Below are 288358 nucleotides of genomic sequence, written 5' to 3'. Positions count from 1 at the left end.
TAACATCCCCACACCCTAAATTAAGATACTACACCACCTGTGCAGGACATAGCAAGGGACCATTAAATTGGATTGTCAGGCATTAGCCCATCTCACATCTCTGGGCTACAGAAATGAGACTAGGGTTTGAGGGGAGTGGAGTATTTTGTAATGGGTATTTGTTGAGAGGTTGTGCTCCCCCAAACCCCACCACGGGGGGGGGGGGGGTGCTCGGAAGAGGTCTTAGGCTACTTGAAAAATGCCTCCTGAAGTCTGGTGAACTTAGCGTGGTGTTGGAAGCTCAATAGAAGTCCAGCAGGACAAAAGGCCGTGTGTGTCTGGAGTTTTCTATGCTTGGGAGCTGAGCAAAGAGAGGACTTCACTGGGAGCAAGCTGCCTCTCCACGGATGAAGGGAAGGGTGGTCACAGAAATGAGCATTCTGGATGCTAATATGGTTCCTACAGCCACCGGCTGGCATCATCTTAGAGGGTATCCTGCCCAAGAGAGTCACCTGGAGATGTGAAGAGACCAAAACATGCCTAGGGAGCTGGGAGCAGAAAGAGCTCTGTAGTCAGAGACCCAAGTGGGAGGCTCTTCTGGGAACCCACAAAAGTGCCGCATGGGAGAGAGCCAGCGGAGAGCAATGTCAGGTGGCTACTGTGCCTGTTGCACACCAGCTTCCCCACCGCTGCCTCCCACCCTCCTTCTCCACCCGAGGGGTCAGAAACGGCAGCCTGCAGTGAAGAAGGAAGTAGGTTGTGGAACGCTGAAAACTCTGCCCATGCTCCCTCCTCCAGCTTTCCTCCTTCTAACAGAAGAGGAGGGGAAAATTTAAATCAGACAACAGACTGGGCTTTGTAGTCACTGCAATGAGCCTGTCTTTGTAACTGAGTGGTTCCCAAGAGCTGTGGGACCTGTCAGAGATTTCTTCCAAGAGCAGGAAACAACAATCCATAGACATTGGACTTCTTTCTGCTTTGTGCCCCATCAGGAAAAGCCCATCCAATGATTACACCCACCATGTGTACTTTGCAAAACTAAAAGGACATAAAGCCTTCTTCATGGAGATTGTTATATAATCCTCAATTTATTATTATAGGTTTCTATTTCTCTCAGACCTGGACTCTGAAAAAGAAGGGATTGGGTGCTTCCTGGAGAAAGAGAGATGACACTGAAAGGATAACTCAGAGTCTGGAAAGGTGACAAAGACAGTGACATGGTTCTAGAATTGCACCCAACTCCCTGCATAAAAACAGAGAATAACTAGGGGAGTGTGGTGGATGGTACTGGATGCTATTGGTGCCCCGACTCCCTTAGCTGAGCTGATATGCACACCCCCACACATGAATACCAATGGCTCACAGCTGCCCCTTCTCTGGAGAATTGCTCTCAGTTTAATGGGATCCCCTCGCTGATGACATGACATCTCTCAGGAAGCAACCCATAACCAATGACTGACGGACGTGGGATGAAAAGGCCACACACACCTCCTTACCTAAAGTGGGACAGTTCTGTGGTGCAGCTCACATCCAGAGCTCTCATGTGGTCAAGCTGATACTCTTCCCATCTGAGAACACATCTTTGCTCAGCTCCTTCCTCTGCTCTCTCCTGCTTCCTTCCCCACTTTTCTACAGAGAGCACTCCCTGAGTTAATCACATGTGTAAGAGTCCCCATCTCAGGCTCTGATTCTAGCGAAACTGACCCAAAACAGATAACAAGACCAGAAATCCACAGACATCTATTACAAAACTAGGTGACAAGGTGTCCCCACAAATCCCAAACTATGAATGGGTGGGGCAAACCATCTACAGCTACTAGACCCTAGTCTGAAAGAAAATGAGCCAAAACATCTGGTACCATTCAGACTTTATTAAAGGAGGAAAACCCTGCCGGGCTGTGTTCAAAATGGCAGGGCAGGCAGCTAGGAGGAGTACGTACGCTTATATGGGTTGATGGGCACAAAAAATGCAGGCAGGGAGGGGGAGGGAGTGCTGGTGTGGGGGATCAGGTCGACTATTGGTGTGGGTGTGGTGGGTAGGGGTGACGTAGTCAAGATCGAGGTACCTCCAGGTGGGAGTGGAAGGGCTCTTTGTCTGGGAAACCATGAGGTAGAGGGTTCCTTTGTTTGAAGAAACCATGAGGTAGGGTAAAAGACTGGTGGCCATTTTGTACTCAGTATGGTGCCAGTCATGTCCATGATGACGTCAGTCACGTTCAAGATGGTGCCGGTCACATCCATGATGACGTCAGTGACACAACTGTGTCCAAGATGGCGCCGGCCACGTCCAAGATCTATCATTCCTGCCATTTAAGTATAAGAAAAGGGGAAAAGGTGCAAAGGTCTCATTCTTCTGAAGCTACTTCCTGCTGAGTGGGTGAGGAGGAGAAATCTGGCCACATAAAACTGCCATCATCTTGTCATAGAGTGAGATTTTCTAAAGGGAGAGGTTGATATTTATGTTCCATGAATAGTTCATTTACCTTTTGGTTGGCAAAAGCCTGCATATGGTTCTGCAAAAATTTGGAAAAACACCAGAAAAGACAGGGGCCAAACAGCAGGAGAAGTCCCAGCATGGTAAGGGGTCCCAGTAGGGGCATTAGTCAAGGGGTCCATTTCCATAGCTCACTCCACCCTTCCCAAGAATCAGTGGCAATCTGTCTCCTTTTTGCCATTTGGTCACAGAGTTGTTGGGCCATATTTCTAATGATGCCAGATTTATTGGTATAAAAGCAGCATTCTTCTCCTAAGAATAGACAGAGACCTCCCTTCTCTGCTGTTAACAGGTCTACTCCTCACCTGTTCTGTAAGACCACTCTGCTAGGGAATCTAATTATTCTTGGAGAGCTATCATAGTTTGGGCTACCTGTTCAATTCCATCAGCTAGCTCTTGGGTTACTTTACGACAATAAGCTGTTGAGGTAGCTATGCCTCCCACTCCTGTTCCCACTCTTGCCACTATGCCAAGCCCGAGGAGCAGGGGAATAACCTGAGTATCTCGTTTCACCCAAGTATGAGCCACTAGAGGGATTTCTAAAATTTGGTTGCCAGGGACAATGTTAATTTGGGGGGTTAAAATTGCTACAGCACAAGTTCCCATCCAGTCCTGTGGAAGGCATTGGTATGAAAATGGCCCACAAAGTAGACCCCCTTCCAGGAGCTACAGGTGATGTTTGTGTTGTCCCTCGAAATGGTTTGGTTGCAATCTTTTACTATGAGATTGCCCACTTCTGTATTGCCCGTAAGATTTGTTAGACAATACCCTGCTGGCTGAGTTAAAGTGATGTCAGTGGCCACCTCCCCCGAGAGGACTGAGGTATGATTGTCTGCAGGCCAATTAGACAGATTGAAGTAAGACAGGGGTGTAGCCTGGTATTGGAGAAGGGTTGATCGCAGGCAGAGCCAGCACCCCCCGGCTAATGAGGGAGACATATAATTAAGCAAATGGTGGGTGGCACTGAGGATCTGTATAACTTTGGGGTTTATTTGGGATGGATGTCGGGGTCGAGGGAGTTGGAGAGGACGTCGGCTTGGCTGGGTGGGAGTAAGATTTCTAATGACTTAATTTGTTTTTTGACGTGTTTCATCCTGGAGCCCTCCCCCACCGCTACAACCTAGGTGTGTGATTTTAGTGAGGCACACATATTTGCCTCTTGGAGGGCACTGGGCTCCAGCAGAATCCCCCTTGGAAAGAACCATCCAGTCGTTTATTTTCTCATGGGAACATGATGTGGCTGTGGACCTATCATAGCAGGGGGCCGGAAGATGTGTAATAGCCGTGAGACTAGTTTTGACAGCCCCATGCCCAAGTGTAGCCAGTGCCTGTGCGCTGATCGTCCATCCTGACCTGAAGATCCTGACCTGGGAAACGCACTGTGCGCGTGGTGAAGCAGATACCTGTGTTAATGGTGAGAGCCGCATAAACAGAAGGAGGAAAAATGTGAGGGGGGGGGCTGAGAGAAAACATAATAGAAAAAAAGAGTATAGGGCAAATTCGTAGGGGGTGTAATCACAGAGGACGCCCTGCCAGGCTAGCTCAGTTACCCACTCAAGGATGTTATCCACGTCAAAGGAGGCAGGCTGGGATCTGTCTCGGATTAGATCCTGAATAAACGATGTGAAGCGGGCCTGTAACAGTGAAAGGATAACTGCCGGGGGAAATATCATCTCTTTTGGGATTGGAGCGGAAAGAGTTCATCTAAAAGGTACGTTCACTCAGCGAGATTTGTTAAGAAACATCCTACTGACAGGAGGTATAGGAGTGCCAGGAGAATTTTTTCTATGGTGCTGTAATCTCTTGGCGTGGCAGATGCCAATCCTATAGCCAGTGTCAGGACAAATAGCACAATAAAGGTTAGAGACACAGGGTGGCATATGCTTATCATGTCCCATGATGGCAAACTCACGATAGCAGCTTGGGATCAATCTTGGAGTGGCTCTTGTATGAGTGAGGTAGAGCGGGCCTGTAAAAGCAAGGGGATGATTGCCAGGAGGGGAGATTATTTCTCCTCTCAAATTGGGGGAAAAGTGGAGGTCCTGGAAATTTTTAATTTTGTAGGTCCTAAGATAGACAAAGTATATGGAAATGTTGGGTTAGGGGTTGAGCAGAGGGACCCCTCTGGATTGGTGTGCATAGACTCATTGGGTGGAGCCTCAGGTGTTAAATTTACTACAGATAGGTGGTACCCAGAGGTCTTTCCTAGTACCTTTACTGCCATGGGGGTGGTGAGAAGTACTGTATAAGGCCCCTCCCAGCATGGTGAGAGGGGCTTTGGGGTCCGGATTTTAATGTATACTTGTTTTCCTGGGCTTAGTTTTAAATTTGAGGGAGTAGTGTGGAAAGGATGAGGTAGTAAAAGGTTGGCTTGCTCATGAAGAAAGTCTCTAATAAGCGAAAGAGTAGGGAGATACTGGCCTAAAGGTGATGGGCTAGGAGGTAGTGGCATAAAGGTGAAGGGCCTGCCATACATGAGTTCAAATGGGCTGAAGACAGTGGGTTTACAGGGGGCAGCCCATAAGTGAGCTAGTGCCAAAGGGAGGAGCTGTGTCCAGGGAAGATGAAACTCCATGCACAATTTGGTGAGGTATGTTTTAATAAGACGATTAGCCTTTTCTACTTTGCTAGACGACTGAGGCCGATATGGTATGTGAAGGTTCCACTTGATGTTTAGGGCTTGGGCTGTGAGTTATGTGACTTGGGAAATGAATGCCGGGCCATTGTCTGACTGCAGGCTGGTGGGTAGGCCAAAATGGGGGATGATTTCTGAGGTGAGAGCTCATGTCATTGTGGCCGCATCCTCTGAAATGGAAGAGAAAGCTTCTACCCATCCTGTGAAGGTATCTACTAAGGTTAAGAGGTAGCACATTTTCTTGTTGGGAGGCATGTGGATAAAATCCATTTGCCAGTCTTGGCCAGGAGTACAGCCTCTAGCCTGATGGGTGGGAAAGGATTGGATCTGAAGGCCACCCTGTTGGAGCAATGAAAACAAATGGGGCAGTTTTCGGTGGTTTGTTTAAGTAATTTGGTCATGTGGGGATAATAGTATAAAGGCTGGAGGAAGTGTGAAGGGGGTCGTGGCCTATGTGGATAGTATTATGGAAATCTAAGAGGATTTGTTTTGCTTGTGTCTCAGGGAGAACATAACAACCAGAAATAACATACCAGCCATCTTTCTTTTCTGCCCCCAGTTCTAGGAGGTGGTTTACCTCTTGAGGGGTGTACTGGGGTGAAGGCGTAGGGGTCATAAGAAGAACCTGGGTGAAGAAAGTGTGGGGGTCTGATGATTGAGCAGCCTGTTTTTCAGTAAGTTCTGCTTGTTTGTTACCCTGAGCTATGCAGCTATTGGAGGTCTGGTGTCCCCTGCAGTGTATAACTCTGACCTCCTTTGGAAGCTGGGCAGCCTCAAGAAGCGTGCTGATGAGGTGTCCATGTTTTATGGGCCCTCCTTGGGTAGTCATGAATCCTCTCTCCTTCCATATAGCTGTGCAAGAATGTAAAATGTGGCAGGCATATTTAGAATCCATGTATATATTGACTCATTTATCATTGGCCAGGGTGAGAGCACAGGTGAGGGCAAGAAGCTCTGCCTGTTGGGAGATGGTGTTAGGAGGAAGGGGAGCAGCCTCGATGGTTTGTGTCAAGCTTACTATGGCATATCCCACCCAGGGGGCTGGTGCAGAGGTGGCGCTCCCATCTATGAACCATGTGTGTTGGGGCTCTGTAATGGGGTGTAGTGAGATGTGTGGAAAGAGATTGAGGAAAAAATCTACGGCCTCCATTCAGTTGTGTTTGATAGGTTGAGAGTGCCTTGGGATGAGAGTGGCTGGGTTCAAGGGAGGACAAGGTTTACAGGAAAACTGAGAATTTGCAATGAAAGTAAGGTGGATGAGTTGTAGACAGGAGGGACAGAGAATTGACATTGCCTTATGACTGACAAAGTCTTGAAGATGGTGGGGGAACAAATAACTGTTTGTTTTCTAAAGGTTAATGTACAGCTTTCTTGTGCTAGAAGGGCAGCTACCACTTTGGCCTGTAAACAGGGGCCCATCCCTGGGCTGTGGTGTCTAGTTGTTTTGAGAGGTATGCAACCGAAGAGAAAATATCTCCTGCCTCTTGTCCCAAAACCCCAACTGCCATTCCTTGGGTCTTGGTGACATATAGAATAAAAGTACGAAACAGGTTTGGGAGAGATAGAACTGGGGCTGTGAGGAGAGCAGACTTTAGTCACTGGAAGGGAGAATGAATGGGCTTTATGGGATCTAAGGGAATGGCAAGATCCCCTTTGGCTGCCTCATAAGTCCATTATAAACCCATTTATGGCTAGCACGCCAAAATTGGGAATCCATAGGTAAAGGTACCCTGCAAGTTCCAGGAAGGAAAGGATTTCACCCTTTGTGGTGGGGGTAAGGAGTTCAGAAATGAGACTCTTGTGATCTACCATTATCTCTCTGGTGCTGGGAGTAAGGTGGACTGCCAAATAGGTGACTGAAGGGGAGGAAATTTGGGCCTTGCCAGGGAACACTTGATATCCCCTGGAGGCCAGGAAATTGAGGAGAGCAATAGTGTGGGCCTGTGAGTCCTCATATGAGGGGCTACATAGGAGAATGTCATCTACATATTGTAGTGTAGTGCTAGAGGTGGGTGGAAGTTCAGGTAAGTCTTGAGCTAAGGCTTGGCCAAGGAAGTGGGGGCTATCCCAAAACCCTTGAGGCAGGACTGTCCAGATGAGTTGTTGGGATCAATGTGTGTCGAGATTGGTCCACATGAAGGTGAACAAGTCTTGGAAGGAGGGGTGAAAGGGAATAGAAAAGAAAGCATCTTTGAGGTCAAGGACTGAAAAGAAACAGGTCACAGTAGGAATGGTGGATAAGAGGGTGTAGGGATTGGGAACAACAGGGGTTATGGGTAAAACAGCTGCATTAATGGCTCGGAGGTCCTGAACCAAGCAGTATGAGCCATCGGACTTCTTCACTGGGAGGATGGGTGTGTTGTATGGTGAATGAGTGGGTTGCAAAAGGTTGGAGGAAAGGAGTTTATGTATGATGGGCTTTAACCCTATGAGATGATTGAGAGCAATGGGGTATTGAGGTATGTTAGGAAAAAGAGAAAAGTCTATTAAAAGAACACAGATGGGGGAGTGATGAGTGGCGATGGAGGGGGAAGAAGTATCCCATACAATCAAGTTGACCAGGTTAGAGGAAAAGGAAAAGGTGGAGTCCATAGAGTCCAGGTCTGGGGTGGCTTGGGTCAACAACTGCAAGGAAGATGTCCGATCATATAAGGGTAAAGTTGCCCTGAACCTCAAGAGAATGTCATGCCCCAATAAAGGGGCAGGGTATTGGGGCATAATCAGGAATTTATGTGAAAAGTGGGTGTGGTGAAGTGTACAGGAGAGGGGTGGTGTCACTCAAGGGCAGTATTTGGATCCTGTTAACACCCACCACAGAGATAGAGGATGAAGTGGTGGGCCCCAAATATTTGGGAAGAGTGGAATAAGTGGCCCCTGTGTTGATAATAAAAGAGATCAGCTTACCTGCTATGAGGAGAGTTATCCTGGGCTCATGTGTGGTGATCTCCATGGGGGCCTCGAATCCTGGGCCACGTCAGTCCTCCTCCTGGGCAAAGCCAAGAAGTTCAGGCAAGGACGGTCTTACCAGTGGGGCAGGGATTGGCCCACTCCTTCTCGGGCAAGCGGGGCAGTCGACCCCCCAGTAGCCCTCCTGCTTGCAATGTGGGCAAGGCCTGGGAGGGGGCCTAGGGTTAGGACAGGCTTGAGCCCAGTGGCCCGGTTGGCCACACTTGAAACAGTTGCCAGGTGGCACAACGAGGTTTTGATATGTGAGCCCTTTGGGTAGCGGGTCCCTGGATGGCATTGGCCAGAAGCTGGTATTTGGCCTGATCTCTCTTGTATCGCTCCTGCTTTTCCTCCTCCTACTGTTAAAAACCTTGAAAGCCAGATTGAGGAGGTCTCTCTGGCTGGAATTGGGGCCATCTTCGAGTTTCTTTAGTTTTTTCCGAATGTCTGGGGCAGACTGAGTGATAAAACGGGAATGGAGGCAAGCTGTCCCAGCCGGGGAAGAGGGATCTGTGCGGGTCTATTTTTGTAGTGCCTCCGAGAGACGGGTTAGGAACTCACTGGGGTTCTGAGTAGATCGTTGGGTAATTTCTCTCAATTTATCATAGTTAACCAACTTGTGGGTAAGTTTTTGTAAAGCAGAATGTATATGGGTCACCATTTGATCTCGGAGGTCCCGGTCCCCATGTCCACTCTGATAATTCCAACTGGGGTCAACACGGGGCACGGCTTCAACACCTGTGGGCAATCTATTGTTTTGTGCATGTGACTGGTCTGCGTGTTGTTGGGCCACAACCCAGACCTGTTCTCGAACCTCAGGTGAAAGGGTAGTTGTAAGGATCATGAAAATATCATCCCAAGTAAGGTCATAGGATTGTGAGAGGTGTTCAAATTTCTCTACATAAGTATTGGGGTCTGTTTGGAAAGATCTGAGACGCTTTTCAATCTGGGAAAAGTCAGAAAGAGAAAAGGGAATGTGGACACAAACAATGTCATCGGTACTGGCAACCTCGCAAAGGGGATACAAGGGGGCTGGTGGGTCAGGAGGGGCCAGATGGGTGGAGGAGGCATCCCGGCTGTGGGGTGGCAAAGGGGGAGGGGTTGGTGCAGGCAAAGGGGCTGGGGAGGGGCTGGAGACATATGGCGGGGGCCGGGGTGCAGAGTGGTCTGAGGGGTCGAAGGGAGGTCAGCATCCAATGGGGTAGGCCGAGCGTGGGCAAGGAGGATTTGGGATGTAGTACAGGTTTGACAGAGGGAGGAACAAGACCAAAGGTAGAAGAAAGCCTGAACATAGGGAATCTCTCCTGCCTTGCCACTTCTGTGACAGAAATTATCAAGATGTTAGGGTGGCCAGATCGAAGCTACCATTTTCTGGCCATTGCGATCCATTATCAAGTTTATATCTAGGCCAGACTTGATTACAATAAAAAAGGAGCTGTTTGGGTTTTGTATCTCCTTGTAGGCCGAGGAGTCGTAGATTTGCCAAGAGGCACCCCACAGGAGTAGATCGGGAGGGTTTGGTCTGAGAGGATCCCATGCTGAGGGTGAGGAAGAGGAGCAGTCCCAGTAGAAAGAGGGCAGGAACAACAAGAGGTGTCCCTGTTGCTCTGCCCCTCCACGGAGGGCAGCCACCGGTATGCGGGCGTCCCCTGTAACCGGGCAGGAGAGGGGTTTTCTCAGCCAGGCGCCTGGTCTTTCGAGTGAGACCGTAGTTGTAGACAGAGGATCAAGAAAACCTATAGGAGTAGATGGGAAGCACTCCCCTAACTCACCTCAAATGAGGCCGGTGGTGGATGTGGGGCAGTGGCAAGGTGAAGACCAGAGTCCCAGGGCACCCGGTCCGGCAGGTCCAGGAAGGGCGGGCAGGAGCCAATCAACCCAAGAGAGGGGATTGGCTGACGGTCTGGCCAAGACCCTTCCGGGTTTCGGCACCAAAATGAAAGAAAATGAGCCAAACACCGGGTACCGTTCAGGCTTTATTAAAGGAGGAAAACCCTGCCAGGCTGCTCTCAAAATGGCGGGGCAGGCAGCTAGGAGGAGTATATAGGCTTATATGGGTTGGTGGGCGCAAAAAACGCAGGCAGGGAGGGGGAGGGAGTGCTGGTGTGTGGGATCAGGTCAACTATTGGTGTGGGTGTGGTGGGTGGGGGTGACATAGTCAAGATGGGAGGTACCTCCAGGCAGGAGTGGAAGGACTCTTTGTCTGGGAAACCATGAGGTAGAGGGTTCCTTTGTTTGAAGAAACCACAAGGTGGGGTAAAAGACCCGTGGCCATTTTGTACTCAATATGGCACCAGTCGTGTCCATGATGACATCAGTTGCATCTAAGATGGCACCAGTCACATCCATGATGACGTCAGTGATGCAACCGTGTCCAAGACGGCCCCAGCCATGTGCAAGATCTATCAGTGTCAGCATCTTTGCAAGATAAAACAGAGGGAAGGAAAAGGGGTCCTCCTGAGACCCCCAGACCACCAACTGATGCTCACAGGAGAAAGCAAGGCAGGCCAATCTGAGAGCATCAGGTGAAACCAGGAGGGGGGTCTGCAGATTGCAGCTCGCAGGTGTGTGCAAGAAACCACTCTGAGATAAGGTCTGAGTGCTGGAGAGGTCTTAGCCCCTTAAATGATCCAGGCTAGCAAATCAAAGCTCTCTTCTAGGGCAAAGGCTTGCATTGAGCAGAAACTGTGAGAGTAGAACCCAGATAGGACAAGGACAATAGAGGCAGAGGAAAGAGAAGGCCCAGATGTAAGCACAAAAGGGGAGCAGAGAAAGGACACATGCGGAAGTGTGAGGCCATATTTTTGATCACTTAGTGAAAACAGCTGAAGATGGACAGAGCTCTAGAAAAAGGAAGCTTGAAAAGTTATCCTAGCCCGATTTCTCCACATGAAAGCGTAGGAAAACTCATGTCACTTCAAACAAGTAAAAAAGTATCACTGTCAAATCCCATTCAAAACTCTAAGAAAAAAGAGATTTACAGACAATCAAAGCATACCAGAAATACATGCCCATGAAAAAGGGAAGAAAAGAAAAAGAAAACTATCACCTAACATTTCAAAACTGGCTAAAAGAAATAAAGGAAATAATAGCTATAGAATATTTATATTATACAAGTCTCTAAAAAAGAAATCCAAAACAATAAAATAGAACAAATACTAAGGACTATAATTCAAGAAAATCAACCTCAAAATGGCTAACACTGAAACGTATTCTTAAAAAATGATTGGACTTCAAATAATTATACTTTGAGCACCAGTCCAAAAAGACCAAGTCACTTATAAACTAAATAAAATCAAATTGTCATTAGACTTTTTAACAGCAGCACTTTATGCTAGAAGGTAATGAAATATCCTATTTAGGATCCTCAAAGAAAGAAAATGTGAGCCAAGAATCTCTATCCTAAACAGATCTTCAAACAAAATTAAATTTTAAAAGTAATCCCTAAATTTTCAAAGTAAAATAAGAATCTAAAGGTGTGTTCGGTTAGTATCATAACCATACAGACAGGAATTTTTCAATTATCTTTAAAATATAACATTTAACTTTATACCTTTTATAGACCAAGAATAAAAAATAACTAAACAACTCCTAAGAACTGAAAACGGGTGTTCAAACAAAATTTGTACATGAATGTTTATAGCAGCATTATTCATAATAGCCAGAAAGTGGAAACAACCCAGATATCCACCAACTAACTGATGAATGGATCAACAAGTCATGGTCTATCCATACAGTGGCCTGAGATTCAGCCACACAAAGGAATGAAGCACTGATTCGTGCTACAACGTAGATGAACTTGAAAACATGCAAAGTGAAAGCCAAACACAAAATGCCATATATTATATGATTCCATTTATATGCAATGTCCAGAATGGGCAAATCCATAGAGACAGAAAGTAGACTCCTGGTTGCGGGGGGGCTACGTGAGGGGAGAACAGAGCGTCACTGCTTAATGGATACAGGGTTTCCTTTTGAGGTGATGAAAATGTGCTGGAACTAGACAGTGGTGACGGTTGCTCAACATTGTGAATGTACTTAAATCTACTGAAATACCACTTTCAAATGGCCAAAAAGGTGAATTTCGTTACATGATTTTACCTCAATAAACAAAAAACTTTAAACTATTTTCATTATCATATTGATGGTATAAATGATGGTATTGTTATTTCTAGACCATTGCGTGCATGATTGTGGGATACTAAGAAATGAAGCAAAAGAACAATTATGTTTATATCTTTGGGAACCAAGAGTCTCAGCACTGGAGAAAGAAGATACATATGTAGGAGTGTTGAGGTTAAATAAAAACCCTACAGCCATGATTTAATTGGAAGTATTAATATGAATTTATCATGTGTTTTGTTTCTTTAAGTAACTGCTTACTAGCTTTGTCTATTGAAAATCCCTAGGAACAATCTCTGACCCAATGTCCTGGCAATGTGACCAGCACAATACTGGCACTCAGGAAATATTTGGGGAAGAAAGGGAGGGAGGGAGGAAGATAGGGAAGGAGGGACAGATAAAAAGAGGGAGAGAGGGAGGTGGGATAAGAATTCTACAAACCTATGTGTATGTATGGCTGTATGCTTAATGTGTGTGTACGTAGAAAAAGTCCCGAAAGAATATATTAAGATTGCTCACAGTAATTACATTTTGAGGGAGGAGCTATGATCTTTCACTATTTACTGAATACCTTTTTGTAACTTTGGAATATTTTAGAGAGTATATAAGAACTTTATTACAAAACACATGTTAAAAGTCCTCAAGCAAATTGGCGATATGCATTATAAATTTAAAACTATGCTTGAGGCAGATTAATAGGGTTGTGTTTGTGCATATGCATGTTTGTCTCAATATTATTTATAATATGGGAAATTTCCAAACATTCAGTGCATCCAATAATAGGGCATTGGTTAAGTTAATTACACTATATGCATATACTGGAACACTATGAAGTCATTAAAACTCATACTTTACAAGACTATTTAATGAATAGGAAAATTTCTATGATATATTAAGTGGAAAAAAAACAAATTCTAAAGAGTACTATACGTAAGACCCAAAAATTTGTGTGTATGCATGTGTATTATATACAACCAATATATTCACATACATAGAAAAAAGTCAGGATGGCTATAAACCAAAATGGTAAAGGGATGTATCGGTCTATTTCTGTTGCTTATAACAAAATTCCTGGAACTGTGTAATTTATAAGAAAAGGAAATTTATTCCGAAACTTCCCAGTTTCGGAAGCTGGGAAGTCCAAAGTCCAGGGGACACAGCTGGTGAAGGCCTTGTTGATGGTGACAGTGATGAAGAGGTCTCACATGGCAGAATGGCGGAGCAGAGAGAGAAATAGTTCCTCATGCACTCTCCTTTTAAAACCCTCAGAACATGCCCCTGACCATCATTAAATCATCAATTTATTATTCCATTTATTAGGGCATGGACTTCACAGTCTATCCCCTGTTCAAGGCCTTGTCTTTCTATTACCATAGTAGGATTTCCCACCCTCAATTGTTACAGTAGAGACTGAGCTTCTATGACTTTGGGGGACCATTCAATCTACTGCAAGGGATTACCTCTAAGTTATAAAATTATTGGTAATTCTAATATTTATTCCTCCAGTAACCCCATAATTATTGTGCACCTACCAAGTATTTTCTGTATTTTTCTTTTTATGAACATGTTTTCTTTTTATAATTAAAAAAGAGCAATAAATGTTCATTTTAAAAGGAATAAAAAAGGATCTCTGAGAATGAAATGGAATACCAGTTTCTCTTCATTTCTCCTAAGTCTGAACTGTCGTTTGTACCTGACCTGAGCACATGGACATGAGAACTGGCTACTACAGGAGACTTAAAGGAAAGAGGGAGCAAATGGAGAGCTTCTGCCCAGACCAGAAGCACCATCACCCCAAATGGCCACTCACCATCACCCAACGTGGCCATCCTCCAAATGTACAAAACCCACCCACTTCTCTCCTCTCCAACCTAGTCTTCTTTCCTGCACAGTCTTTAAATTTTCCACACTAATGCTCAGGCTTATGTCCCTAGGTAGGACCAAGGTGTTAAACGTCTATAGTTTTTGCCAACTTGCATCCATTCACTCTTCTGACAAAGTATCCTGAATTATCTCTGGGGAATACCATCTATCCACTCTCAGCCAGTGTGCCACCGGTGGTGCTCCATCCCCAGCCCAGGGTCAGAACATGTGACCCAGGCTCAAGCCAATCAGCACATTCGATTTCTCTACTCAAAATGATTAGTTCAGGGATAATCATGTGACCCAAACAGAGCCCATGCAATGCAATGAGACTGAGAATATTCTGGAAATACTGGGACAAAGATTATTTTACTTTTCTTATTGGATATGATACAGGAGGTGCTCAGTTTCCCTGGGCTCGAATTTCAGGACATGCCTCTGGGTTTCCAGCCACTCCCTGAGGTCTCAGGCCCTCCTCTGAACTCTTCCCTGGAGGAAAGTTACTGTTGCCATATAGACCTATTTTTAGCCCCAACATAGGGAAAATGAGACCACAAGGAACTGGCTTTTGCAAATCCAGTGGCTGGGCATGCTCAATAGAGAGCACAGAACATTCTTGAATATGCCTGGTGTGTGTGATAAAGTCTGACTAATGAACATGCTCCAGGAAGGGACCAACTGAGCATGTGCAAGACTAAATGCTACCTAACTGGGAGCCACCCCCTTAGTGGAATATTCATTACATGGAGAAACTATAAAGACTGAATCCCGGCCAAAGGCAGGGTTGTTGCTCACTTTCCTGAAGGCAGACTGCATTTCCACTTTGCTGGTTGAGATGCGCATATTTTACTTTGTATCTAACTTACTTTCAGCAAGCAGCTGCTCGTTCTCTTGAACCAGCCTGCACTTTGTGCTGAACTTTAAGTGTTTTTCTTGCTTTTGTGTTTGACTTGATGTCTGTACTGAACTTACTTTTTTGTTAAACTTGGTGTGGGCCCTGCTCAATCTCTGGAGCATGCTGCACTGTCTCTGCGGAACCTGTTTCTTATCTATTGTATTAAACTTGTTCTGTCTACTATGACTCTGCACTTGAATTCTTTCCTGTGGCTGAGTCAAGAACCTGGTAAGAGGACTGGGTGGGTTGAAGCTGATTATCAGGCCCCACTGGACGCTACCTCCAACATCAGATGCAGACTTAGAAGGACGTATTCCTGGGAACCTCTGGAAGTCATTATAAGACCATAAGGAGAGAATTTGTCTATGAATGAAGTCAACTCAAAAGAGGTAAAACAAAAAGATGGAGATGGACGGACAATGCATCTTGATGATATCATTTACACCCGTGGATTCAGCCTTGTCTGGAGCCTATCCCACCTTTGGACTTCTCAGTTACTGGAGCCAATAATGTCCCTTTTCAGTTGTGTTTTTTTCTGACTTCCAACCAAACACTACTGTAGGGAAAATATAAAAAAATGGTCAGGGCCCCTTAGATGTTCAGAATCTTGCCAAGCATTTGCAGTAAAAATCCATGTGCACCCACATGTTTTTTGGTTACTGTCTAATGTAATTGCGTATGGGTACCCAGGTGTCCTAGCTTAGGGACCTAAGTATAAAGGATTAACAGCTCTGATCCACACAGCACCCCGCCCCCAGATGCCCCCAGGGGGCCACGGGGAGGTCGCTACTGCTGCTGGAGGCTTATTGCTGCCGGCTGTTGCTGCCAGGGTCCCCGGGACCCTCCAAGAGGCCACCCCACTGCTGCTTGAGGCTGCTGTGGGCTGCTGCTGCTGCTGACTGAGCCTGTGCTGTCTGCCAGCGGCTCCCAGGATCTTTCCCAATTATCTAGCATGGACCTGCGTGTGAGGCGTCTGGTGACCCAGCCTGGCATGTGAGAGGTCTGGTGACCCAGCCTGGCATGTGAGAGGTCTGGTGACCAAGTCTGTGCAATGGGTTTGAAGGGTCTGAGCCCTAGCCCTGACAATACAAATGGAAACTTAGTATAACTAAAATAATGAAACGTTTTGGCTTTAGTTATGAATGCCTAGCCACACAATCGTAGCTACTGCCTCAACTGGACAACAGGCATAGTTGTGCAGCTTTACAACTACCATTTGAAATACCAGGTTTCTTCTGATTGTCTAAGAAAAGAACATGTTCCAGTCACATGTATCAGGAGATGGCTTAGGTACAACAAATGGAAACCTAGAATCAGAAAACCTGGGTTTGGGGCCAAGCCCGTGGCGCACTCCGGAGGGTGCAGCGCTGGGAGCGCGGCAACGCTCCGCCGTGGGTTCGGATCCTATATAGGACTGGCCGGTGCGCTCACTGGCTGAGTGCCGGTCACGAAAAAGACAAAAAATAAAAATAAAAAAATAAAAATAAAAGAAAACCTGGGTTTGAATTCTTCCTGTACTACTTATTGGCTGTGTGACCTTGAACCAGTCACTTACCCTTTCTGAGCTTCAGTTTCCTCATTTGTAAGATAAAAATATCAATATCTCCCTCACAGCCTTGTTGTTTGAATTAAATGTTAACATTTTTTATTTTTATCTTAAGAACAATGGGAAGCCCTTGATAGGCATGAATGCAGAGAGTTCTTGAACTAATGTTTTGAAAAGATCACTTTGGGCTGCTGTGTGAAGAATGGGTTGGAGAAAGGCAAGTGTGAAAGCAGAGAGACCAGGTGGGCAGGGCTTTTGAAGTCCAGGCAGGCTGGCCAGTTAGTTCAGTTGGTTAGATCATGGCCTTACAACACCAGGGTCACAGGTTTGGTTCCCGTATTGGCCAGCTGCCAAAAAAAAAAAAGCCTAGGCAGATGATGGTGGCTTGAATCAGGAAAACATTTACCCAACGTCAATTACCAAATGGCAATCATCAGATTTACCAAATGTCAAGTTACCATACCATCACTGACTTTTTGCCATGTTATTTTCACATAAATTTCATGCTTAAATAAATTCTGTCTCACCCTAAGCAATAATATCCATGAAATATTCAGTTCAATTTACAAGATATATAGATACAGATTTCTAATGCACGTTAAAATAAGTACATAACTATTAATTTTTAATGTTTATGTACAGATCACTTAAACGCATCTCAAATACTACCAGTAGAAATCAATAAACCAGGATCATGGGTGGCAGAGGGGACAGAAAAGTATTTCTTATTAGTCAGAGAAAAAGTGCTACTTGGCATCAAGTAAGGTGGTTTAAGAAGGTTAGGAGGGAAGTTTTTACCTGTAGATGGACCTTACTTTAAGAAAGAATTCAACTTAGGAAGAAAAAAAAAAAAAAACATCCACGCAAAGAAATTAGAGGTGATTATTTGAATGACATTCTTCCCTTTTACAAAATGGCTCACCACAGAGACCCTTTAAACTGAGAGCTCCCCTACTGAATAAGTGCCTGGTACAGTCATTAACTACTTGACAGAGAGCTTGGGGGCAGCTGGGAGAGGAAGGAAGAGGTGGAGAGGAATCTTAAAGCCAAGTCCTGGCCCATTTAAGACCAATTTGAAATGAAGATTTCAGAAAGTCTGAAAGTATAATTTAAGTGAATGGACTAAATAGGCTTCTGCAAATAATTCTTCCACTTAGACAATGTTCCTCAAGAACACCCTACTTCGCAGCCATTAAAAAGTGTGTTTTAGGAGAATATTTAATGACATTGGAAACATCTCAAAGGCAGGTGGCAAATCAGCATGTACAGCATGATTCCAATTTCAGATTTTAAGAAGAAATTCTATACATAGGTAAAAATTTTAAAAAAAGACTAGGAGTCCACATAAAAATGTTAACAATGGTTATATTTAGATGGTGGGATTAGATGGGCGATTTTTATTTTCATCTTTATTCTGGCCTGTATTTCCCAAGTTTTTGGTTATTTTTTAAGCAGAAAAGACAACTAAAGGGTGTTTTTTAAAAAATAATAAGAGTTCGTTGATGATCTATCACAAATTGTACCAATTACATACTGACTAAAAACACAAAGTAGGAAATCTCTCACTACACAGGTCAAATCTCTTATTTCAAATATGATGATATAATGATAGCTAACATTTTGTAACCACTTATTATGTGTCAGATACTATACTCAGCACCATATATATAATCATGTCATTGACTCCACACAACCTCTCTATGAGATGGGTATTTTTACTACCTGCCCCCCCTCCAATTTTCCAAATAAAGAAACCAGGGCTCAGAGCAATCAAGTAACCTGTTCAAGGTCACTAGTTGGCAGGTGGCAGAGAATCCAGGTCTCCTGATTTCTAATTCAGAGCTCTTTCTCCTCCGCAGCATTGGGTTTCTACAGATGCCCTAGTTTATGGGCTGAAAATATCCTATAATTACCCCATAAATAAGCCATCGAAGTTATTTATTCCTTGCGTTTAACTTATTATTTAGCATTTAAAGGACACACATTACATTAAGCAAGAATCAGCAATCCTTCACATAACACTCCAGCTAATAACTTGGTAATTACAATCCATAGTCACAAAGCTGAACATGCTTGTTGTTTCCATGGTGTTAGATCCCCTTTCAAAGAAGAGAACTCATCAATTCTCTCTGACCTGCCCACTCTGTGAATTTACACCCTCCCAAACCACCAACACTTACCATGGTGGTCGGAGAGTTCAGTAGTAATTGCAGAGTCCCTAAACCTAGGGATTTGAAAGCCATGTATCTATAATCCTCTTTAACACAGTGTAAGAGTATCATTTCCATGATGCTAATAGAAGAACTCATTTATAAAGCATTTGCTCTGTGTGTGCCAAGACTTAAGCTACTTGCTTTGCTTACAGGAGGAACAGTAGAATGCATTGCTTGTCAATCCTATCAGATCCAATATCCCCTTGTATCAGTCAGTTTCTGATGCATAACAATCTCAAAGTCTCAATAACTTACAAGAACATTTACTTTTCTTACTCATGGGTCTGTTGGCTATGATTCTGCTGAGCTTCTCTGGGATACCACAGGCTTTATGCCAGGTTTCAGAGTGAATTCAAGTCTGTTCCAAGGGTGTCCTCATTCTCCTCAGACCTGCGGCTTCCCAAGGAATGTTTTCCCATAGCAATTGGCAGGAACACAAGAGGACAAATAGAAATACATGATGTCTCTTGAGAGCCAGGCTCAGGACTGGCACATTTTCACTTGTCCGCATTCCATTGTCTAAACAAATCTCATGGTCAAGCCCAAAATCAGTGATGCAAGGAAATATTCTCTACCTACTCTACTGGGAGGTACTACAAAGTCACTTGGCCAAGGTGCTGATGTGTAATTCCATTAGGGAGAGAATGAAAAATTGGGAGTAATGCTCCATTCTACCCACCCTTTTATAACAAATATATTGTAATGTGCCTTTTAGTACGCTCAAAATTTGGAGATAATATAACCTATATATAAATATAATTTTCAAAAATCAATTTCATATGTAAATGCTAAAAAACATAGTGAGATAGTTTAATGTTGGCACCTAAAGAAAAATCACTATTTGCATAACAGCTACAAATCCAAGATGATTCAGGGCTGTCATGTTTGCCCTCAACCATCTTGAACAGGATTGCCATTGATGTGATTTTTCTGAAATGATATACAACTATGGATAAAGTGTTTAACAAATAAACTGCAGTCATTCTCCATTACACTGTAAGTTGCATTCCTGGAAAAAGCAGAGTATGCTAAAACCATGCAAAATATTTTTTATTTTACATAAAACTCTGTTTATATGTAAAACAGGCTCAGATGATTATAAGCAGATTTTTCACCTATGTGAATGTCTGGCAGGACACTGGAAAGTTAAGCAGGACATAGGACAAGACTTCCCCACACTTGTCCTGTGTCCTGCCTGACCTCTCCATAGTGTCAGCTAAACATTACTAACTAAGAGCCTAGCTCACTTTGTCTCCTAAAACAAATCATGCCAATGTCACACCCTCCCCATCAGTGTAAGTACCAGAATTGTCCCCACAAATTTCTGGGAGGAATCCTAGGAGGCAGCACTGTCTCTGTGAGAACAACTGGTGCTGTATTAGAGTGAAGTATTTGATGCTCTACAGCCTGACATTGGATGCAAGCTCTGCCTCTTACTTACTAGCTGTGCGACTTTGGGCAATTTGCCAAACTGCTCTGAGCCTGCCTTACTCTTAGTGTTGCTTTAAGAATTAAACGAGAGCATTCAAATGGCATAGCATTTAGCACAGTGCTTACACACACTAAGTGCTCAATGAAAGCCAATGCCTAATGTTAGACTATTCATTTAATTTGTTCCCATTTTGCAGATAAGGAAACTGAGTCTTGAATGCAATATCTTTGGATGTCTTTCCTCCTGCTCTCCCTGATGATCTTCTAGTCTGAAGATGGGCAATAACCGATGTTCTGCTGAGGGTCAGCTTCAGAAGAAAGGTGAGACTAGAAAAGTTGTGGGACTGGCAATCGAGTCCATGAATGGAGGGGGTCGGATTCAAATTCTAGACTGGGATACATAGTGGTTTTGTTATAAAGAAAGCACCCTCTTTTACATTCTCCTCAGTGTCATCACCTAGACACACTCAAGAGAAGCAGTGCAGACCGAACAGTGGTCTACAGGAGGATATGCCTTTGATGGCGATGCCAGGAGAGGTTTTGGAGAGGCAGCATGGAAGACAGACTCTGGATCCAGGTGCCAGGGATTCAAATCCCAGTTGTCATTTACCATACATGTATCCATGGGAACCTCCCTGTGCCTCAGTTTCCTCATCTGTAAAAGGGGGATAATAATAGTAAACACTTTATAGGGTTGTAGCGAAAACTAAATGAGTTAATATATGCAAAGCATTTAGGACAGTGTTGGCATGTAATAAGCTCTTCATAATTGTGTGCTATTATCATTATTAATGAGACAGAATGATTGGTGTCAACCCATAGGTTCAGTGTAAATGTACAGAGCCTGACCCATAGTGGATGGTAAAAAGTGACCAAAGGAATAGATGGATAGACAATGGTTGAAAATAACTTTTGAAACCTGCAAGATTTAGCTTCTGATTCAGGCATATTGCAGTGAAGTATTTATGCTTATCAGTATGCTGTCAACCACTCTACTATCTGGTCTTTCAAAAACACAAAACAAAACTGAGGTGTCAAGGTGTGTAACAGAAGTTACCATTCTAAATGAACTAAAAACATCGGCATCAGCCTCACACAGACTCACCCTGACAAGCAAGGGTTTTCACCCCTTCTTGTCAGCATTTACAGAGGATAATGAAAGAGGAAGCACTGACGAGAAAAAGAATGGGACAAGAGAAAGAAAAGCAGACAGAAGTAGAAATAGAAGAGTGCCCACTACAGTGCCTGATGCATAGTAGGTCCTCAATCAATATTTGTTGAAAGAATGGATGAACGAGCAAATGAATGAATGAATGCCCAATCTCCTATTCTTCCCCCATTTCAAACTTCAAATCAAGACAGAAGATTTCCAGAGATGAAGTAATCATCTTGGTTTGTTTCTTTTTTAAAAGCCAATAATTCCCTTAGGAGGATATATGAAAATACCGTGTTTTACCATGTTTTCCCATGTTAATCAAATTGTAAATATCTCAAATTCTGGTGAAGGCTCTGCCACTTACTACCTATGTGACCTGATATGTGTCACTTTGATTCTCTGAAACTCATGCTTCTCATAGCTGATCCTTAAGAAACCTCATAGAGCAGAGATTATATAATATTATGAATGGCTATCATGCATGAGTGTAGGTTCACATTTATACCTTATAGCCAGCGCCCAGTTTTTTAGTTTTGTTCATTCCAACCCACTTATTATTATTACATAGCATGTTATTGTGTATCGGTGACTCCTTACCCCTACATAGTACTCAAGAGTTGGTGAAACACTATAATATCATGGCTACAATTCATTTAACACTTAATAAAAGTGCTTTGCACTCTCTCTTAGATGCTCACAACCAGTGAGTAAGTATTACAACTCTGTATCAGTCCTACATTCCCCCCAATAATGCTGCATAACAAGCAACCACATAAACCTCAGGGCACAGAGCTGTAAACATTAATATGTGGTTCACCTGATCTGGACTAAGCTCATCAGAGCTTGCTGCCTCGCTCACGTGTCTGTGATAACTGCAGATTATCTGCACAGCTCTGCTGATCTTGGTTGGACTCACTTGTCTGGAGTTGGCTGGCTGTTGGCTGATCTAGGACGGCCTAAGCTGGAATGATAGGGACAACATGGCTCCACAACACAGACCTCTCATCCTCTAGCAGGCTAACCTGGGGATTTTCCCATGGCACTTGCAGAGGAACTAGAGTGAAAGTGGAAATGCACAAGGACTTTTTCACACCTCTGCTTGCATCCCCTCTGTTAATATCCCATTGGCCAAAGCAAGTCACAAGGCCAGCACAGACTCAAAGGATGGGGAAATACACTCCATCTCTTTTATGAGAGGAACTACAATGGCTGTGGATACACAAAGAATGTCTTGGGTTGAACTACATCCCTCCCAAAATTCATATGTTGAAGTCCTATCCCCTAGAACTTCAGAGTATGATATTATTTGGAGATAAGATTTTTACAGAGAGAACGAAGTTAGATGAGGTCTTTAGAGTGGGCCCTAATCCAATATGACTGGTGTCCTTATAAGAAATGGAAATTTAGACACAGACATGCACAGAAGGAAGATGATATAAAACCTGGGGAGAAGATGGCCATCCAAAAGCCAAAGAGGGAGCCCTGGAATAGATTCTTCCTTCAGGGCCCTCAGAAGGAACCAACCCTAGTTATATCTTGATTTCAGACTTTCAACCTCCAGAACTGTGAGAAAATACATTTCTATTGTTTAAGCCACCCAGTCTATGGTACTTTGTTATAGCAGCCCTAGAAAACTAGTACAAGGGGTAAAGAATTAAGGCATTAATGCAATCAATCCTCAATACGCTATTTTACAGGTGAGGAAATTGAGATTCAGAGAGTCCAAGTTAGTGTATTGCCCAGAAGGACCACAACAAAGGAGCCCTAGAGCTGTGAGTGGAACCCAGCTCTCTCTGTCAGATTTCCTCATACCCGCCACCAAGCCATTTCAACTCACAACCCTTTGTCTTTCCAAGGTGCCTTCCAAAAGGGAGGCATTGGCATGTGCAGGACACTGTTCATGCCTAACTAGGCAATTCTGTGCATGTTGCTTCAAAGCTTCTGTTTTACAGTCCTTAATGATCTAGTGATTGTGTTTATGGCTTTCCAATGAAGTGTGCCAGGCTCTAATAGCCATCACCAGTTTATTGATCTGAGACTGTGCAGAGCTTCTGATAAGATAAAAGATATGTGAGGCAAAGAGGAGAAAATTTGGGTCAAACGTTACTTTTCAAAATGGTTTTTCATTACCTTCTCCACACACCTAAGCATCTTCCACCAACAATACATGCATTGAACATACTCAATTACTTGGGATGACTATAAAGCCACTGAATGATTTTTTAGACAGAATGAAATGGATGGAAAAGATTAGGTCCTTAACCTGTTAGGGTTCTCCAGAGAAACAAACCAATAGAAACAATATATATATGTATATATTTCTATATATCTGTATATCTGTGTCTATATCTTTACCTATCCAGGATAGATAGACAGATATCGAGATAGACATAGACACAGATATAGATACATAGGAAGAGATTTATTATAAGGTATTGGCTCACACAATTATGGAGACTAATAAGTCCCATGACATGCCATCTGCAAACTGGAGACCCTGGAAAGTTGGTGGTGCAGTTTGAAGGCCTGAGAGTTGGAGAGCCAATGGAATAGATTCCAGTCCAAGTCTGAATGCCTGGAGCACTGAGGACAGGAGGAGATTCACATCCCAGCTCTAGACATCAGGCAGAGTTAATTCAACCTTTCTCTGCCTTCTTGTTCTATTCAGGCCCTCAGTGGATTAGATAATGCCCACCCTCTTTGGGGAGAGAACTATCACAACCCATTATGCAAATATTTATTGGGCACCTCCTATGTGCCACAGCACTATGGTAGGCCCTGGAATCCAGACATAAGTGAGGCACAATAAGTGAACACAAGAAGCTCACTATCTTGTGATCATTCAATATTCACTCAGCAAATGTCAACATTGAGCATCTACTGAGATGAAAAAATGAACATGGCACCTGCTCTCCTGGATTTACAGGTGAGCTGATGAGATAGGTGTTAGATAATTCATGGCACAATTAAGCAATGACAGTTGTGATGAGTCCTGCAAAGGAGAAACAGAAGTTGTTAAGGACTGTATAACAGAAAAACCTGACTTATTTATTTTGGCAGGGTGGGGTGGCAGATCAGGAAAGACTATCCTTAAGAAATGAGGTTGAAGCTGAAATAAGAAGGATTAGTAGGGATCAGCCAGGCAAAGACAGTGGAAACTTCCTTGTGAGAAAGAGAAAAGCGCCCTGAAATCCAGGAGCTGGGCTGGTACTATGAGCGTGGCCTTGGTGTTGCTATGACCTGATCTGCTGGCATTCACAGCTAGTGTTGGTATCCTCCTGTTCAACATAAATAATTTCATAGAACATCAACATCAGACAAGGCCACTCTGAAACCACAGTGGAGCAAGACAAAAACAGGCATGTCTGAACACAGGCAAAACATGAACACTGTTCAAACCATAAAAATGACCAGAGATCCCCTATCCTGGTCTAATATGAGTGACTGCTGCTTCTTTAGCCTCACTCTAGTCTTTTCTCCCTTTAGATAAGATTATTAAGATGCTCAGTCACAGAATTACTCCCACATCCTGCCAGTATCCAACCCAGAGCAAAGCCCCAGTCCCTTAAACCTTCCCCCAAATTCCCCAGCCAAAGTCCAAATCCTGTAATAAATCCTTTCTAACTCCCTCTTACTAAGATGCCCCACCGTTCCCATGGTGTCTGTTCTCCCTCACTGCAATGAGTAATAATCCCAACTTGTTCAACTGCCAGTGGGTTCCTGGTGGTCTTTAGCTGAAAGTCATTGACACTTACAAATGCTTTTAAAAGATCTGAGGAATCCAAACCATCCTCCAAAAGCACTTCTAAATTTAAAGAGGCAAGAAAAATTATCACTTGAATGTGTAATTAATATTTATCATAACTAATGTATTAGCTTTATGATAAATTTAAGATGGAATTGTGTTTCTATGTGCTGAATATACACTTTCACAGTACATCGAGAATCTTTTATAATTAATGTGTCCTGTACATCTATATTTATATTTGAAGCATGGTTTATTATCTTAAATTATTATGTGCCTTAGAGTTTTTAGACCTTTGATTTTGGCACATCACCAGTTGTTACTTCTCTTTAGAGTCACAACCTGTGTTACTAATTGATTTGGGGGGCATTCATAGTAAACTTATGCCTTTGGCACCTTGACCTTACTTGACCAAAACAGAACTCATTACCCTTCCCTAAAAATCTGGCCATCGGGCAGTTTAGAAGAACTTATCAAAATTTTAAATGTGCTTAACCTTTGTCACAGCAACGCTACTCTGAAAATTTAATTCTATAAATTCACAGACACAGAAATTTAAAGATATACAAAGTCATTCCTTGCTGCATTGGCAATAACAGCAAGAAAATAAAACTGGGAACAATCCAAATTCCCAACAACAGTCAGCTGTCTAAATGAATCTTAATGCATCCACACAGTGGAATACTATACAGTCATTAATGATGGTGTTGTAACTCTATGATTGGTTTGAAAAGATGCATGCAATATATTGTGGGAAAAAAGATGCACAACAGTATGGTCCAGGACTAATACACACACACACACACACACACACACACACACACACACCCCACACAAATACACATGCATTTTTTAAAAGCATTTTTTTATGTCATAGATAAAAGTGGGTTACTTTGGGGGATCTTAATTCTCAGAACTGGAGAATTCTATTACATACATCATGCTAATAAGGCATGTCGTATTGTTTCCATTTTTTCAATTTGCATTTTTAATTTGTCTCATTTGCTATATTCCTTTATGAGATTCACCAACCATCTAACCCCCCATCTAGGATCTTACCTTCATTTTTACCTTCTCTTTCTCCCTCGTCCCTAAATCCAACTATTTGTGAGGCAAACCTTTCTACCTCTGAAATGTTTCTCGATCTTCCCTCCGGCCAAGGTCAGTTTCTCCTGGCAGGTCTCCCTACCTCCATTCCCTCACTGTCCCAGTGTATGCTCTGCACTGTCTTAGGGAGCTCTTTCTAACATATATAACCATTATCTCTTTATTCCTCCCCCAAAAACCTTTGGCTCTCCTAGACCAGCAAAATGAGGCTCAAACTTTTGCCTTCAATTTTGTCTTAGTCTAGTTGTGCTGCTATAACAAAATACTTGAGACTGGGTAATTTATAAAAAATAGAAATTTGCTTCTCACAATACCAGAGACTAGGAAGTACAAGATCAAGGCATTTAACAGATTCAGTGTCTGGTGAGGGCTGCTCTGTTGGGCCCATTTTTATGAGCAAACATTATCCGTGAGCCACGTGGTGCCTATGGGTGGAGGATGAAGATGGTGCCCGCGGGAAGTAGGGGAGGCATAACCCAAGATAGCTCCAAAAGGTTTTTATTGGTCCTCCAGTATTTCCACACTCATGAACCCTGCGTGATCGCTATGCTCAACATGTTAGTACAAAATGCATGCCCGTGTGATCCTTTAATTGATTGGTTAGTTCATGGAAAACCCCTACTTGCTTGCTTATATAAATTGCAGTGTAATGGCAATAAAGTGGAACTGCCCTGACAGAACCCCTGCTGCGTCTGAGTGTCTCTTTCACGGGGCTGGGTTGGTGGGCAGCAGGCTCACTTTTCCCCGAGATCGCTCAGTCCCAACACCGGGAGTAAACCTGTTGGCTCCTTCTCCTTCTGGGTCTGCGGGAGGACCCCAGGCACACCCCTGCAGAAGCTGGTGCCCACCGTGGGGCACTCTGCTTCTAAGACGGCACCTTGTTGGTGTATTGTCACATCATGGAAGAGGCAAATGCTATGTCCTCACATGGCAGAAGAGATGGAAAGAAGGGTCAGCACTCTGAAGCCTCTTTTATGAGGGTGTTAATCCCATTCATGAGGGTGGAGCCCTCGTGACCTAATCACCACCCAGAAGCACCACCTTCTAATACAATCACCTTGGTGATTAGCTTTTAACACATGAATTTTGGAGAAACACAAACATTCAGACCATAACAGATTTCAGGACTCCTTCACTTTAGCTCCGCTTTGGCATGCAGGCTGAAGCCAAGCATCCAGGGTACCCATTCTCCCGACCCCATCCCAGGAACAGCAGTATTAATAGATTCCTTGAATCTGAACCTGCATTTTCATGCCTTCAAATCTTTGTTCACATTGCTCTCTCCTTCTCTATTCCCTTTCCTTTAATTCCCATCTTTTAAAATGCAAGGGTCTTGACTTATGTTGAACACTGTAAATGTTTCTTCTTCTTGTACTGAGGGATAGCCTAGAATGGTAGGACAATGCATGAACTTTGAACCGATCTGAAATGAATTATCAACTGCCACTTATTAGCTGTGTGAAGTTTACTTTTTCTACTCTGTACCTTGGTTTCCACATCTGTAAAATGGTAATAATAATAAAGCCAGCCTCATAGGCCAGCATTTGCAAAGCATAGCAGGACTAGACACAGTAAACACTTGAAAAAGTTTATTATGATGATGATGATGATTACACAGCTCTAAAACACTAAGATAATACAGAAGTATTGTCTTCTTTTGCTGTTGAGGCATGTAAGGTTTTTGGCTCCTAAACTAAATGCTCCCCTCCCAAAGCTGCTGGGATTTTGGGGTTCCTGTGGCTGCTTTTTATAGCTTTTTGGCCTTAGTTCCTATACATAATGGTTAAGAGCTGACTACGGGGTAGTCAGACTTTCTGGATTTATGGCTTTGACTCTTGTCTTGGGCAAATTAATACTAAGCTTCAGTTTCCCCATCTATAAAATGAGCTAATGATAGTTCCTGTTGCATGAGATTGGTTTTGAAGATTAAATGTGATAACCCCTGAAAGTGCTTAACATGGTTCTAGCACATAGTAAGCACTCAATAAATGTTAGCTATTATTACTTTCCTTTGGATGGAGAGAGAGAGAAAAGAGAAAATATTCAGGATAGTTTAAGTAAGGTGGAATTTATGAGTATTCTAAGAACACAGAAAAATAAGGTTACCCCATGGTTTCTCAACTGGGCACTATTAACATTTTGGGCTAGATTATTCTTCGCTGTGTAGATTGTTCTATGTATTGTGGGATGTTTATGTAGCATCCCTCGCCTCTACCCACTAGATGCTGATAGTATTCCCGTCACCCAGTTGTGACAATCAAAAATGTCTCCAGACATTGCCAAATGTCCCCTGGGGGGACAAAATTTTTTCCTGTTGAGAACCACTGGGATAATCTCCCAGGATCCAGAAAGTCATTGACCCACAACTGCTCTGTCCTCTCAATTTCTTTCTACTCCTTAAATTGCTCTGCAAATTGCTTCCTCTGCAAATTTCACCTTTTTGCTCCTCCATAGTTTAAGTCTATCTGGGCTTTAGCTTAACGTGATACCAACCCTGGCCCTCATTCATGCCCTTGTCCTTGAAAGCTTCACCATTCAACATGGCTGACTCATACTTCCCTTTATGCAGATTCTACAGAAACAAAGACTCTGATTGGCTAAACTAGGGTCAAGTGTCAACCACTAGTCTGATCAGCTGCAACCAGAAGAGAAGCAGCACCTGGGATGAATATAGGTACTCTGGTTCCCATCCTTTCAGCAGGAGTCCTGGGGTGCTTTCAAGGAAGAGGGTGTGGCCAGGTCAGATAACCCCAAACATGTTCCTATAGCATTGATCTTCTCTTTTTTCCTCAGATGGTTCTCAAACATATCTCCCACTGCCAAGTAGCCTGCCCCCACCTGCTTGTATCAATTTTTTGCTTCTGATCAGTCACAGTCTTTTTAATACTGCTTTCAAAGAAGGAACAGGCTCCAAATATGGGTCCAAGGCAGTGTCAAGACATTTATTTCGATTCTTAAGAGGCCTTTCTTAACTCTCTTTGGATTCTCAGGATTGAGTCAAATAATTAAGACTGCAAAATTAGTTAAATATCCCTGTGGGTATTAAAGGGTATCAGAATATTCCATTGCAAAATATGCCACTTTGGCATAAGGATTGTTTGGAGCTGAAAGCAATTAAGCATCAGGAAATGCAGGAAGAACTCTTTGCCCTCCCCCATCTGCATAAACACAGGACATAAATTTCCCTTTGCAAAGGTCTTCCTTCTCCCTTCTGTCATACCAGAAGGAGGAAAAATGGCCATTATCACTGGAGACAGAAAGTCAACAGAGATAGGTCTACACAAACAAACCTTATTAAAATAATGCTTATCTTCCATTAGTTTCTCCCATTTATCTTCCCACAATTTACCACCCTTTTCCTTCATCTTGTTCTATAAATTTATCACCTTTTGTTAAGATGGTATATAAGCCCATAGACTTGACTGCTTCTTTGAATCTTCATTTTTTTTCTATAAAAGCCTTTATGTATGTAAAAAAAAATGAAAATATTAACATCAAATAAAATTTGTATGCCTATTCTCCTGTTAATCCATCTTTTGTCAGTCTAATTCATGGGCCCCATCTGCAGAACCTAAGAGCGTAAGAAAAACTTTCTTCCTCCCCTACAGTATCATAAGCACACTTGACCAAAGTTGAGACAAAGACAATAAACAATATTTTTAAGTTATGTACAATTTCAGGGTATTTATGGCCCTCACCCCAAGGCCATTTCATGGATCCTATAAGATTTTAGACAAACATAGAAATATAGTATATATAAATCAATTAAACATATATTGTATCCAGTGTGTTAGCAGCACACACATACTTACCCTACTTGAATTCAATTATGAAAGAGAAAACATTATCCTGCATCTCTTAAAACCAGTCATACTACAATTTGGCCTCAGTGCCTCAGGAAAAGAAAGGTCACAATCAAAATGCAAAGAGAAACAAGATAAGTTAATTTTTGCCTTATAACCTTGTAAAGACCCAGGACAATTTAAAGTAATTTTGGCCACACAAGATTTTTGCCTTCAGCACTAACATTAGAACCTATCCCTTTAACCCCTCATTCAAGATATAACCCCACATGCTTTCCATAACAATGGTTTTCAAACTGCAGGCCTCTGCCCTGCATGATCATGAAATTGGTTTAGTGGGTCATGACCAGCATTTAAAAAAATTAAATTAAACAGAACAGATATGATTGAGTATTTTTTTCATGAAATTTCTGCCACGTGTGTGTGTGTGTGTGTGTGTGTGTGTGTGTGTGTGCGCGCGCGCGCGCGCACTGAGTTGTGATTAAACATACATTTCTAACACTGGTCAAAAACACTTGAAAGTTATTGTTCTATATTCTGTGTTGTCCAATACAGCATCCAGTAGCTATATGTAGCTATTAGCACTTGAAATGTGGTTGGTCAGAATTAACAATGTGCTGTAAGTATAAAATACACACGGGGTTGGTTCCAAAGACTAAATATGAAAAAAAAAAAAAAAAAGAATGAAGACTATCTCATTAATAATTTTTTATGAGGGGCCTTCAAAAAGTTCATGGAAAATGCATATTATGGAAAAACTATACATGGATTGCAAAAACTTTTTCACCAAAATAAACTCATGTTAACTTGTTATAGTGTCTGAACAGAATCTAGTTTGAGGTCCTAGGAAGGATAGACATCAGTTTGAAAAGACTCTCTGTCAGAACAACATAAAGACTGCCAAAATTGAAGCAGGAATAAACATCAAATTTATAATGAAGTTTGGGTGGAATAATGGTGAAATCACTGATGCTTTATGAAAAGCTTATGGGGATACCAGCCAGTGGAACCGCACAGCTCCAGTCAGCCTCCTCACCCCACCACCTTGGACCCAGGCAGAGGGGGGAGCTCAAAAACCCACCTCTGCGCCCTGAACAGGCACCACACAGGGGAGCCCACCAGAAGTGGCCAACAGCAACACCAGCCCCAGCCAGCAGAAGCATGTGGCTCCATGTGGCCCCATCACCCAGCCGCCTTGCACCCAGGCAGGGGGGAGCTCCAGGCCCTGCCCCCATACCCTGAACAGGCATCGTGCAGGTGAACCCACCCATACCAGCCAGCAGAACCACATAGCTCCTCTTGGCTCCCTCACCCTGCTGCCTTGGGCCCAGGCATGAGGGAGCTCCAGACCCTACCACTGTACCCCAAACCAGCACCATGCAGGGGAGCCCACCAGAAGCAGCCAGCAGCAACACCAGCCCCCGCCAGCAGAACCACTCAGCTCCACGCGGCCCCCTCACCCTGCCTCAGACTCAGGGGGAGCACCAGCCTATGGCTCTGACCCACTGAGTTTGGCCCAGCAGAACTCCACAGCACTAGGGGCTCATTCTATGACCACGGAGTCTCAAATAGGAACTAAGGTGATCTAACATAACCACCACCACACCTATTGTCAAGCAAAGACAATTCGCCGCCCCCCCCACAGTAGCAACCAGGGCCACTCTACAGCCAACCTCAGTGTAATAGAAGAAGCAAACCCCCTATCAAATGACCAAGCATCAGAGAAAAAAATACTAAAAATACAACCAAGAAGAAATAACACCACCAAAAAGATACAGTAATGCCCCAAAGTCAGACTCCATGGAACAGAGAATCCTTGAAATGTCTAAAAAAGAATTTCAAGCAATGATCTTAAGAAAACTTGAAGAAATAAAGGAAGACTCAATTAGAGAACACAATGAAACAAGAAAAAACATCCAGAATATGAAGGAGGAAATCTACAAAGAGATTAATACCATAAAAAAGAGTGTAGCAGAACTTCTAGAAATGAAAGACTCACTCAATGAAATAAAAAACATGACTGAGAGCTTGAGCAGCAGGGTAGAGCAAGCAGAAGAAAGAATTTCAGAGCTTGAAGATGGTCTTTTTGAAATAACCCAGGCAGACAAAAAAAAGGAAAAAAATTTAAAATAATGAATAAAACCTAAGAGAGATAGCAGACAACCTCAAGTGCTCTAACATCCAAATTGTGGGTATTCCTGAAGGGCAGGAGAAAGGAAAAGGTATCGAAAACCTACTCAAGGAAATAGTAACAGAAAACTTCCCAGGTGTAGGGCGAGATACAGACCTTCAGATCCAGGAAGCTGAAAGGTCCCCAAACAGATTCAACCCAGAAAGATCCTCCCCAAGACATATTATAGTTAAATTTGCAAAGCTCAAAGACAAAGAGAGAATTCTACAAGCAGCAAGAAAAAAGCGTCAGGTCCCTTATAAGGGAACCCCCATCAAACTTACAGCAGACTTCTGAACTGAAACCCTACAGGCCAGAAGAAAGTGGAATGATATATTCAAAGTACTAAAAGAAAAAAAACTGCCAGCCGAGAATTCTTTACCCAGCAAGGCTCTCCTTCAGAAATGAGGGAGAAATAGTGTATTTCCCAGATAAACAAAAGTTGTGGGAGTTCAACACCACGCAACCAGCCCTGCAAGAAATTCTCAAGAGAATCATTCATCTGGAATCTGAATAATGGTGACACCATTACGAATACACAAGAAAGAGCAAAATCCAGAGTTAAAACAAAAATGCCAGCAAGAAAGAGAAAGAAGCCCAATCACTCCACCTTAAATTCCCAACTCACTTTGAAGAAGAGAAATAAAAGGGGAAATAATGATCAAAAGACATTTAAACCACCTAAACAAGTAGCAATTAAATGACAGGAATTAAACAACACTTCTCATAACTACTCTAAATGTGAATGGAGTAAACTCCCCATTCAAAAGGCAAAGAATAACTGACTGGATTAAAAAGCTAGACCCAAGTATATGCTCTCTTTAAGAGACCCACCTCACCTCTAAAGACACTCATAGACTAAAAGTGAAGGGATGGAAAAAGATATACCATGCAAATAGAAACCAAAAATGAGCAGGAGTAGCTATTCCTATATCAGACAAAATAAATTTTAAACCAAAAAAGATTTAAAAAGCCAAAGAAGGCCATTATATAATGATAAAGGGAACTATTCAGCTAGAAGCCATAACAATCATAAACGTGTATGCACCCAATACCAGAGCACCCAGATATATCAAGCAAATACTCTTAGACCTAAAAAAGGAGATAGGACCTAATACACTAATAGTGGGTGATCTGAACACCCCTCTCTAAGTATGGGATAGGACTTCCAGGCAACAAGTCAACAAAGAGACACAGGATTTAATCTACATCCTAGACCAACTGGACTTGGCAGATATATACAGAACATTTCACCCAACAGCTAAAGAATACACTTCTCATCAGCTCACGGTACATTCTCCAGGATAGACCACATATTAAGTCACAAATCTAGTCTCAGCAAATTTTAAAAAATTGAAATCATTCCAACGATCTTTCCAGACCACAATGGACTAAAACTGGAGATAAACAATAAGCAAAACACTGGAAGCTATATAAATACATGGGAAATAAATAATAGGCTCCTGAATGACCTATGTGTCCAAGAAGAAATTAAACAGGAAATCAAAAAATTTCTAGAAACTAATGAAAATAAAGATACATCATACCAAAACTTGTTATATACTGCAAAAGCAGTACTAAGAGGCAAATTTATTGCAGTAAATGCTTATATCAAAAATATGGAAAGACTTCAAATAAATGGCCTAACACTACACCTCAAAGAACTTGAAAAACAACAATCCAAACCTAAAGGCAGTAGACAGAAAGAAATAATTAAGATCAGAGCAGAACTAAATGAAATAGAGACCCAAAAAAACAATAGAAAAGATCAACAAAACTAAAAGTTGGTTTCTTGAGAAGATAAACAAAATAGATACACCATTAGCTAAATTAACAAAAAAAGGAGAGAGAAGACCCAAATAACAAAAATCAGAAATGAAAAGGGAGACATTACAACTGATACCACAGAAATACAAAGAATCATTAGAGACTATTGTAAACAACTGTATGACAACAAATTTGAAAATCTGGAAGATATGGATAAGTTTCTAGACACATGTAAATTACCAAGACTGAACCAAGAAGAGATAGAAAACCTGAACAGACCAAGAACAAGCAAGGAGATGGAAGCAGTAATTAGCAATCTTCCAACAAAAAAAGTCCAAGTCTGGGTGGCTTTATAGCCGAAGTCTATCAAACTTTTAAAGAGGAGTTAATACCAATTCTCATGAAACTATTCCAAACAATTGAAACAGATGCTACTCTCCCAAACTCATTCTGTGAGGCCAATATAACACTGATACCAAAAACAGATAAAGACACAACAAAAAAAGAAAATTATAGGCCAATATTCTTGATGAATATAGATGCTAAAATCTTCAACAAAATATTAACAATTAGAATACAGCAACATATTTAAAAAATTATACACTATGATCAAGTGGGATTCATCCCAGGGACGCAAGGATAGTTCAACATATGAAAGTCAATAAATGTGATACATCACATCAACAAGCTCAAGGACAAAGACCATATGATTATCTCAATAGATGCTGGAAAAGCATTGGACAAAATTCAACATTCCTTCATAATAAACACTCTCAACAAATTAGGTATAGAAGGAAAATATCTTAACACAATAAAAGCCATTTATGACAAGCCCACCACCAGTTTTATTCTGAATGGGGAAAAACTGATCTTAAGGACAGGAACAAGACAAGGATGTCCACTCTCACCACTACTATTCAACATAGTACTGGAGGTACTAGCTAGAGCAATCAGGAAAGAGAAAGAAATAAAGCGAGTCCAGATTGGAAAAGATGAAGTCAAACTTTTCCTATTTGCAGATGACATGATACTATATATAGAAAAACCTAAAGACTCTATCAAAAACCTCCTAGAGCTAGTTAATAACTTCAGTAACATTGCAGGATACAAAATAAATGCCCCCAAATCAGTAGCATTTATATACTCAAATAATGAATTAGCAGAAAGAGAAATAAAGAAAGTAAGCCCATTTACAATTATCACCAAAAAAATATGATACCTAGGGATCAATTTAACCAAGGAGGTGAAAGACCTCTACAATGAGAATTACAAACCACTTCTGAAAGAAATTAAAGAAGACACAAAAAGATGAAAAGATAGTCCATGCTCTTGGATTGGAAGAATTAACATTGTGAAAATGTCTATACTACCCAAAGCGATCTACAGATTCAATGCAATCCCCATCAAAATACCAATGACATAAATACTGCCATTTGCAACAACATGGATGGACCTCGAGAGAATTATATTAAGTGAAACGAGTCAGGCACAGAAAGAGAAATACCACATGTCCTCACTTATTGGTGGGAGCTAAAAATTAATATATAAATTCACACACACACACACACACAAAAAAAAAACCAGGGGGGGGGAAGAAGATATAACAACCACAATTACTTGAAGTTGATATGACAAGCAAACAGAAAGGACATTGTTGGCGGGGAGGGAGGAGAGGGAGGAGGGAGGGAGGTTTTGGTGATGGGCAACAATAATCAACCACAATGTATATCGACAAAATAAAATTTTTTTAAAAAAGAAAGAAAAAAAAATACCAATGACATTCTTCACAGAAATGGAAAAAACAATCTTACCTTTCATATGGAAAAACAAAAGACCCTGAATAGCCAAAGCAATCCTGAGCAAAAAAAATAAAGCTGGAGGCATAACTCTGCCTGACTTCAAATTATACTACAAAGCTGTTGTAACCAAAACAGCATGGTATTGGTACAGAAATAGACATTCTGACCAGTGGAGTAGAATAGGGAACTCAGAAATCACTCCTCAGGCTTATAGCCATCTGATATTAGACAAAGGCAGCAAAAACCTACATTGGGGAAAAGATTGCCTCTTCAATAAGTGGTGCAGGGAAAACTGGATATCCATATGCAGAAGAATGAAACTAGATATGCACCTCTCACCAGACACTAAAATCAACTCAAAATGGATTAAAGACCTAGGTATAAGACCTGAAACTGTAAAATTACTAAGGGAAAATATAGGTGAAACACTTCAGCAATTAGGTGTGGGCACAAGCTTTACAAACACGAGCCCAAAAGCACAAGCAGCAAAAGAAAAAATAAACGAATGGGACTATATCAAACTAAAAAGTTACTGCACAGTAAAGGAAACAATCAACAGAGTGAAAAGACAACCTACAGAGTGCGAGAAAATTTTTGCTAACTAATCCAACAAAGGACTAATATCGAGAATATACGTAGAACTCAAGCAATTATACAGTAAAAAAATAAATGTCCCAATTTAAAAATGGGCTAAGGAGCTGAATAGACATTTTTCAAAGGAAGACATACAAATGGCCAACAGATGCATGAAAAAATGCTCAGCATCACTAGTCATCAGGGAAATAGAAATTAAAACCACATTGAGATACCACCTCACTCCAGTTAGACTGGCTATAATCAAAAAGATGGTGAATAACAAATGCTGGCGAGGGTGTGGAGAGAAGGGAACACTACTACACTGTTGGTGGGAGTGTAAATTAGTACAAGCACTTTGGAAAACAGTATGGAGGTTTCTCAAACAACTACAGATAGATCTTCCATATGATCCAGTAATCCCTCTTCTGGGTATATATCCAAAGGAATGGAAATCATCATGTCGAAGAGATACCTGCAGTCCCATGTTTATTGCAGCTCTGTTTACAATAGCCAAGAATATGGAACCAACCTAAATGTCCATCAATAGATGACTGGATAAGGAAACTGTGGTATACATACACTATGGAATACTACTCTGCCATAAAAAAGAATGAAATACTCCCATTTGCAAAAATATGGATGAACCTGAAGAAACTTATGTTGAGTGAAAAGAGCAAAGCACAGAGGGATAAATGCCACATCTACTCACTCATATGTGGGAGCTAAGAGAGAAAGGAAGGCAGGAAAGAAAGAACACAGTAGTGCTGTGATCCAACAGAGGGAGGGAACATTCCTAGGGCTACAAATTGGAATGGAGGGGACAGGAGGAGGGGGAGGGAGGTTGGGGGACAATTGGGGGGGACCACGGGTATAAAAGTAATTTCTCATAATGGATATGCCCCCAGTATGAATCTGGCCCTCATATCATGGGCAGGAGGGGGACAATCAGCTTTGTATCTCATGAATATTCATAATAAATAAATAAAAAGAAAAGTTTATGGGGACAATGCCCCCAAAGAAATCAACTCTTTACAAATGGATAACTTGTTTTAAAAAGAGACATAATGACATTGAAGATGAAGCCCACAGTAGCAGACCATCCACATCAATTTGTGAGGAAAAAATTAATCTTGTTGGTGCCCCAATTGAAGAGGACCAATGATTAACAACAGAAACAATAGCCAATATCACAAACATCTCAACTGGCTCGGCTTACACAATTCTGACTGAAAATTAAAGTTAAGCAAACTTTCCACTCTAGGTATGCCAAAATTGTTGCGCCCATATCAGCTACACACAAGAGCAGAGCTTTCCATGGAAATTTTAAAAACGTAGGATCAAGATCCTAAAGCATTCTTTGAAGAATTGTAACAGGAGATGAAACATGGCTTAAACAGTATGATCGTGAACAAAGCACAATCAAAACCATGACTACCAAGAGGTAAAAGTGGTCCAGTCAAAGCAAAAGTGGTCAAGAGCAAAGGTCATGGGAACAGTTTTGGGGGATGCTCAAGGCATTTTGCTTGTTAACTTTCTGGAGGGCCAATGAATAATAACATCTGCTTATTATGAGAGTGTTTTGAGAAAGTTAGCCAAAGCTTTAGCAGAAAAATGCCCAGGAAAGCTTCATCAGAGAGTTCTTTTCCACCATGACAATGCTGCTCAGTCCTCTCATCAAATAAGGGCAATCTTGCAAGAGTTTCAGTGGAAAATCACCAGGCATCCACCTTACAGTCCCGGTTTGGCTCCTTCTGAATTCTTTTTATTTCCTAATATTAAAAGATCTTTAAAGGACACCCATTTTTCTTAAGTAATAATGTAAAAAAGACTGCATTGACATGGTTAAATTCCCAGGACCATCAGTTCTTTAGGGGTAGACTAAATGGCTGGCATCATCACTTACAAAAGTATCTTGAACTTGATGAAGCTTATGTTAAGAAATAAGGTTTACATGTTCTATTTTTATCTTTTAATTCCATTTTTCCACGAACTTTTTGAAGTCCCCTCATATTGAGTACATGTTAAAATGATAACATTTCATTTGGGGTATATTGACTTAAACATTATTAAAATTAATATCACATGCTTTTAAAAATTTTTTTATAATGTGGGTACTAGAAAATTTTAAATTACACATGTATTGTTATTATATGCCAATTGGACAGTGTTGCTCTACATGTGTTAGCAAAGTTGTGTATGTGTATACAGTCAGACACTGCATAACGGTGTTTCAGTCAATGACAGATCACATATACGAGTGACTGTACCATATAGCTCAGGTGTGTGGTAGGCTATGCCATCTAGGTGTGTATAAGTACACTCTATGCTGTTCAAACAATGATGAAATTGCCTAACAATGCATTTCTCAGAAAATATAAATATATATATATCGTATATATGTGTGTGCGTATGTGTATGTATGTATGATATCTGTATGTGTTTCACCAAAAATCTGGATTTCTGACTTCTCTTCTAAAAAAAAGAAAACAATCCAGAGTTCTGGAAATCATGTATCAGTCAGTACAGGCAAGCAACACTGCAGTAACAACCTCCAAATCTCAGACTGGATATGTATATACAATATGTAATCATCAAATTAGGGTAATTAGCATATTAGTCACCTCAAACATTGGTCATTTATTTGTATTGGGAACATTCAAAATCCTCTCTTCTAGCTATTTGAAATGATACAATAAATTGCTAAGTGAGGTGTTGTAGAACACTAGAATATATTCCTCCTATCTAGCTATAATTTTGTATCCATTGGCCAACCTCTTCCTAACCTCCGCTCCTTCCCCTCCCCTTCCCAGCCTCTAGTAACCACTGTTCTACTCTTTACTTTGATCATTACACTTTGTATACATGTATCCAAATATCACAGCTGTACCCATAAAAATGTACACATATTATGATGATTTAAAATAATAATAATAAAATAAAATCTCAGGTTAATTTCTTATTCACAATACACGTGCACTGTGGTAGGTCGTGATTCTGTTCCTCATCTCCCGGGTTCTATCTGGAACACTGACGGTCCTTGTGGCCAAAGAGACATGAGAACCAAGCAAACCATACACCTTCTCTTAAAGTCTTCACCCATAAGAGACACACATCTCTTCCACCCACACTTCATTGGCCAAACCAGTCAAAAAGATGGGGATATATAATCCCCCTGCAGGGAGAGCCACTGCAGAAGGGGAACTGCATGTCTGGAAAGCGGTAACACATATCTACCCGGAGAAACAATTGGCTGGAGCTGAAAAGCAGCTGCCTCCTTTAGAGAGGTACTCTCTAGTTTGACACAAACCTCCCTCCATTCATCACTCTCCATAGATTACATCAATTCCCTATGGGAATTTAAGTCTACAAGCCCTGTAGCAGGGGTTGTAGAATGAATGAATAAGTGAGTAAGTGAATAAACCCTTCTGTATACTATGGCACACATGAAAACCAGCTCCCTGCAATGCATCCCCTTATGCCAAGCCCTGACTAGCCAGTAACCGCCTTTCTTGAAACACCTCTGCCCGGACCAGCCCTGTCCCAAGGGACCACTCCATTAGATGGCCAGGGGTGGACAATACCTCCATGCAAACTCCCTACCATTACAGCACAAATGGAGCATCTGCTCCCAAGTGACAGAGCAGCCATTACTCACAGCAGATTGGCTAACATTTATGCAATAGAGGGGACTCCACCAAATGAGGAGTGTCTGTGTAGGCAAGGGACACTGGTAGGCAGAAAAACGTGCTGGGGTGCAGCCTCATTATTATGTTTTTAATGGCCATGGGATCAAGTATTGATATCAAATGTCTTGTTTCCATAGTGACAAGTAAGAGCAATCTCTGCCCTCTTGAGGGACTCAGGCATGGAAGGTAGATTTCCCATGCTTTTTGCTTGCTTTCTTTGCATTTTAAAGGTATAGGCAACCCAAGCTTTTCTCTAAACTTTCATCTCTATGAGACCTTAAGATGCTATAATGAGGTACCTGGGATGTGAATTACCTGTACAACAATCTCTTCTCCTGATTGATATTGGTTCTGCTAACTTCCTTCCACCAGGCCACTAGATTTTAAATTATCTCCTCCTACACACAAACACCAGTATTCCCATTTAAAAACTTGAGATGACATCATTCTGATTTGAGCCACATTCCAAATCTTCCCGTTTTCCTGATTCTTGTCTGTTCATTCTCACATGTGTATGTGCATGCATATACATACATACCCAGATATATATATAAATGTGTGTGTTTAAACTTCATTATTTCTTCCAATGAACATTTAGTATAACGTTAAACACTTGGGGTCAAATAATGAGCAGGGTAAGCATGGATGCTGGTCCTCAGGGTCTCAGATCCCTGACAGGAAGACAGCAGCAATAATAGGAAATTGTTGTGGTAAATACGACAGTAAAAGAAGTCCAGAGAGCTACAGGAAGCCTGAACCCAGACCCAGAAGGTTCAGGGACCACTTCCCAGAAGAAATGACATTTAACTTGAGACCTAAAAGTCAATGGTAATTAATCAGGCAACTCCAAGCAGAGGGAACAACTGGGGGAAGACCTAGAATCCAAAAAGAGCATGGAATCTTTAAGGAACAAATGGATCCAGTTTGGTTGGAACACGGGTGGAGGAGGCATGGTAGGAAGTAGGTGTGTGGAAATACTAAGAGAAGAAGCTGAGGAGAAAAGTAAGGGCCAGACCTTGGAATGCTTTACGTGCCTGTAAAGCCACTGGAACTTAATTCTGGGTGAAACAGGAAGCCAATGAAGGGTTTTAAGCAGGAGGGTGATATGATCAGATTTACATTTGCTCCATGGGAATACTCAGAACACTTAGCATCCCAGAAGTCTTGGCACTGACCCAAAAGAATAGATTTAAACAGGGTCCTGATGGCATTCTGCTCTTCTAGGTATTTACACCTTGGTTGCTGGGGGTCTTAAGTGTCCTGGGGGAGAGTGGGGGCGGCCTGGAGGACAGGGGGCTCAGGAAAATGGCTTTTATCACTGTATGGTAATAATTTCTTAATGTATCAATTATATCTAAAAACATACCTATTACAAAGATGAACTACAGACAAGCAAAAGTCATATTTTCAGATGATAGGATTGTTCAAGTTCAGAAGTATTTTAATGTGTTAACAACCAGTAATGGCTGTCCTGGGGCATAACAGCTAAATACATGTCCTAATGTCTGCACAGAACAAATAAGCCAGAATAATATTTAGAAAGATTAACTGACATTTTTTTCCTGCACCACCAGTATGTCATGATCTCCCATGACCTTTCCCTATTTGACTGGTAAGACATCAGGTACCTGAAGCAAAAGAAAAGCTTTTAAGTTTCAAAAGCCTGAGCTCTGAAGGGACTTAGGTCAGAGGAAAACAAACACACTGAGTTAGACCAGGGTTTCTTACCTTCAAGCCTAGATAAAAGAGGAAGGGAGGAGGGGAGAGCTGGGACATTAGGGAGGACCTATACCCTCCCCTACTAGAGGCCACTGTCAACAGAAACTCCAGAAAGGAATCTGAGTGCTAGAGGTCTGAGCTCTGCTTTGAGTGGCTCACCCAAGAAGCCAGCAAGAAACCAAGGGGAAAAGAAGAAGAGCTATGATCCAGGGACAGGAAACAGTCTCTTCCACCCCCCAATACTCTGCATATTATTCAAACCTCCTGGAACTTAAGAAAGAGTCGGACTCTAAAAACCCAGTTATAAAAGGCCTTCTTGGGATAATTGGGGAATTTTGAATATAAACTAGGTTTTATTTAGATGATATTATAAAATTATTGTAAATTTTCTTAATCATGATAATTGTATTGAGAATATGTAGGAGTAAGTCCTTTTACTTAAAAAATGCATGCTGAACTATTAAGAGGTAAAGTGTTATAACTTCTGCAAATTATTTTCAAAGAGAGAAAGCAAATCCAGCAACATGTCAACAGTTGATCTAAGAAGAGTATGTATTTACTACAATATTTTTGTAACTTCTATAGGTTTTAATTTTTAATATACACATAAACTTTTATAATTTTATGATAAAACTCATCATTGTAATTATGAACGCCAGAAGTCATGAGGAAAAATATTGATGCAATAATATTAAGTTAAAATGTTTTAAGTATCATAAAGAATGTTTCACATTAAGTATATTCATAAGTTTGTAAAAACATGCACATGAAAAGACGAACATGCATGTAATAATTGCTGAATTAGAATGGTGGGACTATCTGTGACATTTTCTTCTATTTTTTTATCTTTCTGTGCTTTACAATACTAAAAATTACTTTAAAATGTTACCTTAAAGAAAGGTGGGTGGAGAGAAAAGATCCTGAATTGACTGAGGTCAAATATTTACCCCCCAACATAATGAGAGCCCAGAACAAAAGTTAAATTGAATTATGGAAAAGTAAGAAAGTTACTTTTACTGTACTTTCTCCTGGGTTGGTGGACCAAGAGTTTGAAAAAGTCAGGTACCCTAGGTGCAAGCAACAGAAACCAGATCTGACTTCTTTAATTCCGGGGATGGCAGGGAGTTCACACAATGACCAGGAAGGCCAGAGAGCCAGGCCTGGCAAGTGAGTAGGCAAAAAGCAATGGTGGTCAGCAGCCGGGACCTCTGCCAAATTCAGGTGGCAACAGCAGTTCAGGGAGATAGGATTGCAGTGACCACTGAACTGAGGGTGCTACAGCTCAGACCTCAGCCCTTGCCATCCCTGAGCACAAGTGCTGCCACTGCATAATCATTGCCCTCCGGAAACACACTGCTCCTCCTGCCACCTCCAAAATAGATCCTCCACTCTCCCTACTTCTAAATAACACCACTCCCATTTCAAAGTTTCACACATGTGCATCTGATTGGTCAAGTCTAGGTCACTTGCTCACATGTCAGCTGCAAAGCATGCTGGGAAGGCAATTACCTCATCTTTAGAGCTCCTATTGTGGAAGGAGTTTCTGCTTCTCCCCAAGACTCATGCGATGGGAAATTTTCCAAAGATAGGATGGAAATTCTAACACTGGGCAGTCAAAAACTGACAAATATCACCACACTGTTGTTCCTGTCATAATAATTAGGCCAAGCACTGTGTAAGAAAAAAGAAAAGATCAAGATTTGGCCTCTGCCCTCAAGGAACAATTCTGAGAGTGGAGACTATATCTTATTCTTCTTTGCTAACCCACAGCACTTAGCAGGGAGTAAATCTTCTGTAAATGTTTGCTAAATGAATAAAAATAAATGAACGATCTTCCTTGGACAAATCAAGTGACGCATTTGCTGGTGGCAGACCAGATAAATTAACTTTTCGGGACCTTCTAGCAAGAGGATTCTTGGAATTTATGATCTTGCTTCAGAATGGCTGAGACTCACAGCAATCTGCTAGAGACTATGAACCAGAAACTAGAGTAAAACTGCACTGATGTGCTAAACCTTAACAAAACCCAAATATGAAATTTTAAAAATTGATACACCTAGAAAGCCAGTTCAAATAAGGTCTAAATCTAACCATATTCTAAAATAATTGAATAAGAATGAAATTTGTTCTGAGACCCTGCTTAAAGTTGAATTTTTTTATCTTTTAAGCAGAAAGCCCAATGCCATTAGTTTGGTCTTACACTAGCCCGTGATGCCATGCTGGGCTGCTATGTCACAGCACACATCAGCAGTAATTTTATAAATGTGTTCTCCCCAGCTGCCTCCCTCTGAGCTTGAATTGATTTCCGGTCACAGTTTGCACATTTCATGCCAAAATCTTGCAGTGGAGGTACCAAAGGTTAGTGTGAAATCAATTGTTTTGTAGATTTTTAAACATAGGTAAGAATCACCACTCCTTTCAATGGTTTTGGTCTCAGTTTAACTTGATGCAAAGTTGCTAGATTCTGTTCAATCTCTGGAATTTTCATTAATTCTTTCAACAAATTTACACTGACTTTCTACTACAGGCCAGGAACTATGCTAGATGCTGGGGATATGGTAGTGACCAGAAAATATATGGTCCTTGAATTCATGGCACTTATATTCTAGATGGAAACCTATAACTGAATGTGCAATTACAAAATGGAAGATGTATGGGGGTGGGGGGGACAGGGTACTATATACGAGAATACTTGGAAATCTAATTCAGATTGGGTGAGGTGAAGTAAAAGAAAGCCTTCCTGAGGATATACAGGCTGCAACCTAAATCATAAAAAGAGTTGTTATGGGCTGAATTGTGTCCCCCCAAAATTTACATGTTGAAGCCATAACCCCCAGTACCTCAGAATATGACATTTTTGGAGATAGGGTCATTAGAGAGATAATTAAATTAGAAGGAGGTTGTTAGGGTGCATCCTAATACAATATGACTTGTGTCCTCATAAGGAGATGAAATTTAGACACAAATGCACACACAGCAGGAAGACGATGTGAAACACAAGGAGAAGATGGTCATTCACAAACCAAAGACGGAGACCTCAGAAGAAACCAACCTTGCTGATGCCTTGATCTTGGACTTCTAGCCTCCAGAACCGTGAGAACATAAATTCTGTTGTTTAAGCCCTCCAGCCTGTGGTACTTTGTTACAGCAGCCTTTGCTGACCAATACAAGAGTTAACCAGGCAAAGAATGGGGGTGGCAAAGGCAGAGGGAAGAGCAGGAACAAAGACCCAGAGTCCGAAGAGGGCTTTGCCCCATCAAAGGACTGAAAATGAAGTAAACCTATGTGATTGGAGCTGAGTAAAGAAGCAGGATGGGACAAAGTAGGATTGGAGAGAGAGGTAGAAGTCAGAATATATAGGACTTGACAGGCCACGTTAAAAATGATAACATTTTCTCCTGAATTATCAAAGGAAGTCATTGAATAATATTGGTAGGAGGTGGGGTGATGTGGTTCTTTTTACATTGTTAGATATCATGTCTGGTGGGTGGAGAGGGGATTGCGGTAGGGCCAAGGGAAGGACAGAGACGATGGTGTTTGGACCAGGGTGGTAGCAGTAAAGACAAAGAGCTGTAAACCAATGCACACAGTATTTAGAAGGTACAACCGACAGGCTTTGCTGATGTTTGGGAGCAGGGGTTTAAGGAGAGGAAGTGGTGAGAATGATATATAAGCTTCTGGCTTGAGTACCTGGGAGCACTTCATAAATACATTTTCCTGTGTGTAAAGGAGCTTTGGAAGAGCCCTGCCATCTGCTGGCTGCCACTCCAGACAAGAAGTTGAACCTCTTTCAGGCAAAAGCCAAGGTGCTCAGCTTGGCAAACCAGGTTCTTCTAAACCTACCCGCTACCTGCCTTCTCATCTGGCCCTTTTATCACCACGTACCCACACACATTCCATGCTCTGGACAGACCAAGTTTCTCACCTTCCCCAAATACTGCCCCCTTCCATAAGTGCTGTCCTTGCCCCCTCGGTATACAGCATCCATATTCCACCTCCCTGGAGCCCCTGTCCATCATTCCATAAGCTGCCCAAATGTAGCAACCTCTTCAAAACCTGCCTGACTCACCCAGGTTTCTACTTTGACCCCACCTCTCCCTCTAGCAGCTGATTTCTATGGTTCCCCCTCTTTGCCCAGGCCTCTGGAAGGAGGCGTCTCTGCACCCTCTCCTCCCTCCCACTCCATTGCATCCTGGCATTGCCTCCTCCACTCCACTAGAACTGATCTGCCCAAAGCACTAATTACATCCATGCTATTTTCTCTTATAGCTCCCTGTTCTTTTTTCCTAATTCCTATTCCAATTTGCAATTATATATTCATTTATTGGTTTTCTTCCAGAACAACAGTGCCGTGAATTCAAGACCAAATCCATGTTGCTAAAGCTAATGGACATTTTTGACCTCTAGTGTTCATGACCTCTTCACAGAATTTGATAGTGTGTATACTCCTTTTTTTCTTTAACGTTTTACTTTGAAATGTTTTAAGCCTATAGAAAAGTTGTAAATAATAGTACAGTGAAGGCCCATGTATCCTTCATCCAGATTGGCCAATTAATATTTTCCCTCATTTGCCTTATATAGTTATTTATCCTTTTTTCCTTTTCCTGAACTATAGATGTTGTCTTAATCTGTTTGGGCTGCAATAACAAAATACCATAAACTGGGTGATTTATAAACAACAGAAATTTATTCCTCAAAGTTGTGAAGGCTGGGAAGTACAAGGTCAAGGCTCCAGCAGATTCCGTGTCTGGCGAGGGCCCACTCTCTCATAGACAGCCATCTTCTCACTGTAGCCTCACATGGCAGAAGGGCTAAAGAGTTCTGTGGAGTCTCTTTTATAAGGACACTAATCCCATTCATAAGGGCTCCGCCCTCAGGACCTAATCACTCCCAAAGGCCCCAGCTCAAAATACCATCACATTGGGGATTAGGCTTCAACATATGAATTTGGAGGGGACACAAACATTCAGACCATAGAAGAAGAGTAAGTTGCAAACATCACAACCTCTCACCCCTAAATACTTCAGCACATGCTTTCTGAGAACAAAGATATTCTATTAAATAACAACAGCACAATTATCAAATTCAGGAAAAATAACATTGATGTAATACTATCATCTAATAGATTTTAGTCTTTCAAAATATAAATATTTTTTAAAGGTACAGCCCAATTGGTTTGTAGAATCTCCCTCCCAATTTAGCTTTGTCTGATGTTTTCTCATGATTGGATTCTGGACAGTATTTTTGGCAGCAAAACAGAAGAGGTGTGTCCTCCTCGGTGCATGATATCCAGAAGCACGTGATACTGGCTTATTTCATCCTCAGTGATCTGTCACTCCTTCCACAGAGCTTTCTTTTCCCTTGGCTTCTGTGGGTACCTACTCCCTCCCTGGTAGATGCTTCCTGGTCGCTTTCATGGACTCCTCTTCTGCTGCTAACCTGTAATTGCTGGCCAGGCAGGTTCCTATTCTAGGAGCCTATCCTAGGCTTTTCATACTTTAAACTCTCCTAGTCGCTTCATGCTTTTCTCTATCCTGAATCTAATCTTCTGTAACTCCAATTACTACCTGTGCACCGATGGCTCTCAAACTCTCAACTCTCCTTGCTCTGGATCTCTCTCCTAAATTCCAGACTCAGACCTGCCTACCAGACAGCTACACCAGGATATCACTGCAATGTTTGACACTGAATACATCATCACCCCCTACCCCAAGCCTGTTTATCTCCCTCCTATGATGGATGGCCACACTCAAAGCCCAAACCATTCATCCATTTTAAAAATATTCATTTAGGTACTCAGAACTTTTCAAATTTAATCATTTAGAGTCTTCCTTCTGGACTGTCAGTGTCTTGAAATAAGAACTATGTCTGTCTTGATAGTTACTGTATCCCTAGGAATGCCTGACACTTGGAAAAGTTAGCAATTTTCAATCAAATTCTCAGTTTCCTCATATATAAGGTAGAAATAATGGATACCTTACAGGGCTTAGGTGAAGATCAAATGAGATTATGTATGAGCAATCATATAATTATATATGATTATAAACTTAACCCTGTATCTTATCTCCTGGCTACTCGAAATGTCCACAGATCATCAGCAGCAGCATCACCTGGGAGTAGGTTAGAAATGTGGCTCTCAGACTCCACCCCAGATCTACTGGATCGGAATCCACATTTTTAACAAGATTTCCAGGTAATTCATATACACAGTCAAGTTTGAGAAGAACTGCTCAATCCAAAGCCAGTTATACATAGACTATAACGTGTCTTCCATCCACTAAATGTATCATACCATTTTTCAACATTCAGTTCATAGTAGTTCTGACACAGGAATAAGAAAATGCAAGGTTCATATGTGATGGCATAGTATCACGGAAACAGCAGGCTTTCAAATCCCAACTCTTCAAATTCTATAAAACTTTATTATAAACTCTTCATCTCTATAGTCCTCTATTTCCTCATCTGTAAAATGGGTTTGAGAGCACCAACCTCGCCAAGTTGCTGTGACAGCTGATGGAGAAAATGCACGCCAAGTATCACAGGGCATGATACAGTGAATGCTCAGCAAATTATACTTGCTTGTTTTTAAGCAAAGAAACACATTCATATAGTTTCCCATTTGCCATGAATGTGCAATCTCTGAGCTTGTCTCTTTTTTCTAATTAGGTTGTAAGAGAAGAACAGGAACCTCTTTTTGTTCTATGTCTGGAACAAATCACCATTTCTCAGAGATCTGGATGGCTGTGCTTTTTAAAGCTTCCATTTATTGAATTTCTACTATGTGCCAGACACAAGCTGAATGAAGTGAAAGCATCTGGTCTTTACATTTCCCATGCTGGTTGCAGGCCTGCAGCACACAAGGTGGGCAGGGGACTCACACAGTGAGCAGAACAGAGGGTCTGGAAGAAACTGGAAGGAGAGGGAGACAGTTGAAGAAGCAGATTGGGATGCTCAGGCTCACTTTGCCAAAGTTTATTTCAATCTGGCTAGGTTTTTTCAAGCTTCAAATTTAACAAGCTCAAAATAATAATAATTCCCATTGCTGCTTTCTGCCCCCAGCCCATTACCAAATAAAGCTGCATCTTAAATATCAAGGACCTCTTATACTTAAGATAAGTGTGGTTCTTCAAAGAGAAAGATGTGTCAGGTAACAGCCACCGAAAAATTACAGACTGACATTCCCTAAAACTCCTTTGAGATTCTGATGAACACTACACTGTATGCCCTACAGGAAAATAATCATATCATAGACACAATGTTTTGCATACAAGTTGGGAGTGGGGCAGGGGAATTACAATTACCTAAAGGAGACTCACAAACCTTCCACTTAAAATCTCTTGATTTTAGGCCTGTTTGCTTTTTCTTATGCAGACTCTTGTGTACCAACACACACACACACACAGCATCTTCAATCACTCCATTTACCTCCCTAGCTTCAGAAGCAGAATAAATTAACATTTTCCTGGCAGCAAAGTGGAGACATGTTTTGTCTAGAGATTACACAGATTAAATCATCAAGTGCCATAATCCACCCCCTGATAAGGCAGAAAGATAGACAAGAAAATTCAGATATAGCTGTCTAAGCCCCAGCAGGGAACTGTAAATTCACCTCTCAGGAGCATCCTAGACCACAGAAAAGCCCATGAGTTTCAGCTTTTCTCCCGGGGAAAGCGCTCCTCTGATCTAATTGACGTTGTTCAGAGGAAAACACATCTGCTGTGGAATGTGATTTTTTTTTTAACTGTATAGTCAGAAAGACTAGAGTTGCTTGAGAGACACTAACGACTTCATTTCTCCCTTATTACTGGCTAAGTAAATTCTCAAAATAGGCTTTTTAATCCAAAGTTAGTAAAGACGTTAGCATAGCACCTGTTAAGTGACAAGCAATTGATAAAACCCATGACTAAAATATCCTGTTTTAGAACTCAGCAGATTCTAACCTTCATGATCAGAAAACAGAATACCCAAATCCAACCTATGCCTTCCCCTCGAATGTTCTGTCACGAGGCACAGCATCTTGGTAATGCATTGCACTTGGCAAAAGTTCACAACTTTAACTCATTTGGGTTTTTTTGTTAATTTTTTTTATTGTGGTAACATATATGTAAGATTAAATTTGCTATTATAACCATTTTTAAGTGTACAGTCCAGTGACATTACATTCACAATGTTGTGTAATCATCATCACTATCTAATTACAAAATTTTTCATCACCCCAAACTCCCCATCTCCCCCTCTCCTAGCCGTGATAACTTTTACTCTGCTTTCTGTCTCTATGAATTTGTCTAGTCTAGATATTTCATATAAAACCACACGATATTTGTCCTTTTGTGACTGGCTTATTTCACTTAGCACAATGTTTTCAAGATTCATCCATATTTTAGCATGTATCAGAATTTCATTCCTTTTTAAGGCTGAATTCCATTGTATGTATATACTACATTTTGTTTATCCATTCATCCACCAATGGACGCTTGGGTTGCTTCCGCCCTTTTGATTATTGTGAAAAGTGCTGCTATGAACATTCCCATACAAGTATCTGTTTAAGTCCCTGCTTTTGATTTTTTAGGGCATATACCAAGCAGTAGAATTGCTGAATCATGTAGTAATTCTCTGTTTGACTTTTTGAAGAGCCATCAGACTGTTTTCCACAAAGTTTACACCATTTTTCATTCCTACCAGCAATACACAAGGGGTTCCAGTTTCTTTGCATCCTCACCAACATTTGTTATTTTCTACAAACTCATTTGTTTTTAATGACACTTCAAGACTGTCCCAACCATATATGCATTAGTCAGTGTTCTCCAGAGAAACAGAACAAATAGCATGTGCGTGCGTGCGTGCGTGCGTGCGTGCGTGCGTGTGTGTGTGTAAATTATAGGATTAATCACATGATTATGGAGGCCAAGAAGCCCCACAATTTGCTATCTGCAAGCTAGAGAACCAGGAAAGCCAGTGGTGTAATTCAGTCCCAGTCTGAAGTCTCAGGAGCCAGAAGTGCTGATATCCAAGGGCAGGAGAAGGTGAATGTCCAGATCAAACAGAGAGAGAAAATTCAACCTTCCTCTGCTTTTTTGTTCTATTTGAACACTCAATGGATTGGTTGATGCCCACCCACATTGGGCAATCTTTTTTACTCAGTCTACTGATTCAAATGCTAATCTCTTCCAGAACCACCCTCACAGACACACTCAGAAATAATGTTTTACCAGCTATCTGGGCAACCCTTAGCCTAGTGAAGTTAACACATTAAAGTTAATCACCACAATACTGTAAACTTATTTTTCTAAAGTAGTTGGGAAGTAATTCTAGTTTAGCGATTCTCAACCAGTGACAATTTTGTCCCCACTCCCCACCCCAGGGGACATTTGCAATGTCTGGAGACACTTTTAGTTTTCACAACTGGGATCAGGGTGCTCTTGGTATCTAGTGGGTAGAGGCCAGGGATACTGTTAAATTTCTACATGCACATGACAGCCCCTACAGCAAAGAATTATGGCCCAAAATAGCAAGTGTCAAGGTTAAGAAAACTTGTTATAGTTAAAAAGTTAGCCTATAGGCTTGTCTTCATACTAGGTTCTATAGAGTCACAGGATTCCAGAGGAAATTTTCAAGTAACAAAAGAATCTCAAATTAGAAGTGGCTTAAAAAATAATAAAAGTATTTCAAATTTTTAAAAGCCTGGAAATAGTGAAGTTTAACAGTTCAATGATGCCATCAAGGATATAAGCTTTTCCCGTCTTTCTGCTTTACGACACTGGCATGCCAGCTCTTAGCCTCAGACGTGGCTCCTCATGGTCTCAAGCTGATTGCTGCAGCACATCCTCACACCATGTTTAAAAGCAGGAAAGAATCCATGCTGCACCTTCCTGCTGGGTCTCATTTACCAGGGTTGTATCACATTCTCATGCCTAAATCACTCATTGGCAAAGAGAATAAATCACTGTTACATTTCAGCTAATCAAAGTCTACCCCCTCAAGTTGAAGAAGGATCACTTTCCCTGAGCTCATGGAAGGGTGACCATCCAAAAAGTAGGAGATGTTGAAGAAACTAATCTATAGGTTTTGGTATTTTGAAACTGATTTATTTATTTGGTTTCAGATACAAATGATAAAATCGTAACTGGTTTTTAAAAAGAGCATATTATCAACTCACATTAACTGAAAAGTCCAGGGATAGACACTGGCTTCAGATACACCTGATACTGGTGGTCAAATGCCATCACCAAAACTTGGCCTTGCTCTCTCCAACTTTCAGTCCTGCTTTCCTCTACATTGGCTTCATTCTCAGGTTGACCCTCCCCTATTGATGACAACATGACCAAAACAAAGTCCCAGAACCAAGTCTAACTGGCTTTGATTGGTCTCGATTGATCACATGTCAATCGTTAAACAAATTACTATGACTAGGGGAATGGAATGTTCTGATTGGCTATAACTGAATCACATACATCTCCCAAGGATATACTAATAATCAGGAAGGGTAATGGATGCTGAATTTGCAAAAATAACAAATGCACACTACATAGCTACATGAAAATTTTTCTGTATTTTTGGCCTCTATATAACTTGGATATTATAAAAATCAGTCCATTCCACAGACATCTGTTGAATGCTAACCATGTGCCAGACACAATGTATTGGGGAGGCAAATAAGACATAGTCTCTTCCATAAAGGATTCTGGTCCCCTGTCATTAACCCACTATATGACCCTGAATGAGCTCCTTGACATCTCAGATTTTCCAACTCATCATCTGGAACAGGAAATTGTTGGAATGATTTCTAAGTTGCTTTCCAATTCAGTATTCAATTAATTCTATGATTTCCTTTCTGCAAATCACTTTGAATTTTTTTTATAGAAGCTACCAATCACAACCAATTTGATTCTATTTGCATGGCTTGTCACTCATCCCAGAGAACAGGAATGAAGTCAACTCAGAACCACTCTGTGACTGAATGACTGAACATTGGCATTCAGAGTTCACTGACTTTCACAGCCCAGACATCTTGTGGGGTGACTATGGTGGGGAAGCCCAGTAGAGAAAGAGGGGCTCAGGCAGTAGAGGAGTGGGAAAGCCTACCATTGAGGAAGAAGCACTGGACCATAAACATTGCTTTTATCCAGCTTTAGCCAAGGAGAGCCACTTCCAAGCCACATCTGTAAAGATGCTTGGCAAAAAGACTCATTGATACCCTTTGCAGATTGCAAGCTAAAATTAGCAGTGGCTGTGAAGCTGACTCCTTCAGAGTGATTGCAGGTCCCTGGAGGTGCTGGCTTCTGCTGATTACTCATGATGCTGGCTTGCAAGGAAATTGTATCAGCTGCTTAAAATGTTTAGTGACCCTCAAAAGACAGAATATTATAGCTAAGCCCAAGTGAATATGTCTACTCTAACTATCCTTTACTCTTTCCCCAAAGTGATGAGCATAGTAACAGTCAAGAGGTAAGAGGCTGACAGCCCTCACATGAAAAGTTGTGCAGGTTAGGCACTGCACAACTTTAGGGGTGTCATGCATATTGCAGTCTGGGAGCCTAGGTGAGTGGTGCCCCCCTAGAGTTACACAGTTCCCAACCTGTACAACCATAGATGGTAGTCCTTAATGCTGAGACCAAAACTAAGGTGAAAAGGCTGCCATGGCAGGAATCCAGAGACTTCAATCAACCAACATATAACTATTTAGGATTATAGCTGAACTGTAGGTACCCTGCCTGTATCCCAGAAAGTGACCTATAGACATTGCTTGTACATTGTTAGGACTTCCTGTGTCTCTCTACCTGAGATGTTTTCTGGCCATAGGTGGACTTCAGCTAGAAGTACTGTATTAGTCCATTTTGTGTTGCTTATAACAAAATACGTGGAACTGGGTAATTTATAAGAAAGCAAAATTTATTGCTTACAGTTTCTGAGGCTGGGAAGTCCAAGGTCTATCTGGTGGTGGTGACAGTGACTCAGGGGTCTCACATTGCAAGATGGTGGAAGCAGAGAGAGGAGAGAGAAAGAAAAACAGACTCTCCTCTTCTTTTAAAGCCCTCAGAACCACACCCCTGACCACCGTTTTTAATCCATTCACTACTGCACAGACCTACAATCCAATCACCTCTTCAAGTCTCCACTTTTCAATTACCATAATAGGATTTCCCACCCTCTTAACAGTCACAGAGGGGGCTAAGTTTCTAATACATAAAACTTGAGGGACACAATTCAAGCTTCAGGGAGTTTCGGGGGGACATAATTCAATCCACTACAAGTACCCAGGAGTTAATGTTCCCAAGAGTGACACTCAACCAATTATGTAAAGGAATTGGTCAACAAATACACTCCCCACTGTGCGACAATTCTGAGTTGTTTTCTAGAGTCTCTTAGAGCTGTTCTGTCCTATATGGTAGCCATTAGCCACATGGGCTATTGAGTACTTGAAACGCGGCTAGTCCAAGCTGACAAGTATAAAATAAAAGCATGCCAGATCTCGAAGACTTTGTATGGAAAAAAGAATGTAAAATGTCTCATTTATAATTTTCATATTGATTACACACTGAAGTGATATAACATTATGAATATATTGGGCTAAATTAAATATTAAGTGAATTTCATCTGTTTCTTTTACCTTTTTTAATGGGGCTACTAGAAAATTTAGAATTCCACACATGGCTTGCATTATATTTCTACTGGACAGAGCTGTCTTAGAAGCTCCGAGCAAGATTGTGCCCAGTTGCCCACAGTTGTGACTCACTGTCTCTCACATCCTTTTCTGTCCTCCTTCCTTTGCCTGTCTTACTTTCCTGCTCTCTCACTGAGTTAATAAGATCACCTCCCAAGTAAATTATTTGGATCCAAACCTTGTCTAAAGGCACGCTTTGGGGATAACCCAAACTAAGAAACAGACTTCTTCTATACAGAAAACCATGCTAATATCTACTTTTCCTTATATTCAATTTGCTTATGATCCAGTAGGGAGATAAAGACACCAACAGCAGAAAGGTTAAATACCGGATTTAAATAAGAGAACAAGAGATGTGCATGATTACCTGCCAAGTGAGTAGTACAGAGAGTATGTGCTAAGAGCTTGAAGGAGAAATAATAATATGGAGTGGTATGGTTGGGAATGGAGATTTTGGCTCAGCTCCATAAACTCTAACTGCTGTCCAATTTGCTGCCAAAGAATGATTGGGAAAAGCGAGACTTGAGCAAGGTCCTAGTCTCAAGGAATGACTTTGTTGCATGACATGAGCCATGTATTTGGCAGGGGTGGGCGGAGGTGGTGAACTTTGAATTGCATGTGTGTGTGTGTGTGTGTGTGTGTGTGTGTGTGTCTGGTCTTTGTAGACATTTGATTTTGAACTTCCACATTCAAGCAGGAGAGATTTCAGTTGGGCATAAGAATGTCATCAATGAGATGAAATGTGTTACAATTTGAACTGAATTCATGGAAAACCTTAACTCCCTGATTCTATGCATTTGAAAGAAACTTATCTTTAAATCAGAACAGGACACTTTAAATAAGAATAAATGAAAGAAAAGCTATTTTTAACATGCATATACGTCAGTATAGACTATGATGCTCATCTAAATGTTACTTCTATAATTCTTCAGTACAATTCTTCAGAGTTGGGGAGGACATTAGACCTGATATTCTTGTTTCATTCATTCCCCTTGCAAACAAAGCTGGCAGTGAGAAGTAGATGCAGCCTACAACAGACATATGAAAAAATGCTCAACATCACTCAGCATCCGGGAAATGCAAATCAAAACCACATTGAGATACCATCTAACCCCAGTTAGGATGGCTAAAATCCAAAAGACTATGAACGATAAATGCTGGCGAGGCTGCGGAGAAAAAGGAACTCTCATACATTGTTGGTGGGACTGCAAAATGGTGCAGCCTCTATGGAAAATGGTATGGAGGTTCCTTAAACAATTGCAAATAGATCTACCATATGACCCAGCTATCCCACTGTTGGGAATATACCCAGAGGAATGGAAATCATCAAGTCGAAGGTATACCTGTTCCCCAATGTTCATCGCAGCACTCTTTACAATAGCCAAGAGTTGGAACCAGCCCAAATGTCCATCATCAGATGAGTGGATACGGAAAATGTGGTACATCTACACAATGGAATACTACTCTGCTATAAAAAAGAATGAAATAATGCCATTTGCAACAACATGGATGGACCTAGAGAGAATTATATTAAGTGAAACAAGTCAGGCACAGAAAGAGAAATATCACGTGTTCGCACTTATTGGAGGGAGCTAAAAATTAATATATAAATTCACACACACACACACACACACACACACACAAACCGGGGGGGGGGGAGAAGATATAACAACCACAATTATTTGAAGTTGATACGACAAGCAAACAGAAAGGACATTGTTGGGGGGGGGAGGGAGAAGGGAGGGAGGTTTTGGTGATGGGGAGCAATAATCAGCTACAATGTATATTGACAAAATAAAATTTAAAAAAAAAAAAGAAAAGAAATAACTCTGCCTACGGTGAGGAAATTGGATAAAAAAAAAAAAAAAAAAAAAAAAAAAAAAGTAGATGCAGCCTATTTCAGAGAACCCAAACAAAACACACTTTTCAGTCAGGGATCAAACTCTCTACCCCTTTCCAATGAGCACCATGCTTTTGATGATTGAGATGAACAACTATAAATAGCACCAGAGAAGGGCAAGCATGCATTCTACGAGCATTACTGACCACTCACTATGTACCAGGCACTGTTAGCACAGCGGTGCAGAAAGCAAAGAGCAAATGCTTTGTAGCTTTCAGGAAGAAGAAAGAAGGAAAGCCCTGCCACCATTCAGTCCTTGAAAATAGGCAGTAAACAAACAAAAAAGACATAAAGGTAATAATTAAAATGTGCTAAAGAATTGACAGACCCATTTTTTCATTTTCTAGTCCCCTTTATAGGAATGACAACCTTTCTTAAAATAAGAGTCCAGAGTTAGCTAGATTTAAAGAGGATACCAAATAAAGATTTCCCCTGCAGAAGGCCTAACTTACAGGGAAGAATTGGTTGCCGCCAAAGGTACCATTGAGCTTCTCAGTGAGCCCAGCTGGAATTTGCACATAACCCCTCCATAACTTTACAGAAGTAACATTTAGATAAGCATCATAGTCTACACTGACGTCTATGTACGTTAAAAATAGCTTTTCTTTCATTTATTCTTATTTAAAATGTCCTGTTCTGATTTAAAGATAAGTTTCTTTCAAATACATAGAATCAGTGAGTTAAGGTTTTCCATCAATTCAGTTCAAATTGTAACACATTTCACCTCATTGATGACATCCTTTCTTATGCCCAGCTGAAATCTCTCCTGCTTTAATGTGGAAGTTCAAAATCGAATGTCTAAAAAGACCAGAAGGTAAAATAAATAACTAAAATGGGACACTTTAAATAGCAAGTGACGTAGCTGCAGCATGGGGGATAGTCAAGAAGGAGACAGGTTAAGAGGAGAATGTGTGCTCTGTCTACAGGCAGAAGCTTCTGCTTAGCCCTGGCTCATTGTGTCCAGGTAGGCAAACAAGCCCAGGCTTTCAAGTTTATCTGACTATTCAAGAGAAGCTCAAAATCTCTCCATTTAAAAATTTTTAAGTTAATCCAATTTCTTAAAATTCACTATGTAAGCCAAGAAAAGAAAAAAAAGAAAAACAACTCTGGGTTGGAGCCTACCCACAGACTGCCACTTTGCAACTTTTGTTTAAGGCAAACCCTCTTGTTCAAGATCTCATAAACTTAGAGAATAAGATGAAAAAACAGATATTCCCTTTCCTACTTCACAGATGGGGAAATTCAGGTATAAAACATCTAAGATTCCAAATTCATTAGGAGAACTGAGAATGCAACCCCAAATATCTGTTACAAAGAACACTAAATGAAAAAAACAAATATTTAGACAATTAGAAATTTTGTGAGCACTTAGAAAAGGAATCCATTATAGAAAAAATATAGCATGGATTGAGCATAGTACCTGGTATAGGATGGGTGCTGTATAAATAGATATTGTAGAAACAGCTGCATAAATAGCTCAGCCACATGTCATGGTTTTTTATTGTAGCAGTGTGATATAAAGTATTTTGTATCACACCAACTTTGAACTATACCAACAAGTGTTTTCTAGCTAAATGACATTCTCTTATCCTAAGTTTCTTCATCTGCAAAACAGAAACAATATCTAACCTGACCATTTGTTAGGAGTATCTCAAATAATACACAATACCACACACATATATACACTTTCTATTTATATATACGTATGTATATATACACACTGTATATTTACATATATACATTATATATACATATTCACTATATACACTTATATTTATATACACTTATATTTATATACATATGATGCCCATTATTATAATTGTTTGACAGATTACCAGAGGTAAGTCAAGAAAAGGTAGTAAAAACAGACAACAGGTTTAATGGAAGGTCACACATTTTGAAATCCATCCAAATTGAGCTGGAATCTAGCTCTGCCACTTGCCAGCTTGGCTACCCTGAGTAAGTTACTTAAACTCTTTGTGTAATAATACCTATCCCTTCATAGGACTGTTGCAAAAATTAAAATAATAATTGATTACTTACTTACCCTATACCAGGCATTATGCCAAGCAATTCAGTCACTTTTGTTCATTTAATTTATGTAGAGTGCTTAGCATTGCCTGGACTATAGTAAGTGCTCAATAAATAGTTGGGAGTGTTATTAACATATCTGATTGGCAACATGGCACTTAACATTGCCCAGGAGGGCCCTGCTAGTAAAATGGAGAAAAGTAGGCTGGATGAAAGTATAATTGAGTGGATTAGTGAAACAGTGAATGTACACGAAGAAAATATTAGTTAATAGTTGAGAGCCAAAGGAGGCTTGAATGATAATTTAGAACCGGATCAGGAAACTTTTTTGTAAAGAGCCAAATAGTAAATATTTTTGGCTTTGTGGGCAGACATTCTCTGATGCAACTACTTAACTCTGCCCCACAGTGCAAAAGCAGCCATAGACAATGCAGAAAGTTATGGGTGCAGCTGTGTTCCAATAAAACTTCACTTATAAAAACAAATAAAATATAATAAATAAATAAAACTTTACTTATAAAAACAAGTGGAAGGCTGGATTTACTGACCCCTGGTTTAGAATAAAAAGAAGGTGACATGCAATAGGATAAATATAAAGTGTGCTATTCAGTTCAAGAAACAACCTGCACAAGCACTGAATCTCTTGGAATTTAAATCAAAATTCAGGACAACCATAAGATGTGGGATACTAAAAAAAATAATTAAAAAAAAAAATTACTAAGGTTATTTTAGGCCACAAAAAACAAAATTGTAGCCCAGTATGTTCCGGTAGGACCACACGTAGATCAGTTCTGGATAAAACAGTGTGAATTGGAGCATGGACTAACTGAGGTGGGTGACAAAAGACCCAACTAGAAATGGCGTATATATTTCATCTGATGTGCTCCCCACTCCCCAGCTAATTGCTACTGGCTGCCAGGAATGCTGTGTGGAAAAGGACTGAGATCTCACATCTGAGCCTAGAGAGAATGAGGGTCATGATTAATTAGTAATGTCTGCCATGGATACAAGTGGGGAGAGGAGTGATGAGTGTGCCGCATAATTACTATCCCTAAAACCATATCACATGAAGAAGGGCAGGTAGTAAACAAATGCAATTTGTTACCCCAAATAAGTTGTATAGCCCAAAATATAATTATCTTCAAGCTGGCAAAACACTATTACACTTCCTAAATATTATCCTACTCTTACTAAAATGGACATGACATTCCAAAATAGTTTTCATCACAGTGGCAGAAGGGGGCTGCACTAGGTCACCTCTGAGTATTCCTCCAGCCCTGCATGAGACTCTGTGATTTTTCAGGATGCCTTATTGTACCATCACAGCTGTGTTTCAGGTGGCTTAGTCTTCCCAACAGCTTTGCTTTGAAGACATCATGAATATTTAAACATACTTTAGGCTAAACATTTTTCATGCTTCTCAATTCACCCACAGTCCAAAGGTGGGTTTTGTTTGGTAAAAGACTCATTTTTGAGACATGTGCATTGCACATATATGCATATAAACCCACAGGCATTGTGTTATATACACACATTTGGACTTTCAAGGTGCGTGTATGTAAATTCCTTCTCTTAAATCTTGACACTCAGCTCTGAAGTCAAAGTCTGCAGTTAAGGCCATTGACATGCCTTCAGGCACAAATCAGCAGCTTTGCAAAAGTAAGAATGTACTGATTATTTGGAAATGACCAACTAATGTTCCCACTGCAGTTATTCATAGACTACAACCTTAGGACCACAGTGACTGCAAGATAGCCAATGTCCCCTCATGGCCTTGATGAGTAAGGGGCTGATTGATGGGTCACAGAAGATCCCAGAGAGAGGTGGGGGCAAGCAAGGCATTAAGCGTTGAGGTAAAGAGTATTGGTTAAATATACATATCTTTTTCTCTTTTCTCTGAAATCCCACTAAAACAAATGTAAAGGGTTTTTTGTTGTTGTTTGTTTATTAAGGGTTAAACCCACCTGAATGGAGAGAACTAGAAAGTAAAAAAACAAATCGTAGAAGCTGAATATAAATTTTAAAAAATGCAACTGGATCTTAAGCTGACAGTGGAGAAAGCTGAGAATCATAGATTAGCAGCACAAGGTACTTCTAGAAATGGAGGTGAAGGCAGGAGGCTGCTTGAAATTCAGTTTTTAAGAAGCTGTCAGGTCCCTTCCTCCATACTTTATGTAGCAAGACTGCCCAGATCCTAACCTGGCAAAAGACTGGAGTTTTGTTCTCTAGAGACAAAATAAAGAGTATCTGAGATGGCAGGGAGGGAAGGAGGGGGGTTGGGGAGTCAGCTGAGGGGCATAAAGAATAATTACAACTTGTATTAATGAATATGCTAATAAAATAAATAAATAAGAAAAAAATCAAGAGTCTCTGAGTGAAAGGACTTCAGAACAGGATACTACTTTTTAAAAAAGAAGAGGGGGAAAAAATCAGAAAACAAAAATAGCTCTTAGAAAATTATTTTAAATGCAAGAGGAAAAATAAAACTCAAGAGAAGGGTTAGAAAATAAAGTTGAGGAAATCTCCAAGAACACAGAATAAAAAGACAGAGATGGAAAATAGGAGATAGAAATGTGGTCAAGGGTTCAGATCCCCACACCAGCCAGCCACCAAAAAAAAAAAAAGAAAGAAAGAAAGAAAGAAAGAAAAGAAAAGAGAAAATGTGAAGACTGTAATAGGAAGTCTACAGTCCAAGTAACAGGAATTCCTGAATGCAAGAACAGGAAAATGGAGGGGAGGAAATCATCCATTACATTAGTTCTTTATTGCTACATAACAAATTAGCCCATTACTCAGCAGCTTATAATAAAAAACATTTATTATCTCACTCAGCTTCTAAGGGTTAAGGATCTGGGAGCAGCTTAGTTGGGTGGTTCTGGCTCGGGGTCTCCCATGAAGTTGCAGTCAAGCTGTCGGCAGGGGCTGCAGTCTCATCTGAAGGCTTGACCAGGACTGGAAGATGCACTTCCAAAGTGACTCACATGGTTATTGACAAGAAGCCTCCATTACTAGCTGAATATTGGCAGGAGACCTCAGTTCCCTGCCACAAAGGCCTCCCATAGAGCTGCTTAACATGGTAGCTAGTGTCCTCCAAAGCAAGTGATCCAAGAGAAAGAGAGAATGACCAAGACAGAAGTTGCAGTGCCTTGTATACCACAACCTCAGAAGTGACATACTATTACTCCTGAGGTAGACTATTATTGGTCACAAAGATCAACCCTAGTCCAACAAGAAAGCAGATTGCACAAGGGCGTGACTACCAGGAGGCAAGGATTATTGAGGGCCATCTTGGAGGCTGGCTACCACATCCATGAAATACACACACACACACACACACACACACACACACACACACACACACGCATATATTTTTCCCCCAGAATTTAAGGGTATAAAATTCCAGAAATGGAAAATCCCCTAACTGCTTGGCATAATGGGCCCACTCCAAGGCCCACCATTATGAAGTTTTATTTATTTATTTATTTTTTAGTGGGGTGGGTAGTGTAGAGACAAGAATGGAAATATAGCTGGAACCAGGCTGTGGAGCCAGGAAGGATTTTATTCTTTTGGAAGTGATGTCCTTTGACCATTTTTATTTTTTACTTTTCTTTTTGGAGGGTGGCTGGCCAGTACAGAGATTGAACCCTGGACCTTGGTGTTCTCAGTACCATGCTCTAAACCAACTGAGCTAACCGCTTTGACTGTTTTTAAGCAGAGGGATGAAATAAATAGATTTGTATTTTAGGATGGTGGCTGGTTTTTTTTGTCAATATACAATGTGGTTGATTATTGTGGCCCATTACTGAAATGGCCCTCCCTCCTCCATCTCCCCCCTCTCTCCCACCAACCTCAATCTGTTCACTTGTCATATCGACTTCAAAGAATTGTAACTGTGTGTCTTCTTCCTTCCCCTCCCCCCCCCGTTTATTTGTGTATTTATTTATTTTTAGCTCCCACAAATAAGTGCGAACACGTGATATTTCTCTTTCTGTGCCTGACTTGTTTCACTTAATATAATTCTCTCTAGGTCCATCCATGTTGTTGCAAATGGCATTATTTCATTCTTTTTTATAGCAGAGTAGTATTCCATTGTGTAGATATACCACATTTTCCATATCCACTCATCCCATGATGGACATTCGGGCTGGTTCCAACACTTGGCTATTGTAAAGAGTGCTGTAATGAACATTGGAGAACAGGTAGACCTTCAACTTGATGATTTCCATTCCTCTGGGTATATTCCCAGCAGTGGGATAGCTGGGTCATATGGAAGATCTATCTGCAATTGTTTGAGGAACCTCCATATCATTTTCCATAGAGGCTGCACTATTTTGCTGTCCCACCAACAATGTATGAGAGTTCCTTTGTCTCCACAACCTCGCTAGCATTTATTATTCACAGTCTTTTGGATATTAGCCATCCTAACTGGGGTGAGATGGTATCTTAGTATGGTTTTGATTTGCATTTCCCAATCATTATGAAATTTTAAAATATTGAGAACCCTACCAGCTTCCAGAGATGTTAAAAAGTCAGATCCAAGAATCAATACTCAGAATGGCTTCAGACTTCTCAAGGGCTACGTTGGAAGTTAGAAAGCAATAAACAATGCCTTCAAAAATCTCAAAGGAAAATAATTTCCACACCAAAATTAAACCCACTAGAATAGAGAGCATCAGAAAGGGAACAACCAAATTTAAGAAGCTGGAAAGTAGATTAAACACACACACACACATGCACACACACACAAATCTTAAGACAGTCAGTGATGAAAGCCAAGCATAATGAATTAGCAGCACAAGGATCCTCTAGAACTGAAGGTGAAGGAAGGAGGGGCTGGTTGAAACATAGTTTAAGTGCTAAGCACTCTGTGGACCTTTTCAGTTCTGGAAATGTATGGGCCTTCATTCTGGGAATACAAAAATGTAGTAAAACCAGCCAAACTACCAAGTGACATAGGAGAACAGAATGAAAGTCTTTTCAGTCATGCTTGGGAAGTCACTGGAAGATGTGCTTTACCAAAAAAGGGGAGAGTTAAGTAGAGAAACAGTAAGATAGACAAAGAAATGGAAGACCCAAAACCAAAGTAGGGTTAAGAGGAACTCCAGCACAGTAGTGAAGGGAGACCACAGAATGACAGTTGTGTGCCAGGCCAGGGGAGTAACCAGTGCAGAGCAGAGCAGATTGAAGTCCCCAGGGAGGAGGCTTTTTCAGGGTGACAAAATTGGTAAAATACCTGTGCGTCAGAATGTCCTAGGGGGAATTTATACACTTGGTGAAGGGCTTGAGGTCAAATTAGTAATAAGTACATAGAAAACAGAGGAAATAATGAAAAGAAAAAAAAAAAAAAAGACAATTATTAACTCCTGGGGTGGGGGGGGGAAGCTGTCAAGGAAAGATAAAGCAATCACAGTTTACAACATGGTTCAGCTGCAACTAGCATTTACATAGTCATAATAACATAAACACTGAATATTGACCTAATCAAAATTATAAAATGACTACATTGGGAGAGTGGGGGATACCTCCCATAGTGGGAATTTAACAGATAATTGCCTAGAACGGAAATATCTAGCTTTAATAAGTAGACTGTTTAGAGATAGACTTTAAATATCAAAATAATCAGCTAAAGGAGGTAAAATGATCTCTTGGAGGAGGAAATGAAGGGGAGAGCAGGGGACTACATATTTGGTGGCCAAGGTTGTAGAACCTTTTGACTTTCTAGACTGCACATGTTTTACTTTGATTTTAGAAAGAGATTAATACACTGCACTGAGAGGTGATGATGCAGTAGACAACCATTCATTCAGCAAGCATTTAATAGGCACCCACCTACAGAATACATGCCCTGGGATTTGAAGGGAAAAAAAAAAAGACCTAGTCCCCGTCCTACCTGACTCACACTCCAGTGGGCTTCTCCACACACCTGGGGTGTGGATGGGGGTAGCAATTCACACTGTTCTCTAGCAAAAAGGTTAATAAGGTGAAGAACAGATGCTTAGATATCTGCTTGTCTTGAATTTGTCAAGGTTGGTGATTAGTGGCTTCTGTTGGTTTCCCTGGGTGGGGTGCCCTTGGAAGGTTGCTAGAGCTTAGCCTCAAGACATGATGGGACCTGAGCAGGTGGGGAAAGAATTGGGGTAGAACATTCTTGTGGTATCAATGGCCACCCAAGCACGGGCAGTCAGCAGTGTGGGTTGCATTTTCTAAAGCACTTGAGTGTTGTAAGACTTGTTTCAAACATGATCATCACTATGCTGCTTTGCTAACATGAACTCATTTAACCCTCATAATAAACCTCTCAGGTAGCTACTATTATTATTCCTACTTTCTAGATGATAAAACTGGAGTCCAGATAGGTTTTGTGATTTGCCTAAGGTCACACATCCTGTAAGCAGCAGAGCTGAAATTGAATTCAACTCTCAAGCCCTTGCCTTTGAGTCTCAAGACTGGAATTTTTCCATTTCTCCATTTCAATTGTTTGCTTGAGAGTTGCAAGATCTGAGTTCTAGCACCTCCTTTCCCTTAACCAGCTTTCAAATCTTAGGCAACTTCCTTCCCTTCTCTGTGTCTGTTTCCGGATGTGAAAAATGGGGGTTGGCTCAGATGATCACTTAGGGTCCCTTATGCTTTGGCATTCTATATTAAGATGGGGGAAGCCAATCGGAAAAGGCAATGTATGAATGTGTTATAGAGGTGAACACTCTTCCCTCCTCCAAGCCTCAATTTCTCCATCTGTAAAATGGGAATCATTAAGTCACACATTACACGGCAGTTGAATGTATTTAATAAGATAATGTAAGAAAAATACTTAGCACTCACCCAGGCACATAGTGAGTGCTCAGTAAATGTGAGCCCTTATTCATTCCTATTATTGATATTCCTATTACTTACAGAGCTCCACCATGCTTGGATTCCTGTAAGCTTCCATTTCCAGTAAGGTCAAAGCACCATGTTTGAGAGAAGAGGAGTGATCAAAGTAGAAGAAAAGGAGTCAAACAAAATTACTGTCTAACAGGAATGTGTGCTGTTGCCCTTTATTGGTTTTACATACGAGTTAGTTTACGAATACTTTCAGAAGCATGTAAGTGTGAAATTGGAAAGCGTCACTGCAGCACTGCCAGGAGCCACCACACTGGCAATATAAAAGGGGAGGAGGACAGAGCAGGGTGGGCTGGGGAAAGGGAGAAGAAAAAAGAGAGGCAGGAAGGAAAAGGAAGGTGAGTCCTAAGTGTGGAAGGACAAAAAGATACTGGCTGGAGAGCAAATTGATTTTAAAGTTCGAGGCTTATTCATCCGTATGTATTTGTTGAACACACACTCTTAACTTTTTAAACATGCCCCACACTTGCCCACCTCTGTCCCTTTGCTCAAGCCATTTCCTCTGTATGGAATTCCCATTCCTGGCCGCAGACACTGTTAAGGCTTCCCTAGCTTTCTCTGAATCCCCCAAAAGAGCCTAGAACACTACCTCTAATGCAATAGAATTCAGTAAACATTACCTGAACTGAATGCAATGACTAACACATTCCTCAAACTCATGATTATTTACTATTTCAAGTAGAAGAAAAAACATCCCAAACAATTGGCTGCAATTGACCAAAAATGACCATGGCAAAGTTCCCTGTCTTGTCTGGGATGAGAGTGGAGTTCTGCAGGACCCCATTCTGTGGTGAGGACTCTTTGCTTCAATAGTAATGAAAATAAGAACAACAAGAAACAACAAATATGCGTTGACTACTTATGATGTCCTAAACACTACTTCTAAGTGCTTTACCCATAATAAATCATTTAATCCTCAAATCAACTCTGCGGAAAGGGGCAATTCTCTCCATTTTACAGAGGAGGAAACTGAGTGGGGTGACCAACTGTCCCAGTTTGCCTGGGTCTCAGGGGGCTCCTGGGGGTCCCGAGGCTTTCAGTGCTAAAGCTGGAAAGTCCTGAGCACAATGGGATGAGTGTACCCTAACACCAAGACACACTGAGATTAAGTAGCTGCCCCAAGGATAATGAGGGGACGGCCCAGGATTACAACCTTGGGACCTCCAACACCTCCACTGTCAGCACAGAGGCAAAGATGAGCCGAGGCAACGAATTATCCAGGTCACAGAGTGGGCTGTCCACTACACTTTCCAGCACAGAGCCTGGAGCAAGCGGGTCCTCAAATAATTGTCCTGACTGTGTTCTAGCTGTAGAATTGCCTGTAACTAGCCATATGACCTAGGGCAAGTCATCTAACATCTCTGAGTCTCAGTTATTTTCCTCTTCAAATGAAGGGGTCAAAGTGAATCAAGAATAGTAAATGAATGGGCTTCCTTGCCCATGCAGACAAACTAATTGATTAGGCCACTCCTTCCTGCTATACCAGAAGTTGGGCCTTAGGACCCTTCTCCCCTCACATTGGGCAGTCACAATCCATTTGTAGATGATGCCCAGCATGATATCTAAAGCCAGCAGCTTTACCTTCATAGTCTGTTAGTGCTAAGCTTCCTGAAACTGTTCTGGTCTCTTAGGATTCGGCACTCAGACTAACATCCAAAGACAGGATGTAGACAAATGGTACCCAACAAAAACTGCAACAGTAAGGACAGTCTCCAGAGACTGGGCAGTCACTGTGTCCAACCCTGTGCTATCTATACCTCACAGTACAGCACGGTGAATGACAGCAGGGATTCCAGAGAGACGGCGTGGGCTCAGAATCCTGGCTTGCCATTTTCTAGCTGTGTGATGTTGGGTAAGTTACTAAACCTGTTTCTCGATTTCCTGAACTACAAAATGAGAATTATAATAGTATCTACCTCGTAGGGTTGTTATGAAGATACAATGAGTTAATATGTGTAACTTATAGCACATAGTAAGTGCTATATTAACATTATTAGAATCCTCAAAAACATCTCTGAGGTAGATATTATTTAACAGATGAGGTTCAGAGAATTAAGTTGTCCAAGGTTACATCAAGCTAGTTATGCGGCAAAGCCAGATTCAGATCCTGACTCTAAAGCCTTTGCTCTAAGCCACAATGCCACACTGCATCTCAGTAAACACTTGAATATTTATTAAAATAGATGATGAGGGCTGGCTGGTTATCTCAGTTGGTTAGAGCAGTGTTATAAAACCAAGGTCAAAAGCTCTGATTCCCTTATGGCCAGCTGCCAAAAAAAAAAAAAAAAACATGGTGAAATAAAGGCAATTCTTGATTATCTGCAGAGGCTTGCTAACAGGGGGCAGCTGTCCTCCTACCTTCAATACCTACTGTTTCCTACTGCTTTCCTAGCTGGCTCTGGAAAACCAGCTACTTTAACTCCTTGCCCGTCCACAACATTAGCATATGCAGAAGTGATACCAACAGATTTGAGCATCAGCCTACAGAAAAATAGAACACACTGCTGAGTCTCCAACTTCTGAGAGATGGGGGAGAGAATCTTTAAGATTCTGGTTACTGGTCTTCCCATATCTGTACAGTGAATGTTATTTTATAGATCTGTCTCTCTCAAGTAATGGAGCAAACACAGATTCAATGGGTAAAGGGATCAAGTAAGCATCTAGGTACCTATGCCGTATCTTACCTACCTCTCTTCCCTAAGGATCCTCCTAAACATATATCTTGTCTTAACAGTCATTTCCGAAAAGAAAAAAAAAATCTATTCTGGCAAACACCAAAGTTCCTAAAAAATAATTAATGACACTATGTCCAAAGAGAGTGAAATGGTGCCTGTTTCTAGTTCCTTTCATCTAGAACGTTCTTTTTAAAAGCAGGAAAGTTGCTTAGCCTTACCAAGGATGGGGCTTAAAGTGTGTCTAACAACAGTGAAAGATACCAGAAATTGGTTTTATTCCTGTCTCTACCCAAAGACTTCAAACCCCGGATTTGGTTGTTAAGCAGTTCACTGATTGGAACTGAGCAGTTTGAAGCAAGTGACGTGGAACTGGTGTATTGTTCCATTACTGTGCATCCACAGGACATGACATAAAAAGGTCCAGCTTTCCATCTACAATTTTAGACACCAGTTCTATGGCTCCTACCCTTCCTCCTTATACCATAGATAAGGCAGGGAGGAAAAAAGTGATCTGGAAAAACACGGGTGCATGTTTTCCTCCAAAGGCTTTCATGCTGCTTATTGATAAAGTAGGTCCCATCAAGACTGATAGCTGTTTACATTTTAAATGGTTCCTTCCTTTTTAGGATGGTTATACTCAAGCGTTATCAACGGAAAGCAACATCCTGGCTGATAATCGTGACTCTCTCAGCTATAACGCCAAGGGAGAAATCCAGAGTTATCTAGCAGGTATAAGGGTCCTAGCAAATAACAGTGTTTTTACCTCTAGCATTTGCTCTGTGAGTACATGTATATGAGGTGAAAGATTAAAAAACAAACAAACAAACAAAAAACCTCCCAGAGAAGTGCTGAAGAAAAGGAAAGGACCGCAAACTGTAGTGATTAGGAAACTTGTCTTGGAATCCAAAAGATCCAGCCTCTGCCACTTACCGTGTGACCTTAGAGAACTTACAGAACCACCTATAACTAAAGGAGTCTGTTTCCTTCTTATGAAAACTGGTGATACCAAGTCTATTCCTAGAGGTATTCTGAGGCCTAAATGAGATAACACATGAAGGGCACAGCAACTAGCAGAGCTATTATTAATCAGTTTGCCTTTGCCCATCATTTTACACTAACATTATGTGTGCCAACTAACATTTACAGATTATTTACTATGTGCTACGTTCAATGCTGATCCCTGGGTTTCATAGAAGAATTAAGTCAGGCTTGATTAATAAGCCAGCCTTAAATTCCAGAGTATTAATACTCTTTCATAGATTATGAAAATTAAATGAGAAAATGTCTCCCATGGTTTAGTATAGTGCCTGGCATATACAAGGTATTCAAGAAAAGGTAAGTTCTATTAATATCAAGGGTAAGCTCCACTTGCCTTAGTAACAAACAGGAGGGTGAGAGGCTTGACCTGAATGTTTCCCCCCTCCCCATTTAGTCATATCCTTTCTTGCCAGCTCTTACATCCCTGGTCAATCCCTAGCCTTTACCAGGTTCCTCACTCTTCTAGAACATATATAAAGTGCCCATACCAGCAGTTTAAGAGCTCGAAGGTTAAGGTAATTAAAAGAGAAAACTAGTCAGGAGGGTAAGCAACTGGAAGGAAGCATAAGGGACTTGTGAGTCTTGGTAACGTTTTTTCTTGATCTGAATGCTCATTACATAGATGAGTTCACTTTGAGAAATTTCAACAACTTCTACAATTTGTAGAAAAAAAGATACAATTTGTAGAAAAAGACTTGTGCACTTTTCTGTATGAATGTTATATTACAATAAAATATTTAAAAAATAAGAACTACCCCTCCCTATTACCTAAAGCATAAAGCAGTCCTTCCCAACGGTTGTGCCACAGTTAGTAACAGACATGCCAAGCTGGTCACCTGTGGCAGCAAGCAGCTTTGTGGGCTTATCCACAAATAGGGAGAAATACAAATACTATCACTTTTTGGTTAAGAGTTGGTAGGTACTGCTCTCGAGTACAAAAAAAATATCATCCTCAATCATGAGTTTACTTCCAGGTTTTTCCACCTAAGATCAATTTTAGATTCTTTTATCATTACCAAGGAGAGAGTGCACTATATTTAAGGGTCAACACCCCTAGACTGCACTTTACAAAACTGAGTATTAGCCTTTCTGACATCATTCTATACCTTGTTCTTCACTAAGTAAATGTCTGGTATATCCCTTCCTCTCCAACTTCCTTTCCCAATAATCGATGAACTGAAAACCTAAAATTTTAATCACTATCAAGTCAATGGATACAAGACAGGCTACGTGCTGGTTTTCTCTTTGAAAGTTTATTGATATTAAAAAAAAAACTATATTTTTTACATTTTACATTCAACTCTCAGGACATTTAAAGGTACCAGTTAATGATGTTGTATATAAAAAGACCACCAACTGCTTGAAATGGCTGCAAATTTATCATGTTCAGTTATTAAAATGGTTTGAACTCTTTGAAAAAATTGGTGTAACATTAAGTAATGAGATTTCAAATTCCCAGATGAGAAACAAAATTTTCAAACCAGAAGGAAATTATTCAGTAAAAATTCAAGGCTAAAAGGAAATGTTAAAAAAAAAAAAAAAAAACTAAACTAAAAATACTGTAAAAAATAGGATCCATCCCAGCCCCCAGCCAAAGGTTAGGTTAGAAAAATGCAATCAACCCTGCCCCATCCCACATATTTCTCTTAGAAAAGCCACCCAATCCTGAACACAGGGTCTCAATACACAAATTCATGTAGCTTGATTTGCAGATCAGCCTCGGGGATCTTACACTGGCCCCAGTTAGAAGTTTAAAAAGAAAAATTAAGTTAGGTAGTTAGAGATCTGTAAATACCAGTATCCAAATGAATGAAAATATCCTGGCTTTGGTATGGCTACAGAAATCTATCTGGAAATTGTTCAAGAGGACACTAACTCGGAAAAGAAGGAGGGGGCACTCAGATACCCTCAAGCAGAGGTAAAATAAATACTGGGACACATCCATAGCAAACACTATATATAAATACTTGAGGCAGACACCTCTAACAAAACACAAGTACAAGTTCTTGATCAGAGCTCTCTTGACCAACCTTTTTCAAAGTATCACTTGCAGGAAATAGTTTGAATTTAAGAATTCACCTGATGCCCTGGGGTCTACTGAGAGACAAAGACCTTTCGGAATAAGAATGGCCACCTAGGCTAAAAGCCAGCCTCCTCTTATTTCGGGAATCTCAAAGTCTGTTTTCCCCTCTTAGTTAAGCTTCTGACCACCACAGAAGTGCCTCCATCTACTAAGAAAAGGGCTTCTACTTCCCCTGGTCACCAAGGCCTGTCAGAATAGCTCAACTCTTGATTTTTCACCTCTGGGGTGACTGAATAAAAAATTAAACCATCTGAGATTAGGAACAGAGTTTACTATGCTGTGTCTCAAGTCTACTTCACATGTGCCCACATTTTCACTAGGTCATAATTAGGGGTGATGAGGACACTGAGGAGGAGAAGGCAGTGGAGGGAGTGGGGGTGTTGAGATCGTATCTAAGCACAGCCTCAAACACCCTCAAAAGTTATAGGAGAGAGAAGGCAAAAGCGCCAATACCCTGGTGTTCAAATAGTTACTTCACAAAAGCACAAAGGTGCCATCAGAAAAGGCAAGAAAAAAAGGCAACGTGTTGCTGCTTCAATGCACCAGCTCCAGTGGTTATCAGTATGATCCTTTCTAATAAAAACAAACTTTGGTATACTGTTTATAAGGACAAAAAAGATAATTTTTAAAAAAAACAAAAAACCTTCAATGACAAAACGTATTAAATATATACCTAAATAAGTTTCCATCACAGGGCACTAGATGATAACCAAGGGCTACCTGACATGCGATGTTATACACATCACAGTGACAATTCAAGCAAGAGCTACCAAGAACAAAGAAAAGGTGAAGCCTCTGTTTACCGTGGACTTGGTTCATTATAGTAAACATCATAACAATGGGGTGTTAGAGGGCAGAGAAGAAACACAGAGCGCCCAGGCAACTTTTGATAAACAGCATCATTTATCCTGTTTTCTCCAACACCAGAAGAAAAAAAAAATGAGAAAAAATGAATTATAAATTAAAATAAAATATATCTGTACAAGTGTCTACTCTGAGTCAGTAAGGTTTGGTCTCTATAGAAGGCAGAATTTAGGAGGAGGTGATTTATTTGTCGTCACAGCCAACTTGCTTTGGGGAAGGTACATCAAGAGACAACATGAAGAGAATCACTTGAGACCAAGGGAATTCCTTAGAAGATTTTCTAGGATGTGAAGGTCTACTGGTTGCCCACAGAAATGCTAACAGTTGCTCTACCCCCAAATTCTTTAAACATGTCAACATGGCAACTAGAGTATAGTAAACCCCATCACCCAATGAATCATCTCTCCAATCATGGGAATGAGGGCAAGGAGCATTGCATGTAGGCAAGGAGGTTTCATCAGGACTCATCAGGAAGAGTGTGGGTTTAGTGGCAGCAACAGCAGAGCTTTCTTTGTCTTCAACCTGGGCCAGATCTCCTGAGAGGCTGTGAGTGCCCAGAGCCTGACACCAAGGTTCTAATAGGTTTGGAATGGCCCATGTGCAATGATGGCAAGAGCAACAAGAGTGAAATTTGATTTATGTTTGAGAGTCTATAGATCACTTATTACTGCACAATCAAACTCACTCCCCACCTACAAGAGATTACCCAGACAAATCAGGCTGCAGCATGTACTACTTCTATCTATTTAAGAACAGGGGAGAGAAAGGAATTATAAACGAAAACTTCTGAAATGACCACTTCTTGTTCCAGCTTGAGCTGGACAAATGTGTTTGAATAAATGACCTGCATTAACTAACATTTAAATATGGCAACTTCAGCACATTATGAATATGAAAAGTCCACCCCTCTCCACAAACCCATTTACTTCAGTGCAGTTTCCCAGGCAAATTTTTCTGTCATTCAGCCAGTGGAATGGATGGCATGTGCCAGATGTTACACAAGACATTTATTTCTTCAAGAAAGCTGAAAGCCAAGAGAATTAATCTCCTTCTGCCAGGACCTCTGTCCCCAGCTTCTGGGGAAACAGTGAATCGGGCTTGACAAGTAAAGTGGCTACATGATCCACTAAAATCAGATTCAAAACATGAAAATGCACTGCAGAGTTATATTCCTTCCTGTTCTTCTTCATGGTAGAAAGACCTAAACATAAATAAAAAGAGCTGTACCTTCAAACTTAAAGGAGGTTTAAAAAAAGACCAAGTATAAGGAAAAAATAAAGAAATAAAAGGAAAGTAAATCAAACCCCCAACTGTACTGAAAGTAAAAAAGTCCCATGGTGACTGACGTCTGGAAGAGGTCAAGGCAGGAAAGAGTGACACAAGGATGGATGTGGCCAGCCACAGAAGTGCCTTGCAGAATCCACAACACTGTTGTCCATTTCCAAGGCCAAGCAGCTATTCCCAGTAAGTTAAAAATTTTCTATTAAGAAGAAAATGAAACAAGACAAAAATAAAAACCACTCCAGAAAAAGGATCAAGGGAAGAACACTGTAGATAGTCAAGCCGCTGACCGCCGGCGGATCACAAAGAGCCCACGCTGAAGCTGGCCCAAGTAGATCCTCATCTTAGTGCTGTCACTTGTCTTCCGAACCCAGATCTGCAAGGAAGAGGAGAGAGAACAAGATGAGAGAGACTGAGAAATACTGAAGAAAAAATCTTCCGAAGCATTAAAATACTTTCATGAGTTAGATGTGGGCAGAAAACTGGTGACCTCTTGCTCAAATGAACCCTTTAAACTTGTGAAGGCTTCACAAGCACCTCACCGTCCTTGGGCCAACCTAAAGGCACACTTTGGTATAAGGAACAGGCATCAATCTTGAACTCTTTCTCCCAGCCATTTCTCTCTCAGATCTTTGATTAAGAAAATGGAAAGCACAACAATCTTGGGTTCCATTTCTGCCTTGATCTTAAGGACTCCTTTTGATTTGGTTTGACTACAATGTTATCAACAGTTAAGAGAGATATATTTATAAACACAAACTTCCAATCGAATTTGAAAATATTTTTCTTGCCCCAAGGGACTTCCATATTATATAACCTTTCAATACTCTGGTTTCCTGGCAATGAAGGCTAATGGTTGTTACAGAAAAGGAAGGAAAAAAAATACCAACAATAAAAAAGATACCCATGAGTAAGGTAGGGCCCAATTAGGATCCTGAGAAGGTTGAATAGCTTAAGACAGCCCTTCCCCACTCCTCACCATATCCCTCTCCCACAGACGGTATCAGATTTCTGGCATTTTATAGGGCAGACGCATTCTTCTGCAGAACTGAGAATGAACTCTTGCAGCAGGGGGACTGCCAGAGCTGACAAGTTCACTCAATAAGTGGCATCCTAGCAGCCAGGATAGGAAGGAGAGCTGCCGCCTCAGTCGCCTGACACACCTGGGCAAGGGTTACTGTGCTCTTACTGTGTGCCAGACAATGAATGTGCTGATCAAGCTGAGCTTTTCCATCCTATAAAGTAAGGACTATCCTCAGCCACATTTTATAAAGAGGAAACCAAAGCTCAGCAAGGCAGAGTCACTTGTCCTGATGCGAATTCTGGCACCTGACATTAAAACCCCTTGCTCTTCTCTACTAATCCAGTCCCTGACTCTTCTTACCCATCTCTCTGTAACATATAATTAAGTGGAGCCAAAAGCACAATTTTTTTGAAAAGTCTGCATCTCACCCATATATACAAGTTTACAGCTCTATCTCCTCCTTCTCCAACTCAGTTTTCACATTTTAAAAAAGTTTATTCTCAGTTTCATCTCAATTTCTTTAATGTGATCATTGAGCAACAGAGAGATTTTAAAGTCAAACATACTAGCTTAAAAATTTTTTAAAGTTAAAGATCTCACATGAAGCTAAGCCTCTAAAGGATCTGGCAGAACCATTTTAAGCTAAAACTGTTGCCAAGGAGGGCCGAACTGGGGAGTCACCCTCATGCTCGGACTTACCCACCAAACCTGCCCATAGTCGAGTTATGCTAAGGCCAAGCAGCCCTAGTATCATTCAGGATTTAATCTGAAAAAATGAGCTGGAAAACTTCCAAGAACTGAGAACTGTTTCCCCATTACCAGAGTTGCAAGCCTCGACTGCACCCAGGCTTCTCCCTTCCAGGACACATGTCTTGGTGTCACCATTTCCTTGTCAGACCTCACTGACACTCTATTGTTTCAAAAAGTGACAATATTCAACAAAGAAAGAAAGAAAAAATCTAACTTGCATTTCTGTTTTTCTGAAAAACCTGAGGTGTCACAGAGAATACACCGATTCTGAAATTAGGATGAGGTGCTAGGAGGCCACGTGTGCTTTGTGGAGCAACCCCCACAGCCAGGTGTAAATGCTCCATCATGAAATTGCAACACCTCTTGGCTGAGGAAAAGTAGAGGTCTATTAGATCCCCTGTCTGGTTTTGACTTGGCTTGAGGTGACATACAGATTCTGAGCCCAAAGAAGAATGACATTTATCTATTTGGAAGGCTCTCACTAACTTCTAAGTAAACAATCATTTTGCAAACTAGTTAGATTTCAGGACATTTCCAATTCGGGAAGCTGGGAGAATAGAAGAGGCTTAAGTTATTTCATAATCCAGTTTCGTTTGACTTACTGTGCACTGGCATGAATAAGTTACAGAGGGTAGACACATAAAAATCAATTTCTTTGAAGACATTTGTGGACTGATAAAAGATCAAGCCAATCCAACTATTAAAGTTTTAAACTTTTTTTTTTTAAACGACTAACAATATAAGTTACACGTTGCTGACACCCTCCTAATGGAGGGCCAGGTGAAGAACTCACAGGGCAGTCACATCCTCCTTAGGTGTAACCCTCTGAGTTGACTTTAAAAGCAGATCCCATCCTGCAGGACTTTCTCAAGGAGACCACTACCCAAGGGCAAGAGCCTCACAGCTCATTGTCCAGAAGCACAACCAGACATACCAGATCAGAAAGACAGCAGGCAAAGGGTAGTGTGTGGGTCAGATCAAGCCTGCACTCATTTATCGAGTGCTTACCTGGGCATATGACCCTGAGCCAGGTGCTTCATTAAACCCTCACAGCAAGAAACAAATCTAATAGTACATGTGAAAGTTCCAGAAAAATAACAAAACAAAGATAGAATATGCTCCATAAGCAGGCTCTATTCTCAGTAGATGGTTACCTTAAAAAGAAGCAGGATTTGACTGTACAGACATCACACAAGCTTGTCTTTTGTTCTTTCCTGTAGTCTATTTCTGTGGCTCCCAAATCAATTATTACAGAGGGAATTTACAAATACCACAAGGAATACACAAATCTAAATATACTGCTAGGCTAGCAAATGTTAAGAGATTTTCAAGGGTGATTTTGACTATGTGCAATTTCTGCCTGAAAATGCTGACTTTAGAATCTAACCCACCTGAAAGACATGACTCCAGTGTACTTTCTTGATGGCACTTTCATTTCAGGTTTGTCATATTTTCAACACTTCACAGAGCACATTTTGCTTTCCTAAGCATGAGCAAGTACAGTCCCTACCTCATTGGCTCCAACAGAGCTGATCACACAGCTTAGCTTCTGGTTATCCTTTGACTCCAAATAGATGGCTTGGCTCTTGTGGTACCTGCCAAAAACAAGGCACAAATTTTTAAAAAGGGAGCGAGGGAACGAGGAAGTAAAAAACAAACCAACAAAAACAAAACACAACCACAACAAAAAATATAATTAAAGGAGTGTAATAATTTATACTTGAGGAAGAGACTAGATTTCAGAAGGTTTAATTTAAAGGCTCCCATCCTTGGATTAAGTTAGATGACCTCCTAATCTTCTTCTGAATCTAAAACTTATATTGTCTTGGTCCCTCTGCCGAGGGGAAAAAGGGAGCTGAGGAAAGAGTTGGAAAACTATATATTTCACTATATTTGGACTCTATGACCCAGTTCAAAAAGCAAATTAAAAATTTTAAGTAAAACCTCTGCCCTCACTTTTCGGCCCCAACCCAAAACGTTGAAGGTTGGGTCGACAAAATAAAAAGTTAGACTTGAACAACTCTTCTGTTATTTATTTTCTATTTCGTGAAATCAGTCATCAACATGAAAGAAGGCTGCCCTTACTTTAGTTACTCATTCAAAATACTCATTAAGCACTTACTGTGTACCACTGACTATGCTGGAAGTTGGGGAAAAACAGCAAACAAGGCCACAAGGTCCCTGCCATCATAGAGCTACACATACAATGGGGATGAAGATCATTACATAATCACATCTAGCAAATGCTAATTAGGCAAACTTCTAAGTGTCATGATGTACACCAAAGGGAATTTAATTTGACCTGGACAGTCAGGGAAAGCTGCTTTGAATAGAGGTAGGCAAGACAGATGCTCCCCTTTCAGCCCCTGCATCTACTAGCTTGGCCTACAGTGTAGGGCCACTTCTAACTTCTAGAAGTTCAGGAATAAAGCCCAGTATGAAAGTGAGGACACCAGGGCCAAAGCTCAGATGGGACAACAACAGGTGCCATAGGATGAAGGAGCAGCTGCTGGATTATAAGAGCTGAAAACATCAGCTGAGCTGCTAGCAGCCCTGGTCTGGGTCAGCCTCAGCTCAGTTAAGAATATAACTTTTGGTTCATTATGGCTGCACAGATCTGGTTAAACAGAACCACCAATTTATGTAAATTCCACCAAAACACATCTCTCAGCAAAGCACTGCAACTTCTTCTTATTTCTTGGGGGAAGAAGGCAGATTTAGTTCCACTGGTATAATGAAATAACCTCCTGCCAAGATATCACAGTAAAGGATGTACTTCACTCCCACTAAGAGCTTTTTCCAATCTAGACTCTAAGCAGTCTCTAACCTGCTATTTAGGAGCTGAAAACTCAAGTTTCCAAGTCAATTTACTTCCCAAAAACCCTGTTAAAAGAAATCAAATCATAAATGCATTTAGAACAGCAAGATTGGTTTACACCCGTTTTCAAGTTGCTTTTGGCCATATATTAGTCAGTTAACTGGGTTGGGGACCTTCATTATGCTAAACATGTAATATCACAATGCATGAGGAAAGGCTGAATTGGTTCACAGCAACACTCAAAAACTGACCTTGCTTTCTCTCCTACATCTAAGTCAACTATCCTACGTAAACAGTAATGTCTTGAGTAATGGTTAGAATAAAAATACAGAAGGAGAATAACATTCGCAGTTATTCTATGGGGCTTGTGAGTTATTAAAGAGATAAAAACACAAAACAAAATGTAACTAGCCTCAAGTCATTCTGATACTACTTTCTAAACATTTTAATAAAGAAAGGTCATGGGTGGATGTGAGGGCGATCTGGCTGCGACATCTGTCACCCCATTGATCGCCAGGGTTGATTCGGCTGATCTGGCTGGCTAGGCGGGTGTCCCCTTCCTCCCTCACCGCTCCATGTGCGTCCCTCCCGAAGCTGCGCGCTCGGTCGAAGAGGACAACCTTCCCCGCTAGAGGAGAGGACCGTATCGGTCAAGGGTATACGAGTAGCTGCGCTCCCCTGCTAGAACCTCCAAACAAGCTCTCAAGAAAGGTCATGGGTGTGATATAGAAGTATATTACTAGTGTGGAAACATGTTCAATACACTGCTAAGTGGAGAAAAAACTGTTTTTTCCTGTGAAAAATTTATGTTCCTATGCTTGTCATAAAACATACAAGTTACATGTCTATCATATATACACAGAAAAAAATTAAATTTATATATTAAAATGTATATTAAAAGTTTATAAAAAGGTAAAATAAAAATTAAGAATGGTATTCTGTTTATTACATAGCTTTCTTTTTTCTAGAATAAACAGGTGTTACTTACATAAAAAAGTAAATAATATTTTCTTATAAGTCATGGTATTGGAAAATACCTAAGTAATAAAGACAAGGTAAAAAGAAAACATCACAAAGGTCTGTTAAAGAAAACAGTTAACTCCTATTCTAACAACTATTTGTTAAAGTTGCTGAAGACTATTCAAACAACTCTCATGAGATGTGTTGTATTTTCCTTCAGTTGTGCTAAGAACCCAAACCTAACACATTTGACTGGCTTAAAAGTAAACATCAGAAGTAAACAATGCGATCTGGTCTGTTACCAGATTGTGAGAAGTGGTCTGGGACTTGGACATCTCGCCACCTCCCAAATTGGCCTCCTCTGGGATCACAAAAGGGTGGTGGCTTGAATGTCCACCATTGGCCCCCATTTGCTCCACAGGAAAGCTGGCCAGCATGCTTCCCAAAGCAGCCAACTTCCAAACCAATCAATCCCCAGGTCCCTCCTGAACCACAGTCTCTGGGGCCTTCAGAGGATTCTCACGTACCACACAAAGGTCTGAAAGAACCATTATCCCTGGATATCAAATCTATTAAATTATTCGAATTCCCTGAAAAGATTAAGTAATTGGAAATTAAAGTGTTTGTATAGGTGATTTTAAAGATGAAACTGAAAACTATACAACAACCTTAACATACAAATTTACTTTTCAATTTCAAAGAATAAAAAAGGAAAAAATTCAAAATATATTTAAGACATAAAAAATGTTAAAAAGCAACATCATATATAATTAGTAAAAATGTACATTTTTTTGGCCAATTAACCTGTTTTACCAGCTGCAATTCAGCAGCTGAAAAAAAACCACTTTAAACAGCCTCAGAGAATAAGCCCCAAATTGACTTTATTACTTTATTACTAATGAAAATTCTGACCTGAGAATCCCTACAATTAAGTTTTTAAAGCTTGGTGCAACTACTATTAAACCCAATGAACTAGAATTACCACTACTATTTTGGAAGAAAGCAATTTTTTTAAAAGGTGGGCCCAAAAGTGGGACAGGAGAGGGGAGAATTAATTTTGTATCCTACAGGGAATCCTGATAATAATGCTTCATTTCCAATTCTAGTTGTAAATATTCATTGTTTTGAGTTAACAGTCTTTTGTGTCAACTCAAGATTGGAGGGTTAAATCCACTTAAGCAAGTGGGTGACTTCATTTCTGATTCACATTAGCAGCCCCAAAGGAAAAGCAGTCAGCCAGTACCATCAGTTAGTTAGTTATTTTAAAATATCAGCTACTTTCACAGTATTTTCTGATCATTAGTCCAAATCAAAATACGAAGCAAACCTACAGCGTGATATAAAATGGCTTAAAAGCAGTATAAGACTAAGGCAGAAGGAAGATGCTTATCTTTCAAAAAGAAATGTAGCTTGGTAATTGTTCACGCCAAGATGGGAAGCCTGAATCACATTCATTTTGCTGAAGCCATTTAAAACTCAATGAAACATATTTTGCCAAAAATACTGTTACACCAAAATACTCCACACCATTTGAAAGAACATAAAGCGATTCAGTTGACCTCTAAGCCACAGGCCATGTCTGCTGAAGAAGAAAAACGAAGCCTCCAAACTGACAGGGATACAAAAGCCAAACATCAACAGCCTGCTGAGAAGTGAGAGCACTGGCCAGGACTCCCAGGAACACCTTGCAGTTAGCATCAGGGAAGGCAGGGACTGACCGTCCAAGGACTCACTATAAACTCTGATTGCCAAGGCCAAAGAAGAAAAACATAAAGAATACAGAAGCAACTTCAAATTCGCTGAAAAAGTAAAATGCTTCCAAAGACATTATTTTAAAAATTTCTGCTGCTAATGTGAGAAAGATGGTGAAATTCCTTCAAAATGCTTAGGAGTTTTAACACATCAAACCTGACCACTCTGTTTACATTATGAAACACCAGTCACTGTGGATCCTTTCTTTAAAAAAACAATTTTATTTTACTGCATTTTTTTCTCTCAAGATATCTCATAAATTCTAAAGATTAAGCCTAGTAAGAGGAAGATCCAAAGCAACGCAATTACAAAATGAACACCATTTGAAATATCACATGGCTTTAAGACTCATAGATCCGTAAAAATGTTAGTGATAAATCTCATCATTTTCAAAGATGGTTCTGATGTGTGGGCCTGATCTTTAAAGGTTATTTGGTTTTCATTATTAGACACATTTTTCATCTTATTTTGCCCCTCAGTGTGTTGAGTTGTTAGGGCCTGCCACCTAGTGGTGATATGTTCTCATAACCAATAAGATGCAATAGGAACTGACATTTTTGAAGAATGCCAAACAGCAGCCAAATCAGAGGGACAGAAGTCACTAAGATCAGGCTTATAAATAAAGCAAGCCTCCATCATCTACTAAGTAATTAACTTACTGTAACTTAACAGGTAAAAATGATTTATTTCAGGCATGACTAGATCGCTAAGCAGTTTTCACAAATACAATGCTATTTAACCAACTAACACAATGCTAAGCTTTTTTCTTCAAGAAAGCTCAGAAATTCAAAGAAACCATCACCCTAATCTTGGAACTTTTGGCTATATAAAATAAAGATATTGAAACTCACAGGGTCATTATCATTGTAAATGATAACTACAGAGAACACAAAGTAATCCAGAAACACATTCCCAATATAACCAAGTGAAAAGGCAGAATGTAACCATGTTTCCACTAAAACCGAGTAAGAATATGCCTGCACATAGACAAAGAATAGAAATATATCAGAATTAAAAGAACTGTGAAAGATGGCAGGATCCAGGGTGATTTAATACCTAGCAGCATACCTAAAACAGAGCAGACAACAAATGTTTGCTGAATGAATAAATGAGTGAGCTTTTAAGGTTCTTTCATATTATTTTGCTATTTCCCTTCCAATGAAAAATGCTAGCAGTCTGAAGGTTTCAAACAGTCTTCAATCTAAACTAGTAATGTTTTAGGGCCGGCCCGTGGCTCACTCGGGAGAGTACGGTGCTGATGACACCAAGGCCACAGGTTCGGATCCCTATATAGGGTATGGCCAGTTAGCTCACTGGCTGAGCGTGGTGCTGACAACACCAAGCCAAGGGTTGAGATCCCCTTACTGGTCATCTTTAAAAAAAAAAAAAGAAAGAAAAAAATAAATAAAATAAAATAAATAAACTAGTAATGTTTTAGGATACAATTCCCCCAGGTACGTTTCCCGGAACACTTTTGCAGCAGGGTGATGCACGAGAAAAGGGTATCTTGTGAAATAAAAAACACCTAACAATATCTTAGAAATTCACAGGGCACATTAGCATATCACAGGACCCAAAGAGTCCTACACCAAGAAGAAACCCATTTATCTTAATTAACATATTCATCCCCAAACTGATTTGACCACAAAAATCCTTTTATCTGCAGAATGCCTACTACCTTTAGCACATAGGCACAGAGTTAAGAGGAGGCAGAGGGGACATGTACCCTGGCTCCAGTCCACTGGGGCACCACCGAAGATAACAGCCTGCAAATTCTAGAAGGTGACAGCAGCATGGAGAGGGAAGGGGGGCCACCATCAGCAGAACACATTTTGGGAAATGCTGCTCTCAGAGATCTAACAGAAGTATTGATCAAATGACTGATGTATTTTTAAATGGATTCCCCTTTTAGTACCATGTTAAGTTAAAGCAGAAGCCATGCTCTGAAATAACTATAGATAGCCCCAGCCCTCTTTCTAAACGGTTCTTCTGGGACTCATATGAAGAGTCTGTACTCTCCCATAACATACCATCTTTTATCATAGTACAGTTTGCCATCTTCTATCCGTGCTTCAAATCTCTGGGATGGAGACTCTGCAGGTGTGGCAGGCAAGTGTTCAGGAGAGGATGGGGATGCTAGAAGAGCCAAGATATTTAAATGACTAAGCATGTAACAAATATGTAGGTCCACCAGTCAACACACATTAACTGAAACACTAACAGAATGTGGTCATAATCATGATCATCAAGTCCTTACAGTGTTAACGAATGGGGAGTCAACAACGTTCTCATATATGACATCTAATTTGATCCTCAAAGCAACCCTGTGAGGTAGCACAGATTAATATTAACCTCACCAAACAGAAGAGAAACCTGAGGCTCAGGAACTGTCACAGTCAAATGTGCAAATGCATAAGGTCACTTAGAGTGGGGCTAAAACCTGGTGACCACCAGAAGTTAAAAAGGGCAAGTATTATGAAAATCTCTTTAAAAAAGAAATAATTTCTAGAACTATGGTGAGTTCAAATGATCTAAATTCACACAGTTACTCACATAACCCCTTCCCCATCATGCCTCAGAAGTTCAGGACATCTCTGTGGACCACAGGGGCCCTCAGGAATATATGATCCAGAGAAAGAAGAACCTTGTTTTTCTTCCACAAGACTCAAGGGAGTAGAGGGATGTGTGAGTAATCACAGTGCTTAAAACAAATAAAGACATTACCAATTCAGAATTCTAATTTGCAACCTAGCACGGACATTCAACTGCTGTTCTAGAAGGAACCACCGTGAACACTGAGCTGGCCACTTCTATAAACAGGGGCTGGGAGCAGCCTACAAGTGCCTTAGGAGAGCCAGGCCACGAGAAAAAAAAAACTAACTGGAACAGTAATGCCTAGGACTTAACTCCAGAAAAACCCCCTGGTTTCATTTTCAAAAATAGATGTGTACTAAAATCTGATGTCTAATGCCTACACAGAAGGAAACCTCTACCAGCCAATCAACTGTCTCTTTCACAATAAATCTTAAGAAAAAGACAAAAATAATGGAGCAGGCAAAAAAAAAAAAAAATCAGAGAAAGGGTGCACTTAAGGTCCCCTTCAGTTTTCATGATGACTACTCTCAGGCAAACAATGAACATTTTATTTTTGAAAAGTGCAACAATTCCTTGACAAGTATTTTGCATGCTTTTCCAACAGCATAATAAAAAGATTGCACAAATGTCAATAACATCATGTACTTACCTGGTCTCTTGGGTGACTTAAGCTGTAGGAAGAACAACAAAAAAGCTTAGAGAAAATCATTTCAGATGCAACTTAAGGTGTCAAAGGTATCATAATGATTTAACAAGTAACGTGAACAAAGTGAATCAGAAAACTCATGTCAAATCTGAGCTTTCAAATAAATCAAAAAAATCAAACTGTACCTTATTTAACGTTCTCAGATCCTCCATGATCTGTTCATCTGTTAACAAATAGTTTAGCTGGGGTGTTGAAAGTTAAAGGAATGTGTCTGAAAAGAATGGTTTCCAAGCAAACAGAAATCAACAAAATGGTACCAGTATTTCAGAATTTACAAACTGTGACTACGTTAAATGATGTTTTTACAATAACAGTCTACTTCTTTGGAAATTTATAATTCTCCTGCCAAATGTTGTGGTGCCCAGGTATATAAAAGATTTCACATCCCCCACCTTACAAACTGCTATAATGAGAAGGTAGAATGAGATTCATTAGGTATCTACAATAGTGAGAGCACAAAAACAATAAAATAAGAATATCATCCTGAATTTATTAAGTGCTTTTGTTCCAAACATCTGAAGACTTCCACACAAATCAAGGTAAGGTTAATCGTCCCCAGACACTTAAATCCTTAGTTGTGAAGGTGAAGGGACCTGAAGTTCTACCCCTTCCTGGTGGCAGACAAACGACTGAAGCATTCTGGGCAAATGGCTATTTATTATCTCCTCAAGAGGGATTGAAACAATACTTCTTTATGTGTCCTGTTCCTGTTACCATTTTTATGATTAAAGGGCTTCTTTATGTCTGACCAAATCTAAATTTGCTTTAATTTAAGAACAGTTTGCAATCCACTATTTCAGGGGTAAAGATAACTGAAGTACATAAAGGCAGATATAATTGTTCTCATTATACAGGCATAAAAATTAAGGCACATCAAGTTTTCACTTGCCCCTAAATCTTGGACTGTTAAAAGGAGGTTGAACTTGCAACACAAAGTACTTTTCCAAGTAGCTACTTTAAAAATATCTCCTACTAAAAGCAGTAAATAATTGAGGACTCCAATAATAAAATGGCAAATCCCTATCCCATGGATAAATATTTTACATATGCTTTCCAATCAAAATTACTATTTTCTGTAGGACAATGGCCATGTATGAGCATACTTCAAAAAGTTCATGGAAAGATTAGTATTGCCTTTCAATTCTACTTTTTCACAAACTTTTTGAAGCATCCTCATATATTCTATCAAATGATTCAATAGTCTTAAGAAAAAAAAAGTGATTAAAGCTTGATGCAAGTGGATATCAGGAGCAGGTTTCCTCCTCTTGTCTGGGATGGGGACAGGATCATTTGGTCGCCTTCGCAACTTTCTGGTCATGATGGGTTTCACTTCCATAGAATCTGTGGCAAGAATGGAATGGGTAACATCCAACTTCCACTTAAAGCCAGTAAGAATTTCTACAATGTGAGAATATCTGTCCCACGGCCACCCAATCAGAACTCTTTTATTGGGGATGTTTGGTCGACACATGGTCCAAGCCAGATGCTGTTTTAGACTTTAGAAAGGGTCTGTGCTCATAAGGTTCAGAACTGCTAATCTAGGTGCGCCCCCTCTCAGAGATGCAGCCCTACAGTCTAACATCATATAGCCACTGTAGGTATCTCTCCAGCACCCTCAGGAACTAGAGGATATTCCTCCCTCTCACAAAATTAAGAAGCCACCAAGTTGCAGGTTCTTGGGATTGGGAGGAGCCTTAAGGTCATCTCAGCTGACTAATTTCTGCTGTTCCCAAAGAGGGTGGTGAACTGAAGCCCACTGGCATAAAAAGCTCTTTTAGAGGCCATTGGCCTCCTTGCAACATTTTTATATTGTCTTCATCTACAAGCTCATTTACAAACTCAGATACTTTCTTCTTTTATCACCTTTTGTAGCTACTTGACTATCAAGAATGAGCTAAGGAAGGCTCTCAACAAAAGCCTCTTTTCATTCTGCCTGACTTCTCCCTGCATTCCACGCCTGACTCCCCATGCCTTAAAATCTCTCCTCCCCCAGCCACAGCTGTACAAATCTCTGCTGACTTGTCTCCCTGGGGTCCTTTTATGCTGGCCTGCTCCCTAAATCCTGGTGATCTCTGGGGTCCAGTCAGTCCTCAGCCTGTGTCCCAGTGAATCTCTAATTCCAGCTCCCCCCACCCCTCAGAAAAGCAATCTATAGCCGATCCCACAAATTCCAAGCTCCAAACAAATTCGTTCCTTCTCCTTGTTTCCCCTCCCAAGGCTGCCTCTTCCCCCGCATCTCAGGGGCATCAAATCTATCCATCCTATGCGAGAACAAAATCTGCCCACTGTGACTCATCTTCCTTCACCCAGGCATCAAATTCACCAGATAACGTCAGTCATGCCTCAACTCCCCGCCCTTATCTTTTCACATACCTACCTCCACGACCTTCAGCGGTCTCACCCATATCCAGTCTGCCCTGCCCTTCCTCAATGTGATCTTCCTAAGACACAAATCAGATCACTTTGCCTAATACTCTTACCAAATATTTCAGTGGCCCATTCTCTACAGGATAAAGGCCAAGCCCCATTTCCGGTCTTTCTCACCTCTCCTTCATTCACACTTACCATACATGCAAGCTTTTAGCCATGCTGTTACCCAAAGGCACTATTTATGCTTTCAAGCTTTTGTACGCCTAGCCTCCTCTTTTCTGCCCAGCAAACTCCTACATAACATCCTTTGAGAAACAGTTCAATACTCCCCATTCTGTGACAGCTTCCACAGGCAGAGCCTCATTCCATCTTTCAAGTAAGCAGAGCATTTCTACAAACCTCTACTGCACCAAGCGCCACACTTTATGAGACAATACATCCATTAGATATTTGAATTCCACCACAGCATGGAATCTGTCCCCACTCCAGCACCTAACAATAGTTCTGGCACACAGTAGGGGCTTCAAAAAGTGTTCTGCAGAACAACTAAATGAGCCTAGTCCTGAGAGAAAGTTAATCCATGCTTATGCACACTGTCAGCAGAGCCTGCAGCACAATGTAACGGAAGTCTACTGCAGCAATGTGCAAGATCTTTTAGTATATAGTAAATGTGCTATACAAAGTCAAAAGACGTTTCTGCATGCTGCTCTTAAGAGAAATGGGTAAAACTGATTTTTTTTTCATATGAATGGAATGGAGGTAAAATAAAAACACAGATCTAATGAATATTTGTAAAAGTGTACTTGGAAGTGGGGTAGAAGGAAAAGAACACATACCTACACACCCCTGGGAAAAGGGGAGAAGCCTTCTCCCTAAAGGAAATTTCTTACCCTGTGCTAAGGTGTTACCTTTCTCCAGTTACTTATTGGCCGGTGGCACAGCACCACAGTTAAGAGCGGGGTGTCACACAAACACAGGTCTGTATCCCTGCAGCAGCTGCACAACCTAAGCCAGGCTACATAAATACTCTAAGTCTCAAGTTTCCTCTTCTAGAGAATGGTAATATCAATGACACCTCCACCCCACAGGGTGTTATGAGAGTTACATGAGATGATACACGTGAAGCCCTTAAGCACAGTGCCTGGCATAACGAGAGTTCAATCAACGCTGGTTTTTATTACCATAATTTCAGGCAGGAAAAAACTATACAAAGATCTTTTTAAAAAGTCAAGGCACAAACAGATGAATAGCAGTTACATACTCAAAAGCAGTTGATGTCAACTGTGAGGCTTTGCAATATTCAGACCTAATTTGGAAAATAAAGTGTGAAGGAAGTTTACCCAATCCAAGAGAGCACCAGAGAAAAAGTACGTAACCTGTGAACATTATGGAATGCTCTGTCCACCAAAGAGAATGGCTGAGTGAGCCCTGCTCTGCAGGAGACTCAAGACTGCCAAGACTGGAAAATGGAAAGGGTGGGGCGGGGGGGTGGGGCAGATAAGATGGAAGTAAGCCAAGTAAGGATGTTGCTGAGAGGACCTGGAAATAACCAAGTCTAATCATGGCCACTAAACTCAGAAAATCATAACTGCATTACTTGCAAATTTGTGTTACTTGCAAATCAGAAAATAAAATTTAATTCTTATGAATTGGTGAAAATCGATCCATTTTATTAGCCTGGTCACAGCAATAACCTGATTAACTTTATCCAAAAGACTTCTGTGAAAAAAAAGGTGCTCTGGAGAAGCCCCTCAAATTTATCAGTATGTCTCCACCACATCTGGGAGAGAGGAAACAGCAGGAGCAGTCTGGCCAGTGGCCCACATGGAGGATGTGATTTGAGGGGGAGATCAAAATATAAGTATCACAGCCCCATATGACACAGTAAGATTATCCACTTAAGTTGTCTTATTCTGATCCCAGGTTTGCCTAGCTGTCTTCTAAGGTAGATTTTTCATAGAGGGATGGGACAGCCTGACCACCTGGATCTGGAAGTTCTGTTTTTCACTGTAATCCATAGGCTGGCATTGAGTTTACATCAGCCTCCTGTGAGTCTGGCCACTGAGAGTCCCAAGGAGTTCAATCTGGCAAAAATCAAACTTTTAGATCTAAAGCCTTGGAGTATGACAACCGTAGAGAAGATATCTGAACAGGCAATCAGTCAGTCTTCCTCTCAGACATCATGCATCAACCACATGATACCTCTAACTGGCTTAAATTAGAAGGCCTCTCTAATCCAGAGGACTCTTCATAGGTTTGCTTCAGTGTTGATACCATTTGTAGAATCTCACTGACCATCAAACAATTCAACCAGACTTAGTAGAGTACATGTAACATGCAGACTAGGTATACAACTCCTCTCCAAACCACCTCATATACATGACCTTTAATAGTGTAAACCCTATCGCTCTGCTCACCAGGAAACCTGATAGATACAGGTACGCCCCAGGTAGCACTGGGTCTCCCATCTTAAGAAACAGAAGCATCTAAGAAATGGGAGTGCAGGCTGAATCAGAGCTAGGTAGACTCATATTATAGTACAGTCTCTATGGAAAGATATTCCTGATAAAATTAATTACCTGCAATTAATGTGCAATTACCACTTTACGAGCTGGTCTTTTATTCTGCCCTTCCCTAGGCCTATTCATTCAACTTTCAACAGCTCACCTGTGTAAAGTGTACAACTTCAGTAAAATCTTCATTTTAACATACTTTAACCATTAAAGCAAGTACATATTTGTTCAACTGTTAGAAAAAATTAGTTGTAATGATTCAAAGGAGCATCCTTAAGTAACAGAAGTGAAAGAATTTAAAGCCACTGTAGAGTAAACACCATAGAAGGTGCAATTATCTTCAAACCAGGAGCAGTGCAACACAGGGCTAGAATGGAGGCCCACGGCAAACCTCAGCATACCCACACCCTCTCTCCAGGGGGCTGGCAGGTTCATCAATGTCACAAATCAATGCTGCAGTGGTAACCACAAATAGGTGCCTTGTTGGGGTTGGAGTGGGATAAGAATCAAGGTCAGGTCTTTGGAGACCAAATCAGGGTAGAAATGAAAGGACCAATCTCCATTAGGCCAAAGTTGCCCATAATGAAGGCATGACATTTAAAGAGTGAACCAATCGAACCATGCTCTCTGCATCCTCAAACACATTAACAGGCATAGATTGCACAATGTTGTCAGCAGGAAAGAAATCTTGAGGACAAACCCACTTCACCCAAAATCCAGGTCACTTCCTCCATTCTCCCGCCCCAGATATTTGTGTGGGAACTCTTCTCCTTGTCTTGACTTCCAAAGTTCCAAAGACACACTGGCATCTGTTACATAGTGTGTGAAACTTACTGCTTCAACAGCAGTACAACCACATATACCTTCAGGTTTCAGAATCAGTAAAAACAAGCATGTCAAATCTTTACCTTCATTTAGGAGCCCTCTATCTCAATACTGCCTTACACTGGGGAAGACACGAAGGCTGTGTCAGTTTTTAACTATCAGAACATAAGCTGCTTGAGGACACAAACCTTACCCATTAGGCTAATTATGTGACTCACTTAGTTCCACATGTATAGATGGTATTTATAGAGAGTTAGAATAATGTGGTGGTTAGGAGAACATGCTTAGTGTCAGACAAATTCTGGCTTAACCACTATCCATCTCACTGGGGACTTAGAGCAAGTGGCTCTATTGCTGAGTCCCCTTCGCCATCTGTAAAATCGGGATAATGACACCCAAGTCAAAGGGAGCTACAAGAACTAAATGAAGTTACATCTTCCCAATCCCCAGGTGTTTACTCTGTCACTTTCTGAAGCATCTCATAGGCCTCATCTCATCTTCACACCCACCCCTCCATAGCAGGTTCTCTCATCTCCTTCCCAAATGAGAAAACCCTACCTCAGAACAAAGTTCATGACAGAGCCAGGAATCACCCCAGGTCTGTGAGTCTGAAGGGTTGGCAATAACATTTTTATATAATGCCTGGCTCAATGAAAGTATTCAGGAAACAGACTTCTATTTTGCCTTTATAATGATTCATGGCGCCAACTATGAATCCAGTATCTTCTAAAGGAAACTCCCAGGCTTTACTGAGCTCATAAGTAGCTTCCATGGGGGCCTGAGTGTTGGAAGATGCCCCTGGTGAGCAAGAACTTAAAAAAAGAAAATGAAGTGGCAGTTAGTGGGCTGTTGGAAGAAAGGAGAAAAGAAGGATACTCTAAAGGCAAGAAGAAAAACGAATCGAAAATGACAAAGCTCCCCACATTTTAAAACTCTGATTGTTTGGTTTATAGTCTTGGCCTCAATTTCAGAGAGAATTCACACTCAGGTAATTCTACCTATAATCTCACTACTCAAAGGGTGGTCCCACCAGCATTATCAGCAGCATCAGCAGCACCTGGGAGGTGGTTAGAAATGCAGAACCTTGGGCCGGCCCGTGGCTCACTTGGGAGAGTGTGGTGCTGACACCAAGTCAAGGGTTAAGATCCCCTTACCAGTCATCTTTAAAAAAAAAAAAAGAAAGAAAGAAAGAAATGCAAGACCTCAGCCTCCACCCCAGCACCACTGAAACAGAATCTGCATTTTATCAAGACCCCAGGTGACATATATACACACTGAAGCTATAGAAGCACTGATCTATACTTCACCCTAGTTTGTTTACCTACGGTATACCTTTCCACCTGCACAACCCAGTTTCCACAAGCAGGTTGGGTGTGCTAACCCTGCTAATTCCCATGGAGATTTTGTAAATGCTTGAAGTCACGTTTGGATACAGCAGGTCACCAGATACACCTATTCCCAACAGGTTATTTGGACTAAGTGTCTCATCAGCCTTTTATGCTACCTTGCTTTGGAAGAGATCTTCATGTTAAACTACAAAAGGAGATTTTAAAAAATATCTTTTCTGGGCAGAGCTGGGCAACGTTGATATCGGGCATCAAGCCACTAAGATGAAATAAGTCACTCAATTAGAGGAATGAAATCAGGCCTTTAATCCAACACCATAGCAGCACCATCTGTGGAAATGCTAATTATCCTTCTAGCTCCAGCACCTTTTCTTCCAACACTCTATCATTACCTTGGCAGTGCCTTCCATACCAAGGGTACCAAATGGCTCGAGGAAGGACATCAGTACCTTTAATGCCCATCGCTAGCTTTAAACACTCCTGCAATCTATTTTATTGCACTACAAATGATTTCCCTGCATTTATTTGTCTTTTCTACCCTGGCAAGCTCGGCCTCAAGTCACTGAGGATGCCTCCTGGCCCAGTTAAGTTTATGGCTGTAAAACTGCCTGGCCAAACAAAGTCTACCGCTTGTCAATAACTAGGATACCAAATCACAGGTAAGGTGATGATACCCTCCCCCTGCAGATGGAAAGGGAGCAGCTATAAACTGACAATGTTTCCCATTAGCCTAATGAAGACTCCCAAACATCTGGTGGCTCTAGCAGAGAGCGATGAGGAATCAATGCCAGTCACAGCCACCAAAGAAAATGGTGTGCAGGTCAGAAGAAAGGCAGGCAGACTGGTACCAGACAAGGTATTACAGTGCCATCAGTCTAATTACAAAGACATTTCAACAAGAAAAAGATGATGCTGTCTGAAGATGCTATTTCAGCATTCATTCTCACAAAAAAAGTTTCTGAGCCACTTTCAGAGGTCTTCAAGGAACCCACTCCATTTGCCAAGTCCTTAATGAGGAAGCTATCAGAGGAAAGATTTTTCAAGAGTCAGATTCCCGCACAACCACATTCTCTTCAGCGTATCATGGGGATTAGAAGAAGGAATCTGTGTCAACAGGCGGGCCAAGCTGGATCACAGAACAGAAATACACAGGGGAGAACACAGATCTTAACTAGTTACTTTTAGTTTCAAAGTCAGCCCCAAGGATCCATAAAAACAACGCATTTCCTATGGAACTCTGCTAAATCAGACATGCCAAAGCCCCATTATCTTCTGAACATGATTATAAGAGTTAAATTCGGGGGTGTACAGAAGGGTATACCACCTACATATCTACATGACAAACTCACCACTGACTTGTCTTGCAGTATTTTCCAAGTTTCAAAATACCTAGTTCAAGCCAGTTCCCTGGTTTCTTCCTAGGATTCATCAGTCTACATTTGGCAACAGAAGAGTCAGCCCATATGGCTTCTCCCTCAAACTTGCCTACAACCTGCTGGGTTCCCATACGTGGATTAGTAAATACTAGAAGGCTAAGGAGGGATTAGTTCTGAACCTCATATAACTTTACTACCTTAACAGGAAAACAGTTAAGTTTAGCTATCCTGTTGGAATCATACCAGCTTTTTCTGAAATGTTTACAGTAACGCCTGGTGGAAGAGATCCAATAGCACAGATGATATAACCAAAAGCCTTTGTTCTTATATCTAGGTCAAAGCAAGACAATACCTTTTCTGTAATTAAGGCAGACCAAAAAAAACAAAGCAGAGGGATTCCGATCACCACAGATGAACTTGGTAAGTAATTCAGGAACATAATCAAGACACAAATGGCAGCTGACCTAGGAATTAGGTAAAGCATAGCCAGAGCTTACAATTACTATTAAAGGTCTACCACTTATTGAACATCTGTTATTATAGGACACTGTACTAGGCACTCATATTTCTAACCACAATCCTGCGAGACAGGATACAATCAGCCCCATTTTATAGAGGGGAAAATAGAGAAGTTAAGCAGCTTGACTAAAGTCACATAGCCAATACATGGTGAAGCCAGAACTCTCATCTGTGATATCGAAGCCTACTCTCCTTCACCTTGCTCTGCACTTAGAAGTCAGGCAGAAGGAGTAACTGGAACAGCCCTTCAGGGCCCCCCAGAGCCCACCCCATGGGGCTTTCATACCTCCAGTCAGTTCCATTGTTAACTTTTCATTTTCAATCATTTTCTTCTTTTCTTCCAGCTCAGCAATCAGGTTCTCTTTCAGCTCAACCTTCTTGTCTTCAAATTCTTTCACTGCTGCCTTCTTTTCTTTAATGTAATTTCTTTCTACTTGTTCAGTCTAAACAAAAGAGAAACACAGGCTGGGGGTATAAGGCCTTGGCAGCCAGGGCTCTAACTCAAAGTTAGGGCTCTGCCCTCAACAGCAAAGAATATACCTTTACTAAAAACATGAGAAATATAGTCTCACTTGAACATGCAGTAACAAAGCATCGAGGAGCAAGTTTTCCAATGAATTAATGCATTAAAAAAATAAATATGTATATATTGAACCACATGACTTTTGCTTGTTTTTGCTACTCAGGTATCACCTCTCTTCAACATCTTATATTTAACAGCTTCTATGTTAAAACAGAACATACATTTCTCAAAGATAATAAATAATCCCTTTTAAGGATTCCTTTTGAAAGATTACAGATGAAACATCTAATTACAAGATATTGAGGCCAGATGGCACAAGTTGCTATTATTTTTGATACTTATGGTAAGAAAAAAGAGCAATACACGATTTATTAGGTGCCTGAACCCTGGCATACTCAAATATTAAAACTGTCCTAAAATAAAAATTGCATAAACGCTCACTTTTAAAATTAAATGTCGGGAGTGGGGGGCTTATGGAGGGCTGTAGGTGTGGATTGTGTGACCCTTCAGGCTGTGAGTGACTATGTGCATTGAACTGATTTCATTAAAAAAAAAACAGGTTCCAATAGTGTGGCTCTGATAAACCATGATCTTTTCAAAAAGCACCCACCACACACATGCTAGCCACCCCATGAGCAGTACATCATGAAAGATTCACGCCCTCATCTCTGTACTGTATCACTGAGCCTGACAAAGAACAGACACTCAGGTGTCCATGGAAGGAAAGGAAAAATTAAATATCTATCTTTCCTACTGGCCCTGAGAGTTTCAGCTGTAAAACAAAACCACTGAGCCAATTCATAGATTGGGCTGCTTCAAGGACCAATATCAAATTATTAGGTCATCATAATTCAGAAATACTTCCAAACGGCTTTAATGTAAAATAAAAGTTAACAAGAAAGCAGGGAGGGGTGAGTATTCTTTAATCCCCTGTGATAAGCAGAGGCTGCTCAAACAGCAAAAAAATAGAATGCCTGAATTGAGACCAAATGTCCTTTAGTCAAAGAGAACAGTGGTGAAGGCTTCCAAACTATCTATTTGGTGACAGAAGGAAAGGCCACCAAATTGGGAGAGCAAGATTCCAGTCTCAGAAAGAGCTTGCAAATCCAGAAGACCCGTGGTACTTACTTCCAGCTGGAGGAAGAGTTCTGAAAGAGATAAAAAGTGCAATTAGATTCACTAGGCTGTGTCACCTTTCTGGACAGTGATGTTAAGATTTATTTAGAGGCAGTAATTGCTTTCTGAAAGTGTGTTACAAAAAGCAAATGTTTTCCTCAGCAAAATGTTGATATACATGAAGGGTAAGGATGCAAGAAGTACTCGTGTCTAGTTAAAATTTGGCCCTGAGTAGAATCAGCTCTGGCAGCTCTGCTGGAGGGCAAAACCAAGCAGCAGTAGCTTTAAAAGTTATCCCTTCTTTCACTCAGTCCACATCCTCCAACAGTCCCAAAATACAGCAGGATGGGCCAGGAAGAAACAATGCAATTACCCAGAAGCAGAGTCCACGTTGATGACTTTAAAGCACTGTGTGAACGACTGTGTGTGGTAAGGAAGAATATTCCCAGAAAATCCAAAGACAGAGGTCCAGATCCTCCGGGGGCTTTACTCTCAGCCCACCAAGCTCTACTCACACCAATTCCTCTCTGCTAGCTATGCCCTTTGGCCTCTATGATCACATTCCAAAGTTCCTGATCCAATGCAGCTCCCTCCCTGAGGCCCTTCCTGACAGCCCTTCACTTATCAATCCCCTGTCACCTTAAAATATCCACCCAACAGTATTCAACAGCTTATTTAGGACCTGCTATGTGCCAGGCAATCAGTAACTGTTTACCAAGGAGCTCCCCCAACCACTAGATTGTAAGCCCCTCTGCAAACCCAGTACCTGAATCAAAATAGGTCTGTGGCTTCTAAGTTTTTCTGGGTAACAGTTGGGTCTGCTGCATACAAAGATTGTTGGGAGACCCATAACCACAGGGGGTGCTGTTCAGAGTCTACCATGGTCCCCTTTTCAAACCTGATAAATCCTATGGACCCATTCCCCAGAAAAAAAGCACATATGTACATTCACACATACTCCATAGAATTTTGGGAGTTCTAGGAACCCCAGAATAAGAGTCCAGATGTCAATTAACAGTTGTTGAATGAAAAAATTAATTGAGGAACAGGAGAAGCCACTCATTTTCTAGCCCCTAGACTCTCTAATCACTTTGGCACTGGGAATCACCAGGCACATGAGCCCAACCACACCCAGCCCAACATGCTCACTCCTGTGACTGCTTCCAACCTGTACCATGCACAAACGAATCAGACATCTGCAGTCCTGTGCCATTCCAAAAACATCACACCTTGCACCAACAAGTCAAAATGACAATTAGCACTTAGAGCTGACAGTCGTTCTTTTAGTTAAAGCAGGTGGATTATCTCTACACAGAAGGTGCTTTTTAAAGCTCCTGTTGTGACTGATTTAGGAGCTCTTCTGCATTTTTACCTGGCGGGAAGAAATGTTTATGAAAGAACACATGAGTACAGGATTAAGAGTCTGAGAGTAGAATTAAGAAAAACAACTCAATACTCACCTGCTGTTCTAGCTTAAGAAAAATGGCTCACATCGATTTTCTTTCCTTACTTCCTTATTTCCCTGACGAATCAGTACTTCCCTCTACAGATAGGGAAACTGAGACTCTAAGAGCAAATACCCTGCTTAAAGGCACAGACTTCAAGTAGTGGAGGCAGGATCTGAACCTAGAACCATCTCTTTCCACAGTGCCACCTCCATTACCCACTGAAGGGAAACTCCAGGAAGAGGGTTGAGGATTTCAAAGACATCCCAAGGATGTGCCTCAGGAACTTAAAGAGTGCAGCAGGGGTAGCAGGAGGCACAAGCAGGATGTAAATGGGCAGAGGGTTGATAGCTGTGGCTCCATTTTCCCAGCACCCCCAGCTCCTTCAGCTCCTTTACTATCTGTTGGTGCACATTAGACACCTTCCCAGCAGGGGGAGAGAATGAAGCTTTCCATTAATAGAAAGTTGGCAATTCGCTGGATCAGAACTCGAGAGGAAGGCAGCATGAGAAGCAGCACCTAGACCTGATTTTAAAATCCAACATTACTTCTACCATTACAGGAACTAGCATACTGCCTGAACTCAAAATGCTGGCTGATGATGAGCTTTAACATTCAACACACAGAAAAACTTCTATTTAGACCTCTATTCAAGATGGCGGTGGCTGCGGCGGTTGGCGTGGAGTAGCTGAGGTGGAAAAGGCGGCCACTGGGCCTTAGGCAGCCGGGAAAATTGTGGACCTTCCTCTGGCCGTCTCTTAAGGGAGGACCGCTGCTGGTGGCCAGTCGTGGGGGCTGACCGCCACTTTGCCCTTGGCAGGAAAGGCTGCCTCGTTTACAGGCAACAGCTTTGAAGTATGGAGCAGGAAAAGAACTGTTTCTTAGTTGCAAAAGCGAGTCTCTAAACAGGGGACATGGCGCCGGGCCGCTGTTGACGCTGCCAGGATCCCGGAGGCTGGGGTCACACTGAAGGCGGCCAGCTGCCCTATTCAGGATTCGAGGTTTCAGGCCGGCATAAAAGAAGATTCCTGGGAGCGCACAAGCCACAGCGTGGGACTGAGTGAGCAGCCCGAGGCGGTGGCGGCCGAGGACGGGGACAGCGACGACGCAGAGGCAGAGAGGGAGCTGCCCGGCCCGGCACAGCCCCGTGAATGACCCCCGGCCCGGCCCTGCTCGGGAGGCGGACGCCCGCCCAGCTTCCGCCTGGCCCACCGGGCCACTCACCGGCCCCGGGGCGGCCTCCATTTTCTCAGGTGGTGGTGGCTCCAGCCCAGCTCGGCTCCTCACTGAGCCTTCCTACTTGCTTGCCCCGGCGTGGGGCTTCCCGGGGCCTGTGGGCTGGCCTCCCCTCCCACTCTCTCCGTGGTTCTCTGGCGGGGCTGGTGGCGTGGAGTGTCGCGGGGCAGCGTCGGGAGGGCAAGGAAGTACGGGCTGGGCCAACTGTCACTCCAATGCACCCTGGGCTCCAGCCCCCGGTAAACTTCCTGTTACCGGGAGGCAGATACCATCTCTGCGGCCACCAGTTCGGAAAAAGGCCTAACTGATTTCGGGTTAGAAATAGTGTGGTCGGAGAGTTCCCGAGTTTGCTTGAACCTGCCGGAGAGCTGACTGCGGGCAGGCACCATAGTCGGTCCGCGCCAGGGGGATTCAAAGGTGAACCGTGTGCTGCGGGCTCCTTCCCAAAGGAGCTCACACTCTGGTGTGGGAGATAAGACAAGTACACAAATAACCGCGATACCAGGAGGAAGGTGATAAGTTCCGAGAAAGATCTACACAGTGTAACAAAGGCACCCAGAGCGACCGGTCGTCTACGCCTAGCAGAAACCTGGTAGACTTCCTGGGCGAGGTGGTGCCGAGCAGGGTCTTGAAGGCCCAGCTGATAGATGAGGGTTGCAGAAGACACGTCCCAGCCCAGCCCAGTGCGCACAGAGCAGGGAGACGTCCGGCTAGGGAGGCGGAGACTCGACAGAAACCACACACCCTGTGGGGCCACCACTGCGTCATCCAGCAGCCCGGGCGAGAGCGCACGGAACAGGGAGAAGTCGTACACAGGAAGTGGAAGCTCAGCAGAGATCACACACCCTGTGGTACCGCCCCATGATCCAGCAGCCCAGCAGAGTCCAAGCTGACCAGAGAGGTGGCTCCCCGGGGAGGCCCAAGACCCGAGGCAACCACACACACAAGGCACTAGAGGCCAACTGAGCAGTCACAGAGGTAGCCATACCAAATTGGCAACCACAGCAACATCTTAGTTAGTCAACAGTCTCAAACCAGTGGACTGTGAAACCCCCTACCACAATGAATAAACATCAAAAAAAAGATACCAGAAATACAAAAAATCAAGAAAGTACACCACCAAAAGTTAATAAATCTCAAACTCTAGATCCTATAGAACAAGAAGCCCTTGAAATAACTGACAAGGAATTTCGAGTGATAATTCTAAGGAAACTGAATGAGATATAAGAAAACTCAGCTAGACAACAAGATGAAATGAGGAAAAGTATACAGGACCTGAAAGAGGAAATGTACAAGGAAATCAATGTCCTGAAAAAAATGTAGCAGAACTTGCCAAACTGAAGAAGTTATTCAGCGAAATAAAAAACACAATGGAGAGTTTAACCAGCAGGCTGGTCGAAGTTGAAGAGAGAACCTCTGAACTTGAAGATGGGCTGCTTGAAATAAAACAAGCAGGGCCGAGCCAGTGGCACACTCGGGAGAGTGCAGCGCTGGGAGCGTGGCGACGATCCCGCCGCGGGTTTGGATGCTATATAGAAATGGCCGGTGCACTCACTGGCTGAGTGCCGGTCACGAAAAGGACAAAAAAAAAGAAAGAAAGAAAGAAATAACACAAGCAGACATAAAAAAAAGAAAAAAGAATCAAAGACATTGAAGAAAATCTGAGAAAGATATCAGACAACCTTAAGCGCTCAAATATCCGAGTCATGGGTATTCCAGAAGGGGAGGAAAACGAAGATTGCATTGAAAACATATTCAACAAAATAGTGGCAGAAAACTTCCCAGGTATAGGAAAAATCACAGATCTTCAGATCCAGGAAGCTCAACGATCTCCAAACGTATTCAACCCAAAAAGGCCTTCTCCAAGATATGTTATAGTCAAACTGGCAAAACTAAGAGACAAAGAGAGAATCTTAAAAGCTGCAAGAGAGAAGCGTCAAATCACCTATAAGGGAGCCCCAATCAGGCTAACATCAGACTTTTTATCACAAACCCTAAAAGCTAGAAAGGAATGGGATGATATATTCAAAATACTAAAAGACAAAGATTGCCAGCCAAGAATACTCTACCCTGCAAGGCTATCCTTCCGAAATGAAGGGCAAATAGTATATTTCTCAGACAAACAAAAACTGCGGGAGTTCACTACCACACGACCACCCTTACAAGAAATCCTCAAGAGAGTACTGGGTTTGGTTCCTGAAAAATAGCTACCACTGCCATAAAAAACCAAGAAAAATCAAAACCCAGTAATGTAATAAAAATGGCATTCATGAAGAGAAAACAAACAAAAACGCTATGTACAACCTAAGGAACCAACAAACACAGAAACCAAACAGTAAATCAGAAAGCAAGGAACAAAAGACACCTAAGACAACCAAACAACCAATAAAAGGCTAAGAATAAATCAACACCTTTCAATAACAACTCTTAATGTAAAAGGCTTAAATTCCCCAATCAAAAGACACAGACTGGCTGACTGGATTAAAAAGGAGGACCTGGGCCGAGCCCGTAGCGAACTCGGGAGAGTGTGGCACTGGGAGCGCAGCAACGCTCCCGCCGCGGGTTCGGATCCTATATAGGACTGGCCGGTGCACTCACTGGCTGAGTGCCGGTCACGAAAAAGACAAAAAAAAAAAAGGAGGACCTAACTATATGCTGCCTACAAGAGACCCACCTCACCCATAAAGATTCACATAGACTAAGAGTGAAAGGATGGAAAAAGATTTACCATGCAAACAGAAAAGAAAAACGAGCTGGAGTAGCTATTCTTATATCTGACAAAATAGACTTTAAACTAAAAACCATAAAAAGAGACAATGAGGGACACTACTTAATGATAAAAGGACTGATGCATTAATAAGCATAACAATCATAAATATGTACGCACCCAATGTTAGAGCAGCCAGATTTATAAAACAAACGCTATTAGACCTAAAGAAGGAAATAGACACTAAATACCATAATAGCAGGGGACCTGAACACCCCACTGTCAATATTAGACAGATCATCTAGGCAAAGAATCAGTAGAGAAACACAAGATCTAAACAAGACTCTAGACCAAATGGAATTGGCAGATATCTACAGAACATTCCATCCAACAACCTCAGAATATTCATTCTTCTCATCAGCACATGGATCATTCTCCAGGATAGATCACATATTAGGTCACAAATCAAGTCTCAATAAATTCAAAAAAAATTGGAATTATCCCATGTATTTTCTCAGACCACAATGGATTAAAACTAGAAATTAATAACAAACAAAACTCTGGAAACTATACAAACACATGGAAATTAAAGAGCATTCTACTTAATGACATATGGGTCTAAGAAGAAATCAAGCAGGAAATCAAAAAATTTATTGAAACTAATGAAAATAATGACACATCATACCAAAACCTGTGGGATACTGCAAAAGCAGTATTAAGGGGGAAATTTATTGCATTCAATGCTCACCTCAGAAGAATGGAAAGATGGCAAGTGAACAACCTAATACTTCACCTTAAAGAACTAGAAAAACAAGAACAATCCAAACCTAAAGTTAGCAGACGGAAAGAAATCATTAATATCAGAGCAGAACTTAATGAAATTGAAACCCAAAAAACAATACAAAAGATCAATGAATCAAAAAGTTGGTTTTTTAAAAGATAAATAAAATTGACAAACCATTAGCATCGCTAACAAAAAAAGAAGAGAGAAGATTCAAATAACAAAAATTAGAAATGAAAAAGGTATTACAACTGATTCATCTGAAATACAAGGAATCATTCGAGACTACTATAAACAACTATACGCCAACAAATCTGAAAATCTGGAGAAAATGGATAAATTTCTGGACACACACAAGCTCCCAAAACTGAACCATGAAGAGAGAAAATTTGAACTGACCAATAACAATAAAGGAGATTGAAGCTGTTATCAGAAGGCTCCCAACAAAGAAAAGCCCAGGACCAGATGGATTCACAGCAGAATTTTACCAAACATTCAAACAGGAATTGACATTGATTCTTTACAAACTATTCCAAAAGACTGAAACAGATGCAAATCTCCCAAACTCATTCTATGAAGCAAACATCATCCTGATACCAAAACCAGGTAAAGATATAACCAAAAAAGAAAACTACAGGCTGATATCCTTGATGAATATAGATGCAAAAATCCTCACTAAAATATTAGCAAACAGAATACAGCAACACATACGTAAAATTATTCACCACGATCAAGTGGGATTCATCCCAGGGATGCAAGGTTGGTTCAACATACGCAAATCAATAAATGTGATACACCATATTAATAAACTCAAACACAAGGACCATATGATCATCTCTATAGATGCTGAAAAAGCATTTGATAAAGTTCAGCACTCATTCATGACAAAGACTCTTGTAAGTTAGGTATAGAGGGAAAGTATCTCAACATAATTAAAGCCATATATGACAAACCCACTGCCAATATCATCCTGAATGGGGAAAAGCTGAAAGCTTTTCCTTTAAGAACAGGAACTAGACAAGGATGCCCACTCTCACCACTCCTATTCAACATAGTGTCGGAAGTACTAGCCAGAGCAATCAGAGAAGAGAAGGAAATAAAGGGCATCCAGATTGGAAAAGATGAAGTCAAACTGTCCCTGTTTGCAGATGACATGATCCGATATATCGAACAGCCTAAAACCTCTACAAAAAAACTGTTGGAATTGATAAATGATTTCAGCACAGTAGCAGGATACAAAATCAACACACAAAAATCAGTAGCATTTCTTTTCTCCGATAGTGAACATGCAGAAAGAGAAATCAAGAAAGCCTGCCCATTTACAATAGCCACCAAAAGAATAAAATACTTAGGAATTGAGTTAACCAAGGATGTGAAAAATCTCTATAGTGAGAACTACAAACCACTGCTGAGAGAAATTAGAGAGGATACAAGAAGATGGAAAGATATCCCATGCTCTTGGATTGGAAGAATCAACATAGTGAATATGTCCATACTACTCAAAGTGATATACAAATTCAATGCAATCCCCATCAAAATTCCAAAGACATTTTTCTCAGAAATGGAAAGAAGTATCCAGACATTTATATGGAATAATAAAAGACCTCGCGTAGCCAAAGCAATGCTGAGCAAAAAAAAATAAAGCTGGAGGCATAACACTACCTGACTTTAAGCTATACTACAAAACTATAATAACCAAAACAGTATGGTACTGGCATCAAAACAGACACACTGACCAATGGAATAGAATAGAGAATCCAGAAATCAACCCACACACTTACTGCCATCTGATCTTTGACAAAGGCACCAAGCCTATTCACTGGGGAAGGGACTGCCTCTTCAGCAAATGGTGCTGGGATAACTGGATATCCATATGCAGGAGAATGAAACTAGATCCATACCTCTCACCGTATACTAAAATCAACTCAAAATGGATTAAGGATTTAAATATACACCCTGAAACCATAAAACTTCTTAAAGAAAACATAGGAGAAACACTTCAGGAAATAGGACTGGACACAGACTTCATGAATACGACCCCAAAAGCATGGGCAACCAAAGGAAAAATAAACAAATGGGATTATATCAAACTAAAAAGCTTCTGCACAGCAAAAGAAACAATTAACAGAGTTAAAAGACAACCAACAGAGTGGGAGAAAATATTTGCAAAATATACATCTGACAAAGGATTAATATCCAGAATATATAAGGAACTCAAACAACTTTACAAGAAAAAAACAAGCAACCCAACCAAAAAATGGGCAAAAGAGCTAAGTAGGCATTTCTCTAAGGAAGATATACAAATGGCCAACAGACATATGAAAAAATGCTCAACATCACTCAGCATCCAGGAAATGCAAATTAAAACCACACTGAGATACCATCTAACCCCAGTTGGGATGGCTAAAATCCAAAAGACCCTGAACGATAAATGCTGGCGAGGTTGCGGAGAAAAAGGAACTCTCATACATTGTTGGTGGGACTGCAAAATGGTGCAGCCTCTATGGAAAATGGTATGGAGGTTCCTCAAACAACTGCAGATAGATCTACCATACAACCCAGCTATCCCACTGTTGGGAATATACCCAGAGGAATGGAAATCATCAAGTCGAAGTTATACCTGTTCCCCAATGTTCATCGCAGCACTCTTTACAACAGCCAAGAGTTGGAACCAGCCCAAATGTCCATCATCAGATGAGTGGATACGGAAAATGTGGTATATCTACACAATGGAATACTACTCAGCTATAAAAACGAATGAAATACTGCCATTTGCATCAACATGGACAGACCTTGAGAGAATTATATTAAGTGAAACAAGTCAGGCATAGAAAGAGAAATACCACGTTCTCATTTATTGGTGGGAGCTAAAAATTAATATATAAATTCACACACACACAAAAAAAAACTGGGGGGGAGAAGATATAACAACCACAACTACTTGAAGTTGATAAGACAAGCAAACAGAGGGGACATTGATGGGGGAGGAGGGGGAGGGAGGATGGAGGGAGGTTTTGGTGAGGGGCAACAATAATCAACCACAATGTATATCGACAAAATAAAATTTAAAAAAAATTAAAAATTCTACACATACAAAAGATTTCCTGTAAGCTCAGGAATCCGTATTTACATACTTAAAACAGTTGTCACATCTTATTTTCTGCATGATTCTTTATTTAACTCACATTACTCCTTGACTTTACATGTGTGGTTATCTTTTGTCCATGAAATAGTGAGTTTCCTAAAGTCAAGGACAATGTTACATGACTTTACATTGCTCAGTGCTTAAATATAGCAGATGCTCAACATATTTGTTGAATGAATACATTTACTGTACACAGCAGACCAAAAGCAAAAGCATGCTCTTTTTCTCTAAATGCTTATAACGCAATACTTTGGGGAAATAACAAAAGGACATCCTTCCTTCCCAGAGCACAGAACAGCAAAAGAAACAAACTTAAAATGGGAGTAGGGACTAGCTGGTAAGCTCAGTGTGTTAGAGCACAGCCTTGTATCACTAAGGTCAAGGGTTTGATTCAAAACGGGAGTGTAGTTACCTACAATCCTTTTCCACATCAGTACCTCCAACTGTCCATTCAGGCAGCCATACAGACATGAGCAAGAAGGTGCAAGGCTACCCTTGGGGCACCAGAGAAAACAACCTACCTGCAAGGAACCACTGACATCCTTAACTACCAGGCTATTCTTCAGCCACTGGAAAAAAAGATGAACCAATTTTATTTAAATGTGGCTTTGGAGGCTCTCTTCCTGAAAATTCTCCCCATAATGGAATATCTGGGATACTTTGAAGAATAGCTTTTAGGGCCATATTACAATGATAATCAGAAGGTGGAAAATTTAATGATGATTCATTTCCATTTTAAAGAGCCTTACCTGCATTTCGTATCCTCTCTTTGTACTGCTGATCTAGTTTTTTCATTCTCTTCTGATATTCTTGTAATGTACCTGATTTTGAACATTTACAAAATAAAGTTATTCTGAAGATCAATCTGCTTCATATTGTTTCCTAAAATTATTTTCTAGCACCAACAGTGACTGTTGTAGTAACACCACAGTAAAACACAAACCAAGGAAAGCCATACCTAAGCAGAGTTAACAACTCTCATTCTCAACCAAGGCACACAGCAGAAACCACCTGTGGCCTATTGGGAGTCCATCCCAACCTAGTGAATTAAGACTCTCTAGGGAGGGAGAGTAGAAAGGTGGAGAAACCCCCAAGCAATTCTGATCACTTGCTCCTATGGTCCAAGACAATGGGCTTGGACTGTTTTGAAAAAATCTCATTCTCCTTCAATAAGGTCTACATCAACGCTGTCCAGTAGAACCTTCTGCAATAGTGGCAATGTTCTATATCTGCACTATCCAATACAGTAACCACTAGCCACATGTAGCTATTTAGCACTTGAAACATGGCTAGTGCAACTGAGGAACTGAATTATTAATTTTAATTAAATTTAAATAGCCACATGTGGCTAGTGATAACACTAGACAGCTCAGGTATTGATAACCAAAACAAATCTCTATTCATTTCATTGCTCTTCCCCAAAGTAGCTAATTATGAGGGTCCCAACTTGTGGGAGAATTGTCTCCTCATCATAATGCTTGTCCATGGGATCATCCAAGGGAGTAGATCACCCACAAGCAATAAAAGTGCAAGGTGGAAAAGCAATTTCACTGACTGGGGAACTCCACAACATAAAGCCAAAGAACTAATGGCAGCAGCTCAACATCCCCAAATTCTCATGGTGTGCCTAACATCGTGCTAGAAATTCCTCATGCATAATCTCATCTACTCTTATTTTCTTCATTTCGCAGATGAGAAAACAGATTAAGCAAGAGACAGTGACATACCCAAGGTCACATTACTAGGAAGTAGTTAAATTGGGATTCGAACCCATCGTGGAACTCAAGAGGCTGTGTTCTGAACTGCCTTCAAAAGCAAACAGCATTTGACAAGATACCATCTATTTTTAATTTACCAAGCAAAAAGAGAAAACAGTGTGGATAACCTACAGTTCATTACCATTTGTTTTAGAAAAAAATAGTAAAACTTTATTTATTCTTTGGTAACAATGTCCTTCCTAAAAATATCTAGCTTTAGGCACAGTGGTCTTCATCACAGTTCATGCTCTACAGAAAGCCCCAAATGAGATTCCATTTGAAGAATTTACTATGTATTGAAAATAAATACATGAAAAATAAAAGCATTTGGAAATCACTTTACTGACAGCAAAGGAGAGCAAAATTTGTGCCAGACAGCTAAAATCAGCCAGACCAAATTTTAAATCACTACCACAGAGTAGTGAAATACAGACTTCAAAAGTTTGTAATATTAAGAAGTATACTTGGAAATGAAGGCTTCAATCACACACCTTCCTGTAGTTGTTGCAACTGCCTCTTGAGAGAAGCCAGTTTGTCCTGATACATCCTGTAAAAAAAAAAAAGAAAAGCTACACTGAAAGACAAAAACATTCAATACTCAACTCCAAAATAATCCACATAGGAATTGCCTGGCTTGTTATAGGAATGTAATTAACATCTTTCAGGGGAAAGAGGAAACTTCACTGGTTTAAAATGTACCAGCAGCTACAGGAATCAGAGAGGGGCAAGGACTCTGTGTTCCTTAATCATAACCTAACTTTGTAGATTCTCCTGTTGTTATCCCACCTTTAGAGAACTAGTCTAAAATCTGCAACTATGAAGATAGACTTTAATAAGGACAATGATAGAGTTAGGCAGGAACATACAAAGAAAAATTGAAAGTGTGATGACATTTTCTTCCTTATTTAGATGTGTAAGTAATATACACACAAAAATGTAGAAATGGCATTAAAAACAACTCATATCAACTCTACAATTAGGTTATAAATTTCAAAGGAGTAAGATTATGCTTTCAACATGTTTTTCCATAGAGATAGCACAGCTGTGTAGGCACTAAGTCAATAAACCATATCATTTTTTAAAACACTACTCTTTTAGGATCCGAGAAATAATAGGAATTCAGAAACAAGTTAAAATGCACAATTTGCAGCCTCAGCTGGATGAGAACACAGAGCAGACACAAAGCAAGAGAACTTGGCATGTTTTTTTTTCCCGTCTCACATCCAGTGGAGTATAAGCAATTACACACTCTGGCAAGTCTGTGTGAACAGTGGATTCCACAAGCAAATCACATTTTTGCTTCTACCTGAAGAACACCTCCAATTTCACAGTAACAAAAACAAAAAGGATTTGCAACCTAAAAGAAGGACTTCTGATTGCTTAAACAGGGCTGCAAATACAAGCCAACCCTATGCAGATGGAGGAAAGAGTAGGCAGAACCTGAGAATCACACAGGAGGTCTGACTGTCTTTGGGCAAGTTCTGATGTACTCTCTAAAGATGCTCACCTTGATTTACACAAGACATTCGATTTTAATCAAAATTTTCTATATCACCAAATCTTAAGGATGTACTTTTGATTAAAAGATCATCTCAAAAAATGCTCAAACAGGGCCAAGCCCGTGGCGCACTCGGGAGAGTGCGGCGCTGGGAGCGCAGCAACGCTCCCGCCGCGCGTTTGGATCTTATATAGGTCGTGCACTCACTGGCTGAGTGCCCGTCACGAAAAAGACAAAAAAAAAAAAAAAAATGCTCAAACATATCAAGTAGAGGAGAGGGAATGAGTGAGTAGACTTCACAAAAGTCAATATTTGGAACTCAGGGTATTACATTTTCTACCATTTTGAGGGTGGCAGCCAATACCTTTGAATTCTGAGTCTGTCTCTGAAAGGGAATATGGACAGATTGAAGAAGTAAACAGAATTAAAAAAAAAATCAGATTCACTGAGATCATGTACAGGGAAAAGAGTAGGTATGTGAAAATACATCTCAAATAGGTCACGGTGAATCAGTAAAAAAGCTTGAAGGAAATAAAAGCAAGCACAGCTTCAGGGATGAAACTGTGAGAAAAATCACATGAATTATTAAAGCAATCCTTCTTTATTCAGCACTAGCCAGACTTAGCTGAATTACCCCTTTGGGTTCCAAAGCTTGAAAAGATGACAAAATCCAGAGGATGGCCACAAAACATTTGCAAATAGCACCTAGAAGGAAAGGAATGTGGATCATCTAGTTTAAAAGAATCTAAAAAATCAAATCAAGAGCCTCAAAATAGATTCAACAAATACTTATTGAATATATCTTATATTGGCTTGTTTCTCTGGGCACAACTGGCTGTGGCTCTGTCTAAAGACAATGAGAAGGCTGGGTGAGGACATGGACTGAGTACTGGAAGAGGAGTCAGTGCCCCTCCTCTCCAATCCAGGTTTCCCTGAGCTCTCCAAGCATCTAGCATATTGCTTAGCATGTAATCGGTGCTCACTGGATTCTTGGCCCATCTGAGAACCCAGAAATTCAAGACATCATTTACCCTCTCTAAGCACTGGGTTTTCTTATCTTAAAAAAAAAAAAACAATGAAGTGGTAAAAGATTAAAAGGTTCCCTCCCGTTATATGGCCTTATTCCCTCCCCTGTAATCATTCCCTCACGGTTCTTTCTAGCCTACCATCAAAAGAATCTTATAACAGGAATACCGACTAAATGTGACTAACATAAAGGGAGAAATTGAACACATATAATATACATGGTCTTTGGAAGCACTATGGTCAAAACCATGCACACAAGTTCACTATAAAGATTTTGTTGTCAATTCTATATTCCAGAAAAGAAATACAAGAATCACACTCACTGTTCCTTCATTTCCACATAGTCTTCTTCATCATGCTTTGCCAGGTCAGTTTCACTGGCATCCTCCGTATCTGAGTAAAATTAGGGAAGAAGGGTTAGTTAAAATCATAACTCACAAAGTTGGTATCACCTGACACCGTGTAAGCCTTAATAAAATTCTGTAAAATGAGTTTCTACTCATGCAGGCCTGCATGAGGCCACCCGTGAAAAATATTAAATAGTTACTTCAGAAAAGAAAACGCCATTTCCAACTTACACAGTCAGATTTATGCAATGAGCCTGCCTTTATCTGAAGTGCAACCAGAAAATAGTGTGCATCAGACATGGACAGTCATGGTCAAGGCTGCACTTCTGAGGAAGCAACAACTTTGACAGTTCAGAAAAGATGTGGGTGTTAGACTGGACTCTGCAGGCAGTCAAGGCTCACTCACTGCCCCACAAAAAAACCCTGTTACGTACATTCTCTCCTGTTACATGTCCAGTGTGAACTCTTCACACATTTTACATCAGATATATATAATAACGAAGGGAAATCCAACACAACAAATATAACTCTAGTAACTAAAATATTTTCAAAGTTACAACTAAAGGGAGCAGGAAGGACACAAGATGATCAAACAAAAACGGTTTCAAAACATCTTAAACACTGTTCTTAGAACAAGCAAGTGGCTGGAGTCTCTACATCATTTCAACAGCCCCTTCGCTTGAAGGGAAAAAAAATAATTTTGGTTTCACCATTCCCCCTAGTGGGCATTACAATCAGTGCAAGTGACTCACATTCAAAATCTCCGGTTAGGCCTTTCCTCGGAATGTAGTTTAACCAAATGCCCTTAGTTTCTTCAACTTTATGTCCTGCACATGCAGCTGCCTTTTGAAAAGCTGTCACAAATCCAATTTTCTACAAACCCTTCTTCCCTCCTTCAGTCAAGAGACCTTCACTGAATTCCTGTCATGTGCCAGCCAGCCACATTACTTGGCACTTGGGAGACAGATGAATAAAACATACTCCTCATTCGGACACCTGGTCTAGCTTTAGCTCCACAGTCCTATTTTGATAACCTGAATACTCCATCCACATATCGGTCTCTTTTGATTTCTCCTTTCTTCACCTTTCTCCTCCAGCCATCTCCTTCCTTAATCCCTCCAAAACAGCGTTCCTCACTCCTGCCATACTGTAAAGCACAGTTTGAAAAGCAAGGATCTGAGAAGCAGTAATGGCAATGTGAAAAGCATGGGAACTGAAAACACCTGTGCACAATTAAGCAACTCCCTAGCTTCCCCATGCCCGTTTCCTAAGTGGTGAAAACATGTACTGAGTAGTTACTGAGTACCAGACTAAATACTTTATGCACACACCTCATTTAATCCCCAGACCTACCCTAGGAAGGAGGCACAACAAACAGCTCCTTTACAGTTGAGTAAATAGAGGCTGGAAAGCTTAAGTTTCTAAGTTCACTTAGCTGGGTTAAGTGACAGTCAAACTTAAACCTATAACTGGCTGATTCCAGGTCCGGTTCTTTTAACCAACCTGTATTCTCAGTCCTATACTGTACAGACCTGACTTAAGCATGGGGGGAGGGGGGAAACGGGGGGTGTTTGGGAAAAAGGAAGACCAACTTTACTCTGATCTCAGGAACAAAAAAAGGGGGGAGGGGGAGTACTACTCAGGGCACTCAATGAAATTCCTATTCCAACCAGTGCAGACCTGACTTTCAACCAGAGGCGGTTGTGGGTGGGGCGTGGAAGGGAGCCTTAAAGAGACCTCCAACTCTGACAACATCTCTAAGTCCCTCTCCGCAGAACAGTAAGACACATGCAGCCTGGACGTACCCTCTTCCCCAGCGCAGCTGGGGGTAACTTCCCGGAGTCCCGCTCGCCCCAACTACCCCTCCAGCCGGCCTTCAGCCCCGAGGCCGCCCCGCCCCTCTCCCGTGCAGGCCCACCCCCCACCCCCAGCGATCCCACCCCGCCCCGGACCGCCCAGCGACCGAGAGTACGCACCTTCGTCCGACTCCCGGCCCCGACAGCTGCGCTCGTCGTCATCGGCGCTCTCCAGCTCTTCGTCCTCCTCAGGGTAGTACTCCGGGGCCGGCGGCGCTCCAGCAGGCGCCGGAGCCGGAGCCAGCAGTCCCGCGGCACTCATGTTGCCTCTGACCGCAGCCGACCGTGTCCCCCGGAGACCGCGGCCACCCGCCCTGGAGACTCGAGGTCCGCTTAGCAACGCCTGAGCGCGCCCCCAACTTGAGGAGCCGGAGAGGCGACCCCTTTCCCGTCTCCGCCGAGCTCCGCCCCCCGCGCCTGCTCTCGGCAACGGGGACCTCGCGCCGGGGGCTACTTCCGGGTCGCGAGCTACCCGACGCCGGCCTGACTCCGCCATCCTTCAGGGCGTGAAGAGGCCACTGGACGCCTTCTTCGCCGGAACACCAGACCCTTCATCGCCGTCTTAAAATCTTCAACGGGTAGAGGGGGAAGGACGGAGGACGGCTGTCTGGTGTTAGGCAAATCCATGGGCAGGCCCAGCCGCGGCCAGGACCCCGAAGCTCAGAGGCGACTTCTGGAAACAGCCGCCAGGCGGCGCCGGGAGCCAAAACTAAAGCTTGGATCGTTAACGACCCGAAGGGCGGAGGGTTTGGAAGATTTGAAGGGCCAGTGGCAGGTGGAGGTGGTCACTTCTTTAATTTAAGCACGTGAACAAGACCCGTCCCCTTAGTAGGTCGGGAAACCTAGATATCCAGAGTGCGTGATCATGCAGGAAATGATGCTCTTCCTCTGACTGTTGAAGCTTTATTAAGAACTAAAATATAGACAAAGATGATGATATTCCATCCTGGGGTCAGCAAAACGAAATTTTCCCAGACATTGGGAATCCTTTCTGTTTATATAGGTTTACTCGGTAAGGTGTTCTCTCGATTTTATAAATGAGGAAGGAGCTGTCATTTGCCTAAAAAATATAATAGCGTCCACTCTGCTTTGTTTAGACCGCCAGACCCAGGCCCTCCGCGGTACAACTGCCTCACATTCCCTCAAATATAAATTTTTTAAAAGCTATTTTTGCCGGGTCCAATAGCTTGCTAACCAACTCTCAGCCGAGCAAGTGGAGCATTTGTCTACAGGAAGTAATTTGGCCAAAGTAGGAATGCCGAGTAGAAACTCAGAAAACGAGAGCTGAGTATCTGCATGAATTAATTTGTGTGATTCCTTCCGAATGAGAGGGACATCGTGTTATAAGTTTTGCTTAACGACCAAGTTTTGGGTGTCCCTTTTGCTGAGTGAGTGTGATCTAGTTGTGTGTAGCAAGAAAAAATAAAGTCTGGCCGGTGAGCTCTCTTGGGAGAGCATGGTGCTGATAACACCAAGGTCAAGGGCTGAGATCCCCGTACTGGCCAGCTGCCAAAAAAAATAAGGAAAAGAGCCCAGAAGTGTTTAATAGTTTTTTCAAAGTAACCCCACTCTTTATGTTACATCCAAGTCTCCATTAGAAAACGTAACAAGTAGTAAAGCTGAACACATTTGAAAGCAAGGGTGGAATCTAATATTCTGATTCTCAGACCCTTTATGGTCAAATTTATCTCTGATTTGGCCCCCATGGAGTCTTCTAAAAATGAAAAGCTTTATTCTCATTCTATTTATTTTGACATTTCTTATTTACTACCTTATTTTAATTGAAATCTTGGCTCTATTTGTAAGGGATTTTTCCTCCCAACAAAACTCAAGAATTTCCAGAATGGAGTGCTACAGTGTTTTTCCAGGAGTTGAGAGATCTTCTGAAGCTCCTTCTAAGTGAGAGTAATTCTCAGAGCTCACTGTAGGTCTGCCACCTATACTTAAACTAGGATTTCAGAACTGTCTCTTGTCCAAAGGATGAAGTCATTTTCTTTTTTGTGTGCTGTTGGATCACATCTAAATTATTCGTAATCAACTATATTGAGCAACTTGAGTTTCTATCAGCAATAATCATAGAGCAGAAAAAGCACCAACATTTCAGAAATCACAGTTCATTGATAGAATGAATCCCCCCAAAAGGTTGATTTCATTGCTAAATGGTTTCCTTTCAAGATGCTGAGGGTTTTATCATGCTTATTTCATTTCTATTTCAGTCTTTTTGATTGCAAACAGCATCTGTAAATGGTCATACATTTCTTTTAGACACAACTAAACACCTAGGGTGGTGAAATTTTATCCCATTTTCTTTTAAATCCAGATTGCCAACTGTGGAACTGGTAGGATGAGCTCTTGACTAATAAATGCTCTATAGTGAAGGGGCATCTACTAAAAAAAATTCTCTCATGGCTTGAGTCTTATCAACCTTTAAAGTTGTCTAACAATTTTGGACAGTCTCTCTAGGCCTATAAAAACCAAATTCCCTCAAAACCAAGTCTTAACACCTTGAAATCTTTCTCTTCATCCCTTCTCAAGATGGTACTCAGCCACACTCCTCAGGAGACATCCACTTCAGAACTTGACTTAAAACAAAGTCCTGCCAGCCCCATTTTACAGCTTCGTGTGCTTCCAGGCCCTCTCTGCATACCCTAACACCCAAACTTAAATTTTAAAGGGGAGCATTGTAATTGGAATGGGTGTGATTTTTAAACACTAGAGGAAACATATACTGTTTCGAATACAAATTTTGTCGCAGGAGTTAAAAACAAAGGAGTTAATGATGGAGGGTTTTTTGAGGGCTAAAGCCTGTATGCATCTGACAAGGCTTACGATCAAAATGTGTTGCCGAAATGAAACAATTTTTTCACAAAATGCTAAATTGTCGAAGCCCGTGAGCTTATTTGGGGGTTCTGGTATTGCTTTAATCAACATAACCAGTTTCACAAAAATAAAGAATGGTTCTGAGTAACAACGATGCACTTTCACCCCTGACAGGCACTATCTTTCAGCTTGGGTCAAGATGGGTCTCTGGTTATCGCCGGTTGCACTTAGGTCAAAGCTCTTTATCCTTTGACCATTAGCTCACACAGAATCTTTAAAACCTGGGGCCCTGAAAAAGGTTACGTTGAATAGGCTTGCTGAAACCTTGCTAAAGCTAGCAAGGGTTCCCTACCACAGTTCCTGTTCCTACTGTCATCGAAACCCAAACTGAATATTTCTAAAGCTTTTTTCTTGTAACTATCAAAATGTGCCCGGTCCGTGTTGAACGCTTAAGCTGTGCAGAGTATACACTTAGTACATAGATATTTTTCCTCCCAACAGCATTAAACTGACGTCCGTTGAACGCAATGCAAGGAAAGGCAAATTCCCTGGCAGAGATATAAAAGGGTTTAAATCCAGGAAATATTTACAAGTGCTAGGCGAATAAATGCTATATTAACCTATGGCAGAATTACTAAGAAACCTGTGTAAGGTCTAACGAGAGAATGGAGTCCTCCCCAAAGGCTCTAACATGGTGGTCTCTGGTAGCTTCCCAAGAAAAGTAAAGGCATGGGGAGGAGTGCCATGAACTTTGACCCCCACAGCAGCACAAACAAGAAAGACCGCACCCCAGGCAGGCCCGCGGGTAACTAAAGTTGCAAGGTCTTCCCAGTCTGAGGAAACCCCGCCCCGCCCGGTCCCGCCCGCCGTCAACTCCACCAATCCTCGGGCTCCATCGACCGCTCGGCTTCCCAGGCACTTTCATCAAATACCTATATCCGGCTCCGGCCGCTTGTCCCGCGATCAGGGAAGGTCAGTAGAGAGCCTATCGGAAGAGAGCTGTAGGCGTGGTCAGGGGGCAGGGGGCGGGCGAACTGAAAAGGAGAGGCGGAGCACGCTCGGCGCAGTCGGGTGCGATTGGCCACCCCTGGCAGGAGCCGCACCTCGGACAGCAGCAGCGGCGGCCGCGGGAGGGTCCCGGTGTGGCACCCGGCGGCGGGGTCCTACGTAGAGAGTGGGTCGCAACGGGAGAACCGCGGGCGTAGGCTGCGTGCAACTGGATCCAGCACTCAGCGACCTGCCCAGAGATCCGCCAGGGGACAAGCCGCAGGAGAGCGACTCGGGAACAAGTGTGGGAGAGGAAACGGCGACGGCGGAGACGCCGGGCCCGGGAATGGTGACAGCAGGTCTGAGGTGAGAACACCGGGGCGCGGGACGGTGACAGCGTGAGCCGCGGCGAGAGGACCCCGGGCGGGGTGAGGTCGGAGAGGACCCGAGTGAGGGGAGTTCCGGGAGTGGAATTGACAGTGCGGACTTTGGAGAGGAGACCCCGAGAGGGGCCGGGACAGCGGGTGTGAGGGATGGGGACCCCGAAAGGGACCTAGACAGGGGGTGAGGGGTAGAGACCCTGAGAGGGGCTGGGACAGAGGGTCTGAGGGGAAGAGACCACGAGAGGGGCCGGGACAGAGGGTCTGAGGGTTAGGGACCCCAAGAGGGGCTGGGACAGCGGGGTGCCGGGAGGGGACCCCTGGCGGAGTGAGGTCGGGGAGGAACCGAGTGAGGGGAGATCCAGGAGCTGATTTGACAGTGCGGACTGTGGGGAGGGGACCCCGAGAGGGGCCGAGACTTGGGTCTGAAGAGAGGGGACTCCGAGAGGAGCCGGACAGCGGGCTGAGAGGAGGGGGACCCCAAGAGGGGCTCGGAGCTTGCGATGGATGTGCGGGCCCTTGCAGGAGGGGGCGGTGAGCCCGGTGTGCAGGGTTGGCTGCCCTGCGCAGCATCGGACTTGCACAGAGAGGGGAGGAAACCGGCCAGCGGTCGCGCCCAGTGAGTTGTGCAAACCCCCCAGGACCTCCGCGGCAGGGAGCCTGGGTCCGGGTCGCGGCGTCGGGCGGGTGGGGACGGGAGTTGCTCCCAGGATCTAGCACCAGCGATCTTCCTGAGGGCAGTGTGTGAGCTCCCGGGACTCCGGGAGGACTCGGTGGAGCCGGGATTATGTAATGAAACATCTCCTAAGTGGAACGCAAGGGCTGGAGGGGCTGGCAGAGGACCGAGATCTTGGAAAGATCAAGAGAGTTGGGCTGCCTGACCTCTTCTCACTGGCCCGCTGGCTTCCGATTTCTTTCTTAAGAGTTTGATGTGGGTGCCTTGAAAGTGAGGAGCTTCCTGACCTTCATGAAAAGGTTGGGTGAAAAGTTGGAGAGGGCTTCTTCCACCCACCACAAGAAGTTGACAGGGAAAGGGAGCCTTTGGGGAACCCGTATTTTGGATTAATTGGGATGTTTCTTTTGATAGACCATTGTGTTTTCCTGGGCTCCTGTTTCTTTCATTTTAACTCGACAAAGAGCTAAGAAACTTTCAGATTTGGCAGCCCATCAGTAACAATGTTTACAATGCAGATTTAAAGGGATTATACTAGGTTTGGAATTTGGGCTGTTTAACTTTGATGTGTTGGGGATAGTTGGAAGGTCAAACAAGTTTTAAAAAGAGGTGTTGGGAATCGCTGAACTAATACTGTAGATCTTTCCAGTTAGATTTCTCATCCTAAAAGCTACGAGAACTGAGCTGTAGGCATAATTCCAGGACAAGCTAAGGAGAGAGATAAACCTATTTAAACCAGACACTATATGTCCTGGTGGCAGTTGTTGGTGTGTGTATTAAAATGCTGAAACAAAATAGCAATAGGGGGTGGGAATTGGAGGGCAGCCTGCTACTTGGACGGATGTGAAAATTAAACTAATGATCAGGCTAGTTGTTCACAGTACTTAAGATACGTTAATACTGCCCTGACTACCATTCAGATGTTCTCTCAAATGCACATGCTTTCTTATGGTCGCACCCAGCGGTTTTGTATATGAATTTTTAAAATCTCCTTTTCTCTGTGTGTTGCTTCTCCTCACCTCTTCTCTTTTTGAATGGTTTCTTTCTTTTTTTTTTAATATAGTGCAGACTTTTAAAATGATGATTTTATGAAAACTATGGTAATTATTACATCATTTAATAGTTATTTAGATCTCTCCTTTTTTGCAGGTTTAGAATGTGTCTTATTAGAAGTCATTTGCCTGTGTTCAGGAGCAGACAGCTTCAACTAAGAGGAAGAAAGAAATACTATATTATTTCCCAAAGACATAATGTGGAAGGCCTACGTAGAACTGCTATTTAAATCCAAAACAGAAATTACTGAAGTCATTTTCATCAGGGTGATAATAAGTCGAAGACATGCCCTGTTTAGGGATTTTATTTGACATTACTTGATACAGAACAGTTTATACATGGCTTCAGAGACTGTGGAGCTTGATGTGGTTATGAAAATTCCACTAACTAGAAGTCCTCCCCTGAGAAATAAAAGTTATACAGATGAGAACAACAATGGCAAATACAAATTTAAAATATGAGACACGATAATTTATTTAAGATGCGTTGAGTGTAATTTTTTTACATTAAATTTATTTTTTCAGAACACCAGGTAGAATTCAACTAAAAATAAGGTCACGAGTTTATTTAGAAGGGGCATAAATTCATTATGAAGTGCATATAATGTATGAAATGGCCTGTAGAAGGATTGGGAATCTTGTACCAATAATTCTACAAAGTAATAGAAATGTTTGAGCAGATAAGCTCTTTCACCATACTTGTTAGCTCATTTCTGACTGGTACAAATAGTCATTTCTTAAGATAAAACATTGAATTTATTTCCTTGTAAGAAAAGGAAGTGCTCTGATACTCCCCTGAGTGATTACTGAAGCAGTCATTTCAACCAGATTACTTTATGGTATTGATACAGAGATGATGAAAAGAGATTCATTGTAATAGAATTTTTAGTGATAGGAAGGGCCTGTCATAACTTTATTCTCTGGGGCAGGAGGGTGGGGAGAGTTAAGGAGGGTAGGAATTCGATGGACGCTTTTTTCATTTGTCTCAAAAAATAAAACTATACAACAAGAAAATATAAATATATGAACCATTATACCTTTACTTATTTAAACCATTTATTTTCTATTTAAAAATGTAATTTAAAAAAGAGATTAAGATTGGAGCCTTACACTTCCATATGAATGGTAATAGCAATCACAGAATGTAAATTCTTTGTGATTCTTAAACTGTTATCAGTCTTGTTTAGCAGGATGCACGTGAGTACTGCCCAGTAAATACAATAACCTATTTTACACTTTCTTTACCACTTATCTACAGTCAAGCCATTGTAATATTAGACTACCTACTTATCTAATTTAGTTTAATTTTTAAGCTAACCTGAATAAACATTCTAATTGCTTGCCAGTATTTATATTTCAGTAGTTTGATTTCAGCAATTTAGAATGAATGAAAACTATTGGTACTTTTTTTTTAAAGTGAGTTTTAGTTAAAAGCCTCTTTTCTCTATAATCTTTTTCTCCAGTCTTTCTTTCTTCCCTCCCCCCATACCCCCAAAAAGAAGAGAGATACCTGAAAAAAGGAAGGAAAGAAGACAGATTCCACCTAAAAGTGTTTTGTGACTTCCTAAGACTTCTTTTCAGATTGTCTTCAATGAGAGATTCCTGTCAATCAAAGTGGATAGTTTTTGAATTAGTACTTTTGAGTCACGGGATATTGTACAATTACTTTTCAGCATAGGGAGTTTAATTTGGTAATTATTTAGCCTTATAACCCATTTAATTGGTTTCTTTATTATTTGTGAGGATTAATTAAAAGTTTGTTACTGTTTCTTAAACTCAGATTCAGTTAGTGAAAGAAATGTGGTATTTATTTATCTATAATTATAGATTATTTATATGGAATTTATGGGCCAAAATGTGGACTAACTCATTTCCCAGCTATGGGTACCAAGTTAAAAAAGAAAAAAAAAAAAAATCTTTTAAATTATTTCTCTTTTATTGTTGCTTGTTTGTTTGTTTGTGTTGTTTTGCTTGGCAGCTGGCCGGTATAGAGATCCTGGGATCTAAACCGTTGACCTTAGTGTTATAACACCTCGCTCTAACTAACTGAGCTCCTCTTTTAAACTATCTCTATTTTACAAGTTAAAGGGCTAGTTCCTTGGCAACGGAATGACTTAGGAGCCAATTTCTGAATTTGTTACCACAGATCAGTCTCTTAACCATTATCAGGTATCACACAAATACATATGTTTCATCCCTAGAGTGAGTGAGAAAAGGAAGATGGCTTAGAAGAAACATTTTTCACCTAGCATAACCTAGTTCTGTTCAACATAGGTGCGACCCATGTGGCTTTACCTCCTAACAATGGGAATTTACCTGCCTGTATCTCCTGTTCTGGGCCCTTCACTTTACTTCTGGCCTCAGTGAAATGGTGGGTAGGAAAATCAACCCCACATTGTATGTTAATATTGTATTCAATTATCAAAGTACTCACTGAAGAGTTCAATTTTACTTTCTTTCACTATTTTTGAGGGACAATGAGAGAACATTTTATTTCCAGGTCAAATTGGGACTCTTTCACTTTTTGTCTAATGACACTGGCTTATGTCCATAGCAATCAAGATTTATGACAATTCAAATACATTTTATTTACCCATTACAATAAATGGTACTAATCAAGATAGATGCTTTATTAAATAAACTAATAACCTAATACGTATTGGCAGTAGATGCACTACACAGAATCGTAGTTCATGGCCAATTTTCCATTCTGTTGGGAACATTAGCCTTTGCTTTTTGAAGTGGATATGTGTATAAATTCACAAATATTTTCAAAAATCTCATAAACACAGTTTTAAAATGATATTGGTCAGATTTAATAGCAGGGATACAAAATTACAGTAATATGCTTCAGGTTCCTTTATGCCTCCATCGTGTCATGAGCAAAATTCTATTCTGAAATTGTATATCAGTTCTGTGTTTACATGTGTTTGTCATTTACTAGCTTGTGAGTGCATTGAGGACAGAGATTGGTCTTATTCGTATTTGCGTCCTCATGCCAAGCACAAAGTATGAAAGATGCTCAGTAAATCTGAATTGAATGAGTGAGTCCATTAATGATCAGCAAATTAGTTGATTATATTTATGGCCACTCTTTCTTATCCTCACTGAGAGCTTTTAGTACATCAAAAGGGTGTTAGAAAAGAGTAATTCCTTTGGAACACAAGAATGAATGTTAGTATTATTCATCTACCACATAAAAACCAGCATGATACAGTGGAAGGAGAAAGTGCCTTAGACTCAGAGGGATAGAGGCACCTATTTTGACCCTGTTACTCTGTCAGCTGTATCACCTTGAGTCAGTTACTTAGGTCTTAAAGCTCTCAATTTTCTCATCTGTAAAATAAGAATGCATACCTCTAAGGATTGTTGGAAGGGATAAATGAAATGATTTATGTAAAGTGCCAAGAACAGTGACAAGCACATAGGAAGTGCTTAAAAAATGATAGCTGCTTGTTATCTTAATCACTTTTTTAGTTCTTTTTTCCTTTTCTTTTTATGATTGAAACATAATTGATTGTACATATCTGTGGAGTACAGCACTGAATATCAGTCCCTGTGTGCAATATGTGATTCTCAAATCCTGATAATTAGTATATTCAACATTACACATTGTAATCATTTTTTGTGACCCTTTACCTATTTTTCGCTAACCCTGCCCCCCCTCCCCTATTTTAATCACTTGAAACAATTTTTATTGCTGTTTTGCTCTCCTCCTTCCCAGTATCTAATCATTTGCTGAATCCTATGGCTCCTGACTTCAAGAATAATTAATAGTTTCACACATAGAGAAAGTGAGACTCAGCGAAGGTAAATGACTCCCCAAGGTCACATGGACGATGGCCAACCTGACTACTATGACGGAAATCTGCTTTTTCAGTTTAGGACACCTTCCACTTACACTTCTCAATGGTCCAAGAAGGATCTAAAGAGGGCCTTAATAAGGTGCTAGAGAAGGACCACTGTGATGACATCCCAGTCTGCTTTTCATGTCCTTCCTTTTATATATACTGTTACTGACTTATTCTCTTTCAAATAACAGCTCTCATTTTCACACTCGTGTTCAAAATCAGTAATAATTCCCCATGGCTTCCTGAGTTTAGTACAGATTTATCAACTTGTTAGGTTCCTATCACCCTATGTCTATATATACCGACACACACACACACACACACACACACACACACACACACACACACACACACACACGCACGCACACACACACACTTACCTACTTGTATATATACACAATGGTATTTTTAAAGTTCATGGAAAAATAGAATTAAAAGATAATACAAATCTTTTTGTGAACTTTTTGAATACCCCGTGTGTGTGTACGTGTGTGTATATATACATATATATATGTATATACATACACACGGGATCTTCATATATATATATTATCATATATATATATTATACAGACATACATATATGTATAAATGTGTATATATTTATATATATGCATATATATACACACACACACATAAAATCTCCTGTGCCCCAACCAGACTGGCCTGCTTACTGGCCAAGCACTTTGATTTGCCACCTTCAGGTCTTTGTTCCTGCCATTTCTTTTACCTAAATGCCTTCTGTTCCTCATTTTTCAGACCTACTTCTAATGCCATCTTTCATGAGCCCTTCTCTGATCATCCTCCTTGCTATTCTCTCTTTTGAATCCCCTAAATAATTGATTTGTACTTTTTTTTTATTACATAACATTTTCTCTGGTATTACATTATAGAGTTTGTACTTATCCTTCCTAGACATCCATCTTGATTTTTAAAGGACAGTTTCTTACACATCTAATCAAGTGTCTTGAAACTAGTATCTTAATTGTTGAATTGTATTAAATTTAAATGCTTATTTTACGTTCAAAATCATATTTAAATATAATTTTTCACATAACTATAAACTATAATTATTGCTGCCAGTGAAGATAACAGAGATAATTCCTAAGGGAAGAATTCATTTTTGCCCCTGAGAGTTGGTCAGTTTGATGCCAGTGGTAACAAGTATATGAAAACTTTCATGTTTATTTTTATCATTGGTAATATTCCCTAAAGTGGCCTTTCACTCTGAGTATTGGGATTTGTTCTTTTGCTTCCTTAGGTGGTATTTTTATCAGATCGGTTCTAACTTCATGTTTTTGAAGTTTGTTTTCCTTTCTCTGGGTATTAGTAACAAATTAAATAAGATTTTCTGTCATTTGTAACAGAAGGTGGTTGTTCACTTGAGTCAAAGGTAGAGTCTGGGAGAACTTGATGCTCTGATCTTACAAAGCAAAGTTCCTTAAATTCCCTAAAGGAATTGTATAAGCAAATTGTATAAGCAATTTGCAACTGTGAACAAACAAACCTATAGTTGTCCGCATCTTTCATATTGTATTCTTCTTCATAGTGCTTACTACCTTCTGATATACCAAATATTTTATTTGTTTGTTTGTCTTATATCCCTATACTAGGGGGCCGACCCCGTGGCGCACTCGGGAGAGTGCGGCGCTGGGAGGCAGCAGTGCTCCTGCCGAGGGTTCAGATCCTATATAAGGATGGCTGGTGCGCTGACTGGCTGAGCGCGGTGCGGCGGTCACAAAAATGACAAAAAAATAAAATAAAATAAAAATAAAAAAATATCCCTATACTAGGGATGTAAGACTGTGTGTGTGTGTGTGTGTGTGTGTGTGTGTGTGTGTGTGTGTGTGTGTGTGTGAAGTATAGGCTTTAGGGTCTGTGAAGACATGGATATTTGTTTATTCATTGCTGTATCCCCAACTCATGAAAGAGTGCCTAGCATGTAGTCGTTGCTGAATAAAAATTTGTTGCATGACGAAACAGAGAAGTTTGGTTTTGGGAATTCCTCCAATTTGTTGGCTAAAAAGGTTTTGTTATTTTAAACATAAGGAAGTAAAATCTTAAGGAAGTAAAGTATAGCTTGGAAGAGTAGAATTCATCTGTACATTTTATTCTCTGGCTTTTATGTTTTTCTTTTACTATATTTTCATTTTGTTGAATGCAAATAAAATCCGTTCCTACCACCACACCATACATCCAAGATGATTGCATCTCAGAAAATTCCATTCATTGTAACAGTCTAATAGAAGCTTACTGACATGGCCCTTAGGTGTTAAAGACTAATAAAATAATAACAGTAAAATTCAATACAGGGGCATTATCTCTTTAAAAACACTTAACTTGTTTTTCTTAGATGCTGATATTGACCCTGAAAATTGGTCAAATCAAGCTTCTGATGTTAATTTGGGGTTGTTATTGGTTTTCTGCATGTACAAGTAATTGAGTTTGAAATGTGTTTTAAGCCTGAATTAAACGAACTTAGTCACTTGTGACTCATGGTGAGAAGTTTTTCCTTTTCCCTGCTGGAACATATGCCATTGCCTCCAACATGGCCCTTTTGAAACATTGTAAAGATAAAGAACCCTACTTTTGTATAGTACGTTCTAGAAAAGTTCTTTTAGGTTTAAAATGGTAACCTTAATTACAGTGCTTTTTAGTAGTGAGCACTAACAACAATTGACATTCCAAATTTCCGTACAAATTTCTTTAGTTTCTGACCTTATGGAAATTTTCTCATCACATATGAAACCCTCAGAAGTCCGCTAGATAGTATATGAATGACCACAGGGACTTTGTTTTATTCATTATTGTATTTCTAGTGCCTAGAACAGTGCTTCGCACAAAGAAGGCAGTTAGTGTTTGTTGAGTGAAGTCAACATTCTTAATAATAGTGCATCTTAGAAAAATAATGAAAGTCTGCTGAAATAAATTTTCTCCAGCCCTTTTGAATTACCATCAGTTCACAATCAACCTAGTTTGAGAGGTTGTAGGTATTAGCCCAAGGTAGTTCTGTCCAAATAGTTCCCAGCATTGATTGTGGCAACCTTAAATCTCCTTTAGTGGATCACTTAACAAAAGGAAGGGCAAATCGGCTCCACCCATAGGCACTTGCACCTGTGGGAACCAATGGGCGCTCTAACAGGAAATACTTCGGCTTGCGATACTGATAGTAATGTGCAGCACCCAGGTCACACTGTTTTTATCTGCAGTTCCTTATTAGGATTGTACAAGGTTTCCTGAAGATTTTTTTATATATATAAATTTTAAAAAGAATTAACTTTAAATTTGAAAATTAAAATGTAAATGGTTATTTTCTTCATTACCAAGGAATTGGTGAGTTGTCCTTTAAGTCCTTTCCTTTTCCTTCTAATGTTGTGTCCAATGAAACCTTACTCTAGCACATAGGGAGGGGTAATGGAGGGTGCATAAATGTAAAGTAATTAAAACTTAAGGTGATATTATTAATAATAATAATCAGTTCTGATATTTACATGATACCATAACGGTAAGCCCTGATAAAATTTCATAGATTTTTACATAAGATTTGTTTAGCTTTGCAAGTTTTCCTCTTTGTATGGACTTGGGGGGGAAATTCCAGAAAAATTTTTAGAAAGTTTTTTCTAAAATGTAGAAATGTAAAGCTGTATAAAATGCTGTTGACGTTACTGTCTGACCAGGAAGTACTCTCTTTAAGCCTCACTTATAAAACTAAGTGTCTATAATGACTTCCTTTCTCGGGATGAAGGTGCTGATAGACTGGTGGCATTCTTACAACTTGAGTTCAGTTTTGTCTTTCCTGTGAATAAGAGGCAGCTTTTTAAAGAAAGCCATCTCTGGGGCAATCTTATTGATTGCTGTAGCTAAATACAGAATTTTTAAAGTATTTAGTATGTAGTTTTGGAAATACAGGACATCCATTTGAAAAGATCTACTGTAAGTTTAGTTGGTGTTTTATTTTACATTTAATGTTTTATTGCAAATATGGTTTCTGTCTCAACATTGTTAATAAACAGGAGTAATTTAAACTGTTGAATTTCATGTGAATATTTGTGGACTTAGCTCAAAGTCCAGCTGAGAGTAATCAACCTCAAAAGTCATTGGATTCATATGCTCTATTTTAATTTGTAGTTTGATATTATACAAATAAATATTAGTGGCAATTTTTCAAAAAATTTTTCTTTACTTTTTTCCTTTCTCCTGGATAAGTAAAGTAAGTGCTAAGCTGCAAATAAAAATTAAATCTTGTCAGAAGAATCTTTTAAACAAAAAAATTTTAAATATACTAAAGGTCATCTTTATTAAAGAGATGCAGTTTATTCTAATAGATGTTATTATTACTCTAAAACAATTTCAAAATTAAGCCACTCAAAGTGGCAAACTATTCATCTTAAAGATTTTATTAAAAGACTGCTTCCTAGTTTTCTTCTTTCACAGAAAAGTAAAGTAGGATAGAAAGCAGAGCAATTTCTTGCATGTAATAACAAATTTAAAGACAGACAGATCAGAGGGTTTGGTCACATATACTTTATTTTGTAATTTTTTTTTATCATTTTAGTACACAGGGTTAATTCCTTATTAAGGTATGAAAATAAAATATCTTAGCCATGAGGTAATTAATACTTATGGGATGACTGTAGTCCATAAAAAGAAATTAGATGAAGTAGGAAAGTAGAATTTTTTATTTGACATCTCATAGTCTATATCTTAAAAAGTTAATGCAAAATATCTTATAAACCAGGAAAGCTACCTAAATAGTATCTTTACAACTTCACTAGACTCTTGGAACAAGGTTTAAATGAAATGTGTAGGCTAACATGTAACCCTGATGTCCAAACTCATAGTATTTTACATGTTAGATGTGTAAATTAAATCTTATACACAGGATACATTTTTAAGAAGCATTGCAGTGGATAGTACTGATGTGGAGGGATGTCTATCCTTTCTAATGTATAAAAATGGAAATTAAAAATAGCAAATAATCTTTGAAATATAATACCATAAGCATGTGCTTTTTTCTTTAGATTATGAATTTTAAGACTTAAAAGTGCAAATTATGTAAATTTTTGCTTTCATAGAAAGAGACACCTTTTATGATTGTCTGAATGTTAAATTAGCAGTCCAGAAGTATCCCAGTCCTACCTTGGATGGGGGTGGGGCAGAGGAAGTGGGTGGTGCTTCACAGTGACAGATTATTGCAGATTATATGGCTGCCTGCCAAAATGCCACTATTTGAAGGGAAAAGTGGAAGTTAACTGCATCCTGTTAATTTGTACGTGTTTATTTGACCAGTTATAACTTTTTGCTGGTTCCATACACAGATGACGTTTTAAAATTCCTGAATTACTTGACATGTGCTTACTCTTCTCTTCTCTAGTTTACTGTGGTCGTATTCCTTATCTCTCTGGTCTGCAAAGATCACACTGACCCTTCCGTGAAAAGCCACATGTTAGCAGAAAGAAAAAGGGGGGTAGGGAGATAGAATTTAAAACTACTACTGTTTAATTTTTTTAGTTAAAAGGATTGGAGAGTTACAATAAGGATGTCCCATCACATTTAAACTATTTATATAAAATACTAATAAAAATCACCTCTTGTGAAGGAGTTTGTAGTTCTAGATTGTTCTGGTTCAGCTTGAAATTGAGATTCGCACCGCTGTGACATAAATGGAAGCTTTGTGGAGGAAATATGACATCTCTGCCCAGATGCATAAGGAGGGAATTATGATAGAGAGTTACTTTTAGAAGAATCTTCTTATGAATATATTTTATGTCCTGAAAAGTATTTTTGAAAGGTTAGTTTCACTGACAGGAGTCACACAAGTTGCTCATGTCACTGGATATCCTACTAAGAAAATACTTTTTAAAGCATTTTGATGTCACCAACCCACCTGATTAGTCTTAAACTGGCTGATCTAAGTAGTAACATTTTTTTCAATATGACCAAGAGGAGAATATTGAGATCCTGTCAATACCTTCAAATAGTAATGTAATGTAAGTCGCCCTAATGAAAGAGGGAATAGTTAGATTCCCAATTCATAGCCGTGTCCCACTCTCCTTCAGGAATGGAATGCAGTGCTTTCAGTTCATGGGAAGGTTAGAAGTGAGTCAAGGAATCTATCATTGACACAGTTCTTAGAATTGATGCCCCTCCCTAACTCTTTTACACAGTGAGTAGCATGTCCAGGTTCCTTGTATTTCTTACTTTTGGTTTCGGTCACTGTGTTTGGGGATTGCAGTATAATCTAATGATTAACAAGAGCATGGCAGATGAACATGTCTGCCTCTTAATAGCTTTGTGACCTTCCACAAATGCCTTAACTTCCCCCAAACCTCAGTTTCTTCAACTATAAAATGGGCATAATCATTGCACCTACCTCCCAGGATTGTTGTGAGATAATGTATGAAAAGCACAAGTTTGGCTGCACATTGTAAAGGAAGAGCTCAGTGAGTAATAATCGTTATGTTATTTTTGGATATTTCAATTCTCATTCACAGCTCCACCAGAAAATGATCATGGAAAGAGCTGTAACAACATATGAAATCATGTATAGATAGTAGAATCAGCGTTATAATAATAAAAATATTTTTAAAGTACCATGGGAGCACATGAATGATATTCATTGTTCTTATTTATGCCACTCGTCTTACCACATTATGTACTACCCATTCTAAAGCAATAGGAGGAAGGGAGTTAGGGGGAGAGTGGGCTATAGATTTAATAATTTTTAGACAAAATGATTATATAATCTGACAAATTTAGCTTTAGTAACATTTTTCTCTTTGTTTCACTTCAGAGAGTTTCCTCCCAGTTTGATAGAAGAACTCATGAAAGTGGCAACATGACAAAGTGCTGATTTTTTTTAAATGTTATTTTCTCAATATATGGCATTTGCTTCCTTGTTTGTTTTTCTTCTGACTGAACCACTATCAGATAAAGTCAGGACTATGTCTTAAGATTTTAGATCAGCTAAAAAAGAAGTTCTTGTTTTTTGTTTTGGTGGAACTAGACAATAGAGTATATGTGTTTAACTATGCTAGCCCCCCCTTTATCCACAGTTTCACTTTCCATGGTTTCAGTTACCCACAGTTAAACATGATCCGAAAATATTAAATGGAAATTTCTTTTTTTTGTCTTTTTCGTGACCGGCACTCAGCCAGTGAGTGCACTGGCCATTCCTATATAGGATCCGAACCCGCGGCAGGAGCGTCGCTGCGCTCCCAGCGCCGCACTCTCCCGAGTGCGCCACGGGCTCGGCCCTTAAATGGAAATTTCTACAAATAAACAATTCATAAATTTTAAATTGTGTGCCATCCCACTCCATCCTGCCCTGGACATGAATCATCCCTTTGTCCAGCACATCCACACTGTGTATGCTACCCGCCTGTTAGTCACTTAGTAGCTGTCTTAGTTATCAGATCAACAGTGGTATTGCAGTGCTTGTGTTCAAGCACCCTTATTTTACTTAATGACTCCAAAGCATAAGAGTACTGTGTGTAATTTATAAATTCAACTTTATCATAGGTATGTAGCATGCATAGGAAAATCATTATATATATATATATATATATATATATATATATATATATATATATATATATATATATATATATATAGGATTAGGTACTACTATCTGTTGTTTCAGGCATCCACTGGGAGTCTTGGAAAGTATTCCCTGTGGATAAGGGGGCACTACTGTATAAAAAAGAATGTTTTTCTCTTTTCACTACCTGAAGTTCTAGGAGTTCATATCCTAAAAGAGTCTATCAACTTTGTTCATGTATTGAAAATATTAAAACTAATTCTTACATAAGCAGATTTTCAAAGGGATATGTTTAGCAAAGCAGGTATGAAATTTGGGGGACACCTATAGTAAATTCACTAAACCAAACAATGAAAATTTATAGGATACTTGAAAACTACTTAGCCTTTGTGAATATATTTCTGGTGTTTGAAATTTCTAGGTCTTAATTTGTAGTATAACTCCTTTGCCTCTTAGCCAGCTCCTGGATTGGTCTGTGCTCTTTCCTGTTTCTGGGACCCCCCCCTAACTTTATAGTCTCAAGGACCATCACATTGAGGCTAAAATGCCTTGTATCTTTGTACACTATCCTATTCAGACCCGTATTCCTTCGTTCCTGGATTATTATAATTTGCCCCCCTTCATTTCCATCTCTTTTTTCCCACTCAACCTGACTAATCTTCTTTAAATGCTACTTCCAGCATGTTACTTCCATTTTCAGAGAGCTTCAGTGGTTCTCTGTTTTCCACTACATTAAATCTAACCTCTTCTGCCTGACTTTTCAATACCCTTTCTAATCTGTCCTGACGCTATTTATCCAGCTGTATTTCCTATGCTCTTGGCCCATCCTTTCTGTTCTATTGAAGTCAGTTTGTTTCTCAGACACACTGTGCTCAAGTTTGCACCTTTATTAATATTATTTACTTAACCCAAAAAGCCCTCCTCTGGAACTTCTCTCTGTCTACTCAGATTTTACTATTCCTTCAAGACCCTGTATAAAGTTTACTTCCTGTTTGAAAGCTTTTTCCTGACTATTTCAGTTCTTACCATTTGCTGCAAACTCCTAAATGATTTTTAATTTAGCAAACCAATGAACAAAAATGTGTGTAGTATCTTATATCATTCACTGTTGTATCTTCACTAATGTAAACATGTTGAATACAAGGACCGTATCTTACAGTTAAGTCTTTCACAGTTCCTAGCATAATACCGAATACCTGATTTAATTTTAAGGGGAAAAAAAGAACATAAATCTATTTCATCATGCTTATCTAAAGTAAAATCAATAAATAATCCTAGTAATATTAGAGGGCTCTGAATATTTTTCCAATTTGGATCGCCAAATTGTCACCTCATTTACAGAAAAGTGTGAGACAAAGACAATTTTGTAATTGGTTATAGATTGATATGTTTGTTTTTCTTTATGAGAACCTGTGTGTGTGTGTGTGTGTGTGTGTGTGTGTCTGTACAAATAAATATATATACACACACACATATATGAGGGTATTTCAAAAAATTCATAGATAAATAGAATTAAAAGAGAATACAAATCTTTCCATGAATTTTTTGAAGTATCCTCACATACACACACACATTTTACAGGGATATATATGAGTTTATTTCCTTTCTTAAAGTGATAGAGCCAGCTGCCATTGGAGAGGTATGGTTTTGATGTTAACTTTCCATCCTATCACAATAGATTAAATATGATCATTACATTTTATATAAACAAGAAGTATTCTTACCCAATTCTTTAGGTAACCTAAGTGTAATTAAGTGCCTCCTCTATGAAAGGTTTGTCTCTGTGAAGAGATACTGAAATTAATTACATATGATCCCTGCCTTCAAAAGACCATCAGGGAAGACAAAATATAAACTCAAAAGTTTAAACATAAGAATTCTTAAAACAGTTGGGTGTTTATCACTACAATTCTCGGTCTTCTATCTTTTGAAATAATATATGCCTTACTTTGTTTTGATGCCAAAGAACAATAGGGCACCCAAATGAAAACTTTTAAAATGTAAAATGTTTTATATATGTAATAGTATGGATATTTGGAAATATCTAGCTAATGCTTTTTAGTTTGTATTGATCCTTGGTTATACATGCAGCTAATAACACCATATCCTATGTTCATTTATTTGCTCAATAAATATTTACTGAGCATCTACTTGTGTCAGGCCTTGTGCTAGGGCTGAATAGGACTATATCTTTTCCTTTACTAGTAAGCATAAAACAATGAACAATTTGGCTAAAGCAATGCTGTAGATACCCCCCATACGATGCTAGAAAAACAAATAGGAAAGGCACTGAATCATCCCCTATTCAAATTATCTAAACTAGTATATAAACTGCCTATTCCTGGTTCTACCTCAAATTTATTTTGTAAACTGAAACCAGTCACTTAAACTTGCTACTCCACAGGATGGACAATAATAACAATTGCTGATTATTGAGTTCTTGCTAGGTGCCAGGCTTTACAATATGTGCTTTATATAACAAATATCTCAGTGAACCTTTATAACTTCTATTGTGTGTGTATACAGAGACACAGACACAGACACACACACACACACACTTACTTTACAGAGGTATACACTGATATTCAGAGAAGTTATATGTTTCCCCAGGGTCAGTAGGAGAACCTGGACTTAAATTCAGTTCTAAGCCAGTGTTCATAACTGTTGTTCTATGCTACCTCTCGTTGTGAAGATTAGAAATTACTGTGTAAGGCACTGTTCTATTAGTGCCTATAGGATAAGTGTCATAGAGGTCTAAGATGCCATTCATATATGACAATAAAAGCTGGTTAGATAACATGCCAATGATAAAAAGTTATGGACAATTCAATGAAATTATGGACTATCCAATAAAGTTTAGGATTTTTAAAAATCATTTTAAGTATACAAAAGAACAATAAGTTTTTTTATTTGAAATAATAATTTCACATTATTTCATGAGCCTCACAGCGACTTTGTGAGGCATTATAGTTTACTTTATAGATGAGGCTATTAAGGCTTAGAGAAGTTAAGCAACATCCTAAAGATCACACAGCTGCGTAAGAGGCAGCATTGATTTAAACCTAGACTTGCTAATTCAGAGGTCAAGCTCTTTTCCATTATATCACAACTCCAAATTCTTATTCAGGGGGTCAAACTCATAACTATTTTTTCACTTTTTTAATTGAGGTAAAATTCATATAACATAAAACTCACCATTTTAAAGTATACAATTTGGATTTTTACTATATTCACAATGTTGTTGCAACCATCACCACTATCTAATTCTAGGATCTTTCCATTATCCCAAAAGGAAACCCCATACCTGTTAGCAGACACTCCCGATTACCCCCAATCCCTGGCATCCACTTATTTACTTTCTGTCTCTATGGGTTTGCCTACTCTGGACATTTCATATAATTGGAATCAGAAAACATGTGCCTTTTTGTGTCTGACTTATCCTCTTAGCATAATGTTTTCAAAATTCATCCACATTGTAGCACATATCAGTACTTCATTTCCTTTTTTTTTTTTTTTTTTTTTTTGTCTTTTTCATGACCTGCACTCAGCCAGTGACTGCACCAGCCAGTCCTATATAGGATCCGAACCCGCAGCGGGAGCGTCACTGCGCTCCCAGCACCGCACTCTCCCGAATGCGCCACGGGCTTGGCCCTACTTCATTTCTTTTTATGTCCAAATAATATTCCATTATATGGATATACCACATTCTATTTATCTTTTCACCAGTTGATGGACATTTGAGTTGTTTCCACTTTTTGGCTATTATGAATAATGCTGCTGTGAACATCCATGTACAAGTTTTTATATGAACATATGTTTTAAATTCTCTTGGGTATGTCCCTAGGAGTGGAATTGCTCACAGTTATTTTTTTTTTAAATAATTCAAATGAAAATGCTTTGAAATTCTTTCTTTTGAGTCATTTATTCAGCACCCCTTCAACCCCACCCCACACACATACACACACTATTGTTTATTTACTTAATTTGTTTCCCAGATCTTTCTTCAGAAATAAGGCAGCAGCAAACTTTAGCTCTGATCTAGAATTAGTCTTTAATTCCAGATGAATAGTCTGAGTTTAAGACTGCCTACTACATTGAAGACACTGTAGAGAACAGAAAGATTTCTACTGCTAGTTATATTCAATTAATGGAATTAAGAAGTGTCCAAGTCCTTTAAAAGCAAGGCTGAATGCCATGAAGAAGTTGTCAAGTACTTTCTATACATGAAGAAGGAAGAGATTACTTCTGCACTAGGGTGATGGGGTAACTTGGAATTTGAACTGAGTCTTGAATGCTGGCTAGTTTTCAGCAGGTGTGTTGGGACATATTCAATGTGTTTTTTAGACTAGTTCAGACATTGTGAACAAAGTAGGTTTCTTAGGGATACTGTCAAATCAAAGGCCTTTGAATCAAATACCAAGAGGTTTGGACTTGAACAGCAGATAGTGGGAAGCCATTTAAGGTATTTGAATAGAAAAATCTGATGCAATCAGAGCCTTTGAAAGATTACTCCATCAATAGTTTGTAGAATGACTTAAGGAAGAAAGAGATTGGGAATGAGAACTTGGACTGGAAATGAGGTCCTGGAATTAGGACAGCCTCAGTGGAAAAGAAGAAAAGCAGCTTGTGAGAGATTTATTGAGGGTATTAACAGCTTGGAAGAGAAAGCTAAAAGCACAGGAGTGAATCAGGTAGAGTGTAGAAACGAGGAGAGGGCCAGCACGGACACTTGTTAAGAGGTGAGAGGAGGAGGACAAACCAGCAGGGGTGGGTTAGAAAGGAACTCATAGAGGACAGTGCCACCCAAACCAAGAAATGAGAGCCTTGTAGGAAGATGCTGCAAAGAGGTTATGGAAAGATACAACCTGAGGAGAATCCTGTTGGATTTGGAGATAAGGAGGTTGGAGGCAGTGAGCTTATTAGTCCCAAAGCATCTTCCTGTCAGGGAAAGTTCCCCCTTCCCCTCAATAAGTGACACCTTGAGCATACTCTAAGCCAAAGGAGGAGTTGGTAGAGAGCAACTGAAGAAAAACGACAAAGATGAATTAATGAAATGAGAAGGTAGTAGGACAAAGAGTTAAGAAGGCAGTTGTTGTTGTTGAGAGGTGGTTAACCTGAAAAAGGTAGACCAGGATGAAGATGATTGAGTACACAGAGAAATTTTAAGGTGGATTGGAGAAAAACTGAGGATGCTTATGTTGAATAGCTTCAATGTAGAATTTATAATATTATTGCTTATTAGTAGTATTACAGATAGACTAGAAGTAGAAAATACCTTCAGTTACCTCAGGCATATGAAGAAAGATTAAACTCTGTCTTTCCATTTTATATAAATGTTTCATTCTTTTAGCTATGAATTGAAAATATCTTTGCCTAGGCTTTTAAATGCATTTGCCTCCCAAAAGCATAACTGCATAATATGCTTATAGAGTCTACCAGTTAGGTCTGTTGAGTCCACATTTCTGCTAATTATCCAATCTATGGAATTTGTGGGCCAATAATAGTAGGAACTCAAGTACAGTATTTTGTTTAAAAGATTTGTTTATGATCTTTAGTTTGAAAGTTTTATATAAATGTTTTATTTTTTCTAAAAGATGCCGCAAAATAATTTTTTGTATTTTCTATAGAAATTCGTTAGTAAGCTATTCTCCAGTGCAACAGGCACTGTGGTGACATTTTAACATACACAATTATTCATTTAGTTAAAAGTAATGATGAATATATATCATTTTGAATTTATAAATTCCCTGTTTTAAGATGACATTGCAAAATCAGTTCCTTATCAGTCTTGAAGTGGGAAGTTCCCAACAAGAAGACTTGTTGGTAAGTGAGTAGATCTGGAAGCTAAGGCCTCCTTCCTTCCATTTAACCTTTTCTTTTCTTCCCAGCAAAACTGTGGGAAGTCCCTGACCCAAGATAGTTTTTCTTATATTTTTAAAAAGTTATACAAGTAATAAATGCATTTTACATTAATAGTAGAAAATACACAAGACTAATTAGGAGAAAATAAAAATTATACACTGTACCCATATGTATTTTGACATATAATCTTCCAACTTTTTTTTTTAGAAAAAGTATTTTTTAAAACGGTAATTATGGCAGTTATGTTGCATATGTTGTTTTATAAGCTGCTTTTTTTTTTTTTTTTTTTTACTTTAACGGTATATTATTATTATATCAGCAAATATTCATCTTTCTATCTCTAAATATACCTTTTCCACCTTATTTTCAAGCCTGCATTGTTCTATGGATATTCAGGGTAGAGTTTTTTTCTGTCTTTATTTTTATAAACTGTTCTAAATAGCTGCTTAGTCATTTTATCAAATACAACTCTAGGTTGATTTCCATTCACAAGGAGATTCTGCAACAGGTAGATCATAAGAGCTTGGTTTCCAAGGACATGGCTTAATTTTTTTTCAAGTAGGGTGGGTGAACATTATTATTATACTGTGTGTCCTGACAAAGGCCCTCATTGCTTGAGAATATGTCCCCTTTTTTCTCCACCCACCAGAAACAGAAGCCAGTGTCTAACAGTTCTATCCAGCAACAGGGGCTGGAAACAATGTGTACTTATCTCTCTAAACACATGGCTCTTTCCCTCATATGCTCCAGAGAAGCTCTTGCTACACTTCTTCCCTTAGACTATCACCAGCCTTCCTTCCTCTTATAGTCCTGCCTATTCAGGACTTTTTCTTTGTTCAAGTTTTTCATTTAAACCTCTTGGTTATGAGCCGTTTAAGATCATCATTAAGAAAGGAGAAATGTTTGATTTGTCCAAAGTAACCAATTACTACAGTCATTTAATTAATGAATATTTTTTGTTCCTTATTCTAATGGATGCATTTTGGCCTCCTTAATTTTATATATTCTATTTTGTATCATTTAAGTTTTCTGATCGGACCCTAAAAATGTTTTCATTCTCATCTTATTAGGTCTTCAAATTTATGTCACTACAGTAAATATAAATACAAACTTAGTAGAAGCTTCTTCCAAAATGTTGATATGGTTCAGTAATGTTGGATTTTTTTTTTAACATTTTACGTTACGACTAGGTGATTGAGGGCACTAAGCTTATGAAATTTGCTAGTGATCCTTAGCTGGCTAACCCCTAGGAAAAACAGATTATAGTTCTAATTATCTTTGACAAGGTGAAGGGATGCATGGGTATTAACAAGAAGAAGTTGACCAAAAACATGTTGGATGATTCAATGAAAGACTAAAAAAAGTAAAGCCCAAATATAACAGGGTCTCCAGACTTTGAAAAAGCCTGATAGAAAAAGAAAGAAATAGGCTTAAGTATGGGAAAGTAAAGTAGTAGTATTTTAAAAGTCATAATACTATTAATAGTATTATTAATTGATCATGATTTATTTTGCCGTTTAAGAGGAAGTCTTAAATTTTTTTTTTTTCCGCAAAATTCTTTCCATAAGTTTCAAATATGAATTGAGAGGAGAGAGAGAAGCAAATGCAGGTGATAAGAAACAGGATTTTGAGATCCAAAAGTTGTAATTGCCGCATATCTTTCATTTTACTGAACATATGGTAAAATGATAGTGCCGATACCACAGTTCTTGGGTAGGATTTCCATCATTGTCAAAATATGAATAGATATTGTTGATGTGAACACTGCTTCTCCCTTGTGAGCCAGATAAGATGGATGGATGTGTTCGAATGTGGTATTCTGTCTGTTCTGTATAGTAACAGAGATTTACACCTTCACTTTTATATAGTAACTGAACAAATCAATTCTGTAATTGCCTTACCTGAATCTGGTAGATTATATTTACTATAACACTTGCTTTTACCTTGTTTTTAAAAGAATCGATAGCTTGAATTTTGGTAAATGAAAAAAAAAAAAATCAAACTACACACAAGATAAAGGGCAATTAGTATATTAGGGACTCTGGGAGATAATGAATGAAGTCAATCTAAACAATAAAAATAAACAGGACCAAAATCAGACCATTGTCAGTATTCTAAATTTGTAAAGTCCACACTGTTTTTTTAAACTCTTGTAGAGCTTGGAACAAATAAATTCTTGGGAATTTTTATATGACTCTCTGTGTTTAAAAAAACATTAACACCAAGGTCTGGGGTTCAATCCCCATACTGTCGAGCCACCAAAAAAAGAAAAAAAACGACAAAAAATTAAATCTCAAAAATTTCCATCTCTAAATTATTGTCTTTAAGTATTTCCTTTAAACGTATTAATGGTTTGATTTGGTATTATTCTGATGCTTTATTACAGTTTGCAAATGCGCTGAATATAATTCCCTGCACACATCAAACACTCTGTAAGTGTTTTTAGTTGTTTTAGTGGGCATTCTAATGACTAGGCTTAAGGTAAAGTATCACATACAATGAGTGCACTGAAGGTCATGAATTTCCGTTAAAAATTTTTTGTTTTTAATTCATGAATTTACTCCACAGTGAAGTGCTCTCTAGAATTTACTAGCAGATGTGGAAGGAACCACTGTATAATTTTTTTTAAAAACGTAAGAAATATTATTTGAACTTGATATGCAAATTTCAGAAGACCTATTAATTTCTTACTGGTGTTTAGAATATCTCACAACAGAGTACCATCAGATATTTTATATTGCCTATTTTACTTATTGATAGTACACAAGTTTGTAACTCTTTGTTATAGTATTATATGAGTAAAGAGTCTGGCATTTACTGTATTGGTTTCTGCATACTTCTGTGGATGATAGGTTTCTAACCTTTATTATTTCAGATCTCGAACTAAATGTACTACTTTATTACTTGTATAAAAAGATCTTTTCAACATGTCAGGAGGAATATTAACTTTGCCAACCTTTATAAAAAGATCAAATTCAAAGGTATTTCATGTTGGGCTAATAATAAACTTTTACTGATCATATTTACATAGTAGTATCTGTTAACAAATTAGAACATAGTCTATACCTGTCAGCAGATTGCTTTTCTCATGGTAGTTTTGTCACTGGAAACACCAATATTATAATAATATCAAAGCTGCCTGCACTCTGAAATCCTGTGATTTCAAGCTAATTTCAAATGAAGGAGGAAGTATTTAGCCAAGGAAAAAGAGTGAAAATGTTAAAACAAACAAACAAAAGCAAATGAGAAATCACAGAGGGCTTTGTTAGCATGATTTAGTGGACTTTCTTGATAAAAGTTGTATTAAAACCTGTGAGTGAAGATTGAAGAGTTTGAAAAAACTGAAAAAAGTCAGTTTGCATTCCCCTTTATTTTTCCTAAGTTTGCTTAATTTGACCATGTGTTAATACATATTTGTAGCACACATAATCAATATTGCCTTGCTAGGGTGACAATCTGGTTATTTACTCCTTTATATTAGATTTAATTATTTAAATTAATTAAAACTTCCAAGTTTAATTTTTTAAATACATTACTGCCATTAAAATAAAATTTGGACAGTTAAATAACCACAATATTTGGATCTAATTTGGCTCATATAGAAAAAAATGCAATAAAAAAACTTTTATGAGGCAATCTGGGATAGAAAATTTGACCTTATATGTGATGACAATAAAGAATTATTGTCAAATTTTCAGGTGTATTAATGGCATGATTATGTTTTTTAAATAGCTCTTATCTTTTAGACATGCGTTCTGAATATTTATGGATGAGATATTTTTGTGATTTGTTTCAAAATAATGGGGTGGGGTGGGAAGTGGCTGGGCCATGAGTTGAAAATTATTAAAGCTGGGCATGAGGCAGTTCATTATAGTCTCTGTTTACTTTCCTTTATGTTTAACATTTTCTCTAATAAAAAAATTTTTTAAAGTAACATTTCATACTCATCTATGAGATGTATAAAACTATTTAAATGTTTTTGTTCCTTGTAAAATGAAACAAAAGCATTACCTACAGTTAATTTCACATCATTTTCTTTTTATGAAAGAAAATTTTCTTTTTATAATCATTTTCTTTTCATAATCCATATTCTTGATCCTCTCTTTACTGTTAGAAAAGAGTTGTTCAAATTGTCACATGGTATAAAAGGAAGGCAAGGGGGAGAACAAGTCAATTTATTGTGCCCAGAATGAATTATAATTAACTCCTTTGCTCTTCCCTCTCCAACCTGGTGGAGTTTTTTTGTTTTTCTGGGGGACAAGGAGGGTAGACACAGCCAAGTTATCATTACATTATAGAGTTACCATCCAACTGTATGTACATTTTATCACAAACAAATGTATGTGTACACAAAAATGTATGGTGAGTACTTAACAGTTATTCTTTATATTTCAGGTTTATAATTTGTTCTCTCTAGAGATTAATATTTTAGTTACTGAAGCTCTAACTTGTTAAAACAGTCATTTTGTGTTTTAAGACAAATAAATTGAATTTCTCAATAACATGCATAGTGTGTGAAAATGATCATTTTCAATGATCAAAATATTAATAAATTGACCACCAATATACAAGATTTTGTGAAATATTAAGGGCAGTTTATTATTTCAAAATTTTACAAATTGGGAAAAGAGGAATTTCATATTAAACTGTAAAGTAGCATGCTCATACAGGAAGAATTGTGGGGCGAACGCATAGAGGAATCCAAGACCAACACGGAGTCAGTGTTGTAGTTTTATAGTTCTTTATTTTAGTGTTGCAGCTCTTTGTTCAGTGTTATAGCGCCTCTTTTTGCTTGCAAGCAAGGAGAGCACTGGGGAGCAAGAACTCCTAAGCCAGTTTCTCCCAGAACAAAGGAAAAGACCCCCTTACATAGCTTAAATTCCTGCCCTTCTCCCTCCCAGGTTCTCATTCAAGTCCTGTTATGTAAATGAGGGACGCTGTCCTGCTAATTTGGATTGGCTGATTATGGGACATAGTCCGTTGGTCACTTTAGGAACCTAATTTGCCTCTGGCCCCTGGGGGAGGGGTGTGAGACTGCTGTTATCTCATAGAGGGAGGGCCCAAGAAGCCAGCAGGTTAAATGGCAGGGGCCAGAGTCTGCAGTGGAGCATAGAGTTTCTAAAACAGTTTCTTAAGTGGAAAAGGGAAAAGCTCAACAATTAAAGATGCTTATGGTTCCCTGCAACAGAATCTGTAAAAAAAGAACAACTAAAATGCTAAATAAATATCTCTAATTCACAGCTCAATGATATGATTCATTACACAATTTTTTTTTTTAAAGAGATGACTGATAAGGGGATCTTAACCCTTGACTTGGTGTTGTCAGCACCCCTATATAGGGATCCAAACCCGTGGACTTGGTGTTATCAGCACCACACTCTCCCAAGTGAGCCACGGGCCAGCCCCAGATTTTTTTTTTTCCATCCTAACTTTGTAGTGACCAACATCTCTCCATCCCACCCCACCCCCACATTACACAGATTTAAAGATAACAATGTCATAACCATTCAGGCCAGTAGTTATGAAGACTTAGCTTCCTCTAATGTGGTTCATTTGGGAATTAAGTTTTCTGGTAAAATGAACGTAGCGAAGAACTGAGAATTTCCATTCACTTCAAGGCATTGTGTTGGTTTCTCAGCTTCTCTCTGTCCTCTCTGCTGTTTATCCTTTCACTGCCTTCTGAGTTAACTTTCTAAAAGACAAATCTGATCATCACTCACTGGCTTCGAAAACTCCATTGTAGATATGTGAAAGTCCAAATTGCATTACTGTGGCATCCACAGACTTCTGCCTTCATCCTTTGCTTCTCCCAGTAGAAAACTATAAGCTCAAGTACACCAAACTCTTTGCTGGCCCCAAGGAATGCTATGCTCTTCTTAAACCATCGTGCTTTTGAATGCTCTCTTCTCTCTGCTTGGAATGGTTTGTCTCCTCTTCCCTATCTAATCTTGTGAGATAAACTGAAAGATAACATCTTTGAAGCCTCCCCAATCCCCCCAGACATGGCTAGTTGTTTCTTCTCTGTTTTCATAAACACTTTTCATCATGTCAGTACTTTTTATACTGTATTCTAACCATTCCGTGATGTTTATCACACCTTCTATTGATTGATTCATTCATTTAATCATATATTCATTCATTTATGAGGTACTAATTGAAAAGTTACTATGTTCCAGACCCTGTGGAGATAGAGTATTAATTAAAAGTCACTACCTCTGCTGTCTTTTAGTGGAAGATATATATGAAATAAAGAATGACAAAAACATCTGTATCATTACAATTGTGACATCTGTGAAGGTGGGGTCTATTCAGCCCTTTGCATATTGGCCATGCTCTATCTCCCTACCCACATCCCACCGGCACATAAGCTAATGCTTCATACATAGGAGCAACTCAATAAATGCTTAAAGAAGTGAATGATGAATATATAACTGTACATGAACTATGAGGATTTTTTTAGATTAAACTTTTTATTTTGAGATAATTGTAGATTCACACACAATTATAAGAAATAAAACAGAGAGAACCCAAGTACCCTTTACCTAGTTTCCCCCAACAATAACATCTTACGAAACTAGAGTACAGTATCACAACCAGGATATTGATATTGATACAATTCTCTAATCTTGTTCAGATTTTCTGTTTTACTTGTACTCATTTGTGTGTGTGTTTATATTTAGGTCTTTGAAATTTTTCACATGTGTAGGTTTGTATATCTGCCACTACAGTCCAGGTTAGAAAACAGTTTCATCACAAGGCTTTTTCACCACACCTACTTCCCTTCCATTCCCCTCCCCCCCCATTCTTGACTCCTAGCAACCACTAATCTGTTCTTCATGTCTATAATTTTGTCATTTCAAGAATGTTATACAAATGTAATTACAAAGTAAGTAACCTTTGGGGATTGGCTTTTGTTCACTCAGTGTAATTTTGTGTAGATTCATCCAAGTTGTTGTGTGTATCAATAGTTACACCTTTTTATTGCTGAGTAGTATTTTGTGGTATTGATGTCCTATACAGTCTGTTTAATCATTTATTCATTGAAGAACATCTGGGTTGTTTCCAGCTTTCGGCTATTACAAATTAAGTTGCTATGATGTTCATGTACAGGTTATTATGTGAACATAAATTTCCATTTCTCTGGGATAAATGTCCAGGAACACAATTGCTGGGTCTTATGGTAATTGCATATTTAGTTTTATAAGAAACCGCCACACTGTTTTTCAGAGTAGCTGTACCATTTTACATGTAAGAGAGCAATGTACAGTTTCTCCATATCCTCACCAGCATTCGGTGTTGTATCTATTTTTTATTTTAGCCATTCTGATGGGTAAATAGTAATATCTCATTGTGATTTAAAATTACATTTCCCTAATGGCTAATGAAGTTGAACATCTTTTCATGTGCTTATTTGCCATTTATATATCCTTTTTAGTGAAGTTTCTGTTTATGTCTTTTGCCCATTCTCTAAATGGATTTTTTTGCTTTTATTTACTATTGAGTTTTGGGAGTTGTGCATACTATTTCTTTGTCAGATATGTGGTGTGCAAATATTTCCTCTCAGTCTATAGCTTGTCTTTTTATCTTTTTGGCAGGTCTTTTGCAGAGCAAAGGTTTTAAATTTTGGTTAGGTACAGCTTATCAATTTGTCCCTTAATGGGCTATGCATTTGTTGTCAAATCTAAGAACTCTTGGTCTATTGCTAGATTGCAAAGATATTATCCTATGGTTTTTTCAAAATATTTTATAGTTTTATGTCTACGTTTATATCTGTAATCCATTTTGAGCTCATTTTTGTATAAGGTGTGAGGTTTAGGTCAAGGCTCATTTTTTCGCCTGTGGATGTCCAATTACTCTGGCACGATTTGTTGAAAAGGTATCCATCCTCTACTGAATTGCTTTTGTACCTTTGTCAAAAATCTTTTGGGCATATTTATGTGTGTCTTTTTCTGTGTTCTCTGTTCTGCTCAATTGATCTATGTATCTGTCTCTCCACCAGCACCATACTGTCTTGATTACTGTAGCTACATAGTAAGCTTTAGTATTGGTTAAAATGATTCCTGATATTTATTCTTCTTTTTCAAGATTGTTTAGCCATTCTAGTTCTTTTGCCTCTTTATAAAAATTTTAGAATAAGCTTGCCTATGTCTATATAAAACCTTGCTGGGATTTTGAGAAGAATTGCACTAAAACTGTAGATCAAATTGGGGAAAATTGACATCTTTTCTGTGTTGAGTCTTCCCATCTGTGAATATGGTATATCCTTTCATTTATTTAAGTTTGTTTCTTCCATCAGTATTTTGTAATTATAAGTATGCATATTTTATACATGTTTATTAAGTATTTCATTTTCTTTGGAGTGATTATAAATGGTATTGTCTTTAATTTCATTTACTGCATTTTTTTTTTAGTACATAAAAGTGCAATTGATTTTTATGGGCAGATTTTGTATCTTGTGACCTTGCTCAACCAAACTGTTAATTCTAGTGTTTTTGTAGATTCTTTGGGATTTTCTATAGAGACAATCATGTTATCTGCAAATAAGGACAGTTTTAATTCTTCTTTTCTGATCTGTATGTCTTTCCTTTATTTTTTCTTGCCTAATTACCCTGCCTAGAACTTCCAATAAAGTGTTGAACAGAAGTGTCAAGAAAAGACACCCTTATCTTGTTCCTCATCTTAGGGGGAAAGCATCCAGTTTTTCCCCATGAAGTATCATGATTGTAACATTAAGTATGATGTTTGCTGTTGTTTTTTTTGTAGATGCTCTTTATCAAGTTGAGGTAGTTCCCCTCTATTTTTAACTTTCAAGGGTTTTTTGTTGTTTGGAGTTTTTATTTTTTTTAATCAGAAATGGGTGTTGGATTTTGTCAAATGTTTTTTCCTGAATCAATTGAAATGATTTTTCGTGTTTAGCCTATTGATAAGGTGGATTCTATTAATTGATTTTCACATGTTGAACCACTCTCGCATACCTTAAATAAATCCCTCTCAATCGTGATCTGTAATTCTTTTTATACAGCATTGGATTCAATTTGCTGGTATTCTGTTGAAGGTTTTTGTGTCTAAACCCATGAGAGATACTAGTACTGCCTTTATCTGGTCTTGGTTTCACAGTGATACTGGCCTCATAAAATGAGTTGGGAAGTTTTCCCTCTGCTTCTGTTTTTTGAAAGAGATTGTGTAAAACTGGTGTTAATTCTTTAAATATTTAGTAAAAATTTTCAGTGAAGCCAGCTAGGCCTGGGAATTTCTTGTTCAGGAGCCTTTTTATTACAAACTCAATTTTTTTCATGGTTATAGGATTATTCAAGTCATCTATTTCATGTTGGTGAAGTTTTGATAGTTTGTGGTTTTAGAGATATTGGTCCATTTCTTCTAAGTTGTCAAATTTGTGAGCATAAAGTTGTTCTATTTTATTTTATTGAGATAAGAAATCTTAACATGACATCTACCTTCTTAACAGATTTTTACGTGTACAGTACGGTATTGTTATCTATAGGTACAATGTTATACAAATTTCTAGAATTTATTCATCTTAACATAACTGAAATTTTATACCTATTTAATTAGCAACTCCCTTTCTCTCTTCCCCCTGCTTCTGCCCACATTTGCTTCTGTGAGTTTAACTATTTTATTACTTCTATGAGTTTTTCATTTTAGAGTCCTCATATAAGTGGAATCATGTAATATTTGTTCTTCTGTGGCTGGCTTATTTCACTTAGTGAATGTCCTCAAAGTTCATTTGTCATGTCACATGTTGCAAGATTTTTTTCTTTTTTAAGGTTAAATAATATTTAAAAAATCTATTCATCTGTATAATAAATATGATATATATACATGTTTACGGACATTTAGGTTGTTTTCACATCTTGGCTATTGTGAATAGTGCTGCAGTGATCATGGGAGTACTAATAATCTCTTCAGGATCCTGATTTTAGTTCTTTTGTATAAATATGCAGAAGTGGATTGCTGGATTATGTGATAGTTCTATTTTTAATTTTTTGAATAAAACAATTACCTTTGTCTTTTCGTTTTTGTCAGTCTTGCTGGACGTTTATTAATTTTATTGATTTTTTCCCCAAAGAACCAGTTTCTAGTTTAATTGATTTTTCTCATTTTTTTTCCCTGTTTTCAATTTGAGAAATTTCTGCTCTTATTTTATTTCTTTTCTTCTGCTTACTTTGGGTAATCCTGTTATTCCTATTCTAGGTTCTTAGAGTAGAAATTTAGATGAATAATTTGAGAACTTTTCTCTTTCCTAATGTAAGCATTTAGTACTATACATTTCCCAGTTGGCACTATTCAGTTGCATCCCACAAATTTTAATATTCTGTATTTTTATTTTCACTCAGGTGTATGTATTTTTTATTTCCTTTGAGACTTCCTCTTTAACCCATACTTCGGTTAGAATGTGTTAATTTGCAAATGTTTGTCTTTCTGTTATTGATTTCTAGTTTGACTTCTTTCTGATCAGAAAACATATTCTGTATGATTTATTTGCTTTAGATTTGTTGAAGTTTATTTTCTGTCCCAGAATATGGTTTATCTTGGTGAATGTTCCATGGCACTTGAGAAGAATGAGTATTCTGCTGTTGTAGGAAAGAATATTCTATAAATGTCAATTAGATCCTTTTGATTGATAGTGTTGTTCAATACTTTTGTCTTTGCTAATTTTCTGTCTAGTAATTCTATCAATTGGTGAGAATGGGGTTTTAAACCCCTCATGTATAACTGTAGATTGGTTATTTCTTTTTTTAGCTCTGAGTTTTTGTTTTGTGTATTTTGAAGCTGTTGTTTGGTGTATGCATATTTAAGATTACTATTTTTGATGGTTTGATCCTTTTATTACTATGTAACATCCCTCTTTGTCTCTAGTAATTTTCTTTTCTCTGAAGTCTACTTTACCTGATATTATATATGAAATTAATATATGAAAATGCAAAATGATAAAATAGAATTGAAAGATAATATGAATCTTTCCATAAAGTACCCTTGTAGCTACTTGTACTTTTTTTATTCACATTTTTATGATATATCTTTTTCTGTTCTTTTGCTTTCATCCTACTTGTGATGTTATATTTGAATTGAGTTCCTCATAATCTGCATATTGTTGTGTCATGTATTTTTACCCACTTTGCCCATTTCTGTCTTTTAGTTCCTACATCTGATTCATCTCAGTATTGGCATCAGTTGATTGTCTTTTCACATTCAAGTTGTGGTTTTCCTGATTCTTGGTATTACAAATGATCATATTTTATGATATCCTGGACATTGTGGTTGTTATGTTTGGAACTATTAATCCTATTTAAATCTTCTACTTTACCAGGTACTTGCCCTGTTTAGGTTCAGTGTGTGGATTCTGTTCTTTTGTGGGTGGTAGGTTCAATGATAATTTGGTTTCTGAGTCTTCTTTTCAATGCTGTTTTGATCTGCTTCATTTTTCTGGTCCTGCTTGAGCTCCACACTGGATCTCTGCTAGTACCACCTATGGGGGGTGGACAGCACTTCCCTGGTCCTCCCTGGGCTTCCCATTGTCCTGAGGTAGGGAATATGAGATGCTGGTTCCCAGGATGGAGAGCATTTCCCCTCATATTTCCACTCAATTTCTGATTGTGCTGCTGGGAGAGGGAAGTGCCTACCTGGGGCACCTTCTGCTGCTGGTGGAGGGCCAAAGCCAAGGGGTCTGGGTGGTTCTCTGTCACTTGGTAGAAGGCTAGGAGACATCAGGCCTCCTGGTTTAACTGGGGTGGGTGGAGGGTCATGCCTACTGCTCCCTCATGTGAGGCAAGAATGGATCAGCTTTCCCAGGTTCTGCTTTTGTCACTCTATGCTATATTGGTTCCACTGCACCACGGAAATATTGGTCTCCCCACTAAGTCCCTGTGTGCTTCTCTTTTCCCAATCTTTTGACTGGAGAAAGCAGGCTTCCCCCTCCTACACCACCATTTTTATATACCTATTGGTGATTCATGGATGCAGACCTTTCCCATATCCAGTCTGAGATATAAGGGAGATAAAATAAACCTCCAAGGAACTTGTCAAGATGTTATCTTCAAGTCCTGAGGTCCCTAGCTAATCTGCCTTCTTTCTACCTTTCAGAAGTCCTTTTATGATGGTCTATTGAATTATTTCAAGGTTATTTAGTTATACTTAGAGGGGAGGAACACGGAGAAATAAGCCATTTTGTTCCAGTATAAGAAACCTATGTGGATTTTTTAAAGAAGAGAAATATTGTATAATTTACACTAAAGCAATACTGAACATAACTGACTTTCTGATGGTATATCTGTTGGTTCGGGATTTTGTGGGATTCTGGGTCATAATTATGAACGTCTTTTAACCAAAAGAACTTTATTAAGATAAACACGTACAAAGGAAAATTTAAAGTGTAGAGTTTTGGTCTTGTTTTTTGTTGTTGTTTTGTTTTTTCACCAACAGCATAGGAAATGTTGACTTTACCAAACACATTTTTCTTATCCTAAGATTTCCTCATAATTTCTCCATGAACTGATGCTTCTTGAAGCCTCTGAATTCTTTCTCTTCAAGTTGAGCTGGAGCAGGCTGGCTGGCCATGTCTGAAGGTCTCATAGAAGTCTGAGATGCCCCCAGGTCCTTCCCAGCATGAATACCCTTGAATATAATTTTTTATATATAGTACAGAGTAGGAGCTTTGGTTGAATTTGTGATAAGTAAGTGACATAATCTGTAAATCTATATTATCAATTCATTTAATATTTGCCTCATTTTTATAAAAGTTCAATTTTTAAATATTCAAAAAAGAGTTCAATTTTTAAAAATCTTATTTTAGGTTTTCTGTTTAAATGGGTTAAAACAAATGAGAATTTAGTGTACTTTTGCGTGATTTCAAATGGTTAATTTAAATAAAGAAACTGTTTTAAGTTGATTACATGATCTAATTATACCACCTACCCACACCATTGTGTAAGAGACCATGCGTGCAGTTCTGTTTATGGAAAATTATATCATCAAGCAGTCGGGCATGGCTAATTGACTTAAGGAAGGACAGCAGCATAGTTTCTGTATTTCTTAAGGAAGGAATGCAGCAAAAAAATAAAATAAAAAATGTTTAATCTTCATTTATTCTGACTTAACTACAGACTTATACTAAAAAAAGAAATACGTGATATGTGGTGCTACTGAGATATCAATTGGCCTGCAAATAGTGGAGAAAGATTCTGTAGTGGTATTTTTTTAAAGTGACTAACTTATAACTGAAGTATGAGAAAATAAAATCATTTAATGGAAACTGAAGACTGGATAGCAGGTGTGGGTGTGGGTGGATAACAAGAAGAAAAGATGTAAAGAAGGACTAGCTGTAGTTCTAGAGAAATAAACAATTAAGCTGGCCACTTAGCTCACTTGGGAGAGCATGGTGTTGGTAACACCAAAGTCATGGGTTCATATCCCCATACTGGCCAGCTGCTAAAAACAAAAAGAGAGAAAAAAAAAAAATTAATGTAAACATTAGAAATTCTTCCTAATTCTCTTATTCATCGGTATCATAGGTGTTAAAAATAAATTCATTTATTTGTAATTTGATAATTATATTTCATTCTCATAGGTTTCAAAATGCTTTTACTTACTAATAACACATTGTATTTTATAGTGGTTTATAAAACACCGTTACATGCATTCATTTATTTAATCCTGAAGACTACCCTAAGGTCAGACATTATTTTCTTCATTTTAGAGTAAATGATCTGCCCAAAGTCACAGGGTTTGCAAATGGTGGGCAGAACCTAGCTCTTTGCTTCCTAATTCAGCATGGTATTATTGTTTTCTGGGACTCCGTGCTGTCTACCTCTTACATCTTACATTCATTCCCTCTCCACATCAATTCCATAATCAAAGGTTAAGTATTATAAACTTCAATCTAAAGGAAATGGAATTGAATTCTAGGTTATATTTACATTCTCTAGCAATCACTCACTCAAAAAATACTAGTCATATGTAGTGTATGTTGTATAAGAACCTCCCCCCTCTAATTTTAATAAAATGAGTTTGCAGACCTGTGTGTGCCGTATCTAAAGTTATGTATTACTTGTTTTTCCTTTGTTTGTGTTTGGTAGGTGGCAGTTAGGCCTAGATGAGATAAATTCCATATTCCTCTTCTTCATACGAAAGGAAACAGATGTCTCACATTTTCACAAGGTTCATAGAAGTTTCAGACTTATGAACCTCACAAAGATAAATGGGTACTGTCAAACCAACGGATCATTGTTCACTGAGACTGCCATCTGTACATTTCTGGCTCTTTCTTCCTCTTTTTTTAATTTCCTTCTTTTTTTCTTTTTTCTTTTTCCTTTTCCTTTCCCTTTTTCCCTCTTTTCCTTTTTGAGCTCTTTTTCCCCCCTTGGTTTCTTTTTCTTCTTTCTTATTATCAACACACTTAAAGTTTAATTAGCAACTGTCTTTTGTAATCCAAAGGAACTGCCATGCAGTATACTTCCTCTTTTTGATAGTTTCCTCTTTGCCCAACTATCAACTGGGCCCACAGTGTATGTGTATATCTCAACCATCTGGAGAGTGCCTGGGGCCTGAGTTATGATAATATAGCTTGGGTCAAGAATTTGAACTCTACTTAAAAATATATGAAGCTTCTTTAGCATATTTTAAAATTCATTTAGAAATGGGACTTTTTTTCTACCTCCAATAGATATATTTATATTGGTATGTATAAAAATACAGATAGCTCTTCTTTTCAGACAAAAGAGGTGGATAAAGATGTATCAGATCTCACTATTCTAATAAAATTTAAGCAAACCACTTGGAAACCATTTTATTCATAGACTTGAATGTAATCTTTATTAATTTTCTGCTCTCATTTTGACTTTTAATAATGAGCGTTTTGTTTTATTTTGTTCTCATCCTGACATCTCTAGATATAAATAATTTCTGAAAAAAGAAGACAGGAAATGAGAGTTCAGATTTTATTTTAGGGCTTTTGTCATTATTTTCTAAAAAGCACACATCGTTGAACCCCTGATGTATTTTTCTCCGAAAATATTGAAAATATCCAAATATTTTTCTATGTAGTTGTTGACACAGAGTTCTGACTTAGTGACAAAGATTGATAGTGCATTGTCATTCACCTGTCATTATTTATGAGAGTTAAAAGGCAAATAACCTATTGCTTTGCCTTACATTTCTGTTTAGCCACATACCAGGGTTCCTTTTTTTAAATCACTGCAGAAGTGCAAATCTTTATGCAAATCTTGATTAAGTTTTTACCAGTATCACATCAGAGAAGTCGTCATGAATCCATATATGAAATACCAGAATTAAGGGGATACTTATGTTCCCATGTCCCTTGGTTTTTATTTTGCTTTGCAGTAGTTAATTGAATGCCCCTTCTTACTTTAAAAGGGCACAGAGAATGACATTCCTATTGTAAGCTAAAGTCATAGAATATAGCAAACTTTTATGTCTTATAAAAATCTTGTTCCCCCATAAGTATGGAACATTTAGAAAATGACTCATGGTCCTAATAAATTTTTCCTTTTCTCCATGTTATCTTTCCTAATTTGAAATAAATGATACAATATTTTTAACATTTTGCTGGACTTTGAAAGTTTGAGAAACAATTTGAATTGCTTCGGAATTCAGGTCTTTCCAGACACACAATCCTGGTGTGTTCCCATGTTAATTCCAGAGAAAATAATTCAAATTCCAATAACCAAATCATCATTCCTAGTAGAAGGGGCTACCACACCTTTTTTTTTTTTCAGGAAACATTAGTGTTTAAAACAAGTTTCAAGATCTAAACATCTATGTTCTATTATCTAGTCTGTCAATTGTGTTTATTAGTCATGAACTCTGTCTCTAGGCCTTTGCGTTAACTGCCCCCTGCCTCAAATACTTTTTGGTTTTTCTCTAGGACTTCCTTACCTCCTTTCTTCAAGAGACTGGGTTAAATATCCTTTATGTGTGCTACACTCTTCTGTTATAGTCTCTATTTCAGGCTTGCTTTCTCAGTAGATATGATCTCTTTGAGGACAGAGACCTTAACATGTTCATGATTATATCTATGGTACTTGGCATGAAGCCTGGCACATACCAGATACTAAATAAACATTTGTGGAATGAATGAATACAATTACAGGAAAAAATAGTTATTTAATTTCATATCTCTTTCAAACTTAAAAACCATTATAAATCCCTTATGCCAAAACACCCACTTGTTATCTTGATTAACACTATACTTCTTTATACAAATGGAAAATTTCAGTTATTCGATTATATTTTAAATTTGGGATTGGCAAAATGGGTCTCTTAGTAAGAGACCTCTACTTTCCCCTTGAAGAAAAAATTGTAGCTCATCTACCCAGAGGAAATAATAGGCATAACATGTTACCTATCAATTTGAATTTCTGAAATAGCTGGGGGTTTTGTTTTTTTAATGGTAAGATAAAGAGTTTGCTGTACTCTAGTTGTATAGCTTTGAGTTTGAGTGGTCTTGTTTTCTATCCCCATGTAAGTGGGGGTAGAGCATTAAATTAATTAAATGTACATAATTAAATGTATATTAAATAGACAGCAAGCTCTCTGAAAGTAGAGTTTGTGTCTATCATATTTCTATTTGCTACCTAGCACAAACTGATCATTTTAGAAACTCAGTAAGTATTTGTTAAATAAATTCATGAAAGAGGAAACATCAACATGGCAATCTTAGTTCTTCATATGAACTCTAAGTGGTGGAATACATATTTGGCCAATTTAATAAGTGGAAGTTACTGTCTAAATATATGCTTTCTGAAAATATGCATAAAGGTACTATTCAGATTAGGAAAATCACAACTTTGGGATGAGTTTTATATAAAAGTGTCACTCTTGCAGTCAAAGTGGGTCTAAAATTAATCCATACAGAGCGAACGGGCCTTTCAAATTTTATGTAGCAACAGAAATTGAGAAGGATAGTGTTTGTGGTCTCTAAGTAGATCTTTCTTCGGGAGGACATAAAATGGAAACTCTAAATGCCAATAATCGTGAGGCTTATTTGTGAACATTATATTTTAGGATTTTTATGGAAGTTCCTCTTCTGCCAGAAAGGAAACTTGAGTTTGAGAACCAGTCTCCAAGGACTTGATATTGAATGAATTTAACTCTGTCTAACATGGATTGATTTCAGTATTTTGGCAAAAGATCAAAATAGCTTACACATAGCATTTTTATGAATGTTTGAACATTTTCCTTCACTATTTTATTTCTCAACATATGTAAGTGTTTTTCTTTCAAAGTGATATATGCTTACATTATATAACCAAGTGTTTCAAATTTATTGAGACTTTAGTTTTTCATGCTATGATTAGAAAGTTAAGAAATTGAACTTTCACCAGTCCTGGTTCTTAATCTTTTCAGAACCTCAGCTTCTTCATCTGTAAAATTAGGATAATAATGCCTAACTTTTAGGATTCTTGTGGGAATTAATTGTTTAATATACATAAAACCTCTAGGACAGAGTAAGCATGTGTAGATGATGGTGATAGGGTGGAGTCAATAGTGGCTTTTATTATTAAAACCAGATGCCGGGATTGAGTTAGTTATTTTACTTACATGCTTATTTTTGATCACTGTGATCCCAAATTAGCACAGATGTGTCTCTTAAATAAGAAATACTATTAAGGAATATTTTGCAGTAATCATGTAGTAATCTATTTAGACTGATATGTGAAGATATGTTAGCAAGTTGCAGATTGGTGTTAAAGTGTGACTCCATTTGTGTAATAAAAATGGGATGATCATTATTTATATTTACAGAAAAATTTTTGAAGAATACACAATAATTTCTTAAGAATAATTTCTTAAGAATAATTAAGAAATTGTTTTTCAACGTGCATTACTTTTATAATAAAAAACAAAAAGATCATAGAATGTTTTAGCGGCAATTGGTGCAGTGAAGATTGTAAATAGAACTAAAACTGCCTACTTTTATTTTTAATTGTTACTAATAAGTAGAATTATATCCATAATTATAAAAATGAAGTAACGTGGAGAAGTTGCTGTTAAAATTATAACTAATCCAAAGTACCTGACACAATGCTAGATGCCTTAAAAATGTATCTTTGATAGTTTTAAATTCAGAATTATTTTATGTATAAAATGCAAACAACACAGAAGAGTTCAAAGTGAAATTCCTCTGTTGTTACACCACCAGTGAAGTTTACTTATTGCCAGTGATTTTGTGTATATTTTTCTGGAACCTTTTCCTATGGAAATACATAAACCCATGTGCAATTATATTACATGCATATCATCTCTTAAATAAAAATGGAGTTTTATTATATGCACTGTTCTGTAACATGCTTTTTTCACTTAATATATATATATAAGATCAGTACATATATACTTATTCTTTTTAACCCCTAAACTTTTGTACCATAACTTATCAAACTAATGTTAATAACTAATGTTATTGAGAGTTAAAGTTGTTTGCATTACCTTGCTACATTGAACATTCCTGTACTATATCTTTCTCTACTTGTGTATTGCAACAGAACAAATGCTAGAAGTAGAATCGCTAAATATAAAGGTATTTTCAATTTAAAATTTCATAGTGCCAGATTGCCTACCAATGAAGTTCTATTATACTGACTTACATACCCACTCACAGGGTCTGGTAGTGTGTATCTTCTCATACCCCTTCTAACACTTTGCTGCTCTGATAAGAAGAAACTGATATCATTTAATTTACATTTCTTTTATTATTACTGTGGTTGAAAATCATTTCACATGTTTAGTAGCCATTTATAGTTCTATTAATTGAATATTCACCTCCTTTTGCCTGTCTTCATATCTTTTTTCACTTTTTCTTTTTGATTCATACTCTTTTATATTTTGGATGATGGTTATCTTTGTAGTATATAAATATTTTCCCCATTTGTGTCTTTTTGTCTTTTAATAGAGTTTTATGCCAAAAAACATTAATTTTTATGTAATGTTATTTTTGTCAAAAATGTACAATTCTATAGTTTAAAAAGTCAAAATTTTCTTCAAGTCTCATAATGAAAAACAGCTGTCTCTTTCCTCACATCCCTACTCCCTCTCCCAATTCCTGCTTCCCAGAGGCAACTGATTTAAAGTTTTATAAGGTTTTTCTCTGATTTTTTTCCCTCTATATGCTAAACAGCATATTTATACCGCTATCTGAATATTTCAGATTTAGACGAAGGATGAGAATTTAGCTTTCTTATATACTCACATACACTTGCCCACATCTTCCAGATACAGTTATATCATAATTTTTGGTTAGCTCAACAGAAAATGCTTGCATTATTATGGCTATGTATATTATTCACAGCTGTGATTTTTAGTAAACTGTGATTAAATTTGCTTTCTCTGTACAGGTATAACATTTTCCCTAGAGTAAATAATTGCTGTATTTCATTTATTAATTTGTATTAATTTATTCCCATATTCTATTCCAGAATTGTAAATATCCTCTTAATATGTTCAGATATATCAGGTAATCTATCAGTTTTGTCTTTTTCTTGAAGACCTCCCTATAGGATCACTATGTTCTCCTGCTCCAAACCACAGTGACATACCACTTCACACACACAAACTCACATGCAGTTATATTCACATCATTTCTTAAATGACAGTGGGATTTTATAATATATGCTGTTCTATTACATGCTTTTTTCACTTTATGTATATAAGATCAGCGTGTATATATATGTGTGTGTGTGTAGATATATATATATATACTTATTCATTTTAATCACTAAACTGTTGTTCTCTGTGCCTCTATTGTACAGTTATCCTGATTTTTTTCCCTTCAACATCGTCCTGGAAGTTTACATTTTTGTGCAACAAAATTAGTAAGTGTTTCTTTGAGTTTCTGCATTTTGCACCGTACCTAAATTTTGAGATTATAAAAATATCCATATATATTTTTAGTGGTTTAATGGGTTTTTAAGTAAAAATCTAAATTATTTTCGTGTAAAGAATGAGATACAGGTTTACTTTTTTTACTTTGAATATCCTTATGTCATTTTATTAAGTAATTAATTTATCTTCCTATACTGATTTGAAATGCAACCTATGTCATATATTAATTATTCATATGTATTTGTTTCTGTTTTTGAGACTCCCATTCTATTTCATTGATCTTTCTGTCTATTCTAGTGCCAGATCTAAATATTTGGTTTGCTGTAGCTTTACAATTTGTTTTAATACCTAATAGGACAAGTCTTTCTTCATGACTTTTTTTTTCCCCTTAATTTTCCTGGCTATTTATCGGATGTTTATTCTTCTAGTTAAGAATTGGCAAACTATAACCCATAGATCAAATCTGTCCCATTGCCTGTTTCTCTATAACCTGGAAATTTAAAATTAATTTTAAATATTTTAGGGTTGGGGTAAGAAATCAGAAGGCTATTTCTTGACATGGGAAATTATATGAAATCCAAACTTTTGTGTTTGTAAAGTTTTATTGGAGCACATGCTCATTCATTATGTCTTATCTATGGCTGCTTTCACACTATGAGGTAGAGTTGAATAGTTGCATCAGAAACCAGATGGCCCAAAAAGCTTAGAATATTACAGAAACATTAACAGAAAAAGTTTGCTGACCCCTGCTGTAATTCAAATTTTAAACAGTATAAGATGAAATCTTTTGGAATTTCATGTAATATGTAGATTAAGGAGAAATCTTTTTAATGTTGAGTCATCATCAAAGGATAAAATATGACTTTCACTTATTCAAAATTTCTATTAAAGCTCTTAGTGGCATTTTATAATTTTCTTCCATCTAGTTCCTACATATTATTTCTATTAAATTTATTCCTGGATTATTGGGTTGGTTTTTGTTAATGCAGTTGTTAATGGGATCTCTTCTTCTACCCTATTTTTATGTATGTATTTTTAATTATAGAGATAAAATATATTCATTATAAAAATAGGAAAGATATATCATAGTGTCTTTCTATAGCAGCATTGCCATCTCAATCAGATAAGTGAAACCACAGAGAAAATGGAAATTATTCACTTGACAAAAATATAAGTGATGATAGAAGAATTATTTTCATGGAATTTTATGTGATCATTTCTTTTTAAAAATATCTTGTGAGCTGGCCAGTTAACTCAGTTGGTAAGAGCATGGTGTTATAACACCAATGTCAAAGATTTGTATCCCCATACCAACCAGCTGCCAAAAAAAGAAATAAAAAATCTTGTAATCTAACTTGGTTGCTGTAAAGTATACTTTAATTATTATTATTATTATTTATTTTTTTTTTTGGGACCGGCACTCAGCCAGTGAGTGCACCGGTCAGTCCTATATAGGATCCGAACCCGCGGCGGGAGCGTCGCCGCGCTGCCAGCGCAGCACTCTACCAAGTGCGCCACAGGCTCGGCCCAAGTATACTTTAATTATAGGTCAAAGGCAAAATGATTCATTTTCGTGTTTAAAATTATTTTTTATTAAAAATATACTTGCATATACAGGATTAAAATTTTACACAGTACAGTAATACACAGTAGAGAAAGCAGATGTCCCCAATCAGATAAAAGTTCCCAATCATACCAGCCTTTCCCCCTGACATACAGCCACTGTAAGTAGTTTGGGCATATTCTTCTAGATTTTTACTTTATCCTTCCTAACATTTATATTATTAATATTATTTTTAAATGTAATCACATTATGCGTATTACATATTATTTAACAATACTTTATTAGGACAATTTTCCTATAGATCTATTTCTGGTTATGTTAGCTACGCAGTAGTTTTCTATTACAAACCATGCTGTAATTATCATTATAAATAGCAGCGTGATTCATTTTCAGTTTATCTACTCTGACTCTAAAATATTCCTGTTTAGGGACCCTCTTTTCTCACAAACTCCTAGCGTTGTAAAGGCTCCTGTACTTTAGTTTAAACAACATGGTATAAGCAGTTGCTATGTATAAAGCATTGTGCTGACCACAAGACCTTTTTGTTTTTCGTTCTTTAATAATAAAAAGCCCGTGTGTCAGCGGGCTTACATTCTAGTGTGGTTGGCCAGTGTGTACCCAGTCAATCATAACTATTACCAATTATGTTGTTTATAAAATGTTAGTCATGACTATAAACTGATAAACTTATTTGCCTTGGGCTTCCAACAAATTATAGGGAGATAGATTGATAATTAAGTATGTAAAACAAAGTATATATGAAACAGTAGCAAAATGCTGTTTATTTGTGGGCTTCTGCCAAAACATATCTCTCATCTGCTAAACAAAAATGCATATTTTAACAAGGAGAACAAACAAAGGGATGTAATATCCTATTGGGTATCTTGCTGTTTCCAATGTGCTATCTCATTTCATTATTTATGTGCTGCTAGCAGCATCAGCTTCAAGAAGCGATGGTTAAAACAAGTCATATAAACCTATTTTTCAAAGCATAAATAAGTCATAAACCTTTATAAGATTATTAGATTTTGGTAGACCTGTGATTGAAAGAGATTAATCATTGAGTTAATTAAAAAAATGAAAAAATGTTAAGCTTTATTAAGAATATAGAAAAGTGAATTAGAGTACTATTCAGTATCTTAATTATTGTATACCTTTTGACACGTCAATTTCACTTATATAAATTTATCATAAGGAAATAATTATGGGTACGTCACCACTATCTCCTTCTAGAACTTTTTCATCATTCCAAATAGAAACTCTGTACCCATTAAGCACTAACTTCCCTTTCCCTTCTCTCTGCTCAGCCCCCGTAACCTCTCAAATACTCTGTATAATTTGCCTATTCTAAATACCTTATACAAGTGGAATGATACAATATTTGTTCTTTTGTTTCTAGCTTATTATGCTAAAACTTAGCATATTGTGTTCAAATTTCATCCACATTGTAGCATGTATCAGAACTTGATTCATTTTTATGGCTGAATAATATTCCATTGTATGCATATACCACATTTTGTTTATCATGTAGCTGTTCATGAAAACTTAGGTTTGTTTTCACCTTTGGCTGTTGTGAATAATACTGGTATGAACACTGAGTCCCTGTTTTCAATTCTTTAAGATACATAACTAGGAGTGGAGTTGTTGGGTCATATGGTAATTCTATGTTTAACTTTTTGAGGAGCTGCCAAACTGTTTTGCATAGAGGCTGCTGCGTTTTACATTCCCAACAGCCATGTACAAGGGTTCATCCTCACCAACACTTGTTATCTGTTTTTCATTTGTTTCTTTGTTTGTTTTTTATTATGGCCATCCTAATGGGTGTGAAGTGGTATCTCATTGTGGTTTTGCATTTTTCTAATAATTAATGACATTTTTTCATGTGCTTTTTAACCATTTGTTATTTTCTTTGAAGAAATATCTATTCCAGTCCTTTGCCCATTTTTTACTGCGTTGTCTTTTTGTTATTGGGTTGTAAGAGTTCTTTATATTTTTTGGATATTAAATCCTTATCAGATAGATGATTTGCAAATATTTTCTCTCCCTTTTTTTTTTTTTTTTGGCAGCTGACCAGTAAAGGGATCCAAACCCTGGACTTTGGTGTTATAATTCTCTCTCACTCTTGATAGTGTCCTTTGTATGTAAGTTTTTAATTTTAGTGAAGTCCAGAAGTCCCATTTATCTATTTTTTCCTTTTGTTGCTTGTGCTTTTGGTGTCATTTTGTTGTTGGGGTGTTTTGGGGTTTTTAATATTTTTGTAATTACCAAATGAAAAATTGTGTATACTTATGTACAGTGTGATGTTTTGATATATGTATACATTGTAGAATGATTAAATGAAGTTAATTAACATATCCATCACCTGATTTCAACAGAAATTTTATATCCTTTGACCAATATCTCCCCAGCTCCTCCCTACCCACTAGCTGCTGGTAACCACCATTCTACTCTATGCTTCTATGAGTTTGATTTTTTTTGATTCCACATGTAAGTGAGATCATACAGTTTTTGTCTTTCTGTGCCTGCTTTATTTCACTTAGCATAGTGTCCTGTATGTTTATCCATGTTGTCACAAATGACAGGATTTTCTTCTTTTTTAAAGCTGAGTAATATTCCATTGTGTATATATGCCACATTTTCTTTGTCCGTTCATCCACTGAGGACATTCAGATTGATTCCATATCTCAGCTATTGTGAATAATGCTTCATTGAACATGGGAGCACAGTTATCTCTTTGACATATTGATTTCATTTCCTTTGATTATATACCTAGAAGTGGAACTGCTGGTTCATATGGTAATTCTAATTTCGGTTTTTTGAGGCACCTCCATACTATTTTCCATAATGGCTGTTATAATTTACATTTTCACCAACAGTGTACAAGAGTTCCCTTTCTTCCACATACTTGCCAACATTTGTTATCTCTTGTCTTTTTGATAAAAGCCATTCTTACAGATGTGAGGTTGTATCTCATTGTGGTTTACTTTGCACTTCCCTGATGATTTTGGTGTCATATTTAAGAAACCATCACCAAATCCAAAGTCATGCAGATTTGTTCCTATATTTTCTTTAATACTTTTATAGTTTTAGCTCTTATTTAGTTCTTTAATCTATTTTGAGTTAGCATTTGTATATAGTATAAAGTTAGGGTCCAACTTTATTCTTTTGTATGTGGATATCCAGTTGTCCCAGCTCTATTTGTTGAAGACTGTCCTTTGCCTGTTGAATGGCCTTGGCACCTTTGTTGAAAAGCAATTATCTATAGATATGGGGTTCTATATTTAGGTTCGCAATTCTATTCCATTTGCCTATACCATTAGGCCAATACCACACTGTTTTGATTACTGTAACCTTCTAGTAAGCTACAGGAAATATGCGTCCCCCAACTTCGTTCTTTTTCAAGATTATTTTGGCTATTCTGGGTCCTTTGAAATTCATATGATTTTTAGAATGGGTTTGTCAATTTCTGCACAAAACACCATTGGGATTTTGATTGGAATTGCATTGAATCTGTATATTGCTTTGGATAATATTGTCACTTGGACAATATTAAGTCTTCTAGTCATTGAAAATACGATGTCTTCCAACTTATTTAGGTTTTTTTAAAATTTCTTTCAACAATGTTTTTTGATTTTCATTGTACAAGTCTTTATACCTTCTCAGTTAAACTTATTCCCAAGTACAGTTGCCCTTTGAACAACTCGGGGGTTAGGGGCATCAACCCCCATGCAGTTGAAAATCAGTGTATAACTTTCCACACATCTTTACTTAAGTAATTTAAGTACTTAAAGTACTTAAGGAGTTGGCTCTGTAGAAACTGTGCGTAGAAAGTCAGTGCTCCCCCTGTAAGTGGACCCTCGCATTTCAAACCCGTGTTGTTCTAGGGTCAACTGTACGAGTATTTCATTCTTTTTGATGGTGTTATAACTGGATTGTTTTCTTTATTTCCTTTTTAGATTGTTTATTGCTAGTATTTAGAAATACAACTGATTTTATTGGTTGGTTTTATACCCTGCAACTTAGCTAAATTAATTTATTAGCTCTAACAGGTTTGTGTGTGTGTGTGTGTGTATGTGTGTGTATTCTTTAGAGTTTTCTAGATATGAGGTCATGTCATCAAAGAAGAATTTTTTATCATGATATCGTTTCTGAATAAGATCAAAGAGAATAATTTATGCCAAATGAATAGGAACTCTTCCGATTTTGTGTTTAGGCTGTTTTGCTTTGGATGAGAAAACGTTTTCTTCTATTTTTAGAAAAAGAGACACTAGTAATAAACATAGTAAAATTTCTAAAGGACAATAAGTAAATTAGTACGTTTAACCAGATTCTTAAAAATAGCAGGTTTGCTATAGTTAAAGGGAAGTTAAAAGATAAGGTTTATGTTTACAAATCCATGATCAGTAAGCCTTTTTTTAAGATTACTTTAATTGAACATTTTAAAATCTGGCACTGCATATAAATGTATTAAGAAGAAGGCAGAATTACCCATTATCATTAGTAATAAATTGAGGGGAGCGCTAAGAAATCAAATGATTAGAGACCGTCTCTAGGTCACATATATATATAATGTCCCATCCATTTTCCTTGCAATCTTTGCCAGTATGCTTCTTAGTATCTATACCTTATTAACCTCTCTCCTCCCCTCCCCATCCTAAAAATATCGCAGCAGCAACCAAACTGTCTTGGGTCAATACCACCACCTCTTGGTGAGCTTGAGGAACTATCTGATCCAAAATTTACAATATCCTTTATTTACTATTTCTGCTTCAATTTTCTTTTGTCATTTACGGTTACAGTTTAGTTAATTTTACCCCAAACAAGTTTTCTCCCACATGTGAAGACACATATTCTCTCTATCCGACTCATAATTACTTCAAAAAAGTATTCAGTCTGGTCTCTTTCATTTTTCGATCCTCCTCTTTTTGAGAAGATTTTCTTTTTTTAAAAATATTAACAATACATTTCAAACATGCAGAATATGACCAATATCCATAAGCCTATCTCTCATAATTAATTTTTTAAAGAAATAAAACATTATATAGTTGGAGGCTCCTTGTACCCTATGCCAATCTCATTCCTTTCCACCTATCTCAGATCCATATAATCTCCTGAAGATGGTGTGTATCCTTCTCTTTACAATTTGTACTCTTATGTATGTGTGCTTCTACAAACAATATTTTTGGGGGTGTTAAAATTTGCATACATTTCAATATATTCTTCATATGTCCCTTCAATTAGGTTTTTCTTTCATTATGTTTTTGAGATTTGTCTATATTGATAAATTTAGATCAAGTTCATTTATTTAAACAACAGTATGGTATTACATCGTATTATACCACAATTATCCTTTTCCATAGTGATGGATATTTAAGGTGTTTCTCATTTTTTACCATTACAAATAACGCCATAATTTATGTGCCCATGTGGGAGTCAAGCTATGTGCACATCCTCAACTTTACTAGACATTGCTAAATTATGCTGATAAAGTAGTAATAGTAATGTTTCCTTTTTACTTTATTTCTGAGCAAAAACATGGTCTTGATGATGACTGGTAAGCCTTATTATAATGGAAAAGACACTGGATAAAAATTAGGATGGGATTTCAGCTCCAGAACTAATTGATTGGATAACTCTTGTTAAGTTATTTTATCTATCTGAGTGAGTCTCAGTTTCTCTATCTCCAAATTAAGTTCAGATTGAATATGACCTCTGAAGTCTTTTCCAACCTTGATGTTCATTGGTTTTAGTGCTAATGATATACTGTATGATGAGAGAAAGAAGAGCCATGCATTCTAAAATGAAATTAGATCTAATAAAGAACTAATGTCACCTGTTCCTAAAATCCTTAAGTTTTCCAAAAGTTGAATTCAGAATATTCTCAAGTCTCCATTTACCATGCACTCTATCTTAATTCAGGATATAGTTTTAAAATTATAACTCAATTAAATGTTTTCAAATTTGCATAAGTAGTTGTATTTCAACAGTTCTTCTAAAGATATTTTAAAATGCAAAATAAGGTATTGAATTTGCATTAGGGTTAATAAACGCTTTGTGGACTAACCTAAAAATCTAAGTTCCGCATGAAATATTGATTTGTGCATAAAAACATTCAGAGTTACAGATACCTAACTTGGAAGTGAACATTTAGAACCTTAGCTCTTTTGCAAGTTGGAGACTTCCTATAACGTTCATTTCAGGAAATCCTAGGCAGATTTGCAGTTACCGCTCTACAAGACATATAGATTGTGTGTACTGTAATGGAAATGTCACTAGTAAAGATTTGTATTTTGTGGGCTTGGAAGGGCCTAGAACTTATTCTTAGGCTTGGTTTTCACCACTACCAGGCTCATTCATTTTACGATTCCTGGAGAAAGGTAGGCAGGATTAGAGGCATGGCATGGAGAAAGTTTGAACAAATACTTTGCAAAAGGGCAAAGACAACTTCAAGGATAATGGTGGTAAATAACTTTGGCTGAGTCACCAAATAAGATGGAGCCATAATTACTTATTCTAGTTTGATTTCTTCTTAAGAAGTTGTTCTAGTTCTCCTTTAAAATAAAAAGTTTAGTTTTCATTTCCCTAAATTTTGGCCTTAGATTACTGGACAATTTAGTCATTCCTGTGGTATAAAAATTTACTATTGAAGTATCTGATACAACCTGATAATGGGATTACTCTTGACAAAAACCTCTTAAATATTAAAGGGTCCCAGTCTCAGGTGAAGTTATAAGAGATAATTAGCCTCTTTCTTGGTAATAGAGCCAAAAATACCTTTATTCTGTGATGACTTGCCTGACCTTCCTACTGGGATCCAGCATCGCCCCTGGTTGATTGGCTATATCTATTTATGTATGAATTCTAAACTCTCATTTTTTAGAGATTTCATTTTGTTTGCTTTTAACTCTTTTTATATGGCTAGCCTCTTCTGCATTTTTCCCTCTTTTAGGAAAGGGCTTTTTTGTCAGTTTCATTTTTATTCTAGATTTTAACTGGAGGCTCAGCAGAATAGATCCTCAGTAGATAACTACTTTTTTTTGATGGAATTCACATCTGTTGCATTTCCTCAAATGTATTTTTTCCTCCACAGTCTTTCAACACTCTCATTATGATTTTGTGTGTTAGATCATGATACTACAGGCCTCTGTTTAAGATCGGTGTTACTTAGTAGCCAAAAATAATGTAAGAGTGTGAGGTTGTGACAAAAGCTGTTAGAGACAAACAAAAAATTCATAGTAGAAGTGATACTCTCCTTTTTCTGTTGATTCAATATGCAACTGTGGGCAATTAGCTTCCTTTAGCTTTGCTTTCATTTCTTCATTTGTAAAATCAGGCGAACATACACTATCTTGTGGATTTTGTGAATAATTCAATTATAAAACATTTCTAGGTTGTGACACATATTCAATTAGATATTAGTAATAAACTTTTAATAAATAAATAATTTTTAAAAAACTGTTTCCTCCCTACTATCCACTTCCCCAAGAAAAATATCTTACTTTATTGTAATTGTCCAACGAATGGCTACTTGTGGATTATAGAAACATTATGGGTAACTATTATGATCCAAAATTAAGGCATTGTTTGTTTTTAAAATCACAATTGCTTACACAATTTAACCATGTTTCTTCTATAGAGTTTTAAGTAGTAATAAATCTTAAAGTATGAATTAAGGCACTAGATTTTTAAAATATATTTTTTAAATCCTTAATACTAGGGTATCACTTAGATTTTATTCACCTCATCTGTTTTAATTTTCTATAGCTATAATTTTTTTTTTGTGTGTGTGTGTGTGTGTGTGTGTGTCGTTTTTCGTGACCGGCACTCAGCCAGTGAGTGCACTGGTCATTCCTATATAGGATCCGAACCCGCGGCGGGAGCGTCGCCGTGCTCCCAGCGCCGCTCGCTACCGAGTGCGCCACGGGCTCGGCCCTATAGCTATAATTTTTGTGTAAGGTTTTTTGAATGAAATAGGTATACACACATGGAAAAATGTTTTGATGATCAATATCAATTTTTTAAACTAGTAATTCAAGCAGAAGAATATTGGAATTATGGTAATTTTCAGGCTGCAAACATTCTTAGACTTGTTCTTGAGTCTTTTTTGCTTGGGTGACTGAAGAATTTTTAATCTGTGGAATTCAGTAATTTAATTAGGGTATGTCTCACTGTTTAATTATTATTCTATGACTATTTTTCCTAGAGTACTGTGTGCCCTTTCAATCTGTAGCTTCAGTCTGTCCTTATTTCTAGAAAGTTTTCTTAAATGATATATTTTTCATTATATTTCCATTCTCTTCTTCAAGGATACTGATTATAAATATGTTCATCTTTCATATCTGTAATTTTCTCTAATTCTTTTTTTTGTTTTGTTTTATTTTGCTCAGGGTCCTCTTGTTTTGTTACTTTTCTCAGTTCTATACACCATGTCCCTTACCATGCTTTCATCAACATTTCATTTTAGTAGTCATTTTATTTTTTTCCCAACTTCTGCCAAATCATGTTTCATTCCCTGTTTTGGTTCACAGTATCTTCCATTAATTCCTATATCCCTACCATGAGCCCCTGTTTTACAATAGCAGTTATTTCATTGAGTTTTGTTTTGTTTAATTAATTGGCAGTATGTTCTGACACAGTTTCCACCTACTGTATGACAATTTTTTTTCTGGAAAGAGTTCTTCACCTGTCATTTCTTTATTTTGTTTGGTTTTCTAGATCTAATGCTGTTTCTTTTTTGTAATTATTCAACTCTAAATGAGATTAATCCTCTTTTGTCTTTTGGGATTCCCTGGGTAAGAGTTCAGGATCATGTTTCAGACTAGTAAGGGATTTCCTTATTTCATGGTCATGATCCTTATAACAAACTTATTTGTGAGTTCTTCCAGCTTTTATTTTTATTGAGACCATATTTGCAATTTTATCGCATTAATTTTGAAGGAAAGACCAATACAAACCTTTTCTGGACACAGTTCACTAATTGTACTTGCAAAGTGCCTGCATATGAATATCCATGAAACACTTGTAAGAAAAAATAGGGCTACAGAGAATCTGTAAATATCTACACAAATTTCGTAGATATAGCAAGTAGCTATTACTTATGAATGGACCAGGGAAATAATGTAGTTGTAATATGTTTTAGGAATGTGATTAGTTTTCCCACTGCCTTAAAACTCTAAATCCAGAACATAATTAAGATTATTTTTACTGTATGGTTTACACATTCTTAACTCCTTTCTATCCTATACTTTACAATCTTCCTTCATACTCTCCTCTGCAATAGGAGAAAAGAGCTATCAACATCACCAAGCAGAAGTGAAAAATCTATGTATATGTCTAATAACAATAGGAGAGTGATTATAGACATTTAATAGATTAATCTAGAGAGATATTATGTATCAAATGGACAGATAATAGAAATTGGTCCAAACAAAACTATGGATAATTTTTATATTGCCTTTCTTTTTTTGTTTTCTGTGAACTTGAAGAAAAATGAGATACCAATTTGGAACAGATTTAATATTGCTGTTTAAATAGTTTAAGGATACTCTCTCAAGTTCAGTAATTTTGCTGAGACACAAATTTAAATAGAACCCTTTGTGAAACTTTATAGCATGTGAAGAACTTACCTTATATATTTGCAGATACACATATTTTACATTTCAGAAAAGTCTATACTTAGCCCATCAAATGTCAAAAACAACTTTTTAGTTGTTAGAAAACATAAATATCCTAAGCTAGTTACGAGGTGGAGGGGAGTTGCCTGTGGTAGGAAAGAATAAGAAAAGGGTAAAAGAGAGGAGCAGGAAAAGCTGAGGTTTGGAGCTACAACTGGTAAACATGGATAATCTGCTACCCCATACACAGCCGTGAGGAAGATAGAGAAAACCACCCTTTGAGGTAAGGGGGAAGGGTGAATTGGGGTGGGGAGGTGTTGTTTCAAGAAATCAGATGAAAGTAAAGATATGTATGACAGCTTATAGCTGTAACTAGTTTATACATCTAAGAACTTAGGATGTCCCTATTATGTTTTTACAAAATCTACCCTAGTATGTTGGCATTTTAAAACAATATAATGCAAAGAAGGGAAAGAAGTTGTTTTAGGAACTAACTTTGAGGACTCAATTAATTAAGACCATCTGAATTTCATAAAGAAGTGGGTTACAGACTTTTTCTACAATGTCCACTTTTTCCCAGAGCCATTTTTGGGTAGCACCCTTGCCATGTAGAAGTATTGGTATAATAGAAAACATGCTAAATTGAGTATCAGTTGCCACTCATAAAAAATCAGAATGATAATTGATCTTCCTGTCTCACTGGGATATTAAAATAATTGAATGTGATTAGGTATGTGAAAGTGCTTTATACAAAGGTAAGTTTTTAATGTTATTGTTATTTATGAAACATAAATAGAGGCCACACTTGGTCCCAGCAGCCTCTTTTAAGCAGCTTTTGGGAACAAGTACCAGCAGCTATCATGGAGTGCTAAATCCTTTTGTTACTACAGCCAGTACAGATGGTAACAAGTCTTTAAACTACTCATTGGAGCAGTATGCAGCCTAACATTTTTAGTGTTTGAGTAATAAGATACCATTTCCTTGAGTAGAGAGTTCAGCATTTAGAACTCTTTTTTTTTTTTTTTTTTAAGGAAAGAACCCCCTGAACTTCATTAACAGTTAGTTCATGGAGGAAATCATCACCTCTAGCCAGTGGTTAACTCTGAAAGAAAGTGAGCCGAGATGCCAGATACTGTTCAAGCTTTATTAAAAAAAGAAATCTGCTGGGCTGTGCTCAGAGTGGCACAGGGCCCAGGGCTGCCCTGAAAATGGGGGACAGCACCAGGTGTCGGGGGTGGTAGAGCTTATATAGTGCGCCAAGGGCTGGCTGATACCATCAAGGAGGGTTATTATGCTAATGTGGATGGGGTGGAGAACTGCGTCCTTGTGGAAGCAAATGGGGTTTCTGTTTAAGTCAGGAGGCTTCTGGTAAAGGGAAGCGGGAGAGGAGGGGAGAAGGTGGGCGGCGCCATTTTGTACTTGGGCTTGTCTAAAGTGGCGTTGGTTATGTTGCAGGTCTATTAAACTCTACTGTCAAGTGCTTAGAATTTTGTCTAACAGTAGGAGGAAGGGGGGGTAGCTACAACTGCTCTCCTGGAACCTGTGGAAGCACACACACATACACACTCTTATCCTTCCCTTGCTATGTGATAACTGAATGCAAGTTTCTGTTTCCAGTTGTGGTTCTCTTTTATTCCTGTTTAAAACAAAGGCAGCAGGTCAAGGAGCTAACTAAATGTGACTACTCTGAGGAGGAGGTGTTAGAAAGAGAGATAAAGAGGGCAATACTATCATCCCTCAGAGGTCAGGCCAGCAAAAACAATTGAATTCCTATGAGAGCCTCAGGTCAGAGTTAGACTACTGATTAGATTTGAGATCTTTGCTTTTTGTTTTACAAGCCATTTCAAAGAGAGTATGAGGACACCAGTGTTGGGGGTTAGTGGGGAGGCAGGAAGGCTGATTCATAAAGTGGGAAAAACAGTGCTGAAAACCTCAATACTTCTTGCACAATTAGTCAGGAGATGTGTCAGCAATTCCTGAGGCAATGATACAAACTATAGAGTTTAGATATAAGAATTGTTATTATTCCATTTAGACATAATTACCAACATTTTTTGAACTACCTAGAACTATCTACTGGAAAACATGCTAAACTAAGAATCAGTTGCCACTCATAAAATCTAGAATGGTGTGTTCAAACATGGTAGATGCTAGCCATTTAGCTATTTCTATTTAAGTTAATTAAAATTAAGTAGAATTATAAATTCAGTTGCTCTATTGAAATTGCCACATTTCAAGTGCCTAGTAACCACATGTTGTTAATGACTACCATACAAGATAGTGCAAATGAAAGACTATTTTCATCACCATGGAACATTCTATTTGAAAGCACTGATTTAAACAAACTCTTGAGAGCAAAATTTTAATGTTAAGTTTATCTACTTTACAATCAAATGATTAATTTAAGTTCAAAGTACAATATGTGAAATAATTACCTTTTAATGATGGAACCTACAATTGTAGCTTGGTTATTCTAGGCATAAATGATAATATTTTTTAAATGAACATTGGGGTCCACTAAAAAAAGTAAGGACAGATCCATGTTAATTTTATACTCAAGGACTTGAGGGAAACATGTAAGGATAAAAACCTACGAAGAGTTTCATATCCATTCACAGTGCTTAAGGATATAAGTCAAGATGAAAAATTTAGACAAAGGATTGATATGATTAAAGTTATTGGTAAATATGGGGTAGAATTAGAAAAATCCAAATCAAATAAAGGCACAGGATCCTTTTGACATTCTTTATTATTTTATGAAAACATGGTATCCTCTTGAAAATATCTTAAAAGTGATTCCTGTAGCAAAATCTAAGCATCAGTGAAGGAAGAAAACTAACCTAATCCTTAGTTCAAATATAGTAATGGATGTTATTATTATTGTATCCAAAGCAGCAGAGGAGAAAATTGAATGGCAATTGAGCCAACTTTTTGACATATATGAAATAGTAAAAAAAAAAAAAAAAAAACCAGTTAAATACTTCATAATTTATATCTATGCTCTATATAGACCATCACATTTAATTATTTCATTTATTAGCAGTAATGGATGAAATTTATTGAATGCTTATTTTGTGCAAGTGTTTAGCACTTAATATACACTGTCTTATTAAGTCCCTACAATAAACAATCCTATGAATTAGATACATTTATTATGTACATTTTAAGTTGAGGAAACTGAACTTTAGAGAGATTTGAAACTTGCCTATTGGCAATATGACTAGTTAGGGATAGACCTGGAATCTGAATCCAGTTCTGCTTTAATCAAAACCCATGCTCTTTTTTTTTTTTTTTTTTTTTTTTTGTCTTTTTTGTGACCAGTACTCAGCCAGTGAGTGCACCGGCCATTCCTATATAGGATCCGAACCCGCAGCGGCGCTGCGCTCCCAGCGCCGCACTCTCCCTAGTGCTCCACGGGCTCGGCCCAAAACCCATGCTCTTAACTGTCGTTGCCTTTCCAAGCAGCAGGCTGAAGCCCAGGCTAGTCAGCAGAGTAGGATTTAAACTCATGCCTTTCTAATTCCTAGTGTCATGTTCTTTCTAGTTGACCATATACCTTTCATATCAACTGAAAATAATGAGGAAATGGCTATAATATTATATAATATCTAATGAAATTATTGAAGTCCCATAAGCACAATTAATCTTCTTAAATTTATTATATATCAAGATTTGAGAACACTGTCTGAACAAATTGCTAAAAACCCCACAAATTAAAACAAACTGAAATATAAGTTGTACTCATGTGATGTTCAAAAAATCAAAAGCCTTGAAGCAGTGCGGATATTTATCAAGGCTTATTTTAAACGTTGTCTTAATTTCAGATTACATTCTTTTTTAGAGAACATTGCAACCATGCAAACTTGTTGAAAAATATTTAGGGAGTTCCTTACTGTAAAAATAAAGTATGGTAATTTTTCTAAACTAGGTTATGAAGAAATAATCAAATATCATGCCAAGAAGTCTAGGAAGAACCAATGAATAATTCAAGACCAAGTGATGAAGACCTCTTGCTTAATATCTTTTGTAGTCAGCCTAGTTCAAATAGCCCATGTCTCTGTTCCCTGGGACCTTTCAGGGTTCTAGTGCTCAGTGCTCAGTATGAGAAATGTCACCAAATGTGAAATTTCTGGAGAGCAAAAATTAAAGGGAAGTGTGTTCTCTTTAGTTTTCTTTAGTGGAATTTCTCTCTAAGTGAATGAAATATAACTCAGTTGGTTGAATCACTGAACTATTTTATTGCATTGGAACTCATAAAAGAATTTCTTCTGAAAAACACTGCTTGCCATTTCAACAACTTCAAACCAGAGTCTATTCAATCCCTTCATAACAAAGTAGGATAGATAATGACTTAGCTGAAACAATGCCAGACTCTGCTCAGCAAAGTGGTGTTGGCATGAGGAGGCAAAAAGGGAAGGGCAGGACCAGAAGCTAAAGGGATGAGTTATTATTAGTCAGCATTTAAAATATCAGAGTAGTAAGGGAATAATTAAGAAATCATATATTGAGCCCACCTTCAAGAAATGTACAGTCTTATAGAAACCAATTAATATGACAAATGAAGTTTGTACAGTAACATTAACACAGGAAAAATGGTACACAGATAAAAGTGCAAAAGAAACTTTTTTTGCAATATTGTTTTGCTGTAATGGAATTGGTTGATGAGTCAGTCTTTCAGCAACTATTTTTTGAACAGTTACTATCTACCAAACGTTTCAGGCATTGGAGATGTACCAGTGAACAAAACAGTCTGAAATACATGTTCTTGTAATAGAGTTTACAATCGAGAAGGGGAGACAGAAAATATGAAAATTAATGAAATACACAGTGTATGAGAAGTTGATAAATGCTATGAAGTAAAAAAGCAGAGGAGAATAGCGAATGGGGGGAGGTTACAATTTTCAGAAGGGTGGCTAGGTTTATAACACATCTTTTATTAAAATCGTATTATTAGTCTATGGAAGTTGAAGTTGAAACAGGGCCAGGCTCTTCTCTCTAGTGAAGGAATAAGTGAAAGAATTAAATAAAGGAATGAGAATGGTGTCAGGTACTTTTTTATCCGTTTCCTGGTTCTGGATGTGTTCTTATTAGCTCTCTGCCCTATCTTTCCTGTCTTCTTTCTTTTATAGAGTCCATCCATTCTCCTGATGTCAGTCAGTAGTTTTATGCTAGTGACACCCAAATCTATGCCTTTAACAATCGACATTCTATCCCATTCTCCAACTGCCTGCGCTGGGCTACCTTGCCATCGTGTTGAATTCAGCCAAGTTTGAAAGAGACCTCATCAGTTACCTCAAATTGTGCTCCCTTTTCCTGATTTAGTCAGTGACACTCTTGTTAGCCTAATCACTCACACCTGAAACCATCTTTAACTTCTTTCTCTCTCCCATTTCCTTATCCTAACTCACATCAGCTGATACAGTATAATTCGCAAGGGATATACAAATACATGACTAATCCTTACATTTATCTACCACAGGTAGAAGAATTGATCTGAGAAATGCCTTTGTTACTTCCCTTTAGTTAATAAGTTACTTTCCTCTGTCATTTTAGAAACATTCTGTGACAAAACTAATGAGAACTGTTGAAAATTTTATGCTTGCTTGAAACTGCTTCTCCACAATCTTACACAGTGGATAAATGGTAAATACTGTTACCTTACCAATTCTTCCTACAAATAGGGATGATTTTGTTTTTGCTGTTAACTTGCTCAGAAGTCTCCAATAGATATCTCCTCAGATTCTGTTGCGTGGAACTAGGTCACATGTCTACCCCTAGGTCAATCACTGACTATGGAATTAAAAGGTTACCCTACCTAGCTTATACCTATTAAGTCTCATTCTGTGTGTTGGGGCAGAAAATTGTTCTGTCAGCAGAATAAAGGAAGGAAATGGCTGTTAAGTAGGCAACAAGTAGGCGCAGTCTAACAGAACATTCTTTCTTTACTTTGAATTTGTCCAATGCAAAGCATCCACATCTTGACAAGCCATCTTTCTGAAAGTAAATATTCTGATTGTCTTCTTCAACAATAGACTGCAATATATAGCATATTTGTTAAAGAGATATTGAGGAGTTAGAAAGGTATTACCCCTGTTGTTTGTTTGTTTGTTTTTAAGAACATACTATTTATAAGGGTATCAATAGACATAGAAAACAGGAACTGCCATTTATTTTTCTTGGCAATAAGAGCTAACAACTAAAAAATTTATTGTCTGATTTGATATGTGACAGTCAGCCTTCTACTTGAAATATCTCATATAATCCTTAAAACAACCTATAAGATATGGGTATTTTCATTATCCCTATTTTACCCAGGAGAAAATGGAGACTTGGAGATGTTAAGTTACTTGACCAATACTGCAAGTCAGAGGCAGAAACACAGTTCAAACAAAGATAATCTTTCTTGCATCTGAGTTAATGTTCTTCTTAACTAGCACATTAGATTGCTTCAGTAGTCGGCAAGAGAGATGAGAAGGTGCCAAAACCCTCCAGGCTGCACTATCATTCATTCTGAGACCTGAAGCTCTTGACCTAATTTTCCCCATTGCCAACGTTTTTTGCTCTGCCTCTTGTCACCTAGAACAGTGTGTGGTCAGTTAGGTGAGGATAGTAGACATCCTGATTCCTTCCACGATCTGTGCAGGAAGTCATGCTTTGATTTATTTTCCCCACTTAGAGATGAGTGAATAGGGACAGAAAATGACAAAAGATACCTACTACAAAAATAACTGAAGGCATACAAATATTCTAAAAGAGGCATTTTGAATTTAAATTTCATTCATAAGTAATGTAATTCTGTGAAAGTCAATAGGGTATAGTTTAAAAATATGATCATTATATGATCATCTCCAACCTTTCTTACTTTTGATGGGCTCATTCTTGTCATGCTTTGAACTTTGAATATTCTGACCACTACTTCAAGCTTTAGTAACTACAAATTTAAGTGGGAAAAAAAAAAAAGTATCTTTGCTGAATCCCCATTCATGGATTCTAGCTTGGAGAGGAGTCTAGCTACAAAGTACAGGGTTGCTTGTGGTGATAAAGGTCCTTAAAAATTTCAACAAACGCTTAAGCAGACTTTTATTGTCAAGTTCCCTCTGTACCAGGCACTCTGCTAATGCCTGGTTTTTGATTTTTGTATTTTGTTTAGCTTTTATTAATTATTTGCTTTGACGTTTTCACCTCTTTACAGCTTTAATTTAGCCTTTTTTGATAGTGACATTTGCAGCTGCATGTGGTATTACACTACTTAATGCTTATCAAGCACCAGGGAAACCCAGGCAGGTATATATGGAGAAGGCAAAAAATGTAGAAGTAAGACATTAGTACATACTTGAAGGAGAAGTGGATTTGGTCATTTCTGACTGTATGAGGGAGGCTTAAGGAAAAAAAAAAGAAAAAGAGGAAGAAAAGGTCCTAAGAAAGGCAAGAGAGATTAGCAGAGAACAAGGAAATAATTAGGCCTCAGACATATGAAATTGTTGAGAAACAGAAAGAACAGTAGAATTTAGGAAGAAAAGAGCACTTTGCAAAAATATCCTTCAGCATATTAAGATTTTCTCTGTGTGTGTGTTTGCTATCGTGAGATTATTTAGAAAACTTGCTCTGATTCATTTTTGCTTAGGGATGGTTTTAGGTTTGTGAGCTTTCTTCCCTATGTTAATCCTTGCCTCTTTGGTGATCAACTCCCAGCGCTCCCACACAAACACAGAGTCTCTCAGAATTATCTCTTTTGGTGGATGATATTCAGCTCACATTTACTTTCTCAGATTTTTGGAAGTTACCACTCAGATGCAAATTCAGAGCTATGCCTGCCAAAGTGCTGAGCAGAAAAGAGACTTTCTTTTTACACCTTCCATCTTTTGAGCTTTAGGTCCTGCTCTTCTTTCAATCTTTGCTAAATAGTAAATGGGGAGATCGTTATTGTTCAGATGAACATGAGTACATTTGCATTACTGAGGTTGTTGTTTCTAGTTCTGAAGAGATTCTTTACACTTTCCTTATCAGCAAAGGAATCGCCTTGATTTCCTTTGATGATGTTTCCCAGCTGATATTCTAGACCTAGCACAGAAGCAATTCATACCCTTGTGAGGTAGCTCCGGCCCAGTAATCTTGCTTTATTTGTACGTATTAGGCTTTAGTTATAGGTTAAGGGAATGGATAGAGAAGAAAGCCAAAAATACCCACTGCCCCCGCCCAAACTGAGTCTAACAGAGACTTGAAGGAATACGTTAATATCATAATTGTTTTTTCCTACATGTCAGCCACAAAAACATTCAAAGTTTTAAAAAATAACGTTCAGTAATTTCAACTGAACACAAATAGAACTCTGTTAATCATTCACAAAATTGTGAGAAACCTTAAATACTTAGATCTCTAAAAAGCATCTCAAAACACATTTTGTGCCTTTTTTGATTGGCCATCACAAACTATTATTTTTTGTTGTTGTTGTTGTTGTTTAAATGGGTACTGTATACCGAACTCAAGAGAGTTGTGAAAGGCTAAAGATTGTATGTCTTAAGTGTTTTTTATTAAATTGTGAGTTTATCTTTATGAAGGGAGGAAAAGCAGTGCTGAAACAAGTGAATATTCTTCAAAGGTTTTGGAAGATCTTAATGTTTTGTGTATTTGAGGGATTCTATTTTTGGTTTATTTTAACTTTTCTGGTATTATTATTCTTCTAACTTAATCTCATATTTTTACCTACTTAGTCTTTAAAGAATTTAGGGCCAGTATAACTTGTGTATTTTAGAAGTATAGAATAGAAGCTAGCCAGTTGGCTCAGTCAGAAGATGGTGCTGATAACATCAAGGTCCAGTGTTTGATCCCTGGATTAGCCAGCAAAAAACCTCAAAGATTATAGAATGGGTTAATGACCTACTGACAGATGGCAAGATTTTAAAGGAGGAAAGAAACCTTTTTGATTAGTAAAATTGTCTGAATTTTACTAGCAAAATTAGTGCTCCCTTTTTAATTTTAATGCTTCCGTGTATACTGATTAAAATTAAATTATTTGGAGTATTGTGAGGTAAGGAACAATGGAGTTTTAAATAAACATTTTTTTTTATTTTATTAAGTTTAAATAATTGATTTTTTTTTTTTTTTTTTTTTAAAGATGACCGGACCAGTAAGGGGATCTTAACCCTTGACTTGGTGTTGTCAGCACCACACTCTCCCAAGTGAGCCACGGGCCAACCCTAAATAATTGATTCTGATTAAAGGCATTGCCTTGAAAAAATCTGGTTTTATATACATGAATTTATGGGGGGAGAAGAGGGCAAGTTAGTAGTAATAGCCTTATAAAAACCCCACTGTCACTTTGCAGTTTTCGGCTGCCTTGCATGCTCTTTTTCTCTCCTATGAATGTAAATATACATTTTTAAATCACACAAATATAGTGACAGAGAGATTTTTAGATCATATAGTTCAAGCCCTTCGTTTTACAGATAAAACTAAGGTACTAAGAAAACTGATTAAAATAATTTTGTTGGAATAAATCCTAGATCTTAAATAGAATTTTATTTTATTTTTATTTTTATTTTTTTTATTTTTATTTGTTTATCAATGTACAGTGTAGTTGATTTTCATGTCCCTTTACCAATTCATCTTTCCCCCTTCTCTCTCCCCCCTCCTCCCCATCAACATCATATCTGTTCACTTGTCTTAACAAGTTCAAGGAATTGTTGTGTCTTCTTCCCTCCCCACCCCACCCCCCACCATTTGTTTGTATATTTATTTATTTATTTATTTATTTATTTATTTTTAGCTCCCACAAATAAGTGAGAACATATAGTATTTCTCTTTCTGTGCCTGACTTATTTCACTTAATATAATTTTTCCTAAGCCCATCCATGTTGTTGTGAATTGTAGTATTTCATTATTTTTTATAGCAGAGTTGTATTCCTTTGTGTAGATATACCACATTTTATTTATCCACTCATCTGATGATGGACATTTGGGCTGGTTCCAACTCTTAGCTATTATAAATAGTGCTGCAATAAACATTGGAGAACAGGTATCCCTTCGACATGATCATTTCCATTCCTCTGGGGATATTCCCAGCAGTCAGATACTTCTACCATATAACTTAAATAGAATTTTCAATACTTGAGTGTAATTTAGATAAGCACAGAATTCTGGTCTAAATATCATGGTTATAATTATACTCATTTTGATTGGTGCAGCCAGATTAGAATTGGAAAGCATTTTGAAGTACTTTATAAAGTAAGCTATTATTCATATTCTCAACTGTTTCTGTTTTCACCTATTGGACCTAGTCTTTGACTTTAGCATCACATTTTTTCTGTGTTATAAAGTATACTAGTATGTTCTTTGTTCATTGTTTCAAGCCTTTTTACTTTACTTCAAGGCTCTTGTTTTTGTTCCTAATGTCCATCTGGGATAGGTGGGCTGTTACTATATGGTAAAATTATTTCTAGATCTCTGTAAAAGTTAACTTCCAAGAATAATACATTGTACTTGTAATAACAAAATTTACTATTCTCAGTAATTCAGTTCAACAGATTTTCTTTTCTAGACTGTATTCAACTAGTAATCATGCATAGTCATAATCAACATACAAGTGTTCTTCAGAAAGTTTTTGAAAAAATAGAATTTAAAAGTAATAGGAATATTTCAGTGAACTTTTTGAATTATCGTTGTACATACATACATACGTAATAATATCATTGTGTGCTATCATGCAGATACAAGGAGGAACACATGGAAGAAACATACGACCTTGGATAATGAGAAATATGAAATGCAAATGGCTTTCTTTCTAATAAATATGAAAGTTAGGAAAGCAGTAGCTTCTGGGATGTTGATTATGGGCTGTGGCACAGGACTGGGTAAGAACAACAAAGCACATATGCCTGAATATAAGGTAATTACAAGTACAGGGTTATCTTCCACTTTTCATAATGAGAAGGTTATTTTTTATAAAGTTTATTAGTCACCTTGAATATATTAACTTTGAAGAATGTAAATTAAAAAATTAGATATTTGAATACTTAATGGATTGATTTACATATAAGTTTACAGTAACATTAATTTAGAAACATTGCATTTTTCATTCTCATTTCATTAGACAATTTTATTTTTTCTATGTGTATCTTCAACATTAGTATCTTTGTCTTTATGATTGTTACATTTTTTTCCCAGAGCATATCATCTTCACTTCTGTCCAGCACTTTTTGAACCTGCATATGAATCAGTCACAGGAACTTTTTCACCAAAACACAAGAATCTATTCCCATAATATTAGGACAAGTGTCGGGGGTTTTTTCTGCATATTGACTGTGTATGTGTGATGTTGACAATGTAACACTATTTTGTTCTTGGTGATTTTTTAAAACCTTGTTTACAACTTCATCTTGTGCCTTGTAATTCAAAGCGTAGGCTGTGGACCAGCAGCAAGGGCATTGCCTGGGAGCTTTTAGAAATGTAGGATCTGTGGCCCCAGACCTGCTGAAACTAAGAATCTGCATTTTAACAGGATACCCAAGTGATGTATGCACATCATTCATAGTCTGAGGACTACTGATCTGGTACTTAAAATTTGGAAGTTACATGCTCAAGAATAATTACTAAATCTCCTTTTTGTTTTTAATGACATCTGTAAGCATTCAAAAGTAGAATTAATTGGGTCATTTCAGACTAATATGTCTTCCCCAATTAGTAATTTGTCATCCAAAAGAAACTGTGAGAGAACCTTGGAAGTTGAGACACTTTGTAAGAACTAAAAGAGGGAGTGATTTCCTGCTTTCTGAGAAATCGTTTGGGTTAAAATAAAAAGCACCTCAGCTAATTACAATATACTCATATTGTGTACTTGAAAATTGCTGAGAGTAGATTTTAAGTGTTCTCACCATGAAAAAAATAAGTATGTCGGGTAATGAATATGTTAAATAGCTTGATTTAGCCACACTACAATGTATACGTATATGAAAACATCATGTACACTGTAAATACGTATGATTTTTATTGTCAATTAAAAAATTGTTAAAAACACACACAAAAATAAAAAGCGCCTTTATTTGGGCATATAACCAGGTATTACCAACTATGTTATCCACATTCCTAAATATTATTTTATTTTTGTTATTTATACTGTAAACAGTGTGCTTTATCTGAATAGACCCTAGTTCTTTTGGATTCTTAGTAGGATTTTGCAGATCAATTTTTACCATGTGATTGATTCTAATATAAGAACACAATTCGAGTATCTCCTTTTATTCTTTTAACAAATATGTGTGAGTGCCTATTGTGTATGATGGAATATAGCAGTGACTAGGACAGACAGGAGAGAAACAATAAAAGTATAAGCAAACACAAAAATAAACTAATTTCAGATAAGTTAAAGCACTATGATAAAAACAGAGTGGTGATAGTCACTGAGGGGGCCTCTCTTAGGTGGTGACATTTGAACAGAGATCTGAAAGTCAAGAAGGAGCCAGCCCTGTGAAGCTCTGAGGACTGAAAAGAAAGCCAGTGTGGCTGAAGTGTGGTAAGAAGGAGCAGAGAATGAGATGGAATGCAGTCAGGAAATTAAGGAAGAGCCAGGTTACATAAAAGTTAACATTATGGCATTTGATTAATAGTCTTCAAAGTATGACATCTCTGTTTAGCTAGTAACTGGTATCTGAGGTTTCAAAACCTCTTTCTTTAATCCCTTCACCTTCCATTCTAGTTCACAGGGCACCTTTTTTATCTTGATCTCTTCTGATATGACTGAGGTCAATATCAATCCTTTTATTAATCAGGAGAAAGAAGAAATCTTTCAAAGGGTAGCAAATTCAGGACCAGAAAGATGGGGTAAACGTGTAAATCTTCAGGGTATAAGCATACAAATAGTAGAAACTGTGGCAAAGGAAAGAGTTTATGTCCTGCCTAAAGGCCATCAAGTCAGATACAGTCCTCCTTCAGTGTCTAAGGGGGATTGGTTCCAGGTCCCTCAGCAGATACCAAAATCCAAGGATGCCTAGTTGCCTTATTTAAAATGGCACAGTATTTGCATATAACCTATACACAGTTCTCCTGTATACTTCAAATCATCTCTAGATTACTTATAATACCCACCTAATATAATGCAAATGCTATATAAATAGTTCTTATACTGTATTTTTATATTTGTATTATTTTTGTTGTTATTGTTTTAATATTTTTTATCCGAGAATGGCTGAATCTACAAATACGGAACCTGCAAGTATGGATGGCCAACCTTAGTTGTTGTCTGTTTGTTTTCTAAAACACTATACTAGCCAAACAGATCAGTGCTTTATTTGTTGGTCAGTTTTGCCTCCTGTGTTATAATTGTTTAAAATCCATATTTATATATAATGACTTGGTTCTGTCTATCTATATTAAGTTCATTACACCTACTCAGTAGCTAGATGTAGTAAGCTAAATGTGGTTAGAAATGTTGATTCTTTTTAAATCTTTAGCTATAAATACTTTGGCTTCTGTAAAAGTTTTAAATGCATATATAACAAGTAAATGTTATATACCTTCACTGTGAAGACAGTAAATATACCACCCATTCTATAGGAAAATAAACTGAGGTACAAAGGTTAAATGGATGGCCTAAGATGTTACATTGTCGAAGTCAAAATTAAACTACTTTTTAATTAAAGAGAGGTGACTGCCAGTCCCCCTGTCCCGTTCCTTTTTTTCCCCCAAATTTGTAGACATTCTAGAATAATTCAAAAAATTTCATATACCTTTTAAACTGGACTGATCAAATTTTAAATTTTTGCCAGGTTTGTTTTTATCGTTTTTTTCTCTTCCCCATCCCCTGCATCTATCTCAACTCATATACACATATATGCATACATGCATACACACACACACACACACACACACACACACACACACACACACACACACACATGATCTTGTCATCTGTCAGTTTATCATACTAGGGTGTTCTAGGGGATTTGAATTAATTGGAACATATGAAGATTATGTATTAGCTGCTGCCTACTCTAACTATATCATGCTTATTCCTCCCATTTTTATACTAGAACAGTGATTCCTACTGCCTAGGAGGTGCAATACTTCAGAATGGGGTGTAGGATATTTTGAAGTTTTAAATCATTTAAAGGACATGAAATTATGTTTATGGAAACAATTTTTTAAAAGATTGACAAATAAGACTAGAAACTAGAAGACTGGACAGATTTGTTCACATTGTTGGCAATTTTTATATACCATAGAAAGGGTTTTCTTCCTACATTATTGAAATAAGTTCAAAAAATATTTATTGAGAATCTATTTCAGTCAAGACCCTTGTGTTAAGGAAAATAAGGCCAAAAGATCATTCCTGCCTTCAAGAAGTTTATAATTGAAAAAAAAAAAAAAGAAAACATGTACATTTTTAACTACTACACAAAATAAAATGTGGTTAATTTCATTTTGAAAGTTATAAATAGAGGAAAGAGATGGTAGCTAACATATAATGAGAATACTGACCAGACACGTGTTTTCCTGTCTAATCCTCAGGACAACTCTGTAAAACATATTTTTAATCTCCATCATCAGATAAGGAAACTGAAGTTCCTTTAAGGGACTAAGTAATTTGCTGAAAGTTAAAAAGCAAGTAAGTTACCATAGATAACCCTCCATACTCCCATCTAAAGCTAATTCCTTTATTGGGACAATGGATCCCACCCTCTCTGGTCCACTCAGGAACATCACTTCAGCAATTTCCCCTGCTCTCCACCAATTTTTCCTTTCCTGTATCATTCCTATCAGCCTACAAACATGTTCTTATTTCTCCCATCTTAAAAACAAACAAACAAAAACATTCTTTTAGCTCCTCTTTCTCTCCCAGCTACCTTTCCATTTCTTTGCTCCCCTTTATAGGTAAACTCCTCAAAAATGTTGTCTGTACTTGCTGTATCTAATTCCATTTCTCCCAGTCACTCCTTAATCTATCCAAGAAAGCTTATGTCCCTACCACTCCATCAAATTTGCTCTTGTTAAGGTCATCAATGACCTCCATGTTGCTAAATCTAATGGTCAATTTTTATCTCTTATTTGACCTATCAGCAGCATTTGACACACACCTGCCTCCTTGAGACTTTACACTTGAATTTTAGGATACCACAGTCTCTTCATTCTCCTTTTCTCTTACTGGATGTTCCTTCTTAGTCTCATTTGGTTTTCCCCAATCTCTTAAAGTTGGAATGTCCCAGAGCTTGGACCTTCGTCCTCTTCTCTTCTCAATTGATCTCATGTCCTTGGTGATCTTATCTAGTTTCATGGCTTTGATAACATTATCAATATGCTGACAATTCCCAAATTTATATCTTCAGTCCGTACCTCACTTCTGAACTCCAGATTTATATCCAGCATATGGCTTGATAGCTCTACTGGGATAATCAGTATATCAAAAGCTTAATTCCTGATCTCTTCCCAGCCTTTTTTCCTCCTGGATCATTCTCCATCTCAGTTGATGTCAGCTCCATTTCTTCAGTCACTCTGACCAAAAACCTTGGAATCATCCTCAATTATTCTTTTTCTCTCATACTCTAAATCCATTCCATCAGCAAACCCAACAGTATGGATGAATTTCAAAATCATAATATTCAGTGACAAAAAAAAAAAGATACAAAACAGGTATATACAGTGTGTACTATATAATTGCATTCATATGAAATTCTAGGAAATGTAAACTAATCTGTAGTGACAGAGATCAGTGTTTACTTGGGGGTTAGGGTTGGAAGGTGAGACTCACTGGCTGCAAAGGAGCAAAAAGAAATTTTTGATGGGACAGAAATGTTCCTTTGATTGTAGTGATGGTTTCATGAGTATACACATTTGATAAAACTCATTTGATTGTACATTTCATATGGGTAGAGTTTATTATGTAAATTATGCCTCAGTAAAATTGATACATACACACATATGTATACACATACATAAAATCAGTGCACCTCTACTGCTCTCTCCTTGGTTCAAGCCACCATCATATCTCACCTGGGTTATTATAACAGACCTATTATAACTCTCTGCTTTGGTTTACTCTCAACATAGCAGAGTGATCCTTTAAAATATGGATCAGATTGTGATACTTCTCTCCTCAAAACCCTGCAGTGGCTCCCTATCTCAGAGTAAGAACTGGAACCTTTTTTTTTTTTTTTTTTGTCTTTTTCGTGACCGGCACTCAGCCAGCCAGTGAGTTGCGGCGGCGGCGGCGGGGGGGGGGGGGGGGGGGGGGCGTCGCTGCGCTCCCAGCGCCGCACTCTCCCGAGTGCGCCACGGGCCCAGAACTGGAACCTTTATAATAGGATTCTGTAAGGCCCTGTATGACCTGCCCCCTCCCTTTTCTGCTCTGGCCTTCTCTCTCCCCTGCTTATCCCTTTGCTCACTCTTATCTAGCCACGGGGTTCTTCTCCTTCACAGTCCTCCCTTATAGGGCCTTTGCACTAGCTGTTTCCTGCACCTAAAAAACTCTTGTCTCAGTTATTGATACCTCCTGTACCTCCTTCCAAATTTGAGATGGGCCCGATTTCACCTTCTCAATGAGCTCTATCCTGATCACCCTGTTTAAAATGCGACTTCACTCCACACCCCTGGCATTCCTGATCTACATTGTGCTCTGTTTTTTCTTTTTCCAAAGCACTCATCATTCTTTTAATTCTACTAATTTACTTTATCATGTTTATTGTTAATTTGTCATTTCTCTCCACTAAAATTTAAGCTCCACAAGGATAGGGAGCTTTGGTTTGTTTCTCCAAGTGCTTAGAAGGGCACATAGTAGGCAATAAATAAACATTTATTGAGTGAATTATGGGTTATGTCGAAACTGCAATTCAAGTCACCCTGTCTAAATCCATATTTTAAAAATTAGACTGTGCTGCTACAAGAGCAAAAAAGAAGAATCACTTCAGTATGAAGGAAAAGATGAAGGAACCTATTTTCAATTTGGGAAACAAATACATTCACAGTAAACTATTAATATGTTAGGTAAAGATGAGATATGTTACAGTAAGAATATAAGTAAAGTGCCATGGTAACTGAATTCTAACTTCAGAGGCAGGGAAAAGAGGTGGAATTTAACTGGGTGCTCAAGGAGGAGTAGGATTTTTACTTCTAAAGAAGAAGAGAAAAAATATTCCAAGCTAAGTAAAAGACACAAGCAGTGTCCAGAGACGGTGACCGTAGCCAGCACATTCGAGGAATAACTAGGAAGCTGGTAAACTTGAATTGGAACCATATCTTGCAGACTTGAGTACCTTGCTATGGAGTTTGGATGTCTCCACCAAAGATTTTTGCATAACAAAGTAATACTGTTAGATCCTTCTCTGTTAGGAAAATGATATTTTCGGCCATGTGTAGGAGAGATTGAAGCCAGAAGATTTAGGAAGTGATTGAATTTACTCTAGGTATCATTATTTGCTTATGTGGTTCATCTCTCCTACATTATAGCACCTTAAGGATAAAGCTTTTCTATGTATTGCTGGATATTAATGATGTTCAATTTCTTTTATACTTTCTCTAACCTCTCACAGTTAATTTAAGAACTTGGAGACATCCCAAGTTAGTTCTTAAAGGACTTTACTTTTTTTTTTAGTAGCTGGCCAGTATAGGGATCCAAACCATCGACCTTGTTACAAGGCTGTGCTCCAACAACATGAGCTAACCGGCCAGCCCCAGGACTGATTACTTTCTAAAAGCAATTTAATATTGATTTTCTGTGTTGATTTGTATATTAGTTGGAATAGATATAGTCTCATATACTTTTTGAAAAGTCAATTCCTGCAGTTTTTGTGAGAGAAGTTTTGCTGAAGCAGTATAAGGCAACTTTCAACAGGAGAAAACTGCTCTAACATGTATTCTGTCAGCATATATGGATGCTTGCCATATCTGCCAGTGGCAAAGCAAAATTAAAAGTGACTTAAGAACACTGAATTGTCCTTTCAACATTAGAAATTAGGCAAGAGTTTCAAGTTGTAAATGCTAACTTTCTAGGGTAGAAAGGCATCTCCTGAAGTCCCAGTACAGGATTACCTCAGAAGATTTTAGAATACTTAGACTTCCCTTGTCTTGAATTTGGACAGCACTCTTCACTGAACAGAAATTCTCACTGATGGCATTGGCTTTTTTTTAAAGCACAAAGTGAAAAGAAAGTTTTAGATAGAGGGTTTTAACCTTCTGGTTTGGCCTAGGGCAAAACAAATCAAAATGATTAAGCAGTTAGTATTCCAGAATCCTGTAGGCTAGATGGAATCCTTTATAATTTATCAAGTTATTAATTTCTGAAATCTTTCATATAGTGATTTAACTGAAAACTATACCGTAGTGGTTAAAAGACTAGCCTTGAGGTTAGGCAGCTTAAATTTGAATCCTGGCTCTACCATACACTAGCTCTGTGAAGTTGGGCCTCAGATTTTTATCTATAAAATGAGATCAGTAATAGTAACTCTTTCATAATGTCATGTTAAGGTTTAAATGGGGTAATGTACAGTGCCTGGCACAGAATGATCATTCAGTAAATGTTAGTGTGGTGGTGATGATGTTGATTACATTAAATTAGGTGCAACTGAGAAAAGTAACCCTTCTTTCCGTCTTCAGTGCCTGTAATAGTCTAAGATAAATGGCTGTGGATTTTCTCTTTCCTCTTATATTTGTTCCAGGATTAGTTCACTTACTAAAGGCAACAACGAGTGAATGTTCAAAAAAATCCTAACAAAGACTGAATGAAGTTCTAAAAATCAATATAAGTGATATTTTGGACTTGCTGACTGAAGGAAGTCCTAAGTAATGGATTCTTAATTATCTAATGACAAGATGCCATCTATTATGACTGTCCACATGGAAAAAGTATTGCATAGCACATTTAATTTTTTGTTTAATATGTAGTATAGATTTTATTTTACTTTTTAAAAATTAATACATCTAGACTCCAACTCTAAAGAGGTTTATAGATGCTTAAGTGGGATAATCTCAAATGCCAGTTTCTTAAGGCATCTATTAAAATAGCTTACTTGTTCTTGAACAAGTCAGTTGAAAGTGCTGGTAATTCTGAAATTATTGACATTTGGGTATCACGTAGTTAAAGAAAATAGTAAATTTCCAAAATAAAGGTCAGGATCATTTTAAGTAAAGCAACCTGTGAAAACAGTGATTCAAAAAAGCACAGGAAGGAATGATGGTTCCTTGCTTTACAAAAATATTTACCATAATTTCTTAAGATGGTAAACACTCTAATACATTTAATATATGAATTAGTATAGTTCAACAGCATTTTTTGGCCACAAAGCAATGTATCAGCCAGTCTGTTAGGAAGGGGTGATATAAGTATGTATGATCCCTGCCTTCTAGCATCCTATGGTCCTAATGGGGAGGTATTTACTTAAGACAACACAGATCTTGTATGGTAAATACTGTGTATAAAATAAATGTTTATAGCACTGTTCTGCAGGAACACAAAGGAAAAAACCTACCGTAGCTTAGGAAACGTTCAGGAAAGTTTCTTTGAAGAGGTACTATCTAAGCATATTCTTGGACAGAGTCTAGTTAGCCAGTACATTGGAGAACTTTCTTGCCAACAGGTGCTTCTTGATATCCAGGGAAGTAGTTTGAGAGAACTGGGCATACAGTGTGAGGCCCCAGAGTTACAAGGACAGATGAAAGAGTAGACAAGGAACAGATCACAGAGGATTTCATCTGCTGTCCACAGGGAGCTTGGATTTTATATCCTGTACATGCTGGAGATTAAAGGGTTTTAAGCTGGAGAGTGGCATGGTCAGATTTTACTTTTAGTTTGATAATGCTCCCAGTAGTATAGAGGATAGATTCCATTCATAAACAGCTCTAAAGAATATTTAAAATCAGATAGTATATAGAGGACTGATAGGGTTCATTCTATTTCTAAATTTTTAGTAAATCGCTCAAGTATAAAGAAATTGCTCTAAATACCTGAACAGGAACGTATTTGTAATCACTTACATCTTGAGGAACTTATACTTTTTTTTTTTTTGGCAACTGGACAAGGAACTTATACATTTTAGGTTCATATTCAGAGGCAGTATTGTTGAAAGGTCAAAGAAACTTCAGAGTCTTTGGAAACAGATTTCAGGTCAAGATTTCACACTTAATCAAGTATGTGTACTCTATCTTATTTGTGGGTTTTTGGGTTTTTTTAAGTTATTGGATGGAGACTAAAAAAATTGTAAACTTTTCCCTCTATTTCAAACATTTTTACCCAATTCTTTGAGTTCTCAAGGAAATTATGAAAGGAAAAGGATTGTCAAAAGATCAGTTTTTCTAAGTACCTGAAGAAGAATGTGTTTTGACTACTAAATTAGTAACCATTTGAAAATTGTCCAAATAGTTCTTATGCATGCTGTCTTAGTCTGCTTAGGCTACTATAACAAACTACCACAGACTGGGTGGCTTACAATAGAAATTTATTTGCTCATAACTCTAGAGGCTGAGAAGTCCAAGATCAAAGTGCTAGTTGATTTGGTTTCTGGTGAGGGCTATCTTCCCAGCTTGCAGACTTCCACCTTCTTACTACATGCTCACATGGCCTTTCCTTGTTATCTCTCTTCCTCATCTTATAAGGCCACCAATCCTACCAGATTAGGACTTGTTTTAGTCCATTTTGTGTTGCTATAACAGAATACCTGAGACTGGGTAATTTATAAAGAAGAGAGGTTTATTTGCCTTACGATTCTGGGACAGCTGCATCTGGCATGGGCCTCAGGCTGCTGCTACTCATGGCGGAAAGTGGCAGGCAGCCAGCGGATACAAGCAGATCACATGGCAGAGGAAGCAAGAGAGAGAGAGAAGGTGCCAGGGTCTTTTTAAGCAATGAGCTCTCACGGAAACTAATAGAGTGAGAACTCACTCTTTAACCACCCCCCCCACCCCCCCCACCCCCCGCCCCAGGGAGAGCATTAATCCATTCATGAGGGATCCGCCCTCATGACTCAACCAGTTTCCAACACTGCCACATTGGAGATCAAATTTCCACATGAGTTTTGGAGGGGACAACACATCCAAACTCCATCAGGACTACATTTATGACCTCATTTAACCTTTATTACCTCCAAAAGGACCTGTCTTCAAATACAGTCACACTGAGAGTTTCAACATATAAATGGGGTGGGGGATAGAAGAGGATTGAGTTCATAGCAGAGGCCAAGTAGACCTTTTTCCAAGGAAGTAAATATAAATTTTAAGTATATAAAATTTAATTTTAAAGTTTTTGAATTCCTGAATCTGATTATGCTTCAGGAAAACTTTTCAGGGTGACAAAGTGAAAAAACAAGGAGAGAAATAGTTCCAAACTGAAAAAAAGGACTTGTTAATAGCTGTGACATTTCAGAAAAATTGCATGCTAGATAATCCTTCATTAGCTGTAAGAAGGTTTATTTTCAAAGCTTTTATTTCTGCATGTTCTATTCTCTCCAGTGCCTGGCATTGTAATCCTGTAGAAAGGAGTCAAAATTGTAAATACAGAGCTCTCATAGTGTCTTCATGTATCTGGTGATCAGTGGCAGGTAAAATTTGCAGAGGCTAAATCTGTTTACATCTTTGGTTTTTCTTTTATTTGGCTGTGGAACAATTAAAGTGAAGATTGCCAGGAGTTTTAGTTACAAATTGAACTCAGTGCTTGCGTTTGTGTGTGTGTGTGTGTGAGAGAGAGAGAGACCGAATAAAAGATTTTTAAACTGAGCAACATGCAAAAATCATAGACTTCTAGAATTGAAATGGAACTTAGAAATTGTCTCAACGAGCCCCAAGACCAGAAAATTGAGGCTTGGAGAAATTAAATAACTTGATCAATACCACAGAGGGCTGCTATGGGATTAGGATCTAAGACTTCTGTCTTCCAGTTCAAAGTTCTTTCTACCATACCGTGATGTTACCCAACTGTCAAGTATTCTTTGATCAGGAGTTCAACCTAAGCTATGACACCACAAGTGTGAAGTCATTACTATTAAATTACTTAAAAGCAACTTATCCTCCTTGAGCCCCTCTTAAATCCATTCCAAATCCAAGATTCTGGTTATAATAAGAATGTATAAAAACTATAAAATGTATAGATTATCAATTAAAAGGTTTGTACATTTTATTACTGTACTTTACAGGTTTTCTTTTTTTTTTATTTTTTTTAATTTTCAAAGACAAAGTTGGGGGATTTTTGTTTGTTTTTCTTTTGTTTTATACAATGACATGAAGCAAAAGCCAAAGTAATCCTTAAAAATATATAATAATCTAAATTTTATTAATGGTAGTATTCTTTTCAGTATTCATTTCAATTTGATGGACTTAAGGAAGTCATTTTAACCTTTTGATTATATATTAAATGGGATGAATGTCTAAATAGAAATACAATATTGTACTTAGCGTTTATCTAGCATTCACTAAGAATTCAACTCTGGGGTATTCCTCCAAGGTTTTGTTCTTAGCCCTCTCTTCTCTCTGCAGTATTTGCCTGAGTTACCATAGCTCCTTCTTGAGTTTCTTATCCACCTTACACAAAGGATTCCCAGATTTCGTCTAGCTCCAACATTTCCCCTGAACTCTTACCTCCATTTCTTCTTTCTCCTTACTGTTTATCTCTACCTGGATGTCCATCTAGCCCTTTAAAGTCAATTTGGCTAGAAAACACTCATCATCTTTCTTTTATTAAATTTGTTTCTCCTACTGAATTCTCTGTTTTTGTTCATAGAACAAACATCTTCCCTGTCACATGTTCTTAGAGTTTCATCTCAGAGCTAAGTTTGATTCCCATCTCTTTTCTGGGCTATACAGCCAGTCAGCTGCTTACTCTTCACTGTGCTACTGCCCTGTTTCTCTTGCATCCAGATTCATGGAACCACAATGTGGTATCTGCCTTCTGCTTTCAATTTTATTGCCAACATTCTAGAATAAGACTTTCATTCTTTCTTGTTTGGTAGCCCTAACCTGACCTCTGCTCCAGTCTCCTATTCCAGCTCAATCTTTAAAAAATATTTTTAATTTACTTTTTTCATTATAAAAGTGATATATATTCAATGGAGAAAATAGAAAGATAGAAAGAATACAGAAAATACCTGTATTCCCAATACTCAAAGATAATACCAATTAACATTTTGGTCTATATTCTTCCAATTCTTTTTCTATAATGTTTATGTAATATTTTTAAACAAAATATCTCCAGTCCAGTCTATATTACTGCCAGACATTTACAGTATTATTCTTGAAGCCTGATTCTAATTTAAAATGCTTTTGTCATTTGTAGAAAAAAGCTTAAGATCCTTTGCATATGGTATTCAAGCTCCTTTACAGTCTAGATCCAGTAGACTATTTCAGCTTTGTTTACAGTGAATCCCTTCCCAAATCTGTAGAACAACCATGCAAGTAATGTGCTGTTTCCTAACATGCTGCAACCTCCAATCCTTTGCACAAACCATTTTCTATAAAAATTCTGCCTGTTCTTTACAGAGCAATGTAAATGCCATCTCTTCCATGAAGCCACCAGTCACTTACCCATTCCCATTCTCCTCTCCTTAAAGTGTGAGAAGTTCTCTTTCTCTATTTTGAATTTCCATAGTACTTGTAACACTCACTGGTTCTAGAAAATGGGTTTCTGGTGAATTTATATTTCTGTTATATATTTTTCAACACTTAGCATGAGGTCTTAAGCATGGCAAGTAGCCAATAAATGTTGAATGAATGAACAGTTGAGCACTGTTTCATAGTCACTATACCTCTTACTAAACTCACAAGAAGAATAATATTTTATAGATATGAGGGTACTTCAGAAAGTTCATGGAAGGATTTGTATTATCAATTTTATTTTTCCATGAATTTTTTGAAGTGCCCCCATAGAGAAGAAGCTTAAACAAATAAAACTTAGATTAGAAGGAATTGATTAAGACAATGACTAGAAACTGGAACAAATGCTCTAAATTCAAGTTTGTCACTTATCCCCTGAGCTGTGCTGTGGCTCTTGATCATTAACGAGTAGATATATTTGTAGTGTGGTTGCTGATCACTTGAACACTATCCTATATTGGATAGCTGGGAGGCAGTGTTCTTGCTTTTGCTGTCAATGTGGAAGAAGTACAGGTAGATATTTTCTGTCAGTTGCCTGGCAGCTGGCATGTGGTCATGTCACTTTGGTCAGTCAGATGTTTCCACCAAGGACTTTGAATTTAGAGAGCTCAGGGTACAGCAGAGACCATTGTGGCCGTTGTGAAGGTAAGAGTCTATAGAGCAGAATCGTGTGACAATGGCATCAGCAGCATCCTAAGCAGACAATTTTTGTGACATGATCTTGATTGTGCCTCCCTAGGGTCTGTCCATTTTCTGAGCTTCTTGGTCCGTTCTGTGAGATATCTGGTAAATAAATTTATTTTCTGCCTACGTCAGCTAGAGTTGGTTTCTATTGTTTGCAACCCAAACTATAGTGGAGCAGCATCATACATAGATTTCAACTAACTCCTGCAACGTAAGATGAAATTCTATAGTAACAGGACTACCCAATGCCAAAAGGCACAGGAGTGATAATTGTTCAGTGCAATCACATTGGGAAATGACAAGTTACTCTCTGTAACTTTTCAAATAACAGTCATCAATATGATCAAGTAAGATTAGGTTCGCATGTAGCAAACCTTTTTTCTGCACTTACTACATACTTGACATATATTATATCATTTAATCCTCACAACAATCTATTAATTTCTATTAAGAGAGATTGCAGAGTCTTGATAGAAAAGAGAATGAAGTAAACTCTGCAGATAGGAAGAAACTTTTTAGAATTCCTCATCTATTTATACTAGTTATCTTGAAAAGAGAATGGTTTGAATGCCCAGGTTTCTGTAGATCAAGGAATATGTTAGAAAACATTCTGTTTTTGTTTTTACTGACCTCAAACTGAAATTTAGCATTTTCTATCATTACAAATGTTAGCGACAAGACAAAGAAGTATTAGCAATATCTGTGACTTTGTCACCAAAAGAAATCATATTTTATATCACATTGCAGTTGTTACAAATATTTCAAAATATTGCTTATGCTCATCACTTTTTTAAAAATTATTGTAGTTATTAGACTCCCTACTAGCTCTCATTACTAAATGTATTAATAAAGAAGCACATGTATTACTATAATACAAATTTGCTTTTTAATATTTTGATAACTTTATTTCAGTATAATTGGTTTCCTTTGTAATTCTAAATGATTAATTTTTTTTCGTTTAAAACATTATTTGGAGATGTCTGTAGGCTTCACCAAACTACCAAAGAGGTCAATGTCACAAAAAGGTTAAGAATCCCTTTTATAAATAGACCTTTCTTTTCTTCCTTTAGACTAGCTCAGTGGTTCTCAAACTTGACTGTGCATCAGAATTACTTTAAAGAGTTTTGTAAACAAAACCATATATACTAAGATTTTCAAGGGTAATTTGAACTGTATGCAGTTTTAACCTTAAGTGTCAAACTTCGTACCCAGCCACCTGGGGTAAGATACGACTGTATGCTCTAGTGTTCAAAGACATGAAAATAGGTCTAAAAGTTCTCTATGAGATTTTTTAAATATTATGTTTTCATTTTGATGATTAGCATTTAAAAAATAATATGTGGTGGATCATTTCAATGATCACCTTATTACCAAAGAGTTCTGTGGGTTGCTGTGATTTCAGGGCCTGAATTTGTGTTAATCATAATGCCAAGTGGTACCACTCTTATTGTCTTGGACTAATGAGAACAGAATAGAAGTGGAAGTGGAATTAAGGCATAAATGTTGAACTCTCACCTTGAAAAGACCGATAATGTCAAGCCAGCCTGTACAGTTTCCAGGAACACAGGTAAAGTGGTTGGGAGAATTAAGCCATTATATGCGAGTAAGCATGACACACCGAAAAACTCAAAACGTGGTAGATAGGGCCATGTTTGTTTTGGGAGTTATTGTATCAACAAAATGGTAACATCTGTCATATTAAATCAGTGGTGTTAACTTTGATTTGGGGAAAGGTTGTGAATTTCTTTTACACCTATAAGTACGAAGGTACTTCAAAAAGTTCATAGAAAGATTTGTATTATCTTTTAGTTCTTTTTTTCCACAAACTTCTTGAAGTACCCTCATATAAGATGTTTATTACAGTTTTATAAATGGGCAATTTCTTCTTTCAGTAGGTTAGGCCACAAGGTCTGGAGTCCTCTTTGACTCTTCTTTGTCTTTCATATTTCAATCAAAGCAGCCAAACCCATTGGCTTTTCTTCTCAGTTATTCCAAAATTCAACCACTTCTCACTACGTCCGCTATCATTGCCATCTTGGTACTGGCTACCATCATTTCTTGCCTTGACTTTTGCAATGGCTTCTTTCAAGTCTTCCTGTTTTTAACCTTGCTCCCATACAGTCTGTTTTCCACAGAGTAGTCAGAGTGATCCATTTAAATTCATAAATCACTTCCCTCCCAAAATGCTTCAGTGTTTTCTTATCTCATTTATAATAAAATCCAAGGGTTTTTTCAGTATCAGCAGATTATAATCATACGTTTATGTGGTACAAAGTGATATTATGATATATGTATACAATATGGAATGATTGCATCAAGCAAATTAACATGTCCATCATTTCAAATATCATTTATTCTTCCTGTCTAACTGAAACTTGGTGTCGTCCGACCAACACTTCCCTAATCCTCTCACCCCGCCAGCCTCTGGTAACCACTATTCTACTCTCTGCTTCTATGAGCCCATTGTTTTAGATTCCACATACTATATAAGTGAGAACATGCGGTATTTGTCTTTCTGTGCATGGGTTTAAAATCCCAAGTCTTAATGGTGTTATATAAGGCCCTATCTCCTCTCCTACCACAAGCTGATTGCTCGCTCTGTTCTACCCTTACTAGCCTTTGACTTTTCCTGGAATATACTAAACGATCTTGCTATTCCCTCCACCTGGACCACTCTTCCTTGCCAGGGCTTTCTCCTTCATTTCCTTCAGGCTTCAGGTCTCTGCTCAACTATAACCTTATCAGAGAGATCACTGACTGTGTTTTACTTAATTTTTTCTTCTTAGTGTGTATTAGTACCTGATATATTAATATTTACATGTCTCTCTCTCTCCATATAAGCTCTATGAGAGTAGGGAAGGATCTAAAGCATTGTTCAGTACTAGACACATATTAGGTACTTAATAAATACTTGCTGAATGAATGAATACATGAATAAATGAGTGAAGTAAATGACTAAAAGTAATTTAAGAAAATGTTAACGATCTGTGAGAATTTTTTTAATGAGGTGTATGAACAAATATTAATCAGGTTTGAGAAACACTGTCTAAAGTAAATTATCATTGTATATTACAATTATTTAAACTCTTTATATTATATATTCAATACATGTGATTAAGTTATATTACAAGATGAAGACTTCAAAAGTCCAGTCAAATCTATTAGAATAATTTGGAATTTATGTAGACATATCAGCACCATTTTAAGACCCATTTAAAGTACCAGTTTTTCTGAAATAGATGCATAATTGATTTCAAGTTGCTGGTATTATATCAAAGTATTGGACAGAACAAAGATATCAGTGTTAAATTTAAGAGATCCGAACAAGCCTTTCCTTTGTCATCTCTCAACCTAAACATCTTTTTTTAAGGGAGGAAGAAAATAGTACTCTGTAAAAAACCAAAATAATTTCTATTTTTACTTTTTAGCACACGTAAAGTCTTAAAGAGTAACTGGAAGAATCTTCATATGGTTTATGTCAGTTGACCCAGTAGTAGTCTAAAGTTTATCATTATTATGATAATCAATAAACCCAGACACTTCTGCATTATTTGCTAAGTAGATATTAAGTGATTGGTAAGGTCCCTTACCAGCTCTCAAATGCTATGATACATGATCACAATGGGCTATATGATCATAGCGGCATAAAAAGCAACTATCATCTCGTTTCATTTTCAAAGTGAAAGTGCCATAAAAACAGTTTTCTTACCCCAGAATAACAGTTAAATATTGGTGGCAGACAAGATCAGCAACTAACAGAGTTTTCTGTTTCTTTCTTTAAAGATAGTTCTCTTCAAGTCTGGATGGGCAGTTATGTGGTGGGAATGGGATGGAGGAACACACACCGGATTAGTCTGACTATGTGACTTTGAAAAAGTCATATTACCTATTTGTACTTCATTTTTCATTGCTATAAAATGAAGATTTTTTTACCTGATGCAGTCTACCCTCTGGGAGCAAGATAGTGAATGAAATAATAGGAATTTACAGAGGCCACTTGCTGTGAAGCATAAGTTTCAGGGATCCTTATTTGCAACAGTCCCTTCTAAGGCTCTATACCTATTTTGTGTGGGAATTTTGTGCTCTTTTTCTTACAGAGGTCCCCAATTTTGTTTACTCTTCAGTCCTCATAGGAACTGAATCCACCACTATATACTTAAGTGTTTTGAGACCCTTGGGAGAAATAATGACACAGAAGATTAATCTTAAATTAGAGTTTTCTTAATTACCTTCCAAAATATAGCAATTAGGAAAACTTTCTGGTGTTTTGAAGTTTGACTTAGGCAGTGTGATGTGGGAAAAAGTTTTCTGGAGGAATATTAATTTGAGGTAACACTGCTACATAGGTGTGATGTGACACTTGACTTTTCTGAGATTCAGTATAAAAAATAAAAAGTAGTTGAAATGGCTGATTTCAAAAATTCTTTCCAGTATGAAACATTCTGGTTCTTATTCCCTTTCTTAATGCTGAAATATTGTGGAGTTTTCAAATTAGTTGGCTCCTGGTTTATTGTTAAAGAAGTGAGATTAAAACATTGAAAGGCAACTAAGATCTATGAATCATCCTTCTTGAAAGTTTCTGGGAAAAGGGAAATTATGGAAAATATTTATATTTCTACTCTCTATCAAGTGTTCTATATTAACTTAGGATGTCTGTGAAAAATAATTTACTTCATTACCATTGTTGGCAGGTTTCCATTTCTTAGAATAAAGAGTGAAGAATATTTCAGTTGTACATCTCTGATGAAATCTACTCTGGATTGTTTAGTTGGCCCAAGGGCTCAGGACTTGAAATACTGCATTCCTGGCACAGTTCTGAAGTCTCACTATAAATGTAATACTTGAGATTGTAGGAGGTCAAGGAAGAGGAAAAAACAATTTTGTGCATATCATTTCATCTTTGGTTAATTCTTAAATTACTATTCTCTCAGAAGGAAAAATATCCTTGTTCATGTTTTGGGGGACGGATGAATTTGAATTGTCATTTTTGGTTCTAAGATTTGAATGGAAAAGGGAAAGAGATTTCCACGGATTTTTATGGAGTATCTGCTTTGTAAAGATATGAGGTGTATGTGAACCATTTCGGAGAGAAGCTAAATAGATTTTTGAAAATATGGGACTGGGGCTTAGAAAAGAGGTCATGATTGTCTAGTAACATAATGTTATTTGAAACCATTAAGTGGATAGAAATTAAGATAGCAATTCTCATTAACACATAGGACTTGGCAAATCCTTGGAGGAGCACATTCATTTAGAGATCAGAGAGAAGAGGAACTATAGCAGGAATAATTTGGAAAAACAGGAGAAGACAGTTTCATGGGATCCAAGACACATTTATGAAGAAAGAAGGGGGATGGTAAAATGGAAGACAACTGATTAGGTTTAATGGATGAACTTCAGGAATACAGTCTTCAGCCTCAATAGCAATGCAGTATTCTAACAGAAAAACAAACAAACAAAGATAAAACTGAGAAGGTTTAATTCCCAAAATTCCTGGAGAGTTTATTTTAGAACATTTATAGAGTTATACAACCAAAAATGGAGAGTATGCATTTTAAGAAAATTATGTAAAAATAGGTATTTAAATGAATATTTAAATAATAAATATTTAGAGAGAAGGGAAATACTAGGCATGCATGTCCATAGCATGAGAAAACTATTTTCAAGGAGTGAATGTCTCCTGCATTTGAAATTAGTCAGGGCATGAGGATGTTGGTAAAACTGCTTTGTTAGAAATTTAGCAACTATTGTTCATATAATGTCATAAGGAATATTTTAGTTCATTGAAGCTATAGTCAGACTAAATTAGCAGGGTAGACATGCAGACATTTCAGTATTGATTGGTGGTTGGTGGTTAGGTAAAACGTGATGTTGAATTCAGGCCAACTTTATTTTATTATTTTTTATTTATTTATTTTAAAGATGACCAGTAAGGGGATCTCAACCCTTGGCTTGGTGTTGTCAGCACCACGCTCAGCCAGTGAGCTAACCAGCCATCTCTATATAGGATCCGAACCCATGGCCTTGGTGCTATCAGCACCGCACTCTCTCGAGTGAGCCACGGGCCGGCCCTATGAAGTCAGGCAAATTTTAACTACCACTTTATCTGAAGCATTCCACAGCCACAGGGAGAATCAGAAGGAATAACAAAAATAATGAAAAAGTTCAATTTGTAAATACAGGCATGAGAGGTAATTGGGATATCCTCAGCAAGAAACATGTGAGAATGGAAGTCAGTACCTTTTTTCTAATTGTTTGCTTTTCTGCTGTAGACCTTCATCTCCAATGCTAGTCAAACATCTAAAAATTATTCCAATACACATAAGTTTTAAATTGTTATATTTTTTGATCCAATAACTCTGCTTCTAGAAATCCATCCCCAAGAAAGCCCCCAAAATGTAGATAAGTAATATGCACAAAGATCTTCAAAACACAATAGTTTTTGATAGTTCAACAAAGGGTTGAATACAGCCTTGGATTCCAATTGTGGGAAATCATTGAGAATGAATTGTACTCTTCCATAAAATAGAGATTGAGCAGTCATTAAAATGATCTTTGTGAACAGTGTTTGGTGACATGGAAAAATGCTTATAGTACAGGAGAGTTAGATTAAAAAGGTAGACTATGGAATTATACATATAGTGTGATCTCAGCTGAATAACAAAATAATTGTGGGCATGAAGAAATAAATACGAAATAAATATGTGCATGGATAAAAAGTATGCCAGATTGTTGATGGAATTTTGCCTGGATAGGATTATGGATTTTTTTTTTTTTAGTAATAGTATATATTTCCCAGATTTTCTACATGGGGCATGTACTTCTTTAGGTAATTAAAACATAATTATTAGCACCAAAATGTGGGATATTAGTTATAGAAGAGCCTAGGAAAGGGAAGGTAGATGAGTCAATGTAAATCATCATGCCTGTTGAAAAAGCGATTCAAAATATGAACCTTTCTGACAGACAATCAGTAGCATTACTGCGTGCTGTCAGATTAGTCCAGTCTACTGGTAGCCTCTATTGAGTTACCCTCGGTGCAGTCAATCCAGTGGAAGTCTCAATATAGATTCTGAAATCTAATGACACATTTGTTTCCTGGGTATCACTTGTGAAAGAGTAATCTGTGTCTTTGCTATGAAAATCTTACCTTTTGCATTTGTCTTCCATGAATGGATGAATATAAAATTTTAACTTTGTAATATTACATTTGTAAATACTTAAAACTACCATATTAGGAATTATTGCTTCTTTAATTTTGCTTCTAAAATTATGTATTTTACTCTTCTTTTTTCCATAGGCACACCATAAATACAAAAGACTAAAGTTATAAAAGAGAAAAAAAAAAAAAAAGTGCTGCTAAAATGAATCTGAGCGATACAGTGTATCTTCTGCCACACACAAGAAGGTATTGTCCATATATCCATGACTTAGCTTTTCTCCTAAAAGATGGAAACACATTGCAATTTCTGGTTTTTCTATGATGAATTTTTGTTATCTTTGGGAAAAAAATAAAAGAGAAAATGAAAATATTAATAAAATTAAAATAAAAAATTCTTTTAAAAACATTTTAGGTTCAAATTATTTCCTTATAGATTTTTATTATTTTCAATTATAGCTTACAATATGGAAAATTAGTTGGTTAAAAGAAATGTGCTTAACTTAAAAGTTTCTTGATTCCTACGACCAAATTATTTTCTGGAAATACATATATTGCTGTTTATTGTTACAGTAATTTATAATTAGATTTTGAAATTGTGTAAAAGGTTTTATATAACTTTTCCTCTAATTACAGAAATAATAGGCTTTGCAAAAAAATTTAGAAAATACAGATAAGGAAAAAGAAAGAAATAAAAAATTACTGGAAATCCCAACACCTACTTCAGTTAAAACATAAACTGCAAAGAAACCCAGACTTGTAGGTTAAAGAAGCCATGTTTCCCATCTTTACTGTCACATTCTTTCTATGCTCTACCTACTTATGCACCACTTTTTTTGCTAAAACACAACAAACAAAAACTGCCTTGTGTGAATTCCCAGAAGGGTATTACTGGGTCAAAAAATGTACCCATTCTACTCTTCCAGTGATGTATAAAACTGATTATTTCCTTATGTCCTTGCCAAAAAATGTTATCTTTTTTCTATTATTTTGCCAATTTGGTGGGTGAAATAAGGTATCTTGATTATTAGTGAAGTTCTATATGTTTTATATCTTAAATGACCACTGCTATTGCTTCTTTGAATTCCCTGTTTATCTCTGTTGAATTTGTGGGTAAGTGTATGTATATGTGTGTGTGTGTGTATATATATATATATCTGGCATTAAGAATAACTTTTAACTGGTACAATGTTTTGCAAGAATTTTCCCTACTTTATTTGCCATTCAATTTTGTTCATTGCATCTTTCTAAACAACTTATATATAATTTACATACAATAATGTGAACATAATATGTTTTAACAAGTGTAAATATCTGTGAAGCCATCATCATGATAGAGATGATCAACGTATCCATCATTCCCAAAAGATTCCTTATGCCCCTTTTAATCCCTCCCACCCATTCCTTATTATCCCAACCCCGTTTCCAGACAACCACTGATATGCCTTCTGTGACTCTAGTGTGCATTTTCTAGAATTTTATATATATGAAATCATAAAGTATATACTCCAATGTGTTCATCCAATGTGTTAGTTGTTTCTGGTGGCAGATAATAAATCCATCCCGTTACTCCATCTTGGCTAGAAACAGAAGTACTTTTACTATATTTTTTTAAGATAAGGAAATTATGAATTATATGTAGTCAAGCTTACCGACTTTAGTCTATGGGTTTTGCCTCTGATATCTTGCTTAGTAATTAAATATTCACATGTGATTTATTCTAGATGTTTATATGATCTCATTTTTTACATTTAAATGTTTATTTTTTTATAAAATCATTTTAGTCGGTAATATGACATAGTAATCTATGTTTTTCCCCCCATAGTAAATAAATAAATGAAATTTATTTCTTACACTTTTAGAGGCTGGGAAGTCCATAGTCCAGGGGATGCATCTGGTGAGGGCCTTGTTCTTGGTGGGAACTCTCTGCTGTGACACAGGGTGTCACTTGGTGATAGAATGGCATGAGCAAGAATGAGCTAACCTTTTCACTTGCCTTTCTTATAAACCAATCAGAACCACTCCTAATACTCTATGAATGGGTTAATCCATTCACGAGGATATAGTCCTCACAATCTAATCACCTCTTCAAGACCCCACCTTTCAAATACCATAGTCAGATTTCCCATCCTCTTAGCACTGTTACAGTGGAGGCCAAGCTTCAGTGAGTTTTGGGGGGACATTCAATCCACAGCAGCATCCATGGATTGGCAGGATAACTGCCCAGGATTATAGGTTCAGTGTTGGCAGGGGCATCCTTATTCCTATTTAAAACTTTCAGTGGCTCCCCATTATCCTCAGGATAAAGTCCAATTTCTTAATGTGGTTTCAAAGGCCTTTCGTGATTTTCCTTAGCTTAATACTAGCTTCATGTTTTCTCCTGCCAACACTTCCATATATTCATACTGAATGAACTACTTTGATTTTCCCTTAAAAGGAATGCTTTTCCACTTCCAAGTCAAAAGGAGGCTATGTCTCACCCTGTTATATCTTTATATTTAAAAATATTTGCTTTTTCCTCATAACACCAACCAATCATAACTATTTTGTCACTTGTGTCATTATACTTTAATATCTAAAATCCCATTTGACTCTAAGCCCTTTAAGGACAGGCACATCCTATTCTATCTCCAACACCCAGTACCGTGTCTGGCAAATAGTAAGCCCTCAATAAATATTTGTTGAATGAAAAAATGAGTTTGCTAAATGGATGGATAGTTAGGTTGATGACTTATGTGTGCTAATGACTTAACTGCACTAACCATTTGAAGTAATGTACATTGTCACCTAAGTCTGTCATATCACAAGAGAAAAATGCCTCTTAGCAATGTCGGTTTTACTTTAATTAGTGACCTCCTTTTTTTCCTTCTAAAGTGAAGACCATTGGCTCATGCTTTGAAAAATAATTTTATTGTCCAATAACCACATTTATAGCTCAGTTATCTAGTGGTTCAAGGAAGAAATACAAACTATCCTGTGATAATTTCAAATGTTGAAATAAATGATTATGTAGTGGGGGGGAGAATTTACTTATAATGAAAAATATAGATGAAAGTTAACATTTCAATATATTTTTAAAAATAAACAAAAATGGATCTATACCAAATAAATGTAACTACCAGCAGATCCATGTATAAGCATGTCAAAATAATGTCCTTTTATGAATAGAAATGTCAAACTCAGTATTTTGTATAGAAGCAGAATATCTTGCCTCTTTAAGTGGACATTTAGCATAGCCTCCAAATTATAGCAGTTTCTTCTGTGATTAACAAAGAATTGTTTAATTACCTATACTACCGTATGAATTTATCAAGTCAATCAAGAACATAGGCTCTGCTGTCAGATGTGGGTTTAAATTGCAGTTCTGACAAATACAGGCTTCCTGACCATGGGGAAGTAGTTTCACCACCTAAAATCTTAATTGTTCTATAAAATTAAGATAATAAACAAAGTTGTTACATTATGAAGCTGTTGTAGGAATTAAAGGAGATAATATAGGGAAATTTTTAGCGTTGCCTGACACATAGTAGTGCTTAATATCAGCTGTTATTATTTTAATATTAATTATTCCTAAATTTTTTTTGTAACAGCTTTATTAAGATATAATTTACATACTAGACCATTTATTCATTTAAAGTGTACGATTGAATGTTTTTTAGTGTAGTCCCAGAGTTATGCAATCATCACCATAATCAATTTTAGGACATTTTTATCATCCTGAAAAAAGGGTTTGGGGTGGTGTACCCTTTAGCTATCACCCCCCCCCCCCCAACCCTAGGTAACCTATAATTTACTTTCTGTCTCTGTAGATTTCCCTATTCTGGAAAATTTACATAAATGGAATCATACAATATGTGATCTTTTATGACTGGCTTCTTTCACTTAGCATAATGTTTAGAAAGTTCATTCATGTTGCAGCATGTTCCATTATTTCATTCTTTTTTATTTTTATTTTTTATTTATTTTTTTTTTTTTACTTTTTTTTTTTTTTTTTTAAATTTTATTTTGTCGATATACATTGTAGCTGATTAATGCTCCCCATCACCAAAACCTCCCTCCCTTCTCCCTCCCCCCCCTCCCTCCCAACAATGTCCTTTCTGTTTGTTTGTTGTATCAACTTCAAATAATTGTGGTTGTTATATCTTCTTCCTCCCCGCCCCCCGGTTTGTGTGTGTATGTGTGTATGTGTGTGTGTGAATTTATATATTAATTTTTAGCTCCCTCCAATAAGTGAGAACATGTGGTATTTCTCTTTCTGTGCCTGACTTGTTTCACTTAATATAATTCTCTCAAGGTCCATCCATGTTGTTGCAAATGGCAGTATTTCATTCGTTTTTATAGCTGAGTAGTATTCCATTGTGTAGATGTACCACATTTTCCGTATCCACTCATCTGATGATGGGCATTTGGGCTGGTTCCAACTCTTGGCTATTGTAAAGAGTGCTGCGATGAACATTGGGGAACAGGTATACCTTCGACTTGATGATTTCCATTCCTCTGGGTATATTCCCAACAGTGGGATGGCTGGGTCGTATGGTAGATCTATTTGCAATTGTTTAAGGAACCTCCATACCATTTTCCATAGAGGCTGCACCATTTTGCAGTCCCACCAACAATGTATGAGAGTTCCTTTTTCTCCGCAGCCTCGCCAGCATTTATCGTTCATAGTCTTTTGGATTTTAGCCATCCTAACTGGGGTTAGATGGTATCTCAATGTGGTTTTGATTTGCATTTCCCGGATGCTGAGTGATGTTGAGCATTTTTTCATATGTCTGTTGGCCATTTGTATATCTTCCTTAGAGAAATGCCTACTTAGCTCTTTTGCCCATTTTTTAATTGGGTTGCTTGTTTTCTTCTTGTAAAGTTGTTTGAGTTCCTTATATATTCTGGATATTAATCCTTTGTCAGATGTATATTTTGCAAATATTTTCTCCCACTCTGTTGGTTGTCTTTTAACTCTTTTAATTGTTTCTTTTGCTGTGCAGAAGCTTTTTAGTTTGATATAATCCCATTTGTTTATTTTTCCTTTGGTTGCCCGTGCTTTTGGGGTCGTATTCATGAAGTCTGTGCCCAGTCCTATTTCCTGAAGTGTTTCCCCTATGTTTTCTTTAAGAAGTTTTATTGTCTCAGGGTGTATATTTAAATCCTTAATCCATTTTGAGTTGATTTTAGTATACGGTGAGAGGTATGGATCTAGTTTCATTCTCCTGCATATCGATATCCAGTTATCCCAGCACCACTTGCTGAAGAGGCAGTCCCTTCCCCAGTGAATAGGTTTGGTGCCTTTGTCAAAGATCAGATGGCAGTAAGTGTGTGGGTTGATTTCTGGATTCTCTATTCTATTCCATTGGTCAGTGTGTCTGTTTTTATGCCAGTACCATACTGTTTTGGTTATTATAGCTTTGTAGTATAGCTTAAAGTCAGGTAGTGTTATGCCTCCAGCTTTATTTTTTTTGCTGAGCATTGCTTTGGCTATTCGTGGTCTTTTATTGTTCCATATAAATGTCTGAATAGTTTTTTCCATTTCTGAGAAAAATGTCTTTGGAATTTTGATGGGGATTGCATTGAATTTGTATATCACTTTGGGTAGTATGGACATTTTCACTATGTTGATTCTTCCAATCGAAGAGCATGGAATATCTTTCCATCTTCTTGTATCCTCTCTAATTTCTCTCAGCAGTGGTTTGTAGTTCTCATTATAGAGATTTTTCACCTCCTTGGTTAACTCAATTCCTAAGTATTTTATTTTTTTGGTGGCTATTGTAAATGGGCAGGCTTTCTTGATTTCTCCTTCTGCATGTTCACTATTGGAGAAAAGAAATGCTACTGATTTTTGTGTGTTGATTTTGTATCCTGCTACTGTGCTGAAATCATTTATCAATTCCAACAGTTTTTTTGTAGAGGTTTTAGGCTGTTCGATATATAGGATCATGTCATCTGCAAACAGGGACAGTTTGACTTCATCTTTTCCAATCTGGATGCCCTTTATTTCCTTCTCTTCTCTGATTGCTCTGGCTAGTACTTCCAATACTATGTTGAATAGGAGTGGTGAGAGTGGGCATCCTTGTCTAGTGCCTGTTCTTAAAGGAAAAGCTTTCAGCTTTTCCCCATTCAGGATGATATTGGCAGTGGGTTTGTCATATATGGCTTTAATTATGTTGAGATACTTTCCCTCTATACCTAACTTATAGAGGGTCTTTGTCATGAATGAGTGCTGAACTTTATCAAATGCTTTTTCAGCATCTATAGAGATGATCATATGGTCCTTGTGTTTGAGTTTATTAATATGGTGTATCACATTTATTGATTTACGTATGTTGAACCAACCTTGCATCCCTGGGATGAATCCCACTTGATCGTGATGAATAATTTTTCGTATGTGTTGCTGTATTCTGTTTGCTAGTATTTTAGTGAGGATTTTTGCATCTATATTCATCAAGGATATCGGCCTGTAGTTTTCTTTTTTGGTTATATCTTTACCTGGTTTTGGTATCAGGATGATGTTTGCTTCATAGAATGAGTTTGGGAGATTTGCGTCCGTTTCAATCTTTTGGAATAGTTTGTAAAGAATCGGTGTCAATTCCTCTTTGAATGTTTGGTAAAATTCTGCTGTGAATCCATCTGGTCCTGGGCTTTTCTTTGTTGGGAGCCTTCTGATAACAGCTTCAATCTCCTTTATTGTTATTGGTCTGTTCAGATTTTCTACGTCTTCACGGTTCAGTTTTGGGAGCTTGTGTGTGTCCAGAAATTTATCCATTTCCTCCAGATTTTCAAATTTGTTGGCGTACAGTTGTTTATAGTAGTCTCGAATGATTCCTTGTATTTCAGATGAATCAGTTGTAATATCGCCTTTTTCATTTCTAATTTTTGTTATTTGAGTCTTCTCTCTTCTTTTTTTTGTTAGCCATGCTAATGGTTTGTCAATTTTATTTATCTTTTCAAAAAACCAACTTTTTGATTCGTTGATCTTTTGAATTGTTTTTTGGTTTTCAATTTCATTCAGTTCTGCTCTGATCTTAATGATTTCTTTCCGTCTGCTAACTTTAGGATTGGATTGTTCTTGTTTTTCTAGTTCTTTAAGGTGAAGTGTTAGATTGTTCACTTGCCATCTTTCCATTCTTCTGAAGTGAGCATTTAATGCAATAAATTTTCCCCTCAATACTGCTTTTGCAGTATCCCACAGGTTTTGGTATGATGTATCATTGTTTTCATTAGTTTCAATAAACTTTTTGATTTCCTGCTTGATTTCTTCTTGGACCCATATGTCATTAAGTAGAATGCTGTTTAATTTCCATGTGTTTGTATAGTTTCCAGAGTTTTGTTTGTTATTAATTTCTAGTTTTAATCCATTGTGGTCTGAGAAGATACATGGGATAATTCCAATTTTTTTGAATTTACTGAGACTTGATTTGTGACCTAATATGTGATCTATCCTGGAGAATGATCCATGTGCTGATGAGAAGAATGAATATTCTGAGGTTGTTGGGTGGAATGTTCTGTAGATATCTGCCAATTCCAATTGGTCTAGAGTCTTGTTTAGATCTTGTGTTTCTCTACTGATTCTTTGCCTAGATGATCTGTCTAATATTGACAGTGGAGTGTTCAGGTCCCCTGCTATTATGGTATTAGTGTCTATTTCCTTCTTTAGGTCTAATAGAGTTTGTTTTATAAATCTGGCTGCTCCAACATTGGGTGCGTACATATTTATGATTGTTATGTCTTCTTGATGGATCAGTCCTTTTATCATTAAGTAGTGTCCCTCATTGTCTCTTTTTATGGTTTTTAGTTTAAAGTCTATTTTGTCAGATATAAGAATAGCCACTCCAGCTCGTTTTTCTTTTCTGTTTGCATGGTAAATCTTTTTCCATCCTTTCACTCTTAGTCTGTGTGAATCTTTATGGGTGAGGTGGGTTTCTTGTAGGCAGCGTATAGTTGGGTCCTGCTTTTTGATCCAGTCAGCCAGTCTGTGTCTTTTAATTGGGGAATTTAAGCCTTTAACATTAAGAGTTGTTATTGAAAGGTGTTGATTTATTCCTAGCATTTTATTGGTTGTTTGGTTGTCTTAGGTGTCTTTTGTTCCTTGCTTTCTGATTTACTGTTTGGTTTCTTTGTTTGTTGGTTCCTTAGGTTGTAGATAGTGTTTTTGTTAGCTTGTTTTCTCTTCATGAATGCCATTTTTATTGTACTAGCGGGTTTAGATTTTTCTTAGGTTTTTATGGCAGTGGTAGTTATTTTTCAGGAACCAAACCCAGTACTCCCTTGAGGATTTCTTGTAAGGGTGGTCTTGTGGTAGTGAACTCCCGCAGTTTTTGTTTGTCTGAGAAATATACAATTTGCCCCTCATTTCGGAAGGATAGCCTTGCAGGGTAGAGTATTCTTGGCTGGCAATCTTTGTCTTTTAGTATTTTGAAAATATCATCCCATTCCTTTCTAGCTTTTAGGGTTTGTGATGAAAAGTCTGATGTTAACCTGATTGGGGCTCCCTTATAGGTGATTTGACGCTTCTCTCTTGCAGCTTTTAAGATTCTCTCTTTGTCTCTGAGTTTTGCCAATTTGACTATGACATGTCTTGGAGAAGGCCTTTTTGGGTTGAATACGTTTGGAGATCGTTGAGCTTCCTGGATCTGAAGATCTGTGATTTTTCCTATACCTGGGAAGTTTTCTGCCACTATTTTGTTGAATATGTTTTCAATGGAATCTCCATTTTCCTCCCCTTCTGGAATACCCATGACTCGGATATTTGAGCGCTTGAGGTTGTCTGATATCTCTCTCAGATTTTCTTCCATGTCCTTGATTCTTTTTGCTTTCTTTTTGTCTGCTTGTGTTATTTCAAACAGCCCGTCTTCAAGTTCAGAGGTTCTCTCTTCAACTTCGACAAGCCTGCTGGTTAAACTCTCCGTTGTGTTTTTTATTTCGCTGAATAACTTCTTCAGTTCAGCAAGTTCTGCTACATTTTTTTTCAGGACATTGATTTCCTTGTATATTTCCTCTTTCAGATCCTGTATACTTTTCCTCATTTCATCATGATGTCTAGCTGAGTTTTCTTGTATCTCATTCAGTTTCCTTAGAATTATCACTCGAAATTCCTTGTCAGTTATTTCAAGGGCTTCTTGTTCTATAGGATCTAGAGTATGAGATTTATTAACTTTTGGTGGTGTACTTTCTTGATTTTTTGTATTTCTGGTGTCTTTTTTTTGGTGTTTATTCATTGTTGCAGGGGGTTTCACAGTCCACCGGTTTAAGACTAATGACTAATAGGATGTTGCTGTGGTTGCCAATTTGGTATGGCTCCCACCGTGACTGCTCAGTTGGCCTCTAGTGTCTTGTGTGTGTGGTTGCCTCGGGTCTTGGGCTTCTCCGGGGATCCACCTTTCTGGTCAGCTTGTACTCTGCTGGGCTGGTGGATCACGTACCACAGGGTGTGTGATCTCTGTTGAGCTTTCACTTTCTGTACAGGACTTCTCCCTGTTCCGTGTGCTCTGGCCCAGGCTGTTAGATCGTGCAGTGGCGACCCCACCGGGTGTGTGGTTTCTGTCGAGACTCCGCCTCCCTGGCCGCACGTCTCCCCCCTCTGTGCACACTGTGCTGGGCTGGGGCGTGTCTTCTGCACCCCTCGTCTATCAGCTGGGCCTTCAAGACCCTGCTCAGCACCGCCTCGCCCAGGAAGTCTACCAGGTTTCTGCTAGGCACAGACAACCGGTCTCTCTGGGTGCCTTTGTAGCACTGTGTAGATCTTTCTCGGGTCTTGTTCACCTTTGTATCCCCCCGGTATAAACCGAGTCTAGTGCCCGCCTGCACCCTGCTCTCCGGCAGGTTCAAGCGGACCTGGGAACTCTCCTACCACACTATTCCCAACCAGAAATTCGTTAGGCTTTTTTCCAAACTGGTGGTCGCAGAGATGGTATCTGCCTCCCAGTAACAGGAAGTTTACCGGGGCCGGAGTCCAGGGTGTGGTGGAGTGACAGTCGGCCCGCCCGTACTTCCTAGCCCTCCCAAAACTGGTCGGGACGCCCCACACCCCCAGTCCTGCCAGAGAACCGCGGAGGGAGTGGGAGAGGAGGTCGGCCCGCAGGGTCCGGAAAGCCCCGCGCCAGGCCAAGCAAATGGGCTCAGTGATGGCCGAGCAGAGCGGAGCTGCCCGCACCTGGGAAAATGGAGGCAGCACCGGGGCAGTGAGTGGCCTGGTGGTGCAGGCGGAAGCCGCGTGGGCATTCACCCCCCGAACAGAGCTGTGCCAGGGATCACTCACAGTGCTGTGCCAGGTCGGGCGCTTGCTCTGTCTCTGGTTTGTTGCCTTCCGTGTTCTCGGCGCTGCCGCCTCGGGCTGTTCAGTCGCGGCGCCGCTCGGGCGCTCCCAGGAATCTTCTTTAATGCCGGCCTGAAACCTCGAATCCTGAATAGGGCAGCTGGCCGCCTTCAGTGCGGCCCCAGCCTCCGGGATCCTGGCTGCATCCACAGCAGCCCTGGCGCCGTGTTCCCTGTTTCAAGACTCACTTTTGCAGCTAAGAATCAGTTCTTTTCCTGCTCCACACTTCAAAGCTGTTGCCTGTAAATGAGGCAGCCTCTCCTTCCGGGGGCAAAGTGGCGTTGAGCCCCCACGACCGGCCAGCAGCAGCGGTCCTCCCTTAAGAGATGGCCAGAGGAAGGTCCACAAGTTTCCCGGCTGCCTGAGGCCCAGTGGCCACCTTTTCCACCTCAGCTACTCCGCGCCAGCCGCCGCAGCCGCCGCCATCTTGAAACTCTATTTCATTCTTTTTTATGACCAAATAATATTCCATTGTATGGATATACACATTTTGTTTATTCATTCACCAGTTAATAAACATTTGGGTTATTTCCACCTTCTGGATATTATGAATAATACTGCTATGAACATTTGTGGAGAAGTTTTTGTGTGGACATATGTCTTCGTTTCTCTTGGGCATATACCTAGGAGTGGAATTTCTGGGTCAAATGGTAACTCAATGTTTAAGTTTTTGATGAACTGCCAGGCTGTTTTCCAAAATGGCTGTGCTATTTTACATTCCTACCACTAGTGTTGGAGGGTTCTGATTTCTCCACATCCTCCCCAATATTTATGTGACTTTTTGATTATAGTTATCCTACCGAGTATGAAATGGTCTCTCATTGTGGTTTTAATTTTTCATTTCTCTAATAACTAAGATATTGAGTATCTTTTCATTTGTTAATGGCCATTCACTTATCTTTTTTGAGAAATGTCTATTCAGATCCTTTGCCCATTTTTCATTTGGGTTATTTTTATTATTGTTGTAAGACCAAGATGCTTTTTAATGTTAATTTATATTCGTCTTGCCACCAAACAAAATGTGTTAGACATAATTTAATGGTATACCTTATTTTTCTATAGGTACTGAAGATTTACCACCACCACCACCACCCCCCAAAAAAATTGTCAATGAGAGATAAAGCTGACTGGGATATCAAAAAACAAAGTGCTTGCAATACAAGTCATCATGCCTAAAGGGGTACCAAAGGACCCAGAGATTGCTGATTTGTTCTACAAAGATGATCCTGAAGAACTTTTTATTGGTTTGCATGAAATTGGACATGGAAGTTTTGGAGCAGTTTATTTCGTAAGTAATTAAAAAGAGTTATTTATATAGATCAGATTAAGAAGTTTTGAACTCTACACATTCTCTACACATAGCAATTACCTGCAAAATACATTTGGTGTTAATGTTTTTTTCTACAAATTAGAGGCAAATAGTCAGTCATTACTGAAAAGCCAGTTCCAGAATTCTAGGCCTTATTCAAATCACTGATATCTATATCAACTGACTCTGCTATCAAGGTACTATAAGAAAATTATAATCTTGAAGTTGAGCACTGTGCATTTCTGCTGCGTGCTAAGCTCTTTCCTGCCTCAGGGTATTTATGAGTATATGTGTTACCCCCACCTAGGAAACTGTGCATTGTATCCTCATCCCTATCTAACTCTTGTTCAGCTGAAGTGTTACTTCTACAAGATATCCTTTACTGTTCAACCCTCCACCACTAATCAGGACTTCTCTTTATGATCTCACAACACCCTGTGCTTGTATTTTGTTGTATTTATCACAGTTATAATTAAGCAATTATGTATAAGATTTTTTGATTCATATATATGCCTTCCCTTAAATAATAAGTGTCTTGGACAGGGATTATGTCTATTTTCTTTACTGCTGTATTGTCAGGAACAAGTATAATGTCTGACAATAGCAGGAATTTGATCAGTGTTGGATGGATGGAGAGATGGACAGATGACCAGATGAACAGATGGCTATTCAAAGAGATGAACACACAAAGATTTTTAGTGAAATCATGTCAAGTCAGTATTTTAGATTAAGCGGTTCAAGGCTAGCCCCCTAGAGTCAGCTTCAATTCCAAGAATGTGACTATCTTATGCTGAGAAAAATGAGACATAACCAACATGTTAATACAGCTCATTCACCTGAAATTCATATAGTTCTTTAATTTAATCTAGATAATTGTAGAAGTTTGCTTTATTAGAGTAACAAATACTTCCTTAAGAGTATTAGTCCATTAAAACAAATAATAAATTAAGTACTAATTATTCCCTCTTTCTCTTCCAATCCTGTTAGCAACATTTTTTTAATTGTATAGTATTTGGCTCTTCCTTTTAAGGGATCCTTTATGTTCTGCCATCTGAGTAGATCTTATCTTTAGTTGTCCTTCCAAATGAGATTTTATGAATTGCATCTTTGGCTCCTCCTTTTGCTTCTAGCCAGGTCTTCAGCCTGGGTTTTCTCTGAACTCTTTCTCATCCCTCGGTGTCTATGCTCAGCACTACCATCACTTCTCCTCCTTCATCCTCATCTATTACTCAGCTCCCACTCAAGTAAGTGTTGTCATTAACTGACCTTCCATGGCTGAAAAGGGTGTTAATTTTCTAGGTAACACTCTCATTAGTTTTTGGTTTCAAAATAACATTTCAAGCCCAAAGTCCTGCCTTCTTTATTTACAGAGATACTTTTTTTAAAAAGCATTTTAAATTATAAATATGCTATACATAAAAAAGTGTGCATAATACACACACATATATATTTTTTAATATATAATTTAAAGAATATTTAAAAGGTAAATCCCTGTGTAAATACCATCCAAGTCAAGAAATAGAATATTTCCCATTCCCCAGAAATTCCTCTTGGGTCCTCCTCAGTAACAAACTTCTCCACTGTCCTGCTTTTTATGGTGATTATTTTCTTGCTTTTGTTTATATTTAACCCACTTGCTCTGCACTCCTAACCAATGAAATTTGGTTTTGCCTTGTTTTAAATTTTTTAAAAATGGAAACATTCTATATATATATATTCATTCGTGGAATGTCTGTTTTGCTCGGAGACACACTCTTCAGTCTTTCCTTACTTTTTTTCTGTTACTTTATAACTAATTCATCTTCTCAAAATCTCTTGGCCAGGCAGGGTCAGAGGGTGGTTCCAATCTCTGTTTGACTCTTCTGTTTTAAAAAACAGCCAGACCCTTCTCAAAATTCCAGTGTTTCAGAATGAATATAATAAACCTAGCATGCTGTGAAACTTACTAGCAAGCCATTTGTGATAGGGACAAAATAAGGCCTACCTTGTAGTAGGTTGCAGAAGACCTAGTGATTTGTTTGCTTTTGGGGAAGTCTTATCTATTTTGCTGGAGAGTATCCCTTTTGAAGATGAGGACTATTTCTGACATAAAGAACTACAACTCTAAAGGCTGGCACAATGCCCTGTTTACAGTAGGTACTAAATATATTTAACTTGTTGCTAATGATAGACTAGAGAAATGATAAAGGTACTGGGCGGCTGTGATATTGAAATGGAATAATTAACTCTGTACTATAAAAGTAATGTAGTATAGTAATAATTGTGTACAAAAGTGAATAGTACAGGCCCGTATATACCTGTAAGGCAGTAAAAAACAGATTAAAAGGAAATAGCTTTACCCTTTTGTCTATAATGGTCACATAGGTAGTACCCTAAAAATGGATTTTCCCACTGGCCACAGTAACAATTTATATGTGTTGCTCTTCCTTCCCTGTTAATAGATTCTTTCTCTTGTTGCTTGTACCAGTACTTATATAACCGAGAAGACTCCATCATCTCTTTTGCTTTTTTGGTAGCTGGTGGGTACGGGGAACTGAACCCATGACCTTGGTGTTATAAAAAGGCTTTGCTCTAATCACTGGAGCTAATCGGCCAGCCCTGACTCTGTTGTCTCTTACTTGGACAACTGTGATAGCCCACTGTGGTCTCTCTCCAGTCTATTGTCCACATCTCAATGAGCTTGAAAAAAAGTGTAAATCTGATCACATCTCCCTTTCTCTATAAAGCCTTTAGGGGCTCTCTCCTCTTCTTAGACTAAGGTCAAAATCCTTTCTACAGCCAGCCTACGAGGTTCTTCGTGATGTGGTCTCTACCTATACCTGATCTACGTTTCCTCTCAATTCTCATTGCTGTATCTCTAATTGCTTTCTTTTGATCAGACTTCATAGGATCTTTCATAAACTGTTCTCTTTGGAACGTTTTTCTCTTCTGTCTTCACCTTTTCAACTTCTGTTCATCCTTTAGCTCTCAGCTTAAACCTCGTTTCTTCAAAGAAGGCTTTCCTGACCTCCCTAAGTCACATCCCCTATTTTTGATTCTCAAAGTAACACATACCCTTCTTTATAGCACATGTCACAGTTGCAGTTTTGCATTTGTTATTATTTTGTTGTTGTTGTTATCTGTCTGTCCTCCTAGAGGAGAGATAGGTACTGAGCATATTTACTCACAATTCTATCACTAATTCTAGCACTAAGTCCCATACCTGACGAATTGTGGACACCTAACAAGTATTAAATGAATGAATGAATGAATGATGAACTCAGAGAACCTTGGCACTGCTAATTAGTACTTTTCATGAGTCAAAGTCATGATAGCAAGCCATAAAGACCAGAGTCTAGCAATCAATGTTTTTGTACCTAACCACTGTAATTCTGTTAGACTCTTTGTAGTTTACAGCTTTTACACAGAATGATGCCAGGGTATTAGCTTGATGTGAGTTGTAAACTGGCACAGTGCTTGCTTGTATAGTCATTCAGCTGAGAGTCTCTGTTATATTCAGAGAAAATAGAAATTTTTAACTTGATGAAATATCTGTGTGCTTGGATTTACATAAGTAATTCAGACTTTAGCAGTATTAACAGATGAGATAGTAAGTAACTGTGTATTAAAAGAAAACAAAAACGGGCATGTTCATTTTTGTATTCACTTAAACATAACTGTGAAGTTGTTGTGTTTTTTAATTAACTGTAAAGTCTGTAGGTTCCTAGTGCTCCCTTGTTGAACTCAGCATATCATCCATAATCCATCTAAAGCAAATAATTTAGTTCCGTCCTTCTGTATATAATTGCCTTTTAATTTTAGTTGAAGCTCTTATTTGTCTTATAGGGCAAAAAGAAGAGCTTGTGTTTGATGTTTTATATTTCTCTATTAATTTTATATTTCTCTATTAAAAATTGTAGCTGGAGATTGGGTAAGAAAATATCATAAAGACATAGTAAGTTCTCAATAAATATTTTTTGAATCAGCAATCTTGCTAACAGTTACTGAGATCATTGAGACTATTAGAAGTATTAAACATGATTGTAAGTTTCAAAAATAAAAATAAAACTTGAAATAACAGGATGAAATCATTCATAATACAGTATGGAGCACTGGAAAACTGAGACACTGTGGATAGTTTCCTTTCTTTTTACTAAAACACTGATTTTTTTTTTTTTTTTTAATTTTCAGTGTAATTTATTCTGGCTTTTAACATGTCTGAAGAAAAATCAACCTAGAAATGTTTTTCAAATAGCAAGTCTCTGCCCCAGTAGATAGGTCTTATAAGCAAGTGGATGCATTGAGTTCTAATTAGTGATTATTCATTAAATGTAAGAACTATATTTTTATTTTAGGATGATTCTCTTTTCATGTCTCTAGTTCCAGGTAGTACTGATGATAAATAACCATAATAAGCAATTAAATAATGCTATCTGATTCCATTTGTGTGAGCTTTTTCTTTTTTTTATAAAAGTTAAGAATTTGTTTTTAAAAATTTCACTATGAACTAAAATTTCTCATTGTTTGAATATTTCCTAAATCTTTCCAAGGCTCCTTAAGCTGCACAGTATATATGGAGTTATATCCAAAATATCCACTTTTCAAGATATAGTCCCTCTAACCTTGATTGTAATACTGAATTTACATCAACTTTTCTTTATTGCTGTTGTATAAGCACTGTCTTAAAATTTAAAAAAACAGAGCAATGTGAGAGATTATTTTTTAACAAAAGCCAATAACTTCTAAATCAATAAAATATCTAAAAAATGCTTTTGTGGAGTCGTGCATATTTGAAAACTATAACTAGTAGATACCTTGTTTATACTAGGGGTCTTTATAAAGTTCCTGGAAAGATTTGTATTATCTTTTAATTCCATTTTTTCACACACTTTTTGAAGTATCTCCGTATATAATAGGTTCTTTTACCTTAGTGCTTGTAAAAATTTTTTATTATGTGTTCATTTTCTCTGCATTTTGGCACTCAGTAAGAATCTAGAGCTGAATTTTTTTTACATCAGTAAGTTATTGCTTATCGTTTGAATTGAACTTTTTAAAAAATCATAAAGAAACCATTGTTATATCTGAGGAGCTTCTTTAATTAGATGTATTTAAGAAAATGATTATGCATTTTTCTCTAAATTGGTAACCTGATTTTATTAGTGAGTGAATGTCAGCCTTCTACTTCAGAACCACTGCTATAGCTTTATTGGTCCACAATAATAATATCATAGAACTGGACTAGCTTACTTAATTATACCAGGGTTATGGCACTGATGCAGAGATAATCTTTTAATGTCTTATATGTATTTTTCTGAAAATTTTAAGAAAACTAGTTTTATTTTTTATTTAATTTTTTATTGAAACATTGGTTATACATATTTATGGGGTCCAGAGTTGCATTTCAGTGCATGTATACAATGTGTGTTAATCTATTCAGGGTAGTTAGCATATTCATTATTGCAAAACCTAATTATTTGTGATGTGCACATTTGATCTCTCTTCTAGTCGTTTGGTTACATGCAATAAAACATTATTGATTGTAGATTTCTGGGTCGACTGTATACCAATTGGGCTTATTTTTTCTATTTTGCTGTACTTTTCTGTCCATTAGTCAGCCTTTCACTATCCCTTGTTTCCCCTCCCCTTTCCTGCCTCTAGTAACCATATTTCTTCTCTCTCTCTTTAACAGTTCAATTTATTATTATTTATTTATTTTTGTTTGATTGATTGGTTACTTGTGTTTTGTTCTCTTTTTTTTAGCTACCACATATGAGTCAGAACGTGGTTCTCTTTGCCTGGCTTATTACACTTAACATAGTTTTCTCTAAGCTCATTCATGTTGCTGCAATTGGTAGAATTTCATTCTTTAGAAAAGTAGTTAGTTTTAAATCTCTTAAGCAAATTAAGAGGAAAAGACTATTACTTGAGTTATTTATGGTTCATGTATACTTTCAATGAACTGTTATACTTATGGAGAAGACAAGTTGAGATAATTATGAGACAAGGCAACCTTTACAGATGAAAGTACATACACAAACATATACATACATAGAAAGACTGTATTTATGTAATACATTCTTATAAAATGAAAGTTTCTGTTAGGATTGATCTTACCTTCTGCTGCACTGTTAAATACAGTAACCAATAGGTACATGTAACTATTTAAATTTAAGATAGTTAAAATTAAATAAAATTTAATATTTATTTCCTCAGTCGCACTAGCCATATTTCACATGTTATTCTATCAGACGATACTAGTAAATAACAATTTGGTCATCACAGAAAGTTCTATCAGATAGCACTTCTCCAAGGATTATCACTGATGTATATTCTGGTATAAATTATTTTATAATTTTTCCTACACATATACACACATTTACAAAAATAGAATCATACTCTTCAACATGTTTTTGTCATGGTATTTTTTGACATATTTCCATATTACTACTTAACATATAGATAACCTCATTCTTTTTAAAGATTATTATTTTATATGACCATATCATATTTATTAAACCGATTCTCCATTGGCAGACATTCTACAAGGTAAAGCCAATATAGATACTTTAGAAACATGACATTTTTTTGTTTGAGAGGACATATTTCTTAAACCCTAAATCCTTTTTTGTATTACAATCTTTGCATATATTCAGATAGCGATAAAGATGGCTGGTTAGCTCAGTTGGTTAGAATGTGGCACTGATGACACCAATGTCCAGGGTTCAACTGCTATACCCAACAGCCGCCAGAAAAAAAGAAAAAAGAAAGGGATAAAGACAAGCTTTATCTTAAAATGGGAGTGGAAATGTCTATCTAGCTTATCAAAAATTGGAGCATCTTTAAACTGTGATACTGAAGTGTGAGAATATTATTTTAAAAGTCTGTAGTCAAATATTTAAGTTTAAGTGTCTGAGACATCATTAATTCTTTTTATTTTTCTTCCACCCTCTTAATACAGGCCACAAATGCTCACACCAATGAGGTGGTGGCAATTAAGAAAATGTCCTATAGTGGGAAGCAGACACATGAGGTAAGATAAAGACAGTTGTATGCCTACACACTGACACAAGCAAGTTAGAAATGACACAAGTTTAAATAGCTTCTTCATTTATTAAACATTTGCTTTATGTCCATTTAAAATAATAAAAAGAATATTATTATATGTATACTTGATAATAAAATACCATTTTTGGTTTAAAAATTAAAACATTTCCTTTCTGACTTTAATAGCAATGGCAAGATATTCTAAAGGAAGTTAAATTTTTACGACAATTGAGGCATCCTAATACCATTGAGTACAAAGGTTGTTACTTAAAAGAGCACACTGCTTGGGTAAGTAGAAGTCAAAACTCTTGTTACCTTTCTTTTTTTCCATTAAATACCTTTCCTTTTTCTTTATCTATTTGATCTGTAGAATTATCAGTCCCGTTTGACTTTTGTTGTCAGAATATAACATTTGTTAGTACCTCAGTGCATCTTGTGGTATACATTCCATAAGATTATATTTATCTACCCTATCGGAAATTCTATTCTATAAACACTCAACAAAGAGATGGTGAAAAGTTAACATCATTTTATAATCATTTATTTGTAAAAGTAAAAGGCAGAGCCTTTTATTCTGATCCTAGAATTTTTATCTTTGCCATTTCCCATCCCCCAGTCCAATTTCCCCAAAATTGGTAATTTTGCTTTGTATTATCACCTACCATATGATTAAAATGAAACAGTTCTTTATTCTACACTGTCTTCTTAGTATATTTTTACATGATTGTGTTTCTTTTTTAGGTTGGGACATAAGGCACCATTTAGAACATGAAAATGTTATACTTTATACTTTATCAAATTGCACATTCCAATTTAAAGTTCAGTTTAACCATCATTTATTGAGTGCTTACCATATACCAGGTCCTTTCCTGTATGTGATCTCTAACTAGGGAAAGGAAGTTTTGTTCCCAAACAGACTATCAAACAATATACTTAAACATAAACATATCTGTTCAAGCAACTCATAAAATATTTAGAGCCATTGATTCTATTCTGAATGGAAGAAATTAATCAGAGGAGCATCCTAGTATCTAGAATTTCTCTGGCATTCTCAGCTATTTTGAAGAAATCAAGAAAGGGATTTTGAGCAGCTAGAATAAATGTTACAAAATCCAGGTGCTAAATCTCATTTTTTTCAAGTCTTCAGAAAATCCTCCAAGCTCTTAGTTGAATCCTGTTTGCTCTTAGATTACATAGAGTGCTAATAAGCTTTGTTACCTGGTTTCTGTCTAAAATTGATAGAATAACAAAGAAGGAGCTCTTAAGAACTGAGCTGCTAAAGGCGTGCAAAAACAGGCACAAGAATAATATGACCAAAAGAAAGAAGTCAAGTAAGCGAGAAAGCATAACAATTTAAAAGCAGAGCTACTAGAGTTGTTTAACAGCCAGCTCAGGTGCCCTTGTGTTATGGAATAACAGAGAAAAGAATATTTGTGACAAACATGCTGAATTTCTTAACATGTAATTTAAAAAATATAAATACAACTATAAACATATTCATTTCATTCAGTTTTAAAGTTTTATATTCATATTCTATATACTCGGTTTAAGGAAGTTATATATGCATATTCAGTTACTCAATTTTAAAAATTAGAAAATTATATGATACAGTTTAGAAATGTTTCCATCAAAGTTGATTAAAGGAAAAATGTAGGGCACATAAAAGGCTAATATTCTTTATAATATTTACTTATGTGGAATCTTTCATTTTGCAAAAAGAAATAAATGTTTCTGAATCTATTTTTAGTGTCAAGCAGAAAATTATAATAAAGTGTCTAAATTTAAAATTTTTAAACTTCTCATATTGTTCTAAATTATTCCAGTAATGCAAGGTACATGAAGGTATTCTATATTCTATAATATATATTGTTGTTATATTTTAATTATATTAGATCATTATTATATTCTAATATTATAATTATATTCCATATAATATAAATGTGTGTTTATAGTCTAATATATAATTGATATTATATATTTTATATTATATTTGTATCATATATAATACATTAATTATATCGTATATAACAATAAAACTATAATAAAGTTTATAAACTTTAAACTTCTAAATTTCTCATATTCTAAATTATTCCCGTAGTGCAGGGTACGGTATATATAAATATGTTTCCACATTATTTTTTTTTAAATGAAAGGAACCAATATGTTGATATTGGTTTTGTATAATAGATCTTAGGAAATTTCTATTTCATAATGAGAATGTACTTTTGTTTTTAGAATAACAATTGTAGACGTGTAGGTGCTTGTATGTATGTATATGTGTGGAGATTGGTCACTGAACACTGATAGTTTTTACCTTCACTACAAATCAGTAGTCTGGAATACCTAAAAATAAATCTATACTGAGAGTAAAGAAAGAGTTTTCTCATTTTTTGTTTTTAGAGAACCTCCCAAAATTGCAATCCCAATAAGTAGCAATAGTATTTTAATAAAATTATTCTAGAAATATTTTAAGATATACATTTAAATATCCCATATCTCTCAGGGATGTGAACTAATGTAATGATACATAGCAGTCTATATCTTTGGATTGAGTTCTAAACCATATATATTTCTTATTTAGAACTTTTTAAAATTTGAAAATAAAGAATTTACTACTTACTGGTTTATTTTACTTAACTAGTGTTTCCCAGTATAGATTTTATTGGCTCATGTATTTGCCACCTTCTACGTTACAAAATTTAATTTACGGGATAACATAGCCACCTTTAAATCCTTTTTGATAAAAGGTAGTGTGGGAATTAGTAAATAAATAAAATGACAATCTTAGCTTGACCATTCGCAGTAAATATTTCCATATCCAGTCCCCTTATAGTCTTTAGGCCATTTCCAAGGAAGAAAGAACAAAAACTGAGATGACGAAAATTATAAAAGCCAATTAGTGCCACATTACCAAAATTCAGTCCAGGTCCAGTCAGTTCAGAATATTTATTCTCCTAGTATCCTTAGTTCCTTGTTTGGTTGGTTGGTTTCAGCAGTTTCTTATTGACCTTCATTGTTCTGATTATTATTTTAATCTGTTACAGTTGGTGATGGAATATTGCTTAGGCTCAGCCTCTGATTTGTTAGAAGGTAAGAATAAAAGCGCTATACCCTCTTTTCTGTTTTACCTTGGTAAAAATGTTATCTACTGCAATATTAAAGTGCATTTTGGGCAATCAAATTTGATAATGATTTGGACTTAAAGGTTGTATGGATAAACTAAGCAAACTTTATCTCTGCATTGTCACTAAAAGTGTCTGAATGATGTTAGCAGCCTTCCAGCTGTTTTAGTTCATGGGCCATCCAGAGCAGGTTCTACTAAAATCTTTGGCTAACATGATGTATTTATAGCCAAAAACATCAAATTCATGTTTATGTATGAAAGAGAGGTAGAAAGTGTCAAATTATTGATACTTAACCCTTTCAAATATCTTGACTGACCCATATAATGCTATTATAACCAGAGGCTTTGTTAAAAATTTACATTAAAAAAAGTCATATCATCCTTGATCTCTGAATAGAAACTGCTTATTAGCTGCTTTCACAAATAATGAAAACCTATAGTTAGAAGAGGTAATTATAGATGGCTTTGTGAATGAGGAGAATAATGTAACCTAGAACACTGCAGGCATTTAAAATGTCAGAGGGAAGTGGTAAATTTGGGCCTGGCCAATTGGAATCAGTGTTGCTTTGACTTGCAACTGACCAATAAATTAACAATGCATCATTTAATGAATATCAGGCTTTGTTTAATTTTGTTTTGAAGGATTGGTTTGTTTTTATACACTTGGGTTTCATGTTATCTGATCACTTATTACTATTCTATAGAAAAATATAAATCCTGTGTGTGTAGGTGAATGTGTTCCCAAATTGTCATTTCAGTCTGGTATATAATTCAGCTGTATATAATTCAGTCTGGTATAGCTGTATTAAAATAAAAGAAAGAAGAATGAAACTGATCATCTACTCCTGACTTTTTTCCCCACTTCTTCAGTTCATAAGAAACCACTTCAGGAAGTGGAGATTGCTGCCATTACTGATGGTGCCTTGCAGGGGCTAGCCTACCTACATTCTCATGCATTGATTCATAGGTAAGATTAGAGACCAGTTACATTTTCATTTCACTTACAGGACTATTTAGTTTGTCAAGAAGAAAAGAAAAGAAAATTAACCTTCCTTGCATATATTTATTTCTTAGCTGAGTTCTTCTCCCTTTCCTATGTAAAATATTTTGCATGTTTATATTTCATATAGATTCTTAGTAAGGTATTATCTTTATTTTGGCAGATGAAGAGATGGGGGCTCAGAAAGATTTAAATAACTTCCCTATAGTTTTACAGCATTTAAGTAACAGGGTAAGAACTGAAACTCAAATGTCCTGACTCCTCATCCAGGGTTTTTTTCTACTTTATATCTTCTCTACCACAACCCTACTCTCTTCTCTCCAAACTACCTCCCTCCGCTAACTTGTCCTAAAGAAAAATGAAGTTACCCATCTTTCCTTCTCTGAGTAAAGAACTTCTAGCATAGTTACTTTAATGAATGGTGGGGAAAGTAGTGGAACATAGATAGGTATAAAGAATCTGAGAGGGCTCACAAACAAAAGAAAACATTTGACATTTATTAGAAAGAAGTGAAACTGTTAGGTCATAGGTTTCCCTTTGGCTCCTGTTTTAATCACCCCAGAGCAGCTGTTGTTAGTTACTGGTACTACAAAAGCAGAACTTTCTCAAAATAGGCAGACCAAAAATTTCCCTTATTCATAAGGATGAAGAATGAACCTAACCATATCTAATAAATATTGGTTAAATAAATTTACCATAATGTCTATGGATTTGACTTTTTTGTTAAATGTTTCTCTTTGGTACCAAGGTGTTATTGCTGAATGCCAACTTGCTTTTGATTTTGCCTGCTCTTATTTAAAGCTACAGTTCAGTTTTTTGTGTGTGACTTTATTACTTTAATCTGCACAGCAACTTAATGTTTTAGTCTGTATTATACTTTATCTTCTTTAGTATGTAGAAGAAGTTGAAAAGACCGAAAACCTTTTAAATAATGTTCTTTAAATTTAAAAATAAATACCATGTCTCAGATTTTTATTATTTTGATTTAGAAGGCAGTTTATTCTTCTAATTGAAGATAAGAAATAAAAGATATTTTTCTGTTGTAAAGAGAATAAATAATGCTTTTTTTTTTAGTTCTCTCTGCCAATGCCTAATGTCATCATGAGGAAGGAAACTGAATTTTCAAGGGAAGTTTTTATAAAAGTTGTTTTGGAAGCATTTGAACCTTATCATTCTCAACTTGACTTAAGTTTTCCTCATCCTCTCTGCTTTATCTTTCCACTGCCCATCAACTTACAATTCTTAGTTTCTAGTACTCATTACACCTCATGCCTTTTTTTAAAAGAATAAGGAAGCACATCCACATCTTCCCATTCTAAATTATCATACTGAAGAATGAAAATTTTAAGTCATATTTTAAAAATTTTTGCTGCATAAAACATCAATAGCTTTAGTAGTAACCACTTGCAGCTCTTTGTAGTAATGCAATAGAAATGCAATTTTCTAACCCCTAATCCTTGTTTGTTTTGATCTTTCAGGGTCTTCTTTTTACTGTACAGTGTTATTTTTAAAATAACACCTTCTATATAACATGTACCCTCAAATGCCTTAGAGTTGCAGTTACAATTAAAGGCAGAGAGAAAGGGTCACAGGCAAGAAAGAAAAGGTATGTGTGTAGTTGAGGTTCATTGGTAGGTAGTAAATACAGTGTCATTGCAGGTTTGTTTAGGCTTCAAAAATATCACATAATTTGGAAAAGAAAATTAAAAAGGCAGTTTCAAATGGCATCAGTTTTCTCAGCACAAGGAATATTGCTGGTGACTGGATTTAGCATTTAAGAATATGCTTTTGTAAGCATAGCAGCTGAATAGGTTTCCTTGTCTGCCATGTCTGCCTTTTTTTCTCATCGTATTCCCTTCCTCTGAAGAAAGCTCTACCTTTAAGTAATTACTAAGACCTACCTGTAAGTACACCCAGGAATCTGGGCCCCCTAACAACATGCAATAATTGCTAAATCCCCTTCTGGCTATCTAAGAAAGGTTTTTTAAATAAACTTTATGCCTTATTAATTGCATGCTCTGACCTATCCCATAATCAAAATTAAAAAGAAATTTACTAATCCTTTTATTTTTTCCTATAGAGATATTAAAGCAGGAAATATTCTTCTCACAGAGCCAGGTCAGGTGAAACTAGCTGATTTTGGATCTGCCTCAATGGCTTCTCCTGCCAACTCCTTCGTGGGCACACCTTACTGGTATGTAGAATTAGAAAATATGACATAGTTTTAAAATATGCATGCATGAATAAGATAGACTCATGGCATCGGTTTGGTTTGGTTTGGTTTTTGACAATGTCTTACAGATAAGCCTCCAAATGAGATTTCATTTGAGAAGGATAGAAAACTCACTAGCAACAAAAAGAGACTCTGATTTAGTATAAAACTTAGAATGACTTTAATTTGTTTAAATAAGGTTGATGTCACTGTGCGTAAACTAAGGAGGATTATCAACTCACTGGCCAAGCTCAGGTTTTACATTTCATTTGAGGTTTCTTTTGAGCTTTTCCTCTGAGGCAGTCTCCAAGTAAGGACAAGGCAGCTTCTCAGCCTTCTCTGCCTAGTCAGCAAGCATAAATGTTACCTTTTCGTGAAAGAAATCTAAGTTCTTGTCTTTGTTGAGTTCTCTGATACTTCACCTAGTTTGTCGTTCTGACTTAAAGTCTTTCACCCTATTCTGTTCCAGATTCCTTGCCTTCCTTTCATAGATATTTTGTAATTTTATTATACCTTTGGAGAATGATTTATATACCTGGAAAATTACTTACCTACTGAAAAAATCAGCTGCTATTTGAATTTTTCCCATCATTGTCAAATAGCATTTACTAAGCAACTTTGAACAGAACATAGTTCTGTTCAAAGTGTATTAAACTGATATGGCCCCTGCCCTCCTAAATGAAAATGCACTGTGGACAAACAAGTGAAGTGACTTCTATTACCATAACCTAGGGGTTTTTTTTATATAAGTTGTGGTATCTTTGGAATAGCCAATTATATTGCTCTATATAGTTCCAGGAAGTATTTTTCATGTTGTTTAATTTATTTAAGTGTTTCATACATACTAATTCTTTACAAACCTCTGTGAGGTAGCTGCTAGAATTCTCTCCATTTTAAGATGAGGAAACTGATATATAGATAGGTTAAGTAACTTACAAAATCAAACTGATAGTAAGAGGTGAAACCAGGATTTACTGAAAATAATGTATTATTTTATGTAAATCACCAGGTATGTTTATATTTCAATAGTGTTTTTCAAAATCATTTGTGTAAGGAAATAATATCTTTATCAGATAATATTTTATAATACCCTTAAGAACAGCTATTTCATTTAATCACTTTATTAGGAGAATATTGTTTTAATTTACAACTTGAGCTTTATACCTTATGTTTGGTAGGATGGCTCCAGAGGTGATTTTAGCTATGGATGAAGGACAGTATGATGGGAAAGTTGATATCTGGTCCCTTGGGATCACCTGTATTGAATTGGGTGAGTAGAAGTATTTGTTTTCATTGTATTTTTGAGAATCATTCCTTATTATGATTGTCAATTAATTCCTCCAGTTATTGTTAATAAGTTATTGCTATATGTATACTAAGCAATGCAAATATATTATGTATTTTTCTATGCTCTTGTGTAACACAGAAGATTGCTCTCTCTGCTACATTTTTGTGTTATTAATTTAATTAAAGGAGTTTGAGCAGATATGGCTGTTAACAAACATGGAAATTCAAGACAGTAAATACTAATATTTGGAAAATATCTATTTTCCATACTACAAGTGATAATATCTGTCCTATCTTCATAGTAATATGCATTACCTTAATTTCTACTCCAACTTATATTTGGGAAATCTGAGACAGTAATAAAAGGCTTATCAATGATATGACTCTAAAATTGTATTTGATCCACATAAAGCACAACCTCACAGAAAATGTTGTATTAGAAGATACCCCAGCCATAAAGTCATTCCCCAAATATTGCTTCAGTTATCTAAACTTGTCTGTAATACCTCAGAATCTCTGGTTACCTCTATTCAGTGGTGTATTGGTAAATTTAACAAATGAATCTCTTGGAGGGAGGGAGCCCTGATTTGTAGCATTTGCTGCTTTCCATAGTGTAATTACTCCCCACTATAGCCAGTTTTAAGCTACCAGTGCTCTTCACTAAATATGGAATTGGAGAAAGATGTGCACAATTGGCCTTCCAAAGCCAGTATGAGCTGGCTCCAGCATAACACTGTATTTAGATTTTTGTTTAAACTTTAAATCAACAATGTTAAACTTTTCAAAAATCAGTTGTAAAAAAATTTTTTGTCTAATTTTAAATTTAGATTTTAATTTTGTTTCATTTTCTCTATCCTGATCTGCAAATTGATCCTGTAAGAATTTCTGAATTCCAGTTTGAATCTCAAACTATGATTTCCTCTTTTCCTAAAATTTTTGGCCTTCAGAAAACACTTGAGATACTTGGTATTACATTTCCAATGCGCATTGACCCCTTCCAACACAAAAACGTAGAGTAGGATGCATAATTTTTCTGGTGTTTTTACTTTAAAGAGACATTGATTTTTTTAAAAAATTGCAGAGGAAAATTAGAATATTTACTTAATTTTTTTCAATTAGGTAAGAGATTCACATGGTCTGTAAATCAGAAAAGTATAAAATGCATATAGTGAAAGGTCTTCTTCCACTCATGGTCCTATCTACCCAATTCCTACACCCCTCTACCAACACACATATGGAACCACTGTTATTCTTATGTATCCTTCCAGAGTTTCTTTATGAAATTACACTTTTTATGTTCCTTTTCATACCCAAGTTAACATATACAAGTGATTCTGTGCTTTGATTTTTTTCTTAACAATATCTTCAGGATCTGTTTTATATTACTAATTTAGACATCTTTTTCATTGTTTTAATGGCCTCATATTATTCCATTATATGGGTATACCATCATTTATCTTACTGGCTCTGTATCGATGGATATTGAAGCTATAGATATCTTTTTAAATTTCTAATATTGTGCTGTTTTTTTTTTTTCGCTGCAATGCAAATTGATCAAATTTATCACACTGATTTGGGAGGGGTACTTAGCAAAAATGTTTGCATACTTTAAAAAAAGACTTATGATGAACTTCCAGTGATACTATGTAGAACTTGCCAAGATAATCCTAAAACTCATAGGGCCAAAACTAGCCAAAACATTTTGAAAAAATAGAATTTGAACAGAAGAATTATTGTTCCAAAATCCATATCATAATAATTAAATTAGTATGGTATTGGTGCAGGAGAAGACTAGTATCCAGTAGAACAGATTGGAAAGCCTAGAAGCAGACTCATATATGTGTCATATTTTAGTATAAGACAGAAAAGGCATTACAGATCAATGGGGAAAGGATGGCTCATTTGATAAATAATACCGAGATAGTTTGTTAATTATATGATTAAAAACTAAAATTAGATTGCTAGCTATGCCATACACAAAAATAAATTCCAGATTGGTTAAGTACCTGAAAGTAAAAAGTAAAATTTTTAAATATTTAGGAGAAGTCCCCATGCCTCAATTTCCTCATCTGTAAGATAAAGATGATAATAGTACCTACTTCATGGGGTTGTTATAAAAATTAATGAAATAATATATATAAAGCATTTAAAACATAGGCTGAAATGATTACATTGTATAATGTTGAATATACTAATTATCCTGATTTGAGCATCACATATTGCATACAGGTATTGATATTCAACACTGTACCCCACAGATGTGTATAATCAATCCTGGAATATAATAAATAATATGTAAGTATTATTATTTTTACTCAAGAATACCTTTATGAGTATAGGGAAGAATTTTTCTAAATATTTCTAAAACATAATGACAAATATAACTTTTACTACTTTAAGATATAAAGGTATGTAAAATACAAAAATTAAAAGACATGCCATCCAGCCCCCCCCCATCAAAAAAAAAAAAATTAAAAGACAAGCCACGGACCAGAAGGTAGTTGAAACATATCTAACCAACAGAGTATTGGTCTAGAATTTATGAAGAACTCTTGCAGTTTCTTTATCAAAAAGAGAAAGCCAAACAACCAGTAGAAAAATGGGTAAAGAATATGATCAAACAATTCACTGAAGAGAAAAACCTAAATGAACAACAAACGTCAGAAGATAGCCTCATTAGTAATCAGGGAAATGCAAGTTAAAAACATTTTGCATTTATTACATTGATAAGGGTTTTTATTACATTTATTACATTGATAAATGTTTTTATCAATGTAATAAAACAGTATCTGGAAAAAGGAAGGGGAATAGAGTTATATATATTTATTTTTTTAGAATAAAAAAGACCTGAAGCAAATATGACAAAATAATGATAAATCTAAGTGGGAGGTATTTATTCTACAAATTTTTATATATTTGAAATATCTAATAATTTTACTTTTTTAAAATTAGAAATAAATATACATTCCTTTGGGAGAAAAGCTACTCTGTGTATAGCATAGAGTTAGCATTATAGAATAAGTTTTAGAATGAAATACCCTGGGTTTGAATCTTGGCCTTACCAACACTTAGCTGGCAGGACTACCATGTGCACTCAGGCATCCACGTAGTCTGGGATGCAAATGATACCTCCTGGAGCTTTGCAACATGTTGATTATGGCTATGTGATCTTGGACCATTTTCTTAACTTCCATAATGCTCAGTTTTCTGATCTAAGTGAAAATAACGCATATGTCATAGGTATTCTCAGGCTTAAATAAAATAACATAAGTAAAGTGTTTAAAGTTTAAAATAGTACCTGGCACATAGCAAATGTTCAATAACAGTTCATTGCATTTATACATAGGATTATTTCTATTTTTGTAATTTATGTTTTAGGAAATGAAAATGAACCAAAATTTTACTCATAACACTGAGACCATAGTAGCAACTCCTCAGTTATGACACTTTAAGAGGGTATACCACCTGAGTTGAACCTTACAACTAATTAGTGCCCACCCATGGTTTTGACAATTTTTTTCTTAACAAAATCATTTTGAAATATAATAGATTCTACCCTTTTTAACCTTCATAAATGGAACAAACACCATATACCCCTTTATGATTCAAGATGATCATCACATCAGTTTTTGCACTGTGTAGATGTAGTAATGACTAAAGTTTCAAACAGCAGTTGTCCTGAGCAAAATAGGTATAGATCCCAAGAGATATCTTAGTACTTCCTCTCTTGAGACAGTCCCTGGTATGTGCTTACTTTCTGATTTTATCTTCTTGTAAAAATCCATTGAAATATACATAACAACATGCCCTCTATATCAGCTTAATTTTTTTGCCTTTAATAAAATGATTTACTGAATTAAAGAACAAAATAGCCTTCTCCTAAATTGTTTTCTTTGTCTTTTCTGTGACCGGCACTCAGCCAGTGAGTGCACCGGCCAGTCCTATATAGGATCCGAACCCGCGGCGGGAGCTTCTAATTTGTTTTCTTATCCTCCACAACAGCTATTCCTTCAAATCAATAGGTGATAGTATGGAATTATGCTAAAGAACTTAGACTTTGCAGTCAGATAAACTTGAGTTCTAATTCCAATTCTGCCATTTCTTAGTTGTATGACTTTGGTCAATTTATTTTAACTCTCTGTGAAATTTGCATAATAGGATTTCCTACCTTATGGGATTATCTGGATTAAATAAAAATTTAGCTTTAAAATGCTTTTAATATATCTGGTACATAGTATGTGCTCACTAAATATTAGTCATTATCAACACAATCCTGGGATATAGGTATTTCATCTAAATTTTTAATCTATGTTTTAACATCTCTTTAAAACTAGGAGACAACATGTTAACTACAGTTAATAATAATGTATTGTATAGTTTAAATTGCTAATAGAGTACATCTAAAATATTCTCCCAACAAAAAAGTAGTAACTATATGAGGTGATGAACATGTTAATTGTGGTAATCATTTTACATGTATATATACAAGTATCAAAACATCACATACACCTTAAATGTGTACCATTTTTATTTGTCCAAAAAGCCCAAATAAATAAGTAAATAAATTTTTTAAAGTAGGAGATATTTTGTAGGCAACATCATCTTATAATTGGCAGCAAGTTTTCTAAGTTATACATAAAATAGCAGTGCATATTAAATAATGGTACCTCTTACTACAGTCGATAACATCTTAGATTTAGAGAAATATAATAGTACATGCTCAGTAAATATTCACAAAATAAAATTGTTGCAAAGGAACATTTAACTTCTCAGCAATTATTTTAAAATTATTACCTTAAAAATAATAAACCATACAAGCATGTATTTCTTTGACAGCTTTACCTTACATTTCCATTTCCCTGGCATTAATTTTGTTAGTGGACATGTAAAAGAAGGATTTTTTTTTTTTTAAGTGAAGTAAGACAGTTAAACTGTTCCAGGTTTATCCTAAGCAATGATTTTCCTGTTTTCTATATGTTTGAAGTTTAACGATATTCCAGGTACAAACAATATACTTTAAAGTGTACTTTTTTTTTTTTCTTGTGACCGGTAAGGGGATCGCAACCCTTGGCTTGGTGTCGCCCACACTGCACTCAGCCAGTGAGCGCACCGGCCATCCCCATATAGGATCCGAACCGGTGGCCTCGGCGCTCCCAGCGCGCCGCACTCTCCCAAGTGAGCCACGGGGTCGGCCCTAATTGTACTTTTAATGTTGAAACTGCACTGAAAGTTGTGTATACTGCCTGAATAACCTGACATCTACCTTCTTTATATTTATCTCTTCTATAATAGTGTTATTTTTAAAAGATACTCTAAAAATTGAATTGCTGAGGTAACATCACAAAGCAGGACTTTAGCTAAATTGATCTTCCATTGAAAGAACTAGTTAAAAATGCATGAAATCCTCTGGAAACTCTTGGACATTGAAATTGTCCAGTCACCAGATTTTTTTTTTCAAGATTATATTTCAAGAGAAATTCATCTTTGATGCTCTTCTGTGTAAACTACGGACAGTTAATTCACCAGCAATGATCATGGTAGAAGCCGGCAAATGGTTCACCAGCATTGTCAGGGAATTGACTGTGTTCAGAAATAAATTCTCCAGGAAAAAATAAATAAGTAAATAAATGTTATGCAGTTTCTCTGCCTGGAATTTTCTTCATTTATATTAGCTACTCATTGTTTATCTGTTAATAAATGAATGCCCTGATGGCTGTTGGAAGGAGTTATATTTAGTCTTCTGAAGCTTCTTTTTTTGGAAATACTGGTACAATCTATCATATAATGCACATGGTTATTGAAGAGGTACTGTGGCCTAATTAAAAGAACACAGGCTTTAGAGTCTTATAGAATTGGGTTGAAATCCCAATTTAACCACTTACTATGTGACTTGATTTCATTATTTAGCCTAGCTGAACCTCAGTTTCTTCCATTGAGAAATTGGAAAATAATATCTATCTTGTCAAGCTGTTGTGAGCATTATGAATAACATATGAAATGTGCCTAAGAAATTCAATAAATTGTAGCAGTTATCATTATCTTCAGTTATTATGGTTGTCAGCCATATTTGTTCATAAGACCTTTTGCCTTTTCAGAAGTATTTATCTAAAACTAGGGACAGTCAGATCTACCATATTAAAATAAAGCTCAGTCTAAGCACTCTGATTTAGCATGGTCCTTGCCAAGAAGAGCGGTGTCCAGAAACTTCATTGAACTGACCTTCCTAAACCTTGATCTTGTGTAACAGAAATGGAGCATCAACAAAAATTTGATCATTGTCTTTAAGTTAACTAGAAATTACTACTGTTTTCTTTAACACAGTTAAAAAGCTCAGCTTTTTTAAGCTTCTACTTTTTTCCTTTCATTAAAGAAAATATGGATTCCATATCACAAATGGCTTCAAAGGCACTCGCATTTCCTATTCTGCTGCTTATGTAAAAGTTCTATGCAAACTATTATAGTAAGGGTTGACAGTTTTTCTATAAAAGACCACATAAAAAGTGGTTTAGGCTTTGCAGGCTGTACATTGTCACAATTACTCAACTTTGCCATTGGAACATGAAAGCAGTCATAGACAGTATATTAATTAACAGGCATGGCTGTGTTCCAATAAAGCTCTACAGAAACAGGCTGCTAGCAGAATTTGGCCCATGGACCATCGTTTGCCAACACTTGCTCTGTAGCATTCTGACTTAGCAATGAGCCTGTCACCGTGGCTCATAGGACTTATATAGTGCATCTTGCAAAAGTCTTGGACATAGATGAGACTATCTGAAGCTAGTATTTAGAGAATGTTTCCCAGACTATAGAACTATGCTGTGGTTGGAATACCTTTAGTCCTGTGCTTCTCTACTAGAGCTATTTATTCTACCGTCTTATGGCCCACTATCTTCTTGTTTGTGGGCAAGATGCTTACTACTTATAGGCCTTCCCATTCCTGCTTCAAATCTGAGCTACTGCCTTTATTATTGCTATTAAATTGAGTTTTCTTGTTTTTATTTTTTCAACATGTCTAAATTTTTGGTTTCTTCTTTCTTTACTCCCCTGTCCCTGCTGTTTCTCCTGTGTAACTCAGTGATCTTCTGAGCAGCTTAGATTTTTTGCCTGTTGCCAGTAAGTGAGAGGCTCCCTGTTCTTCTGATAGTGAATGAAGCCATCAGATAGTATCTGACAGAAACCCCAAGACTTGGTCTCTTCTCAGTCCTTTTTGTGACTACTTGCTACACAAAGATTGTTTGTTGACAAAGTTTCTTTTTTGCTTTAATTTGCTTTACCTTCATTTATTTATCTAACAAGTTTTTGGGGTACTACCTACTATGTAACAGGTACTGTTCTCAGCACTGGGAATTCAATGATAGACAATAATATATGTTTTCCCTGCCTTCATGAAGTTTAGCAAAGAGAACACACTTTAAATAAAGAATTATACACATAACTACGGTTTGACATGTGGTAGAAAGGAAGAAAATCATTTGCAAAGACAAAATGTAATGGGAGACCTAGTCTGAGAGGTCAGGGAAACCTAAGGAAGTGATTGTAAATACACGATACACCCTGAATAAATATCTGTGAAATTAATGCAGAAATACAATTATGTTTGAGATGAAACCAGGAGGATTGCCAAGAATTAGCCAGATCGAGTTTAGGGAATGAAAGGGAGAAAAGAGTCCAGACAGAGAAAAGAGCATGTGTGAAAGGCTCTCAGCTTGGTTCTTTCAGTGAAGCAAAGATGGCATGAGAAGAGAAGGAAAGAGGTTGCTTCTCAGAATGAGGCTCTGGAGGTAGCCAGAGCTGTCTTAATGAAGGCCAAAGGGCTATGTCTAAGGATTTTGACTTTGTCCATAGGAAGCCATTGATGCTTACCTGAATAATTCCTAGTTCCACGTGGTTTTAAGTACCTTAAGTTGCCAGAAGTTCAAGCTCTAGAAACTTTCTAGAGTATACCTCCTGAAAAATCAAATAAAATAAATATGAACCAGTTCTTTTTCTCTTCTGCATTTGAGACAGATGTAAATCCATTTATCCATACTGCAACTTTCAAATTTCCACTTGTTAACAGTTCATGACCCTATAATACCAGTATCTATTTGGTGAGTATAGAGCAACCTATTGAGAGGTCAATAAAAAATATTTGTAGAATCTCAGACTGACACATTTCAGGGATACAGAGATCATTTAGTCAAGACTATGATAGGACCCTCCAAAGTGCCACAGATGAATAAGTATAGTTGTCTTCTTCTTAAGTGCTGCTGATTACTTAATGTTCACAACTTTTCAACCTTGTCCATCTTAGTTTTTTGTTTTGTTTTTTAACCACGTTGGCTTTTCACAAATTCTTCCTTCTATGAGTGCGAATGTCTTCCTTATAACTTCTACCTTTAGCCCAAGTTGTCATTTTAGAAGTGGTTCATAAATGAACCTGTACTTAAAAACTAATGTGCTCTAATGAAACTAGAGATTAGATTTTGAATTAGAAAGTCAGACTGTGTGAAAAATCCATTAGGGTAAGCACAGTAGAATGAAATAGTGACTTATCTTCTATGCTGTAAAAACTAATAAGTAGCATAAAATTAACTGTACTCAGAACTAGAGTCTTGTTTCTTTCCTTTGGTCAACAAATGAAGCACCTAATATGTGAATAGCATTTTATTACATATTCTGGGGGAATAAATAAGAGTAATAGTATTCAAGTTATAAGATCTTGCTGTCTTAGAGCTTACGATTTCTTGTAAGAGAAAAGATTTGTATGTTTATGTAAGTGCAGTAGGTGAGCATGAGCTGAATGAGCAGTATACCAAGGGAGAGCTATAGGAGTTCCCATAAACAGATCAGGGTGGGCTGGGTAGAGTAAATCCTCTATTAAGAAATACCACACTCGGGCCGAGCCCGTGGCGCACTTGGGAGAGTGCAGCGCTGGGAGCGTAGCGACGCTCCCGCCGCGGGTTCGGATCCTATATAGGAATGGCCAGTGCACTCACTGGCTGAGTGCTGGTCATGAAAAAGACAAAAAAAAAAAAAAAAAGAAATACCACACTCACTGAGTTTCTCTTTCAAATGGGATGGACCAGGCCTTATTTGTTATTTATCCTTCTCCTCCTCCCTTCCATTTCCTCCGCTACCTACAGCCCTAGCAGTTCTTTGGCCTGGATGAGCCCTCAAATGGTGTTTATTGAATAGAATTATCTTATCCCCCATACTACGTGAGTGATGTTAAGATGTTCCATTCCATAGTAATCTTTCTTGTCTTCATTCTACTTTTCTTTGCTTTCTGAATTTTTTAAATGAATATATATTTTTAAATAAAAACATACAAATGCACAAAGATAATCATACCTATTGTGAGAAAACAGGAAAAAGCCAGTCTTCTGAAGATATGTGGGAAAAAAAAATTTTTTTTTTCTTCTACTCTTTTGATATGGGTTCTGTTAGGAGCTTTGCCAGTGTACATTAAATGACCAGCAGCTTCTTCTGAATGGTTATCCTGGGCCGACCTTAGAGATTAAAATAAGTGGATTATGTGGCATGATGACAGTAATGAGCTATTGATTTAGCAGCAAAGCTTTGCTTATAGTTCCTTATTTCTCTATCTGCCTGATTTTTTTCAAGAACCACTTTATCATGTTTCTTTTTTCTTCCAGCGGAACGGAAGCCTCCTCTTTTCAACATGAATGCAATGAGTGCCTTATATCACATTGCTCAAAATGACTCCCCAACATTACAGTCTAATGAATGGTAAGACTCTGTTGTTTTAAATCTCTAAAAAATCACCATGTGTATTTGACACTTTCATTAAATTACATTTTAAATATCTGACCTAGAAAGCATTTCCTTCCTTCATCGTATTTTATAATTAATAAGTGACACTGGTGCCTCACACGCATTAACTGTCTGTATGTGCGCGCACACACATGCATAGATTTATTGATTTATGCCATCACCATGGCTTGCACTGTGTTCTTAATGTGTATAACTGATATCCTACAAGGAACGTGCCTGTTACCTTCCTAACTAGTCTAGTCTCCCAAATTATGATGGTTTGTATTGATTATCTCATTTCTGACCAATTCTCCACAGAGAGAAATGGAGTGCCCTCTCTGATGTCATTATTTTTCCAGTTGTCATTTTTTACTATATATGTATTTAAATGTGTTAAGACAGATCATATACTATCTATTCAGAAGATGTATTGTTCCTTGCTGAAAATTATGATCTCTTTTTAACTGTTTGGGCCACAAGAGTTATACAAAAAGGGCAATTTGAAAGAAGAGTGGACAAAATGGAACTTTCAAGATAGGAAGTATTTTTATGCAGAAGCATATACCTAGGTTCTCCATCCCTTATGTTTCAAGTTTTACTGCCTTGTTTTGAGTAGTGCAGGAGTTAATAAATGGTAATTAAGAATATCGGCTTAAGAGTAGGAGAGTTATCTTGGAAAGAAAAATATGTGTAAAACTATTACATATAAACATAGTATAGTATTTTTCATTTTCTGTTATATATTATGATTTCACCTTATTTCCTTACACATTAAGATATATTTATATGTTGACTGACTTGAAACTGTTTACACTCATTATCCAAAAGAATTAATTTTAGATACCATCAACTTGAATATCAGTTCTCCTGATATTCCAAAATATCTTATTAAGAAATCTCCGAAAATGCTAAATTTTCTCTTAAATGAAAATTGTTTTAAGTAGTCTGTGTGCTCTACAGACTCTGATTTTATTTATTTATTTATTTATTTTATGTGTTTGCACACACAGGACAGACTCCTTTAGGAGATTTGTTGATTACTGCTTGCAGAAAACACCTCAGGAAAGACCCACGTCAGTGGAACTATTACGGGTAATTTTTATAATTTATATTTGAGGAGGGGGATTTAAAGTCATGTTATAGTGAAATACAGTAAATTATTCCTGTGGCAGCTCATCATGACAAAGTGATTTAGAATGTGCTGCTTTGTCATGTATCCAGAGATAGTAGCTAGGCATAGAAGTAGCAAGATTATCGCAATGTACGTGCTATTCCCTGCAGATAGTTTTTTCCCTATCTTTTCTTTTTTTTTTTTTTCCTTCCCCTCCTTTTTTGCCTTATAACAAAGAATTTTTCTCCTTCTTGCTCTCATCATTATTGTAGTGTTCCTATGACTAACATCTGTATGAACTCTAATACAGTATTCTCCGGACAGTCTGAGAGTGGTTCAAATGCCAACTCTGGGTTTTTGATTAGGTTGTTGTTGCCAAATCTGCAGGCCATGGAGATATGTGATAACTATAAAGCAGACATTTAAATAACATCATGTCATACATGTTAGTGAGAAGACTATCATGTTAACTGCATTAATTTGATTTAAACATCAGATTCTTTAGCATCTCTTTTCATGTAATATTTTCTATAGACTTTATTCATAGGTGATGTTTTTTATCAACATTGGTGTAGTATGTGGTAATCTTTTACAATGTAAATATCTTTTATTTGGCACAGGATAATCCATATTTCTTTAGCCTTTTTTCTGTATTTATGTTTTTTCAGTCTTTTTTGTTTGTTTCATCTCTAGAATGGCTAGATTTTGTTACTGAGCAGTTTTTTTGTTATTTCATGAGCAAATAAATTTTAATCCAAGAATTCAAGATTGCTTCAACATTATGAAACCTATTAATGTAATTTACCACATTAAGGGATTCAAAAAATTTATACACACTCATGTATGTATATATATAATTTTTTCAGTGAATATAGGTAATACATTTGATAAAATTCAATGCCAGTGCCATTCATGGTACAAAGTAACAAAATAGGAATGAAAGATAATAGTTCCTTAACCTGAAGAATTATCTTAAAATACCTACAGCACACATAATATTCAACTATGAAATATTAAAAATATTTCCTTAAATATCAGGAGGAAAAAACAACAAGAATGTTAGCTATGATTACTTCTATTAAACATAGTACTAGAGGCCTTAGCAGATACAATACAAAAAGAAGACAGATTGGAAAAGGAAAAAGAAAACATTTTTTAGGAAAAACTCAAAAGGGTTATATTGCCTAAATTTGTAAAGCTTAAAAATGTCAGCTGCCTTTATAATTGAAGAACACCTTGGCTCGATCACAAATTCTTGGTTTACATTTTTGTTTTTTTCCCTCAACTCTGTAAACGTTTTTCTGTTATTTTCTGGCTTTGAGTGTTCCTGAAGCCAACTAGTTTTCTAATTAAAAGTAAGTTTTTTCTATTTGTGAGTAACCAGCCATAGGAATATGGTAACAGAAGCAACAGGGCAATGGTCCCCACCTTGTTCTCCTGTGTTGCAGAGATGTCACGTGTTCTACATGTGACCCACTTTGCATTCCTTAGCAACAGCTCCACATTTCTGTAGGGAAAAATAGTAACCAGAACAAAACACCAGAAACACAAGACAATATCTTTATTACTTTGAAATAGGCAAAGAGTAAAAAAAACGAACAAGCAAAAAACAGTACACAAAAAGCACTGCCATAAAGGGGAAAAAAATTAGTAAATTTGAGCTGTATTTATATTAAGAGGAAGAAACTCTCAAATAAGATATTACAAGGATTCGGGCGAGCCCGTGGCGCACTCGGGAGGGTGCAGCGCTGGGAGCGCGGCGACGCTCCTGCCGCGGGTTCGGATCCTATATAGGAATGGCCGGTGCACTCACTGGCTGGGTGCTGGTCACGAAAAAGACAAAAAAAAAAAAAAAAAAAAAAAGATATTACAAGGATTTAATGATAAAATTGTAGGGCTATGGACCTTAAAAGGATATAAAAAGCAAGTGGGGGCTGTCTGGTTAGCGCAGTTGGTTAAGACGCAGCTTTTTAACACAGAGGTAAAGAAAGAAATGGAAGAGAAAAAATAATAACAGGTTAATCATATTTTAAGCAACAAACTAATAAAGTAAATCGATCCATTTAGGGTGTTTCTAAAGGTGGATAGGCTTAAGGAAATAAAACAAAATTAAGTGCAAAAAATAAAAGTTCTAACGGTGATTCTTGAGAATATAATACATGTGGAAGACAAAGGAGATTTTATATATGCCAACCTATTATTCCTGAAAAAGAAAACAAAACACATGGAGCAGAAGATATTTAGAGATATACCAGGAGAAAACTTTTCTGGAAATAAATATTTAGATCTTTCTTTGATTTGATTTGGTAAGACAAATCAAATAGACCCACTATCTATTCAACAAATATTTACTGATTGTCTACTGTGTGTCAAGCACTATTCTAAACACTGAGAATACAGTAATACACAAGAAAAAGATACTCACTACCCTTTGTGGAACTCATGTTCTAATGTGGGAGTAAGAAAATAAATAAATATATGATATAATGCCAGGTGGTGGTAAATTCTTTGCAGAAGAATAAATCGGTAAGGATCAAGAGTGACAGGTGTTGCTGTTTTAGAAAAGGAGTTAGGGGAGGCCTTTTAGGGAGATAATATTTAAGCAGAGCACTGAAGAGAGGGGACAGTGAAACTGATCTTTAGTGATCAATAAATCATATCTTGGTGAAGTTCCTGAACACTAAGGATAAAGAAAGATTTATACAAACAGATCGAAAAAGTTTATTTTGGGGTGGAAAAACCAGTTATCTTCCAGACATACCTCTTCAGAAACACTCTAACCGAGAAAACAATAGAACAAATATTTGCAGAGTTGAAGGAAAAGAAAATGTAAACCAAGAATTTGTGATCCAGCCAAGGTGCTCTTCAATTATAAAGTCAGCTGACATTTTCAAGCCTCACAAATTTAGGAAATGCAACCCTTCTGAGCTTTTCTTTAAAAAATTGCTCAGTAATAAAATCCAGCCAAACTAGAGATAAAACAAAAATGAAGAAAAACAAAGAGGGAAGGTGGAAGGAAGGAAAAAAGGAAGACAGGAAAGCAGAATGAATTAGGGACTGACGAAACTGGTAAAAGGACTGGTGATGAATACTGAATTTAATTGGCCTCCCCAAAATATTTATTTATTTATTTATTTTACATGGCGAAAGAGACTATGCGTTCTTCATTTTGAATAAGTAATGCAAATTTCAAAGGGTAAAAATATAGTAGAAATTAGAACTTGAAAAGTAAATCTTTGCATTCCAGGCCCCTCTCTAGAGTTAGCAACCGTTGTCACCAATTTTTTGCATGTCCTTCCAGAAATATTTTATGCATGTAAAAGTAAATATTCTTTTTATTTTTGCACAAATGGTAGCACACTATAAAAACTGTTGAACCTTGATTTTTTTTTTTAAATTTTATAATGTCTTTAAGATATTGTTCCATATTACTCTATGCGGAGCTACCTCATTCTTTATAATGATCCCATAATATTCTCAGGTGACTACAACACCAACAGATGAACACATTTAGGGTGTTTCCAATCTTTTGCTATTACAAACTGTGCTGAATGCTATTTTCTTGTATCATCTGTGGCTTTTTTAAAATCTGTATACTTTTTTTTGGTGTGATTGTTTTAACATGCTAATGACTTTGTGTCTTTAAAAAAAAAACTGTGCTGAAATGAATATCCTTGTATGTATATATGTCGTTTTGTACCTGTATAAGGATATCTGAAGAATAAATTCCTAGAAGTGGAATTGCTCATCAAAGGGAACATGGATTTTAAATAGATATTGCCAAGTTGCCATTCAAAGGAGTTACACTAATTTACAGTCCCAATAACAAAGTATGGATACCAAAACTTTTTGAACTTTGCTAGTGAGATCAGTGAAAAACTTTTTTTTTCTGTAGTTTTAATTTGTATTTCTCATTATGAGAGAGGTTGAGCATCTTTCATATGTTGAAAAGACATTCTTACTGCCTTTTCTGTGATCTCTGCCCAGTTGTTTATTGGGTTGTTATTTTTTCCATATTTATAGTACATCTTTCAAGTATATTTTTCCTATTTCTATTTTGACATTCTTTATGCTGGGCTTTTTGGGGGGAAGGAGTCATGCAGAAATTTGATATAAGGAATTAAGTAAGAATCCAACTTTTTCTTCCCAGTTGGCTATCTTGTTATTCCCAACTATTTTTCAATAAACCATCTCTTCCTCATATTTTCTTCCTGACATTAAGATGTCACTTTCACACTGAATCCATTTAAATATAGAACTAAGGTAAAAAGTATTGAAATGGTTAAAGAATAGAAAGTAAATGTTATAAACATTGGCAATATAAAAATAATAATGTAACCGGAAAAAACTAGAGGCAGGAAAGAAATGTAAGTGTACTAACTTTCCTATCTTTCAGAGTAGATGGTCAATAATATTTCTCAAATTGAAATATATAGTTTAAAAAAAACCCAAAGGTAACTCCTGTCTCTTAAAGTTTTTCATAGTCTTTTTTCCCTTAATATTAGTGGATCATTTAGGAACAAATAACTCTTTTGGTGAAGAAATTATAACTAAAGTTATGCAATTATTTTACTTTAGTCTCTTCTAATTCTGTTAAATTCAAGTATACCTTAATTTATACTTAAGGTATACTTAAAATTAGCATGTACGATAAGATTTTCATGTAAATTTATTACTAGATATCTAGTATTGTTCTGAGAGAGAAAGAAAGAGAGATGACATCTAAAATGATATTCCATAATTTAACAACATTTATTTCTAGATGGTGGAATTTGGAGTGATTTTTTCTTATATATTTTTCTGTATTATTTGAATGTTCAAAGTAAACATATTTTTAAGAACAATAAGATTATTCTTTTAAAAGGATCTGGTCATCTTTTAATTGTAGGAGTTTAGAGAACAGAGAGGAGATGGGATTGCAAGCAGAGAGAAGAACATGAGCAAAGGCACATTGGTGTGAAACGCATGTACATTATCTAGAATGTACTATTACATTCTAATGTATGTACATTATCTAGAATGTACTATGCATTAAATAGAAAGAAAGAGTAGGAATGACTAGATTTGAACCTTGAAATACAAGCAGGAACCTGGCTGTAAAAGGTCAGACTTAATCTAAGAGGCAGTGAGATATTTTTAAGATGTTGAATATATCAGCTTTAAAAAGGCTTAAACAGGTACAGGTTTAATTATCTCATGTAATAAGAAGTCCAGGACATAGGAAAAGGAGGGAGTGTAAGCAGTTCAGAGCTGTAAGCAGCTCAGCAATGTCTTTCTGACCCAAGCTCCTTCTGTCTTCCTACTTCACCATTCTTATCTTTTATCTTCTTTGTCACAAAATGACTGTTACCTTACAGGGACTCAAGTCTTTGTTCCAGGCAGGAAGAAAGGGAAAAGGCAAGGGTTAAAACACCTTCTCATGTGCCTTGCTTTTTTATTCTAGAAAACTAAGCCTTCCTTAGGGACTTCTGCCTATCTCTCATTGGCCAGAACTTGGGCACCTTGTTATCTGCAACTGCAAAGAAGGCTTAAGTTCAATTCCTTTACTTTCTGGTGCTTAAAGCAAAGTAAGGCAAGGAAAAGAGGTTGAAATGGGGGATAAGTGGCACACAGTATCTGTCACAATGAATGACATGATTGAATCTGTATTAGAAAGAGGACTATGGTACTAGAACACCAGAAGACACCCCCCCCCCCCCCGAAAAAGTGTAAATTGCAGTTCTGGTCCTTCCACTAATTAGCTGTGGAAATCATTTAACTTCTCAGGGCCTAAATTTCCTCACCTTGAAAAAAAGAATGTCTAAGAAACATTCCCACTCTAAAATTATGTGATCCTAGGTCATAGCTTAAAGTTTACCAAAAACTGATTTGCACTTATATAATTGCAAGTGCTGGAATAGCAAAGTGATTTACTTTCTCCTTTTCTTTCTCATCCTTGAAATGTGCAGGCTACACTCGCTTCTGGGAATGGTCTTTCGCTTTCAGAAAGGACTCTTTGCAGAAGAAGAGATATTTTATAAAAGCAAAAGCAAAAGCCACAATTCCCCTGACAGCAAGTCAGGATGAAGAACTACTCAAGACATGTATATTGTTTTCTCAGAAGAGTCCTACTCCTCTTTTATATCTGTTTAAATTATAAAAGAATTAAATCCATTCCATCATTAAGGCCCACTACATTATATCTCATTTTCCCAATATCTTCAAATTATAATTTTACATAAGTGAATTTTCCACATAACTGAACTTTGTCCTTTAAAAAACACAACTTCCTCCTCTCACTTTTAACTATTTTCTGTAGTAATCTTGCTGAAATATGTGATGTGCTTCTGTGCCCTCTTAGAAAGAACATACTGAACATAATTTCAGTCCATGATGGCTTAGAAACAGCAGTGTTTCATGAACTCTGGGGGCATAAAAGGGGCGACATAAGTAGCATTTGCCCTTTTGCAAAATAGCCCACAAACCTTTGTTCATTTTTATTTGTTTGGTTGATAGGTGTGTTACTTATGAAGTTTCTCTGTCTTCTACTAGTCAGGCTGTCAGAGAACTAACAAAGGACACTTCTTTTTACAACAGATAACTGTACCTCTAATAGTTCTCAATCCTTTATTCCCTCACTTTTAGTCCCTCTTTCTAATCTGCTATCGGCTGAGAAACCAGGAAACCAGAATATGTGTTAACGATCACATTGAAAGTGAAAGCTGAGTATACCAAGAAGAGTTTACGGACTTTGGGGCAGTTATTTCCACTCCTGAGAGGCTCCTTTCCCTTATTTCTGGTTATACAACTCTTTAAAAGAGAAATGAAGTTGCCAGAATTCTGACTTCCACATAAATTGAACAGCTGCCCTATTTTCAAGCATACCTATGTGACCATAGAAATAGAAAACAAAATATACGCAAGTCTGTTTATCAAAGGGTAGTGTGAGGTGGGGAGGAGGATTGAGGCAGGTTATAACAAGAATAGACTGTACTCTGTAGCCCTTTTGCTTATTATATAGTTTCAGGACTGAAAAGTACAAGCGTACCTGCTACTATTTGAAGTTCAAATGATAACTTGTATGATAAAATAAGCCTCAAGAATTCCCAAATGAAAAGATTCTCAATCCCACTAATCATCAGGGAAATGCAAATCAAAACCGCAATGAGAGATCACCTTATACTTGTTAGAATGGCTAATATCAAAAAGACAAGATAACAAGCATGGGCACATGTGGAGAAAGTGTACATCCTTGTACACTGTTGGTAGGAATGTAGACTGGTGCAGCCATTGTGGAAAACATTATGGAGGTTCCTCAAAAAATTAAAAATAGAACTACCATAAGATCCCGCAATCCCACTACTGGGTATATACCCAAAGGAAATGAAGTCAGCACTTCATAAAAATATCTGTGCCTCCATGTTTATCATAGCATAATTCATAATAGCCAACATACGGAAACAACCCAAGTGTCCATCGGTGGATGAAAGGATAGAGAAATTGTGGTATGCATACACAATAGAGTATTATTCAGCCTTTAAAAAGGTGATCATGCCGTTTATGACAATATGGACGAAACTAGAGGACATGCTAAGTGAAATAAGCCAGACACAGGAAGAAAAATACTGCATGATCTCACTTATATTTGGAATCTAAAAAAGAAACCACACTCAAATACATAGAAATAGAGAGTATAAAGGTGATTGGGGGGATGAGGAATGGAAATATGGAGGTCAAAGGACACAAAGTTTCAGTAACATAGAATAAATAAATGTAGAGATCTAAAGTGCAGTATGAGGATTATAGTTAATATTGTGTTGTATGCTGTAAATTTGCTAAGATCGATTTTAGGTACTTTTGCTACAAAAAATATATATAACTGTGAGATGATGGATACGTTAATTTGCTTGGCTGTAGTAATGATTTCACCATGTGTATATGTACAAGTATATCAAAAACTTCATGGAAAAATAGAACTGAGGGCCGAGCCCGTGGCGCACTCGGGAGAGTGCGGCGCTGGGAGCGCGGCGACGCTCCCGCGGCGGGTTCGGATCCTATATAGGACTGGCTGGTGCACTCACTGGCTGAGTGCTGGTCACGAAAAAGACAAAAAAAAAGAAAAAAAAGAAAAATAGAACTGAAAGATAATATAAATCTTTCGATGGACTTTTCGGATTAGCCTTGTATATCAAAACATCATATTGTATACCTTAAATATATACAATTTTTTACAAAATGCTCACGTAAACTCTAGGACAGTTCACAAAGTGGGGCTTGAGGAAGAAGCAAAAACCATTATTCTTTATGAGATTTTTGCAACACAGGAGGATACATGACATGAAAATCACATGTTGTTGTTTCTGCAAAATCCGTAGAATTGTTTTATGGTTCTCTGTTTACTTTTATATCTATATCTTACACCTGTATTTCATCCTTATCAGTTTGTTTTTTCTCCTCCTCAATCAGCATGACTTTGTTCGACGAGACCGGCCACTACGTGTCCTCATTGACCTCATACAAAGGACAAAAGATGCTGTTCGTGAGCTAGATAACCTACAGTACCGAAAAATGAAAAAAATACTTTTCCAAGAAACACGAAATGGACCCTTGAATGAGTCACAGGAGGATGAAGAAGTAGGTACAGTTTATTTCAGCAGGCACTTACAGAGTGCCTACTATGGGGAAAAAGTTCTGGATTGGGCACTATGAAAATAAAGACATAATTGACACCCTCTGCCTCAAGACATGCAGGGTCGCAGAAGAGACATTTGTAAAATAACTGATATAAAGCAGAATATGAAAAGTGCTGGAGAAGTATGTCACCATTGCAGGGGTCCACAGTGGGAGGAAAATAAGTTTGCTGGGTGGATTCATAAATCCATGGGAGATGTGATGTTAGTGGTTTTTGACAAATGGGCATAGGGCATTTTAGACTCAGGAAAGTGTTGTGCTTTAGGAGGATTATCCTGGCAACGGAGTGTAAGATGGATTTGAATGGGCAACATCCTGGATAATAAGGGCAGTGTCAATGAAATGGGGGAAAAGGAACACTTTGAGAAACATTGTAGAGGTAGATTTGATTATACTTGTACATAGCGTCTCACTGAAAGTGACAGATGAGGAAGAGTTTGAGGTGACCATAAGCATTTGAGCCTGAGAGCCTAGGAGTATGTTAATACCAAGAACAGAGAAAAAGAACCAGGAATAGAGAGCAGATTTAAGATGATTTCAGTTTTGTGGCTTTTGAGTTTAAGGTCCTGGCATCATATTGTACTGACATAGTATCCAGATGGAAGTTTTCAAAGGAGAGATGACTTCCTGGTTTCTCATTCAAAGCACTTAAAAAGAACTGGTAGAAAATAAAGGCAACATTTGGGACATCCGAATGGTGATGACTAGCAGTACGTTGGGAATACAAATCCAGAACACAGGAAGGAGATATCAGCAAGGGTAGCTGGCTGCGGGGTCAAGGGCTTTAAAATGATAGCAAGTCAAGGAGCTGGATGGAGAATGAGAAGAGGGCCCATGTCACATAAGAAAAAGGAGACCTAGGAGATAAAGTCATCCCAGATGGTAAGAGAGTACACAGCTTCAAGGAGGGAAGCACAATACAGTCAGACAATGACCAAAAAAGATGTTAATTGGGTTTTACAATTAGGACATCTTTGAAGACCTAAGTAAAAGCAATTTCACAGGACTAGGTATATACTAGGGATAGTAGATAACCACGGGTTGTGGAATAAATGGGAGATGAGAAAGTGGAGACAGCAAAAGTTTATTTTAAGATTCAGAAATTTGGCCAAGAAGGAAAAGTGAGAGAGGTCAGCATATAGAGAGATCCATAAATATGGAGCAGCCCTCTTCATATTTATATGCAGAGGAGGGGGAGCCAGGACAAAGGCATTGAAGAAAGAGGAAACAGATGTAGTTAAAGAAGAAGGATCTTAGGCAGCGGATAGGATAAGAACAAGAGTATTCAGGAATTAGTCTTGAACAAGGCAAAGGAGTCCTCTTCCTCTCAAACTGGATAAAAAAGAAGAAAGGGATAACGAATGAATGTGTTTTATCTTTTTATTATAAAAGAAAATGAAAGTTATTTTATCAATAATTATAAAAGTGAAAAACTGAATTGAACCATAACATCTCTTGATTGCATGTAGAGAAATGCAATCATTGGGAAATAAATCTATTAAAAATATAATGTATTATCTATCATTTTTGCATTACCCAGTGATTTTTTATATTGCCATGGCTAAGTAACAGTTTATTAAAGTTGTATATGTGTAGTATGGTTCTTTGAAAACAGGGTTTATTTGTAGCTGAGTTGATTTAATTATATTATTTAATCTTATATCAAAAGATATCACACTGTGATGGATAAATTATATGTTCTGATTGTTTTACCACTTTTCAAATAGTAGTCTTTGGACCAATGATAATGAATACCAGTATTATTTAACAGATATATTTAATAAGATTACAGAGGTAAGCATGATAGAATTGCTTGAGGGAGGCAGAATTTAATTACCTGTCCAGGACAGTAGAATTAATATCCCTGCTTAGATATGAAGTTACTCAGTAATGACTTGCAGAGGAGCATACTGCTTGTCAAATCTCTGAAAACTCTCTCCACTCTACTTTAGTTTCACGTGACCACTGCTGGGTTTGCAGATATCCTAGAGGTCACCTTTTCAGTGGCCAGTAGTGCTTCTCTACCACCTTGTTATTCTTGAAGGTCTCTTACTAACCTGGCCTCATTCTGCTTCCTGAATAGCAATATGATAATATGATAGTTGTGTATGAAAGTCTTGGGATAGCAGCATGTGGAGCCTTATGACCCTTGTCCAGAATGGCACCTGGGGAAGGCACAGAGGGGAGTTTCAGACATCTGAAAATGGTGGGAGAATAGTGGAGCCACTACCTAAAAAGTTTATCTTTGCGGATTGGCAGAAAAGCAACTTGGCACTGCAAAATTGAGTATGCTTAATAGCTTAGTTAATGGATTGGCGCTTTATCTCCAGTCATTTTTTTAAATCCCAGTCCCCTTTTTTATAGGACAGTGAACATGGAACCAGCCTGAGCAGGGAAATGGACAGCCTGGACAGCAACCATTCCATCCCAAGCATGTCCGTGAGCACAGGCAGCCAGAGCAGCAGTGTGAACAGCATGCAGGAGGTCATGGACGAGAGCAGCTCTGAACTTGTCATGATGCACGATGATGAAAGCACAATAAATTCCAGCTCCTCTGTGGTGCACAAGAAGGTAGGTTTCATTGTACCCTTCACAGTGCTAGGCTTTGTCAATCATCACGAAGCCAGCTCGGGTCCCTGACCTTCCAGACATCTAAGTTACCTTTTTGCAACTGAAGTGTGGAACTAAACCTAGCACTTGACCATTTGCTTACAGTAGAAAAGAATGAAGAACTATGCAGGCTGCGTCTGCACCTGTTTCTTCATCTTCCTCTCTCGTTTCTGTGATGTTCACCACCATCAATAAATAAAAGTAAATGAATCTATAAATCTTCAAGTCAAAGAATCCAGTAAGTCCTTCTCTAAACCAATAACCGTATTACTGCAGACCTTCAAAGTTTCCTGAGCATAAGCTGTTGATCATTCCTGCTTAGAAGTATGCTTTTTCAGAAGTATGTTTCTTAATCTATATTCTCAGCATACTATTTGTTTTGAAACAATTTCTACTCTTCTCTGCTTTTTCTTGGATTTATTGTTTACAATTCTTCTAAAGCTAGCCAGCTTGAATATTCTGACTTTTGAATGAGTACGTCTGGTTTTTATTTTGGTTTACTTTTCCAATTAAAGATTCTCATTTCATACAAGCCTATCATGATTCATAAGTTGAAATACTTTTTGAAAAAAATTGCAAAGCTTCTTTCAAAGCAATTTCTATCAGATGAATATTTTACAGAATTATCAATATTTCTATATAGGAATTCTCCACAAGTGTTTTGAGACACCTTAGGTAAACAATCCAGTTATTACGGAATTATAGAAAAGGATCCCTTACAATTTTTTCCTTATTAGGTATATGTGAGGAATATATATACTTATTTTAATGAGTGGCAGTGATCACATTGTAATTCCAGTGAGAGCGCATGTTTAAGAATTTTTTTACTTAGACTTCTATTGGTTGTGCTTTTTTCTTGGGAGGAAAAGAAATTGAACAGGAAAGAAGAAGGGCAGGAGAAAATATATTAGTGCCCAGTCGTGAATAGAGGATGGATACACTTTTTTTTTTTCTGGAACTGATGAACTTATTCATTTATTCAAGCAAATATTTATTGGTACCTCTGCTATGTGCCAGGAACTATGGTAGACTCTGTAGATGCAGAGGAAATAAAACAGATATGGTACCTTCACAGAGTTTTTTATCTGTGGGGGAGATTAAGCAAATAATCACACAAATAACTATGTAATTAATAATGAAACTTGTTCTGAGTAAAATAGGGACTTAATCTAGCAGGGAGTAATGGAAAGCCTACCTGATGAAGTGTTATTTAAGCTAAAACTTCAAAGACAAGTAGAAGCCAGCTAGCTTGGGGTGAGAGGTGGGGGTGAATCAGAAAGCAATAAGTACAAAGGCCCTGAGACAGCAAAGAGCTTTGTATGTTCAAGGAAGAGGAAAAAGGCCAGAGAGGTTAGAGCTTGGTGAGCTATGTGAACAGTGAATTGGGACCAGAGAGGTAGTAACGACCCAGATTATCAGGAAGCCATGGAAGCAGTTTGAGGAAAGGAGGGATATCAGATGCAGAAATCTACAGAGTTCAGCATTGCTAGCTGGCTTCCTTTGGGACACAAGCAAGTGGTCATGTATTTGAAAAGTAGAAAAGAAGGTTTTTCTGGGCTCTCTTTTTAGAGGGAGCTATATCATCATGGTTGCTGACATGTCTGGCTCTTTCCTTTCTATTACCTCTGGGGCTCCATGGGTATAGGGAATAAAAAAGGAGGAATTCAGCTGGATCTTTGTGTAATCCAGGCCTTCTCAGGTGAGCACTCAGAATTAGAGGAAAGATACTATTTGCATAATCAGCAAGATAGAAGACTCTGGTCTAGAACTCACTGGGGGTTTTAATTTTAATTTTGGTGTTCTGTTGTAGACCTATATTGTGATAATATGGGTCTTTTAATACTTTTCTCTCCCTGATATAATCACTTAAGAAGAATAGATATAATTAACATTCTGAAATAGAAGGAAGTTGTGTGTGATCCACAAAAAAATACACGTCAGGAAGAATTTGTTATATGATGTATTTTTATTTCGTGATGAAATCTATAAAGAAAATGTAATGGAAGGGAATTGAAACACATTTGCAAGTAAAACTTTGAATGAGTTTACTTGAAAATATAAGCAGGCTATAAAAATAGAATATATATCAAAACTTAATGTTAAATATGGTAATTCTTCATGAAATCCATTTAGTCCCCATACCTAAGCTTTAGAATATGTGATCTTTAACCACAATAGAAATAAAAAGTTATTTAGAAACTTTATATTTATTGGTTTACTCAAGTTCCTAAAACTTTTTCAGTTGGGAATATAAATAAAATAGGATCTTAAACTCTTAATAGAAAATTTTATATAGTGGACTGTAGGATGATTAAACTAGTTTATAGCTCTATCTGCCACTGTTCGTTTTATTTTACTTTGGATAAGTCACAAACCTCTCTGGGCCTCTGTTTCTCCATCTGTAAAATTAAAATTTTTTAAAAAGAAATCTTAAAATTAAAATTTCTAAGGTCCCTTCCAGGTCTAAAATTCTGTGCTTCTATTCTTGTAATCTTTAAAGAAGTAGTTCTTACCCACAGTGTCACCCAGGCAGGGTCTACTTTTATCTCCTATGTGATATATTTGGATTCCACTTAAGATTTGCCTTGAAGAAGGGTTTTTTTCTGAAAGCCACTGCCCCAGTTAGTCCCTTCTCCATGCAGATGAGATGGTAACTACACTCTATTACGTGTAGGTATGGATAACATATGTGTCACAGGTTGGATTTTCCAGGATGCAGAGCTGGGACAGGGTAGCCCTGCAGGATTTTTTTTTTTTTTTTTTTTTTTCATATTAGGAAGTTCACTTGTGGGAGGGAGGAGAAGGAAGCAGCACTGGGCAGAGGACAAAGCTGAATAAAATGCAGGCCCAACAGCAGCCTCAACCAACCCCACAGAGAGCTCCGGAGCCAAAACGGCCCTTCAGAGTTGTCCAAGCTGGGCAGAAATAGCTGGGCCATGATACCCCCACCTAAATCAGTTGTTGAATATGGGCAACCTGGGAAGGGTGTAAACTTGAATGAGGCTGCTCTGTACAGCCAAGGCAATCCCTAAAGGAGCTGACAGCCAAAGACAACTGCCAACAGCACTCCCAAGCTACTGGGGCAGCAAGTCCTTCCTTAAAGGGGGATCTGCAAGGTGCATTTCTGAATCTATCATCATTTGTGACCACAAAGATTTAGAAACAAGCAACCAATATTGTTTTATGAACATTTACCAGTGTTTCCTGGGTTCCTGTCCAGAATCTTAGAAAAGCCTATATATCATTAAATTATCGTATGATGAACAATAGTGTAACCATTATCTCATTATCCTACTTTATTTTCTTCTTAATACTTGCGATTATGTAAATGATAGTAAGTATTAATTTATTATTTTGTGACTAGAATGTAGATTCCATTACGTCAGGACTAAGCCTGCCTTGTTCCGGCACCATATCCCCAATACCTAGAATAGTGCCTGGCACAGCAGCGACACCCAATAAATAACTATCAAATGAATGAATGGAGAAACAACGACGACAAAAAAAAAAAAAAACCCACAGGAAATAAATTAATTCCCAAATATTAAACATCGTGCTATTCTGGTTCATTGAACATAATGCATTAACAGGGTTAAATAATTTTAGGTATTATCTTTACAGTTTGAAGGAGCTAAATGACTAGAGTTTGTCCAACAATAATATCCAAGACAATGAGAACATGCTTAGTAAATGCCAAAATATAAGAATAAAGGTGAGGAAATTTATTGTCCCCCTTGGTTGTTGTAATCAAGAAGACATGTCCTAAATTAGTTAAATCATACATCTGAAACAGATTACCATTTTATACAGGAAGTAAACTCACTTTGAAAAGCCAGGTGTAACTAGTGAGAGCTTGATTTGCAATTAACTGCCCTGTACCCCATAATGAAGGTTCACTGATTTTAGCAGGACAGTTCTATCACAGATCAAGCTCCTAAAGTGTAAAGTGGGATGCTGTAAATTTTCCTGTGACAGAATTTTAGGTTACTTCTTTCCCTCAGTCCTTGTCTCTACTCTGGTCTTTCCCAGGCTCTGAGGGTATCCTAATCTAAGCCTAAAAGCCAATATGAGGATCTGAACCCTTGACCTTGGTGTCACCAGCACCATGCTCCCCCAAGTGAGCTAACCAGCCAGCCCCAAAATAAACTTTAAGTACTTATTTCCTTTCCCCTTGTTAGTGCTGCCAGGCTGCTTTTTCCAGTAACAAGAGTATCACCATATCTCTAGACTGGGAGCTCCTCAGGACCTCTCTCTTCACCTACCACCTAGCAGAGTGTCTTTTTACAGAGTAAGCACTCAATAAATGTTTTGTGGATTAAATTGAGGGTGGATTTTTACAGGACACGACTCTACACCTCGATTCTTGATTATTCACAAGTGACTACAGGGCAAATGTTTAATTCAGATTAGTTTCTTTGTTGTCGCCCATCCTACTCCTTAAAATCATTGTGTATTACTGCATTAGAAAACAGATTTTTATACTGTCCTAAGCAACAAAGTCTATTTTTAAAATTTGTCAGTTAAAAGATATACTTTTATTTGTTAAAGTGTAAAATCAATTACCTTTGCCTGTTGCTGCCTTTGATTAGTTATAGACCATAAGGCTTTAATATATTAAAAGCATTGTTCTTTAATCAATGTTATTTTCAGTATGCCTAATGAACTCCAGTCATAATGGCCCCTTTTTAGGGATTATTTAGAGAAAATATTTCTTAAAAATCATTCTACCCTAACTCATAAAAGTTTACTTGGCCCTTCCTATTAGTCAATGTTAGTTCTTTTCTCCCTGCCCACCTCCCCTCCCCGCCCTTTTCTTTAAAGAAAAAAAAGGAAAAAACAGCTTTCACCATTTTCATGGAAGTAAAAAAATGTCCTTGAGGGGATAGGATGTTCTATTTTAATTTTCACTTGCTTCGGTGGCCTTTCCTATTGTTTTCCTATAACACAGGGGCAGGTTTTTTGACTCTTCAACTCACATTTGGCAAAGTTAAAGTAAATTAATATATGAAGGTAATGTTTCTTCAACAGAGCAGTCATACAACACCTCCCTGCAGTAGTGTCTTTATCCTCAGGCTTCTGCTAGTCATCTTTTCTCCCTAACTGTCCTTCCAGGTTAAGAGATCCTTTTTCGTCTTCTCCTCCCTTTCCTCTACCCCAGCTTTTGATAGCTACACCAGCTTCAACAGTAATTTAATAATTTTGAAATGAACCAAACAAAGGAGAGATGGTGGGTTTGCTGATCCCTTCTCCACAGCGTGAAAAGTGTGGGAGTCTATAAAAAGGCTTCTCCTCACCAGATAAAAGCCATTTTTAGATACACTGCCCCCCACCACCAGCTGCGTAAAGGTGTACTTGTGTGTGTCACTATTTCATCACTTTCTTAGAGTACAGAGTGGCAGGTTTTCATGAAATGCAAATTTGAACTCTGTTAAATAATCCAAAAGAAAATGTCATTTTCTCAAAATCTCCTCAGGCCTATATTCTTGAGCTTGTTTATTCAGCAAACATTTACTGAATGCCTACTAAGTATCAAGCACTATGCCAGGTGCTGGGAAGATTGAGATTTTTCAAACCACATTTAGTTTGCCTTCAAAAAGCCCACAGTCTCATGCAGAGACAGACAAGTAAGTATGATGAGTTCTGTGATAAAGGTAAACCCAAACACAGAAGAGTCCAGAGGAGTGGCTTCCAGGGTTAAACTTGAGTTAATTTAGAAACTCTAGACAAGTGACTGCACCATGAATCTTCATTTCAGAAGTGTAACAGTCAGACACTTAGGGAAAAAAACTTCTAAATAAAAGTAAAGCCCCTTGTCCAGGGTAGAATTGTAAAATTTGTGCCTCATATTTCACATACTTCGCTACATTGTACAAAAGTTAAATTCTTTTTACTAAAGATTTTGAACAAACATTATGACAGCTTCTTTTTTAATCCGAAGAAGTTTATTTTTTACAATGAAAGAATGTTGTAAATTTACCAGGTTAACATAGGTTTACTTAAAACTGGTCCCCAATCATACTGATATTTCAAGGAGCTATTTTTTTTTTTGTTCCTGGATGATAATGTTTTAAAGATAAATTGTAACCAAGCCATGTATTTTGTCTTAGTAAAGTAGAACATGGTATTTGTTCTTAATCTTCTAAAATCATTTTTCAAAGATGTTAGCCCTCTCATCATTTGGAAATAATCTGCATCCAGTGCCTAACTGCATAAAATAGAAAATTGACACTTTTCATTATTAATTTTAAGATGTGTGCTGTTCACAAAGTCTGGGAGCCAGGTATAGTGGTCATTTTCAAAGGGACTGCTACTTGAAGGGGCAATATAACCAGCATACAAATACATCCAATGAAGCTGATACTTGAATTTGTTCAGGCTTACTTCTCAAGTCACATTCCCCCCATTTTGAGGTTTTTTTAAAATTGCTTCATTAAAACTGTCTGTGGAGTTTTGAACCTGTTCTATGTAATGAAACTGAATATTGAAAAATTAATTTCCTAATGCATTTGAAATGGATATCCACTGTTAGACTAAAATTTTGTCCCATTTTGTGATCTCTTGCATAATATTTGAAGACTTTTAGTGATGGTAATCTCCGTTATGAAGCTGTTCTGGAAAACTAAGAATTCTTTTATACAAGGAAAAACTTCTAGGGGAAAACAAAGAATTTAATACATTAAAATTTTGAGTCTGTTCTTCACACTAACTTCTAAAATAGCATTATTTTTAAAATATGCCTTAGTGGGTTATTTAATTACTTATGTATCAACTAAAGTCCATGTGATTTTGAGATTTAACTTTTCCATTGTATTCCAATTTCCTTAATTAAGTTTAATAAACTTAGAAAATATAATGTGACTTTTAATTTGATATGGCGGGTCTTAAACCCAAAGTGTTAATTTTTATCAGAGATTAAAAAAACTAAAAGTTATACATATTTGTATATGAATATATTTTGTTTTGATCTGTTATGAGGACAACATGGATTCTAGTATCACTTTTCGTCTTTGTATATCAGTTATTACAATTTGAAATTTAGTCACTGCCGCATATCTGAGGTTTCCCTCTCAAATCAAGGTACTTAATAAGTCAGCCCACTAATACTCACTAAAACTGTGACTTGTTAAGACCTACTATAAAACCACAGACCTATACTTAGTGTATCTCTTCTTATTTGCTAGCATTTAAAAGCTTCTTGCTTTTCTGGGACTGTATTAAGTAAGTTCAGTTTCAGACATAAATATAATTTATTAATAAATATATAGTAATGTAAATGATAGCAAGTCCCAGTGCCTTCCTCTTTAGAGCCTAAAACCTAGTGTATGAATCCCAATCACACACCTAATCTCTTTTCCCTGTGAAATAAGAGCTCAGATTTCCCAGGAAATAATGTAAAATAATTTTCACTGACCCTTCAAGCATTTTCTTATAAGTTTCAAAAGCATGGGTTAAGAGATGCATTTTTTACCTATAGCATGGCCTAATAGAACTTTCTGCAATGATGAAAATGTTCTATGTCTGCACTGTCCAATGTGGTAGCCACTTACTATAGCTTTGAGCACTTGAAATATAGCTGGTGTGACTTAGGAACTGAATTTTACATTTTATTTCATTTTAATTAGTTTTAATTAAAATAGCCACACATGGCTAGTGGCTATCTTACTGGACAGTACAGATGCAGAACATCCCTTGAATTTGGCGTATATGCCCTCAATGGCGAGTTCATTAGAGACTACAACACATAAATTTTTTTAAAATTTCTAAACATAGATGTAATAATGGTAGATACCTTACCAACACATTGAAACGTTTTAAATTTATAAAACAAAAAAGTAAACCAGTCCAATGATAAATTTAATTTTGGATCTTGGCTTTTACATAAAAATCTGGATGTAAATTTTAATTTCCCTCAAGGAATATATATGTTTTGACTTTTCAAAATTTTAGACTATAATAAAATTTTGTTTTTTTAAACCTCCTTAATTCTTATTTTCTGATGAAGGAAAAAGCAATTTAAAAAATTTCAAGTAGTCATGAACAAAATGCAAAACTGACTTCTGAACAAATGGTTTCTCCTAAAACCCTAGGGAAATAAGGAATTAATTTCTCCTTCCCCATCCTGAGCATGTACTATTTAAAAATCCCCCATAGTTGTATATGTTTTTGAGCCACTAATTACTATAGTCTCTTTTTTGTTTTCTGAAGGGTTAGAGCTACTTGCTGACTGACCACTTCATCTTTTACAGAGGGGAGCATCGTCCTTTGAAAGCATTTTCCCCTTTAAAAGTCATTTCAGTTGCATTTAGGAAACAACCATTATTATCCTTCCAGGGAATGTTATTTTTCACTGGGCATTAGAATAAGATTAATCATCTTTGCCTATCAAGAAGCATAGGTTTGATTAAATCAGTCAAGGACATTAAATTGCAGCTTTACTCACTCTCGTGACCATACTGATGCTGAGTTGAGGAAGAATTTGTGAACGTATCATTTGGTTAAAATTGTATGCCTGTCTCTTTAAATCTAAAAAAAAAAATCCTTTCAGAAGCTGTAGAGAGAAGGTGCTAGAACTGTGTACGATCATGACTGGAAAGCAGGATCCCTCAGTGACTGCTGAATCTTTCCAGCACAAGATAGAGAGGCAGTCCAGCACAAGCCTACAGTGATTCTAGGCAGAACGATGATCCTACCGAACAGATCTCAAATAAAATTCAATTGAGAAAGCAGATCTTTCAAGGGAATGAGGCGGAGGCTCGCTTTTATGTTAAAAGCCACCAGCATCCTCCCTGCTAGACATGGACATGACATTTTTAAAGGAATTATTTGGTTACAGCGTTTTAAGCAAACTGTTCTAAGGAGTCTGTACATTGCATTGTTTTTTCTATTCTTTTTTTCTTTTGCATATATGTAATTCTGGAGGTAAAGAAAAAGCCTGCCAGGGATTCAGAAGGCATCCCACTAGCGATCAGCTGACATTCCTAACTGAAGGCTGCAATGTGTTGCTTATTCATTTTGTACCGTGGGAGCTGCGGGGACTAGCAGAGAGCTAAACTATGCATTTCAAACAGCAGTGCTTGTGCAGAAAGAGGGGTGAGAGAGAGGCAGCCGGCGAGGAAAGAGCACAGCTGGACTTTCTCCTTGTTTTTATCCATTTCTGCAGGATCATGTATTCATAAGGGATGAGGCGGGCCACGGCGATCCCAGGCCTGAGCCGCGGCCTACCCCGTCAGTTCAGAGCCAGGCCCTCCACTACCGGAACAGAGAGCGCTTTGCCACGATCAAATCAGCATCTTTGGTAAGCAAACACCCCTCTACCCACCTTCCCTTCCTTCCCCTCCTCCCCATCTGGCAGCCTCTCGCCCTCCCTGAGCCTCTCTCGGCTTCATGGATGGGAGGAAAGGAGTCAAGAGTATTTTCTCCCTCCTAATAATTTTATTCATTTTAGAAAAAATCTTGTTGGCATAGCAACCTGATCTCAGATATTTTAGCATTGTCTATGGCATGGGGGAAAAAAAAAAACCTTTGTGTGTGTGCATGTGTGTGTGTGTGTGTGTGTGTGTGTGTGTGTGTGTGTGTATTTATTTATTTGTATATGCTGTATGTGCAAAATATAAGGCCTTTGAGATGAAGTTGCTAGCATATCCAATTTTTTAAAAGATACTTGTCTTTTCATTGAAATAAATAATGCTAAAAAAATTTTAAGGTATGGATATATGTGTATGCAGGGCACTGTGCTCCTTTTTTGTATAGATGCATGTGTGTCTGTAATGTATACATACACATCAAAAGATGAAACACAATTTTTAAAAAAATACATGGTTGCTGGGTAGTGTATATAATTGTAGAAAATAAGGTACTTGCTTCCCAGGGATGGATTGCTGGTTCGTTCTGGTTCATTCATTTATTTATTGCAACAATGGTAGTGGCTGCACTTCCCCATTTTAACCCCTGAAGAATTTCCTGGCACCAATAAAGCAGAAAAGGCTTTGTAAGAGAGGACAGGGATGATTGTGGAGGAAAAGAGACTGTGGGATTCTTCAGCATTTTTACTATTGCAAATGTGATTGCTGGATGCCCTTGTAGTAGCAAAAGGGGTGTGTGCTGGAAGAGTTAGTTTTCATGCCTCCTCCCCTCGGCCCCCCACGCGTGCGCGTGCGCGCTCACACACTCACATACACACTCACACACGCGCACACACACGCTGTCACGTCGTTTCATCATTGGCACTCTAAACTCTCTTTAATCTTTTGCTGCTTAATCTCATTTCTCAACCAAAAATTATTGAAATATTACTTGTTTTGCTCAAATTGATGTTAGAGGTCACATGGGCAGGAAGAGTTAGTATACACTGCTTAGCTATTACATTTAGAACCTATGATGACATCATCCAAAGCCGACCCAGAAATGATCATTTTTTCTTGTTCTATTTTTTAAACCTGATTTCTACTTTTATTTCTCAGATCTTTTAAAGGCTTCGATTATCTTTGAAATTTGTAATGGATTATAATCTTTAAAAACCCAAGTATAAGGAAAATGGAAGTTAAAGCACCTACCTATTGCTATGCCTGCTGCTGTCTAAAAGCAAGCAATTTAATTTAGCCCACTTTTTAGTTCCTTTATACAGAAGTTTCTTGTAATATCTTTGATGGGCAATTTTTCATTTTAAAGGAATGCTATGTAATGGAGATCTTTAAATGTCCACTATGTATTTGCTAATGATTGTTAAGCACCTTAAAAATATGCTTTTGAGTCTAAATAAAGCATTGTGACATTATTAAATAATAATTATCTTTATGCCATGATATCTGACAAAAGAAGAAATATGGTATTTTAGAGAACTATTGCTACTTACCACAGAGTCTTGTGAGACTTATACCTTTATCCAGACCTGTTCATGTTGAAATGAGAGAGAAATGACGAACAACCACTGAGCATCTGAGCACCATAAGCAGGTTTTACATGTGAAGCAGACATTATACCAAGTGGATTGTCCCCCTCTGGGACAGGTTCTCTTCTTTTCTCACTTGCCACACCCTCGTTCCCACATCATATATTCATGACCTCTCCTACCTCCCAGTAGATATTACTACAACCACACCAGAATAATGTCACGCTCCTATCTGTGAACTCACCTAGGGCTACTCTGTGTGTATATCAGCCATCACAGTCTTTCTCTCTGTGGATGATAAAAGCTGCTTCCCTACTAGGTCCCCTCAGGGCTCTGGGAAGAGTCCTCAGGAACCCTTTTGAATTCTACTGGCTTTATAATGCCCATCCAGAGAAGAGTTGGGATCTGTCTCTCTGATGGAGCTTTCATTTGCTGAAAGGCCCCTGGCCTCATAATAAGTTAAAAAACAGAGTAGCTGATAAGCTATTGCTTTAGCCACAAAATAACTTGTTTTTGTGGAGCACTCTCTCCAGTGTAATGCTTTGGGAGTCATGTTGGGATTGATGGGAGTTTATCAGAGTTTGGTGATATTTGTATCTAGTGGTTTTTAGGGAGAAAAAAATTAATGCAAGGGAAAAGCCATATGCTTTGATACAGATCCATGTCCCATTTTGGACAGTCAAACTATTGATGTGGATATTTTAATGTATGTTATCAAGTGCTACAATTCTACTACCCATTATATTATTTTAAAGGCTAGCTCCAATGGGAGTTTATAAATCAGGACACTGGAATATCATAAAGTAGTATTTAATTTTTAAAAATATATCATGAATCCTATTGCTTTTTCATCAATCCCAGCTCAAATGAAAAGGACAAAAATGATGTAAATAACATAAAAGTAACAGCAAGTTCATGGGAAAGTGAAGTCCAGTATAATAAATAAAGTCTCTGTTAAAATGTGGCCTCACTTATCATAGTCAGTAGCAATGCCATATTGATTTATTTTGGTTTTACTCTTTCTTTACAATCTTCTACTAGAGGTGCTAACAAGCGATAGGGAGGTCCAAAAGTGAACAGCAAAAAGAGGAGGAATTTACAAATTAGTTTTTCAATTGCTAGATAAATAAGTGATGAGTATATATTTTAAATTGACTTACAAACTGACAAAATGCATTACTGTTCCTAAAATTTATTTTCTGAGCCCACCTTTACAATATAAACCTAAAAGAGGCCTAACTTTGTGGGTTTTTTTCCTTAGTATTACTTTATACATTGTGCTTTTGAATGAGGTTATTGACAAGTGTATTAAGTCCCTGAGCTATAGGCTTTCACTGCTAGATGTTTTCATAATTTTGAGACTTTTGTGTTGTTATGCACTGCCGGACAATCGCATTCGTAGCAAAGGAAAGGGAAGGACTGCAAACCTTTATATTAGAGGAAACCCTGAGGAAACTTTAGAATTGTCATTTTTTATTGTAATTTTCTAAGGTCAGATATTATTGCCCTTATTTTGAAGAATTAGGAAAAGGAAGGGCATTTTGTGACATCTTTTTTATTTTATCCTTTCTTTTTCTTCTTCTGTTAGAAAGTTCATATTGGAGTGATTTGTTATCTGGAAAAAGGATTTACTAGTTCTTCACAATTATTAATCTGATTTCTTGGGCCTTTGTGATGTTCCTTCCTTCAGTTCTTATTGTTGGTGAATGGAGATTTTAACATTTTAACTAGTGGACTTATGAGAGTGTTTTCAGCTGTTGCTACATCTGGTGTCATTTCTTTCTTAAAATTTTATAATGTCCTGGGTCCCTGGAAGTTTCCATAGTAGATGTTAATAGAAAGAGCACCAAGGCCATGTCCATCAGACAATTCAGCTTTTGGCCTTATGAAGGAATTCTCACTGAAATGCAGTGGTCTCATCACACAGGTGAATTTATGATGGAACACACATTAAGGAGAAGGGGCATAAGAGCGAAACTCAGTTTGGAGTACCCAGGAAAGCATGTAGGAGAAAATAATTATTGTTCTTTCCATGTTTTATTAATTTTTGTTATATCCAAGAACATAGACTTTTTTACTCGGCTTTACCAGATTCAGTAGAAAAACTCATAAAAAGGGAATCTTCATTTGGCGTTTTAAAAATGCAACCTAATTATTCAGCAAATTGTGAAACTGGATACCTGAATGGGTTTGCTATATAAGAATAAAAAAATTAAAGCCTCAGCAGTAAATGCCTCCATTTCACCTCTCATGAGACCCGTTGTTCTGTTTCTAAATGCCTAAAAATGTTTTCTCTTTCTGGATAGTGTACCAGAGGTGCTTATCAAAATATCGTATATCTCTTTCCTTATTCTTGGCTTCTTAAACTCACTAAGGTCATTGCTCGTACCATTTTTCACTTGTGCTATCCAATCTACATGCCCAATCCACATGACCAAAATCTCCCAATGAATATGCACCAGATGAATGAATGAGGTCTCTCTCAGCCCTGCTGTTACACACACACACACACATGAGAATTTGGGCTTATAAGTGTGCATTTCAGAGTTCTTCATGTAACATTTTCTGTTATAAGACAAAATTGCCTGTTATCAGTCATTACTTGTAGTAAAAACTTAAAACATGTTTTCCTTAGTGTTCTAAAGAGTGGAAAGTCAAATTTCTGATGCCAAAATGTGACTTGTATTCTTTTTAATAACTTGCTATAAATTTCATTTGTTCTAAGTGCTGAGGTGACCACTTTTATCATATGCATTATTTTGATTCTCACAAATAATTAATCTTATAAGTTGGCTTTGATCTCTTAAGAGGGTGACATTATCAGCCACCATCCTTCTGTTTTATGTTCAGTCAAGTTGCTTATTTAAGCCTTCTAGTACAGTGTTTTGTACATGGTAGGCACACTCTACACTTTATAAAGTGGTTTGTTTTAGGGCCAAATTTTGCTAGAATTAACTAGGGTAGCATTGAACAGCCATAGAAACTTTCTGGAAAAAGTTTGTCCTCCTTTTGACGGTTCGTTATTATTTATTTATTTATTATTTCCACATATTCCAGGTATACGAACTGAGTAATAGTTCAGATTCAGAAATTATACATTCTTAGTCTTATAATCCACAATCTGGATACAGGTACAGATATAGTTTGTTAAACATGCCCTTTCTCTTAGATACACTTATTCTAATCTATGTCCCCATCACCAGAAATGTTAAGCAGAAGAAAAAGAGACATGTTTCTCAGAGCCTGGCTGGAGAAGGAAGGAAACCAGCATATATTGAACATTTCCTACACATCAAACACCTTGCCAGGCAATTTCATATATGTGATCTTGTCCTCTGACCCTGAGGAAGATAGTAGTAGTTTCTCTTTACATATGAAGAAACTGAGAGACTTGAAGAGGATAAGTAATTTGCTCAAGGTCAGTTATATAGTAAGGGTTAGAAGGGATTTTTCTCCAAGCAACCTACTGGGTATGACAAGATGGTACTGCCCACTTTTAGCTGATCACATTTTTGAAACTCCCATTGTAAAAACTGTAGCCACTACATCTCTATAATTCTCTCCCATTTTCAGACTTACTCAATTTGTAATTTAGACTTCCACTCTCTCCAGCATTGACTTTTTTGGGTGTTGATTCCCTCCCTTATTTCAGAACAAATAATAATCACTCTGTCTTTTCTGTGATATAAATTTCTTCAAATAATTCAAGAAGCAAAAGACCTTGGTTCAAATCCCAGGCCTTATAAAAGTTAAAGAGGTAAATTATACATGAAAGCACTTCATAAACCATAAGGCATGATAAAATTATAGGCTATTTTTTTAAAAATTCTTTTGATCAAGTAGTATATTCTTAAAACATACAGTGTAAACTTAAAACACATAGGCATACACAACTGTAAGTAACATATTTTTATATACTTCACCTTAGACTTCACAAATGAAACATCTGGTTATAGTTTTATTTAAATTCATCTATCTAGCTTGAGCATGGAATTATAAAACTCAGTATTTCTGTATGTACCCAAAAAGACAATTTGAAACTTAGAAGGTTTTGTTGTGACAAATGGAAGGTGCTATTAGGAGTTTAAGAAGGTGATAATTCCAATTATGGAAAGCTTTCAAAAGCTAAGTGTCTCTCCTGGAATTCAGTGATGTACAATGATAGCATGTTGAGCTTTGTAATTAATCTTTGCCACATATTTATGCCAGGTATGATCTGGTAGGCAGTAGGACCACCGTCTTTACAGGGACCCACCGTCTTTACAGGGACCCACCCACCAATTAAGATAGAAAATGTTCTTGACACAACTCATTTTCATTTTATCTTTAGGCCTCCTAGTTTAGAGAAATGGCCATCCTGAGAATATTTCATTGGCCATAAGCCAGTGCTTGTGGCAAGTTTTAAATGTGCCATGATAATTTTAGAGTGTACAATGCCTCAGCTTTGGGAATCTGATTAAACTACTAAAATAAGTAAAAATAAGTATCTGAGTACAACATGTCTCAAACCCATTACCCTAAAACAGACACTTTACTGCCATATTCATCTGAAAAACAAGTGAATCCAGAAAGGACTAAATGCTATCCTTTCTGTTGGTTGGAATTGTTTTTCCCTGAAGTTGAACCTCAGGATGGCATAAGCAAGAGGAAGTAAAATTTACACGTACATTTCAACCTACTTCCTCTTTTTATCAAGTAATAAGTCCATTAAAAAAATAACACAGTATTGTGGTGACAAAAATAGATCATTTATTTTCTTTAGAGTGTTAGGTGCCTTTTTGGTGTTGCTATTCTTTTTTGGTCTTTAAATATCTTCTGCTCTTATTCCTCATACTTTAAAGAGGACTGTCCTTCAGAAATGAGAAATGAATATGAAATCTAGTGTTAGTTTCAGCTGGAAAGGTTTCAAAGTTCGGCTACTGTTTAATGGTGTACTTTGATAATACTATCCAGTTACAGAACAGCACTCTCTTGATAGTAAGGACTCAGTCTAGTATGTAGTGACACCTTCCAAAAAAGAGCAGAGAAACAAACTGTTCTTTGTATAAAATGCACCCATAAACTGAAAATAGTACAGAGAATTAATAGCAGCATGAAAATTTCCAGTAAAACTTGTTTGGGGGTTAGGATGGGGAGAAGTGGCTTGCTTAGATAGGAATGATTAAATTACTTAGCAAAGAACAAAACTAAAGTTATAACCCTGTAATTACATTTTTTTCTAAAATACATAGGAAAAATGAGAAGAAAGTGATCAGAGAATCTAACAGGAAAGTTAAAAGGTATGATAAATTGAAGGAAGGACTGGAAAATCATGAAAAGTTTAATAGAAACATGAGGTACCAAAATTTATGTTTGCACTCTTCGATTTGTTGGATATTTACTTGAGAATGAGTTAAGGAAAAGTTACTAAGAAAAGTAGCCATCCAAAATTCATAGAAATGCTTTCTCCTCTTTAGGAAAGCAAGTAAATATATTATAATTTGTTAACATCTCTTTTGTGGAGAAGGGGAGAAGGGAGACAGATGATTTAAAAGATGATCTCTCTCTGTTTCTGTCTCTCAACTCATATTAAGAATAAGAAATAATCCCTGCACCTGCCAGCAAAAAAAAAAAAAAAAGGAAATAAAGAATAGGAAATAAATTATGCGATATTCAGGGTTCATGTGACTATTAGAGACATGAACCTTAAAAAAAAGTGCTCAGCTGGAGGGATTTTGTCCCCCAGGAGACATTTGGCAATGTCTGGAGACACTTTTGATTGCATGACTTGGGAGGTGCTACTAGCTTCTAGTGGCTAGAGGCCAGGGATGCTGCAAAAAATCCTATAATGCACAAAACAGCCCCCCTAGCAAAGAATTATCCAGCCCATTATTAACAGTGTCCAGGTTGAGAACTTCTTATGTAGTGAAAATAGCATGACACGAATCAGACAGAAATGGGTCTGGATCCCAACTCCTCTCCTCACTAGCTATGTGACCTTGAGCCATATATATGATGGTATCTCAAAAATATGTAAACATGTTTTGGCTGAACAAATAAATTATTTCCTTCAAATCTCAATTTCTTCCTCTATAAAAAGGGGGGCAGTAAAACCTGCCTCATGAATGAATAAAATGAATGAGTGAATGAGATGATTTTGAGGATTAGAGAGAAAGTATATAAAGAGCACCCAGCACAGTGCCCACTACAGGTGAGCATTCAGTAAATAGGAGGTAAATTGATGTTGATGATGATAAATAAAATTATGCCAGAGAGTTCTTCTACTTTGCCTGAAAGTTTGTCTCCCATGAACCTGGTTATCTGAGTTCTGTTCCTCAACCCAATTCAGGTTACACGACAGATCCATGAGCATGAGCAGGAGAACGAGTTGCGGGAACAGATGTCAGGTTATAAGCGGATGCGGCGCCAGCACCAGAAGCAGCTGATCGCCCTGGAGAACAAACTGAAGGCTGAGATGGACGAGCACCGCCTCAAGCTACAGAAGGAGGTGGAGACTCATGCCAACAACTCGTCCATCGAGCTGGAGAAGCTGGCCAAGAAGCAAGTGGCTATCATAGAAAAGGAGGTCAGTATGTCCACACATGCCTTCATGCCACAACCAGTCTGAGCCAGTCAATGGCAGAATGTTAGCAAGAGGGGGAGGGGACCTACTTAAAATTGTCATTCAGAGCTAAAATAGTAACTAAAGATGTATATTACATTCTTGTCCGTTTGTATATATTGTGAACATCGTTCCCTCAGTGGTGGTCTGGGTAGGAGTAAAGGGAAACAAGATGCTGCTATCTTCTGAGAACTTGCACAACCCAGGTCTGTTAATGTGCCTACCATACCCCCAGTCCTCTTCAGAAGTAAACCACTCTACAAATACAGTCATCCCTTGGTATCCACTGGGGATTGGTTCCAGGATCCCCACAGATACCAAAATCCAAGGATACCAAAATCTGCAGATGCTTAAGTCCCTTATATAAAATGGCGAAGTATTTGCATCTAACCTCTAGATTACTGTAATATCTAATACAATGGAAATAGTTGTTATACTGTACTGCTTTTTTATTTGTATTACTTTTCATTGTTATATCATTATTTTTGTTTTTGGGGGGTTTTTTTTAGAATATTTGGTTGAATCCATTAATCCAAGGGTGGGGAGGACTGACTTTATTTAGTCTTCTTTAGTGGTGAGAGTCCCTGCCTACAGCTGATTGGACTAAAGTTGGGCACCTGACCAATGGCAGCAGAGAATTAATCAGGCCAGTTTTGGGTTTTTCTGGGGAATATATCTCTTTCCCCATCCAGGCTCTAAACTAATTTTAAAATTTGATGGAAGGATAAGGCAGATAGTCAAAATATCACCTTCATTACTGATGAATGTTAGATAGGAGAAGTGATCTATGTCTGTAGGAAAACAGGCCAAGTAATACTCAACAAAATTAAATAGACTTGTTTACGTAGGCGCAAGCAATACTAAAACCAAGTCACCTTCCCTGTCACCCCCCACCCCCATAAGACTTACATACTCTAGAGGAATAGGTGAATTTTGTGTTTCCTCTGGATGGAGTGACTGGGGACATGGTTCCAGGGGCGTTTCAGTAATTGTGCTCGCTTTCTGCACATGGAAGGAAACATCAGATTGTGGAAGGAGGCATTCCCTAACAGCCATCAATCTATGAGGCAGTCTGGCATGAAAACCTCTGCCCAAACAGGGATGTTGTTGGTTAAATAAACCAGTCAGATTCCTTCTTGGGAATTTGACTTGGTAAATACGTGGAGAAAATTGTTCATAATGGAAGAATTGTTGATAATGGAAGCTAGAGGTGAAAAGATACATAAAAAGAACAAAGAAGCATACTTCCCTCCCTATCTCCTACATCCCTCATCTCACCTACATGCTTCATCTGATGGTTACCTGGAACTTAGATTTGGGCACTTTCAGAAGCCAGTATTTATTAGATTGCCTTTTATTTGGCCTGTGTTTTATCCATTTAGGACCCCCAAAAATGTCATGGTGTCTGACTGTTGTGGCTTATATTAAGTGCCCAAGAGAACAAAATGTCATTAGCTTTCCTAATATACCTGAGATAATCCCACTAGGAAATCTGATAGTTGGAATAATTAATTGGTTAGAGTTTGATTCTTTGAAGAAAACTGGCCAGTCATGGTTATTTACCCCTTTTTATAATTTAACCCTTGGACTACCATGGTAAAAATTTTTTACTATAATCCTTAGTTCTCCTTTCACTCCATGAATATTTTTGTGTTCAATAAAACATGCTTATGGTTCACCTTCATATTTTTCCCGTAATTGGGAATGTATTTTTCAATGGTAAAAATTTCTTATTTTTTTAAATTTAAGATATAAGGGAATCAGAGAAAACATTTCTTTATTTTTTTTTTATTATTTGTTCACAAAATATTACATTATTCAGCACTTACAGATTCTTTCAATGCACTGGAGAACATAAACAGCTGAATTCTGTGTGGAAAACAGAACAGATTCATCCTAGATCATATTTGTTATTTTATCAGGCAAAGGTAGCTGCAGCAGATGAGAAGAAGTTCCAGCAACAGATCTTGGCCCAGCAGAAGAAAGATTTGACAACTTTCTTAGAAAGTCAGAAGAAGCAGTATAAGATTTGTAAGGAAAAAATAAAAGAGGTAAGGGTACCCATATTTATAGTTGCCACATTGCCATTAGAATGGTTGGAACTTAAAATTGACTCATCTTGCATTGTGATCAATATTCTAATCCAGCAATTCTCAAACTTTACATTAGAATCACCTGAAATACTTATTAAAATTAAAGATTGCTGGGGCCAGCCGTGGCTCACTCGGGAGAGTGTGATGCTGATAACACCAAGGCCACGGGTTTGGATCCCATATAGGGATGGCCAGTTAGCTCACTGGGTGAGTGTGCTGCTGACAACACCAAGTCAAGGGTTAAGATCACCTTACCAGTCATCTTTTTAAAAAAATAAATAAAATTGCTAACCCACCCCTAGATTTTCCGAATCAGCGGGTGTGGGGTAGAGTTTGAAAATGTGTATTTCTAACAAGTTCCCAGGTGGTTCTGATGCTGCTTATTCAGGGACCACATTTCCAGAACTATTGATCTAACTCTAAACCATTCTTGCCTACTTCCAGTTAATTTTCCACACTTCAGCCAGAGTGATCTTGTCAAACCATAAATCTGGTCATATCATCTCGTAGTTTTAAAATCTATTGACTTCCTATTGCTGTTAGGACGGATCAAAGTCCTGGAAGTCCCTACATGGTCTGCTACTAGTCTACCCCTCAAGTGTCCTCTCACTCCAATGCTTCCCCCATCCCCCACTCAACTCTTTGTTGCTCGAGCCATGATGGTCACCTTTCAGTTCCTCAAATATATCAAGCTCCACCCTTCCCCAAGGTCTTTGCACATACTGTTTCTTCTGCCAAGATGCTCTCCCTACCCCAAGACCTTCCTGACCACAATTCTGCTCAGTTAATTCCTCCTCCCACCCCATTCCCCCCCAACACACTTCTTGTAAGACTTAGGATTGATTACTAGGACCTTAACTCAAATATTACTTCCCCAGAGAAGCCCTTCCTAACTGCCTCAGCCAAGACAGAGGTCTCTGGTTTCATAACACTAGAGTTTTTAATTATACCTTTTTTTAGTGATTATTGGAGCTACTTACCCTACTAGCTTGTAAGTGTCATAAGAGCAGAGAACATGTCTTTTTTTTTTTTGCTAACTGTATCCCTGTGTTTGGTACATGTGAATATTTGATAGATGAATGGTTGACTCTGGAATGTTTGATTGAAAACCACTTGTCTTCGTATGAGTGTCCTGAGGAACTGCAATTTGATCTGAAAGCTCACATTCTTCATTTCTCATTTTTCCAGTACTTACAATAAATGGTCTGTAGTTCCATAGACTTTCCTTCTCACAAGACGTAGGATTTCTTGTTTGTATATTACTAACTGTATTAAGGTTTAATAAAATTCAATACGAGGCATTGTTTTAGTATATGAAATTATACCTTTGAGCTCATATTCTGATTTGTAGGTTAATAATACAGGACTTAGGGAGGTTCTTTTTCAATTCTTTTTAAATTAGGAAGTGAAAGCAGGTGGGTTGGGGTGGGCCTCAGGATCTTGTGCCCTGCTCAGGTAAGCCACTGGCCTGATGGAAAATTGTAGTTGATCCACACCGGCTGAATGGGAAAAATTTCTGACACTATAAGGTGTAGGAAACCAGGGTATAGAGAGAGATAGCCCAATGAAGAAGGTTCACGCCCTCTTCATTTTCTCTTAGTTATTGGCTTGAGCTTAATTATTATATCATAATAGAAGGATGTTGCTGGATCACAAATATAGTCTTGATTTTTCATTAAGAAATTTTGAGATTTTTTCACTTCTAAGTACCTTCTTATTTCTAATTCCATGTGTTCACTAACACTCTGGAGGCCATACTTTATGACTGTGGCCACTATTTTGAGCTTTTGTAACACTGAGATATTTGGAGATTGCATAAACTCTTCCTTTAGAAGATCCTCCAACAGAACAGCATTCAAGAGTCCCCACTGAGTCCTCAGGCATAGGGCTATTTTTGCTTTACCATACTCAGATTCATGAGCATTAGAGGCACAGACCTAAACTTAAAAGTCTTTCAACATGTTCGTGAAGAAAAACAAGCCCAAATCCAATTTGCGATACCCTCAATAGACCTTTCTGTGAAAAGCTAATATCACTCCTTATGAAGTAAATCTTAGTTTAGACTATTTTAAGTGTCACACATATTTAGATATTGACATACAGTACTGAAAGGTATTGTCTTGGGGATGACAGAACAATCTCCATTATCCCCACTGTTGATAGATAACAGGGGTATGGGTAATCCAGAATGATGGATAGTCCAGAAATAATTTGTTCTTGATTTTTGAGTGAATTTTTATGATCAAATTTGAATTTGGACGTGCAATCTAGTGGTTAATGCTGAACCTAGTAGTGAAGTCATGGCCTGAAGAGATGAGTCACCCAGCTTACTTCATGATGGAAACAGCTCTCTCTCTTCCTGACTATAAGATTTCACTTAAGACTTCACTGGAACAGGATAGTTGAAAGTTGATTTACAAGGACTTCTTGGCTAAGTGCAAAAATAACCTAAACAGAGTGTGACGTCCACATCACAAAACGCTAAGTAAAATAGGTGTTAGCAATTAAAGATTTCAACTGAGTGACTAGTTAACCAAATATTATAGGTCAAGTTTGTCAGTATGAACAAAGGGTATACTGTACTTTCTGTGAAAGTGGTCTTCTTACTTTCACCGTACACTGACATCATAAATGTTCTGATTCACTGCTTTCTTCCCTTTGCCCATGTGTGCCAGAAAAAATGTGAATCTTATACTTTTGAAAATACAGGTGGTTTATTTACCCTCTAATCCCAAATGAAGAATGCTTTTTCCTTAAATTCAAAATAGTGACATTTTCATAGTCATCCCTTGTCTTTGGAATCTGTCCACTTCTCTTAGTCTTACCACCTCCGTTGTCCAAGCTACTATTATCTCTCTCACCTGGACTGTAGCAGTGGCCTCCCAGCTGTTTCCATGGACGTGCTCTTGCCTCCTTCATTCTGTTCTCCACGTGGCAGCCAGTCATCTTTTTGACATGCATCTCATTATGGCATTCCCACATCTATAAAATCCATTTCTCCTATGCTAAAGATCAGTGTTTTTAACTTGGCCTGTAATGCCTGAATGGTCCTGCCTACCTGGCCAGCCATATCTCATGTCACACCACACCAACCACCATGGTCTTCTTTTCAGTTCTTGATCATTCTACGTTTCCTCCGCCACCCTGAGGGTTTTGCACGTGCTATTCCCTCTCCTTTTCCACTGGTTAATTCCTACAAATTTTTCAAATTTCAGCTTAGTTGTTACCAAGGCCAAATATTTTCTATTAAACATTCTTATAGGACCACATACTTCCTCTTCGCAGCAGTTACTACAGTAATTTTCAGTTCATTTCTGTGATTCTTTGATTAATTTTTGATTCTAGACTATAAAGCCCATGGTGGCAGATACCATGTTTTGCTCACCATTGTATCCTGTGCCTTGAACAGTGCCTGTCACATGATAGGAGCTTAGTGTGTGTTGAATGAATGAGTGAACAATTAATTTCTGAGCGTGAGAAGCCAGAGAGATATGGAAACTCACAAGATTTCCTCTCACTTGATACTCGTTTAATGGGCAAAAAAAAAAAAAAAAAAGTTAGGGGAGGGGAACAGATATGCAACACCGAACCCTTCTGTACTTACATTTTCATTGGCTTTGCAAATAATTTAATGTGCAGTTGCAAATAAGCTGTTATAGTTCCTTTTGTTTTATGAGACTGGCTTGTTTTTTGTTTTGTTTTGTTTTTTGAGAGTTTAGTATTTTTATTGTACTGAGCACATACATAAGGCAAAGAGCCATAGCATATTATTATATTATTATTAGCATATTCTTTATTACAAATGATAATTTTTCTTTATGCCCTTTACCCAACATATCACTCCCCAAACTCTCTCCCTTCCTCTCCCCCATCTCTAGTATCCTTAGGTTTGTTCTCTCCTGGAAGTTCAATGTATCGTTGTGGTCTTTTTCTTTCTTTCTTTCTTTCTTTCTTTCTTTCTTTCTTTCTTTCTTTCTTTCTTTCTTTCTTTCTTTCTTTCTTTCTTTCTTTCTTTCTTTCTTTCTTTCTTTCTTTCTTTCTTTCTTTCTTTCTTTCTTTCTTTCTTTCTTTCTTTCTTTCTTTCTTTCTTTCTTTCTTTCTTTCTTTCTTTCTTTCTCTCTTTCTCTCTCTCTCTCTCTCTCTCTCTCTCTCTCTCTCTCTCTCTCTCTCTCTCTCTCTCTCCCTCTCTCCCTCTCTCCCTCTCTCCCTCTCTCCCTCTCTCCCTCCCTCCCTCCCTCCCTCCCTCCCTCCCTCCCTCCCTCCCAGTTATAAGTGAGAACATGCAATATTTCTCTTCCCTTGTCTGGCTTATTTCACTTAACATAATTTTCTTCAGACTCATCCTCATTGCTGCAAATGGCAGAATTTCATTCTTTTGTGTGGCTGAGTAGTATTCTATTGTGTATATATACCACATTTTCCCATGGATGGGCAGTGGTTGGTTGGTTCCATATTTTGGCTATTGTAAATAGAGCTGCGATGAACTTGGGAGTGCAGGTCTCCCTTTGACATGATGATTTCCATTCCTTTGGATATATACCCAGCAGTGGGATTGCTGGATCATCTGGCAGTTCTATCTGTAGTTGTTTGAGGAACCTCCATACTGTTTTCCATAATTGCTGTGCTAATTTACTCTTCTACCCACCAGTGGTGTAGAAGAGTCCCCTTTCCCCACATCCTCGCCAGCATTTGTTATTCTCAGTCTGTTTAATAATGGCCAGTCTAACTGGGGTGAGATGATATCTCAATGTGGTTTTGATTTGCATTTCTCTGATGATTAAGGAAATGAACGAGGACCATAGCACACCCAAGAAAGAAAAGCAAGAGCGGATATCCAAGCATAAAGAGAATTTGCAGCACACACAGGCTGAAGAGGAAGCCCACCTTCTCACTCAACAGAGACTGTACTACGACAAAAACTGTCGTTTCTTCAAGCGGAAAATAATGATCAAGCGGCACGAGGTGGAGCAGCAGAACATTCGGGAGGTATTTATTATGTTTGTAACCATTGTCGTTGATTTATTAAGCTATGTGAGGCCATGTCTGTTTTGTCCATTCCAGTATCCTTAGCTTTTATAGCCTTTAGCACAGTGTCTGCCATAGAACAGGTATACAGAAAAAGTCAGGAAATTAATTTACCATTGATAAAAGAAAGCCCATTTGCAGAACGAGAAAACAACTTTTTCTAAATAAATGTAATAGAATTTTATTGAACACATATTATAGGCCGTATCATGCAGTTAAGAATCAAAAGAAATAGAATAGAGAATTTTTGCTTTCAGCCTGCTTGTCAAGGACTTGTGTTTTTGTAACTCACATGAAAAATTTAAATGACAGTATGATGCTCTATAATTAAGTTCATTCATTCAGTCATCCAGCATGTACAGGGTGCCTCCTTTGCCAGGCACAGTGCTTTGCCGGGCACTGTGCTAGATGCCAGGGCTACCCAGAAGCTGTACTCCCTTCCTTCAAGTGGCCCCAAGTCTAAGAAGAGAAACAGGCTTGTAACAGACTAATTACAATATAATACGTTAGGTACAATAGTAGACATAAAAAAAGTATCATGGGTATATAGTCGTGAATGGGCTTGGAGGATTCGGTGATTGATGAGAAGTTAATGTGCCCAGAGTTCTGGGTGTGTGGAGTAGGGCGGCAGAACAAGAGGAGTCGGAAGCAGAATGTGGAGGGCCTTGTCTAAGGCAAGGCGTTTCGATTTTAGCCTGAAGGCGGTGCATGGCCGTCAGAGGCTTTTCAGCAGGGAGGGAAGTGAACTGATGACATTTTTCAGTGTTTTGAAGAATTAGTGCGTCCATGCGAGGGATAAGCTGGAGTGCTGAGAGGCAAAGTGCAGTGAGGTCAGCTAGGTTGCTCTTTCTCTAGTTCTAGCCTGGAAGGGACAGTGGGGAGAGAGGGGGGAGATTAGATCTGAGTGACATTCCTGAAGCAGAACTGACCAAATGGATGTGGGAATTTCAGAAGAAGGAGGAGTCACCATTTACGTGTGTGTGCGCGCATGGTGGGAAGATTTAACTTAAGATCTGTCCTATTAGCACATTACAAGTATGCCGTACAGCACTGTCCACTATCATCACCATGCTGTACATTCTCTCTCCAGAATTACTCATCTTTCATAACTGGAACTTTAAACCATTTGATCAATATCACCCCATCTCTCCCTTTTTGGTGATCTCATTCCACCCAATCTCTACCCTGAAACAATCACGCTAATGTGGCATATGTTTTTCCAGGTTTTTTTTTTTTCCTGTATACATACGTACAGTTTTTATATTATACATGATTTTAACTTTACAAAAATGAGATTACTTTGTATCATTGGGGTTATTTGATTTGTGAGCAGTAGGAACAAACTCTGGCTGACTTAAGATGGAAAGGAATTTACTGGAAGGATATGGGGTAGGTGACAGAGCTGAAGAATCAAGCCAGAAAAGATGAAGAACCAAGCTGGAAAAGTAACTTTCCGTGTCCTAGAGAGCAGAAGATAACAAATGCTCCTCAAGGCACTGCCATTTGGATGTATCGCCTCCAACCATTTTTAACTTTTGTATCATTTCTGTTCAAGATTCAAATTCCTCGGAGAAAAAGAACAGGATTGGATAATGTGCCTTCTTGCTCAACACTCTCCCTGATTCCAGATAGGGTGGAGTAGTTTCTTAAAGCAAAAAAGGGAGCTTGTAAACAAAGGGAAAATGGATGCTGAGCTACAAAAATTAACCGATGTCCACTATACTGGTTTTTTTGTTTGTTTTTGGTTTTTTCCATTTACTATCTAGCAGGTACAGCTCTGCCTCATTCTTTTTAACCTAGTAGAATTTTGTTGTATGGCTATAAAATCATTTATTTAATAAGGCACTCACTTTTCAGTGGGCATCGTGCTTGAAGTATTACAATATTACTAACCATGCTACAGAGGACATCTTTGTACATAGATATTTTCCACATACACAAGTTTTATTTTCTTGGTTTTTTGTTTTGTTTTGTTTTGGTGGCTGGCTAGTACAGATGTTTGAACCCTTGACTTTGGTGTTATAACACTGAGCTGTAACCAACCGAGCTAACTGGCCAGCCCTATATACAACTATTTTTGTAGGATATATTCTTAGAAGTGAAATTTCTGAGTCAAAGAGTATATACAGTCAACCCTCCATATCCATGGGTTCCACATATGTGGATTCAACCAACTGTGGGATGAAAATATTTGGGAGAAAAATTGCATCTTATTAAACGTGTATATTCTTTTTTTCTTTGTTGTTATTCCTAAACAATATGATAATAACAATTATTTACATAGCATTTGCACTGTATTAGATATTATAAGTATTCTAAAGATGATTTAAAGTAAACAGGAGGATGTGCATAGGTTATATGCAAATATCGCACTTTTTTATGTAAAGGACTTAAGTGTTCATGGATTTTGAACTGAGGGAAGTCCTACAGTGAATCCCCCATGGATACCAAGGGACAACTGCACATCTGAATTTTTAAATAGATATTGCCAAATCGTCTTCTAAAGGGGTTTATACTCCCACCAACAAAGCATAAGAGTGCATGTTTTCCTATATCTTTGCCAAAAATGAGTATTAGCAACCCTTTTAATTAATGAAAACATTTAAAAGGACCACCATAAACTGGGTCGAACCTCTTCTATCACCACTGCACACAGACACTCACCATTTTCTAACCAGTTGTTGAAACTAAAACCTGAAACTGAGAAAACATTAAATATCATAGGCTAACAACATTTCCATTTAAGTTTGAATTCTAGTTTCTTACTTACCCTCAGTGGGCATGAGAATACAAATTTGGCATGAGCGAGATCAGCTTCTTTTAAAGAAGTCAGTATCACCTCCATTGGAACTTAAAATAGAATGCTTAGAACACAGTTGGGGCAGGGGGTATCAGGAAATGCACCGTGGGGCCATGTCTTACACAGCAGGTAGAGTCACATAAAGTATGGTAGTGTGTTTAGGGACCATGTGGTATGAAAAGTACACACATTTCAGCACTGAGCCCACACTCAGCTTGGCAAGATGCTCACAGCCCATGATGTGGGCTCAGGGAAAGGGAGCTACATGTCTCTCACCTACACTCCCTCCAGGGCATACGTACATTGAGTGCACTGCTGGACGGAATCGCCTATAGCATTGTTTGGTTTTTTTGGTTTTGTCCCCCTCATTTTGTTGAATTTGTATAAGCTAAAGGTACACATGATGTGGCTCAAATGTATATTGTGTCTTTTGTACAGATAGAACAGCCATTGTGTCTAGCTAAAGCAGAGGAACTCCTCAGAATATATTGTATCACACACTGAAAAAGCATAAAACAGGAAAATATAAGCCATTCATTGGGACATCTTTTACTGAAAAATGTTGAAAATCTAAAATCCCACGTTTTAGCTTCAGTTCTGCTTTATAGAAGTTGTATGACCTCAATTCCCAAATGCCTTACTATTCATATATAAAAGGGGTAAATCCTGCAGTCTTACCACCTCGTAGGGTTGCAGTTAGGATTGCATAAGATATATGAAATAACTTAAAAATTGAAAGCACATTACACATTTTTATGTAGGCACAGCACTGGGTTCATGAATAATGATTTTTTTCCCATGGTTTAAAATATTATAGGCAGCTTACCATCTTACACATCAGCAACTTAGATGTACAAACTAAAGGTAAAGGGAACAACCAAGAATTGTAACAGAAAAACCATTTCAGTATAAGATTTCTCTCACTCTTCTAATAGTTTATACAATCTACATTTAAGATATTAAGAGGCACTTCTGAATACAGAAAAATAATAGTCACATATTTAGATATTCTGAAGCATTTTTTTACGGTCTTTCATTTCGTCTTCACAAGCATGGTAATTCATCATGGGTACTGTTATCCTCACTTTACACCTGAAGAAACTAAACCATAGATTAAGAGCCGTGACCAAAACAATATACAGTGAGTCAGTGGAGAAGCTGAAAGTGACTCACACCCTAAGAGTTTTTTTCCATTGATTCTCGAACTTTAGTAGGTATTAGTATTAGCTGTGTAGTTTGTTATAAAGACCAATCACTTCTAACCCAAGAGAGAAGCACTTGACTTCTAAAAAATGTTTGTTTGCTTTGTCTTTTATTTTGTCCCCCCGCCTACCCTCCATGAATTTCAGGGCTCTGGGCAGTTCAGACTCAGTTTGGACTTCTCAATTTAGGAAAATGTGGGATATATAAATGCTCAATATTGGGACTCCTGGAACTCAAAGGCCAAAAATGATACATTGACATAGGAACAAGACCTTTACCCATTTAAAAGACTTTCCTTGGCTTTCTCTTGGTCCTTGGTCTGGGATAGCATTAATCTGTGGGAAGGGCTCACTGTCCTTTGGTGCCACCTAGGGGCCAGTTACTGATTTTTAAAAGAAGAAATTTGATGGTCTGGGTAAAGAGGAAAAATAAAACAAGGAAAAGAAAAAACACAGGAGGAGATGGGGAAAGATGCTCTAGGAGATTATCTTTTATTCCTTAAAACAAATTTAAATTGCATTTATACTTTGGATATTTCTGCACTAGAAAATAAGTTCCACGAAGTGATGTACTTGTTCACTGTTCTACTCCCAGTACCACAACAGTGCCCAACACATAGTAAAAGCTTGACAGCTATTTGCTGAATGAATAAATGAATGATTAGTGACTGGGCTCTGGTATTAGATGCTGTGCTGTTTAAAGGACTTCTCTTCAAATGGATAGAGGGCCCAAGTGTACAAGCTATTCTCACCCACAGCAATAGACAAATGTTATTGATATTTCTATGAAAACAAAGGACTTGCATTTTCTCCCATAATGGATGCTATCAGAGAAGAGAGGCACCCTATTGTTCTAATTTAAAGTCCAGCTCAAAAGCTTTCTCCTTTCTGTGGCTTTCCTAACTAGTAATAATACCATCCTTTTCAGAAATGTTATAGCATAAAACCTTTACCTCTTTTATAGCACTTATCACTTCCAACCTTGCTCTCTTTTCTTTTAAATTTGCACATAAAACTTATTTTCCTGTACTAATTAAAGTTATTTGGTTTGCATGTTAATTGAAACTTATTTTAGCTAGCTTAAGCCAAAACCAGAGAATTTACTATAGAAATATTGGAATGTCTCATAAAACCCAATAGCAGTAATATAGCTGGACCTACAGGAGGGCTTAGAACCAGTCAGGAACTTAGGCATCAGTATGTTCCCTGCACTTTTTTCTTCTCTCTTTTTTTATTATTATTGCTCCAAATCCCAGCTTTCTCTAATCCTCAGCTTTCATAGCAGTAGATGACTACCATACATGCAATTTTTATATGCCCCTCAATCCCAGTCACACATAGAGATTAACTGGTTCTGAATTTCAATTCCAAATTCCTAGTAGAGAAAATAGATTGGCCCAGTTGGGCCACCTGTCTACCTCTGATTCAGCTGTGAGCTGAGCATATACTTCAATAAATGTCTATTACACTTTTCTATCAGAGTGTTAGCAAGTTGAGGACAGAAGTCATGGCTTAGTAAACATTTTTAGGTACCCAGAGCACATGGTTCAGATCTTTATATAGTGCCATTTAGGAACTATTATTGCATTGGTGAATGAAAAAAATTTCACCCAACTTCCCCTGTTTTTCTAGTTTGCTTTCCTTCACCCCTTCAACAACCTAAAAGAAAAAATGAAAGACATGAGTAGAACTGAAAAGAACAGAGTAATTAGATATAGAAATGATCAAACAGACTGTAATGGGAAAGATGAAAGGGAAGAGATCTCATCTGCTTTTTCCCAGCGTGCCCTGAACTCTGAAACTTTAAAAAATGGATAATTGGCCTACTTCTGATACATACAAAAACAGGGTATTTCCCAGAAAGCTAAGAACATTGCAGATACTATCAGTTTAACTCAGTTTAATTCTCAGACCTGATTGCATATTATAATCACCCGGAAAACTCTTAAAACCAATTGGCATCAGGGCCCTATCCCAGACAGTTATCAGAATTTCAGGTTGTGGGACTCAAGCATCTTATGTTTGACAAGCTTCCTCACGTGATTTTAATGGGCAGCCACAGTAAAGAAGCTCTGGTTTAACTGAAGAAATTTATTTAAACCTATGCATGGCACATTACCTTATTAAGGTTCACAGCAACTCTTTGAGGTAAAAGGGAGTCTGGTAGAATTAATCCCATTTTACAGATAGTGCAGTTGTGATTGCTATGAAGTTGCCCATCTTGTAAGTGGTAGACCCATGAGCAGAATCTAAACCTCCAGGGATTTTTCCTCTAATCTCATTAAGTCCTGCTGCCAAACACTAATGGGCTTAATTAAGAGATTGTTAGTAGTGCTATTCCTTGCCATCCCTCATGTAGTTGTGTATTCCTCCCAATTTGTCTCCATTCATCTCTCTCCGTTTATCTTTTGTTCCTAAATGCAGGAACTAAATAAAAAGAGGACACAGAAGGAGATGGAGCATGCCATGCTAATACGGCACGATGAGTCCACCCGAGAGCTAGAGTACAGGCAGCTGCACACGTTACAGAAGCTACGCATGGATCTGATCCGTTTACAGCACCAGACTGAACTGGAAAACCAGCTGGAGTACAATAAGAGGAGAGAAAGGGAACTGCACAGAAAGCATGTCATGGAACTTCGGCAACAGCCAAAAAACTTAAAGGTAAGAAGAGATAGAAGTAGTTCCCTACTTGTGCTCCTGGACAGAGTTGGACTGGATCAGTGGTGTCTACACCTGGGTGATTGTCAGAGTAACCTGGGCAACTTTTCAGAACCACAGATTTCTGGGCCCCACACCTACTGAATCAGAATCTCCATATGTAAAGCACAAGAGTCTGTATTTAACAAGCTCCTGAAGAGATGTTGCTAGGCAAGCTGGTTTGGAAACCATACTACGTGATCTCTTAGTTTTTCTTTGTATCCATTATGTAATTTCTCTGAGCCCTTCATGACCTACCCTCTTCAAATTGGACTAACAGCAGTCCATGGTTTTAATCCTAGGAAATGAGAAATTTATATTGGTAGTAGCTACCTTGAGTGCTACTGTAATGGGAAGGACTCTAAAGCCACTTCCAAACTTAGCAGAAAAGAGTGTGAATTATTAGTAATGTCTGTCATGGGAATCAGGAATGAATCTACTTTTGCCAAGCATTTACTACTCCTGCACTAGAGATATGTGGAGGAGCTCCTTTGGCCCTCATTGCCTTCAGCTAATTTTAGCTGACCACCAATTAACATTCTCTATGTAATAAGCCACCGCTATAATTTAAGGAGGACATTGTCAGTGTTGGCACAGATGTGAAGCCAACCTCAATCACACTGGTCATGCACTTCTTTTAGCCAGATCCTAAACTGTCTAATTAGTGATCCCTGTCACCATAAGTCCTCAAATGTTCATGAAATGCATTCATGACTATGGGGCAACCTGATGGAATGCCTTCTAGATTTAAAATAATACATTCCACCTTCTCCTTGCCAAAATGCACATTTGATATTGCTAGATGCAAGTCAACCTCTTAATGGGGGCAAAAATCTAAAATCACATTTCTCTTTCAGTTTGTGCTGAAATCCAGTAGAAATGGGTTAGGATATAAAGTACTACCCAGATGTTCTCCTTCATTGCTTTGTTGAGGAATTGCTATAATCCAGAGCAGTGAGAACTGGCTTGTATAATGCTATCCTCTTTCTCACTTGGAAACAGGGGGAAATAACAAAAAGCAAACAAAAAAAGGGGGGAGGACAATAAACAATAGAAGACAATGAAAATAATTACCAACCTTTTAACAATCTAAGCTTCAAAATATTCCACAATCTGTTTAGAGTTGTCATCCCTCCATTTTGATTTTGAAGCTATTTGTAAATTCAAAATTACTTCTGTTCATTTAATATGAAACCAAAAAGCATTGATAGGGTTAACCCTTGTCTGTGCCATATGTATTATTTTCATTATTATTGATTAGTAATGTGGATCACTGTACCAAAAGACAGATGGTTCCAACACTTGTATCATTATAATGGAAGGTTTTCTGTATTTAATGATATGTCTTTATTTTCCCTTTGTCACTTTTCCTACACAGGCCATGGAAATGCAAATTAAAAAACAGTTTCAGGACACTTGCAAAGTACAGACCAAACAGTATAAAGCACTCAAGAATCACCAGTTGGAAGTTACTCCAAAGAATGAGCACAAAACAATCTTAAAGACACTGAAAGATGAGCAGACAAGAAAACTTGCCATTTTGGCAGAGCAGTATGAACAGAGTATAAATGAAATGATGGCCTCTCAAGCGGTAAGTGGTTAGGTTTGGTGCCACGGCTTCAAGAGCTTTGGGAGTCAAGAAAATTCAAGATCCAGCTATTTGTTTCCAAGATGATTCTTGCACAAATTTAGGAAATTGGTATTTTTCTGCCCAAAGAACTGAGGAAACGACGACGCTGAGTAAAGCCAAGCCAATGTGGATACTTGCTGGAGTGTGTCTTATAAGAAGGAACTCAAGGAATGATGGCTAAATCAGACCTGGGGCACATAGGGACTTTAAGGGCAAGATGTGATAGATACCGCATACAATATCATATGATTTACTGACTACCCACCCCTCCCCACCACCACCACCACAACTGATGTCAAGCATGAATGAATAAGACACAGTCCCCACCCTTAGGGAGTTCACAGTCAAGTGAGGAAGTCAGATACACAGACACATTCATTCAATAAACTTTTGCTAAGAGTCTGTGTTCAGCACTGTGCTGAGCTCAGGGAGAGAGCAATGAGCTAGATAGACCACTGGGCTCTGTCTACACACTTTTGTCAGACAAGCCAGGAGGTGAGATAACTAAGCTATAATAATGAAGCACAGTAGGTGCTTTGAAGTTGAAGGTTCTGGGTGCTATGGGAGGACAAGCGGGAACAACTAATCTGGTCTAGGGAAAGCTTCCCAGTGGGCTCCAAGAGGCTTAAGGGAATTCATCGAAGTGAATAGGTTCCTTGAAAATGGACCTACACAGTCCAAACAATGAAAAGAGTGCAGATGGGGACTGAAAGAACTTTGGTGTGAGCCCAGAGTTTAAGGATGAAGATTGTGGGAACTCAAAGTGGAGAAGTCATAAAGGTCTTGTCAAGCCAGGAATGGGAGCTTGCCTGGTAATTCAGTGAAGATTTCACAAGGAGATGGGTCTTAGAGAGTAATAGTTTACAAATAGGCAGAAGAGGAAAAGTTATTCTTGACAGAGGATACAGTATATGCAAAGATTCAAAGGCTTGAAAAAGGATGGCAGATTTGAAAAACAGTGAGTAGTTGCTATGGCAGGAGTGTAGAATGCTTATTTAAGAAGAAAGCAGGTGGAGAGTCAGGGGTCAGATCCTCAAAAGCCAGGAGTTTGGACATTAGTCTGTAATACTATTTACAGACTAATGAGCTGTTTTAAAGCCTGTTATATAAAGAGCTGTTGAAGCCTGTTTTAAGAGGATCATATTTGTGTTCTAGAAAGATGTTGGAAGTAATGTGGCAGAGATAGGTAAAGAAACCTGTTAAGAAGCTATTGTAATAGTCAAGGGAGAAAAAAATGATGAAGGCCTGAACTGAGAGAGCATGCTAATGGAGATGGGGAGAGGGAGAGGGTTTGAGAAATATTTAGGAGATAGAATAGATAGAACTTAGTGACCAACCAGTCTTGACAACAGAGTGGAGTGGTATAAGTCATCATTTTACCAAGATAGAAAAAGAGAAGTGGGGAATGAGTTTGGATGCCTGGGGAGATAATTGGCCAAGCTATGGATATGGTATCTGAGCTACGTGGGTGTCCAGGCAGAGAGGTACAGATATGGAATCTGTAGTTCAGGGGAGATATCAGGATTAAAGACAAAAAGTTAGACATCATTGCTATATGCGGCAGTTGTAGCTGTGAGGAATAGAGGAGATCTGCTAAGGATGGGAGATAGTATTCGGAGGGGGACTAAGGACACAGAGACTGGTGGATACCAGCACTTTGAGGGCTGAGTGGAAGTAGACAAAAGAAGATAAATAATCAGAGACATGAAGAGAGCATGTCACAGAAGTTTGGTTGTTTTTTTTTAAAGATGACCAGTAAGGAGATCCTAACCCTTGACCTGGCATTGTCAGCACCACGCTCTCCCAAGTGAGCCAACCGGCCATCCCACTATAGGGATTCGAACCCGTGGCCTTGGTGTTATCAGCACCACACTCTCCCAAGTGAGCCACGGGCCGGCCCTAAAACAGAAGTTTCTGATTGATGATCTCAAATGTTGCAGAGACCAATTAAAATAACAGATGTTGAGGTGTTCATTGGATCTAGCAGTGGATTTGTCCGTTGCTTGCACAATCGGTGGAGTGATGGAGTTGGGAGATATTATAGTGCATGGAAAGAGTGATTATAACATGAGATAGAAACTGTAAGTGAAAAGCTGGCTGGTGAGCTCAGTTGGTTAGAGCACAGCCTTATAACACCAAAGTCATGGATTCAGATCCATGTACCAGTCAGCTGCAAAAAAATAAAAATGAAAAACACAGAAGAAACTAAGTGAGACTGCTTTTCCCAGATCCTCATCAGGGAAGGAAAAGAGAAAGAGAACTGCTGCAAGAGAAGGAGATAGTTAAAGGAAGACTTCGGTTAATTGGAAGGGGTTTAAACATGTTCTTTGGCTGAGGATGGGAGCTAGTGCATTCATTCATTCATTAGTCCATCCGTCCATCCATTCATTCACTCATCCATCCATTCTGTCATCCATACATCACGAATTCATCCATCCATCCAGTATTTATTGAGTGCCTACACTGTGCCCCAGGCATCCCAGGATACTGCGGTGAATAAGACAGTCATCAATCATGTCTTCATAGAATTTATAGAGGAGTGGAGGAAACATACACTGAAAAATTCTACTCCATGTAATGGCAGAGCAAGTGCAATAGTCAATAGAGTGTAAAACAGGAGAGCTAGCCCCTTCTGCAGAGTTGGGAAAGGCTTCCCTGACATATGATTATTTAGGCTGAAGAACTGTATCTGTAAAGATGGGAAAGACAGTGGTGCTGTTGAAGAATTCACAGAAATCCATCATGTTTGGAATGTAGAGAACTAGGAGACTTGCGTGAGAATAAGACTGGAGGGGTAAAAGGGCTAGATCATGTAGGGTCTTGCAGATTTTGTTAAGAATTTTGCCTTTATCCTAAAAACAATGGGAAGCCATGGAAGAGTGTTAAGCAAGGGCCTGTCATCAGGTTTGTATTTTTGAATAATCACTCTGGTGATCTGGTAGAGAATGGCCTGGGGGGTGTCAAGAACGTAAGGAGATCATTGATGAAGTTGCTTTTTTTTTTTACCTGGGCACAAAGGAGTGGTGACTAGACTAGAAAGGGGGGCAGTGGGGATGAAGGGGAAAGTGACTAAATTTGAGAGCGAGGCAGGAGGTAGAATTGAGAGCCTTTAGTGACAGATTGAGTGTGGAGAGTCAGGTATTAGGATAACTCCCAGTCTCAGCAAAATGGTAGATGACAGTGCCATTTACCTATATGGTAAAAAAGGAAATGGAGCAAATGGGGAATGGAAACGGAAGATGATGAGTTACTATTAATTGTGTTGAATGTGAGATCCTGGGAAACATCCAGGTGAAGATGTTTCCAGTAGACTGGATAAGCTAGTCTGGACTTGAGAAGGGAAGTCTGAAACAGAGGTGTACGTGGGGGAGCCATTTGCATATAAATGTAATAGAAGCTTTTGGAACAGATGAGATTCTTTAGGAAGAAGAGGGCCTAGGCCAGAGCCCTGAGGAACATCCACATTTAAGGGCCAAGTAAAGCAAGGAGTAGCTGGAAAAGGCATAGCCAGAGTGGGGAGGAAAAAATCAAGAGAGTATAGCATCTCAGAAGGCAGGAAACAGAGTTCAAGAAGGAAGGGGCAATTAACAATACCAAACGCTGCTGAGAGGTCAGGTAAGATAAGGACAGCTTCACAATTGTCATTGGTGACCTTAACAAGAGCAGTGGAAGTAGAGGGGCAGGATCAGAATGAGTGCAAGGTGAGCTGTGCAGGGAGAGGCTAAAGGTGAGAAGGAGGGGCGAGAGTTGATGGGCACATAGACGTTGATAGGATTTTTGCCATATTAATCTTCATATTCTTAGCAACGGCAACAGTACCTGGCATGCAGCAAGAGTTCAGTAAATGTTTGTTAGGTAAGATGGGAGAACAAGATCAGGAATATAGGTTCATGATGGCCTTTGCATGGAAGGAGAGAAATGGTCTTTCTTCTGAGACAGGGAGGAGATAAAAATATGTATGATCATCACAGCTATCTTTTCCTGCCTGCTTACCATGTGCTAGGCACGGTTTTAATAACTTTATAGGCGTTACCCCATTTCATTTTTGTAACAGTAACAAACCCCTTTGAGGTAGTTACTGTTTCAACTCTAATTTACCAATGAGGAAACTGAGGTTTATTGAAGTAAAGCCACTTGCTTAGGGCAGGAATTGGCAAACTTTTTGTGTAAAGGAGCAGATAGTAAATATTTTAGTCTTTGTAGACCACGGGGTCTCTGTCACAACTACTCAGCTCTGCTATTATAGTGCAAAAGCAGCCATAGACAATACATAAAAGAATGAGTGTGTCTGTGTCCAATAAAACTTTATTTACAAAAACAGGCCTCTGGCCAGATTTGGCCCGTGGGCTATAGTGTGCCAATCCCTGGGTTGAAGGATGGCATCACATGGCTAATTAGTGGTAGAGATAGAATTTGAACCCATTTGGGGGGGAGCCTGTACGCCTATATGCTTGGCCACTGCTACATTGTATTGTCTCTGTCACATCCTTTTCTTCAGTTAAAGCCACTTTAGAAAACAGACATGATATTTACCTATACTAGGATATTTACCTATACTCTCATAAAACTTTTTAGTGGACTTGGTATCTGTAACTTTGGGTGATGAATACCAAATGCTGGAATGTCCTCTGATTTCTAGTGCTGGGCCTTTTATGGAATGAAAGCTGTTATAGAACAACATAGTTACTGACGTTAATAACAGAATGCCAGAAACAAAAGAAGAAGGAGATTTTTCAGTGGTCTAAACAGCTAGTAGGATGAGCCTCTCACCCACTTGGCCAGGACTTACAGCCACTAGTGCAGTCAAATAGAAAGGATGGGGGCTGGCCAGATAGATCACTTGGTTAGAGTGTGGTGTTGCTAACACCAAAGTCAGAAGTTTGGATCCCCATACCAGCCAGCTGCCAAAAAAAAAAAAAATAGAAAAGAACAGGGCTTTCACTTCCTTTATTTTTAAGAAAACTCTCATATCGAGGGAATCAGTAACAGTCCTCACTGGGAGCCAGTAAATCCTTTGGTGTTTATCTGTGAGTATGTTTCTACTGCAGATTGACTGTTTGTTGTGTTTCATATCTCTTTACCCTTCATTTCCCAATAGGGAAAGTGAGAAGAGAACTATTTGTCCTCTTTAGTGGCTTTTAATGAAAGCTGGTTAAGATGAATTATTAGAAGGTACTTTGGAAAATATGATTATATAATCTTTTTGTGTTCGTTTAATCTCTATAGTATATTTCTCCAGAAGTACTAAAAAAAGACACTATGCAAATAACTTTCTAAAACTATTATAATATTTCAAGAAGTTATTTCTCAATCAAGATATTGAGATATATTGCTGTTACAAATTGTTCATAAGGTAGAAAATAAGTATCTTGACAAAGTGGTCTATATGGAAACATGAAGATAAACTCAGAATACATAGAACTATCTAATTCAAAGATTCTAACAGTTCTCAGCCAAACTGAAGGGCTGCCAAATTTAGACAAAATCAAGCCTGGGACAGGGGGGTCATCATTCTCTAGACATAGTAGTACTAATGGCCCCAAACTTTCAACTCTGTTAATTGAGAGGTTGACATTTCTGCTGGCTGGCTTGGCCCATTTTCTGCATAGGGTCTGAGTGTCTTGGTGTATAATACAAAGTTCAGGTGCTGCAGGGAGCAAGGGAAACTTGACCAGACTGTCTTATAATCTAAACTTCACTGCTTCAAACCAGAATATGCCCTTTAAGATTACCATGGCTACTCTTTGTGGGGAAGAGTATTTGAACCACTTGAGTTTTGGATTGGCTGGCTAGCAGGATAATTTTTATAGCCAACTACAAGGGCCAACAGCATTGCTAGGAGTATAACAGTACTGTGGTTGGTATATTACTCAAATTTTACAGATTTGGGGATTCATTTTTTTTTAGAGCTAAGCATATCTAAATGCTTTTAAGGTTTTATTTTAGGGTTAAAGATATCTAAATATGGAAATGGTGTAGTCAAAATGAAAAATAATAATAGTAGCTACTGTTTATTGAATACTTAGTATACATTAATAACTATGCCTAGAGTTTTACATGAATTCTCTCATTTAATTCTCATACCAATCTGAGACAATAGAAACTATTATGGCTATTTTCTTGAGGATGAAAAAAATGAGACTAGAGAGGTTGAGTAACCTGCCAAGGTGACATCTCCAAGTGGATGGTGGAGCTAGAATTCAAGCTCAGTATTCTACCTCCAAAGCCCATGGGCTTGATACCTGGAGTGTGTAGCCTTCCTAATAATTCCTGCTCTGTGGTTTCAGACCGCATTGAAAAGAATGTGTTTTTCGACCTTTGTGGCCCAATGGGCAGACTTTACTGTACTTGATTCCTAACTCTGGATGTGCCCGGGGCATCTGATTTTCTGAGGGGACCTATTTCAGTCCAAACAAGGAAACAACTTCCAGCAGTCACCCAGTGCTGGAAGCAAGGGGTGTATTACAGTGTGTGTCTTCTGTGCCCGCAGTTACGGCTAGATGAGGCTCAAGAAGCCGAATGCCAGGCCTTGAGGCTACAGCTCCAGCAGGAAATGGAGCTGCTCAATGCCTACCAGAGCAAAATCAAGATGCAAACAGAGGCACAACATGAACGTGAGCTCCAGAAGCTAGAGCAGAGGGTGTCTCTGCGCAGAGCACATCTTGAGCAGAAGGTATGAGAGTTACGGTGGGTCCCATACAGCTGGGTAGAGGAGGGATGCGACCTAGGCCCCCATTTATGGAGCCCTCCCTGGTTACACTTTTCACTTCTTATCTGCTTTATACTCCCAGTACCCCTGAGAGGTAGGCATTGTCTGCATTCTACCTGATAGGAAAATAAGGCTCAAAATGGTTAAGTTACTTTATAAGTCTGATCCCACAGCCCAAGCCTTTCTGCTACTCAGCTAGGAAACCCTTAACCTTCACAGCCAGAGGAGTGACATGGGTTACTGAGTACTTGATATGACACATGAAAGGTACAGTGAGCTGATAGCGCGGCTGCTAAATGGCCTGAGGAAGCCAAATGCACATTTGGCTTTTTGGCTATTTTTAAACCAAGAGAAATCACCACTAGAGCTCTTTAAAAAAATTAAAATGAAGATAAGCTGATATTGCCATGCATAATAAATGTTATCCCAATTGAAATATTCATTACTTTAGATAGTGAGGAATATGATGTAGAATAGATTTCAAAAAGCATCTCAAAGCTGTTGAGCATTTATTTGCTTAACCAGTTATTTGCATTTTCTTCCTGTCGTTTCCTGAGACCAGTGTAACAGACTATTTTCCCAGCTCCTGTTCTAGAATTAAATTACCAGTGACCCAGGAGGCATTCAACTCTCTATGGGAAAGCAGCACAATGTAATTGTGCTCGAGTGTCTTTTAGCTTTTCCTGAGCCGTCTCCTGCTGAGACAGGACAGTGACCTAGATCAGCCCAGCTGCTTGGCTTGCTAGAATGGTATTGCTAGCTCCAGGTGGGCCCCAAACATTTTTATTCTCATGAGCAAGTTTTAAATATAATGGATTAGAGACGTTTATCAAAGGACTGTCCCAGCCGTCTTGGGTCTAGTTTACTCAGTTCCTGTGTGTTTGTGTACGTGTGTGGAATGTGTGCTTGCGGTGCCTGTTGGGAGATCCTTTCCATTAAGAACTGCTCATTGTGCTTATTTCAGATTGAAGAGGAGCTGGCTGCCCTTCAGAAGGAACGCAGCGAGAGAATCAAGTACTTATTGGAAAGGCAAGAGCGAGAGATTGAAACTTTTGACATGGAGAGCCTCAGAATGGGATTTGGGAATTTGGTTACATTAGATTTTCCTAAGGAGGACTATAGATGAGATTAAATTTTTTGCCATTTACAAAAAAAAGAAAACAGAAAAAAATTCAGACCCTGCAAAACCACATTCCCCATTTTAACGGGCGTTGCTCTCACTCTCTCTCTCTCTCTTACTCTTACTGACATCGTGTCGGACTAGTGCCTGTTTATTCTTACTCCATCAGGGGCCCCCTTCCTCCCCCCGTGTCAACTTTCAGTGCTGGCCAAAACCTGGCCATCTCTTCTATTCATAGTACACGTCACAGTATTGATGTGATTCAAAATGTTTCAGTGAAAACTTTGGAGACAGTTTTAACAAAACCAATAAACCAACAAAAAAAAGTGGATGTATATTGCTTTAAGCAATCACTCATTACCACCAATCTGTGAAAGTAAAGCAAAAAAATAATAATAAATGCCAAGGGGGAGAGAGACACAATATCCGCAGCCTTACACCTTAACTAGCTGCTGCATTATTTTATTTTATTTTATTTTTTTGGTATTTATTCATCAGGAATAAAAAAAAAAAAACAAAGTTTTATTAAAGATTGAAAATTTGATACATTTTACAGAAACTAATTGTGATGTACATATCAGTGGTGACATATTATTACTTTTTTGGGGATGGGGGGTGGGTGGGGTGAAGAGATCTTGTGATTTTTAAGAACCTGCTGGCAAGAGTTTAACTTGTCATCAGCATATTCTGATTGTATCATAATCATTTTCTGCTGTTGCAGAGGATGTGAATACACTTAAGGAGCTCACAGAATCCCAGTAGCACAAATTGGGCTTTGGCAAATCGTGTATTTTGTGTATAGAAGGAATTTAAGGAGAGGTATTACTTATTTTCATATTGTATTTTAACTGTTTCTCTGATCAAATTTTTTTACTTCCTCCTCCTGTTCCTCCCCACCTCCCTCCTTTTCCAATTCAGTATTTGGAGTTCAGCACTGTCTCTCAATCAGATCATCTTGATCTTTTTCTTTATTTCCCTTCCCTTTCCTAAGTCCCATATCTTGGTCATAAATATTGCATTATTCACACTTTCAAACTGTGTATTTTCTTACAATAAAAAATGATGAAAAAAAAAAGGCTTTACTTCTTTTGCATGCACTTTAAAAACAAAAACATTTTTCAGGTTCCAAGGAAGAGCATGATAACTGTCAGAGCTTTTAATTATATTTGTAAATAAAAGTGTTCATCACATCGCGTTGCTGTGTTATTGTAGCAGGAGGTTTCCCTTCTAGGTTCACCAGCTAATGATTCAGAGGCAGAGCGGCCCTCCTGAAACCATTCACCATGGCATCAGTTGCTCCAAGCAGAGCCATTCAAGATTTTCAGGAAAAGCTGTGTCATCCAAATTCTTCTACAGGGCTGAAGATAGTGTTGCACTGTTGGATGTGGTCAAGCGGTCAGCTGCACCTTTCTGCCCTTAAGAATAGAAAAATGTACGCGAGTGCACCTCCCCACCCCCCAATGTGCCAGTCATGTGTAGGAGCATGAGAAGAGAAGTTGGGCACGCCAAAGGACAAGCAGGCTATGGGGAAGGCATCATAACCAAATATTTGAAATGATCCCACTGCAATAGTGGATCCCCCACCTCATATTCTGCTCTTATTAGAATAATTTATATAACAATGAGATGAAAAATATAACTTCTAGAGTGCCGGCCCGTGGCTCACTTGGGAGTGTGGTGCTGATAACACCAAGGCTGCGGGTTCAGATCTCTACATAGGGATGACCAGTTAGCTCACTCGTGAGAGCGTGGTGCGGACAACACTGAGCCGAGGGTTGCGATCCCCTTACTGGTCCAAAAAAAAAAAAAAACTATATATATATATATCTATATATATCTTCTAGGATATGGTTTTGGGGTCAAGAAAATCTCACTGAGATCTGATATTCTTAGGGTTCTAAGTCCTTGACATTGAAAATTGCTCTTTAGAATGAAGATCATTCTCGCAGTCTACAGGATGTTATCACAGACAAGTGTGACCGGTCATGTTCACTCTGATAGACTAAAGCAGAAAAGTATACTAAAGTTACAACATAATTATCAACATGGGTTAACCCTAACCATAAAACCTTTAATAATCATCTCCCAATTTCCTAAGCAGCTCAATTCCAGGAAGTTTCTATATTAGGTATACCTGAAAATAATACTGGAAAGGTCTGGAAGGAAGATAAATAATTATCAAGAAAAATAGCTAACATATATATTGCAGGCTTATGCTTACCATGTGATGGAACACTACACTAGCATTTTACACATAAGGAAATAAGCTCAGACCTGGGTAAGTGGCAGGGTGGGGTCTGAATTGAGATCTGTCAAAAAAAGACATACGGTCTTCAGTAAGGCAGAAAAACCTCCTGTACTCTATTTCATCCATTTCTCTGCAGTGAGAAATGTCTAGCTAGCTTGTAAAAAGGCCCTCCCTATGTCTGCAAGATTATAGGTGCTATCTTTAAAAAATTCCTTCTCCACATGTTTATCAGTGATGTGTCCCAGGGCACGGTCACCGGAAAGAAGGAATGTGTTTCTCTGCTCCTAACACCTGGTGCAGATTGAGTCTTCCACTTCCTAGTACCTGCCAGAGGCAGCAGTAGGAAAGGCAGGGACTAGGATGGCAGTAACAGAACAGGTATGACAGAGGCTGTGGGCCAGTGTCCTGTATTCTCCCAGGATGTACTAAGCTCCCCTGAGTTGAAAAGAATTATTACAGGTTAGTCGTGCATATTAGTTGGGAAGGGCTGCTTACCTTTGATTTGCGATTACTCATTCAATGAATATTTACTGAGTACCGTATATATCACGCCATGCTAGGTGCTTGAGCTGCATCAATGTATCTCAAACAGGTAAAGATCCTCACCCTAACGGAGTTTACATTAGAGGTGGCAGGAAACTGATAAACAATAATATGATAAATGATCCTATATGGTAATAAGTGCTAGAGATCAAGGAAAACGTAGGGAAGGGTAAGGGACATCAGAAATGCCAGGATCAGCATACATTTACTCGTTCCTTCAAAGAATATTTATTGGGCATCTACTGTGTGTCTAGGGATATAGCAGTAAATAAGATGGATGAGGTTGCTATTGTGCTGGAGCTCATGGCTTGAATCTCCATGGAAACAAGTAAATCAGCAGTGGACTAGGTTAATCAACAGTGACTGGAAGGGCCAGGACAGCGCAAGAACTGGGTGCTACCAGGAGTTTAAAGGAACCGCAGCAATTCCAGTCACGATGTGTCAGGATGCCCACCAGTGAACTCTAATTACCTGGATAAAAGAATTTGTTTCTTGGATTTACCACCATCTGTAATTATTTGCTCATATATCTATTGGAAGAGTATTCCTGGGCAACTGGAAATATGTCCGTATAAGAACTCCATACACTCCTCTGACTAATTCAGTGATGTCTTTTGCCATTTTTATATCAGATATAAAAAATTCATTTTGATTATTCCAGTTTGGCATAGCAGTGTAAGTTTCTCCTGGTGATTACAACTACAAACTAGACAAAATGCAAAAGCAACAACCTGAGG

At 37.8% G+C, this 288358-nt stretch overlaps 2 protein-coding genes across 3 annotated transcripts; one reads left to right on the top strand and one right to left on the bottom strand.

Moving 5' to 3' along the window:
• Positions 1-70143: 70143 nt before the first annotated feature.
• SUDS3 (SDS3 homolog, SIN3A corepressor complex component) lies at positions 70144-110470 on the bottom strand. Its single transcript, XM_063085869.1, has 12 exons — positions 110176-110470; positions 108176-108245; positions 105820-105875; positions 104321-104392; positions 94270-94289; positions 92905-93061; positions 84915-85010; positions 83795-83856; positions 83613-83634; positions 82399-82504; positions 76349-76433; positions 70144-73440 (listed from the first exon to the last, which is right to left on the bottom strand). Exons 1-12 carry the CDS (start codon positions 110315-110317, stop codon positions 73342-73344), a joined length of 987 nt encoding a protein of 328 aa, XP_062941939.1. The 5' UTR covers positions 110318-110470; the 3' UTR covers positions 70144-73341.
• Positions 110471-113956: 3486 nt separating this feature from the next.
• Positions 113957-285970, top strand: TAOK3 (TAO kinase 3). Of its 2 annotated transcripts, XM_063086060.1 has the most exons (21): positions 113957-114228; positions 195796-195903; positions 207023-207248; positions 214207-214278; positions 214479-214580; positions 217337-217382; positions 218287-218383; positions 220497-220610; positions 221807-221898; positions 231554-231647; positions 232682-232763; positions 241228-241395; positions 243817-244023; positions 253223-253357; positions 261279-261515; positions 263474-263602; positions 268427-268630; positions 275096-275335; positions 276750-276962; positions 283492-283674; positions 284675-285970. In XM_063086060.1, exons 3-21 carry the CDS (start codon positions 207129-207131, stop codon positions 284834-284836), a joined length of 2697 nt encoding a protein of 898 aa, XP_062942130.1. In that variant the 5' UTR covers positions 113957-114228; positions 195796-195903; positions 207023-207128; the 3' UTR covers positions 284837-285970. The 2 variants fall into 2 exon arrangements, with proteins under 2 accessions (XP_062942130.1, XP_062942131.1); XM_063086061.1 differs by lacking the exon at positions 195796-195903.
• Positions 285971-288358: the final 2388 nt, after the last annotated feature.

The sequence above is a fragment of the Cynocephalus volans genome, chromosome 2 (assembly GCF_027409185.1).
Source record: "Cynocephalus volans isolate mCynVol1 chromosome 2, mCynVol1.pri, whole genome shotgun sequence".
Classification (NCBI taxonomy): Eukaryota; Metazoa; Chordata; class Mammalia; order Dermoptera; family Cynocephalidae; genus Cynocephalus; species Cynocephalus volans.
This window is presented reverse-complemented; position numbering and strand designations above follow the sequence as displayed.

What these genes read in the sequence shown, in the direction of transcription:
- SUDS3 (XM_063085869.1), bottom strand. Translation starts at nt 110,317, where the DNA reads ATGAGTGCCGCGGGACTGCTGGCTCCGGCTCCGGCGCCTGCTGGAGCG. An exon ending in TAAGTCACCCAAGAGACCAG is followed by an intron (nt 82,505 to 83,612) that starts GTAAGTACATGA and finishes TGGCTCTTCTAG; the next exon opens with CATCCCCATCCTCTCCTGAA. An exon ending in GCTCTGTTGGAGCCAATGAG is followed by an intron (nt 73,441 to 76,348) that starts GTAGGGACTGTA and finishes TCTTCCTTGCAG; the next exon opens with ATCTGGGTTCGGAAGACAAG.
- TAOK3 (XM_063086061.1), top strand. Translation starts at nt 207,129, where the DNA reads ATGCCTAAAGGGGTACCAAAGGACCCAGAGATTGCTGATTTGTTCTAC. An exon ending in TCTCATGCATTGATTCATAG is followed by an intron (nt 218,384 to 220,496) that starts GTAAGATTAGAG and finishes TTTTTCCTATAG; the next exon opens with AGATATTAAAGCAGGAAATA. An exon ending in CGATCAAATCAGCATCTTTG is followed by an intron (nt 253,358 to 261,278) that starts GTAAGCAAACAC and finishes AACCCAATTCAG; the next exon opens with GTTACACGACAGATCCATGA.